General features: G+C 46.4%; 6 protein-coding genes across 19 annotated transcripts in view; 2 read left to right on the top strand and 4 right to left on the bottom strand.

Moving 5' to 3' along the window:
- The window catches only part of MAPKAPK5 (MAPK activated protein kinase 5), a 31,791-nt gene extending 20,395 nt beyond the window's left edge, over positions 1 to 11,396 (bottom strand). Inside the window, exons 1-5 of one of the 2 annotated variants that reach the window (XM_054006606.1) lie at positions 10,757 to 11,396; positions 5,963 to 6,036; positions 3,846 to 3,921; positions 2,294 to 2,391; positions 959 to 1,067 (exon numbers count right to left, since the gene is read on the bottom strand). In XM_054006606.1, coding sequence (XP_053862581.1) covers positions 959 to 1,067; positions 2,294 to 2,391; positions 3,846 to 3,921; positions 5,963 to 6,036; positions 10,757 to 10,792 — 393 coding nt within the window. In that variant the 5' untranslated portion in view covers positions 10,793 to 11,396. The remainder of the gene's footprint in view (positions 1 to 958; positions 1,068 to 2,293; positions 2,392 to 3,845; positions 3,922 to 5,962; positions 6,037 to 10,756) is intronic. The other variant, XM_054006607.1, reaches the window with a different exon arrangement.
- Positions 11,397 to 13,203: 1,807 nt separating this feature from the next.
- ALDH2 (aldehyde dehydrogenase 2 family member) lies at positions 13,204 to 33,288 on the bottom strand. The gene is made up of 13 exons (XM_054006365.1): positions 33,092 to 33,288; positions 27,180 to 27,284; positions 24,669 to 24,809; positions 23,538 to 23,617; positions 22,092 to 22,203; positions 20,492 to 20,620; positions 19,786 to 19,899; positions 18,458 to 18,560; positions 17,479 to 17,663; positions 16,916 to 17,080; positions 15,909 to 16,066; positions 14,842 to 14,956; positions 13,204 to 13,898 (listed from the first exon to the last, which is right to left on the bottom strand). The coding sequence occupies exons 1-13, from the start codon at positions 33,248 to 33,250 to the stop codon at positions 13,866 to 13,868; spliced, it is 1,599 nt and encodes a 532-aa protein (XP_053862340.1). The 5' UTR covers positions 33,251 to 33,288; the 3' UTR covers positions 13,204 to 13,865.
- A 3,161-nt stretch (positions 33,289 to 36,449) lies between these two features.
- Positions 36,450 to 68,145, bottom strand: ACAD10 (acyl-CoA dehydrogenase family member 10). Of its 2 annotated transcripts, XM_054006036.1 has the most exons (21): positions 68,067 to 68,145; positions 66,305 to 66,502; positions 65,166 to 65,314; positions 63,916 to 64,110; positions 61,099 to 61,257; positions 60,182 to 60,341; positions 57,216 to 57,357; positions 55,848 to 55,916; positions 54,276 to 54,457; positions 53,208 to 53,358; positions 51,115 to 51,260; positions 49,564 to 49,737; positions 47,241 to 47,629; positions 45,870 to 46,010; positions 43,003 to 43,140; positions 42,259 to 42,349; positions 41,012 to 41,170; positions 39,615 to 39,787; positions 38,238 to 38,381; positions 37,730 to 37,807; positions 36,450 to 37,317 (listed from the first exon to the last, which is right to left on the bottom strand). In XM_054006036.1, the coding sequence occupies exons 2-21, from the start codon at positions 66,489 to 66,491 to the stop codon at positions 37,183 to 37,185; spliced, it is 3,162 nt and encodes a 1,053-aa protein (XP_053862011.1). In that variant the 5' UTR covers positions 66,492 to 66,502; positions 68,067 to 68,145; the 3' UTR covers positions 36,450 to 37,182. The 2 variants fall into 2 exon arrangements, with proteins under 2 accessions (XP_053862011.1, XP_053862012.1); XM_054006037.1 differs by lacking the exon at positions 63,916 to 64,110 and having other exon boundaries at positions 68,067 to 68,144.
- Positions 68,146 to 68,218: 73 nt separating this feature from the next.
- Positions 68,219 to 89,370, top strand: BRAP (BRCA1 associated protein). The gene is made up of 12 exons (XM_054006038.1): positions 68,219 to 68,384; positions 69,591 to 69,752; positions 70,601 to 70,805; positions 71,722 to 71,911; positions 73,574 to 73,687; positions 74,560 to 74,708; positions 77,639 to 77,714; positions 78,302 to 78,440; positions 78,952 to 79,061; positions 80,486 to 80,575; positions 82,564 to 82,667; positions 86,028 to 89,370. Exons 1-12 carry the CDS (start codon positions 68,303 to 68,305, stop codon positions 86,386 to 86,388), a joined length of 1,782 nt encoding a protein of 593 aa, XP_053862013.1. The 5' UTR covers positions 68,219 to 68,302; the 3' UTR covers positions 86,389 to 89,370.
- A 23,251-nt stretch (positions 89,371 to 112,621) lies between these two features.
- Positions 112,622 to 180,472, top strand: ATXN2 (ataxin 2). Of its 11 annotated transcripts, none has more exons than XM_054006974.1 (26): positions 112,622 to 112,638; positions 123,965 to 124,001; positions 126,189 to 126,248; positions 127,035 to 127,106; positions 127,410 to 127,560; positions 134,980 to 134,994; positions 137,270 to 137,394; positions 138,463 to 138,554; positions 144,292 to 144,489; positions 145,027 to 145,205; positions 146,918 to 147,127; positions 148,581 to 148,763; positions 150,410 to 150,607; positions 151,764 to 151,871; positions 153,749 to 153,819; positions 155,469 to 155,776; positions 156,348 to 156,411; positions 157,937 to 158,089; positions 159,549 to 159,615; positions 161,298 to 161,482; positions 162,137 to 162,269; positions 166,818 to 166,871; positions 174,222 to 174,367; positions 175,202 to 175,429; positions 178,848 to 179,016; positions 179,832 to 180,472. In XM_054006974.1, exons 3-26 carry the CDS (start codon positions 126,216 to 126,218, stop codon positions 179,858 to 179,860), a joined length of 3,171 nt encoding a protein of 1,056 aa, XP_053862949.1. In that variant the 5' UTR covers positions 112,622 to 112,638; positions 123,965 to 124,001; positions 126,189 to 126,215; the 3' UTR covers positions 179,861 to 180,472. The 11 variants fall into 11 exon arrangements, with proteins under 11 accessions (XP_053862949.1, XP_053862947.1, XP_053862943.1 ...); XM_054006968.1 differs by lacking the exon at positions 112,622 to 112,638 and adding an exon at positions 113,344 to 113,644 and having other exon boundaries at positions 148,581 to 148,733; XM_054006971.1 differs by lacking the exon at positions 112,622 to 112,638 and adding an exon at positions 113,345 to 113,644 and having other exon boundaries at positions 148,581 to 148,640.
- Positions 180,473 to 182,525: 2,053 nt separating this feature from the next.
- SH2B3 (SH2B adaptor protein 3) lies at positions 182,526 to 279,135 on the bottom strand. 2 transcript variants are annotated; one of them, XM_054006548.1, is made up of 8 exons: positions 279,045 to 279,135; positions 264,248 to 265,036; positions 198,757 to 198,858; positions 196,668 to 196,759; positions 193,752 to 193,846; positions 192,032 to 192,246; positions 191,030 to 191,201; positions 182,526 to 187,547 (listed from the first exon to the last, which is right to left on the bottom strand). In XM_054006548.1, exons 2-8 carry the CDS (start codon positions 265,007 to 265,009, stop codon positions 187,255 to 187,257), a joined length of 1,731 nt encoding a protein of 576 aa, XP_053862523.1. In that variant the 5' UTR covers positions 265,010 to 265,036; positions 279,045 to 279,135; the 3' UTR covers positions 182,526 to 187,254. The 2 variants fall into 2 exon arrangements, with proteins under 2 accessions (XP_053862523.1, XP_053862525.1); XM_054006550.1 differs by lacking the exon at positions 279,045 to 279,135 and adding an exon at positions 270,130 to 270,151.
- Positions 279,136 to 286,627: the final 7,492 nt, after the last annotated feature.

The raw sequence follows: 286,627 nt of genomic DNA, 5'->3' as shown, positions 1-286,627 counted from the left end.
GCCCTCTCATGAATCTGGGCTTTTCTGGGTGGCCCCCACAGCTCACCCAGAAGGGTGGGAGGAAGAAAGAACAATTCCCCCCTCACCCCCAAGGAATGATGTGGGGAATCTCCCAAGGGGATCCTTGCAGAAATGCCATCCCACTGAGCCCCTGCTTCAAGCTTGACCACATCTGGCCCCTCTGATGGGAGATGAGCAGATGAACGGATAAGCAACAAAGCATTTGATGGATGCAAAAGTCCTTAGTAATACAAGCTGGAGAGATGCCAAGATACCACAGTGCTGAGTGCGTTATCGTTGGCTAGAGAGAGAAAAGAAACACAGAAGACGTGCTATATGTACTGGTAGACTTATCTTGGAATTCAATGGATTTTTAGGTCTTCCATGAGACATTAGCAGATCCTTAATACTTAGAGAGAACACTGGTATTTTCTAGACTTCGAGAAAAATGAATGCTTAGGTTATATATTCACGGTATGGTATATCTGCTGTCTCCCATGGGCCAAGAGAAACACTACTAATTAGTAATTATATCTGATATTTAGCAGTGGTTCCCAAACAGTAGTCCTGCAACCATTTGTTCCCCATGAAGACCCTTCCTGGTGGTCTCCTTTGTAACACTTTGAGAACTGCAAAGCCAGGGACAGGGCAGGGAGACTATCCAGGAGGGGGTTTCTCTCTTGTGAAGTGCTCAGGAGAATGAAGAAGTTGGAGAACCACTACTAAGAAGGACTTCAAAGGTATAAAGATCTCAACCCAGGAAGACTAGCAAAAAAAGTACAATTCTTCAGTTCTATCAAAACTTTGGTATTGTCAGATTATAACAAAGCAGGCAATGATCATTGGATCAGAACTGAGGGTTATTTTAGCTTCCTTTTTCCTTCCCCGCCCCCATGAAATTGTAACTATTTTAACCATTATTGTTCATGGTTTTGCTTATACATGGGAGTTAACTTGCCTGCTTTGTTACTTGGCTTGCTTGCTTCTCAGTAAAGTGCCGGTGCTGGCTGATTCTGTGAAATAGCTCTCCCCCTTCCATCATCTCCATAACAATTAGAAGCCGAGCCCTGTTTAAAAGCATTTCATTTCATTACATTAAAAAAATTGTCAAAATATAACAAAATTGCTAATCTAGTAATGCACATTTCACAGCTGCTGATGCAGGCCAAAGGAGAGACAGTGTAATCGTCTCATACTGTTGTTCTGTCTACATTAGTTTAATAATTTTGGCTTTTACAGTGTCAAATACTGTATCTTCTGGCCTCCTGCATAATCTGACTCACTGAATAGTGCATTGTACTATCACATGGGAGACTACAGTTTGCTTTCCAACTGAAGCGAATGCATTTAGGGATTATTTATGTACTGCTGTAGGTGTTCACAGCAATTTACAAATGTGAAGCTGACAGCCATCTTTAAAGCTTTAGAGGCAGGATACCATATTGTGCCTCCCAGTTTTAATTAGAGTTTTACTGTCAACCCCCCTGAGAACAAAAAGACAGAGGATGTCAGTCCTTTATGTTATATTAAAACAAAACTCTACCCACTCTTAAATTCTTTACACTTAACACTCAATTAGAAGCTAATATCAGTATTTTTCCCTATGTCATATCAATAGTTGACAGTAGCCCAGGTTCATGTTTTTTCTGCATCTATTTTAGGCTTGGCAACATTTTGACTGTTTGCAAGGCCAGAAATGTTATTTTTCAAATGCAATTCAATATACAGATATTATTATTATTATTATTATTAACACTGGCATTTCTGAACCTGCTGCTGGCCAGAAGTCACCAATCTCTTGCAAGGGATCTCATTTGTGAGCCTGCATGTAAAGGGAAAGTATCAGTGTCAGAGAGATAAAACTACAACTCCTACCCTGTTTTAATACAGGCTTGAAAATGGAAAACTCCTCAAAGAATGCTGACTCTGAAGCTCTTATGTGCCAAACTAGTATTAAAGCAGGACAGAAGCCTGTTTACTCTCAGACAATGTATGTGTCCCAAATTATGGTATTTTTCAACAAGATGATGGCTGGAAATATGCAGCAAAGAAATCAAACTTTAATCAAAAAATGAAATTCAATGTATACAGTATCTGTCTATAAAGCCAGGGCACTGTGATGAGAAAAATGGGTGTAGCTTACTGTGAAGTGTAATATCTTGCCTGGAAGCCCTAGTTGGGGGCTCCTTTCAGGTTCATTATTAATTATTTATGATTAAAAAAAGTCTCCACTATACCTGGGCCTAAATATGGAAAGCAAGCTGTGGGAATCAATCACCCTATGTAATCTTACCTTGGACTGGATTCATGAGGGAACTGCACACTGTTAGCATAAACTTCAATTATTTGAACAATATTTGGATGTGTTGCACACATCATGTGCAGACGTACCTTAAAGAGAAGGTAAGAAACGTTACTGTATACAATGGCATCAAACAGCTCCATTCCTCCCCATATCCCCAAGATTACAGGAGCCCATAAGTCAAAATGACTTAACTGCTTCAATGTAAATTACACACAGGCTAAAAATTACATAGCCCACTCACTTATTTCAAAACAATGCCTGAAAGAATTTGTATAATCAATCAAAGAGACATTACACTCAAATAAATAAAACAAAAAGACAATATTATCAGTTCATTTACCTGTCAAGAATTGTTACAGTTTATGGCATCAACTCTAATAAACCACTCAAAGTTCAATCTTTATAAGATTTTTTTTTAAATGATCTTATTGTAACAATAAGGATATGGCTTACAGTGACAAAAATCTGGAAGTTCACCAATAAAAGCTGAAACTCTATTCCCTGCCTTTTATGACCAGATGAAATAGTACTCATGATACGTAGAGTCACCTTCTATTCAGATATTCTGCCATACTGGAAGCTGACAAGTTTCAACCACTTTTAAACCTCTTAGTTTGGAGGATCAAGCCAGGTCCTTGATGTTATTTTCATGTAGTTTTTCCAGGCAATTTAATGAGAATTTGCTTTGTAGCAGGAAATGGAATTTGCATAAATCTTAAGCACAATTTCTTTCTCTCTGTTTTTCCTTTTTAGAGTGGGGAGCGCTAACATTTTAAACTATTGCTTGTAATTTTATGTAGTTTGATACACTTTTTAATGTGAGGAGAAGGGAGAAGGAAACCGATGCTAGATGTGTAAAGAATGTGTGATTTTTTTTTTGTTTTAATTTAAGAATAAATGACATTTTAATGTACACTGATGAAATGTTGCCTGAAACATCACATCGATTTTCATTCAACAACAAAAATTCAAAAGACCATATCCAGTATGCAAAAATCATATAAACCTGCAATAGCCGTCTTAAAGATCATACATTCCACATGGCTATTCCCATGTTCTTGTCACTCACACTAATGTAATCACAAATTAAGCTAGTCTGCTTATCTAAGATCGCCTACATCAAATCAACCCTAAATCATTTAGAGTGCAACTTGAAGCATGTCTGACAGTTCTTACTTTAGTAATGCTGGGAGTGAGATGTATGGAAGCTAAATTACCTCTAAACTATTCATATTATGTTACATAATGGAGGGCGAGGAGGGCCCTGTAAACTCATGCACCTTTCTGAATGGAACCTTCTGTGCATAAACAGCAGGTATCCATTGTGAATACAGCATGTCTAGCAAGAGCACAGAGCACTGCCTAGCAAGCAGTATTGCAAAAAGCAAACCCTTCTTAACATATCTTAATGGAATCTGCCAATGGCTGACCAACTTTCTATCTTAGCTAATTCTTTTTAATACAAGTGGAATAATTTGCAAAACGGGAGAGATCTTGTACATTTCAATAATTATACGGGTTTTTAAAAAATGGACTATACCTCATTTCTAGCTTTTGGACGATCAAGAAGAATTTTCAGTGCAAACCGTTCTTGAGTAGATTTTTTCACGCAGACTCTAGTATTATAGCAATAAAATCATTCAGTCAGCAGGATTGTGAAAAAGATATTTTAATTAACTGATTTATAATTACTGGTATTAGCTCATGAAATGGGAGCTAAGATTAACATAGGCTATTTGTAATATACAGGGTACTTGTTGAGAAACTAGACTAGAAATTCTCAAAGGAATGACAAGTCATCACCATATTCTACAACAATCACAAGACATACTTGAAATATGGACATTTTACACAGAATTTATTCTCCCAGCAATACACAGCACATCTTGATTCAAGAGAAGGCAAGGACTGAAATTGGTAAATAGCTTTGCAGATTAGAAACAATATATTGTACCTGTTAATAATTGAGTGAGTAGCTTTTGATTAAAAACTCAGTGACAAATTAAACAGCTGGAATGTAGAGTCTAATCAGCAATAATACATACAATGTTTCCAATGCAAAGCCCATTGTTCTGACAGGGCCCCTGACCATGTTGAAAACAAGCACTTGTGCAATGTATATTTAATATTAATGATTGGACTGCTTCAGAGGGAAGTGTCTTAGGCCTATTTGGCAGCCATCAAATATAAACAAATAAAGAACATTTCAAACTAGATGGGACAGAGTAATAGAAAATGTAAGAAATCATCCTTCCTGGACAGGGAAATAGATGAGATGGTCCAATTGGTCTTCTCCCTCTCATTCTCCCAGTGATGGAGGCAGTGAAGTTTGTTTTCCAGGATTGTAATGAAGTATATTCTCCATACTGGCACTAAATGGGTTAACTGGAGCTAGAACAGCTCAATTAAGAAACCTGGTTGCACCTGCAGGCGGGGCTAGGTCCAACAAGATGAAGCCCAGCTGGGTGGTGAGTATAAAGGGAGGAAGCCCAGGGAGGAAAGGTGATTTTTCAGTCCATCTCTGGTGGTTAGAGAGTGAAGAATGGTCTAGTGAGAGGCAGGGGAACACTAGGGGAAAGGGCCTGGAGAAAAGCCAAGGTTGAGAGAATTCCAGGAAGCAGCAAGAGTCAAAGGGAACAAACCTTAGCTGCTCACCATGGAGTCTCTAAATTGGCACTAAAAGGAGAGGGAGGCCCTGGGTTCCCCTACCCACCTCTGGGTATGGGAACATCCTGACACAATGCAGGGAGGACTGTTGCATTTGGAGCTAGACCTTCAGGTTAAAGAATCTGTAGAGGAGGGAGTCAGGCTAGGGGCAAAGGGTTATGTCTGAGTTTAGTTTATTGGACTTGGGAGTGGGGACTAAATGTAACCTTGCCAGGCAGCTGAGCCATGAGAAGAAGCAAGCCCCCGCAGGATAAGAACGACTGTCAGCGGGGGGCAGTAGATGAGACCCAGCCCTGAGGGGACACTCCAGCGGTGAGTCAAAAGGACAGAAGCACAAATGTCTGTTCTGGGGTTTCAGGTGGACAGAGACTCTTCATGGTGCTTCATAGGCAGGGCCCAGTTCTTGCATGTCAGTGATAAGACTGTTAATGACCCAGTTAGTTCTGGTAACAGATACTGGACTAGTTACAGTAGCTGAATTGGCGTCACATAAGCTGAAAAAAGAGCTGGTAAAATTAGCTAAAAGGCATCTAGTGCTGAATAACCAACTGACAATACTATAGATGGGCATGGTGCCTTCTGCATTGTATGGACAGCGTTTTAGAAAGAGAAATAGATGTTGGAACAGGGTTTTCTAAGAGCATCTTGCCCAAGCACATAACTATTCCTAGTTTGTTTTACAAATAGAATGGTGGGCGATGGGGTAAAATGAGAGAGATGAGATGAAGAATTTTTACTTTTATTTCAAACATTCCTAATAGTGGCAGAGTACCCAAGTCACATACACACTCCACGTACACGGTACCTTACATCAGAGTCAAGAACTTGTTACTACACACAAACTTCCTATTTCCTTATAACTAAACGAGAGGAACTTTTCAAGAGTTACACATCTTTCTACTATTAACACAGTTAAAATATATACTCCCTCCTTTGCTACTAACATGACAATTTGATGGCCTACACAAATCAGCTGGTATACTGTCTTACCTAACTGGACCACTGATTCCAGCTCCCAGCTTCTGAGTCCAGTTAATGCTGTACTCCTCTAAAATGGAGGTTTCCTATGCAAAAAGGAAAAAACAATTACTGCAACCTTTCTGAAAAGCACATATCTGCAGACCAGATTTGAGAGAGACAAATCAATGGAAAAATGTGCTTTTATTTCACTTTCCCAAGGAAAGTTACACACCCAGACAAATACTAGCATAACAACATGGTGCGACAGTGTAACATTTTCTGTGCTGCTGTGGCAGTTTGCTAAAGCTGGTCATGCTAGCATTCTGAATGGGGTAACCAACTGATAGAAGAAGGGGCCTGGGAAATAATAGTATGCAAGACTATCTTGCTTCTGAGTTCTGCCTTACCCCTTCTCCCTCCCAAAAAATAAACTGGGGATGAATATTTTTTAATTTGAATTTACCTTTTGGTTCTGTCCACATTAGCATCTTGCTAAAGAACTGAGGTTTCCAGTCTTTGGATCCTTCCATTACAAATTAAGCACAGCAGAGGCCAGTGCTAAAAACTGGTTTGATCTTGTTTGTTAAGGAACCACACTCATAATAACCATTTTTTCCTCCAATCTGCACAAACAAGCCCAAACTGTACTATATGCCTCAGGAACTATCCTATTTAAACATATTTCTTCAACATTACATCATTTGTTGTATATGTGGGGGGCCTTAACATAGACAGTGTTGTGGCTAAAACTTCTATCACTGCTGTTAAAGACAGTCATCTAACAATACCACCGGAGAAGCGTATAGATTTATACATGCTAGCTGTTAATATAGTTCCAGGGAAATATATATTCTATATTGTTCCTGATGCTGTTCCTCCCAGGAAGTAATTTATATAAGTTTGTTTTCTGGCTTGCTATAAGGAACACAGCAAGTAGGGATCGACAATGCAGGAGAAACATTAAACAGGAGAAAAATGTTAAGAGGATGCAGCGAACAGAATAAACTGTTTGCCAAGTGACTATTTTGACTAGTCTTTCCTATATATTTTCTGTCAGACTAAGTAGTACAATAGTGACCAAAGCCAGGGTCTGAGTACTCTTTCTGCTCCTCATCCTTCCCTCACCCTGCAAGATCTGTACTGGTCATTTTCTGGAATGTGTGACAACTAATTGCGTATTTAAGCACCTGTGTGCTCAGAGCTGTAAACAGAGAAAGTCATCCTCTAGATAAAGAAGTGGATCATCAAAGTAAAATATAGATGTTCAGATATATTACTGACAGGCTGAAGAGGCAAAACTCAAATGGCCAGTCTTTTTAAATTAAATTAATTTAAAAGACCCCCAGTATACACTGCAGTTGGTGGGTTAATGTTGAACAGCCTCCGAGAACATGTGGTATTTTAAGCAGGATTTGAAAGGAACTGAATCACATGTAAGGATAAGGGAACACTTCCCAGGGTAAAGGGGAGACATGAATTTAAAATTATATTGTAAGCTGTCTAGGACAGGGAGCTTGCCTCTCTAGATGACCTGCAGAGTGCTTAGTAAAGTTGGGTGCTAATAATAAACGAGTGGCATGAACAAAGGTACAAAGGCAAAATTTCAAGCATCTTTCACTCCCAGTTATACCCCCTTTAGAGGCAATAAGAGAAAATTAGAGCAGGTGCCTACTACTTGGCTTACTGTTTTCAAGTAATAACACTGACAAAGTGTAGTTCTCTTATCAATTTATCAGTTGCAATGATCTTAGAATATCATATAAAGGGACAGATTTATCCCAGTGTTTTATTCTTTGATCAGTTATTTGTATAATGAGAGTGCAGGCTGGTAGAACAAATTGCCTTTTCATTCTAAAAAGATATTGAAGTATAGACAGGATCTCTTTGAACAATGGCTCACACATCACTCTACACCACCTCAGCATGTTCCCTGCCCAAACAGAATGGCAAACAATATTCATGGCATCTATAACACCATCCAAGGAATAACTTGGAATTTCCTTGATGCAAGGAGGAATTAAAAACCCTCCCTCAGAGAAGCCCAGCAAGACAACTGTTTCTTCCTGCCTTATATAGGACAAAGAGACCACGAGAGGAGAAAGGTACAGGCTAAAGCCATGAGCTCAGACAAGACTAAATGCCATTTTAAAACTTCTGAAATGAACCTATAGATTCTCTAACAAAACTGAAGAAAGTTGTTGTTTTTTGGGGGGGGAGAGATGGAGGAAATTGCTTCTGAAGGGCTGAGACAGCACCTATGGATGCAGGTAGCAAAGACAGCAGTATACTATAGTTAGCTCTCCAGCTGGAAAGGCCTGGCAACTTGGAGTAGCAGTGTAGTGAAGCAGTGAACTTGTAAATTGACTGGCAGGTCAGCTGGAACTAATTTGCAGATGATCAGAATGAAAGTGCTTCAGCTGCTACTAGTGAAGGGATTTTAAATGTGCTAAATTGTACCTTAAAATTGCTTCAAACACTCATGCCTGTTATGCAAAGAGGGTGCATGGAACATTCTGCTGAAGTTAAAAGTTCTCACCTATATTGGTGGGGTTTTTATGCCTTTTATTGTTTTGGGCTTAAGGATGAACTAAGCCTGCTTCCTGGGGTTCACACTCATTGCCATATATTTCCTGCAACCTCCCTCCATCAGTTACAGTTCCAATGTGGTAAGGAGTTCAACTTCCATTCAATAAGCAGAGGGCACTTAAAAACAATGGTGTGGGCACTCATGCCACACATCTCCTATCCAGGCTCCAACAGCCCGGCAAGTGAGTGGCAGGGTCTCAGCTAACCAACTAAGCTCTTCTCGGGCAGAAGGTGAGGGCATGTATCAACTATTTGGGGGAAAGTCTTGCAAATTTGTTTTCCCAACACTTTCCACCTAGACCCAGTGAAAAATTGTAGAGAAGGATTTTAAAAAGAACCATTCATATTTAACATCAAAATCAATTAAACATTTTATTTGGAGTAATTAATGCCTGATCTTCAAACACAAGTGGATTTGTATTGCTCAAATGTACTTTCCAATGTCTGCTAGTTCATGCTGGCACAGTGATCTACACTCTCCCAACTTTTGTTGGGGAACTTGAACCAATGGGCATGAAAACAAACTTTAATAATCATGTTTGATCAATGATAAATAGAAAGGTCAACCTCATGCTTTAATGAAGGATTCAATTATATTTTGAATTGATATAATGCCTTTTATCCCAAAGGATCATACAGTATCCATTGCTAACTAGCTATCCTGAGAATAGCAGCCAGATAGATGGCTGGCAGATACCACAATACACATCAGGGGGTTGTGGATTTTAAACCAAGGACATCGAGGCCAACACTTACTCTTACAAACTGCGCCACAGGATTGTAGTGTCTACTAAGTGTACTGAGAACTGTACTCAGACTATTACCTCAGGAATGATGTATCCTGTTGGTATTTGACTGTGTTGTTTCAGAGACGGATGGGTATTCCCAACCTGATGCTCAGACCAAAGTGCCATGCTAGCATTGTTAAAAAGCAAGATCCATCATCACATTTTCAAATAAATCTAGACTCCAAACTTATAAGATTATACAGAAACTTAAATAGCTCATATTTTCTTATATGTGCCCTATAAGAAACCCCTCAGGTCTTGAAAGGATGGTGGGAGGTTGAGGAGAGGAGACTCAAAATGCTTTTTCTCCTCTGTTCCACTTGTATTTAATTTTGGTGCCTTTCTGGAATTTGTCGGTTTTATCTTTGTGGCTTCATTAGCAAAAGTAGTACTTATCTAGGATTATGAAGTGCTAATGATATGAGTCAGGAAGGGATTCTAACACATTTATGAAGGCCTTACAGCTGGCAGTAGTGAACTTTTGGTGCAAGACCAAAAAGTTGCAGAAATCCTCTAGTACATTTTTATTGTTGTTTTGTCTCACTGACTTTCACTATTTTCCTCAGGAAATCAACTCATGCAGGTGACAACTTCCTATTGAACCTTAAGTTCTTACAATAATTCTTGTTGTGCAAACCTAAGTCTGTTTTGTGCCCTCCCCTCTCTCCCAAAAACCAGACATCACACATGCCAAGTTTGTTTTCATAAAGAGCAGCATTTTCTTTTAAAGCGGACAAATTTCCTGCATATCAATTTGAGGAGTGAAACTACAAAACTGTCTGGGTAGATTTGGTCCACTACAAGGCAAAAGATTTCAGGGTGGTGCTCCTGCAATCAGTGGGATATGGATGCAAGTTTTTATACTCAACGTAGTATCAGAGTTCCTACATATTTATTACCCTAACAGCACTCAAACCAATGATCGGCCAATAACCATAGCACAGAGCTATTCTGCCAGCTGGTTAAATTTCCATTGCCAAATTTAACAGCACTGTAATTAAAGTAACTAATATTTAAATATTTTAGCTCTTTATTCACAGCATCAAAGGACACAGATGGATGAAGTTTGTTTTCAGAGAGACAGCATGTGCGAAAGAATATGTTGGTGGAAGAAATAAGAACAAGGAATAAGATTTGTAAGAGGGAGCTCAGATTTATCATCCCCAAGACATGTAAGACATCTAAGTGAAACAAGATGAGCCAGGTTCTCTCCCCCACTCCCCAAAGAACAACGATGTGTGGCCCCTGCAGAGATTGCACCCAGCACTATGGGTGACATTCCCCCCCCCACAACCCCCAAGAAATTTTGGGGGTGGAGTCCAAGCCCCCAAAGCGAAAGGAGTGAGCGGTTTTAGGGGGATGAAGACCCCGAACGGAAAGGCAGGGGGAAGGGGAAGATGGATTTGCTGGGGGGTGGGGGAGTCCCCGAACTCCGGCGCCTCCTTCCTACCTTAATCATTTTATCCATTTCGTGATCCTCCGACATCCTCCCCCACGGGGCCCCGAGCTGAGCGGGGAGGGGAGGCGGGGGATCCCGCCTGCCGGTCCCCAGGGAGAGAGGAAAGGAGGCCGTGGGAGCAGGGCAGGAACCCGGGCCCGCTGCGTGGTGGGGGAGCTTGGAGGACACGGGAAAGGGGTGAGCCGGTGACGGGGGAGCCAGAGGGACGCCGGCCAGCTGGAGGAGGGGAGGGGGAGCCGGGCCGCGCCCGCACTAGGCAACGGGCAGCCCCCGAGGAGCCTTTGTGCCGCTGCGCCGCCTCATCCCCGCGCGGCCGGGTCGGGGGCTGGGGAGGGGGCGCTGGGAGGCGTCTCTGAGCGGGCACAGGAGGCCCCGGAGGCTGGCGCTTAACCCGGTAATCGCCGCAGCCGACACTCCGCTACGGCCAGCGCTGCCTGGGAGCCAGACATTGCCGGGGTCCTGGTGCGGGACAGCCCCGCCAGGCTGCGCAACGCACGGAGTCACCCGGTGCGGTACCCGCGTTAACGCAGCTCGGGGGCCCGCACCCGCCGCTAACTGCCCACGCCACTAGGAGGATTTTAGAAGCCACCTCCGCGGCGATTATATAATCAACAGGCGCCCGCATTCCCCCTCTAAGAAGACGCCGCCGCTACCAAGGACCCCTTAGAGGGCCTTCGACCTTTGAGGCGCTCACTGATGACGTAAGAGATATGGGGCAGATGAGGCCAAACAAGCGGGGGAAGGGGCGGAGCGAGAAACCAGATCCGCCCCCCCTCCGTAGCTCCGCCCTAGAGCCAGCTAGGACCCGCCCACTGCGCGAAAATGTCCCGAAAGAGCCTGCACCAGCGAGATGGGTCATGGCGGGACAGTCCCGCCCGAGATCTCGCGAGATTTCCGGCCAATGAAATGCGGGCCGGGCCGAGCCTAGCCTGAAGCGCCATTTTGCGTTGGGGCCGCGTCAGGAGGGAGACGGTGTCAGCCTACGGGCCTGTCGCCGCCGTGACGGCTCGGCTGTGGGGGTGGGGCCGTAGCCGGCTCCGTGTGAGGCCCGAGGGGCGGAGGCGAGACTCCCCGAGCCTGTGTCGGTGGGGGGTAGCACGGGGGGACTGGGGGGGGCCGGGGCCTTGTTCAGGGAAGTCCCGCGCTGAATTGGAGAGACCCGGGTCCCGGCTCTGCCCCAGCCCGGCTGCGCTTCCCTGTGCCCGGGGGGGAAGTGCCTGGCTCGCTGCGGCGGCGTGGGGCGCTCAGCGCCGAGGCTAACGGGGGCCTGGCGGTTCCTGCGGCAGAGAAGCCCGGAGCCCTTTCCCCGGGCGAAAGCCTGGCCGTGGTGACGTTATTTGTGCCCTGTCCCCTTCTGGTAGCGAGCGGGGTTCTGCACCCTGGCAGCTGCTGAAAAACCAGAGCTCGCTGCAGGGGCCTTGGGCTCGGGCCCTTCCACCACTGCAGCATGTGTCAGCAGTTACTACTGAGACTGGTAATGTGGGCAAACAAATGGTGTCTAGCGTAAACAGGGCCACATCATCCAAAGCCATCAGCATAATCGGCACGCAGGGACCCTCAGTGAAAGGGGGGAAAAGTGCATCTGTAGTCCACTGAGAATCAGCTTCAGTTAAACAGCAACAGCTGTTGCGGTTATAGGCATAGGTGTAAACTTCCACAATAAGGGAAAAGCTTAGTGTCCTATAGATGGCAACCTAATGCCATTCACCTGCAGTGTCTCCTCCCCCCCAGCCATTTTAAAAAAGGGGAAGGGATAGCTCAGTGGTTTGAGCATTGGCCTGCTAAACCCAGGGTTGTGAGTTCAATCCTTGAGGGGGCCACTTAGGGATCTGGGGCAAAATCAGTACTTGGTCCTGCTAGTGAAGGCAGGGGGCTGGACTTGATGACCTTTCAAGGTCCCTTCCAGTTCTAAGAGATGGGATATCTCCATTAAAAAAAAAAAAAGGGGGGGGGGGGAGAACTCATCCATTTGGCTCCGGTAAGAAGCTATATCACAGAGGTTATATTGTTACATCCAGTTTGAAGTATTTGCCTTTTTCTGGGGGCAGAGAAGATTATCTGGGTAATGAAATTCTTTAGTTTTTCTCTTTTAGAGCACCGATTAATGCAAGGATAGGGATATGTTACCCATACAAAGTAAAGGTCATATTTCTGCTAGGGAATTCTGAATTCTTCAGCGGTTTTTTTTGCACGAAACTGAAGCTGAACATTAAAGGTGGTAGACTGTGTTTTTTCTGAAGTTAGCTTTGTTTTTCATAGACTTTATCCAAGGCATAATTCCTGAAATTAGTATCAAAATTGGTAGTACTTGTTGAGTATCTGATGTGTATGAAAACCTTAACTTCTGTATGCACTTTAATTTGGGTTAACAGTTTTGGAATAGAACAATCCCTAAACTCAACCAAAATATAGGATTAACTTTCCCATAGTCTGGCAGGTTAAACACCAGTATGTTTATTATGAAAGGGCAAATAGTACAAGAAGATATTTCACAGATGACAGGGTAGGAAAGAAAAAGCTTAGACTTTACCTCGATTCAGAGTAATTCAGATTATCAAAAAAGTCATACATTCAGAGTAGCTATAGTTTGTGTAACACAGTATCTTCCTGATCTCTGCTGCTAGGTTAGAGGGCCAAATTCTGCTCATGCATGTCAGTGGCGAGTACTCTCATAAATCAGGCAAATAGATTTTATATATATATAAAAAATAGCAAGCCAATTATAAGCAATTAATTGGTAGTCTCTAGTAGTGATATTTTCATAAAGCAGGCAAATGATTTCAAAAAGAGCACATTAGATTCTTCAGACAAATGCAAACAAGGTTACCCAAATGTGTAATGCAAGTGCACAGAGAATTATGTTTGGTATAAAAAAAGTTAAAGCTAAATGAAGTTTCAGGCAAGCAGAGAACAAGAAATTGCCTCAGGCACTTTAAACAAAACAAAAAAAATCTTTAGAAACATTAAAAAAAAGTTAATGTACTTTGCACTTATGGACTTCAGGTTTTGCTTGCTTTAAGAAGGGTTTCCCCATGTTCTTATCCCATTAAACTTCAATTCCATAGAAGGGTTCAGATGCATGGAGCAACTAGCATGTTCCTTAAGAGTTCTTCTGTGGAACTTTTATTGTTACCTAGAAAGAATAATATGGGTTAGTTTCCTATATTTGAAGTGTTATTTATAAGATTCACTTTGTTCCCTTCCCATTGCTCGAGTATAAATACCACAGAAATTAGAACTGGAAGAGACATTAGGTCATCCCTGTTACTGATTATTCCCTGTGGCTCACTCATCCTCTATACTCTAGTTTTAAGTGCACCATGTGGTGGGTTTTTACCACAATTTTACAGTTAAACAGAGCTCACTTTTCTGGACTTTCAGTTTAGTAGTTTCCTTTCTTCTAATATCACACATGTGAAGGCATGGATTCAATCTTCATTTGGATGGAAGAGTGGCACTTAAATAGTCAGCACTGCTTGGAGGTCTCCCATTCCAGGAACAAACTACACTCCAACTATTAAGTGGCTGATATTCAAGTTTCTAGGCAGCACATGTTCTTCAGAAATGCAGGCTTAATTTCTTTCCCAAATGAGTTCATTACTAGCCCATTCATTCTTTACAATCAAATGCACTTAAAACGGGGGGGATTCTAAGAGGTTTCTTGAAGATAGTGTTCAGTGGGGCAATAAACTGGAAGTTAGAATAGAACCAGGATGCCTCAGTTCTGCCATTGCCTCACTGAGATTTTGAGCAAGTCACGCATCCTCATTTTACAGGTGAGGAAACCTGAGGCAGAGGTTGGCTGTCCTACCTCACAGAGGTATGTGAAGTTTATTTACCATTTGTGAAGTGCTCGGGCATTCTCTAATGAAACATGCTAAGCAAGTGCCACACGTTGTGTTATTTTAGAAGCATAAAATTCAGAGCTACAAGAATTAAAACAAAGTGATAAATGAAAAGAGGACGGTTCGTGACCCTGAATGCTGAGGGCCAACTTCATTCTTCTGGCAGGCTTGTGTCAAAAGGTACAAAGCCCAGACCTCTAGTGTTTTCCTCTGGCGCGCTTTGATACTCACAGTTTTCACTTCTGTATATGCCTCCAGGCCATATTCCCCCAACTCTCGCCCATTCCCAGATGCTTTGTACCCACCAAATGGGGCCTGAGCTCCAAACACATCATAACAGTTTATCCTGGAATGGAAATCGAACCTTAGAAGCAGTTTGTCGCTCCAGAGCATCTACAGTACCAAGGCCTTTCCATGAAAGTCTCCATGATTAAGAGATGAACATTTCCTCAGATTCAGTTACAGCAAGTAGTCCACATCTACAAAGATTCTCTCCCACATACCACCCTTTTGGTCAAGCAGATCCAGAGGAGGCACAATTCAGCATCCATCAGAGAGTCAGGCGGGAAGGGTATGTGTATGGGGGGGTGGAAATAAGGTACAACGATCGCTCCTCTGCTGGTTGAATACTAACCTCACCCCCACTGACCCAAACATCAAGACAGAGTCAGGTATTCAATTCAGGTCTCCTGTCAGCACACCAAGCATTGAGGCTGCCTCTATCTGGCCACCTTTAAATACTGACTACCTGCTTACTCCATGCCATTTCTAGAAGGGAAAGCGAGATGCTGGCGTTCCAGAATTTTCACTAGATTCCAGTTTGTTTCTACAATACAGTTCAAGACATTTTGACTTTTAAACTAAAAGCCCTGACTACCTTAGCCACACCGCTCTTTTTGTATTGTGCTGCAGCAGCCAAGACAGCACAAACCGCTCTGCTTACCTAACAGCTTCTAAATTCAAGTGGTAGAGGGCTGGGAGTTGGCAAGGTCCTGCTCCCCCCTTGTATCTTCTGACCTAATCCTGTTCTTCCATCCCACCCACCAAGCCTCCGTCTACTCTTCAAGGCTCATCTGTTTGCACAGATTTTGCCAGAGGAAGGTTGGGGATTTTATTAGTGTTTGAGACTTTTGACATTTGGTTTGGTTTTTAGTTTTGTACCTGTACCCGAGGTGTGTAATAAAACACAGTTTATACATTTAATGAAGGAGGCAGCTTGAATGAGAAAGCCACAGCTTTTAAAAAAAACTCAGGGGAAGGATTTGGCAATAGAGATCCTGTGTGTAGAAGACTCTTACCAGACAGTTCCAGCCCGCAATGCCTGGGACACGTAGTTTGCTTTGTCAAGATCCTTCGTGAAGACTGCTGCTGCCAGACCATACTTGGAGTTATTTGCTCTCTCAATGACTTCCTCAATGGTTTTGAACTTCAAGAGCTGCATAACTGGCCCAAATATCTGTGAAATCAAAACAGAGCATATTAAAAAACAAACAAACAAAAAAAACACATGGTCTAGCCCAGGGGTAGGCATAAGGTGACCAGATGGGATGAAGAAAATATCGGGACACATGGGGGGGAAAGAGTCCCACCGGCGGAAGAAAAAAAAAAAAAATATCGGGACAAATTGCGTCCTGACCAAACATCGGTCAGGACACAGGACAAACGCCTAAATATCGGGACAGTCCCAATTTTATCGGGACGTCAGGTCACCCTAGGTAGGCAACCTATGGCAAGTGAGCTGATTTTCTGTGGCACTCACACTGCCCGGGTCCTGGCCACCGGTCCGAGGAGCTCTGCATTTTAATTTAATTTTAAATGAAGCTTCTTAAACATTTATTTTACATACAACAATAGTTTAGTTATATATTATAGACTTCTAGAAAGAGACCTTCTAAAAACGTTAAAATGTATTCCTGGCACGCAAAACCTTAAATTAAAGTGAATAAATGAAGACTCGGCACACCACTTCTGAAAGGTTGCCAACCCCTGGTCTAGCCTATAGCTGCAACAAAAGTTACAGTCTTGATGCAGAAACTACTAGGTGAGGTTCTCTGGCCTGTATTATGCAGGAAGTCAGACTAAATTATCACACTGGTCCCTTCTAGCCTTATAAATCTAAATGAAAAACATTTCTGGATGATGGTTTGTCCATTTTTCTTCTGATTCTAGCAAGAGTTAGAGTTCAGATAACAATTTATGGAATTCTGTTACTTGTAGTCCCTAGCATCAGGAGATAAAACAAAAAAGAAAGACGACACTTAGCAGAAAGTTAGAGAAAAGAGATTTACAAATCAGTTGTTCTGACCTCCTCTGTAGCAATGGTCATGTTGTCCTGCACATCTCCAAAGATGGTCGGCTGGATGAAATAGCCCCTGTCTGCAGCAGGATTGCCACCACAAAGCAGTTTGGCTCCTTCCTGCTTCCCAGTGCTGATGTAGCCAAGGATCTTCTTAAACTGCTCTTCATCTACCTAAGATCAAAAAGAATAGCGATAGGTCAGTTTGATCCTTAAGGAGAGAGAAAAGGATTCCACCACATTCTGGTCTATATACACCAGTTCTTTATATGGAATTAGGAAGGCGTGAATAGAACAACAATGCTGCATTTAGACAGATTCCTAAGCCAGTCTGCAAGGGCAGAAATTGCTGTATCTAATAGTTTCAGATGGAGTATTTTGAGGTCAAAATGATTATCTAAGCCAGTTCATTCATCCCCATTTCATTTAGATAACGGGCAACAGTTAACGCAAGTTAGGCATGTGAGTGCCAAGTACCTTCTAGCCTACTGGTTCATGGATACAGTGTCAAGTTTCAATGCACAATCAAGTAGCATCTCAAGAGAAGGAAAACTGAAGCTTCATGCTCTCACCTGAGGTCCCTGTTCAGTTTGAGAGTCAAACGGGTTTCCAACCACCCTGGACTTGGCTCTCTCAATGCTTCTCTCTACAAACTCATGATACACATCTTCTTGGACATACGTCCGGGATCCAGCACAGCAGCACTGGCCTTGGTTGAAGAATAGGGCAAAGTGGGCTTGCTCAACAGCCCAGTCCACTAGGAAAGAGATGGCAAAAATTCAACAAATGGCCTAGGGGAGAATCTTCCTCATGCCAACTGCAAGAACGTCGGGGTTATGAACTCCCGTCCACTCAAGTCACTTCATATGGAAGGTTCTACTGCTCTTATAGCAAGGGTGTGAATGTGGATCTACATGCTGAAAAAGTCTTTATTTAGATCAAATTCTACCCAAACTGCAGTGTCTATTAGAAATTAAACAAATCTGAAAAGTTGTTGCGGATCCAGCAAAGTTTCCTTCCCCCACCACCACTTACAGAGCATGCCAGTTTCGTGGCTCAAGTGAGAGGTGCACGCACACACGCAAATCCACATGGAAGAGAAATAGGAGAGAGAACTAAGAAAAAATGCAAGAGGTTAGAAAGAGGCAGGCACAGCAGTGTAGCAAAACCTAATGGAGGAAAGAATGGGAGGAAACACTACCCAAAAGAATGAGTAAAAGATGTGAGAGGTCTGCAGGAAAACAACAAAGAAGTGTAATTTGTGGGTAAATTAGTTCCCCCATCCCCACCCACGCCCTCTATTGTTTTGTGAGGAAATGCTGATACACCATTTTGGCTGCCTCATTGTGTGTAAGATACACCTCCCAAGATGCACTGTGTACTCTGTAAGACACTAGCCAGGTGGCGCCGTCAACAGGAATCCAGAGTGTCCCTCGGTATAAGAGCTTATGTGGGAAACACTGTTAGAACCTTCCAGCCTTTCCCAAATCCTGGCTGCAAAAAGCCATCCTGAGAGCTACAATTCAAACACTGCACTGAGCCGGTGCTTACTGTCAGCATCAGACATGATGATATTTGGGCTCTTCCCGCCAAGCTCCAGCGTCACTCTCTTCAGGTTACTCTCTGCTGCAGCCTTCTGGATCAGATGCCCAACCTGTATCGGAAGGAGCAGAATCAAGATTAGGAAATAAACACCTCTCAGCTAGGGTTTCCCAAATGATTAGTGGATGGAAGGTTCCATGTGGGTTGTGGAGGCCCTGGGAGGTGGGGGGTTAGAGAGCAAGCCTGCTCTGCACTCACCCCAAAGCAGCAACTCCTGTCACGATGGAGGGAGTGGCTGGGCCAAATTTGAGTGAATGGCACTTCAACCCGTGCACCACAACGCCCAGAGCGAGGAGCTGGGCCCAGCCCCGTGGGGTTAAGTGCAGGGCCAGCTCACTCTCCAAACCAAACGCACCCCTCCCCCCCACTTCAGGGCCTTCCCTCCGTCCTGGGATTAGGGTTGTGGTGCCAGGACAGAAGGTGCTGAGGTGGGAGATCGGAGCCTTCTTGGTGGGGCAAGGAGGAGGCGGTGGCAGTGGTGAAGGATGTTGGCCTATGATTTCCCCCCCAAAATTTGGACCCTGGGGGTCACACACAAAAAAAAGAGAGACAAAATACAGTTGGTGGGTCACCTTACTAAAAAGTTTATGAACCACTGTACTAAGCAACTCTTATAGCTGCTCTGTGTTACTCTGATGCTCTCGGGCATTGCAGTGAAGGGTCTGATTTTGTCCTAATGCTTTTCAAGCAGCTAGTGCAAGGACATACACGATAAGAGCCATGTTGTTGTACTCCACTCTGATTTCATTAAGGAAGGCTAGGCGGTAACAAAAATCAACAGTAATGACAGACATCAGAACCTCTGACCAAGCAGAGCTGGACACAGATGTACAGCTTGTGTGGATTTGATTTGAGAGAGACATACAGAATTTAAAATCAGTGTGTTGTGTATCTCCCAGCATCCTAGATATTTCAGCACCTGCTAGAGTTTATTGCGTCACCTGGCTGGGTTACTGGTGTTAGGTATCTGTCAGCGGTTTCCTTATAATCCCTTCATTGTCTGCATTTTAGCTGAATCATTGAAGTCTGCACAGAGATTAAACTTCACCTACAAAGAAGCAGCCCAAAGGCAAACTTCTTTAAGAAGAACCATTCCAAAAAGACCATCTGAACAGAGTAAGGCTTAGTTTGGTTACAAATCACTCATGGTGCTTAAAGACAGCTGTGTTTTTAAAACTAAGGCAAAACAGTTTTTTAGCGTTTGATACAGAACATAAATTTTACACAGGCCACCTACACAAGACTGTTGACAGAGATGCAGACCTGCCGCGTCTTACCTCAGTGGAGCCAGTGAAGGCCACTTTATCTACTTCCATGTGGGAGGCAATGGCAGCCCCTGCAGTGGGCCCATAGCCGGGAACAATATTAACCACCCCTGGTGGGAATCCAGCCTGTAAGTTCACCAGCCAAAGAAAACTGATGTTACTTTATTATTCCCTTTACAAATCAAGAGGATCCGTAGCCCTGTCAGTCACACCAACCTCCAATACCCTGCCCCCCAAAAAACAGAGCTCCTCTCCACTTCACTCACATCCTCCAGGCTGCAGCATTTAAGGACTTTGCTAGACCACAGACACCTGCCTCCAGTAGCTTAAAGCCAGATTGCCAGTTTAGGTGACCCCTGGCTAACTTAAAGGGACAGCATTCATTTAAGTTTGTTTTGGTTAGTTAGCCCACTGAAGTCCATTGAAAACTCCATCCCAATTCTAAAGCAGCATCTTCTGTATCTGCCGGGGAGAAGGGCAGGGACAGAAATGACATCTGGTTAGTCTAGGTGCTGGAATTTGTTTAAAAAACCCAAAACACGTTTTTCCTCTTCAGCCATGGCAACTTTTTGCTCTGGCTGTTCCTCCACCACCATGGCCCCTGCCTTATATAGGTTCCTGTAACCCACTCTGTGTTGCTGTGTGGTCATAGCACATTGCACAACCACAGATGGAAGTATAAGTGGAAGGTTAAGTCAGAACCAGCTTTTTCTCTCACCTCTTTGATCAGACTGGCCACATAAAGAGCTGTCAGGGGTGTTTGCTCAGCCACTTTCATCACAACCACATTCCCAGTGGCCAAGGCGGGCCCGATTTTCCACGCCTGCATCAGAAGTGGGAAATTCCACTGCAAGACACAAGGAAACCTTCTTGACTACATTTGAAAATACTGACTCTCCATTTGAATTCATTGGAGAGATGAATAAGGGTCTGACAGATCCCCAGCTTCTGTAGTTGGTTCATCTCCACTGAAGTCACTTTCACCAGCTGTGGATCCAACCCTGTATTTGTCTCCCTTTCCATCTCTGCCTTACTAACACCCTGGATTATAAATGTGTGGTTCCTTTCACTATCTCTGCCCTTGGTTCATGCGCTGGTAAGAGGGAACTGCAGAAGTTTAAGTTTTGATACAAAAAAAGTTAAAGCCTTTTCATTGACACTTAAAACAACTTCCTGAAAACTTACTTAAATGATTCTACATTATGGGCCTGACCTCTGGCCTTGTCTCTTAGAAGTTTTTATTCATTTCATTACTTATTAATATGTAAATCACACACCCCATCACAGGATCCAAGCATCTCAAAAATGGATGAGTTTAGTCTTAACACCCCAGTGAGGTATTATTCCCATGTTACAGATGTGGAATGGAGCCACAGAGATTAAGCAAGTTGTCCCAGGTCACACTGTCTGTAGCAGAGCTAAGAACAGACCCCAAAACTCCACATCCCAGTCAAGTGCAGAAACCTCAAGGCCGTCCTTCCTGGGATATACTAGACATGGGTGCAGCATTAACTGCAAATACCTGCATGGCTCATCCGATGGGGGCCAAGAAGTAGAAGATTAAGTTAAATTCCCATAGCTAGAGTTGACTGAACAGGAGAGCTGTTCACTCACTTCTGGAGACTATCAAATAGTTAGGAACAAAAACAGAGGAGATTAGTACATAGAGTGAAGAGCTGGGTCTCTGCCTCTCAAGATATGCTATTTTTAAATGAGTGACGTATTTTGGGGGATGTCTATTTACAAAAGTTATGTCTAACTTGAAAGTTGTAATCTTAACTGTTGGAAACCAGGCCTCTTCTAATCGCCCATGAGATGGTTTGAAACATTGATAGTGGAGTGTCTGCAAGAGCTTGATTATGAAAAAGTTCATGCTAAACTCGCTAACAGATTAAGATTCCAGAATTAAAGGTTTACATCCAATTCCTGCTCATTAGTAGACACACAAGCACAGTGCATCACAACCATGTCTGATCTCTAGCAAGGTAATAGTTACACACTATTTTATGTCCACAGCAATTCATAGAAATAAGATTAAATACAAATGAAGTTGCATCAGATCTGAGCTATAAGTGTAAATGAGGTACTTGCAGTAAAGAGGGTTCGAATTCTCTCATTCACAGCTGGATGCACAGAGTCGGATTGACAATTACATCAAGTCTGCTTCATCACTGCCAGAGCAACGTAAAGGGCTACTAAGCGTAATTTCCCTCAGTATTAAAGCGAAATCGTGCCTCGCAGAGGCCAGAAACTTGCATTTTAATGTTACTCTCTATGCCAAGGTACATTTCTGTAGGCCCATGATACATTTTACTTACCGGGATGATCTGTCCACAGATCCCTACTGGCTCATGTCTTGTGTAACTGAAGAAGTCTCCATCTAGGGGAATGGTTTTTCCATGACATTTGTCAGCCCAGCCAGCGTAGTACCTGACAATCACATTGTTTTAGTCATTGGTTTAGGACAACAAGTCTCCCACTTAGGAATAAGAGTGAACTTTTTTTGACATCTCAGGCAGGGATTCAGACTCTGACCCTGTGGCAATAAGAGGGAACTACAGAGGCGTCGCCCCGCATGACCTAATATAACCGTGCCTGAGACACGAATTGACGCATGACGCACATGTGGGTCAACAGACTCTGCTACAAAAAATCTCCTGGCTCCAGCACATGGCACGCATGTGCACCCATATTTGGAATACACATAGGGACCACGACTCAAAGAAGAATGTTTCTCAAACACGGATTTTAAAAGGGACCTGAATGGAAAGCCACAACATTGCTAAGAGCCTCAGGTCACCTGAAATCACTTTTTTTTTTTTTTTTTAAATATACGGCGCATTAGGGTTGAGCGAGAGCCCCTTCAAAGCAGTCTAAGCTCAGTACTCACTGCAAGCTTTACAGGGTACAGGCCTTATTTCGCTCCCAGAGTGGGCATGCCCACCTATGTGACTATGTAAACCCATTAGTCCAGCATGGGGTTTTTTTTTGATAGGCAAGTCAAATATCATTGACATTCCTTGGTTCCTTATCACTTGGTTCCTTATCACTTGGTTCCTTATCACTTGGCAGAGCAGGTTGTGTGTTCCTCGGCTAATGATTTCATGAGCATCTGGCAAGGCTACTTTTAGCAACATGCATTCCGCTGAGCTATGCCACTGAGCTAAGTTCAGCTCAAAACTGGACAAGCCCCAAGGACAGGATTCTGCCAGTGTAAAATACTCATCACAGGAAGCCTCCACCCAGCACCTGAACATTGGCACATCTTCAGACGCCGGACTCACAGGTTGGTATTTTCCTTGCTTTATAGACAGCAAGTTGAATACAAACAGCAGAAACAGATTGTTTGGGTCTAGCCAGGACTCACAGCGGCCCATTACTCTTTACAATGTGTTTAACAAGTTCAGAGGTCTCAGATTTGCCAATAGCATCTTTCAGGGTTGGTATGTGGCTTTAGGAAGGCAGGATTTGGAGATGCGCGTTCCAGGGCCATACTGAGGAAGCAGCTGACTGCATTAACCTGGCTGAACTGATTAAAAGTGAGAGTCACTGGCTTGGGGTGCATTTCCCCTTGCCTCAGGCCATCAGGTCAGATCAAGTCTAACCAGCTAGCATGCTCAAATTACAGTAGCACCCAGACAGGAATTCCCACCACACAGCAACATTTGCAGATCTCCAGCTACCACAGATCAGCTGAATGCCAGACTTCATAGCACTTCACATGGACTTGCTCTTGTCATTGCATGAAGAAAACAAACTCCTACCTGATACATTTGGTTACCATGTCCAGATCCACTAAGTAGGCGATGGAATACGGTTTGCCATTATCCAGAGTTTCCAGCTCCTACAAAGAGAGTTACAAACTCCTATTTGAATAGTCCCAGCCCAAGGTGAGACGGACTCTGGGTTTGCTCTTTGACAGGTTCTGCATTTAGCTCTTCCTACCTAGCCCCAAATGCCCAACACTGTGAAGACTCCCTCCCTCTCCTTCCTTGCATGGGCTATGGCTCTTTTGAAGGGTAGAAGGGACTGATCCAAGGTCCTCTTCTCCCCTCTCCTAGGGCAGAGTATACTAACCCCACAGCTATTCCAAACTCCAGGCTGAAGACCTGAGCTGGATCACCCCATGCTGCAGCACACGGAGCTGTCAGACCATCAGACACCCCAAAAGACAGCCGAAGGTAGAGTCTGGACAGTCAGTTATTCCTTTCCCCACTAATGAGACAGAGCAGTGTAGTCGTGATCACTATCATCGTGCTTATGAGCGGTAGGGGAAGCAATGAGGCTGCAGGCCCTTGGCTGGGCCAGATGGGTTTGTTTCAGCAGTGTGCCGCGAGGCTTCAGTCAGTGAGACTCTTGGGATGAAAGTCTGCTCTCAGTAAAACCAGGCTAGCTCCCCCGTCTTTGACAGTGCAAGATTCAGAGCAGTGCAAGTGCAGGACTGGCCGAGAGGCTGCAAGGCCCTTCTAGCAGAGGTCACACCTGCTGCATGCTCAGAGCACTCAGTCCTGATGGAGAAAGAGCCTCTGGCGTCTGCCAGTTCAGAGGGTTCCAAGCCTGGGCCAGAGCTGCTACAGACAGGAACAAGCAGTCGGGTCCTTCCTTTGCTCTGACTGCAGGAATGGGTTGCCGGACATGAGGAGTGGCTTGTTTACCCTTCGTACCCCACAGAGCTGCCGTTAGTGCATGAGCTGCAACAGCCAGCTCCTCCCGCATGCAGCCAAGCGCACAAGCAGGCTCCCCTCCCCCGAGACCGCCGTATCCACCTCTGGCGACACTGCCCGAATCCTTCCCATACCCAGCTGAACCAGACCGGCAGTGCCCAGCAGACAGCTTTACTAGACTGCACCACCCCGGGGAGGACAGACAGTACATCCAGGGAGCACGATACGCACGGCCAGGTAAGCCCGATCTCTCTCAATCAGGTCAGCGAGGCGGTACAGCAGCTTCCCCCGGTGAGAGGCGTCCATCCGTCTCCAAGGCGAGCCCAGCTGGAAGGCTGCCTTGGCCGCCTGCACGGCCTTGTCCACATCCGCCTGAGGAGGAAACCAGACAGAGAGGCTGAGTGGACAGTGCTCCCCTCCCCCACCGCCTAATCTGAGGTTGTATGGAACAGGCCGCACTCAGAGGGAAAAAGAAATTAGAGAGGCTGGCGAGAAGTGGCCCAGGAGAAAGACCGAGGAAGCTGAAATGCAGCCTGCACTAGGAGTCAGGACTTTCTGGGTCCCTGGCGCATTCTCTAAACTGTACACTTAGTTTCTACACTAGGTCCCTGTGCCAGGTTAGTCCCCTGCTGTTTGCCTTGGGGTTAATACTGACCTGTCTCCCAGGGCAGTGGGAGGCTGAGTACTGTGTGTAGCAGCGCTGTACTCCGAGTCATGGCATAGGCAGGGGGACAAAACCTTGTGTGTCTCATCACATACGTATGTTAGACGGGAAACTGGGATCCGTCCTCTGCCCTAATGCAGAGAGATGCTGGGCAAGGCCTCGTTGGTGGAAGGGCTGACACTCAGGAGCCAGCAGCCATGCAGTCTGGCCACCTTTGCCCTCGCCGGAAGGAGAGACGGTCTCCTGTGTCAATGTCTTGGACGACAGGATGGTAGGTGCCAGCCTGTTCTGATTCCCCCCCTTTGGCTCAGTTGAAGGGAGTGGTGGAGAGGCTGCAAAAGTCCCATCCTCAGAGCTGGATAATCCCACATCAGCACTGCCAAACACTGGCGTTACAGTGGATAAGTCAAAGCCAATGATTTATTCATGAACTTCATGCAACTAAAAGAAACCCTCCCCCTTCAAAATACAGCTGCCAGCACTGGCTAAGAAGGTCGCTGGATTGTGGGAGGGAACAGAACGTCCATCCCAGTGACACCAGAGAGCTCCTGTTATCGCCTTGATAAGATCAGGTGGCATCTTTCATACACGGAAAACCCAACCCTGCCGTCAGCCGAGCCTCTGCAGGCGGATTCCAGCTTGTGTGCGTTTCACAGAGTCACTGTTTGTCAACCCAGCTGTAGCCTGCCCAGCACTGCATGCTGCATCCGGAGAGAACGTTATGCAATTATATTTGAAAAGAATGGGTGTATAGGGCTGAGCAAACATCCCCACATAAAGGCGACTATCCTGGGGAAAGCCAAGCATGTTTACACAAGGCATATTTCAGCGGCAGTATCTGCTGAGCTAATATTTACTTTAGATCCTCTGGCGACACAGGACAAGGGCGGGGGGTGTGACTTCTGAACTCTCTAGTTGGATTTGTTTTTTTTTTTTAATTAAATTAAATTATTGGAGATATCCTATCTCCTAGAACTGGAAGGGACCTTGAAAGGTCATCGAGTCCAGCCCCCTGCCTTCACTAGCAGGACCAAGTACTGATCTTGCCCCAGATCCCTAAATGGCCCCCTCAAGGACTGAACTCACAACCCTGGGTTTAGCAGGCCAATGCTCAAACCACTAGGTTTAGCATGGCTGATTCAATTTAGAATCCAGTATCTCTCTATTTTATGGTGTTTATTGTTTCTAGTCAGTTCCCATTTTTGGCATATGAAGCGGATTACCAGGGAATGCAGAAATCCGAGTGATTTCCTCCCCCTCCTCCGAACAGCATAAATCGACCAGTTGAGAGAAGAAGGTTGGCCTTGTAGTTAAGGCACTGAATAGGGACTCAGGAGATCTGAGTTCAATCCTTGGCACTGCCTGGACTCCAAGTAACCTTGGGTGAGTCACTTCATCGGTCTGTGCCTCTGCCTTTGATTAGCAGGGCCGGCTCTGGCTTTTTTGCCGCCCCAGGCAAAAAAGCCTCCCACCATCCCCTGCCCCCCGGTGGGGAGCGCAGCAGGGGAGGGCACCGAGCCCGGCCGGGGCCCCGCTCTCCCCGGCCGGCCGGAGCGCCGCAGGGAGGGCGGCGAGCCCGGCCGGGGCCCCGCTCTCCCCGGCCGGCCGGAGCGCCGCAGGGAGGGCAGCGAGCCCGCTGCGGCTCCGCTCTCCCCAGGTGAACGCCGCCCCCCTCCAGGTGCCGCCCCAAGCACATGCTTGGTAGGCTGGTGCCTGGAGCTGGCCCTGTTGATTAGGAGCAGAGCTTTCCTATCTAGCTTTGCAACACTGACACTTTATATACAAAAAGCAACAGAGGGTCCTGTGGCACCTTTAAGACTAACCTTAAAGGTGCCACAGGACCCTCTGTTGCTTTTTACAGATTCAGACTAACACAGCTACCCCTCTGATACTTTATATACAGTAAATGTAGTAGTTTCCCATAACATGGAGTTCAGGCACTTGCAGGATAAAGAATAGAGAGCAAACATGTTTCTGGACAGGGGTTATAAAGAGACATGTACATGATCTCTTTTTATGCCATGATTTTGTAAGTCAATACCTATCAGTCTCTGAGATCTTATAAGGACAGCAGTTACCTTGTCTCCCTCAGCAACCTGGCAGATAACTTCCCCCGTTGCTGGGTTGACAGAAGGGAAGGTTTTCTTGCTGACTGCATCATGCCATTCATTGTTTATGAAAATCTGTAATTCAAAAAAAGAGAGAGAGACTTATGTATTCAGGCCCGAGAGTCATCTAACCTGGAAGCTCTATTGTTTGGTGCATGAAGCTGGAGGCACAGCTCTGCACCTTAAGCAGTTCAAATTAAATGTGTGTGGCTCTGCATATAATTTTTAACATGCAAAACACTAGAGAGTCATCGAAAAGCTACTTCCCACCAGGGCTTTCAAAAAGAAAACCCCTCGGACATGTGCCATGTGCAAAAGGTTTCTGAGGAGCAGTCATTAAGCCGTACACAGCTAATCTCACAGCATTTTGGATCAGGCAAAATTGCACGGGAAGGGAGGAATCCATAATCAAGCGTTGAGTCAGGACAGCATCAAAACCCCTCATTCTAGGGAGATAAACTGACCAGTGCATGATCCACAAGAGACACAGCTGCAGCCACTGGGACCCCATAACACCAGACTCCCTGTGCTAGACTCTGCCGTGGTAGGGTAGCCATTTGTGCAACTGTCCCATTTTGTAGACATCCCAGCCCACACATATCCCTTTGGGAGTGAGGCAGAGAACCCCTCCAGATCCCTGGATACCAGAACAATGAGTGTGGTATCTAGACTAGATCAATGGACAGACCTCACCCAGCCACCTCTGCCAGAGACCCCAGGGCATGCTTAGCCACTCCTCCTGCCCAGACAAGCTAGCGAGCAGAGGGAACAGCACCCACCGGAAAGACCTTCTGCTTATTGACAAAGGGCATCTTCCTTCCCTCCCCCCAGTTCTAAATATTTTGTGAAACTAGAGTAAATAGGGGCAGAGTGGGGCAGGTGACAAACAGAGCAAGACTCAAGCCACCAGGAAAGACAACAAAATATGCCCTTATTGACCCTGTTGTGCTTATCTATGTGCCTTCCAGTCCTACAATTCTATGCCCAGGCTAGGGCTCCAAGATATACACAAGGCAGCGCCTTAGCTTGTGTGTTTCCTCCTCCATCCTGGCCACCGTGACATTCAGATCAATCACTCCAGTCCAAAACGCAGCTACCAAGTTTTGCAACGGCTACCTATTCAACGGCATGATCTTACTCTTGCCCTGCGTACTGTATAGGAATAGGGCCGTATCCCTTTCAATAGGGAGTGCGCCCTCAGTTTTTCAGAAACCACCAGCCCTCTGCCAGAGCTGCAGCGTTTACACGTAGCTTGCACATTGCGTACAGTGAGTAGACACGGATATTTGGACCTCACTTGCCCATGTGGGTTCTTCGTATTATGTATGTTGTGTAACAAGCAAGAGACAACTCCTTCACCCTCCTGTTTGCCACACTCACTTGTTCTATCTTGTTTCAAATTAGACTAAGCTCCAGAGGGCAAGAACTGTGTCTACTCTGCTCGTCAGGGTGGATAAAAATCAAATTAAAAAAAAAAAATCAGATTTTTTTGATAAAATGCTTTTTGAGGAAAAAACCTGTCTAAAGAGAGTTTTAATTAAGATACATTAGAGCTCAAAGATATCTCATCATGGACTAGGGATTATGAATTCTAATTCTACAGTATGAGACAATATATTCATGTCATGTTTAAGAAAAGTTTTGTAAATGAGTTCCAATAGTTCATGGATTAGGGACCCAATTTTATGGAGTTCCACAGGCTTCTGTATAGATTATTTAGGTTAATCTTTCTATTTACCCAATGGGACTCAATGCTCAATCTAGAAGATCCCATCAGAGATGCTTAGTTTTGCAGTTCTCAGACTGTGGATTTGTGTCTCCAGAGGTAACATACTTGTTAACAGCAAACATATTTTTAAATAAATAATAAATAATTGAGATGAGAAATAACAGACCTAAACTCTATTGTCCCTCTGCAAATGTGTGTACACAGAGTCAATCCCTTACCTCTCTCTAACAGTGCAAAGTTTCAAAAAGTTCAATGAATAGAAGATTGTTGGGGGCGGAATAGATCTGGACTAGAAGAAGAAGTCTGGAGATAAATGTGAGAAGCGAGGGACATATGCTTGTTTTGTTAAAATATTATATGTTTGCTGTTGAAGAAAAAAAAATCCAGACTCCATAACGTTGTTTTAGTTAAATAAAACAATTTAAATGTCTGTCTGGTGATGTTCTCCTCCTGATACAGCATGGCAAGAAAATCCGCCAAATATTAATGATTAACCTGTTGAATTGGAGATATTTATGAAGTCATTGGGAAGTGAACTATCTGCTTCAATTACCTTTGGTAAATGAAATAACCAAACAATCATTCATTTTCTGATTTAGCTGTAAAACTAATCTGAAAAGTTTTCAAAATAAATCACTGTTTAAAAATGTATAGTGTGTACCTTCTAAAAATGAAACCTACATCTATCTCCGAGTTGTGAAGAATATGTATTAAGGTTATAACAACCAAGAATGCACTTTTGTGTAGAAAACCATGATTAAATCGAGTCTTCCTGATTTAAATCAAATCCACCCTGCTGCTCATACAGGAGGTAAAATAAACACAGGTAACACAATAGAACACCGCTCCTTATCAGGGCTTTTTACACATGACTGCAATACACGTTCTAGTCGCAGCTGTCTAGTTTATTAGATGCTTAACATCAGAGTTTGGGAGCTGATGCTGTTTTAAGCAAGGATACAACACTCCTCCCACTCCATTGCATTTCCCACACTTGCCAGTTTGCAGTGCGCTTCAGAGCTCGTTCCTTGGATCTCGATCTGCAGACTCAGCGTCATTTAGGCCTTAGTTTATAAACAATTTTTCCATACAAATTCCCCCTCCCCCCATGATTCCCATCAGAACTAGAGAAGAAAAGGGCTACACTACGGGAGGGAGTGGGGTCGACCTAAGATACGCAACTTCAGCTACGTGACTAGCGTAGCTGAAGTTGCGTATTTTAGGTCGACTTACCTGGCTGTGAGGACGGCGGCGAGTCGACCGCTGCCGCGCCACCGTCGACTCCGCTTCCGCCTCTTGCCCCGGTGGATTGCCGGAGTCGACGGCAGAGCCATCGAGGATCGATTTTATCGCGTCTTCACTAGACGCGATAAGTCGATCCCTAATAGATCGATTGCTACCTGCCAATCCGGTGGGTAGTGAAGACGTGCTCTAAACACAGACTCAGTTTGCATTTAGCCAGTGAGGACAGATTAATGCAACTCCTAATGACATTATAAAGCAAACTGGCACCTGGGCGCTTCAGTAGGTTGCCAGATTCAGGAATTACAGCCTTCATTTAGGAAGATTTCAGGATGTGTTTACTAGTGTACATCACTGAAGTCTCTCGATTCCCCCTCACTGCTCAGTTAGCAATGGCTACTGCTGTCCCTTCACACAATCTCCCCACCACTAGGGCAAGATTTTTCTCTACAGCTCCTGCCATCTGGAACAACCAAGTATTGCTAAGGACCCACTGTGGTCAGTTTCTGCCTCTTCCACTCTATCGTCATGTCTTTTCTAGACATTATTTTGCTATTCTGATGGGAGCATTACACAAAAGCCCCACTCAGGAGCCCGGCTGCACTGTGCTAGGCACTAGGGCCACAAACTATTCCAGACAGTCCCTGAGCTGAGGAGCTGTAAACGTTTTTTTTAAAAGGACAAAAATAAGTCCAGTTTCTCTCTGCTGTTACTGTAGCTTTGTCAGAGCGACATGGGATATAGTTTGCACGAAATACTCAACGCTAGCATAGCTGTCACATTAACTGAGGTGAGAGGTCTTTCAGAAGCCAAACGCAGGCACCCAAAGCAAAGTCTCAGTGCAAAGACCACAGCGCTTTTATCAGAGTGATGTTGCACAATAAGCGAAAGCAAGCAAATTCCCCTATAGAAGCAACTGATTCATATACAGTTGTTACTCAAAGGCAGTGACGCAGCAGTTGTAAGCTTGTATTTGTCCAGGGTTTCGTCACATTTCATTTTTCATCGTTAGAGCTGACCAAACAGCATTCCCTGAGATAACAGTGAAGGAAGAGTAGAAGATAGTCTAGGCAAAACAACATACCCAGGATGCATGCTAAATCCTAGCCAATGGATCGACTTGTTTTCGCTCTATTCATTTGCAATGGTGACAGCAATTGAGCTAAGAAGTGTAGAACCCAATGACAGTCGTGACTCAGCTTGAATTTACACACACACACACACACACACACACACACACACAACTTGCTTTATTGGCCAGATGCAGGAATTGACTGCATTGCTTGCGAAGGCCAATAGACTCTAAATTACTTGCATTAAGAACAGTTGCGATGGGTTCTTTTTGTTTTTTTAAAAGAATGTCTTGCAACAAAAGACACAGCATTTAAATGCTCTGCAGGCCTGTTCTGTTCGGCTTCCTGCTCACCACCAATAAAGAAGATGGTATTATTCGGACTGTATTTATATTTGCCTTGTAGCATTTACATGGAAAAAAAAGTCAAACTTCAGTATTAATGTAGTTTAATCTAATCTCAGGTGTTAAGAAAACAGGTGAGGAAGCTTTTAAAAGGAGGTTTGGCAGTGCCCGTTTATGTGACCAAATACAGATGCCTTGGTAAACAACATTAATCCATGAAGAATAAGCCGTTTTGGAGGGCGGTTAATCCAGAGTGCTGTGTGCTGTCATCTAGTTTTGTGGGGCAGAGTCTTTCCAGCACCGTGCAAAGAGATTATTTTGGAGTTTGTCTTTGTCACAGGAGGCAGGTTTCAGTTTGCTTTGCACTTGGTATTTGCACAACCCTTTGTGGAGGACAGGTTACAGAGACAAGCAAAGTCCTATGTAACCCTCCACTTGCAGCACTTTGGGAACTGACAGCACATAGGGACTTGCAAATTCGTTCCACCCGCCACACACCACAACGCAGATTGCAAATGCCAGGCCAGTACCATGGCCTTGTTTTTACTTTAAAAACAACCCCCACAATAAAGCAGCCGCTGCAGCCCAGAACAAAATGCAGCGAGTCCATTGCTTGCAGAGCGGACAGCCTGACCGTGAAGAGGGAACATTGCTGAGGGTTCTTTTTATTAAGAGGGTTGGTCCTATAGTAACTCAGTTTATTAGCAACTTTGGGTACACCATTTACTGCTGCAACAGAGGATTCTGCAGAGACAACGGTCTTAGCTGTAGGTGCGTGACACAGCTGGAGAGGCTGACGCCGCCTGACCAAGGAGATGAACCCTGGACCCTCCCATTAAATGTCTGATGCTCTACCAACGGAGCTAGGTCAATCTGCTTTGCCGTACGGCCCAGGTCACAAGGAGGGCAAACAACTTTTCAGGCCGTTTGATGCTCTTCTAGGGGCTGCGCTTTGAGCAGGAGCCCCAGCGCTGTCCTGTCCGCGCTCAGCATTGCGCTGGGGGCCCTGGGAGGGAGGCAAGGAGAAGAGAGAGGCCGCCAGGGGCGGTTGCTGGGGCCAAGCCTCCCAGGGGGAGACGGGGGTGGAAACGCCACTGCCCCCGCTCAGGCTGCGATGCCCGGCGGGGCCCCGCTGCTCGGCCAGCCCCGAGCCCGACCTCGGGCAGGGAGCCGTAGGGCCGGGGCCGGCTCCGCTCTCGCCAGGCATTACCCAGCCGCAGCCCCAGGGCAAGGGGAGCAGCGGGCAGGGATCCCCCCGGGCCCGAGCCCCTGCCCGTGCCAAGCTCGCTTCTGGGAGGGGGCGCTGGCTGCAGCCCAGCCCCGGCCGCTCGCGGCTGCAGGGCTCCCGTCCGGCCGCTCACAAGCCGCCCGGGCCGAGAGCGGGAGGGAGGGTCGGTGACGGCCCCGCGGGCTGCAGAGAAGCCGGGCCCCGCAGCCACCCCCTGCGCCGCGGGCCGGGACTCGAACCCCCCGGCCGGCCCGCCCGCTCCCTACCTTGTTGTAGGCGATCTCCGGGCGGGGGTTGGGGGCGGGGATGGCGGGGGCCGCGGCCGAGAAGGGGCTGGCGAGCTGGGCCGGAGCCGCCCGGCCCCACAGCCGGGAGCCCAGCGCGGCCGCACGCAGCATCCTGGCACTGGGGAGACGCAGGGCCATGGGGCGAGCCGCGGATGCAGCCACGGGGGGGGGCGCGGCCCGGGGGCGGGTCCGGGCCCCGGAGCACGTGGGCGCGGGGAGCTGGCTGCCCAGGCTCGGTAGCGGTCGCTCGGGCCTGGCGGGCTCCAGCGAGCTCCGTCCTGCCGCTCCCCGGCCCCGCTGTAGCCGCAGCAGCGCCAAGCTCGCCTGGCGAAGGGCGAACGGCCCCGGCCGGGCTCGCCTCTGCTGGCCCGCAGGCTAGCGCGGGGCTAAGGGGGCGGCTGCCCGTCCAAGCGCTTTGGACGCGTCGCCTCCGCTCATCCCCCCGCGGAGGGTCTGTCTGACCCGGGCAGGTCGGTGCCAGGTTTGCCAAGTGGGCACCGGCCACGTACTAGGTGATCAGAGAGCAAGTGTGAAAAATCCTGGGGGAATTAGGCGCCTATGTAAGAGAAAGCCCTGAAGATTGGGACTGCTGCCCCTCTGAAATCAGGACATCTGGACCCCCTAAGCCCAGGGGGCTGTGGCAGGAACCAGGATTTCATCTAATGCATCCCCTTGTGGTCCGTGTCTGTCTCTATATTCGTTACTTGTATGGTCCCCTCATCACTATAGCACCTGGGCACCACCCATCCTTTCATGTGTTAACACCCTTCTGAGTAGGGCAGTGCTCTTACGGTCCTACAGATGGGGAAACTGAGGCACAGAGAGGCCAACTGCCTGGTTTGCCCAAGGTCACACAGGGAGGCTGGGGTGGAGCAGGGAATTTAACCTACATCTCCCAAGTCTCAGGCTAGTGCCCTACCCCCTGGACCATCCTTCTTCATGTGCGTCTCTTGCACAATATTAATAGGTAGGACCTAATCCTGCTAGTTGTGTCCCACGGATGGACTCGCCTCCTCCCAAGCCCTATTGACTGCAACCAGGATCCCCGCCCAGGGGCCTGCCCAGGCCGAACAGCTCCACTCTGAGCCCCTGCCCACACGTCCTAGCCCAAGCCTCAACTTCAAAGCACTGTCTACACAGCTACTTTTGGAGCACTGGCTGAGCCCCGCTAACCCAGGGCTGTGGAACACGGACTGGGAAGCTCGTTCTAAACTGCACAGACACTCTTCAAAACCTCCGGGTTTAAGCCAAGCCCCGTGCCACTGCTCCCTGATTTCAGCATGTGCTAGTCCAACCCGCACTCCCCCTTCGCTATGGGAAGCACATGATGCGCTGCTGTGTGTGCGGCCTGGAGAGAACGGGGCAGGTTACACATGTCTGGGCACCAGATTATTCGGATGGCTGCACTACAGCATTGAGTCCCGAGTTAATGGCAGACGCTCCTGAGTGCTATTCTGCATGTTTCCCCTAGCTGCTGATCAGTGGAGGTGGAGGTACGTGTTCAGAGACTGATCTCTGGGAAGGCACTAGCTGTGTGCTTTGCCTATCCAGCATATGGTGCCCTTCCACTGCTTTTGTAAATGCAGCAAGAGGTGGTATCAGGCTGGCATCTTCTGTGGGGGGCTGGGATTCTTTGTTCCTCTTAGCCAGGGCCTGTCTGGGGGCTTTCTCCGTTCCCTTTCCCTGAGGATTCAGAACATCTCTCTCAGCAGCACTAAATTCACACACACCCATTGTTGGGAGCCTGACTCTGGCCAAAGCAGTCTCCCTCAGGGAATGTGACTGTGTGACAGAATATACCTGTGTTCACACCCACTAGAATAATGTTTGTACAAGGTTTGCCTTGGGAGGTATTTAAAAACTCATAGTTTGCTGGTCTGCACTGTACCCCGGTCAATCACAGATGGCCATTCGGGATCGAATCCCTCCAAAGCCCCAAGGAAGATGGTAGGGTCGGGGAAGGGATGAGTTCAGCATGACGCTCGCAGGGTTGCTGCAGAGCCTAGCGTTCTCCAGAGCAGTCGGCCAGGTTGGCTGTGCACATGGGCTCTGGGCCAAGAGACTCAGTTCTGTCAAGTGGAGAATATAAAGCCAACTGCATGTAAGACGGGTGGAATTCCATCCTCGGAGTCCGTGAGAAATACGAGCTGAGCCAAGGCAGAGCAATTTGCTGCCGGCCCCACAATCCCCAGCTAGAATTGTCTCTCTCCATGCCCTCGTAGTTGTTTAATACAGGATAGGTACCCTGAGCCCCCCAGTCATGCTGTGTCCCCCCATACAGCTGCCCGGGGCGCTGCTTTTTTTGGCCCCACTGGCAGCGGGGAGCGTGCTCGTTCTGCACACATCCACCGCTGTCCGACACGCAGCCTGAGGGCTCATCTGCTCAACCGTGCCAGCTGCACTCTGCTTCCAACACCACCACCGTAAATCCGCTCTAGGCACTGCAGTCACTCTGGAGTTACAGTGGCCCCTGGAGTGTATTTTGCCCTCAACCCCCACCCTGCCTGTGCAAAACAGGCTATGCTGCCGCACCCCTAACGGAGGGGCTCGTCTCCCACACTCACCGCATTGCTCCTCCGTGTTTCTAGCCAGGGAACCGTGGGGCCTTGTTCTCAGGGCCTGCCACTGTTTGTTTTACAGAATCCCCGGTTCTCACAAACCCGGCAGAATGGCCCCCTGCAGGAGCTGGGGACAGGAACCTCACAGCCAGCTGGAGGAGCACATATGCACAGCAGGGGCTGCCCCACACTTCTCCTGCAATACTGTAGCCTCCCTGCCCCCTCCATGAGGCCTATCACTGAGCTCCTGCCTCCGTCCCACACTTCCCCTCAGAGCTCCTCTCACATACTGAAATGACCTGGTGCCAAGCACACGTTGGCTGCAAGTTCAGCAGCGTTTCAGAAACCCTGGTTTGAAGCGGCTCTGACCAGGTTTCCTTTATACTCCTCAGTGACCAGAGGGGGGCGTTCGTGATGCTCTGGGATCCTTGTCAGCACATTTCAGACCAGAGCTGTATGCGAGCTGCGATGGGCCCTTTGGGTGGGTCTATACTGCAGCTGGGAGTGAGGCTCTGGCTAGCCACCCAAGTCCAAGCCCATCTGACCAACCCGCTGGGCCCAAGTCACCACCACGCTGCAACGTGCTCGCCCAGCTGCAGCATGCACAGAAGCTTTATCTCTTCATGATCATTCAAGACCACCCAAAAGGGAAACCAACCATGCTTACGGGAATCTCTCCATTTGTCAGAACTGATCATTCCTGGGGAGGGGAGAAGGTATAAAACATTCTGGAAAAACAATTAAACGATTGCAGCATCAGGTGAGGCACACACAAGGAACCGGGTCCATTGTTTTTATTCTGATTTGATCCGACGTTACTAACGAATGGCACAGAAATCAGCGCAATTCCTTCCATGATTCTTTTCTCTCCGCAGAGCGACGTGAATTACAGAAGTGTGATCAAGTGTATCCGGGTGGCAAATGGCAACCCCCACGCCCCAAACACAGCAAATCACAGAACTAGAGCTCGCGTCCTTGGCAGAGTCCTCAGGAGCCACCCAATTCCCCTCCTCACTTCACCCCAGCCTGGGCATCCGTCCCTTCCGAGGAGCAGGGTTCCCTTCGAACCAGTCAGCACCTCAGCCAACTGGGGCCTGATCTAATGCCCACTAAAGTCAATTATTTCTTTCCAGAGCAGGCCCCTGGAGGGGCTGCTGCTAGGTGACAAGACTCTTTCCTCTCCATCCCTGAAGGCTGACCACTTGCTAGCCCAGGAAGCCTGAGAGCAAGGCCGCGACTCGCTGCCTGGAGCAAGGCCACTCTGAGTGGCTCAAGGACATATTTTCTGCTTTTTGTTCCACCACCAAATGAGCCCAGCATTAAAGCCAACTGGGAAGCACGTTGCCTCAAGGGGTCTGGCAATCTGCAAGGACATTGAAATGAAAGCGCTATCACCACCCACAAACACCCTGTGTTCATCAGAGTCCCCCCCTCACATTTACACATCCCAAGGCTGCAGCTGGGAAATTCCTCTTCCGCTTCCTAGTGGTTGTTTTTCACAGCGGGCCAGGGCTAGCGTTTCAGCTCCAATTTAGCGACGGCTGTCCTGTGAACTTCATCGGGTCCATCGGCGAGACGCAGGGCTCGCGCCCAGGCGAAGAACTGTGCCAGTGGGTAATCGTTACTGAGACCTGCTGCTCCAAAGGCCTGCAACAAACCCATGAGACATGTGCAAAGGGCAGGACAATGCCATGATGGGAGCAGCAGAGCAAAGCAGGGACACTTAGAACTGTAGAAGCAGGAAGGCAATTTACTGCTAGAAGAAGGTTCTCCATAGAATACGAACAATGTATAGGCAACAGCAGGACAAGTTTGTCCCACACCAGCCCCTGCTAATGTGCCTAAGTCCTGACCTACAGGGATCACGTCTAGGAGGAAGAGGTCTGGCAGCAGTTTCCTCAGCCCAGGAGGCGAGGATAGGACTAACTCGTGATTGCAGGAGTTGGCTGAAAGCAGAAGAACCTTGGGGCTCCAAGCAACTGCTTGCTTTGTTTGGGCTAAACCCTAACCTTCTGGAATGGGAGAGAAATGAATGACAAGTGCACCATTCCCCGCTCACCTGGATAGCACGATCAATGACCCGCAGAGCCATCAATGGAGCCACCATTTTGATCATGGCGATCTCTAGAGCAGCTGCCTGTATAGAAACAGGATCAAACGCATCAGATCCATCCAGCTTGGTCAACCCTCCTCAGTCCTGGCTTGCAGCCCCTGCTATTCCTGTTCTGGTCTCCCCAAAACAATAGTACCAATGTACGGCAGGCTGGGCCTGCAGCCCCGCCGCTCTCCCAGCCCTGGGCCTCTCCAGAACACAGACTGCCTGTCATGCTGAGCTCCGTGTGATAATGCTGATGGGCACGAACATAAAGGAGGAAATGCCCAAGCTCACTTTTAATTGGGAACCTCAGTAATATTTTTGCTTAGGCCTCCAGGGAGGAAAAGATCAAGCATTAGCGCTCCCCCATAGCGACCGGACAAGCTAAGCACACTAGGCCGAGCACTGCAGTCCTCACTGTTCACTTACTCAGGCTGGTATTGTTAGCCCCCGGAGGGCCCCAGCCACGCACCTTGTTGCCAGCTGTATCCATGAGGAGGGCAGCCTTCAGGACAAGAAGCCGGGCCTGCTCAATCTCAGCGCGGGACTTGGCGATGTCTTCCAGGATAGTGCCCTGTTCGGCTAGGGGTTTCCCAAAGGCCACACGAGACGTCACCTGCAATAGGCGCACACAGGGCTAAAGGCCTCTGAGCTTAAAGAGAGCTATTTTTGCTGGTGATAATATCTTACATCTGCAGAGAAGCTTTCATCCCGACTGCCCCTGCAAACTAGACAGGGACCCACTTCATCCATTGCTGGGATGCAGCCACCTCTGGGGTGCTACGTGGCTGCTGTCTGACAGGCACAGTGACACTACGTGGCAGTTTGGGATAGGAAGTGAAGAATGCTGTATCAGATTGCCTGGGGAATTGTTTAGAAGGGTAACTGACATCCTGCCTAAAATGGAATTAGCCAGGACTCAGGATTCAAGTCCTTCCAAGAGTGCAATAGCCGTCAGAATCTCAAGTTTCCAGATCCCCAAAAAGCAGCTACCTCTCCTCCCTGTGCTATACTGAAGCAGCATGGGGTGTAACAGAGGGGACGGAATAGTGGAGAGCCTGAGAATGTGTTTAAAAAGGAAGATTTGGGTGACCACAATGGGTCTGGTGCCAGGGTCGGGATCCGAGGATGTTGCTGGGCTTCAGCCCAGGGATATGAATTGCCTGGTTAGTTGCTGTTATGCGCACACTCTGAACTGACATGGGAAGGGCCCAGACATTGGAGACAACTAAGAAGGGAAGCAGAGCTTGGGAGAGCAGAGGAGTTCAACCCTTCTGAGGAAATGGAAGGAGGAAGATTCAGAGTGTACTGGGGGCCTTATTTGGCTGAACAGAGCTGCAAACAGGGGCAGTCGATTTCTCTAATCACGAGAGAAACTCCCCACCCATAAGAAAAAGGGAAGCAATGGAGTGAAACAGCCCTTTGTCCAGGGAGTACTCAGTCAGGCGGGGAAACCCATTTGCTCAGGTGTGTTGCTCTTGTGAGGCTGTTCTTGTGAAATATTTATTTGATCTGAACTCTCACCCCTGCTAGAGATCGAAGGACTCCACTAATAACTAACTGTAGTTTGGCTTCCAACATCCACTGATACGGGCTGAATTCACAGGGGTGGGGATTTGATGTTGGATGCAAGGCTGGATAAGTGGATTGTTTTCCGCTACCCATGGCGCTGTGGGTGTCAGGAAGGTATGCAGCTAAAATGGATTAAAGGTGTTTACACGCTACAGCGATAGTCTGCTGAGAAATATGATGCTAGATCGAATCAGACTGAAATGCAGATAAGGCAGCACTTGGAATGCAGCTGCAGAAGATAATGGAGTAGAGGACAGGAACCTGCAGCTATACTCACTCGCTTCTTCATGAGCGCCAGCGCCCTTTCGGAATAGCCAATGAGCCTCATGCAGTGGTGGATCCGTCCGGGGCCTAGTCTCCCTTGTGCAATTTCAAAGCCTCGGCCAGGTCCCAGCAGTATATTTTCTTTGGGCACTCGCACATTTTCAAATAAGATCTCTCCATGGCCAGCTGCAAAGGGAAGGACAGAATGCACAGAGCTCAGCGGCATCACTCACTGGACACATCCCCGCATGCAGGAAGTTTGAATTCCTTCCCATTCCTCTCTTCCTGGCTCTTCCAGAACCCACGCAGCTCTGAAATGGTCTCTTGCCTGCTCCTGGCGGGTGAGAGACCAAGTGATCTAATAACTCAGGTTCTCGTCAGGATTAACAAACATTGAGCTTTGCTGGTTTCTTTCCAGTGCTCGAACAAAAAAAAAAAAAAAATCAAAGCCAAGACAGAAAGGTTGGTGGGAGGCTTTTCCCAGTTCTGCTATCAGCACTTTCCAGCTCCCCTCATCAGAACCAGCCAATTCCTTGTTATTCCCAGCCCCCGCCACCACAGCCACTTCCTGTAATTTCGCCTGCACAGATTGTGGACAAGAAAGTGTGTCCAATGCTAAATGGACTGAAATACAGGTTTTGTTGTGGTTTCTCTTTGTCAAAGAGCCAGGAAACGTCACTTAAAGACTCAACAGCTCATCTATAGGGTATTTTGGCTGAAAAAACTAACGAAGTAATTAAATACGTGATGTTAATGTCACTAGGATGTTTTAACAATGTGCTACAGGCTGTAGCGGGGAACGTAGCCCCAGAATTCCAGTATTTGCTTTAAAAGGAAGTAGCATCATAACATACTCCATGAATGTTTATTTCTAATAACACTCATCAGCCTGTTTCTCTACACCTTTTACCCCCGAGCCTTACACAATCAGTAAACTGCACTGACGCCTTGGGAGGCCGGGGTTATTGAACTGAGGCACAAAGAAGTCATGTGATTTGCCCACTGTGAGTTGGTGGCAGAACTGGGAAGAGGACCCAGGAGTCCTGACTCCCAGTCCCTGCTCTGGATAACAGACAACCCTGCTGGACTATGTACCAGGGACAACGGAAGAGTGTGTGAGTGACGTAAAGAACTTGGGAGTCAGGAGACCTAGGTTCTAGTCCCAGCTCTGCCACCACCCCATGTGACCTCAGGCAAGTTATTTCCCTGCTCTGGGCCCCAGTTCCCTGATCCACGGGACAGTAATGCCCAAGTCATAGGATACGGAGAGGCAAGGCACAATGGGGTCCCACAGAAGGGCCAGCATATCAGAGGTGCCCACAACATGCGCCCTTTCAAAACCAGAATAATTCAGTGGACAAAGCGGAGCTGTCAAGGCATGTTACAAACTGAGCTAGCTCCTTGCCTCACCTGGGGAATCTTCTTCGCCAAATACACTGAGAGGCCTGGTGACGGTTATGCCCGGAGTGTCCATGGGAACCAAGAGCATTGACTGCTGTTTGTGGCGCTGGGCTTCAGGGTCGGTCTTCCCCATAAACACACAGAGCTGGCACCGAGGATCCAGGGCCCCTGCCGGGAAACGACACAATGAGAACTAGACTGACTGGTGCTGAAAACCTCAGGCCCAATCAATCCGCCGGGAACATCACTGATTGCAGCGAAGGCACATCGGGCTGAATTTGGTGCCTGTGTCTCATTCTGACTTAGCCCTTTAAGAGAGCAGAGCAAATCCAGCCATCTTAGCTGTAGCTAATTCAGGACATGGTTATTTGGTTTGATAGTTTGTTTCAAGAGTTAACAGAAGAGATGAGAGCTGGCGTGAGAACTCCAGGCTCTGATAAAGGCTCTGAAGTCCTTTATCCACAATTACCGTGGAATTACCAGGCAAATTCAAGCTTTCCCACATCACCCCACCCATCCCTGTGACGGAGGGACCACCTGGAGGGGGGAAGGCTCTTCAAGGATCATTCAGACCTTGGCCTCTCTTCTGGAACTGCCAACATAGGTGCTCATTACTGCCTACTGGGAACTGAACCGAGACCACCCGACTCATTTCACAGCCAGCAACCAGTGGATGGTAACAGCTCGCAGGCATGACTGACCCAGGTGGGATTAGAACTGGCTGCCTAGAGGGGAAAGCCTCACTATCCCATTAGCAACCCCACGTGCCACCAGACGCCCGGTAGTGTATGTTTAACTCGTCCAAAAAGGGGATGTTTTCCTAACGATTAACATAAAGCTGAAGACTGCAACAAAAGCATTTCCCAGAGGGGCTATTGGGGGGTCACGGCAGCATCTAATGCCCAAATGCCTGTAACATCACAACTGTATGTGAAACAGAACAGTGCTGTTTGAACTCTGCAGTCCCCGTTCGCTTAGCATATAGCAATTCTGCTCTCCATTACTCTGGCGTAAATCCACAGTATCTCCATTCAAGACAGTGGAATTACGCTGGATTTACACTGGTGTAACTGAGATCAGAATCTGACCCTCCGTAAGCGAGGGCTGAGTGCAAGTCAGGGCCCAGGGCCCCTTTCAAGAACCGTTTTAGATCAGCACACTGGAGAAAAGGTCCAACAGGACAGCTTCACGCCACAGCAGGCAGCCATGGGAGCACGTGGCTCTGTGACGGAGACCGTGTGCGTATTGGAATGTACCTGAAATCCACCATTTATGCCCATTTAGAATGTAGAAACCCTTTTCTTCTACGACTGAAGCTTCGATGTTGGTGGCATCAGATGAAGCAACCTAAGAGAAACACTTTCAGTTCTGAATCTGCCAGCTCCTCTCAGCCTTAGAGGGGCCGGGGAGAAGTTTCAGACATTCTCATTGGGTGGCTTGGGAGGCGAGAAGTCATGGCCTGAAGCTGGCAGAGCTCAGCACAGCACTGCTGATGCACCCCAAAGGCTGGGATCCCAGCTCAGCTGAACAACCGAGTGAGCAAACACCTCTAAAAGCAAAGCTGGGGAGTCACACAATGGACTTCAGGCCTGATGCTTGGAAAGGCCTAGAAAGGGGTGCCCAGCCCCTCTGCCAATCAGGCCGTCAGCTGGTTGAGTCTGACAGCTAGACAGTAGTTTAATTAAAACACTTTGTTACACTTCATAATTACCACTAACTGCACAAGAGCACAGCTTAAGAAACATGGTGGCCACGATTACTGGAAAGTGACTGGTGATTTTGAGTGGTTTAAAGTGTCTGTTGGAGGCAATGTGATTTTCTGAAATTGCTGAGCACCCCCCCTTCGAAGGGCCTCAGGTTGGGCTCCCAAAATCACAAGCCACTTTTGAAAACCTTGGCCAGTGCGTAGAACAACTGCCAGCAGTGAGAACAGGGCGAGCCGCTGTATGGTGTGGATCTCCTCTACTCCATGGTGTGGTTGACTGGACAGCGATACTGACCTGCGGCTCAGTCATAGCAAAACATGAGCGTATCTTCCCGTCCAACAGAGGCTGCAGCCAGCGTTCCTTCTGCTCCTCCGTCCCATAGCGAACCAGCACCTCCATGTTCCCAGTGTCGGGGGCAGAGCAGTTGAATATCTGGAGGGGGGAAAGCCAAGCACCAGTCAGCACAGGAGAGGCATGTTTGTTGGGAAAGGGAGTTTGTAGGTCAACCTCAAACGGCACAGCTACTCCTGACTGCCGAACGCCCATTCCAAAGCATCAGGGAATTCAGACCACACAAGCTCCGGCTGCTTTCAAAAGGCCAGAGCTAAGGGTGGGGTGGAAGCTGCATTGCAGAGACAGGTCCCCGAGCCCGCTCATAGCAGAACACGGAGGGGGAGCGGCATGCACCTGGGGCTAGCGCACACTGTAGCTATACAGATGATGTTTTCTTATGGTACATAGAAATGTGAGTGGACCCAAAAATCTATTTCCTAAAAATGGCTTGACAATCACCAAGTCAAATACGAGTGAAGTGAAGGGAGCCAATTCAGAAGCCAATTAGAGATGAGTTACGGCAGAACCCCAGGTCATGTTGTAAACACAGTTTGATCCTAACTGGTTTTTACAAGTGTTTTACATCAAATGTTAATGTTTTGAAAAATGCGCTCTCTATAGCAGGGGTCTCAAACTCCCGGCCCGCGGGCCATGTGCGGCCCGAGAACCTCCCCACTGTGGCCCGCGGAGGAGAGACCCATGTAGCCACACTGCCGGCTCTGTCTGCTACAGGTGCCGCCCCCTGCAGCTCCCATTGGCTGGGAGAGAGGGATAGAGATACCATCACTAGTCGCCGGGCAGAGTCAGCCATGGAGGCAGCATCATTAGTTGCTGGGCAGAGTCAGCCATGGAGGCGGTGTCACTTTTTTCCACAATGAACATAAACAAGTCAAAATACCGAACACAACTCTCTGATGCACACCTGGCTGCAATCCTGAAGGTTTCCACTGCTCAGTCACTGAGGCCAAACATCAACAAACTGACAGAACTGAAGCGTTGCCAGGTATCTGGCAAACACTAGAAACTCTCGGGCAGGCGAAGAATTGTATCAAGTTGTATAAAGAACAGGAGTACTTGTGGCACCTTAGAGACTAACAAATTTATTTCAGCATAAGCTTTCATGGGCTACAGCCCACTTCTTCAGATGCATAGAGTGGAACACACAGACAGAAGATATTTATACATACAGAGAACATGAAAAGGCGGAAGTACGCATACCAATTGTAAGAGGCCAATGAATTGAGATCAGCTATCAGTAGCAGCAGAAGAAAAAACTTTGAAGTGATAATCGAGATGACCCATAGAAGGTGTGAAGAGAACTTAACATGGGGGAGGGGGGGAATTCAATTAGTGTAATGACCCAACCATTCCCAGTCTCTGTTTAGGCCTAAGTTAATTGTGTCTAATTTGAGTTCAGCAGTCTCTCTTTGGAGTCTGTTTTTGAAGTTTTTTTGTTGCAAAACTGACACCTTCAAGTCTGTCACTGAGTGATTAGAGAGGTTGAAGTGTTCTCCCACTGGTTTTTGAATGTTAGGATTCCTGATGTCAGATTTGTGTCCATTTATTCTTTTGCGTAGAGACTGTCCAGTTTGGCCAATGTACATGGCAGAGCGGCATTGCTGGCACATGATGGCATATATCACATTGGTAGATGTGCTGCTACTTTGTAACCTATCAAGTTGTATGACAGTTTTATTATTTCTAAGAAATTCAAAATAAAAAATACAATATGCAAATACAATTCTGAACACCATCTTCAGTGACATTATTGGCCCACTGGGAGGATTTGAGGACTGGAACTGGCCCTAAGGTAAATTGAGTTTGAGACCCCTGATTTATAGTGATTGATTTGGCATTTACACACGTTAATTGAGATGATGCCCAATGTTAAACAGTCAGTGAGAAAGTAGAAAATCTTTAATTATAGTAACAAGGTGGATTATTATTTAAGGGCCATTATTATCACTGATTATAAAAAGGGTAGTGAGCTGCTGTCAGATAGGTGTGCCCATCCACTATCCAGGCACTCTTAGAGAAAGGGTTAACCCCATTCTTCCCGCCAGGGACTGATCACCTTGGCTTCATCATTCTATCCTAGAACGCGAGGGTCAGTGCAGAGCGTGGGCAAGTGTAAGGCCTGTTGGCTTTAAATAACTATAAATAAAGTTTTTAATTTTAATCACCCATTGTGTCATTCACGCTCCTCCACTCAATTAAATGATCTGCAACTGCCCCGGAGGCTCGAACCTTAAAATTCAGCTGGTTTTATTTCTTATCTTTTGAAGTACTAAGTGGGAACACACAAATCGAAGGACTGCACACTTACTGGCAACCCCCTTGGGTGTGGGGTGTGCTGCAGACAGCTCTCTCTTAAGTATTCGGTGAGATCCTGCCCTGTTGCTGCCTGGGTGCACTGGAGCAGGGAAAAGGCTCCTCACCACACCCCAGGCAATGCAGGGCAGGGTGAAACCCTTTGTAGGAGCCTGGCTAGAATGGCTCCAGGCTATACTGAAAACCCGCACACGTGGTTCCATCAGGGGCTGGTGCTGGGCTGACTAGCATAGCGCACAACGGGCCACATTCTGGCCAGCACTGGCCCTCCCCAAATAGCACAACTACACACTGCAAAAGCAGTATTAGCAGTCAGGTTCAAAGCAGCCAGGTGCCGAGGTAGGAGCAATTGGGAGGGGAGGGAGGAAATGTGTGCAGGGTCACTAGTAGGGCAGGGGATAATTCCAGCAACAGAGGGCTAGCTAAGAATCCCTCACCCAGCCTGCGTGTTTCCCCTCCGCCACCCAGATGACTTAGTAAAGGCTTAAAGCAGGTACCTCAGGTGCAAACAGTGATGTTCCCATGAGCTCACACAAATGGGAAAACTCTTGGTTTGTGAGGCCTGCTCCATATTTCACTTCTGGATCATTCTCCACAGGTAAGAAAAGGTTCCACAGTCCTTCAGCCTTTGCCTTGTCCTTAAAGAATGGAATAGCATGAGACTTCGGGCCCAATTCTGTTCTCAGGTGTAAGGGGCCAGCTCCCTGCCCATAGAGACCCCCAACGGGCATGGCTGCGGGAAGGACAACCCGACAAGGCTGGGATCTGCTGAGCAGAGCTGAGGCCTGAATTCTGCCTTTCCCGCTCATCAACAGACAAACACCCAAAGCTGTGGGGAAGAAACGAGCTAAAGACAGACAGTGCGTCAGACTCAGCTTGGTGTTGGCCTATTGAAGTCAATGGTGTTACACCAGGGGTGAGTTTAGTCCAATGGGTCTATGGAAACATCACTTGCAGCCTATAAGAGGGACAAATGCTAGAGTGATAGTAGAGAGTTGGCTTTGGACTGGAGAATGATTTGGACCTGAAGAGCTTGATTCTGGCTCTTGGACCTGAAGAGCTTGATTACAGCAGTGTAAATCAGGAGTAAGTCCTTTAAAGTCAATGGGGACATAGTGGTGTGAGATCAGACTCAGGCCCCAAGGACAAATCTCCTAATGCCCAGGCCCTCTTGTATAAAAATGAAGATCACAGTTGCACTGTACTTGTAGAAGTCCCTCCCTCAATCCTCCTTCCACAGCTCCAGAGATCAAATTCAAGAGACAGCCAGCGTGACATGTAATGGAAGACCGCGCCCGTTAGGTCAGGAACTGTGTTGGGACACGGGCAGGTTAATACACAAGACAGGATTTTGAGTGAGCAAGTCACTGAGCTAATGCAGCCCAGACAACTTGGGCAGAAGTTGGGGCTGGCTCGTATCCACGAGATCGGAGACACACTAGAGGGGCTACACCTACCAGAAGATGCCCAGGACAAATGTTTCCCTGAAAAATGCAACTGTAGTCAGTCAGTTTACATGATGATGTGGGCTCTGTATTTACTGCCTCTCTCCATGACTTCATTCCCAGCCCTGTAAACTTTCCCTAGGCTCTGGGAGTCAAGCTGGTTCCCCACTTAAGTCACTGCCACCCATAATAAAAATTCTGCAGTCAGAATTGAGCTGATGGTGTGCAAGCCAGATGAGACTCCAGCTCCCCCTCTCTTACTGCATTGGAGCTGTGGACTGACAGGAGCAGATACGTGATTTGCTCAGGAAAGTGCACAGCTCTGGCTCAGAGGTGTCCTGGGCCCTGAGCTTTGCAGTCAATGTGCCATCTTACAGACCCAGGCTTGGAGGCATTGTTACTTTACGCAGACGTATGACTTACCTTCAGCTCTTCTATAAGAGGATGTGGAATCCATCTAGACTGTGAAACCTGATGATCTCTCAGAACCTGCTCAGCAGGATAGACATGGATTTCCATGAATCGCCTCAGCTTGCGGTAAAGATCCTGGGCTCTCCCAGGAAGGCCGTCAGGAGAAAGAATAAGATGAGCTTTGGAAGTGTGAGCTGGTGAGGAAGGTGCCACGGTGACATAGTTTCTCCTGGAGAATGCCCCATTCCTGGTCCAGGTACTGTAAGGTCTTGCAAAAGGTTTTGCAGCTGGACATTCTTTAAACACTCGAAATCCTTCTTTTGTAGCAAAGTCCCACGCTAAGTTGGCCATGAGCTCCACCTGCTTTCCGCCACTTTCAGCTGCAGCTGAGCTTGCTTGACCTGCGTGAAATGGAAGTGATCAATAATCACCATCTGCTTAGAGAGTCCGCATGACAGAGGTCCAAAACACCAGCACACACTAGCACTCAGCGCTGGCGCTGCAGGATGCAGGATTATTTTATAAGGGATATGACAACGATGTCACAGTTTCTCTGATTAAACACCAAGTCTATCAGCACCCTGGCAAGTTGCCAACAGAGTCCCTAGTAGGGTAAAGTTTGAGCCGCCCCAGCTTGGGAGGACAAAGTGCCCAGAGTCAGCCCTGAATACCCCAGTGGATGAGTCTGCAATGAGCAAAGCAAGGGACACATTCTACAGCAGCGGGAAGAGCTGAGCCCAGGCAGAGGGACGCATTGTGCTGCAGTGAAGGGGGAAAGAACACTATATAGGGCCCAGGGTGATTACGGATTCCTCTCTCAGCTTAACAGACTTGGCTGCACATTATTTTTAATCACGTCCATGCCATTCCATGGTTTCCTTGTGCTAGTGAACCAGCAAGAGTACCAAGTACTGGTACCAAGCTTTTCGCATATGTACCAACGGCCTGGGCTTTGCTTCTGTGATCTCATGCAAAGCCATCAAAAATTTCTCCTCTTGTTCAAAGATCCATCATCTGCAATAGCAGTCACCCCACCTCCTTTCCTCCAAGGCACAGCAGGTCAGACTTTGAGCTGTGTTTCCTGGTCTTCGACTTGGCATGTGATAAAAGCAGGCCAGGTGCGGGGTATGGTTAATATTGCTCCCAAAGCCCTTCACAATATACATGCAGCCCGGCTGAAAAGTGGCCAGCTCTGGGGTAGAGGGCAGCAATCAGGCAAATACTAGTGCTCACCTACAGCAGCCCCGCCTAGTAACCACATCAGACCTTGCAATGCAGCAAAAAGCAACAGCTAGTAAAACACATTGTTCTTGCCATCTCTGTGTTTGTTTGCAGAAACCACTCCTTTATTACAGATGGCTGTCTGAGGGAATGCAGCGCTGCTTGGCATTCCAACTAGCCTCCATGCCAAAGCCTCCCAAGGCCTATGCAAGGGAGGATTCATTCTGTAATTGTTGTGAGCCCTTAACTATTTCTCTTTGAATAATAACCCTTTGCCCCTCTCCCACACCTCACAAACATTAAGGAATGAAGTCCCCCATCACTCCTCCGAGGAAGGGGAAGGGTACATTTTCAGGATGGCACCTTTTGGGCCTGAAACTGAAATGCAAGTGCCAATCAGAGTATCATCATCAAGGCAAATCCCAAAGGAACACAGCCTCACAGACTGAGTGCCAAATCCGAGTGTGTGCCCCTCCAATTATATTCTTTTTACAGGTGTAGGCTCTATGGGCACGGACTTTGTCTATAAAAAGTGGGGGCAGCGCTCAGTCTGACTGTAAACGTACCCCTGAGCGACTTGCCCGTCATCACAAAGAGATTCTGACGCCGAGCTGGGACTCGAACCCAGATCTCCTAATGTCCAGCTTCATGCTGCAGCCACAAGCCATCTTAGCCCTTCTAGAAAAACTTGACAGAAGTGGGCTGTAGTCCACGAAAGCTTATGCTCTAATAAATTTGTTAGTCTCTAAGGTGCCACAAGTACTCCTGTTCTTCTTTTTTTAGAAAAACTTGCTACATTTGTCCCTCGATCCTACCACACTGTGTAAGTCACTATTGCCTTCTACTGGCCGGAATTTCAGAGCCGCTCAAAATGTATAGTTATGATGCCCTCTAGAGGTGCAATACTGCTACACAAGCTACTGTACAGACATTTGTAACTGAAGTCACTTCCCTGCTAGTGGTTAAACACTACTACACTGGTACAGCACTGACATTTCTTCGGTGTGGTTGTGGGTGGACCGTGTGTGTGTGCAGCATATAGAGGATAGATAAGCCTCCATCCTAATACATGTGGCCTCAATTGAGCATTCAGGGGCTGGCTTCATTTTCTCACCTGTGAGCGAGCGTTTGTACACACCCTGCAAGATGGCGGCCACTCTGAAAAAGGAAAAGGCCATGTAGAAATTCCAGTTCTCAATGGGTGGAATTCCCATGTGCTCACAATACATCTGAAAATACTCCTCTGCTGTGGGAATTCCCAACTGCGTTACATCACAGTCCTTCAAACCTGAAAGAGAATCCGGCATAACAATGACTAGGCAGGTGGTGTTCTCAAAGAGAGTCAGACAGTTCTACGGATTCGGTTAGTTTCATGACTGGCACACATGCTTGGTGGATAAAGCAATGGCCTTTCTGCTCTCAGGTCCAAACTCTGGTGTCTGAATCGTAAGCCCACCTATAACCAGGGACAAATTAGCTTCGGAGAGGCTCAGGACTAAGAGAAAATGAAGTGAAATGACCCTCTGCCTCTAACAGATACTTGAATTTACATCAGCAGCAGAAGACTGACAAGTCTCTATAGGAATTTGGCCTTTACTGAGGCAGGCAGCATGTGATTGCAATATCTTTATCCCAAACCACCATTCTTATAAAAGAACAAAATCACTGCCAGTCATGGTGGTTTCTACTGAATCTGAGTACAAACAGAACTTCCTGCACTAATCACTAACTATTCTGAATGTGTCCTGGGCAGTTTTGAATTTAATCAGGCCATTTTTCCCCTGTTAATCTTCTTCCTACTTGACGCAGCAGTAAATTTCTCATCTTTCTAATCTCTGGCTTTGCAATACCACTACTGGTGCCACTATTTTTTATAAGCCTCTAATTTCATGGAGTTTATAAATGGGACAAAAATCCTTTCGGTCTGAAGCGTGGCTCATAGAATTTCAGCCTGAAAGAAAAGATATTTGCTTCAATCCATTTCTGCAGAAAATGACTTCCAGAGTTTTAAAATGACTTTGGTTTTGATAAAGACAGGGCAGCGAGGGGAGGGGGGGGGAAGAGGGGAAATCAAAACCTTTTTTATTTTAAGTGGCATTTACAATCTGCAAACCAAGGTTTTCCTCAAACCCTCCATGCTACTGGCCCCAACACCTGTATTTTCTAGTCCTATGTTGCTTTGGGGCTAAATACACAGAGACATCACATCACAAAGCCGAGTGGTGACAGTTGCTCTCTCAATGGTTCCACAACCAGAACAATGACAGGAACACCATGTTCACTTCTGGGCACCTTCATAGTAAAAGGTTATTGACAAACAGGAGGAAGTTCAAAGGAAAGTAACAAAAAAAGTTAGGGGGCTGGAGGGATTGAGTCCTGAGAAGATTAGAAGGGCTAAATATTTTCAGGGAGGCTAAGCAATTGGACACAAGAATCAACTACATATATCTGAAGATGTCAACACCAAGGAGAGAAGAGGGTTCTTTAGGGAGGTGAGAAAAGGTAGAGGTGGTGATGGGATGAGATAAGAAAGGGAGCCCTTGTCACAGCTGAGCACCCTTCACAACAGTCCTGGCAGTTTCTAACCAACGTTTCCCAGCTCTTTATTTGTAAAACGTTCAAAATAGGAAGCAATGTGTGCCTTCCCCAAGAGGACACACTGTACCTTTCAACATATCAAAGTGAGAAGGCACATAGTGGGCCATGCAGTTGTACGCCACATCAGAGATGGGATCTCCTAAGGTAGAAAGTTCCCAGTCGAGGACAGCAAGGACTTCTGGCCCCTCTGGATGAAAAATCAGGTTATCCAGCCTGGATCAGAAAGGGGAAGGGTTTAGAGAAGTCCTAAGAGAAAAAACACTCACAGAGGGAGAAGCATTCCTGACAATCGTTTAGTTTCAGTTAAACAAGTGACCTGGAACTCTGTGCTAGTTGGGGGATTGATTCCATATCACTAGCTCCTTTGGGAGGGCTGTGGAAGCAGAGAGCTCAGCTCTGGGAAGTGATGGACAGAAGAGGCTTAAGTTGTTCAACCTTCTGGCTGGTTAATTGTGAACTGACGTGGTTTAAAGACAGTTTAGGATCTCAGATCACTAACAGAAACTATGGCATGTGCCAACTGGAAAATGACAGACTTCAGGTCAATTTCAAAATGGATTTATTGGTCATTTTAAGCCAACACTTATAATTTGTTAGTGATTCAAGATTCCAAACTGTTTTCTGCTGACTTTTTGTGTGATGTAGACTAGAGGCTTCCAAGAGTTTTCACAGAGGTTGGCTGTGATAATGGGGTGTGAAAGGCTCCTGCTGAGATGCAAAGAACCCACTCACTCCACTCACAAATAGGAGTTTTATTGGTGAAGGAAACTGTAATGCTTTATGTCTGGATGAGTTAGTGATCCGCCATACAGATCCACCATGCAGCATCAGAAATGCAAAGGAAGGGCCAGGAGCTCCCCTAACCCAGGTCCTTGCAAGGCAAGTGAATGAGAGCTGTCTGCAAGGCAGGACGGGAACATCCGAGAGGTATAATTAGGCACAATGGGATGATATTAAGACGGGGGAGAGTGAGACAGATTAGATTACTCTCCTTGAGGGGAAAGGTGGGAGCAGAGCTGTCAGGTCATTGCTTATTATTTATTTATAGACTGCATGCCACTTCCCAGGCACTGAGAACTAGAAATGATTTATAGGGGCCGATCCTGCCCTGGCTCCCAGGGCACAGACTACATGGGAGATAACAGGTCCTTTCCAGCTCTAATTTCTACAGGTTAGAGGAGCAGCTCCTATATTTGGATTGTAAGGTCTTTGGGGCAGGGACCCACACTTTGTTCTGAGTTTGTACAAAGTCGAGCACAATGGGGTTCTCCTAGGCACTACAGTAATACAAATAATAAATAATAATAATAGTTCAGCCAGTAGATTGAAGTGTTACAGAGAGGTAGCTGTGTCATGCTCCAGCAGACCGCAGCGGGGCACAGATCTGCAAGCCAGCCTACCACCATAAGGAGACAAATGCAGTTCTTGCTCCAGGCAAATTTTTTAGCTCATGATAAAAGTAGTTCTCACTAGTCAGCATTTTGACCTCCCCACGTGCAGCCATCGTATTACTGAAGGGTGACCTCCTTTGTAATACTGGCAGCAGGTGAGCTAATGCCACAGTTAAGCAGGGCTCCGTCAAAACCACGGATCTAGTTAAACTCTCACTACTTTAAACTTCACGTCGCAAGGTTCCTTCTCTGACTGCTAAGAGTGAGGCAGAAAATATCGTATAATCCCCCAGGTTATAGATTCATAGATTCTAGGACTGGAAGGGACCTCGAGAGGTCATCGAGTCCAGTCCCCTGCCCGCATGGCAGGACCAAATACTGTCTCAATTAAGCTGAGATCAGCAATGGTGCGGCTTTGCAGTGGCTGTGCCCGAAAGAGAATCCAAACTGCTGATGCAAAAGCAAAGCTGGGACTAGAACCCAGGCGTGCTGACTTCTAGTTCCCTACTCCAACTACTAGATTAAACTCCTCTGCCCCCAAGTGCCACTGGTTTAAATGGCTACAAATGCACTAGGCAGATGAAATGGGGAGTGAAATGCTGCATGTACCTCTTGTGAGCTCCCAGGGTGCTGAACAGAGCAGTGATGCAGCTTCCTTTTCAAATAGCTTTGGAACATAGTGCTGGGGGGTTCTTGGAGATCCCCCTTTCTTCCTCCCTCGGTAACACATAGTGCCTTTTCCAAATGGGTGCCGGCAGACAGCTAGTACCTGAAATCTCCATGCACAACTGTGGTCTTCTGGTTCCCTGGGAGATGCAACGGGAGCCACTCAATGAGTCTCTCCATGGCAGGAATAGTGTGGGTTTCTGTGGCTCGATACTGCTTCGTCCAGGTTTGAACTTGCCGTTGAACATAGTTACCTAAAGCCAAGGGAATTAAGTCTCTGGGGTATAGTTCCAAATACAAGGAGGCCTTTGAAAATAACCACAGAAGAGCTGCATCTGGAAACAGTCTAACAGCCAAAAACAAAGCCAGTCTCCGTTCAACCAGACAAATGTACACTTCTCCAAGAGAGCGTTTTGCTGCAGCCATGGGCCACAAGCAGCCCCAGAATAATTGGGCAGAACTCCCAGCAGCCCAGGAGATTTGCCTGCTTCTGCTCAGGCTGCCTTTGGTCCTGTAAGTCTGGTGAAGCAGAAATATCCGTCACCCTTTTTACACTTGGCAGCTTTAAGGAGCAGGATAGGTAGAGCATCATGCATAGTGGCTGGCTTACGGCAAGATGGTCACCCAAGTCATGTTTTGTTGCTGCCTCAAGAAGGGAGTCTCCTCCTGTAATACTGCAACTCCTGTGGTTTGGGTTAAGAACCCAGTATGTTCTCTATCTGGGCACTGTATCGGTTCCTGGCAGGGGAATGGCTTAGCTATTCCAACTGGTTACAAATAACTGGGGTCCTAAACAAAAAATATAATTCCAACAAAGGCAAAATCCTGGCACAGCTGCTCAGCAGGGCCCTTTGCCCCCGGAGGCAGCTCTGCAGGGGGTACTGTTGAACCTCTGGGGGCAGGATCTGAGGGAGCCCAGTCATTATGATAGCAAACAAATGATTGGCAGGCAGAGCCAATGGGAGGAAGCTCTGGAAACTAATTCAAAAAACCACTGATTCCTGGAGGATCCCAAGCAGCTGTTCCATGCACCCTTGACTGGCCTGAGGATCTGTCATGCTGCTGGACAGCTCCACTTCCCCACCATTGCCCTAAGGATTTGGCCTTATGTGACCATACCCCTTTAAAAACTAACACATAGGAAGAGCATGACAGCAGATTTCCTTCTCACCGTGCTTCCCATAATCCTCCAGTCCAGCCGCTTTGAGGTCTACTCCATGGATTTTACAGAGGACTTTGTTCATAGCCGTGTAAATAGCCCTCCGCTGGCCAGGGTCCAGGCCAGGAAGAGAGTGGTCCTTGTAGATGTGGCCGGTGCAGTATTCCATCAGGTAGAATGGGGTGCCGATGATACTAAAATGACAGAATTGAAACAACCGTCTTTCAGTGACAGGCCTCAGAGATGAGTCGAATATTCCTGCATCTATTGCATCAGGGTAGAGAAGTTATTGCCAAGTCTGAACATGCTCTTTAATTCTAGGGTTTGTTCTGTGCTGAGCGCAGCGTTTATGCCTAACGAACAAAAATCAGAATAGTTCTTATAATAAATAACGACAGAACCCAGTTAACCATTATAACCATCTGCTGTAAATATCAGTACAAAACAAAAGTGCAGTAAAGGTCAGAAACGCGATTATGTAAAAATAATGCCTTTCTCAACAGAGGGGCTGAGTTTAGGATCAGGGGCCAGTTTGTGCTACTGTTTACACCTATTAGTCTTGTACAATCAGCACAGCAATGGGAGAGGGAGATGGATTCTATTCCTTCTCATGCAAGAGCCTGTAAGAATTGTTCGCCAAGTTTCAGTTGCTGCTGCTGATGATGATGCAAAAGCCAGAAAGAACTCAGCTTTAGCTCTCAGGGTGAGTTTGCAGGGCCGGCAGGTAGAAAAATCATCTTGTTACTTGGAACTTGCGTATATTTGAACTGGAACCATACAGGGAGTGCCACTATGCCATTTTTGCAGTCTCTTTTCAGAGCGTAAGAGCGATTTTAATTAACTGCAAAAATAAAATACTAAAGACACACCCAAAACAAGCTGAATAATATGTTATGGTGCTTTGCACTTCTACAGCCTCTTTCATCTGGAGAATTCAAAGTGCTTCACAATAGTTATTAGTTAAGCCACAAAAGCCCTTTGTGAGGTATGGACAAGGGACACATAGGTGAAGCGTCATCCACCCTGAATTACAGCAACTTCTGGGGTAGATCATGGCAGCTGTTTAACAGCACCTAGCAATGCTATAGAATAGTTTAGAGTGGGAAACAAAATTCATATACCCAACTGGTAGGCAGAATGGAATTATCTGAGTGGAAATTTGGTCAGAACACCTAGGTTAACCCCATTATTTTTGCAAAAAGTGCCAGGAGATCATTAGAAGCCACAAACAGGCAGGACCATCCAAAACACAAATGCCCAATATTTCAGCATATCTGCAGTAAGACCAAACATTCTCCACTGGCCACACACACTGTGCCTTTTACATGTCTCTTCCACAGACAGCCAAGACAGGGCTCCTTCCTCCTGGGTTGATTTCAACACTTCTTCACAGGTATGACAGTCACTGAAGTTACTGCACCTTTCCACATGAACAGTTCTATCTGTCTAACTGGGTTTTTCTACAACTTCTGTCACCTTTGAGTCTGACAGCGGCCTCCGCCTCTGCTCTGCTATAAACTGGGAGTGGAAGTTTCTGGCTACAACTGTCACTTACTTTTGATGAAAATTGGAAAAAAAAATCACCTTGAATCTTCACAGAGTGCAAACACTTTAGGAACAGGAACTCCGGCCTCAGCAAGAGCCTTCAATACCCTGCCAGGACAAGCAACCCGGAGAGACTTTGTCAGGAGAGAAAGAATTGATCGTTTTTTGCCTGCTGCATTGGTGATGTTAAAAAAGGTGCTGTCCTTTAAATACGAAGGTAACATGCTAGATCAGGGGCTCCCAAACTTTTGTACTGGTGACTCCTTTCACACAGCAAGCCTCTGAGTGTGATCCCCCCCTTTATAAATTAAAAACACTATTTTTATATTTAACACTATTAAATGCTGGAGGTGAAGGCTGACAGCTCGTGACCCCCACATAATAACCTTGTGACCACCTGAGGGGTCACGACTCCCAGTTTGAGAACCCCTGCGCTAGATGGACATACAGAAATGGAATCATGCTATTAATGTAATATTTAGCATTCATCCCCACTTTATTACTGGCTTACATGTATACAGCACCTTTCACCTAGCAGGAACTCAAAGCATTTTAACATACACACACAGAGGAATCACTTCATCCCCCATTGAAATGCAGCCATCTCTGGGGTGGAGCATGACTGTTTAAAAGCACACAACATTACCTAACCCATACATTACAATTCCCTGTCTAAATTGTTAAGTGTATACATGTGCCACTGCCCCTCTGCCGGACAGAATGTCAGACTTGCCAAGTAGGTCACCCTTTAGAGGCCAGAGGCTATAAGTCTTAATACTACTATAGCTAAAGGAGATTGTCCTTCACATCAAGTAAGGGTGGGGAGAGACCTGTGGTCTATTCCTGATGATGACTGAAATCTAGACAGCCACAGAATCGTCATAAAGTGGAGGCATCTTGTGTCCTACTGAAGCTGCAGCGTGAGTTTAACAAGACAGTCTACTTCCATCCAGGGTAATCACATTCTAAGTCAAAGAGGCTACCACCCCCCACCGCTTGCAATATGCACTCTTAGAGCTCTAATCAGCAGGAGCTCAGTTTTATGCATCATCCTAAAGGAGGTAACGCGGCAGCACAGTAACTCATAATGCTATGCTGCGTCACTGGTGCAGATTCAACCAGGTCACCTCTTGAATCGCACGCAGCACTTCCTTAAATGTGCTAAGAGGAATATGCCTGTCACTTATACTACAAAAAAGGATCTCTTGCCTTTATGTGTCCTAAATCTGCCAGTTTCCTACTGACAGCTACTCTCATGGAGCAGGGCTTGGAATAGAAAAGGTGAGACTGGAAACCAGCACTGTGTACAGGATGTGCACATTTGGAATTGTGTTACAATAATCAGAGAGCTCCTATGCTGGCCAGCCAGAATTGGGAACGGTTCAGTAGCGCACTGTGCTTTTTCACCTGTACTCCCTCTCCACGGCATGAGCAGTCGGAAGTAGGTTGCCAGGAGGTTTCTTCCTCAGGACTAAGTGACGATCCCCAAACTTGATATAGTAAGTGGGGTTCGATTGTCCATGACTGAACTGTCGTAATATCAGAGGACCTGAAGGTTTGAAAAGGGATGATCAATGAAAAGTACAGGAACTGAAATTATTTCTCATCTCTTTTCCATGTTTTATTTTACTCCAAAATGGACAAAGCTAGAGACTGTCACTTGCATCAGCAGAAGGCTGAGCACAGCCCCATTGTTACAGAATCAGTATGGGCCCCTTTTGAGTGACCATGATCACTCTTGGATGGCAAGAAACCTGCTTGACCTTTGCTCTGTATTTTTTGCCCAGCGCTCCTTCCCCCGCTCCCCAATCAGGAAGTTCTAGGCACGGGTTGTTTCTCAGAGAAAGGGAAAGGACCTATTACTCTGCATTAACAAGAGCTGAAGGCCGCAAAGTGTAGAGCTCACTACAGTCATTTGGGCCTTTGTCACCGGAGACTGGATCACTGCACTGAGTTCTGAATGGGCGGGACGACATCTGAAGACCATTTGGAAACTGCAGCTAGTACAGAATGCAGCTGTTGGCTTGAGACTTAAAGCCCTCTACCTTGTATCCAGCAAAGCAAGCTAGAGGCTCCTTTCACGTGCCATTCCTGCTCTAAGGGTTATCCTGAAAAGTACTGAGCACACTGGCCCTGATCCAGCAAAACACACATATATAAATAACTTCGAGTAGGTGCATAGTTTCAATGAAGGCAGTAGGATTACTCACATGCTCAAAGTTAAGCACAAGCTTACTGGATTGGGGACCGAGTGCTCTGCACCTTGCAGGTTCCCTTGTTCAGGGATTTCCATACTTTGTCATTCCATTTAGCCATATTCCCCTTACAGTCTCAGCCCTCCCTTCCTCTCTAGTCATCTCTAGTAGTACCAGCTCTAGTCCGACACCAAAAGGGACAATCAGACATTTCTATGGCTACTCCAGACCCAGTCTTTAGCGATATGAGAGTGAGGACCACACAGCTCTGCACTCCTCCTGGCCCAGAACAGACAGGGTCAGCTCCTCAGCACAGAGGTGTGAGCTTGCTTGTAAACTTTGATCCTCTCACTGGGCAGCACATTTGGCTCCCAGCCTTAATTCACTAACATACTCCCCTAGTATTTCAACTATTAATTGGTCGTCATCTGATCAATCTGAACTGGTCATCTGCAGTAACTGCTGACAGCATGAATTCTTCTCCAATTTAAAGTACTGTCAGCTAGAAAAGTGACTGTAAAAATGGTCCCTTCTAGCTCAGCAGATCTGCTCCATGTGCATTTTGAGAGTCAGAGCTGCTGATTTTAATGATGAAAATCATTTTTTACTGAATTTTATTCCTGCAGAGCTGACACTTAAGGGGGATTCTATTCTATCTCCTTCATCAGCAGAATTGTTCACTAATGTCTATTTTCAAAATCTTTATTATGGGTGATAATATATGAGCTGAAAAGACCTCAGTTTGGCACTTTGATCGCTGGGTCTGATTGCAGTTAGAAAATCATCCTTTTTTCTTGTAAACTGTGCACATGATCTGCAGTCTTTGACAGTCATGTTTCAGAATACCATATAAATGCACTTCAATATCATTTACATAACACTGGCGTCTTTGTTTGACTAATTCAGCATATTACATATTATACATAGTGTGACCCACAAGGGCATAGCTTCTAAGTCAACGGTGCAATTTCTTTAATAATACAGCCCTCTCCTGGCTTGAAATAGAGGTGAGATTCTGGAAATCTAATGGCAGAAGGAAGAAGCAAAGCTGAATACTGGTTTTGCACCAGTTACGACTAGATCCAAGGAATTGGGACTATCTTAAGGTTTTAAAAATACTGCTTTTTAAAATCCAAACCAATACAGAGCATAAAAAAAAGGTCAGCTTTGGTTCAGACATGCAAATGCTAGGGATTCTGGATTTCTGTAAACCGATCCTCCAAGCCCTACTCAAAAGGATATTGTCAAGCAGCAGAAATTCAACATATAAAGTTCTTCAAGCCTAATGTCAAAAGAAACATTTTCATGATTTGTTTTTAAATTTAAATTTAAAGGAGTTTTTTTTTTATTTAGTTAAACATTGCCCATGCAATGCTTGCCATCCAAAAGTTGCACAACTGTGCTAATGCAAGAAAACACAGAAATGAAACTGACTAGAAACCAAAGCAAAGTTAACGGATCTATTTTTATTATCCAAGCAGAATGAAGTATGCAAGTAAACAAATAGCACGAATAATGAAAAAGAAATTAGATGTGTTGAATTCTCTCTCTTTAAATAATCTTAGTAGTTATTAATAGTCCAGCTATGGTACTTGCTTGTATTGAAACATGACTTTGAAATCTGACATTGTTGCTTTAAAACTTGACCTAATCCAAATTAAACTACAGACTTTCTAAATGATGGGGTGTTTACATTGTGGTCCTAAATGGCAATGTAATACCTGTGTGCCTGAGGCAGCAGCTGGAATCCCCTGGCAGAGAAGTGACCTCCTGCCAGGGAGTATCATTCACTGGCTATTACGAATTTTACAAGTGTTGGAGAAGAACCACTATAAACAACAAATGCCTTTTAAGAAAGATGCAATATCTAGAAGCTTTTGGTCAGAGAGCACAATGCTACACAGTACAGATACTCACTGTACAGGCAGACAGTACGTCGGACATCGAATTCAGCATAGTCACAGAGTAGGTTTTCCTTCTAACTATCCAGGTAAATACTAATAACAATGTTTTAACCAGCCTAGCATTTCACAAAGAGCTTGAAAAGGTACCTAAACCATGAGAGTGGCTTTGCAGTAGTTGATACTATTAATATTTTTAAAAATCTATTTGTCTTATGCTGGAAAGAGCCAACAGACCCAGAATATGTGACCTTTAAAGTTGTAAAGTGTAAAATACCTGTTGTCCGGCCACCTAGGACCTCTTCAAGGTACTTCTGTAGGGGATCTTTTGGGATTTCCATTGTTGGTCTCACTAAGCGAGTTTGTGGAACAAATCCCCACAAAGGGAAGCCCAAGTAGGTTTCTAACTCTTTGAGAGCTGCTTCTGGGTCATCAACCTGATACCGGCGAGAAAAAGTTGTATGATAAATAGCTAATAAGATTCTGATCTCTTGGCAAAGACAGGGTTCTGCATTCTTGTGACTGCTCTGTAGCATCTGCCATGACACTACACCAAAGGTAGCACCAATACTGCCTTCCCTCTCCTGATCTAAGCACCTACATTTTGCCTGGTTTCTGTCCTAGGAGAAAGGAGAAGCAATTCCAATGGGGAGAGGATGATCGTATTGCAAGCACAGGCTATGATAACAGTGGGAGTTCCCAGTGGGACAGGCAGAAGGAGGTCAGAACTCAGTCCACCAATGAGTCTTATCCTTACCCTTCCACCTCCTCACCATGGTTTGGAAGTTAGCCAACCCCCAGCTGACATGTACATGAGGCTTATCTAGCTTCCACAGGGCTAGTTAATTACGCCTCACAACCCCATGTTTGGCAGATGTCATTACTGCTGTTTAACAGATGGAGAACTGAGGTGCACAGGGAGGGAGGAGTGACTTGCCCAAGGCCCACAGGGAGTTGGTGGCAGAGCTGGACATGGAACCCTGCAATCTTGGCATCCATAGTTAACCCTGTGATTACTGGTGTCATACAGGACAATGGACATGTTCAATCTGTATCTAATGCCGTTGTGTGAAAATACTAGCACATTCACATCAAATGCAGAATTTGGATTTAGAAACCAAGCCAAAATATTTAAGACAATAAACGTTCTACAAACAACTGTCCCCATGCAGCCCTGAGGGTGCTACTTTGTACCTTCACTGTCTTAATGCCAAGCTGGGCGGCTGCTTTCAAGTTCTGCCCAATATCATCAAGGAAGATGGATTCCTTTGGCTGAACACCCAAGCGCTCCAAGCATAATGTATAGATACGAGGGTCTGGTTTGCATATCCCTTCCCGGCAAGATTCAATTACCTATGACAACATACGATCGAGACAGGTATGCACAAAGCCATTGTAATTCTCATTCATGAATATCAGGACAGTTATGGACATGGAGGATACAAGTATGAATGAGTGTGTGACTGACACGCAGTGCAATAAATGAAACACAGGACCGTGAGACTGCTGCACATGCCTAAACAGTGGGAGAGCTGCCCTGGTAGAGAGGCTATGACCTAATCTGATGAATCATTGTTCTGCAGACATATTGCCTCAGCTGTGATCTTGTCAGATCAACCAAGCTAAGCACGGTCAAGTCAGTACTTGGATGGGAAGCCTTCAAGGAATACTCATGGTGCAGGTGGCTCCATGGGTGGCACTCTTTCACCAGTCAGTACTAAACCAATAGTTTGATATTGTGCTAAAGGCGGGCTGAACTGCTGGGGGTGTCATCTTGCAGATGAAACGCAAAACTGAGGTCTTGACTGTTATGCTCATCAGCAATCCCTAATCAACTTTCACAGTAGTAGAGATGTTAACCCCAATGTCCTGTCCAAATTCCAATTTCAGGAAGTACATACTGTCTCCATAAATACTGCACTTATAACGGGATACAATATTAGCTTAGATACCACATTGATGGGCACTTTAAAAAGAGAACTATCTAAGATACCGACATTTTCCTTCATTTCCTGTCCTAAATTATTGAGTAATCTTGCTGTGCATTGTTAAACAGCAACCACATTCCAGAGGGGATGACATTTCACTGCTAGGCGTGTCCTATATCCAGGGTATGCAGCTATTAGAATGCTTTGAGATGAAAGGCACTTTAGAAACATACCTTTATTATTATTATAATATATTATCTTAATAGATACTGGTTTTTCTAGTAAAGCACATACAAGGAAAGGTGAATAGAAAATGATCTAACATCCAGATGTTAACAAGATGACGTTAAACAGCCATGACTTTTAAAAACATGGATCTGATTTTCTTCATGTCTGAATTGTTTTTCCTTCAGTGAGGGCTATAAAACAAGCCTAACTTATGAGTGAACTTCTGGAGTTCTGTCAGTGCAAAAATGGGAGTTGGCATATATAGGAAAAGTGTATTGTTAAAAAAAAAGATTTAAAAAAAGAAATTCCTTCCTTACAAAAACAACATCCTAGAGGACTGAAATCCACAGAATTGGACAGTTTCGATTTCCTTTTCCCCTATGCTATTTGATTCAGTGTTGCACGTCACTCAGCCAGGCCCATGACACTATACTTACCTGTTTATGAAGTCAGTTTCACAGTCTGGGTCTCCTTATATACTGTAGTTGGGATTCAACACATACATAGAAAGAGTTCTACTCATGGTAGATTTTGTGAAATCTTGTCAAATAAAACTTAAATTGTGTCCAGACTATAAACAGATATTGTCTCTAAATCTAGGTGCAGCCATGACTGTTCCACACTTAATATGCAAAACGAACGGACACCTGGTGACTAAAGCAAATGCAAGGAAACTGGAAGTATACAGCTTCCTGTCTAGTTTCGAATGTGCTGAAAACTCAGCCAGATTTAAGATAACCGATAAGCAAAAAAAAAGATTATTAACTTAGGTAAAATGTATATTTATTTTGGGGCTTTTTCTTTTTAAACATATCTATTAAGTGAACAACTAGCTATTTGAGAGTTGAAGATGAAGCTATTGTGTCTGGAGCATTCAATGACTGAATATTCTACCACCCACTGCACAGTAGAGGAAAGGTTAATCATTTCATATAGAACAGACTTAACATCTGAACATCAAAGGTTTCAGACTTCACAATGCTGTCCACATTCCTTGCTCATGCTTCGCATCTGTGTTCGTTTACAGCACAGGAGAGAGAACATTCACCGAAGACAGCCAAAATACTTCACTTTAAAATCGATCCCTCTTGATGAGTCCATGGCAGAGCGAGACGCTCTCCCAACTAGATTTAAGCTTAGATTCTGGAGCCCAAGGTGGCAGCATTCCAAAATAAATAACTAAATACAATAAATATATATATAAATAGCTTGTTGAATCAGCACCAGCTTGCTTACTTCAACCTCTGATAAGACCAAAGACGTGTCCCTATGTCCCTGGCCAAAATTTTCCCTCCTCTCTCCAACTGTTGAGATGGCTATTTGCCTGGCTGCTGTCCACTTCCCCAGATATGACAGCATTTCAGTGGGGCTGTGTGTGAAGTGCTCTCTGGGACCCTTTCAGATGAATGGAGCTTTGGAACTGTTAATAATAACTTATATAGAGCATTCCATCGTCTAAATCTTTTACAGGCATTATTAGACATGTAATACGCTAGCTAATTGTGGTCCACTTTGTAATAAATCCACTAAATGCACAGGTGGCTGGAACTCACTCTACCCCTTGCTATGGGCTAGTCACTAGAGGGAGATGCAGCTAGGGTGACCAGATGTCCTGATTTTATAGGGACAGTCCCGATATTTGGGGTTTTGTCCCCCCCACCCCCGTCCTGATTTTTCACACTTGCTGTCTGGTCACCCTAGATGCAGCTGAAGACACGCCATGTGTCATACTAACACACAGTATATTTATTACTGTTCTACTATCTTTAATTTGGACCTGCACTTAGAGAATTCTGCTGAATGCTTTTTATAAATCTAGCTACATAAATGCATTTTTTAATCTGTTCAGGCTTACCACGTCAAACTGGTTTCGGTCTAGGGGCAAAAAGCTCACCCCACTGTGAAGGTAGAAGTTATTGCTTAGAACAGCTGTCTTAAGACCTTCTGCCCGGATACACTCTAAAGCTTCAGTCATAATGGGGAGCGGTTTTGACATCTGACTACTGGTTAGATCAGAGAGAAAGGAGTCCACTGGAACAGAGAAGTTTGCCTAAGAAACAAGAGAAACCCCAACAATGATCATCACCAGCAAATGGAAGAAAATGTGAAACTTTGTGCATAGCCTGAGATTGGCTGATCATTTTAGCTTATTGCCCCACTTCCTCCTGTAACAGGAGGCAGTCAGCCTAGCTCTCTGGCTAAACTGCTCAAACACAATAAATAAAAGTTCCTTAGGTTCCTAATTCTACAGAGGAAGGAGATGAAGAGTTAAGCATTAAAGGGATGAAGCTGGGGAAGAGAAACAACTAGAGACCCCTTATTTATTTATAGTGCGCTTCCACCACGGCATCAGGGCAGATCACAAATAAAACCATTCATTACAACTGAGCAATCAAAAAAGGAGCCTTCTTTGTAGACTGATCTGTTTGACAAAGGCTTGGTTGAAAAGCTGAGCCTTGCTTTACGACAGATTGAGTATGTTGGCTTCTGGAGCATGGCGCAAGTTCCACTGAAACTACAGACGCTCCACCAAGCATGTTGCTTCTAGCCATTAAACGTCGATCTAGGAACTGTCGGCAAAATTCAGTCTCTGCCACCTGGATGATGCCTAAGGAAGGATGTGATCTCTTTGCTGACGAGCCTCTGCTTCTCCTCTCTCCCTGCTAACCCTTCATCAGAGGTGGATATCACACATCTACAATAGCTCTCTTGGCACTGGAAGTGGAAAAACTAAGAAAAAAAGCTATGAAGCAAGGAAGGCAGAAGGGAGGGGACCAGATTAAGGCAGCCTCTGCTAAAGTACCAGAATAATGACTGCAGTGTAAAAATCTAGATAGGCAGATCGAGTAGACAGCTGTGTCTCTTAAATGCATGAGAAGATGCTTTAGGAAATTGCATTGCAGACAGAAAAGTCCACACCTGCCCGTGCTATACATGAAGCAACAGTGGAAGCAGCAGCAGAACTTTCTACAGACAGGACTCTTTTAAAAATTGCTCTTTTGTTAGCTCTCTGATTTCTATACAGTTTGATGAATCTGCACGAAACCCCATTCTCCTGTGAGAAGTCAGCAAGAATCAAGCAGGAAAGCTGGGAGCTTGGCTTACAATCTCAGAGCACTGCTGTCCAAATTCTTGCAAAAACGCCGCTGATGTCAGCTCCCCTCTCATGTACCTCATCCAGGGCCTGTTCTCCCCTCCAGATATTAAGGCTTGTTTGATAGTGCCAGGTGGAATACGGTGCCGCACCTCCCATTCTAAATAAAGGAAGGTAGCAGAGTGAGGAGACAGCACACCGACGTTGTCAGGAGTGGGAAAGCCCTAATGGAGAAGGCTGTGATTCTGTCACGGAGGTTGCGGAAGTCACGGATTCCGTGACCTCAGGCTGGCCCCAGGGAGCACCGAAGCAGTGGTCCCGGGGCAAGCTGCAACAGCTGCTGCTCAGGCGACCTCGGGCGGCTGGCCCCAGGGAGTGCCAGGGCAGCAGTCCCCGGGGCCTCGGAGCAGCAGGTGGCTGGGGGTAGTTAGCCCCCGCAGCCAATGCAGGGGCTAGCCATCAGCCCCTGGGGCCCCAGAAGCTGCTATGTTTTAGTCAGAGGTATTTATATTGTAAAAGTCATGGACAGGTTATGGACTGTCAGTTTTCATTTATGTCCTGTGACCTGTCCATGACTTTTACTAAAAATACCCTGTGACTAAATCTTAGCCTTACTAATGGAACTGAAATCCCTCAACACTAGTTGGCATTACAATGAAGTCTAGCACAAAAAAGGCAATATTAGCATTCATGAAAGGTGTTGAACTGACAGCCCAGGTGACTGATGTCCTCTATACACCCACAGAAGAAATACAGTAACAGTTCTCCCCAAGCCATCCTGCCAATGTGCCTCAATCCTGTCCTAGAGAGCGAAAAAGGATTAGTTCATGTTCATATAGTAGTCAGAAGTACTACAGGACAGTTTAATCTTCACCCCCCATTCAACCCTTGACCTCCCACCTGCAAATGCCAACAAGATTGCCAACTATGTCAATTCTAATAGATTTGATGATGTGTATAAGTGTTCACTGGGAATTGGAATCACCACCACCATGTCATGTAAGTCCCCAAAGAGGAAGTAAAGTTGACCATCACTGTATTGGAAACAGCAATGAGAGTTATAAATAAATGTGAAATATACTTGTATTAACTGCACAAAAAGGTCACTAGTCAGCTACTCCAGTTAACATGTCCAATCAAAAATACTCACCTACAGCCACCCGGTAAGGGGAAGGGAGAAGAACTCCCCCCATGTCAAAGATTACAGCTTTATAGAGACTTGAACCAGAATGCCTCCACTGTACCAAACTTGGAGGTTTGTATCGTACATGCTTTAGGATTCCTGATGTTCTGGCACATTGGAAATAAGAGGCTTGGATAAATCTCCTAAGGCCCATTCTGCAAAACTCTGTATGGAGAAGGGAATGTTTTAGAGATATATATTTAGGATTCTCTGGCTTTTTCTTTAGATTATAACACCACTTATACCTTGGACTACGTTCAAGTGTAGTATCAATTTTATTAGTAGCACAGTTTTATTACACACTGTTCTAAGATGCCCATCAGGATACTATCTGAGCATGTCTAACATACAGGCTCTGGATAGGTGATCATGTTGCCCTCCAGCTGCTGGTCCATGGGAAAGATAAGGGAGACAGTGTGAAGGAATCTCACCCAAGCAGGTGGCTCTGTGTCAATGTGATACAGCCACTTCGCATGGCAGTAGGTACAATTACATAATTTCCCCTATGCTGCGCCATCCCAGATCTCACAAACCCTTGTTCATGCTGCTCAATTCTACCCTCATCACACCTTAGCTGGGGGAGGAAATTTACCTTGTGCGCCTTCCTTAAGCAAGGCCCCACTCTATTCTAGGATTACCATATTTTAATACTCCAAAAAGAGTACACTCCATGGGGCCCCAGCCCCGCTCCAACTCCACCCCTTTCCCACCCCCAGCCCCACCCCAACTCCGCCCCTTCCCCGCCCTGGCCCCAACTCCACCCCTTCCCCAAAGTCCCTGCCCCAACTCCGCCCCCTGTTCCTCCCCCTCCCCTGCTTCCCGCGAATCAAATGTTCGCGGGAAGCCTGAAACATGCAGGCAGGCAGCAGGTAAGCTGGGGCGGTGGGGACACGAGGAGGCGCGGCCCAGTCCAGCCCCCCCGGCCGAGCGGCTCCCTCCGGCGGCCGGCCCCGGCCAAGAGACTCTGGCCCCAGAATGCCCGGCCCGGCCCGGCTCGGGCCCTGGGGCGCCGGCCCCGATTCCGGCCGAGCACACCGGCCCTGGCCAAGCGGCTCCGGCCTGCCCCGGTCCTAGCGACTCCAGCTCGGCTCAGACCCTGGGGCACCAGCCCCGGCCGAGCGGTGCCGGCCAGCAGCCAAGCACCCCCAGCGCCGGTCCCAGCGGCTCCGGCCCGTGCCCCGGTTCCGGTCGAGCGGCTCCAGCCCGGCCCCAGCGCCGGCCAGCAGCCAAGCACGGCCAGCCCCAGCGGCTCCGGCTCCGACCCCAGCGGCTCCAGCCCCAAGCCCCATGACCCCTCCCTATTTTCCCGGACATGTCCCGCTTTTTGGAATTTCCTCCCGGACGGGGATTTGAGGACCAAAAAGCTGGACATGTCTGGGAAAATCCAGACGTATGGTAACCCTACTCTATTCCCCCAAGTCCCTTCCCCAACTCGCACCCAGCCTCCCCCCACAAAGCCCAAGGTCCACCCCCCTCTGCCCCCAACCTCCCCTCTGCCCCCAAGGCCCACCCCCCTCTGCCCCCAACCTCCCCTCTGCCCCCAAGGCCCACCCCCCTCTGCCCCCAGCCTCCCCCAACCTCCACCCCCCTCTGCCCCCAACCTCCCCTCTGCCCCCAAGGTCCACCCTCCTCTGCCCCCAAGGTCTGCCCCCAGCCTCTCCAAGCCCACCCCGCTCCACACCCCTGGGCCCCAGGGGAGTTAGTACAACAACAGCTGGTGACCTCTGACCTTCAGCGGAACGAGGCTGTGGCGCTAGAGGGGGGAGCCCTCTCCTAGCAACAACCCCCGTAGGTATAGGAAAATGAATCTCACGTGACCAGGGCCCGGCGCAGCGCCTGCGTGACCCCGGCGGGTCAGAGGGCAAAGGTCTCGGGGGCGGAAGCAAGCGGCTCACAATCCCCGGCGTTGTGCTGTGTCCGGCCCGTTCCCGCTCGGGCCCCGCCGGCCCGGGATCCCCGGGCCCTATGAGCGTGTCACTCGTCGTGATCCGCCTGGAGCTGGCCGAGCGCTCCCCGCTGCCCGCCGGCTTCCCCTACAGCGCGGCCGGTGAGTCCCGGGGAGCCGAGGCGGGCGGTGGGTCTCCCTCCGCTGGGGCTGGCGAGTCGCTTCCCCTCCCCCCTCCCCGCCTGATCGAAGGGGGTGAGCGGGAAGGTGACCCCCGATGGAGCTGGGGGAGCAGGGTATCCTCCCCCCCCCCCGCGAGTGCAGGGGTAGGGGGCTGGTGGGGGAGGGGGAGCAAGGTGTCTTCCCCCCCCCTCGTTCAGGGGCGGGGAGTTCTCTCCCCCCTCCCCGAGCAGGGGCGGGGGGCTAGTGTATATGGGGGGGCAGAGTTTTCTGTTCCTCCTTCTGTGTAGTGGAAGGGAACTGATGGGAGGGGGGTCAGGGTGTCTGTCTTTTTCTGGGGGTGGGGGGTGCTGGGGAAGCAGCGTGTCTGTCTGCAGATCTCTGAAGGGGGTTGAGGTGTGGAAGCAGGTGCCCCCCTGCCCTTTGAAGGGGGAGGGTTAACGTGTTTTATTGTTGTTGTTGGGTTGGGGTTTTTTTTAAGCTTTTATTTTGTTTGGCAGTTTCTAAAAGAAAACAACCTTGCTCGGGGCAAACTAAAACTTGTGGCAGCAGCAAATGGGTGTGATGGGGGGGGGGGGGTGTCCCCTCATCAAAGGCTCTTAGACTAAACACCTAGTACAGTTATTAAAAGTGTTTTCTAAAGTGCATCAGGGTATAGGCAGATAAATGCAGTCAAATTTGACAGGCATGACTAAAAAGGAACCACTCTCCTGTATAAAGGATAATAACTCAAGACTCCCTTTGTTACCAGATAAAAACCCTATGAAATCTGACCTGGCTATAGCTGCCACTGATATATATGCAGTGATGGTGCTTATATGACTCCTCAGAGTTTAAGTGCACTGTTTGGAGGGATGATTAACTCGTCCTAATATCTGACCACATTTTGCCCTTTTTTTAGCTTCACAGCTGTTGAATATAAAAGAGATTATACATTATTTTAAAGAGTGACAGACCACATGTTTGTTGTAGCGGAAATAAAATATATTCTCAGAATAGTGCTCTTCTGATTCATGTTTTTGCTGGCCGGAAGAAGGAATAAAAGCAGTTTCAAGAATTAATTTAATAAGCTAGTAATGGCCTAATTGTTGTTGTTACACAGGTCTGCTCTGCCCTTGCTTGAGTAGAGTTGTTTGTTTCTGCTTCTGGGTTGCTATTGTAATGACATTAATCATCGTTTCTACTTAGCCACTGAAATGTCTGATGAGGAAATCAAAGAAAAGTCATTAGCTTCAGCTACAGCCTGTCTAGAAGGAAAGGCACCTATGGAAAAAGCAGCTATTATTCACCAGCATATTGGTCGCAGAGAGATGACAGATATGATCATAGAGACCATAAAGTCCAATCCAGGTACCCATTCCAAAAGTTTGAAAAGGGTGGTTTTGGTCCTGTTAATTTCTCTGGTACATTTGTATGGCTATGCAACAAATTGTAGCATAAGTTGTCTCTTAGAAGTATTTAAAATTGGGCTGATTTTCCAAGGTGCTGGGCATGCAGGAGTGCCCAGTGACCAAAATCTATTGTGCTACAAACGTAAGGGCATGAAAATGCCAGTTTTTTTTTTTAAGAATTATTTTTTGGGAACGGGTAGGCGAATCCACTTGGCCAGGCAAAGCACTACCCAACAGGGACAGCCTCTTGCCAGTAAACGCAAAGTGTACACTTGTTTATTTGTGCATGCACATCAGAGTACCCTATCCTTGTGATTAGCAGGCAGGTTCGAAACTCTCAATTGTTTAATGTAAAATTCTATAACTTGTGGAAAACTAACTTCAGAATGGAGAAAAAAATGCAAAACTAGATGATATTAAATTCTATAGCCAAACAAATCCCAAGGAAAATTGTCCTGACAACATTGTTTGCTTTCATATTTAATTCAATAAAATCTGTTTTTTAACTGTAGAAAAGTCAGGGTGCTACAGAACTTAGCATGGCACCCTTCAGAGCTTGTCTAGCTGGCTTCACAGCACCCCGGGGCCTTGCCAATAGCTCTCTAACACTGGTGACTAAAGATGCTTAGTAGTTATGTTGATAATTATTGTATGTCCGGACCCCATAGATTAGAACTGTTTGTAATTCTGTTTTCAAAGGGAATTATTTGACTTATCTGGCTCTATTGTACATTAAGATGACAATTAAAGTGCAGTTGAAGTTTCTAATGTGTGGTGTGTAATCAGAAAGCTTTTGATTTGTAAAAGATGAGACAAAAGCTGCAATGGAAGGAAGAAAATCTTCAGAGGCTTCATCTGTTGACGATAAAAGTAAACGTGATGGTCCAACTAAAGAATGTGTTGAGGCTGCTCCAGACTCGCCATCTAAGCAACTTCCTGACCAGATTTCCTTCTTCAGTGGGAATCCATCAGTTGAAATAGTTCATGGCATTATGCACCTGTACAAAACAAAGTAAGAACATGATTAACTAATTATAGATTTAGTGTGAACAATGCCATAGAATTATGCTGCCATCCAGAAGGGTGAGTCAGTAACCATTGGGGCTGCTACTCCTTGGACTGGCAGAGCAGTGACACACTGGCAGTGCGATATATTGGCATCCAGAAAGGATTACAGTGCCATCTGAATTGTATCGCTGCAGTAATGGTAGAACCTGAAGCAGGTCCAGGCCTTCCAGCCATGGGTAAGGTCACTTCTGGTAGTGCGTGCTTGTGCCAGGGTTAGAAGTGACGAGATAAGTAAAAATAGTGGCTGCAGACAAACTGGTTTTGAGCGGACTCTGTTGAAGGATATCCCTGCATTGAAATTCCTACAGCAGAAATAGGGTGGGAACCTGCACTTTCCAAATGTGTTGGGTTTTTCTTTTATTATTTATTTTTATGATAGCACAATTGTGTACTTTGGGGAGCTGAATGAGAATTTCAGTCTCTGATATTCATCGTGAAAGTTACCAGGACACGATGACATGTTGTATGCATACTCCATTTTTAATGATAACCGTTGCAAACCACAAAGGCTCAAAATATTCCTAGAACAAATGAGCAAGTTCCAACTACTTTTCTAAAACTACAGATCTCAGTTTGAAGGGGATGATCTGTCTCTTCCAGTGCTGCATAATTCAGCACACGGTTCATGACAAAATTTGTATGGGCATTTTTAGACTTGTTATCACAACCTCTTGTTAAATCTTAAATGCTTGCAAATAGGTAAAGAGCTTTGAGGTTGGTGTTTAAAATAATGTTAATAGCTAACCATTTGAACTATGAAGCATCAAGTTTTCTTTGTCTTCTATGTAAAATGGCATTGTCTTATAATAGGATGTCTAACTCGACCTCAGTTTAAGACCGTCTAATTATTGTCTTATTAGTAAGATGACCTCCTTAAAAGAAGCTGTAAGGCGAAGCGCCATGCTGTGTATTCTCACAGTCCCTGCTACAATGACCAGTCATGACCTTATGAAGTTTGTGGCCTCATTCTATGAAGTAATTGAACATATGAAAATCATCAGAGATTCCACTCCAAACCAGTATATGGTGCTGATAAAGTTTAGTACACAGGTAAAACCTAAAGATATTAGACTCCTTTGCTGTAGGAACTGTTTTAGAAATGGCTTGTGTGTTGCTCCATAGATACTATTGGATGGTGCTATCCAACTGCAGCGGTCTGCTGTGTTACCTGAGATCACACACCTTATCCTCTTGCTGTGTAAAGCGAAAGGTCTTTCTCACGCTTTCCTTAAAGCGACACTGAGCCTGGTAGGCCTGGAATTAGGCCTGCATCTTGAATGGCTGCTATGGAAGCAAGTGCCTCTCTATCCTACTTCCTACTTTGTCACAGCTGACGGGGTGTTGAAATCTAGAAAATCCTGCTCTCGGGTGCTTCAGAAATGACTGTGCTTCTAGTAAGTAGACGAGGATGGAATAAAAGCACAGCATGCTTCTAAACATACTCCGATATCTTCACGAGCGCGTGGTGCAGAGCGCAGAGCAGAAAGGGCCTGGTCAGCGTGGCAGCATTAGTTTGGATAGAAATTAAGGATTGAGAAGACCCATTACCCATCTAGTCCACTGCTCTGAGGAGAGTGGGGCATTTGTCAAGATCAGCAGGACCACTACACATACCCGGTGTAATAAGCTTCCTTTCTCTCAAGAGTGGGTGAGGTGGACTAGATGACCGAATACTGTAGTTCTCATCCATGGCTGTCAGAAGGCTAATATTCCTATGTGTTGTGTACATGTATATGCACCCAGAAATGCAGAAAAACCCACTCGATAGCAACTTGCTTTGTTTGCACTAGACATTTTCTGAACAATCTTGCACTAATTCAGCAGAACTGTCTAGAGTTAATTGACTTGGCAACTTCTCATTTGTCTATCAAAAATTGCTGATTTCTGCTCCAGTAGGCCCTCAAAGGCAATTGCTGCATGCAGCAAAAGGCCGTTTGAATTACATTACATCATTATTTGTTTTGTGGAGCTGTATGGCTTGTGTTTATATGAAGCGACTTGAAACAATGACATGGACAGACTGGAATCACTTCATATTTTACTATTAAAGCATGGGGAGGAAAGGAAGAGATAATACCCTGAAATCTAGCTCGCTTCACTTGCTGGTAGGATCACTTACTGGAATATCCCAGCATGTTAAAACGTTGCCACCCAGTGATGTTGCCACTGAGTGGGTGGCTTGGCTAGTCATTCTGAGGCAGGTAAAATTTTGGGCCTGATGTCTGAGAGTGTCCTTTCCGAAGTCATACTCTGTTATTGGTGGCTCAACAAATATCTGAGATGCTTTTAAGTGAAATGGATTCTCTCCTGTAGTTAAATTTTATATGCCATCCTTTTCACCTACATGAACGTCAATGTTTTTGAATAGGGCCCTCTGCAGCAATCTTTTTACTCCAGGTTTTTGCAAAGAGACAATATTTGCTTCCCACCCATGCTGAAATTGCTGACTAGGGACAAAACTAAAGAGAGAGATTGTCTATTGCTGTTGAATATTAAGATCATAATAGCTATCCTCATTGTGCACGTCAGTTCTTCCTGCCAATTCAAGTAAACTATTCTGCTGAAACCAATGTGGAAATGAAGGGATCCTGACTAGCAGGAGCGCTCAAGAGATTAACCTATGAAATACCTTTATTTTTGGTAATATCATGGTACTTGGAGGTCTCATTTGCCTTACTCCTCTTCAACTGGCTCCCTTTGGTTTGTGCACAGGCTGATGCTGATAGCTTTTATATGGCCTGCAACGGTCGACAGTTCAACTCCATAGAGGAAGATGTGTGCCAGCTGGTGTATGTGGAGAGGGCTGAAGTCTTCAAATCGGAAGATGTAAGTTTCTTTTTCTGATATCTTACAAGTGGTTTAATAGGATTATCTGGGAGTGGGCAGGGCAGGCCTGTCTGTGGGGCTGGAGGATACTTAACTGCAGCAAGCCCGACTCGGCCTTTGATTGTTGCAATACTTCCCTAGGGGAGAATGACTTATTCGCTGAACTGATGGGGCTCAGCCCTAATAAGTGATCCCTGAAAATTCTCCAGGTCCAAATTTCTTCCTCTTACAGTAGATCTTAGCGATTCCCAAAATCTGAATTGGGCCTGGTGCAGATAAACTTACCATATCATGTCTGTGCTTTTGAGAGGCGGTTGTATGTTCTGAATCAGTAATGCTGGGGCTAGGATAGCGAAGCAAAGCATTCCCCCCCAAACAAATGGATTATTTTCCTTTCAGATTTATCCGCTGGTATATTAACCCACAGTAATTCTTCACCCTCACCCTTGCAACACCTCGGTGCGGTGGAATAAATGACCCCTATGGGGAAGCTAAAGCAGAACAATCAAGTGACTTGCGCATGGTCACAGAGAATGTACCGGAGCTGGGAATAGAACCTGAGGCCTGGCTCCTACTCACGTCTCTGGCATAGCTCCTCTCAGATGTTTAGGAAAAATCACTGAAATGTTTTGCCATGCATACAGTTGAGTATTAGTTGTGCACTGTCAATGGTTAGACCAATAATCAAAATAGCTAACAAGGTCAGCCACTGTTGTGGTTGAATTTTTTGTCTGCATTTAAACAATTCATTTACTCCCTAGCCCCCGCAGGTACGAAGCAGTAGGGTAAGAGGTTGTGTAGCTAAACGTACAGAACTTACCCATAGCATATGGTGTGTGCAGCGATAAGCTTGTGTTCCTCTTCTTGTGAAGGGAGCCAGCCTTCCCGTAATGGATCTGACGGAGCTGCCAAAGTGCACGGTGTGCCTGGAAAGAATGGATGAGTCTGTGAACGGGATCCTTACCACAGTGTGTAACCACAGCTTTCATAGCCAGTGTTTGCAGCGCTGGGAAGACACCACGTAAGAGGCTTTTTATTCTCCTGATTCAAAACGGTGTGTTTAAGGTGTGGTAAAGCTCTTCCTTGCCTACATTGACAGGACCAGCTCTTCATCGCTAATGCGGGGATGGGAGCTGCTCCAAGCCCTAGTGATCTTTGCCTTCCTTGTTAGGAGGCACAAAAGATAAATCTCCTAGACAAGGATAGTTGGACAAAGCTCCCTCTGGCTCTTCACTGCCATGAGCTGTTTGCAGAGTAACACACAGAATTTTAAAATGCTGTAGGATAGAGATGTCAGCTGTCACTGTTTCAGACACAGAGACCCCATCGTCTATGTCCAGTCTTGCACGGCTCAGCTTCTCCTTGTCTACATTGGGTCAATGTCCTCTCCACTGACATGTGGATAACTGAGGCTGTATGGGAGGTGTAATGCAATAGGTGTCTGTTTTAGATGTTTCCAAAGCTACACAAAGTCTCTGCTCTGAGGCATTTTCAATCTAACTTAGACATTACAATAACGACAAGGAATTGGGCCTGATTGCTAGACCAGACTCTGTCCAAGGGGAGATCTTCGCTGCAATGCAAAGCGGAAGGGAAGGGATCAAAAGCCAACAAGGTTACTTGGCAAATCGGAAACTTGAGGCTGCTTCAGTCATAGAGCGCAGCAGGAAAAAACATGGCCCAGACTGAGACCAAGGGGATAAGCGCTCATGTTTCTAGCCAGGGAACACAGGGCCAAGCTTCAGACTCAGACTGATCCCTTGCCTGCGGCGCTGCTAGCTGCCATTAGGGTGACCAGACAGCAAGTGTGAAAAATCGGGACAGGGGGTGGGGGGTAATAGGAGCCTATATAAGGAAAAGACCCAAAAATCGGGACTGTCCCTATAAAATCGGGACATCTGGTCACCCTAGCTGCCATCACCATTTCATTACAGCCCCCGCTGGGTTTTTCCAGAGGCTTTGTATTTTAACTAAAGTTGTACCCAGCTGTCCGTACCTGACCCCTTACTCAAAAGTTTTTAGAAATAAAAGTCGGGAGGGTGAGGGGGCGGGAGTAGGACCTACGTATAGAAGCACAAAATCCTGGTCTGAGTCTTGGCCTCTCCCTGTCTCCTCAATCCAGTGGAGGCTGAGTGTGCTGAAGCTGTGATTATGCCCAGGCAGTAATCTGGGGGGAGTCAGCCTTGTATTGCTTTACAGTGACCTCTTCTGGAGTAGCATTAGCTAGGCTTTGCAAGGAATCTTGCGCCAAAAACTACATGGAAAGTACAATATAAATTTCCAGTGAAGAGTGAAGTAGAGCGTAACTGCCATTTAACATTACAAATGTGTGTTGCTGAAGCATTCGAGAGATCTTATCCTTAAAACGTGTGCATTCTTGCCTTTAATTACTTAACCTTAATCCTTTAGAGTATTTTTGCTCTTATTAGTTCTACGCATTCCATTTAGATAGTGCAGTCAGATTTGAACATGTCTGAGTCCTTCACAGAATCTCCCAATGAGAACAAAGTCCTTTTATCTATCATTCATATTTTGCATTCCTCCTGGTAATTAGTTGCCATTTGTTGCAGTAACTCGGATTGCCTGATGTTACAGAAAAGTAAATATCAGAACTGATCTCAAATTCTTTATTGCTTTCCTGTCTATAGTGGCATCATTCCTTTGTTACAGTTAACATTTCACTATATACCCTCTTTTGCATGCCATGTTTCAGTAGAGCTAATTGGTCTTGTCCCAAAGTATACTGCATACAAAATGTCAGCAGGATTGAATTAATAACTTCTCGGTAAAAATAGCTTGGTGCCTCATAAATCAAAAACAGTTTAAATTTAAAGAAATGAGATTTTGCCAGTGACTGACTAATCCAGATCCCTCCTGGCTCATTTTTAACCAAAAACTGGCACAATATCAAAGCTTAAAACATGTGTATTGCACAAGGCTACATCTCCTCACTAAAATTAAATCTCTTGCATGACAATTTTTTTCTAATTAACGTTGTTTTGCTAGACTAGAATATCTTCAATAGTGCATATTTGCAGCATCCTCCCACGAGAATGCAACAGGATCCCGTGGAGCGTTACACAGATAGTAAGGAAATCTGGGTTCTGTTGTCTCAAATTAAGACCATCTAAGTAACAAGGAAGTGGCTGTAGAGAGAAGGGTGCCTTTTTCTTTCCTTTGAATGAAAACTCTACATCTAACCAACCAGATGATTCTGACGCAGCCCACCAACCGGGAGATTGCTCCTTAATCTATATCTACACAGCTCTTACTTCTCACAAGAGCCAAATGCGTGACACAGACCCAAACTAAGATGCATTCAAAATTATCCATGAAATGTGAGATGGATAATGATCTAGGGGGCTAGCCCCACTCCTGGTGAGCAAAGGTGCCAACCTTGTTTTTCCAGCTTTCTTCTTCTAAGATCAAAATCATCATGGTGATCAATTGAAGGAAGTACTAATTGAGGCGGTCCAAAATAATCAGATTGTTCACTATCCAGAAGAGTTTTACTGGGTGCTTTTTCTTTTAATGTTGAGGACAAGTAATGTTTCATGACATCAGTTGACTTGCATTACATTCTCCATGGAAAAGACTGGGTGCATTGCCAATCTCGTCTCCCGGCTTTATCCCAGCTGTTCAACTCTTGGATCACAGTTAAAACTAAGATTATTGCAAGACACTTCATCTGGTTTAAGAAATGGCATTCATCAGTTTTACAGGAATAACTAGTGAGAGAACAGCTGGTTTGAGCAGGAGGGAGGCAAATTTTGGGTCAAACTAGTGAGGAAAAAGCTGAAAGACGGGTGGGGGCAGGGAGTGTCCCACAAAAAACCCCAGGATGCAACATCTGCCTTAAACTTCCTGGATAGGATCAGTTTCTCCCCATCTCAGCAGTAATCATCGGGTTCCATGTATCTAACTGTATCTGCTTGATTGTTACGGTTATAGGTGTCCTGTCTGCAGGTACTGCCAAACACCTGAGCCAGTGGAAGAGAATAAATGCTTTGAGTGTGGAGTTCAAGAAGTAAGTAGGTGGGGTGGGAGATGAGTGAGACTTACTAGTTTTGATCCCATTGGTGCTTTTTGTCATTTTAGTTTCCAAAACCTATAATGCACTGGGCTGCTGTTGGCCCATCTTTCTTCTGGCTAGATTAGTGCACCCATTTTCCATTGGGGTTGGTCCACTGGGAGGGGATGCTGTTGCACAAAAAAAAAGATGTCCTGCTGTATGAAAAATCTTCCCAGGGCCTTTGAGAAGCATAGCAGATGTTCAGAGCTTGCTTTCAGTGTTCCTTTGGGATGCCTCACTTTGGGAAGGTTGCTCTTTGGGCTGCCCTTGCATCTAGTGCACTGAGACCTCTTTCAGTAGACTTGTACTGTACTTCTGCTGTCTTGCCTTTAGTCTTCATGGGGGTGCACAACAAGCAAACCCTGTGCCTTGCCTAGGAAGGTGATTAGAAATATGAGCAGCAGTGCGTGCTGTCAGTGGAGGATGCTACAGTTGTCCTTGCTGGATGCTTTCTCAAACCTCTAAAACCACACAAGCACCTTTTTCACATTAAAAAGTGTTACTCTTATATGTGTGCAAAATCTCTCTCCTTCTGTTGACAGAACCTTTGGATTTGTTTGATATGTGGGCACATTGGATGCGGCCGTTACGTGAGCCGGCACGCTTACAAACACTTTGAGGAAACTCAGCACACTTATGCAATGCAGTTAACCAATCACAGGGTTTGGGACTATGCTGGAGGTAAACCTCTCCCTTCTGCTCTTAACGGTAACCTTGCTCGCTTGGACATAATTCTCAGAATTTTTCTGCGGTGGCATTTTTAACACAGTCCTAGAAATAAAGTTAACATGAAGATTTGAAGGGAGTTTTTGCTGTGTTAATATCCCATCTTCTGGGGCCATCTGTTTTCTCTAGTAAAGCCATTCCAGATGCTTCAGGGGGAGGCCATAAACCCATAATGCCACAGGGCAGCCCTGTAGCATTGGTGGAATGGAGAGGCCTGTCTCCTGATCAATTTGCCCTGAAGCATGACTGAGCTTTTGTAACTATCTTAGCTAGTGTCAATGCAGATGCTGTTAAACGTGGACTGCATTAAGTAATTACTAATCTCTTTGCCTCAGTATTACTCTGTGGCATCAAGCTGCATGATTAACTGCTGTGTAAAGTATTTCCCATAGTTCCAGCCAAGTTATAACACCTGGGTTTTCTCAAATTGAAACTACCCTTAGTTTGGTTGCTTTTCTCTCTTTAGATAATTATGTCCATCGACTGGTTGCAAGTAAAACTGATGGGAAGATAGTTCAGTATGAGTGTGAGGGGGATTTGTGTCAGGACGAAAAAATCGATTCCTTACAGTTAGAGGTAAATATTTAGCTTTCTTCAGCTACGACTTTGTGCTGCTATATATAAACGTGCATCCACGCTAAATGTGACTAAAAATGGCATATGTTTTACTGCTTTTTACTTCTTTTGGCTCTGCAGAGCCAACACAGCGAAGAGTTAGCGGGATTCTGTTCCTTCCTGTGCATCATCAACCAAAAGTTCATAAATTTCAGTCAGTTACAGCTGTGCAAACTCAGTGGAGTTGCAGAGGTGTTACTGATGGCCAATTCTGGCCAGTGGAACATTCCTTACTAGTGATGATACATGAGAAGGGAAGACTCCTAGTTTGACTTCAGGAACCCAGGGTGAGTTTGTGGGGCAGACAGAAGTAAACTGAGCATGCTTGATCTAGAATCTAAGCTCTAAGACCCCCCCATGGTGGCATTTTTTACAATTATACTTTTCAGTGTGAAACCTTACTTGATGGCTAAATCACTATAACCTTATTTTTTCTGAGAACTTGGATTCTGCCATCTTAATTGGCCTTGGGTTCAAATTCAGCATACAAACCATCAACAGAACTTAATGGAGGATTTTTAAATATATACTTCGCTGGTAGAGCAAACTAGATCAAACTTTGGTAGAAAGAATTTACTTGACTAGCTATTTGGAGTCTCTACTGAAAATGTTTAAGGGCTTTGTCTTCCTGCTTAAACCTGCATTGAAGTCCTAATCTGGTATTTGTTAGTGTGCAGCTAAGCAAATGATCATATTTTCCCAAATCCTCATTATAAATTTACTAGAAGATCAAACAGGAAAAGATGGGATGTAAAGCAATAAGTCCTTGTTTAAACACAAAAATAGCATTGGTAATGAGCATTCCTCGCCAGAAGAAAGCACAAAATACTGAGGATCGTTATTCACAGCTGAAGATCAGTTATTTCTCCCCAGGTGCAGATCACATGAGATTTGCACCCAACCCCTCTTCTTAAGGATTTTAGAAGCCTGTTCAGTTGTAGAGTAAAACCACCTGAAAATGGAAAACAAAGTGCTGGCTCGGAGATCCTTCAATAGATCAAATGCAGATAGCAGGTGTGACTGGTAACTTCATGTTCTCGTTGAAGGTAAAAGCTAAGGGGACTTACCACTTTTTCTAGGGTGCTTTTATTGTCCTTTCCCCTCATTATAAAGCACTTACTATTGTGATGCTAGCGATGGTCCATTTAAAACTCACAGGGGGAACACCACGAGCATGCAATAAAGATTTTGCAATTAATTTGATTTTTTTTTCATTGTCTGTGCACTGCGTCTGCAGTTTGTACCCATCTGTGAAAAGTTTAGCGTACTGCTTCTGCACAGTTTAATTGTATTAGATATCTGGAGCCCTTTGGGTTTATTGGCATCTGTGAAACAGTGGTAACCTGCCCTAACTATATATTTCTGCATGTCTTGTATGATTGTAGTACTCATATTTGCTTACAAGCCAGCTGGAATCTCAGCGCATCTACTGGGAAAACAAGATAGTCCGAATAGAAAAGGATACAGCGGAAGAAGTAAGCTTTTTTTTCTTCCCTAGTCTTGTTAATTGAACACTTGGCCTGATTCTCAATGTGCTGAACACCCCCAGGTCCCATTGGCTCTAATGGGAGTTGCGGTTGCTCAGCACCTCTGACAATCATGCCATTACTGTGCAGTTTTCGTGTCAGGGAATTACGCTGCCCTAGGAAGGAGAGCTCCTTTTCTTCTTTAGAGGGGAATTAGCTTGGAGATCCCTCCCCTGTCTTGTGCACAGACTCCGAACATTGCTGATGAGCCGTGCAGAAGGAGGCAAAGCACCACCCAGATTGAAGCCTGATTTAAATTTGGTGGCTCTGAAACCTATGGAACTAGTGGAAATGTTAGGAAGCCCTGAAATGAAAATCTGGGAAATGTCACTCTATGCTACACTAGCCCTCGCTAGTCTTTTGTGACATTAACTTGCTCCACTGAAGAAAGCAGAAATAATCTCTGCTCCGCACATCCCCCAAAAGATGTTGGTTTAGAGTTCTATGATTTTGTGGAGTGTTTTATGGGCAGGACTGATCCAAAATGTCTTGGGCAGAAAGGTACAGAAAAGCTTTAGTGAAATTGGAGAACATAAAAAATATCCGTAATCTGTGCAGATCCGATTGGTGTTTATGCTTTAAGTGAGTCAAAGCTCTTGGCTAAATCCTCAACTGAACCTTGGCTGCATGCTGTATAAGATTACATAAACTTTGTGGCTTCCAATTAATCCTGCACTGTATCTGCAGTTAAGCCACTCCATAAACATATGAAGAATTCATGTAAAATTAGCTACATGTATTGGGTCCCGAAAACTTCATTTTCAGTAAGAAATGGTTGAAGAACCTTATCTGTGTTTCTGTAAAAGAAAAAGTTTTATAGTTAAAATCCTCTTGGAAATAGCTGAAAACACAGAAGCTACAACTCTAGTTTTAAACTAAAATAACTAGGCCATATATTCTGAAGATGCCTCCTTATTCTAAAGATCCCTGTAATTGTTCATGGACCTCTGTCCTTAGAAGGGCCTTTTGAATTAACTGTACAAAATATTCCACTATCCATTGGCAAGTGTGCCTCCCAAAATTAACCAGAAGTTGCATAAACATTAAACTATAAGTCTGAAAAGCATAAAACCTGACCTGGTTTCACAGTGGCTCCATTGAAATCCGTGTGTGTGGTGGCTTTTAAACTTGTCAAGGGTGCTGCTTCAAAAAAGCAGTGTCCATTTCAGTCCATGTTGCCAGTATGTGAAAGGTTTTTTTTATTAGCTATTGAATGACATCTCTCTTTCCCCACTTTGAGCCATCATTCTGTTCACTGGGTTAGGATACAAAGACATTCCTTGTTTAGTTTTTTTTGGTTTTTCATACATCATATTTAGTCCCCAGATCACGTATTGGACTGTGGCTCTCTTTAAGCAAAGCAATGGTGCCTGGTTGTATATTACAGTGGAACAGGACACATACCCAGACATATGCAACTTTTTTGGTTTGAATTATGCATGACTGAGAGATAATGTCAGTAGGTCACTGTCCTATGACAGAGGTCGGCTGCTGCTTAGTAAACACTGAAGTGGAGCCAGCATCTGAGTGTGAACTGCTAAAGTAACTCTCTTTAAATTTAAACTTCAGAAAAAGAGGGCAGCAACGTAGGGATTTGCTGTAGGCTTATTTAGTGTCCCCCAAGGTCTGCCCCACACCATCTTTACAAGCTTAGGTGCGGTTCTCTAGAAGCAGATTCCATAACAATTAGCCTCTTGTCAGTGTGTCTGTTAATTCTTCTTCTTTTTTGGCTAGCAGCATTTATAGGGATTTCTTCTTTTTTTTTTTTTTTTTTTAAAAAGGGGAGGGATTTTTTTCTGCTGCTTTCAATCTTTTGAACACTTGCTCACCTCATTCAGCAATTGGTCAAAGTCTAGAAAATGCTCCTGAAAACGTGACCGTCCTAATGAAAGTGCACAGGACTTTGACCTGTTTGAAATGTCTGTTTGTTTTTACAGATTAACAACATGAAGACTAAATTTAAAGAGACCATTGAGAAATGTGACAATTTGGAGCACAGGCTGAACAACTTACTTAAAGAGAAACAATCTGTGGAAAGGAAGTATGTTTCTGTCTCTAAAAGTAGATTTTTAACAAGTCTCCTAGCTCTGGTTTTTATACACGCTACTTTAAGACTCAAATTGGATCTGACTTTTTAAAACCCTCTTCATCAAGTTCTCAATACTTCTTGAATATGAATATTTTTAATACCCTCAACTGGTGTGGTAAGGACCCTGACTTTAAAAATCCGATGTCCCACCTCTGTGGGTGTCTTATGTATTTAAAGTGGCTGTAGCATGGAATGCAGCTTTTGATCTGCTGCTCTTTCCACATAGATTGCTTGGTTAGCATTCATTAAATCTTTCTCCTTCCATGCCCACTCCGAAGTGGAAGCCAGTCAGCTGTGTAGTCAGAAGGAATACAACCTGCAAAGGAAGGAAAGCAGCTGGAAGGAGGAATTCTCCATGAATAATGCATTATTAAAACAAACTTTGAAGCATCTAAACTAAAGATGCCTAACATAGTGTCTGTCTTTGTAACAATCCCTAGCACTCTTGTACAGTCCCTGTCATCCTTGGTGCTTTACACACTTTCCTGGAAATTCGGCAAGCATTATCCCTGTCATACGCACTGATTAAATTGGGGCACAAAGGTGGTGACTATCCCATGATCATCCAGAAAGTCTGTAGTAAAGCTGGAGTCTGCTCAAGCCACCGTACCATACTGCGTGTGGAACATGTGTTTGTAGGCAGACGGATGAGACACAATTGCCAGTAAACCATAGGCTGGATTGGAAAACCTGTGTGATAAGGGATGACTGTTAACATGTGATGGTTCTTTGTCTTTCTGCACTGTAGCTTCTTGTCCTCGCATCTTGGTGGTACCAGTTGATTCTAACATCTAGCCAATGCCTAGATCTCTGTTTTTCATAGATTCTAGGACTGGAAGGGACCTCGAGAGGTCATCGAGTCCAGTCCCCTGCCCACATGGCAGGACCAAATACTGTCTAGACCATCCCTGATAGACATTTATCTAACCTACTCTTAAATATCTCCAGAGATGGAGATTCCACAACCTCCCTAGGCAATTTATTCCAGTGTTTAACCACCCTGACAGTTAGGAACTTTTTCCTAATGTCCAACCTAGACCTCCCTTGCTGCAGTTTAAGCCCATTGCTTCTTGTTCTATCCTTAGCCTCTAAGGTGAACAAGTTTTCTCCCTCCTCCTTATGACACCCTTTTAGATACCTGAAAACTGCTATCATGTCCCCTCTCAGTCTTCTCTTTTCCAAACTAAACAAACCCAATTCTTTCAGCCTTCCTTCATAGGTCATGTTCTCAAGACCTTTAATCATTCTTGTTGCTCTTCTCTGGACCCTTTCCAATTTCTCCACCTCTTTCTTGAAATGCGATGCCCAGAACTGGACACAATACTCCAGCTGAGGCCTAACCAGAGCAGAGTAGAGCGGAAGAATGACTTCTCGTGTCTTGCTCACAACACACCTGTTAATACATCCCAGAATCACGTTTGCTTTTTTTTTGCAACAGCATCACACTGTTGACTCATATTTAGCTTGTGGTCCACTATAACCCCTAGATCCCTTTCTGCTGTACTCCTTCCTAGACAGTCTCTTCCCATTCTGTATGTGTGAAACTGATTTTTCTTTTCCTAAGTGGAGCACTTTGCATTTGTCTTTGTTAAACTTCATCCTGTTTAACTCAGACCATTTCTCCAATTTCTCCAGATCATTTTGAATTATGACCCTGTCCTCCAAAGCAGTTGCAATTCCTCCCAGTTTGGTATCATTCGCAAACTTAATAAGTGTACTTTCTATGCCAATATCTAAGTCGTTAATGAAGATATTGAACAGAGCCGGTCCCAAAACAGATCCCTGCAGAACCCCACTCGTTATGTCTTTCCAGCAGGATTGGGAACCATTAATAACAATTCTCTGAGTACGGTTATCCAGCCAGTTATACACCCACCTTCTAGTAGCCCCAAAAGATAAAATAGTTTTAACCCAAAAGAGTATAATCCTGACACATTAATCCTCCTGCTGCATTGCTGTTCAATATTGTCATTAATGACTTAGATAATGGCATGGAGAGTACACTTATAAAACTTGCAGATGACATCAAGCTGGGAGAGGTTGCAAGCACTTCAAGGGACAGGATTAGAATTCAAAATGATCTTGATACATTGGAGAATTGGTCTGAAATCCACAAGATGAAATACAATAAAAACAAGTGCAAAGTGCTTCACTTAGGAAGGAAGAATCAAATCCACAACTGCAGAATGGGGACTAACTGGCTAGGCAGTAGCACTGCTGAACAGGATGTGGGGGTTATAGTGGACCACAGATGGAATGAGAGGCAATAAGGGGTTGCAGCTGCGAAAAAGGCAAATATTGTTCTGGAGTGTATTGACAAGAGTACCGTATGTAAGACATGGGAGGCAATTGCCCTGTTCCCCTCAGCACTCGTGAGGGACGCTCAGCTGGAATTCTGTGTCCAGTTTTGAACACTTTAGGAAAGATGTGGACAAATTGGAAAGCGCCCAGAGAAGAGCAACAAAAATGAGAAAAGGTTTAGCAAGCCCGACCTGTGAGGAAAGGTTAAACAGGGGTCGGCAACCTTTCAGAAGTGGTGTGCTGAGTCTTCATTTATTCACTCTGATTTAAGGGTTTGCGGGCCAGTAATACATTTTAACGTTTTTAGAAGGTCTCTGTCTATAAGTCTATTATATAACTATTGTTTTATGTAAAGTAAATAAGGTTTCAAAATGTTTAAGAAGCTTCATTTAAAATTAAATTAAAACGCAGAGCCCCCCGGACTGGTGGCCAGGACCTGGGCAGCGTGAGTGCCACTGAAAATCAGCTCACATGCCGCCTTCGGCACCCGTGCCATAGGTTGCCTACCCCTGGGTTAAACAAAAGGCACGTTTAGTTGTGAGAAAAGACTGAAGGGAGACTGATTACTGTGTCTCCAAATCCTGTTAAGGACTGTTATAAAGAGGACAGTGATCAGTTGTTTTCTGTGTCCACTGAGTGTAGGACAAGAATTAATCGGCTTTATTTGTAGCAAGGGAGATTTCGGTTAGATAGTAGGAAGAAACTTTCTAACTCTCTAAGGGTAATTAAGCTCTGGAACAGGCGTCCAAGGGACATTGTGGAAACCCCATCACTGGAGGTTTTTAAGAACAGATTGGACAAACCCCTGTCAGGGATGGTTTAGGTTTACTTGGTCTTGCCTCAGCCCAGGGGGCTGGATTTGACCTCTTGGGGTCTCTTCCAGCCGTACCCTTCTGTGATTCTATAAACTTTGTCTGACTTGACACCCCTGATAGCTTAACTCCTCTGCTAATTAGGCCACTGTGGCTGCAAGGTCTCATTTGCTTTTTCCTTCTTTCTGTTGTGTATAAGGTGCATTCAGCTGAATAACAAGGTGGCCAAACTCTCCAATGAGCTAAAGGAGGAACAGGAAATGAACAAATGTTTGCGAGCAAATCAGGTCTTACTGCAGAACAAACTAAAGGAAGAAGAGAAGGTTCTAAAGGAAACTTGTGAGCAGAAGGACCTGCAGATCACAGAGATACAGGAGCAGCTGCGGGATGTCATGTTCTACTTAGAAACACAACAGAAAATCAACCACCTCCCAGCTGAGACCAGGCAGGAAATCCAGGAAGGACAGATCAACATTGCAGTGGCATCTTCTGCAAGCTCACCAGCGGGGGGCATGGGAAAGCCGCCTTCCAGGAGAGGCCGTAGCAAAAGGGGCAAGTGAGGATTGGGACAAGTGGATCGACCTCGCTTCTGAATGACCAGGCCCAAGTGTCAGGATTCAAGCTGAATGTTACGTTCAACACTAAATACCACATCCAAATAAGGCTCAGCTAGAAGTTGTTTTCAGAGCTTTTCATAAAGCTGGCTGCCAGCTAATGGGAATCTACAGTATTTAAAAGCATCTCACTGCATTAGCTAGCTAATCATAGGCAGATTTTAATCACCATTTTGCCTTCCTACCTTATCTAAGTCCCACTTCATACATTATTTTCTCCTTGGAGATTGTGTTCCGTTTTAGACGTGTCTGAAACACAAAACAAATCTTGTATCCCCTTAAAAGGACATGACAGGGTAGTTCAGCCCAAAGTTTTAAAGGTTTTTTGTTTTTTAAAAGCCTCTTCCTACTAACCAAGATCAGAAATGCTCATATAAATAAAAACTTTTAATTGAAAACCTGATTCAGTCCCCATCCCACTTAGTGTGTGCAACCCAAACACCGCAGCATTGTGCTAGTGCAGAATTAGGATAGGAATAGATGAGTTAGCATGGACAATGAAACGGAGTGATGTGTTTAAAAATAATAACACCATTACCATGGTTTGAGAATTAATGTGATACTGCTGTAAGGGAGTCCATTTTAAACAATTAACCAGCTGTCCGCTTTAAAGCTGTTAGCACTGCACCAGACCACCTTCAAAGTACAAGGGATTGTGAAATGAGTATGCTATGGAAATAATTGAACACAATTATTTATATGCAGTGTTGTAGCTGTGTTGGTCCCAGGTTATTAGAGAGACAATGTGGGGGAGGTAATATCTTTTATTGGACCAACTTCTGTTGGTGAGAGAGACAAGCTTTTGAGCTTACGCGGAGCTTTTCCTCAGGTCTTGGTAAGCTTGAAAACTTGTCTCCCCAACAGAAGTTAATCCAATGAAAGACATTACCTCACCCAACTTGTCTCCATAATTATTTATAGGCATTCCTACTAATTAAATAGGAACCATATATGCAAAGACTGGTACCTGTTGCAGACTAACATTGTTACACTGTTCTGCTCTCTGAAGTATACTTCTTGGAATAAGATGCCTTATACATTTGTCTTCTGCATATTTAAATTGTGCCAGTGTGAGGTATCTGCATACTCTCGAGTGCTGTCCTCTGAGTGAGGCCGGAATGATACGTGTAGGGTGAAAACCACACGTTCACTTTCCCCTCTCTGAATCTGTCACCTTTCAGATATGGCCCAAATACTCTGGGCTTTCACACTAGTCACTAGCTTGCTACCGTTCCAGGCTGCCATACACTTGAGGAACTGCTCACACTCCGCCAGGATAATGTAACATCTTCATACTGGGTGCTGTGACTAGCTGGGTGTATTAGCTGTACCTAATTTCTGTGGTAGCTGAACACACACTGCAAGCCCAGGTCCTGAAAGTTATTAGGAGCCCAAATAGCTTTTAGGATCTGGACCTCAGGGGCTCCCTTATTTTCCTTTAACACCCCTCTCATTTTTCCAATTGAGAGGTAGAGACTGAAGCCACCCATTCAGTTTGCCCTACAGCCATCTGTGGGCATGCAGCCTTCTTAGGGAGAAAACTCTGGTTCAAGTCTGGCTCTTCATCCTAGAACCCATGTTGGTATGTTACAATGTCTCCCTTTACTGAAGGCCTGCATGTGTGCGATGACATGTGCTCAGTGTTTAAAGGATGCAGACTTACCCCTTCTTACAAACGTGTGGGAGAACTTGTGACTGTGTCCTCTCCATGGGAGAAGCTGTTCAACATTCAACTGCAGCGGTTTCCTCAATTTAGGCCAAAACCAATGCAACTGAAGCTGTGACTTATCCAGTTGCTAAGCTGGACCAACAAGTGAAAGTAGCTTTAGTTTTTTATGGGTGAGTTACAGGAGCAAGGCTAGAATTGCATTGCGTTAAATCTGCTTCTTGCCTTAACCGATTGGCTGGCTGTTTAGGAAGGTTACATTTTCTTGCACTTAAAGTACATGACTTTTGTTCATGCACCGAATGCATCCAATTCTTTGCTTTGTAGACTTGCCCTCATCTGCTGAAGCATGACTGTACATGAACTTCTTTTTAGGGTGTAGACTGTACAACCGGGCCTCTGGCTGCTGTAAAATATTCTAAAGAATTAGAAATGTACAACATAGCTTGCTCTCCTATAGAAACTCTATTTTATTTAAAATATATTTTTACACCAGCTGGGATCCTCTTACCTTTTGCTGAAAGCTTGCTGTGTGTAGAACACTGTATCCTAGAATTCCTTTTCAGAAAATGAGACCTAAAATTAAAAGTGTACAGTATTTTTGTTTTGTAGCTGATCACACGATTGAGGGGGGAAATCTCTAATCGAGGAAGACAGGCTTGTGGGGGGGAGGGGGAGAGACTAAAACCCAAGCAAAAGGAGAACTGTGAAACAGAATGGTGTTGAAGGTAAAGAAATGGCGTTAGTAAAGTAAAAGATAGTCAGCTTAATTCCAGCCTGTCTGAGAGCTATTCAGGGGCCTATGTGAAATTAGTTGATATTACTGGTTAGGTATCTATTTCAGACAAGCACTCTCTGCAAGTCTAAGTTGCAAGGCCAGCAGTTGAATTAACACCTCCCTATGCGATATGGGGGCTAAGCTACTCTCTGTCCTACCCATGTTCCATCCAGCTATACGCACGCTGGCAGGGCAATGGGAGCGGGGGAGCTTGCATGTTACTGCTCACTCTATACCTCGGCTGTAGCTAACAAGGACTTCTGTCCTGAGCTGTCACAGCAGCACCTTTCACAGGCACGCAGTCATTTTAAGGTAGTTTGCCACGTGTTTGCACAGAATGAGATCAGCATTTGTAAATGGGTAGATTAGAATCCCTCTTACTTACATTTTAACAGTTGTGTGAGACAGCCTTTGATGTAGTTCTTACTGACTGACACTGTCCAGTAACATCTGAAACAAAGGATATTAAAAGTGCTGAAACTTGGGTGAATGGTCTCTCTGCATTTGTGTGAAATGTAACTGCGTGGGGCTGTCTAGCTAATGTACCAGGAAAAGATCTTTTAATGCGGCCTAAAGGAGATGAATGGATTTCAAAGGGGAAGAGAATCTCCTCCTCAGTTTATTTAACCTGGAAGAAGAGTCCAGATTTATCCCATTCAACTTGCTCTGTCTTTACAAGAATTGTTTGTTGTAGCCGGAGGTGGTGATACTCACTAGGATAATTGTTTGTTTGTTTGTCACAGTTACTGGCCTAACTGTCCCTTCCTGGCCTCTTATAGTGCTGCCCACTGCCCACCATGGCCTGTCTTGGCCCATAATCTCTCAGGGTGGAATCATGCAATTTTCCCACTCTCAGACTGGGCCTCAGGCTGCAGTCCTCCGGTACTAAGGGTGATTACCTCAGCAGGCCTGCAGTTCATTTCCTATGACTATAGTATCTAGTAACTAGAAACTCTCTTTAAAGCAAAGTATTATTTATTTAGAACCAAAGAAATTCAGTGGAAATAGGTCTTAAAACTAGAACCATGTGTAACTGCCTCAAAGCTTACCAGCCCCTGGAAACTGCTTCAGACATTTTTGTGTCTGGTTCTCAGTATGTTCTCCCCAGAAACAGCACACTCCTAACTTTCCCTCCAGAGTCCCTTTAGCTGTTGTGTCCCTTTGGCCTCTAGGCTCCCATCCTTGCCAAAACACCTGGCCCTAGGCCTCTCTCCTGTAATTGCCCCCCAAGAGTTTGTTGGAAGGTTACTTATCTATAGCCCGTGTGTTTGTGTTTATCCAGCAGCCTCCCTGTTAAGCTAGATCAGAATATTCATGTAGGAAAGTGTAATAACCTATCATATACACTTCATCTCACTGAGCAGGTCCCATATAGTATTCATAAAACTATTACATATCACTATTCTTATCTGCTCCACATCTGCCACATTTTGTCATAATGCAGAACTACAAAACCATGGACAGATAATGTTCTTTGCCCTAAAGAATTTAAACTCTTCTTCCCTCTAACCCATTTTTTTTAACATGATCTGAAAGGGAGAAAATGAACAGGTTTAGGCCGTGTGTGCTGATGTATAAGGAAGGCCAGAACTGGGGTCATTTTTTTTCCCCACTAGAAATTGTCTTAGGTGCTTTTTCAAAGGGTATTTATGCTCCTAAGTCATTTAGGTGCCTCCTGGGAAATCTTATCCCTTCTCTACGTTGTCTTTCCTGGAAGATGTGATCAAGCACCAGGAGTATTACATCATAGATATTAAGTACATAGACAATGACTGAGAGAGGAAGTGACTCTTATTCAGACTGCCCAAACCCCTGGGTGGTGGTTGATATTGACCCGCTTAAAAGCCCTATAGATAGAGATCTGTTGCTAAACATCCAACACCTCTCCCCCTTCTATTAAGGGCTAAGATAGTATCCATGGACATAAACTCTCCCAGAAAAATTGGAAAGATGAGACTGGAGAGCCCTGTTCTTGCTAAGGTAAAAAAAAATCAGCCAGAACTCCTAACTTTTCATGCCTCATGCCTCCTGTCTGCATCATGAAGTAAAACTCCCCCCACCCCTTTTACAGTTCCTTGTTATGAGCCCTCCACTGATGATTTGTTGGGCCCCTGATGTGGAGCTAAGTTCAGCCCTTGCACTGGGGTCAGTTAAAGCTGGGTACACAGTTGAGGATAAAAGTTGGCTCGTCAGTTGCACTTGTCCTGTAGCCTTTGTTGTACTAACTTATTTTTCATCCCAAAGTGCTTCATACATGCTGTTCATTCAGCATTTTCAGACTTCATGTGCTTTATACATTAAATGGCCACAAGGGCTCAAAATCTTTTCCCAAAGAAAGAAACCTGAGTAAACCTACCTTCAACACCACAACTCGTCGGGACGCTATCAGGGTGTTGTCCATAACTGTTCACGCATTTTTACATTGAGTTTTGTTTCCTATGGGTGGATAGCACTGGTTACTGAGCAGGGACATGCTGCGCCAACAAAGGAGTAAAACCCAACTTCTGGTTCTTTTTGTAAACGTCATGCTAGTCTGATTGCCCTGGATGTTGAATTGCACAAGCTGTGTCAGCATGGCATGTGACAGCACCAGCATTCCCCTGTATCCCCTTAAACTGGAGCTGGTGGAAAGTTGAGTTTAGTCTCCAGGTCTGTTCAGCTCTTGGGCTAGCCTAGCAAGGGATTAAATCCAACACTGGATTTCACACAGGCCCCCAAAGAGCCAGCAGATTGCCAAACTATCAGTCACTGTGAATGAGGCTGTGATTTGAAGTGATGTTCTAGATGTGAAACGTTCTCTAGCCCACTAGCAATCCCCTTTGCCAGCCAGTTCCCCAAAACTTAACTTTATCTATCTTACATCATGCTGGGGAGGGAAAAGAGACCTAGCCGATTTCCCTTGTTCCTAATAAAACTAATATTTCCCCCGATAGATCTTGTGTTGTTTCAATTTGTGCCTTCCAACATCAGTGGGAGACAGAGAAAGAAAAGAGGATCTAATGGTTTTTAAGATAGAAAATCCAAAAGATGAGATTTCTCTGTATCATGTTTGTCATGACCGATGGGTCAGATTCAACAATTAACATCATCCCCAAAGGGCTCCCAAAAGTGTCCCCATTTTCTTGAAAACTCTTTTTGATGCTCATTAATAGTTGTATCATAATCTGTTCTTCCTCCTTGGGTGTTGATTCAATTTCCAGTATCTCAGTAAAATATTTCCTTAGCAATCAGGATAGTCACCCAATTCGTATCCTCTCTGGAAACATGCAAGCTGGAGGAATCATTAAGCAAACAAAGAGCACGGATGGCAGACGCTTTTTTCATAAATATCTGAGCAAGCTTCAGAGCTTGCTATTTCCTAGCAAGGTCGAATGCTCAGCCATCTTCAAACTGGGCTTGGAGTAGGGTGACCAGATGTCCTGATTTTATAGGGACAGTCCCAATATTTGGGGCTTTTTCTTATATAGGCACCTATTACCTCCCAGCCCCTGTCCCGATTTTTCACACTTGCTATCTGGTCACCCTAGCTTGGAGCCTCTTTGAGAAAGAAAGTTCTGCCACTATGCCTCTCCCCTTAACCTATTCAACACAGCTGAGATCGGGGCCACGCTGAACAAGTAGTCAGGTGAGGTTGGTTAGTTCTTCTGCTGTCACAAGGACAGAGTAGAGACCACCAAATACATCGTGAGCCAAAGAGTGCTGGCCAATTGTTTGAGAGACCAGGACCTGTTTATTTAGACAATGGAGCTCTTAATTCGACTTGACTTCGTACTATTTGATGTTTTTGATCATTCAGAGATTCTTCAACAGCATGGTGTCCATCTTCTTTTCAATCTTGACAGTGAGCGGTCAAGTTTCAGTCCCAAAGATCAGCTTACTGACTACTGAAGCAGTGTATATCCTCTGCCTAATCTCTCTGCCTATCTCTACTGATTGCGAAAGATGCTTTTGAGGAGGTGCCCCATTACTGATGATGCTTTTGCAGGCTGGGCTTCAATTTCTCTCTCAATGCCACCTATGTTTTCATCAACAGAGCAAAGGAAGGTGAAATACCTGACTCTCTCGACCAGGTGGTTGCCCACTAAGCTGCTAGAGCCTGAAACATGGTCAAAATCACTGACTGGAAGAATTTTGGTTTTACCCCAATTAATTTTCAAGCCAACTTTTGCTGCTGAGCTTTCCAGGGCTTTAAATGCTGCAACTAGCTCATCTACTGATTCAACCACTAGCAGTATGTCAGCAGCAAAATGGACAATGGTGAGGTTCTTCTCATTAAGGCCTATGTCTAAAATGCATTTACTTAGTGTTGGCCCAAACACATCATCTGATGCCATTGAAGAGTTCTGGGGTGGCAGCTCATCCTGGTTAAATGCCTGAATTAATTTGTAAGAAGGTGGTTCTTTCCCCATATACAAGAACACAGCTTGAAGAATCATCGGAGATGGAGCATGCTACAAAGCTGGTCGGAGATGCCGTAAATTTCAAGATCAGCCAAAGCAATTCTCTGTCAAGAGAGTCAAATGCAGTCTTGAGATCCACCAATGCAATGTGAACCGGATGCTCCTGCCTTTTCAATAAGCTGGCGCACTGTGAAGTTTTGCTCCACTGTGGGAGTGAAGCCAGCTTGTTGATATCTTCTCTTGATCCTTAAGATATCAGCAGTTTGGGCCTATAAGGTAGAAGCAAAAACTTTCCCCATGACAGACAGAAGAGTACTGCTGCAATAGTTAGACTCATAGAATCAGAGACTTTAAGATCAGAAGGGACCATTATGATCATCTAGTCTGACCTCCTGCACAACGCAGGCTAGTAGCTACAGAATCTCACCCACCCACTCCTATATCAAACCTGTGTCTGAGCCATTGAAGTCCTCAGATCATGGTTTAAAGACTTCAAGGTGCAGAGAATCTTCCATCTCCTGAGCGCTGAAGGCATGACTAGAGCAGGGAAGGGGTTGAAGTCCCTTGATCCCTCAAAGCCTCTGTGTCTGAAGGTGTTCTCAAACTATTTCTTATGGAAAGTCAAAGCTTTGATTCTCTATCTTTATGTGCATTTATTAAAAGCCTTGCAGCTTTGCTGTTAACGGACTGTCCCCGAGACAGTATAAATACATATCTCGTCCATCGTACAGAGCTATCGTTCTTTTACATAATGGAAAAGACTTGAAGCTGGGGGAGCAAGACAGACAAATGGCGGGCAGTCCAGTGAAACTGACAAATACAACTGACCTAGCCTTAAGCTGCATTTTTTTTTTATTGCACCAGGGGGTCAAAAAGAAATAAAGTATATATGAAAAAAACTAAACCATTTACTACAGACACAAGCAAACTCCGTATCCTAATCCAAAACTAATTAAGGGAGATGGAGAAACACTGAGAGGTTCTGACTCTCTGAAAAGGGTGGTCAGAAGGAACTAGTGTGCAGTTGGAGTCACTCAGCCCTTTATGCTGTTGGGAGGGGAAGCACGAGGGAACCCTTATAGGACACTGTTACAGAAAAATTCCCAACTCCTGTGCAGGGCATCAGTACCCCATGAGTGAGATCCGCATGCACAGGAGCTTGAAGGAGAATGCTTCTCCACCCTCATGGAAGTTGGCTGAACAGTGGCTGAGGTTTGCCAGAGGGCTTTGGCCGGTTCCAATATATCCTCATTGGTGGGCAGGGTGATTTTGGTAGGATCTGACCTACCAAAGAGTTTGCGTGACTTTTCCTGAATGACTATCATTTCTATAGCCAGCTTCTCCACAATACATGCTAGGAGATCCTGGAATGCCCTGAAATCATTGACTGGAGGGATGGGGGCTGAATGGACTCCCTTGTCCAATTACAGTCAAGATTCTTTTAGTGGACACTGAGGTTGTTACTGTTCTTCCCGCAGGTCTTTGGCACTGGCCTGGCGGCTCTGATTCTGGTGTTGGTGGTCCAGGCAGTGATGCCACTGTGAAGCCTGATCTCCTCCTCTTCTGGGATCTGTAGGAAGGGGATCAGCTACACACCTGTGCTGGGTCAGTGCCCTGTGGGGAGCACCTCCTCTGCAGGCTCTACGGTTGCTTGCGAATAATAGCAGGGAGGCTTCTCTGGTCAATGCCAGAGAAAATGCATAGCCTGGTAATGATGAGGAAGAACAATATTCCTCAAATGGCAATGCAGGGGGGTGATGTCTTGGCTCTGGTGCAGAGTCAGTAGCGATGTCACCCTCAAGAAAGATCTTGACTACTCTGTGTGGATGTACCTCGGCACCAAGCCAGTGCCTTTGCTGGTACTGACGCCTGTGATGCCTGTCCACCCAGCATTACTCCCTTGCTGAAGGGCTTGTCCTCAAAGGGGTGGCATTTCTTCTCCTCCGTTACCAATGTCTGAAGCTGCATCTGGCCTCTTTTCTCTCAGCTTCACTCATGTGTTGGCTCTGGGGACGGCTTTGCCATTTCCAAGGTGGTTATTGAAACTGGCTCCATCAACAGTCCTGATGCTGGGGGGACTGGCACCAATGTAGTCAGTGCCAATTTTGGTGTTTGTTTCCCTGCCCTCTCCCCCCCCCCACTTCTCACTGCCCAGAGTGTGGTGTCTACTTGGAGAGGCACTCGCTGAGCAGAACCTCTCTTTGGTTCCTTGGGGTGGATATCTCCTCCAGGTCTGAGGCAATGCTACTTGATTACTCAAGCAAGTGAAGTTTGGCAATGAATCCCTTGACTTGCATATCCTAGAACAGTCTCATTTTCTGCCTTTACATTTCCAAAGTGGTAAATTAATGCCTTTTTGCCAGTCAGATGGGACCGCCTCTGTTCTCCAGATGATATGGAACAGCATCTGGAGCCTCAAAAGAACAGTAGATGGGGCAGTCACAATAAGAACACTGCTCCCATGGATCAGTTAGTTTCTGCAGAATTTAAGTTTTGAGTTTTATAAAATATTCCAGAACAGAGATTGTGAAGAAACCTTCCAAATGTGACCTGATGCAGTGCTATATTCCTGAGCCTGCAGAAAGACAAACAATAGCATGAATTGCCACTGCACAGATCAATTTGGGTTAACTCTGAAACCTAATGATAAAAATTAAACATCCTTAACTATTTCACTACAGATCATTTTTAGTATTAACATACAGTTGATAAGGACAGAGCTGGGAACATGGGTAGATCGGGAGTAGCTATCCCAATTTTCTAATCTGACACCTGGCTTGAGAACACATCCAGTATATTGTAATTTAAAATAATGTGCTTCTCTAACTATACTCCAGTTTGGCTTAAAGGGCTATAGATAAGAAATGTTTTCTGTATTCTTATTGTACTTAACTTCTGGGCAGAATATCATTGTCCTCTACTGTTCAACTGTATACCATAAGCCTACATTGCTGATAAATGACAGATGTTCTCCTTTAGCTCAAATAGAAGGGGCTTGTGTTTGCAGAGCAAGAGATTCTGAGACCCTATCACCATGAAGTTCTGAGCAGCCCTAGTGTTGAGAATGGTGACAACAGTGAAACTCTAAGTGATTGTGGTTTTGCTAAAACATCCCTATTTTCCTCTCCAGGCAAATCAAGCTATAGTTTTACATTTCAGACACCCTTCCCAACCACCTTCTGCTTTCAGTTAAGCACAGCTGCACCTGGACGTCTACTGACAGAATAGGGAAGCTTTTATAGTTTTGTTCCCTGCTGACCTGGAAGTGATTGATTGATAAGGTGATTAGAAAACAAACACAAAAAGCATTTATTGTTACCAGGAGTTTTACCACTATCTTTTGGGCAATTCATGGGACAATGGAATTTCTTCCACACCCAATCAGTTAAAATAGCCAAACCCATGAAGGGAAAGAATGTTGATACAGGAAGTTAATTCTTTTTGAACTTGTCCCAGGGACAATAGCTCCTATAAAGCTGCAACAGGTGACTGAATTGTTGCCTTAATGAAGTAGAGGTGGTGTTTGATGTGGAGCAGGTAAAGATTTGTTCCTGTGAGCTGGTGTTTTTTCCTAACTGTGGTAGGATTAGTGCACAGTAATGATTTTACTTGTATTTGTGTCTTGTAATGTGGTTAGTTTGCAAGTGGGCAGACTTGCATGTGTTGAGTAATTTGAGGGTTTGTTTGGGTATCTTGCATAGGTTCAGTGGTGTAATGGTTTTGTTACTGTTATGGGTCACTACTGTACTAGAGATTGTATGGATTCCTGACTCCAGAATGGGATAGGTAAGTGATGGGGAAAGTACTTATTTGTTTGTAACTGTTCATGTTAAATCAGGTACCTCTTGTGCTTTATCTGGGGATCGTGAATGCAACACTAATCTCTTTTTCATGCTGGTTACTACTTCTAGTACTGCTGAGCTCACTTAATTGGGAAGCTCTTCTGGCTGACTTTTCAGTCCTCATTAAGTGGACTGACTAAAGATGCTATTTTAATAGGAATATGTCCCTCTGGAATGCTACCGAACCTGTTATGTTAATGGCTAGACCCCTGATGCTGGGAGGTGGTATAGTCTGCCCAAGGAAAGGGTTTGACTCTACTATTTGTGGAAGAGGTAGTTCGAAGATGCCTAGCATAGGAGCCCAGTACATGGATGGAGATGATGTGGAGGGAGCGATCTAATACTGGAGATCAGTGCTAGGGAAGTACTCCACTCAATCACTATATGGAAGTGAGCCAACAATGTGATGCTGTTGCCAAAAAACAAAAAACAAAAAAAAACCCCAAAAGCTCTTATTCTGGGGTGTATTAACAGGACTATTGTATGTGAGACATGAGATATAGTTGTCCCATGCTGCTTGGCACTGGTGAGACCTCAGCTGGAGTGCAGTGTCCAATTTTGGGGGCCACACTTTAGGAAAGATGTGGACAAATTGGAGAGAGTCCAGAGGAGAGCAACAAAAATATCAGAGGTTTAGAAACCCTGATTTATGAGGAAAAGTTAAACAAACTTAGTCTTGAGGAAAAAAATTGAGGGAGAACCTGATAAGTCTTCCAAAATGTCAAAGGCTGTTATAAAGAGGATGGTGATCAGTTGTTCTGTGTCCACTGAAGGTGGGACAAAAAATGATTGACTTAATCTGCAGCAAGGGAGGTTTAGGTTAGCTATTCAGGAAAACTTTCCAATGATAAGAATAGTTAAGCACTGGAATGGGCTTTTAAGGGAGGTTGTAGAATCCCTATCACTGAAGGTTTTTAAGAACGGGCTGGACAAACACTTGTCAGGGATGGTGTAAGTATACTTGGCCCTGCCTCAGAACAGGGGGCTGGACTAGATGACCTCTCATGGTCCCTTCCAGCCTGACATTTTTATGATTCTATAAATCCTCTGAAGCTGTCCCTATTAAGCAGAATTAACATCCCTGTTAAATATCAGTCATTGCTAATATTGGGCATAAACTGCTTCCCTAAGAATCATCCTAAATAAGTGGCTTTCCCTACTAAATGTGTCCTATATTTGTCACTAGAGACATGACATGTCAGTGTCTCCTGCACATGAACTGTCTGGATCCATAACGTTCAGTGGTAGGGCTGTCCCTGCATGTTCATTGTGATGTTGCTTTGGAAAGTATCCAGTCTAGCAACTGGGCTCTCCTGCTGTGGACGCCCCTACACACACAGGCAATGCTTTGTATTTCTGAATAGTCCTTGGTAATCTACACACAACCCTGTGCTGTTTGTCTGTGAGGCTACCAAACCACCGAACATGATCTATCACTGAGTGAAACTACAGGGTTGTAGGATCGAGATAAACCCATATGTGTTTGAGAAATCATCTAGTCTGAGACACTGGAAAAAGGACACCTGGGAGTCTTGGACTAAATGTGGGATTTCTGCACATTGTTCACAGCCTATGTTCTTCCTTCCATTCCTCATTCCCAAACCAATGTAAAATAGAAATTTGCAGATGTAGTATCTAATCTGCCACAGAATCTTTACAGTGAGGGTAAAATACAACAAAACCCATATTTCACCCTTACAAGAATGTGTTGTGGGTACAAATCTGCACTGGCTAAGGGGGACAGATAGACTGTTGAGCTGACTAAAGGCTGCCGAGAAGCAGTACAACCTGGGATTGTCAAGTGCCAGTAGAATCCTCATGTTTTGGTGAAGAAGATAGACAAATATTTTTTTACAGCAAGCCTCAAAGGGCCCAGTCTGGATCAGGATGCTGCTGTGTTAGGTGCTGGATGAACATAGGTTTAAAAAAGTACCTGCCCCAAAGAGCTTGAAGTCTGAGGCCCTGACACTGCAAAACTTAGGTACATGCTTAACTTTAAGCACGAGGAGTCCCATTGAATCCATGGGGGAATATGTACAATCTTACTTAAGCATGTGGATAAGTGTCTGCAGGACTGGGGATTAATTTAAGATGAGATGCAACAAGCTTATAACAACAGAAAGGAATCCAATAAGGAGATATTCATCCTATAACAGTTGACTAACTGATGGTGTCTAGAAAATAAAACTGGTCAGTTCGGATTCTTTTGCCAAGATGAGTAAAAAGTAACTAATTCAGTCCTTCCCAGGGCCGGTGCAAGGAAGTTTTGCGCCCTAGGCGAAACTTCCACCTTGCGCGCCCCCCCTCCCCAGCCCTGCGGCAGCTCCCTGCCCCCCCCTGCCCTGAGGCAACCCCCCCGTGGCAGCTACCCCCTCTGCCCTGAGGCGCCCCCCCCCCCGTAGCAGCTTCCCCCCCCCCCTCGGGGAGCCGTGCAGCAGCTCCTCACCCAAGCTCACCTCTGCTCTGCCTCCTCCCCGAGCACGCCGCCCCCGCTCTAATTCTCCTCCCCTCCCAGACTTGCGGTGCCAAACAGCTGATTGGCGCTGCAAGCCTGGGAGGTGGGAGAAGTGGAGCAGCAACCGCTCGGGGAGGGGGCGTAGGAACGCTGTTAAATAAATTGGGGGCACCGCTTTTTGGCACCCCCAAATCTGGGTGCCCTAGGCAACCGCCTAGTTTACCTAAATGGTACCACCGGCCCTGATCCTTCCCGTAGTAGTAACCTAGGCAAAGGAATCTTAAACCGGACTTGAGGATGCTCTTTAAGACAGCATGGCAAAGAGTTCCATAAATGGAAGACAAAATGTGGCAAATAAGCCTTGTGCGTTAAATGTGATCAGACCGATTTTTAGAATGCCACGGCATATGTTGTTTGACATTTCAGTACAGGTGAAATCCAAGAATATTGAAGTCTGGGTTAAAGAGTGTGTGTGTGTGTGTGTGAGAGAGAGTGAATCGCCTATTGAGGAAGTCACTTGTAAGAGCAGTAATAGTCCATCTGAGATGTAATAGGTATGACTGTTGACATGGTAACAAACTAGTGTGAACAGCCTCCCTGACTGAACTGACTGATTGTTAAAGTGAAGTCTAATCTCACCAAGGGTTTTCACTCTGCAAATGGAATTAAACAGTATAGGATTGTCTGTAACCAGGAGACCTCCAAATGACTTTGACTGCTTCCCTGTCAAAAGCACTTTCGTTTACCACCACTTAATGAGGTCATTCTGAGAAATCCCAAATGTGCCTAGGCTGCTCAGTGAGGCAGCATGATCTGGTGAACTGACTACAATTCTGGAAGCAGAAATTCCTGCCTTCTAATCTCGATTTCTTGGGCAAAGCATAACCTAGCTGTACAGGGGTACAGCATTTACCTGCCTTGAAGTTATGATGATTGATTGATATCGAACAGTGCCCTGAAGAGGTAAAGCTCTAGATAAATATTCTGCCTTTAGAATACCCAGATGAGAATATACAAGGTAAATTTAAATGTGGCTCTCTATAGAGCAGGGGTGGCCAACCTGAGCCTGAGAAGGAGCCAGAATTGACCAATGTACATTGCCAAAGAGCCACAGTAAGGTCCCTATCAGCTCCTCCCACAGCCCTGCTGATCAGCAGCTCCCCCTCCCTGCACCTCCCGATCAGCTGTTTTGTGGTGTGCAGGAGGCTCTGACGGGGAGGAATGGGGGTATGGTAGGCTCAGGGGAGGGGGTGTTGAAAGGAACATACAGCTGGGCTCTGCATAGAATCACAGAATATCAGGGTTGGAAGGGACCTCAGGAGGTATCTAGTCCAACCCCCTGCTCAAAGCAGGACCAATCCCCAGACAGATTTTTACCCCAGTTCCCTAAATGGCCCTCTCAAGAATTGAACTCACAACCCTGGGTTTAGCAGGACAATGCTCAAACCACTGAGCTATCCCTCCCACCCTGGAGGTGGAGTGGGGGCAGGGCCTATGGCAGAGCCAGGGGTTGAGCAGTGAGCACCTCCGGCACATTGGAAAGTTGGCGCCTGTAGCTCCAGCCCTGGAGTTGGTGCCTATACAAGGAGCTGCATGGGGCTCCGGAGCCACAGGTTGGCAACCCCTGAGATAGAGATCCATGGGTCCAATGGTTAGCAGGAGTTCAGAGGATTAGATAATTATAATCCTAGTTTTATCTGGCACCACTGCAAATAATAGAAAGGAACTCAAAACAAAGACTTTAAGGTGGGTTGTGATTGTAGGAGGATGTACAGGAGTTCTCCCTTGTGGCATAGCATTTTCTGGTTAGGTGGGTGCACTCTGGTAGGTGTGCTTGGGGACCCTGTTTTTTTTTTTTTTTTTTTTTTTTGGGACATGCTAAATACCCATAGTTCCCCTTGACTCTAAGTGGAGTTGTGGGTCCTCAGCACTTCTGAAAATCAGGTCCTATGCCTCTTTCACTTCTGTGAAGCCCTATTAGCTGAGATTGGATGCATGATTCCAGACTGCACGGAGCAGTGGTGTCCTTGAATGTGTCAAACCTCATGACTTGGAGGGTTACCTATAGTGAGGGTATAGTGAAGTCCATAGAGAGCATATTAAAGGCACACTGCCAGGTTAAAATTCAGATATTAAAAGAAAACCCTTATCTGATACCAGTAAGAGAACTGCACAAATTCACTTCACCATTTATGCAGGTTTAGCTTTGCTTAGCTTGGATAATGAAATGAGACTTAGTTGCACAGCACTTTGGTTTGTGGTCACTTTCACCACATAGTTTTCATGCACTAGTGCAATGTTCACATCCAAACAAAGCTACTTGACAATCCTCTTTGAAGCTCAAACCACCATAGACCCTAGTGATGCGCTGCCAACATTTTAACAAGGGGCTCACCACATTCCCCCAGACCCTGTGACAAGGCCAGTTCCCCAAATACTATGGGCCTGCAGGCAGGATAGGGTGAGTGCACATGGAAACTATTAATCTGTTTCCCTAGGTTGGGGGGGGAGGGGAGAGAGGAGGGGTGAAGTGCTCTGGTAACCAAGGAAGAAGTCCTCATCATAATTTGGCAAATAAGCCCTCTTGCTCAAAATGTACCTCAGTTCCTGAAGATGGCACCGAGTATATTGCTAGCACAGTGTAGTGTGCAGCATGGATAACCTGCATTAGGAGTTGGTATAACTCCTTGTACGGCACTTGGAGTCTTCTTGTTTGTGAAAAAAATTCTGAAAATACTATCCAGTTGATCCCATCTGATCCATTCCAAAGACCGGTATCTTGAGGTCCAGAAATATTTGTGTGAGCCTCAGGGATATCCTCTCTTGCAGGGCTGACCTTGTGTTTAGGGTTTGACTCCATCAGAGATGGAAATCACCTCAAACCTCTTCAGTTTGGCTGCATATGTTTGCTAAGAGGTTATGGGAGCACCCAAGAGCTCCCTCCAGCACATCAGACAGAAACAGAAGAGTAAATGCCAGGGGTAGCGAAGCTTTAGTAACAATGTATTGAAGCAGCTGAGAGCAGTTCCAGTAGCGGAGTTTAGCGATCTCTCTAAATACTGTAGCATCCATCTGCCAAGAGATGTAACACATGCAGCAAAGATTATGGCCCTGAATTGATGGTTCTTGTCTGCCTGTTATGTAGCAGTTTAAGTTTCTCTCTAGCCACTAGTGGCAAAGACAAAACCCATTGAAACTTCTCAGCCAGAGGTCTAGGGCACCAGCTAGATTCAGCCTCGGTCAGGTGTGACTGAAAGCTGTTACAAGCTGCTGGCAGCCTACGTGAAGTGAGTTTGGTGCTGAATCCGTTTCTAATGGACAGGTATCTGATGAATAAATCACATTTTAAAATTGCTATTTTAGCTGATGTCCTCTTGGGTGTGGCTGTTTCGGCAGAGGGACATGGAGTGTAAAGAAACTTCTCTCTGCCAGTGGGGCAGTGTTGGAAACCTTCAATGCTGTCGCCCATCGCCAGAAGTGTCAATTTTGTACCAAATTTAGCTTAGCATATCCCTGAGCCTGAATTCCAAGAGTACACCATAGTCCCCTTTCATTCCCATCCATGTTTGCAGGGTCACTGCTGGTAGGAATGTCTTAATACTGGGATTAAATGTCAGAAAAGTCTCCTTTTCTGACTTGACTGGGTGGAAAAGGCTATAATGGGAGCAGTTGGGACTGCACTGTCTCTGCAAGGAGGGGAGGATTTCTTGTGACCCTTCATTCTTTAGCACTATATTCTATATAGAAACATTCAGGTTTCCTAGTGGAATAAGCAGAGCAAATCCTACAGGAGAGATCAAGGCTATCCAATCAATAAGCCTTGGGTGGAAGGGAGGTGATTTCTCTTTCCTATGAGCCCCAGGGTATGGACGGTCAGTCATCTTGCACCTGTTCTGGGTGCAAGTCAGAACAATTGACCATGTGGCTTGGCTAATGGCGCAATCCAGCCTAACCTTTGTGAACTGGCCTTCAAGGCCATTGAAACCACAAAAACTACCCAGAGCAAAATGCAGCCTGCTGTGCAAGGGGGGATAAGGAAACCCCCTGTGGCTCTTCCCTTTCTCCATCTGCACTAGTGACTGGGGCTTGGAGGGAGAACCTAGGCCTCTGGTATCTGTTAATGGAAAGAACTTTTGCTTTGGGAGTGGGAGAAGAAGTGACCAGGCAAAGGTAGGACACCTGCAATCTCCATTTTGAGGACTCCATGAGTGCCAGCTCCATTTTTGCCCGTTCTGGGGAGGAGAAGGCTGTGCCTGAGACAAACCTCCTTAAGACAAGGTGGATGAGGTAATATCTTTTATTAGACTTACTTCTGCTGGTGAGAGAGACAACTTTTCCATCTTATGCAGAACTCTTCTTCGGGCCCGGTGTAGTTCAAAAGTTTGTCTCACCAACAGAAGTAGGTCCAAAAAAATACATTACCTCACCCAACTTGTCTTTCTCATATCCTGGGATCAACGTGGCTACACCACCACTGCATAAACAAATATTTTTGATGTTTTTCTGAAATTTGCATGGGAGAAGAGCAAGAAGATACCCCCAGGAAATACAGGGGGAACCTTGCATTCTGAACCGGAGAGACTGTGTTCAAAGCCTAAAGGAAATGAGAACTTGCAGATGAAGCAGGGATGAAAGGACTCTTCCCAAAGAGACGGTCTGCAGGAGGGAATGGAAAAAGTGCTTGTATGGCATGAGACTGTTTCCCTGTATATAGAGCAGAGCCTTCCCTTTTGGTCTGAGGACTTTTATTTTAAATTAAGGAAAAGGACAGGAATGAACAAGAGAGAGCATGGTGTGTGTTACTCTGTACCAGGCTGCAGCAGCTGAGAACAAAGTGGCTGCTGGAAACCTATTCATGGAAAACTTTCAGAATGTAAAGCGGTGGAACAAAGAAAACAAGGCACCACAAAGTTCCTAGCTACATACACCACCATATCCATTCTTGTCTCCACTTCAAACAGTGAGCAGCATGTCAAGGGATGGAATGTGGGACCCTAAAGTATCTGTGGCAGTTGGAGCATGGGTTGGAAGAAAGGCCATCAGGAAACCCCCTTCAGGACGAGAGAGAAACAGTTAGCAAGGGAACTTTAATAGGGAAACCAGGGGAACTGTCAGAGAGGAAATTGAGATGAAACCAACAGACCCAGAAAGAGTATAAAAGAAAACCAGATTGCAATCCACCTGCTAAGTGAAGATCCTGTCCTGAATGTCCTCCCCCTGAATTGCTGGTATGAGAGGTTTGACCTATCACCTGTTTAAATGCAACCCTTTTTCTCCATTGCGTGAACTCCTTGTTTCTAAGGCAGCAATTTGGTTCTGACAATGATAAACTGCAGGGAAGGAAGAGGGGTACACTGAAGTATCTATGGCCTGGCCTACACTTAAAATTTAGATTGACATAGCTATGTCAGTCAGGGGTGTGAAAAATACACCTCCTTGAAAGCTGCAACTACGACAACCTAATCCCCAGGATAGAGGCAGCTCTGTCAACAGAAAAATGCTTCCATCAACCTAGCTACTGTTGCTCCAGAAGGTGGAGTTCCTACACCAACAGAAACTCCTGCAGTGAGTGTAGGCTGCTTCCATATGCTACGGGCTCACACCAGCATAGCTATGAGGATGAATAGGGTATAGTCCCTATAGAGTAGACATACACTATGTAACTGCTTTCAGGGGTGTGGGATTGCAGTCATGACTAGGTTAGGAGGCTCTGTCATCTACACTGAGATGCACACGTGCTCTGTAGAAGTGTTGAGATCATGATGCCTATAGAACTATACTGGAGATAAGCTTTGCAATAATTGTTGCTTTACCTACTGCTACCTTCTAGTAATAATACTTGAGATTTTTTTTATCTGTAGCTAATCAAAACGCTTTTATGAAGAAGGGTTAGTAATGATGGTGAAGTGACATGCCCAAGGGTGAACAGTAAATTGCTTGGCAGAGTTGGGAGTAGACCCAAGATCTCCTGATTTGTAGTCCTATGCCCAATTCAATTTGCACTAAAATTAATGGAAGTCTTTCCACCTTTTTTTCTAATGACAATCGGATCAGACTCCTAGTGCTCTCCCTGCTGGACCACAATCACCCCCTAGAAAACATGCTTGTTTAAATGGTCCATTCCTGAGATTAACTTTAATTAAAAAAAAAAAAGGGGGGGGGGAGGGGAAGGTTGTAGCTGGCAAAATAAGCTTGTCACTCTGTAGCTTTTGTCCAAAGCCTTATCTACATTAACATTTTTCTTAAAATCGGCCATTGGTGGCAGCAACAGTTAAAATGCTAGTTTAGACTAGGCACTGGCATTTTAATCTTTGTCACCTACATCTCCTTTGAGCTGGATGACATCATGGTGGTTTTAAACGCTGGTGGCTGGTCCACATGAGTACTTCCACCATTTCCAATGATTAGTGGAACTGCACTGATGGTAGTTCAACCGTAAGAAAGAATTACAAAAATGATAGTGTAGACATACCTCAAGAAATGTACACTGTGGGAGTTAGTAAATCACTTACGGAATTCCAAGCAATGAGGAGATACTATATGGCAATGGGGGGGTGGGAGGGGGAGGAAAGAGAATGAAGGAGTCAAAGATATGTATGCAGTGCAGCTGTAGCTGCCTCAGTCCCAGGATATTAGAGACAAGGTGGGTGAGATAACCTTTATTGGACCAACTTCTGTTGGTGAGAGAGACAAGCTTTCAAGCCTCACAGCTCTTCAGCTCTAGGAGTACCTTTCCCAGACCTGAAGAGCTGTGTGTGGCTGGAAAGCTTTTCTCTCTCACCCACAGGAGTCAAAGATAGAAGTTTCTCTCACCTGCCAATTCTAAAACATAGCTTTGTTTTTGTTCATTGTTGTGTAGGTATCTTATTCAGGTTTGGGAGGGATGTTCCTCATGTAAAATAAACACTAGATTCACTGGCTAGTCTTCTTGCTGGATATACACCTCTACCCCGATAGAACGCTATCCTCGGGAGCCAAAAAATCTTACCGCGTTATATCAAACTTGCTTTGATCCATTGGAGTGCGCAGCCCCGCCCCCCCCGGAGCGCTGCTTTACCGCATTATATCCAAATTCGTGTTGTATCAGGTCGCATTATATCGGGGTAGAGGTGTACTTTTCTCTGTTTGCTAGAGGGACTTATATGCTTGAACAGAGAATTAAAATGTTTGTGTCCAAAAGTAGGACTATGACTATGGGAAAGAAATTACTTAGACTTTTTCTGAATATTTCTGTTAAAGATCAACTACTATTATAATTAGGGATTTAAGCTGTTAGCATTTGTTTATATAAAAGCAGAGTGTTACTGTCAGCTGCGTCATCACAGGCATGTGTGCATCACCTTGTTAAATATGGTCCCCATCCTTAATGGTTCCAGCAAGAGAACAATGCCACGTAAAGAATGATCAGAGATTGAATTAATGAGAGCCTCAGACCCATCAATTGCTGTAAAATAAGATAATTCTTTATCCAAAATAGTTGTTCTTTGAAAACTTCTTGAATCCTGATCCTTCCCCTTGCTAAACCTGTAGATAAATCAGTCATGCTGGATTGTCTAGTTTATAAGGTGCCTGCTGAAGGTATCCAAAGGCAAAGTATTAAAAACCCACCTAGATACAAACAACTGAACTACACAGTTGGGACAATGCCAGCTGCATTTGGCACAAAGGCAAACCCAATAACCATCAGCAGACCACCCCACCAACAAAAGAGAACACTTCGTTTGCTGGCGCAAAGATTAGCGTAGAAAGGGAAAAACAAGTCAAGGGAAGGCCAACAAAAATAAAAGGGATTTGTAGTATGCCCTGAAAACAATGGTTCTTAAACTGCATTCTATAGAAAACATCCAGGTGATAAACATTAGATGCTGTGTAGCGTGTGCCCTTTTTTAATCCTAGTTGGTCTGAATTTGGCCATGAAGATTTATAGGAACTTTTTTGATTAAACTAATTGGCTATCTCTTCTCTCTTGACGTAAGTGCTGCGTTGGCACACATTCACTTGTGATTAAACTTGCAGATGTCAACAGAAAGAGTAGAGGCAAAACTCCTAGATCAACAGAGCCAAACTGCAAAGTGACTAGAGAGATGAGTATGCAAGGGAGAGGAAACAAACATCACAGAAGCGGGATAGGCAGAACATAAAAAAAATGATCTACTAAGCACTAGAAGTTGGCAGAAAGGTGTGGGATTGAGAGAGTGTATATCTCTCTCCTAAGTGGTTTTTAGCTTTTCTATTATGGGCCCAATGTCCTTAAAGGCAGTCACTGAGGAACTGTAGTAGACATCAATCACTTAACACCCAGTTTGCTATACCAGGCATTAACAAGAGACTGTTTTTATACAAATGTTAAAGAAAACTTGTTTAAATGTGTGTTCATACTAGATCTCTTGGAAGCAGCCTATGGCAATGCATCCCAAGTGTACTCATTCCAGCATTTCTGAACTGCAAGGACTAGCATTCTGTCAATCTTATGCATGCCAGATCATGCTACTGACATTTTGTTTCTGGATCCGATAGTAACTGATAGTATCTTCTTACTTAAAATATTTTTCTAGAATTAAAATTTAATCTGCAAAAAACTATTGAATAATCATTGTATGTTGTCAGTTTTACTTGCTTTAATTGTATCTTGTCATTTCCTTTAAATTTGGGGCACATTGGTACATGTCACTAGACACAATCCTTTCCAGCTCCAACTACTTTGAAAGATCCCAAATATGCCTTGAAACAAGCTTGAAAAGAAGAAGTGGGACCACTTAAGACTGTAGATGGACTGGAGATTAAGGATAATCTAGGCATGGCACAATATCTAAATGAATATTTTGCATCAGTATTTAATGAGGCTAATGAAGGGTTGAGGAATAGTGGAAGCGAGACGGATGGGAATAAAGGAGGGGGGGTTGACATTACCGTATCGGAGGTAGAAGCCAAACTCGAACAGCTTAACAGGACTAAATCGGGCGGACCGGATGATCTTCATCTGAGAATATTAAAGGAACTGGCACGAGAAATTGCAAGCCCGTTAGCGATAATTTTTAATGAATCTGTAAACTCGGTGGTGGTACCCGTTTGACTGGAGAATAGCTAATGTGGTTCCTATTTCCAAGAAGGGGGAAAAAAGTGACCCGGGTAACTACAGGCCTGTTAGTTTAACATCTGTAATATGCAAGGTCTTGGAAAAAATTTTGAAGGAGAAAGTAGTTAAGGACCTTGAGGTCAATGCCAATTGGGACAAATTACAACACTGTTTTACAAAAGGTAGATCGTGCCAAACCAACCTGATCGCCTTCTTTGAGAAAGTAACAGATTTTTTTAGATAAAGGAAATGCGGTGGATCTAATATACCTCAATTTCAGTAAAGCGTTTGATACGGTACCACATGAGGAATTATTGGTTAAATTGGAAAAGATGGGGATAGATATAAAAATCCAGAGGTGGATAAAGAACTGGTTAAAGGGGAGACTGCAGCGGGTCGTACTGAAAGGTGAACTGTCTGATTGGAGGGAGGTTACCAGTGGAGTTCCTCAAGGTTCGGTTTTCGGTCCAATTTTATTTAATCTATTTATTATTGACCTCGGAACCAAATGTAGGAGTGGGCTGATAAAGTTTGCAGATGACACAAAGTTGGGAGGTATTGCCAATTCGGAGAAGGATCGGGATATCCTGCAGGGAGATTTGTATGACCTTGTAAACTGGAGTAATAGTAATATTATGAAATTTAATAATGAGAAGTGTAAGGTTATGCATTTAGGGATGACTAACAAGAATTTTAGTTATAAGCTGGGGACGCATCAGTTGGAGGTAACGGAAGAGGAGAAGGACCTCTGAGTCCTGGTTGATCGCAGGATGACTGAGTCGGCAATGTGACATGGCCGTGAAAAAAGCTAATGCGGTCTTGGGATGCATTAGGCGAGGTATTTCTAGTAGGGATAAGGAGGTGCTGGTTCTGTTATACAAGGCTCTGGTGACTCCTCATTTGGAGTACTGTGTGCAGTTCTGGTCTCTCATGTTTAAAAAGGATGAAATCAAACTGGAACGGGTACAAAGAAGGATCACTAGGATGATCCGAGGAATGGAAAATCTGTCGCATGAAAGGAGACTCTGAGCTCAGTTTGTTTACCTTAACCAAAAGAAGGCTGAGGGGGGATATGATTGCTCTCTTTAAATATATCAGAGGGAACAGCCTTCCGAGGGAAACAGTGGGGGCGAAAGATCTCTCTGGCTTTAAAATTAAGCTTGACCAGTTTATGGAGGGGATGGTTTGGGATAAAGTGATTTTAGTCAATAGGTCAATAACGTGCCATCGCTGGTAATTAGTAACAATGGTCAATGATGGGATATTAAAAGTTACTACGAGAACTTTTTCCAGAGGGTCTGGCTAGAGAATCTTGCCCGCATGCTCGGGGTTCAGCTGATGGCCATATTTGGGGTCGGGAAGGAATTTTCCTCCAGGGTAGATTGGCAGAGGCCCTGGAGGTTTTTCGCCTTCCTCCGCAGCATGGGGCAGGGGTCGCTTGCTGGAGGATTCTCTGCAATTTGAAGTTTCTAAATCATGATTTGGGGACTTCAACAGCTGAGTCAAGGGAGGGAATTATTCCAGGAATGGGTGGGTCAGCTTTTGTGGCCCGCATCATGCGGGAGGTCAGACTAGATGATCATAATGGTCCCTTCTGACCTTAGAGTCTGAGTCTGAGTCTTAACTGCTACATTATTTGTATTGTAGTAGCATGTTGAGGTCCCTGTCATGATTAAAGCACCATATTACTAGGAACTGTACATATGATCTCTTCAGCCAATGGCCTGAAGAGCTTAGTCTAATTTAGGTGTTCAGGATACTTGCTTCATTTTATAAAAATATGCAGGTTGCCTTTTAAAGGAAAAAATTTCTTTTTCATTATTTAAGGCTCAAGATCATCTCTAGCAGCAGGCACCAGGTAGGTTACAGCATTTTGGCATAAGACTAATTTTCCTGCAAATATCATTGAAACCTGTGCCAGGGGTAACTTTAGCGGTCTCCAACTCTGTGCACACACAAGTCTCTTCCACGAACTGCATGAATACTTGATGTCCATGGCTTTCAATTCCTGTGGTTATGAAATCACTAGTTGGCCACAAAATTTACTAAAAAGGGGAGAAAAAAGAGAGCTTTACATTTCTGGCTCCTCACAGTGCAAGCATTTCCAATTAAATATAAAGAATTCTTTCTTCTGTGTCCACTTCAGTTGGCATCTACTGTCACCCAGCCAATAATGTGTCACCACATCATTATTCAGGCCTGTAAGATAAAACAAAACAAGAAACTTAGCAGCCAAAAGTGCACAAATGTGGGGGAAATGCTAATTTAAGAAACTGTTAAATATTGCTGTGTTTCTTACCATTGTGTTTTACCACCCACAACTCCGCTAAACCTATGGGAAAACTTGCTTTACAAGCAAGGTGTATAAATAATGCCTGCCTACCAGCATCATTTATTTTTATTACACTTACATTCTCTGGGATTCCTAGAGAGTTTCTATGAATAGACTAGCCTCAAGAATTTTGAGTAACCATGGTTATAAATCAATTTATTCTCCTGGTTTTGAAATTCCATCTGCTCATGCTAATTATGTACATGACAGACTTTTAGCAGGCCAGTCCAGATTTTATTTTTACATATTAGAATGAATTGGTTGCACTTCGGTGCCTCTGGAAATGACAAGTAGAATAAAGTAACAGGTACAAGGAACACCTCAAAGAGCGCTAAAGTTAAAACTCAGTGCTTAAAATTGGATGATATTCAACACTATACATCAATAAAATATCTTGCAACCAGGGTTTGTTGGCATTTCAGCACTTACAGTATGTTCTGGCTTCTGCCAATTACGGCAATCCAACATTAATTGTGTAAAGTTTTTCTTTGAATGTCTTAAATTGCATTTTTAAGAAATTAGGAATCTTAAGTACTGAGGGAGTTGGCAAAACAATGTGATAACCCTGTGGGCTCCATTTCAGCTGTTTAAATTCAAAACTAATGCTGTAATCAGTTACTGATGTTATGTGATAAATCTATATTTAAAGGGCCACTGATTCCTCAGAAAATTCTCAACTACTTGTTTAGAAGTTTGCATATATGATTTGAGGTTGTTTTTTTTTGTTTGGGCGCTAGGGCAATTTGGTTAAGCAGACTGAAATTAAAAAACTCAGTGTAGCCTTGGATAAGTCTTTATCCGATTTGTTCCTTTACTACTTTTCTGTGATGCAGACAGGCTTGAGGTTTTTTTTTTTTTAAATGTCTTTTATATAAATGTTAGATCCTTATTTCCTTCTCTGGTGGAGGATCTGAAGAGTTATGTCATACACAACTGAGCTGCCTCACTTCCTCCTCCAGAGGAAGGAAATGGTTTTCTAAACTCTAGAGAGATTAGGGAATGTTACAACTCTGGGGTCAACTGCATGCCTATGTTCCCCAACAAAGAGGGAAGCAAAGATTTTAAAATTTCAAATGTAAAAAATGTTAACTGAGGTCAATTATGTATCTAAAACTAGTAAAAGGCTTAACCTCCGTCTCAGTTTTCCTTGGGTAAAACAGGAATATTTATCTTCCTCACAGGAGTGTTAAGAATGTTTGCAAAGGTGATTTGAAGATGTAAAGCACAATACAATTGTTAACCACCAATTCCCATAATTTTTGATCTATTAGCAGTCCTTTAACATTTGTTAATTTATGGGAGGAGCGGCATATCGTTTTCATAAACTTGAAATAACACACAGCCCCCTCTGCACACTGTGCATTACAAACCTGGAGGTCTGTGCCCCACAACTTTTTTATTATAATCTAATGCCCTAAGCCTTCAATCAGGGGCCTGCTCTGCCTCAGTGAAGTCTGCCAGGTCACAGGATTTCATAGATTCTAGGACTGGAAGGGACCTTGAGAGGTCATCGAGTCCAGTCCCCTGCCCGCATGGAGTGTGCAGAAGTCGCTGCTAGCGGATCCTATGGTGGGACTGGGCCCCAAACAGCTACACCCCAAAAAGTTACCCTGAGCGGCAGCAGACAGCAGCGGCGAGGCGTGGAAAGTAAGCTGGGGAGCAGGGGCGGTAACTTGGCAGAGGGGAGAGAGAGCAGCTTTGTGGTGCCAGGCTCCCGGGTAACTCCCAGGGGGCTGCACTGAGCGCTCAGCTGCCCTGGAGCAGGGAGGGCTGTGGGGGGCCCAGCGCCCCACCGCAGAGCGGTGGTAGGGGCCCGTGCAGCTGCCTCCACTTGCCCGGCGCCGCCGGAGGTTGGGCCGGGCCGAGCTCCCCTCCAGCGGCGCGGAAGAGCGCTGGGGCTGGGGCTGGGGCCGGCCGCACCGCCCGGCAGGGAACCGGCCAGCGCAGCCAGGCGGGAGGGAGCATCTCCCAGGCCGGGAGCCCGCCCTGTGGCGTTGGTGCCGGCGCGGCCGTGCGGCGCCACCTCCCCGCAGAGGGTGGGGTGAGGCCGGTGTCCCTGGGCCCGTCCCCGGCCGCCTCACGTGTCCCGGCCGGCGCTCGCTCCCCGGCCGCCCCTTCACCCGCCGCATCCCCGCTCAGACCCTTCCGACTTCCCGTAAAGAGTCCGGCCGCGGAGAGGCTCCCGGCGGCGGAGCGGAGCGGAGCCGGGCTCCCGAACGCCCCCGGCCGGGTCCCGCGGGCCGCGGGGCTGGGCGCGGCCGCCCGGCGGGGCGCTGTCAGGCGGCGGGCAGGGCTGGGCGGGCAGGTACGCAGCGCGCCTCCCCTCCCCCCGCCGGATCCCTCCGCGCCCCGCTGCCCGCGCGCTCCCCCTCCCTCCCCGGCCCGGCTCGGCTCGGCTCGGCTCACACTGTTTGGGAGCAACCGGCCGAGACAGCGGCGGCTCCGGAGCAGCGAGCGAGCGAGCGCAGCAGGCCCCGGCGCGCACCCGGCCCGGCCCCTTCGCCATGTCCCTCAAGCAGCAGCAGCAGCAGCAGGCGGCGGCCCAGGCCGCCGGCAACAACCGCAAACCCCCCGGCGGCGGCGGCGGCCCCGGCATCCCGGCAGCAGCGGGGGGAGGAGGCGGCGGCGGCGGCGGCCGGCAGAACATGGGCAGGTGGGTCTGGGGCGCGGGGAGACCGGGCCTCGGAGCAGCGCTGCCGCGCGGCCCTTCAGCCGCCCCCGGGCCTGAAGGGGAGGGGGGGCGACAGAGGACGCGGCGCGGGCCGGGCGCTGATTCCCTTTCCCTGCTAGGCCGCTCCGGCCTGTGGCAGGCTGCGGAGCGGAGCGATTGGGTGGGTCTAGGCCGCGGGAGATGCCGGGCAGGGTGAAGGGGCACCCGGCCCGGGGGGGTTGGGCCTGCGCCTGGCATCGCGGGGAGGGTGAGGGGGCACCCGGTCTGGGGGGGGCTGGGCCTGGCATCGCGGGGGGGTGAAGGGGCACCCGGCCTGGGGGGGGCTGGGCCTGCGCCTGGCATCGCGGGGAGGGTGAGGGGGCACCCGGTCTGGGGGGGGCTGGGCCTGGCATCGCGGGGGGGGGAGGGTGAAGGGACCCCCTGGCCCTGCGGGGGGCTGGGCCTGGCATCGCGGGGGGGGGGAGGGTGAAGGGACCCCCTGGCCCTGCGGGGGGCTGGGCCTGGCATCGCGGGGGGGGAGGGTGAGGGGGCACCGGCCCTGCGGGGGGCTGGGCCTGGCATCGCGGGGGGGGGAGGGTGAGGGGGCACCGGCCCTGCGGGGGGCTGGGCCTGGCATCGCGGGGGGGGGGGTGAAGGGACCCCTGGCTCTGCGGGGGGCTGGGCCTGGCATCGCGGGGGGGGTGTGAAGGGGCCCCGGGGAGGGGGCTGGCATCGCGGGGGGGGGGTGAAGGGGCCCCCGGGGAGGGGGCTGGGCCGGGCCTGGCATCGCGGGGGGGGGGGAGGGTGAAGGGGCCCCGGGGAGGGGGCTGGGCCTGGCATCGCGGGGGGGGGTGTGAAGGGGCCCCGGGGAGGGGGCTGGCATCGCGGGGGGGGGGTGAAGGGGCCCCGGGGAGGGGCAGCCGACTCGGGGGCTGGTGGCTCCGCAGAGGAGCAGCCGCTGCTAGGCCTCCGTTTCCCAGGCCGAGGCTGCAGCGGAGCCAAGGCCGGCTCGCGAAGGACGCTCGTGGGGCCGGGGGCGGGCTCCAGGCGTGCGGCCTAGGGCCGGAGGGTGCCGGGTGGGGGCTCGGGGATCGCTTTGCCGGCGGGCGGGTCCCGGTTGCGGGAGGAGGGGACTAACCCCCACCTGCGGGGGTGGGGGAAGGAGGCCCCGGCCCAGCGAATGGGCGGCCTGCCCGCAGCCGGCACAGAGGTGACCATTTTATTTTCGAAATAGGCGTTTTATTGAGCCCCGCGTGGTGAGTCTGCTCCAGCCCCGGGGCTGGCACCGCAATAGGCGGCTCGTCCCCGCCGGGTCGCCTGCTAGGGGCACGGCCTAAAGTATCCAAGGCAGTCAATGCAGGTGAAGATGATTAACGTTAAGCCCGGCAGAGGAGATGAGGTTTTTGAGCACACTTGCTCATGTCGTGAAATGCCATCCAAGTTCGTAATGGAAAGCCGTTTCTCACTGGTGGGAGGTGTCAGGTGTTCTCAGTGCCCACTGATGGTACTGAGACTCTCCCTGCAGTAAGCTCCCTACTCCTGACCCTATATCAGAGCTGCCATCCTTTGCTTCATGATTGGGTATGATTCTCAGGGCAAAGAGATGCTCCCAGTTCTTCATCATTCAAACGGGTTCCACTCTTTAGTTGTGCTTGCCCCTGTCACCTGCCCCTCCCCCTCATGCAGGCTTTCTGGTATCCCGGATCTCCTGACACCTTGAGGGATCATGCATAATGTTTCCATTTTGGAGTTCCTGGTCTCTCAGGGCACTTGCTATTTAAGTTTTCCTTCTTGCATTGCATTCCAGTTTGGCAGTTCTACCCTTATTCAAGTTCTGCGTACTAGCAGTAAAACAAAATATACTAGACAACTGGTGTGGGACACATCTGAAAGCAGGATTTCATTTTATTACCAGTCAACAGAACAAAGTGGGGGGGGGAAAGATCTAGGGTGAAAAGAACAATGCAAACTAAAAATGTATTGACGCTAACACTTTTATTACTTATCACTCCATAATGTTTACATGCATAATACATTCTTGAGATGCACATACTGTTGCTTTGCATGGGTAGTCAGATTTTAGGAGTTGAAATTTGTCCATAAAGCTCATTTGAGTTATTGGAGGCATAACATTTATAATTGTAGAAATTAGTAAGGACAAGCACCTGGTTCTCTTTTGACAGTGGGGTGGAATGCTTCCTTGCTTTGCTTGCTTAATGATTGCTATAACTACCCTTATATAAGAAAGATCTGTGTGTGTTTTGGGTGGGGGATTACCAGCCTCTCAGTAAGAATATTTAAAAAACAAAACCTCTCAAAGGTGCATTACAAGAAGCAGATGTGTCTCTTGCAAATGGGCAAATGTGTTAAATGCCATACTCATTTAGGGTCTGTATATGTGGAATATGGCATATATGGACATAGCATGCTGTTGGTATCCTCCATCCAACCGCTTAAAAAACTATTACAAAAAATACAGACACTGTATACAGACCTGACAAACTACAGCATGCTAGCCAAACATTTTTGAATTGTATTTTGATGTTCGGTTCAGTTTTATCCAAATATAAATTTAGTTATTCTGCATCTCTCCTGTAATCATAAACAGCTGCATCAATCTCATCAGGAGGCACCATCCAAAGGAAAATTTTGTTGCGAGGAAATATCAATATTTTTGTCCTCAGATAAAGTTATTTAAAACAGTCTTTTAAATCAGGGTCTACTTTGAGAGGTAGCCGTGTTAGTTTGTATCAGCAAAAAGAACGAGGAGTACTTGTGGCACCTTAGGCCTTGGCTACACTTACCAGCTAGTTCTACGGCTGGAAATCGAAGTTCTGGGTTCGACTTATCGCGTCTAGTCTGGACGCGATAAGTCGAACCCGGAAGTGCTCGCCGTCGACTGCGGTACTCCAGCTCGGCGAGAGGAGTACCGCGGAGTCGACGGGGGAGCCTGCCTGCCGCGTGTGGACCAAGGTAAGTTCGAACTAAGGTACTTCGACTTCAGCTACGTTATTCACGTAGCTGAAGTTGCGTACCTTAGTTCGAATTAGGGGGGGTAGTGTAGACCAAGCCTTAGAGACTAAGAAATTAATTTGGGCATAAGCTTTCATGGGCTACTGTCTACTCATGCATCCGATGAAGTGGGTTTTAGCGCAGAAAAGCTTATGCCCAAATTAATTCCTTAGTCGCTAAGGTGCCACAAGTACTCCTCAAAAACAACAAGGAGTCTGGTGGCACCTTAAAGACTAACAGATTTATTTGGGCATAAGCTTTCGTGAGTAAAAACCTCACTTCCTCGTTCTTTTTGCAGTCTACTTTGAGTAGTTGAGTTACAATTGTAGAAGACTATTTGTCTGTACTTTAGCATCTTGATCAGTTGCCTAACTGTGCTGAATATTCAGTTTTAAAGGGATGCAAATTAAAAATATTTTAAAAATTCCTTGCTTATGAACAGATTAAAGCTGAAATGATTGAAAACTCCCCTTTCACCATTAATGCTAATTGTTCTCTATCCGATTTCCTTGTAAGCAATTAAGTAGGTTAGTCATTTTCACTTTTCAGTAGTCTCATGAAAAAGTGTAAACCAACAGCAGGGAGAAGAATGGTTGTCCCACTTGGACAGAACTAGTTGAGAATATTAAGTGTATGCTAACTCCTAGATATTATTGTGGTGGCTTGTTTTGAAATGCAGACTGGTTGTGCCAGAGTCAACGTTAAACCACCACTTTCTCTACCCTAAAGAGCTTACTTATTGTCCTCTGTGCTTGTGTGCATGCACACCTTTAGTAGTGACCTCAGTTGACTAGAAGCCTTCACCTCTGTCATAGTAACCATTTCATGATATAGTAATCATTCCCTGGATGTCATTGAATACCTGTCATTGAATAACTTTTTCATTTTTGTACATCGTGTTAGTAACTGTTTTAGGGAAAGGTGGGCTGTCTTGTGTGTAAAGTGCGTGACAGAGTTGATTTGTGTGATATAAGGTAAGTTACTAAATTTCTCTGTTCCTCACTTTTCTCAACTGCAAAATTAGGATAATTTCCTATTTTATCTCTCAGTGCTACTTCAAGGTTTAACGTATCGTTTTAAAGCAGTTGGAAGTCCTTGGTTGGAGGGCACTATATGTGTAAAATATTTTCCAGGATTACATAATCCTTTGTGGTGTCCAAGTTTATAATATCTACATCAAATTAGTTTTGCCTTAATGTAACACTGTTAAATTATCAAACAGACTAACTTGTAACCTACAGGTAACTCTTAATTGTAGATTGCTACTAATGTTCATAAACAGTTGTTATCAGTGTGATGTTTGTTTCATACTTTCTAGAAAGTGCAGTTGACAACATGAATGGTTGTGATTTGCAACAATTATGTGAAGAAGGCTCTTCAGTGCCTCTTATATCAACTGTTCTACTTTATATAAGAGGTGTATAAAAAAGACACTGATATAAGTTACTGAGCTGTAACTTTGATCTCATGTTCACTGTATATTTACAGGATGGAGTGTACTTTAAAAGGATAGGAGTTTAGCATTAAGTAGACCGGGGTGGCAAACTTTTTGGCCCGAGGGCCACATCGGGGTTGCGAAACGGTATGGAGGGCTGGGCAGGGAAGGCTATGCCTCTCCAAACAGCCTGGCCCCCGCTCCCTATCCGCCCCCTCACACTTCCTGCCCCCTGACTGCCCCCCTTAGAGCCCCCAACCCATCAAACCCCCCTGCTCCTTGTCCCCTGACCACCACCTATCCAATCCCCTCCCCTGCTCCCTGTCCAGATCCCCGCCCTCTCACTCCCACGCCTATCCAACCCCCTGTCCCCTGACTGCCCCCCAGGACCTCCTACCCCTTATCCAACTCCACTGCTCCCTGCCCCCTTACCATGCCTCTCAGAGTGGCAGGACTGGATTATTGGAAAGCCTGGGAGATGGGTGGGTGCAAGCTGCGCAGCATGGCTGCAGGGGAGGAGCCGGGGGCTAGCCTCCCCGGCTGGGAGCTCAGGGGCTGGGCAGGACGATCGCGTGGGCTGTCGTTTGCCCACCTCTGAAGTAGACCGTATTGTAGAAAATCTACTGAAAATCTTGTTTTAATACTTCATGTAGGATTTTTAACTTTGCATCTGTGGTATACAAACATTTTTATAAAAACAGTCTGCTTTTGGAAGATGCTGAACTGAACTGAGGTAGATAAACTTTTGTAGAGGTTCTCAGAAGATGCAGGCAGTTACGCATGCACGAATAGGTCGACACAAGCTGACTATGTTGACCTGACTTTGTAGTGTAGACCAGGCCTGAGAGAATCTGTTGGAAAAAAGTATAGTTGTCTGTTAAGGTATTTCTCCAATACAAGAAACTGGTTTACAGTTTCTAGGCAATTTATTTTGTAGGGAAAACGTTCTGGAGCCAACTCATCCCGTATATCGTCTTCGAAGCCTTAGTAATAATAATTGATGCCTCCAAAAGTCTTCTCTTTGCTCTGTTGAATTGTAGTTTTCAGTTGCTTGTTTTAAACTGTCTGCACTAGCTATTTCCATTAAATGCAGCGTATATGTGGAGCTTTTTCTTCTATTCAGTCTTGTATAGCAAAATCAATGTAACCAACAAAAATATTCCATTTGGAGAAGAATCATGAGACTTTATGTATATTGTTGGAAAACTAAGTTCCCTTTCTTTAAACATTCATGTGTTCTTTGTATGTTTGTCTTTTTAACTAGAAAAATATATAAAAGTTGACACTTCTTTAAATAGTTTAAAGGAATGGCATTCTGCTTGTCTTTTATATTAATACCGTATTTGATGCTTAGGTGATAATAACTGAAGTATAATTGTGTAGCATTTATAAATAGTATGATTTAGCTTTTATCAACCTCGAAAACTTCCTTACCAAGAAAACTTACTTACCATTTCACACATAGGATAATACCCTTTTGTAACCGTCTGAATTTTCAATGCGACTTCTGAGCACAACAGACCCATAATGTAAATATCGGCCTGATATGAGAAGTTTGCTATTTTGGCGCTCTTCCTACAAAATAATGGCTTAAACTGTTTCTTTTGTGAGACATGTACTCTAACAGACAACGTCTGTGCCTTTATCTGTGATTTTGCTCCCCCACCATGCACGGAATGGTTTCCAAGTTTGGTCTGCCAGCTGCTACCCTCTTATTCAAATCCCTCCTTAACCTCACTTCTGCAGTGCCCACAAGAAGCGAGTAATAATCTATTACATTAGAAACTTAGCTGAACGGTCAGGACGTGCACTGCTTAGACAGTCTGCGTGGTGATTGCTGTGATTGTTTTCCCTTCTCACCACCTCCTGTCCTTACTGATTGTTATGTTCCTTTAGGTTATGTCTCAGTTCCTGACACAAAGAGTTTACCATTAAGCTATATCTCTCTGTTTAGTTAAAATCTAGTATGCTCTGGGGTGTTATGAACATAATCAATTAAATGGCTCAGAATATTCTTTATTGTACTTCTGCAAGGATGTTTTGAGGTTGAGCCTTTTAGAAACATCAAGTTGATTGGCCTCTATCAGAAGGCATGTACCACTCTGGTTGCATTGCAAGATATAAGCAGAATGATATTAAAAATTTTGGTGATTTTCTCCCCCTCTATTCTGTAGGGCTTAAGATGTAGCTTGAAAACAAGAAGTAAGATTCAGAAAGATATCTATTAACTCATAAGGCAGAAGGTGAAAACCCCAAAGTTAACCTAACTCTTGGACCAATTTAGAATTTGAGACATTATTGCTAGTGAGGACAAGGAAAATTGTTGCAGAGGGCCATTGCTACAGAAACAAAGGAAAAAACAGTCACTTTGTTAATGGAAGTGCTGCAGCAGATGTGGAATTTATAACTTTGCACACACTGAAAATGTTAAAGAAAAACTGCAACCATTTTGCTCAGTCCAGCAGTCTAAAAGCTTATAGGCTAAAAAGCGCTTCTCACTAGAATAAAACTGGGATTTCGTAATCTTTTCATTTGTGATGGTCACTTTTAAATCTAATGTTGGAGGCATGTAGGTTATTGAAATGACTTTTGACACCAACAAAAAAGAGTCCAGTGAAGAATCTCCAAGCTAATTTCTAGCCTGCTTTGAGGCTGGTTGAGTCAGTTGTCTGACTTCTGTAATGTTTAAAAGTGCAATGTTTTGAACATTTGTGTAATAGAGCACAATTGGAAACTCAACTACAGCTTCTTTCATGGAGCTCTTACCTCTGATGACATCACTTTTTTGCCTTCTGCATGAGTGGCTCAGATGGATGTTCCTATGTTACAGGAACATGAAGGGCTCACCATGCTATAGCATGTAGTTTGACAAGTGATTAACCTAGTCAGCTACTTGTAACCAAAGCTCAAAGTGAAGTGTGTGGCACTGTTTTGCAGAAAGCTGTGATGCTAATGGAGAGGCAGAGAACTCATGTAAATTAACTTCTATTTACTTCCCTGGTTTATGATGTTTCACTAGACTTCTGAAAACGAATTGGGCAGCTTGACTTCTGAATGACCTGTATTTTATTACTAATTACGGGGCATCATCAGTATGCATGAGGCTGTGTAAAGAAAGGCGGATGAAGTCATGCTTCAAGAACAGTGGTTCTCAACCTATTTACCACTGTGGGCCGCATATGGAGCTCTCTGTGCTATGTGGGCTGCATCCAAACAATAGATATATTACCTGTATGGTCCTGAGGATGTCACATGGGCTGCAGCTGTGTGCTGATTGGGCCACAGCAGGCCGTGGGTTGAGAACCGCTGCTCAAGAAGCTTATATTTTAAACAGGACAGCCGACAGTTCAGAGTCTTCCTGTTCCCCTTCTTCTTGTTAATACAAAGAGAAGTCTTGGACAGGTGGAAAAAAACTAAATCTGACATTTTATCACCGTGATGAACCTGTAGGGCTACTCATGAGCAGTTACCATTCCATTTAGTATATCAGTTACTTGTAGGATCACCAGTATTTGTGCTTTTTGTGTGGTTATATGTGCAATTGATCTAACATAGACTTCAAGGCCAGAAGGGACTATTAATATAATTCAGAAAGATATATTTATACAACTTACACAACATATTCCAATGCAGAAGATCTCATTCTTCAAATGTTAAAATATGCCAAATATGGAATACATAAGACAGTTGGAAAATTATTTGTATGCTGGTACCTCTAAATTGGCACTAGGAATTTAAGATTTGTCTACATGGGGAAGTTATTCTGGAAGAAGACAGGGTTTGAATTTTAAAGTGCCACAGCTATTCTGGAATAACTCCCTGCATGGACACCCTTATTCTAGAATAAGGCCTGGTCTACAGTTAAATTTAGATGGGCATAGCTACATCACTCAGAGATGTGAAAAATTCATACTCCTGAGTGCTATAGCTATGGCGACCTAACCCCTGGTGTAGATGCAACTAGATTGATAGAAGAATTCTTCCATCAGCCTTGCTACCACCACTCGGGGAGGTGGATACCTAAAGCAATAGAAAACCCTTCTGTCACTGTAGGCTGCATCTATACTATGGGGTTATGGTGGCATAATAGCAGTGCTATAGGCCACTGTAGTCCCTGTAGCATAGACAAGCCTTAGGAGTGTCAACATGAGGAGTTATTGCAGAATAGCTATTCCAGCCAGATTCCCTATGTAGACAAGTGCTTATTCAGATAGTTGCAAATTCTTTCCCATTTTTTTATGCAGCTCTATAAAAGGTAAACACATGGACTCAGAAGTGCTAATATTTAGTCAACTATTTTCTTAATGTTGGAAATGTAGATCTTTTCCTACATATGAACATCTTTTGCTTTATAGCACTTTGTAAAGTAATTTGAGTGCAATTCAAAAGCACTATAGAGGTGCTTATTACTGCTGTGCGGGTCTAAAGCAACACCGATTCTCTCTTACAGCAGGTGCCTGGCAGTGTATGCTACAGATATGAGACCCTTCCATAATCCCTTGTTTTGAGTTGCTTAAGCTTTAGTTTTGGGCCTGAAATTTTCTGTAGTTGACATTGGCCTTTTTTGTGTGTGTGTGTGTGTAGTAAATGTTTGAAGAAAAAATGGTCAGCTGTTCTGGATTTTGTTTTAGTTTTGGAAGGGTGAAAAATTCTCTAATTTTTAAGTATATCAAATTGCTTTCTGACTCTTATACAATGAACTGCCCAATATTGAGGTACCAGATTTTCAGAATGGCTATTCAGATCCTTTTTATTTATGGAAAAACAAATGCTAACATTTTAGAAACTCGTATTTTGCACTATTAATGTTAGGCGAACCAGTTTATTTTACTACTGACAGTGTCTTCATAGTTTATATCTCACCTCATACAGTTTTCAGTGCAGAAATAGATTCAGGATTGAAAGCTGTATGTACTTGAGAATGAAGAACCCTTTTTGAGTTTGGGATTGCCACAGAAAGAAGGTGCCTTTCAAATTCCTCTAATCTAAATAGCCCCCAGAATTTTTCTTTGGGAAGGGAGGAGACAAGATGATCAAATTAAAATGCAAAAAATCATATATTATGTAACCTTAAGTTTATGAAATTGTCTGAAGTCAGAAATGCGAAAGTTATGGCTTAACATGAAACCAGAACATATGCATTTTGTGCATATGCATTTTGCGATCATACTGTTTCAAAATAAAATCTATTAAATACGAAAACTTTTTTACAATTTTAGATATATGTGTAATATCTGTAATATTGATATGCTTTATTCTAACGTACTATGGTATCAGCACCTTTTAGTAGAATAAAGATGTTATAATTCACACTTATTTGCTTATAAAGTTGCCACTTCTCTTTCTGGACATACACATTAGTGTTCTCAGTTATGACTCTGCAGTGGTACTTGACTCTATAACTTGAAACATCAGGTAATTACCTTCGTGACACATAGCACTTGGTCATAAATACATGATAACTTTAGTATGAAAAGGGCTAGTATTTAAGAGGTAACACATCTTTAAAGTGAAATTGCTTTAGAAGTGTTCCTTCACTGCTATGTTCCTTGGCCATTGGTAGATGTAGAAATGGTATCTTTTTAAGATTAGTAAAATGATTCTAAATTTGGTTTCCTCTTGATAGAGGAAAATGTTACAGGAGCTTTAACATTTATCTCTGCTTTTGTTCTTTTTAAAAAAGATGTAAGGGAAACTTTATTGGGATAAAACGCTTCTTGCTTTTTGAGATTGGTTTTTCTCTTCAGCACCAGTAATCTGGGTAGGTTTTCTGTACTCAACCAGTTTCCCTGAATACTTGAGTTCAAGAGATGTCTAATTTCAGCAAACTTATTGTCTCGTTTTTATTGAATCTGATACATGTTTAATAATTTCAGAGGTCGCAGCAGTGGCAAAGGGCCGCCTCCGCCTGCAGTAAGTACATATTTCATTGTTTCTCATAGTACTGTCTTGATTTGCATGGAAATTTAATATCTAATAACTTGAAAATTTCAATTCTTGTTTCAGGGAAATAAACTTAAATCTCTAATTTCGGTTCAGTGTAGATAGGTAATTTGAGAATAGCAGACAGTAAACTGTCTTAATTATCAAAGCTCTCTTGGTTTTAATACCTTTTGGGATATTCTAGCCATTTTCACAGACACTGTTAGGAAACACTTGGTCAAACATTGAGTGACTCTCTTGAAATTCAGGGCCTTGCATTCATTTAATACTAGTAGTCTCCCAAACACAGCACTTACCTACAAAATATAGAACTGTGTCTGTGTAAATCATTTTTTTATATATTCTTGGCAACTGTACCATACACGTGCATAGTAGTACATATATAGGTGTTACTCGTGGCAATGGCTACATATTTGTTCCTATTTGAGGCCTGTAATATTAGTCCTTCCCTTAAGTAGAGAAGTCTAAAGCTAGTATAAGACATCACTGACTTGAACAAAAGCAACAAATGTTTTAGCACTATTGATATGGTTGGGCTAATTGTCTCTTAAACTGGCAGTTTAGTTTTGGTTATTTCAAATTCCATACAGCTCTGAAAAATGTTCTACAAATTAGCATAGTTATATAGTTTTACACATTTGGAGTTCTAGCGAAACAAAAATTATGTTAAACCTTGCTTCAGACACCTTTGATAAGCCCTTCCCTAAAAGCATGTATGTGTGTAACCTTGATATGGTGCTAGTTTTTAAGGGAAATTAAATTGTTTAATTTTTTTGTAGAGGGAGAGGGTGACTTGAAATTGCTATACCTGGTGCATCATTTTTACAGATAGAAAAGTGTCTTTATAGTAACAGTAAAGCACACAATTTTCCCTTGTCCCTTCAAACTTCATATACTTTATCTGAGAGGCTAAAGCTAAACAAAATATTTTGTGTTTGATGTCTTTAAATCACCCACACTAACAAATATTGAAGTATGTACCTCTAAAGACGGTTTCTAAGAACAATGGGTGATGTCACAAAACATGTACTTCAATACATAAGCATAACTGGATTAAGCTAAACAGTTTGACACAGCCTAAAAGAGATGCTGTCAATTGACAGGCTCAAAATATGATGGGGTATTCATCTGTTTCAGCATCCGTTGGCTCACAAGAATGAAGCTGGCAGGGAGAGAGGAGAGATGTCGCACCATGCGCACATTCTCATCACTTAATGTATGCAAGTGCAAATCCAACAAATCTAGCATCATGCTTGATATTTGGTGGGGTTGCCTAGCCTAGGATCTTAGATTTTGATATGATTGTAAATCTAGTCTTGGTTTATTTAGAATATGTTCCGTGGTTGTCTTGGCAATTTGTAATTTGATACTTTTAACTGCTGCTAATATGACTGGGGTAGGGTGACCAGATATCCCGATTTTATAGGGACAGTCCTGATATTCGGGGCTTTTACTTGTATAGGAGCCTATTACGCCCCACCCCCATCCTGATTTTTCACACTTTCTATCTGGTCACCCTAAACCTGGGTCCGTTAGTTAGTCCCTGAAATGGGGGTGAAGGGGGGGGGGGAAGAGAAGGTATATCAACAGGCTTTTAGCTAAAGCAGCTCTCTTTCTTGGGTGGCCATTGAGGTATTTGCACCAACAGCCTGTAGTCTTAAACTGGAGGGCAATGATAGTAGGGCATGTTTGGGAGGATTTGAGTTTTTTTGGATGGCTTAATTCCTTTGTTGGCATTGAGTCAACTAGTGACCTGTGAATTAATGAATTTTGTGTTTTACCCTTGTCTACAGGAGTATGTAGTTCGCATGAAGCTGAGGTGTAACTCTGCCCCATGCTAGCCTGCCACACACTAACAGTTCCTTAGTGCACTTTGACCTACCCTGCTTTGAAACAGGAGTAGATCAGAGTGCACTGAGGAACTGTTAGTGCATGTCAGCAGTGTGCAGCAGGCTAGTAGATTCACACTCCAGGTTGATGCTAACTAAATTTATGTCGGCAAGCCCTGAGGAAGGTATTTGAACCACACACTCTTACAAACTGGTATGTTCAATGTTGTAATATTTGAAGCTGGCAGTTCTTCCATAACCTCATTTGAATTGTTGTGGTGAATAGTTCTGCTTTTTTGCTTTCTGATACAAGCTTTTTATCTTTCAGATTTCTTTTGATGGCATCTATGCAAACATGAGAATGGTTCACATACTTACATCAGTTGTTGTAAGTCGTCATATGACTGGAGAGTAAACATCTCTAGAGATGTTGATACAGAATTAATTATAATATTAAACTAACCACAGCGTAATTGAGAGCCTTGAAATTAGAACAAGGGATATCTTGTACCAAGATTTAACCATGAGGAACCACAGTGGTGACTGTTCAGTTTTTCTTAGTGTAGAAAGTTGAAAGTTGCAAGTTGCTTGTGATGGGTATGGTATGTTTCTTCCCACAACCCTACTTCTTTTGACATTGCCATCTTAGGATAGATTTTGAATGAGTGAAACAAATGGAAGTTTAAAAATCATTAAGTTTGAATACAGCACACCAAAAAAGTTATGTTTTAAGGAAAATGCTGGCATGGTGAAAGTAAGAAGTGAATCACCCAGGCAATCCCACATTCTTGCTGCTAGATACTTTGGGTAAGCTTTTAGCCTCCACCCTCCCCTTGCATGCATGTATATGTGCGCACACTTTGTTCTTGCAAAAACTTGCATGTGCACTTGAACAATTGTAACACTTGTGTGCCATAAATGTTTGAATTGACAGCTTCAAACCCCATTAAGACAAACTCTTGAGTGCACACAGGTGTTTGCATCTGCAAAGCATAGGCGCACGTTTGTGAACGTATGGAAATGGTGATTGGGTAGAGGCCTGGCTAAAAATTGAGCCCTTCACATTAAATACATAAAGACACAAGTGTAGAAGAAAGCATTCAAATGTAACTTGACAGTCTTTATGCCAGAGTGAGAGAGCGTCTTTGATTTTTTTTTTTGTCTTACATTTTAGGGATCCAAATGTGAAGTACAAGTGAAAAACGGAGGTGTATATGAAGGAGTTTTTAAAACCTACAGTCCTAAGGTAACTTTTTTGCTTGTTTTTTCTTTCTGATCAGTTTTCTGCAAAGCTCCACTGATTTTACTACTCAGTAGTAGAGTAAAGCAAATAATTCTTAATAAGTTCATTCAGATCTAGACTCTTTCTGTTTGGGAATTGCCCACAAGCAGCTTCATTTTCATGAAGTTATTCACTATTTGAAATATGCCTAATACTTGTTGCAAATCTTGTTGTGTAGGTTGTTAAGTAGTTAATTGTTCAATAGTCAGAATATTTATTATTAAATTAAATATTTAGAATCAAACTCATTTGTATTTTTAATGTTAGTGTGATTTAGTGCTTGATGCTGCTCATCGAAAACCTGCAGAATCCAGTCTGGGGCCAAAACGGGAAGACATATTAGAGAGTATCTTGTTCAAGTCTTCAGATTTTGTTATGGTGCAGTTTAAAGATATGGACACCAATTATGCAAGGAGAGGTATGTTTCTGTATTTTAAATGGCTTTTTAAAATTGGGTATAGCTTTACATCATAAAGGTAAACATTTTTAAATCTTGATGCTTTGGGTTAGGCTCTGAAAACCAAATGTAAGCACCTGAATAAGACTCTTCAGAAATGCTGAGTACCTGAAGATCTCATTGAAGTCAATAGGAGGTGCAGATGCTCTGCACCGTTTTGAAATCAGTCCACTTTTATTTAGGTGCTTAAATATATATATATGTTGAAGCCTAACTTTAGGCACTCAGATTTAAAAATTTGGCTAAACATTGCCTGTAATTTTATGTTGTCCGAAAAGTTAACTTCCGGAAGTATTAACAAATGTGATGTTACTAACTCTCTAGAAAATGAGGTAATTTATTCACAGAAATTGCTAAATTTTCTTACAAATGTGGATGGTTTGTTTGCATTTGTTTTAGGCACTTTAATGTTACATGAGAATCCATAAATTCATAAATACTTTTAAATGTATTGCATTCTTCCAAAAGTAATGTGGTATGTGAAGTCCCCTTAGTCAAAAATTAGGATTTGTCTCTGAACATGCTTGCTTAGAAAGAAGTCTCTTTTCAAAATCCTAAAAACTATTTCAAAAAAGGTGGAGAGTAAAAAGCTCAAATTATGAGTTTTTCTTAGGAAGGACCCACCTCTGTATATAAATAACTCACTTTTATTTCTTATCAACTGCATACAGCTTTATAGTTCAGACTTTTAAAAATATAAAAGAATCCAGTGGGACCTGAGACAAAAATGACCTTAATATTTCAAGCCATGGTTTGGTCTGTAACTGCCAGAAAGGGTTAATAATTTTATAGCATATCAGGCATCTGACAGCCAGTCACATAGACTTTTTGTGTCTTTTTTTTCTTTCTTCTCTTTCTACTGTGCAGCCTCCAAGACTCTAGTTATTTTTTGGTGTCTAAGATGTTCACAGGTCAGGCAGCTCTGCTTCTTTTGAAGGGTTTTTCTCTGTTTATAGCAAATCTCTATGGTCTCCTTTGTTTGCTTAACAAGTCCCCACTTTGCTGGACCACGAAAGAAGAAAGGCAATCTATTCCTTTTTGTGCAGTGAAACAAAACCAAAAGTGCACCACCTGAGGAGCTTGTACATTGGCAGGCCTCAACAAGTACCACTGGTAGGTTAGATGTTTGTGCCACAACAGCCTGAGATTTATTGCTGAAGAGACCATCCAGACATGGGATTTCTACACATCTGTGATGTAGAAGAGACATAACAGGAGGATCTGCTTTAATGCCCTCTGACCTGCCATGGGGGGAGGGATAGCTCAGTGGTTTGAGCATTGGCCTGCTAAACCCAGGGTTGTGAGTTCAAGCCTTGAGGAGGGGGCCATTTAAGGATTTGGGGCAAAAATCTGTCAGGGACGGTACTTGGTCCTGCTGTGAAGGCAGGGGACTGGACTCAATGACCTTTCAAGGTCCCTTCCAGTTCTATGAGATAGGTATATCTCCATATTAATGTTAATCCTAAAAATAGAGCCTTGCTGATTCCAGGCTTTTGAAAGACCCTACCTTTTTAGGGGAAGGTACACAGTCCAAGCACAAGGGGCAGTGAAGTACAGAACTTAAGTGCAAGTTCTTCTAGATCAGTTTAAAATGGCCTTAGCATAAATGAGTTGAGCTAATAATCCAGGCCCTTGCAGCAAGCAGAGAGGTGTAGATTCTGTTACTTCTCTCCCACCCGATCTCCTTCCAGGTATCTTTCATTGATGGGAAGTATTCTAGGAGGAGCAGCTGCCTCAGACTAAAATGTCACCTGCTACATGTGGTTATTGGATGGAATCTCTTTGAGAATAAAGAAACTTCGGAAATACTAGATTCAACTATTTGGAGATCAAAGTTTACCTCTGAGAACTTGGATGAACCTATAGAGATTTGGAGCAGGGTAGATCAGAGATGGCTGCAATGCATGATGATCTGTAGTGGAATATTCATATCCTCTCCATGGTGTCTCAGAAGGAATAGTACCAGGATGGTATTTGTAGGAGTAAGTGAACCTTCTGATCACACTTGAAAATTTAAAAGAAATAGGAGACTCCTTTGAGAAATAAGTAGATGAATAATAAATATAGACTCCCAGGGAGTAATGCATGCTTATGAACATACAGGAATTATGGGCCATCTGTTTTTTAAAAATAACTTCAGGTTTTTCTTGGTTTATAGTGTCAGACAGGCACTTGCCATTCATAGTGAAAGCTAACGGTTCATGTTATAAGAGTTTCTTGGTGGAGCTATGTTCTCCTTCAGTATTTGTACTGGAAATTGATACATTGTAGTGCCTAGTTAATTTGTGATGTAAAATTCAGCCAACTAAATTCTGTAGATTTCAAAAGAACATGTCCAGAAGCCAACAAAGTTTGTAAAGCTCTGCCTGGCTCTTGAGCTCTCTGCTGTGAAGTAATTAGTCAGTGGACAGCCTGGCCAGAGTAGCATGTGAAAGGCAGCTCAGTTTTTAAAGAAATGGCCCTTTCATTCAGGTGACATCTCTGCTATGTTGCAGGACAGGCTCAGCTGGAAGCCTTTGCATGTAGCAGAGTAGTGTCTAAAAAAATGCTCAGGGTCTAATAGCTTTCTGGGGAGTGCTTCAGACACATGTTCCCGTCATGGGGTATTAGTTCTAAAATTCTGTAGCCGTATCCTGATTCAGGAAAAGCCAGTCTCCTCTTCAATCCTGTGGATTTTTCTCTCTGTACATGCATATTCTGTTCTGCTGCTGTGGAGTTTTGTGATCTGGAAGTGCAGTTAAACAATGGTTTTGAGCCTTGGAGTAGCCTGGAAGACCATGGTCCACAGATCTCAGAATGGTGAAGAGACTTTTGCTATTATCCCTAAATCTACTATGTCATAAACCAGTCATCCAACAGAAGATTCTTCCTGTCAAAGTGGATAGGACAGAAACTAACTCAACTCCAAGCTGATACTGGAGGAGGAGGAAGAATGGGACAGCTCAGTTCATTTCCGGTCCTGTTCAAGGCTTTCTGCAGGAGCCAGGCAAGTTTCTTGCCTGGAAATGGGGAATCCTTAGTGAAAGAGCCACCTGAAACTGTCACCTTGGCTGAATGCTTTGCCATTGGCAGATGTGGTGTTTGATAAGTGGAGTCTTTAGGGCCTAGACAGGTAACAAAAGCTAGAGGCCGAGTAGGCTTACCAGATTCTCTTTTTCCATCTACAGGGTTCTGTCCAATTTATTTGGTAAAAGCCCATCTGCTCCACTGGCAAATAACAATTTCCTTTCCCTACTGACTTTCCCTGTGATGCCAATAGATCACTAGTTAAAATAACTCTTTTCTAGTACACTACTAGTGCCCAATAATTCTAGTATCCTGCATCTTCTAATATACCATGGCAGCTAGGGGAAAAAATGATTGAGTCTTAGACTGTGCAGTGGAGAGGAATGCCTGCAGATTACAGAAATTTGAAGTGGGGAAGAAAGGCAAGAGTTTGGTTGCAGTGGGCTCATTACCAGTTTATTTTTAAAAAGGCTGTATGGGCCTTAACCTGTGTCTGTATGAGCTTGTGTGGTCTTCTGTGTCTATGCGGACTCCTGTTGGCTACAGTAGAACTCCATAGGTGAAAGGGCTGGGGCTAGGGCATCCCATTGCAGGATTAGGGCCTTACTCTGGGTAGCTTGATGAATAAAGCTAAATGGGCAGCTCAAGACAATGAGGCTGCTTCCCTTTTTAGCTTCTGTAAATGAATATGCACTAGGAAATAAATATGAAGCTATTTGTATTTATTCATAGCCTTTGTCACAAGTACACCTCTACCTCGATATAACGCTGTCCTCGGGAGCCAAAAAATCTTACCGCATTAGAGGTGAAACCGCGTCATATTGAACTTGCTTTGATCCACGGGAGTGCGCAGGCTCCCCCCCCGAGCACTGCTTTACCGCGTTCTATCCAAATTCGTGTTATATAGGGTCGCATTATATCAAGGTAGCAGTGTACCTGCCAAGTATGGGTACAGACTGTGCTTGTAGAATCAAAAGGCTGCAAATCCAGCCCTTGATATGCGAAACAGAACTTCAGTAATAGGTGACCATTAAGCAACTTTCTATTCCTAAATGCTTAAAGATAGAAGACGTCAGAGTACTTAGATTCAGACCAGGCTCATGTACACTCTTCAGCAGCTGCCCACTACCTTGCATGTAAGGCTCAGCAGTGTGAGTCTCTTCCAGCATTTCCTGTAATCCTAAAAGCTGTCTTGATTTAAAATGCCAGCAATGCCAGCTCTCATGTAGTTTAAATTGGCTCAGATGTGGCCGATTGGCTTCCCTCTTAAGAGAAGGTAATTCAAGAGGGTGGGTTCTGCTAGTCCAACCGCAGTATTCTGAAGTGTTTTGTTCACAGTACTCTGACAGTGCTGTAAATCTGAGCTAGTACCACCAGGCTAAAATATAAAAAAGCAAAGGGAAATAGCTATCAAGTTCTTCTGGGGGGTTGTAATGGTGGAGGTGGCATCCTTCCAGACCAACTGTGTCAGCAGGGGAATGGTAGTAGGCAGAATGTGAACAAAGGAAAGAAATGTAACTGTGCAGTGGTGGTAGCTTGTTTTAATGCTTTCAAGTCAGTAGTAGGCAGGGACAATACACATCAGAGTTGTTACTCTTAAAACATTTAAGCTAAAACCACAATTTACTTCAAGCAAAAGTAAACTTGGTTTCAGTTTGACAAGTAATTTGAACATCATTGGACTATAAAGCACACTGGCTTAGTAAAATCTGAACCTCCCAGTCATGCTTATGGGGCAATAATTAGAATATACATCTAACAACTTAGAACCTACTTACTCATGAAAACAAGAGCAAATGAAACATTTTGTGCTAATCTCCCTAGTCACTCTCTAGCTCTGACAAGCTTGTCTCTAACTTGTTCAAGAACATATTAATCTGAAGCTTCTCAGAACATGTGTATCTGTATCTCTCACCTTTGCATACCAGGCAATTTTGCCATGTAGAGAAAGAAATGCCATTGAGATTCTTTGCTGCTCAATTACAGGATTCAAAACGGGAAAGAAAAGGATTTGAATGCTAAAACTTTAGCCTCCTGGTGAGGATTCTGTGTCCTTATCAGGTCAGAGAGGCAGCATGAGACTAGCCAGGAACTGTTACATCTCCAGCTGTTACTGGCTTCACTTGCCTTAGTCCACTCATTACTTAAGCTCTTTGCCTCGGTTTTACCAGGTATAAAATGGGACTGATTGTGGACTTGACTATCTCTCAAAGTGTCATGGGAATAGTTCATGAGGTGCTTTGGTGATATGAAGTGCCATATACAATAGATGCTAAGCATGTTTCACAGTCCTGTCTGTTACCAGGCTGCAGAATAACATTTGTAGCCGCACTCCATGTATTCGCCTGTCTTCCATGTTAACACTCATCAAAAATAAGAGCACTTTTTTATTTTAGGAACTCTTACAGAATTCTTTGCTTTTCTCTGGTTTTCCAGAATGTTCAGTTGTTCATTAACTTTGCTAACTCACTTCTTGTTTGTTTTGCTCTTTATTTTTTTATTTATCTCAATGCCCTGTGTATACTTATTTAGCTTTTAGATTACTGCTTCATGTTCTCCGTGTGGCTTTCTGAATTAACCTAGGCTATCAAAGATCTCAGATCGCCTTCAGTGAAGTAAGGGAACATGGCATATTATTGGGATTCTTCTGCAAGGAGTCACATGAGCATCAATTGATCTGTCGGTCTGTCTCAAAACATAACATAAGGGAATATGCTCCTGATACATTTAAAGTTTGTTCGGAGGCTGCACATGAGATTGGAGTCATGTGACTAGAAGTAAATTTTTTTTCCAGTATATATTTGCCTTAAGGGTAACTGTATTTTTCACATTTGAGATCCGTCCTGATGGTTAAGCTTGTGGAGCTATGCTCTATAACTTCATGAAAATGTGTCCAACGTGAGGCATAGGTGAAAACAGTGCCTCTGCATTGCTTCATAATAGTACTGGATTCTGATATTAATCATCTTGATAAGGATGACTGTACACCATATGTTACTGCAGGGGTCGGCAACCTTTCAGAAGCGGTGTGCCGAGTCTTCATTTATTCACTCTAATTTAAGGTTTTGCATGCCAGTAATACGTTTTAACATTTTTAAAAGGTCTCTTTTTGTAAGTCTCTCTAATATATAACTAAACTATTGTATGTAAAGTAAATAAGGTTTTAAAAATGTTTAAGAAGCTTCATTTAAAATTAAATTAAAATGCAGAGCCCCCTGGACCATTGGCCGGGACCTGGGCAGTGTGAGTGCCACTGAAAATAAGCTCACGTGCCGCCTTTGGCACGCGTGCCATAGGTTGCCTACTCCTGTGTTACTGTTCTTAAACACAAATTATGTGCTTTGTAGATTATAGACGCTGCTGTTAGTTCTGTAAACTTCATAAAGCAGCATATTTTTTTCCCTTTAACCTTTGTGGCTTTTTATAGAGCTCCATTGAATGTTTTTTTCTCCCTCCACCCCCAATATGTAAGACAAGGTGTGGGTGGGCAAGATAGATAAAATACCATTCAGGTAGTATTTATTCATGCTCCATCTACGTGGCATGCTTCAGCATTGTGTTGTGACGCCACTTCATGGAAACTAGAAGTCTCAATAACATGCAAAAAGTTGTAAATCCCTCTCTACCTGGATACTGTATTACCTGATACTTGCTGTATTCTGTTGGGAATGACTTTTCCAGTTGCTGCTATGGTGCAGTTTGAAATTGGGTTTCCCTCTTGGATAAACAGTGACTCCAAGAGTGAGTTTGGAGACCACTCAATATCTTGATCTGAGAGGATACATTTTGTACTTCATACAAATGTAGGAGGAGGCCATTGAGTTCATTAAGTTGCTGCTTTGTTCCTGTGCCTATAAAAATGCCATATAGGTAAATACAGCGATTCCAAGAGACTATTGTGCCTTTTTAAAAACAGACATGTTCTCTTGTTACTATTTAACTTTGGCTTGATGCAACACTTACATTTTATTTTTGTATTTAACTAATAGTGATAAACATTGAAAGTTATTTTTTTACATATTCTACAAGTAGGAAGTAATGGAGACTTCTTTTTTTCTTTGTGCTGTTTAGATGCTTTCTAAGAATTCCTCACCCTGAAGATTTGTAGAATAGATTGAGATGCTTTTAGAAGGCAGAATGGGGGGGATAGAGGGAGCTGTGAATGGAGGGACATATTTATTAAAATTTGAATGAGACGTATGGCTGTCATATTTCAAAGATGAAGGATTCATAAAGATTTGTGATCATGACTTCAAAATAAATGAAGTTTAACTGTGTCTGAATTTAACCATGTAATGTGAAACATCTTAAAAACTGAATGTGTATTTTTATCTGATTTTCAATTTTTTTTTTCTCTTTCCATATCTGTTGTAGTTCCTTCAGAAACAGGTAACTTTTTTTGGCAGTCACTCTGTGTTTCTGCATCTTGCCTTTTCATAATGTTCTTGTTTCCATAATATGTAATGGAAATTTAATACCTCTGCTCGCACATTTATGGCACTATAAAACATGCATGCATAATTTCACAGAATCCGTTTTAGAAAATTGTACTTTTTTTTTTTTTTTTTTTGTTCTGAGCCTTGTAGAAAATTGATTTTTAGCTATTGCATTTTAATTGCTTGCAGTATGCGAAATACTGTATCAAAACTATAAAGTGGTATGGTACTAAATAAATTACTCTTGCTTCAGAACAGCTTACAAGTAGCCCAAGTGCCTTTACAGGCACAACCTATGTGGCAGTAAGAGGTTAAAGTATAACCTCACTAAAAAGTGCCAACCTTCAAGGAGGAAGGTGCTATCACTGCTTTCATTGGCAGACTCTGCAATAATATTTTACAAGCTGACTTGATATTAATTTTTCACACAACAAGCCCTAAAAGTGACGTGGCCCCATCAGGGTATCTTCCTCTCATGTGGTTTCTTTTCTTTAATGGGTCTTTCATGTTCGGGGAAACTTTCATATTAAGCTAATATAATTCAGTTGTCTTATCTTTATACACATTCCTTAATTTTTATACTGTATTTGCTAATTAATGAAGCTGTTTATGCTTAAATGCTTAATCCTTCACAAGTATCCTATTTGGTCTTGCTATGCCATATATGAGCTGAGTATGTATTTTATAAGACATAATGCTGAATGTTGTTACAGAATAATTGCTGCAACAAACTGTGGCGATATAAGCGCAGAATTTACTGTGAAACTGGATAAAGCAGGAATAATAGTTAGGCTGTGTTGACAGCCTTAATTAAAACATGTCTTCAGTGATTGCAGATGAAATGTAACAGATTAGTGGCCAAGTAAATCTCTTATATAAATGTAAACTCTTCTCACAATGGCTTCAGTGTGCGTTCCTCTTCAATACAATTTCAGACACTGCCAAAATAAATTAAAGCTGCATTCTTCCACTTCTGGCACAGTCTGTTGGCTTGGTCCCTACCTTTTCCTAAAATTTTAGGAGAAACCCTGATTTTTCTGTCAAAATGACTGCTTATTTTCATCTGTATGTTTGTAATGAAAAGTGTATAGTTCTGATTCAAAACTAGACTGAAAGCCACTTACAAAATGAAAAAATGGGTTTATAAAGTAATTCCCTTTAAAAAAACAACATTTAAGAATCTGCAGGCAACTTTGAGCTTGTTTAGTTGATAAATATTTAAGCTTGACTTAATTATGAATGGCATCATTTTTTTTAATAAAGTATTTAAATAGTCTAGTATGCCTTCAGTTGTACTCTTGCAGTCTGGTTTGAATAGAACATAAATGAGCCTGCAAATAAAAGTTCATGATCCAGTAACTGATTGGAGTAGCTTAGTCCACCTGCCTATTGGTATGTTCATAATACCGTTTCATATGTTTCTAGTTCTCTAGTTTTATAATTGTGTTGAATGTGAGTAGAGAGTCTTTGAATTTTATGTAATTTGGGTAAGTTGCCACTTAAAGAAGCTTCTTCTAGAAAAATGTGTTTTCAGCAACTTCACACTGTAAAACTGGTATATTAAGCTAATGGATAATTCCAAGCATTGCAGGGCTCTTTTATGGAGAGACTGTAAAGGTGTGAACGCGGGTGTCAAGGAATCATTGAAATGGAAGAAACTGGGATTGAGTCAAAGAGGGGAGGTATAATTTAAGACACAGCTTAGACATTCTGGGCATAGGGGTGAGTAAATCTGCATAATGTTTTTTGGTGTCTGTAATATGTTAGAGTATAGTTGTATTCAACAGCATTTTTGTTTCAAATGTTTTGTTAAAAACATCAGTGAATGTTTTCTCTCTTAGAACAATGATGTTACTCTCTTGAAGCAATACTGTATATGATTAAAGGCTTAGTCCTAGTTAATGCTCTTTGATTTTTCTTAAATCAAAGGCAATGACAACTATTTCCTGATGCCTATCTTTCAGTTCTCAGTGTTAGCTGGCACTTAGCTGAAACTAAGTAATTGCATCATCACTAAAACATTTTGTATACACTTTGTACACTATTCAAAAACAGAAGTATTAACACATCCTAGTTTAGAATTTTATTCTCAATTAATGTATTAACTCTGATGGTTGTGGGTCATGCTAGTGTTCTTTACTTATAATGCATTTACATTTGGTTATTCCTCAAATACCTGTGTGTATTGTGTTTTTCTTTGTTTAACCAAACGTGAATCTCCATTGTAGATGCTTTTACTGATTCAGCCATTGGTGTTAAAGTAAATGGTGAACACAAAGAAAAGGACCTTGAACCATGGGATGGGGGTGAGACCACTACCACTGAGGATCTTGAGGCTTTAGAGACAGATGTTGTAAGTAAACTTATTTATCATACATTGAAAACTTTCTAGAAAACAAGTTGTTTTGCCCCATGGTGTCCCTTAATTTCAATCTAGAATGGAATTTTAGTTGAAATTAAACTGTTTAAATAACATGGCTGTGTAGTGTAAACGTGTATTGTCATGAAAATTCATCATTTGCCAATGGATATCACAGTTTCCCCTACAGTTTTAAAAGGAATAACGGAATCTCAGACACCACTGTGATGGTGTTTAGTTGAAGTGCTGAAACGCCCTCTCTGAGGGTCCTGAATTGGAGATTGGTCTTGAATGAGTTTCTACCTCTATTACATTGTCTTGATTTGCTGTGTGTGGTATAGTGACTAGTTTTATGCTACAGTGCAGCCTTTTTACCAAAGGACACAGTTTGTAATATGTAAGAATAAGAAAAAATTAGTATTGTAGATTAGAGGAGACTAACAATATGGCTCAAGAAATCTTTGTTCTGTAATGTTGCTGAGATCACTTACCTTATGAATACTAATATTTAAATAGGTCATGTTCTTTCTATATATACACCTTATTGGGTCATCAGCTATTAAATATTTATAAAAGTATTGTAGTAAACATTCTGTATGTTTTGTAAAAATAACAAAATCTTAGTAATGCTGTTACTGTGGCACACAACACTTCACTAAGAAGTGGGGAGATAAAGTTGCTTTTGTGTGAGATCAAGGAGGGTCTCCCATTAGATACTTGTGTTGGTAGTGCATTTGAGAAGTTCCAGTACTTGCCACAGGGAGGAACACTGCATCCATTTCTGAAATGTGGAATATCTGATTACCATTTTCTGCAAAGGAATCAAAGCTTGTGGCCAATGTAAGCCAGTTCATCATATAGTGCCGAATGAGAAGACACTATCAGCAATACTGGATTTTGAGGGTAAAATATATGTTAGATACTGTTTTGGGTTTGTAATTTCACTATCTGATTGGTAAATCCAGGAGTAAAGGCAAAAGTTTAAACTTTCTGGCAGCAGCCATAAATTTTAGGGAAATGTTTCCAGTGTCATTTTGAAAAATAAACCTCATTTTCTTCTAGTCTAATGGATGGGATCCTAATGACATGTTTCGTTACAATGAAGAAAATTATGGCATAGTATCAACTTATGACAGCAGTTTATCTTCGTATACGTAAGTTCCAAAATATTTTGTTCTTAGATTTGTATTAATATTCTCCATAGCTCATCTTCAGGTTATAAATTTAGATGCAGAATTTTTACCTACTTTCTGGAGTGATAAATACAAATGATACACACTGCAACTTTGTACTATTGTGGCTAATTTCAGTGGCGTTGTGATCCCCACTTGCTAGGTCGCAATGTCGCTCACTCAAATTTGGCCTGGGTGCCCCTCCATCATGGCGGAGGGCTAGGTGGGCCAAATTTTAATGAGTGGTGTTGCGATGTGGCACCCAAGGTTGCAGTGCTACTCAAATTTGGTTTTAGGCATGCATGTGTGTTTGTGTGGTTTGTTTTTTTTAATGGTACTTTAACTGACCGCAACTTCTAAGAAACTGTCCTCTCAATCTTTGAACCAAAAAACTCATAACTTTCTTAGCCTTACTTAACAAAACTTTGGCCCTGCTGCTGTAACCCCTCTATACTTTTTTGAACTGTAAATATCTCTCTTGTGTCTGTGTCCTCTGATAGCTATGGGAGCAGACTAAAAGATGACTTTAAATCTCAAGGGAAAAATTCACTGTTTCCCAATCATTGCAAGAGCAACACAAGCAAAATTGGTTCTGTATTTCTCCCACTAAATTGTGGGAGATTGTAGTTGGAGGAGGGGGAAGAAGGCTGGCTTTCTTTGAACATGCTAAACTCCTGTTGTTTGAATGTGGTTTGTTTTTTTTTTTTTTATATAAAGTGTTTCTGGCAAAGGATTCATTGTCCGATTCTGTTGTTCCTGAGTTTGAATACTTATTTTACATTTGCAGCTGTGCTTCAACAACTTCATAAACTAGATACTTACACGCCAACAAGCATATTTGATTAATTCTTGTGCTGATAAACTGTTGTATATCAAGGTGGTAGGCACCTTAGTAATGCCTAACATAGGTAGACAATCGTGTGTTGACTCTCACCTTCATTTCACTTTTTCTTGACCGCTCCTTGATACAGACTGTGAAAACGCACTTTCTCTACCACTTTTCAGGTTGCCATCAATACTGCTGCGTGGATAGGCATTTTTTCATATAAAAGTTCTGTTCATGTTTTTAAAATGTATTCTGGACTTCCATATCCATTTGACAAGCTTCTTTTGTCTAGAGCAGAGGTTCCCAAACTTTTTTTTTATTGCGTACCCACTTCCAGACCGACCAGCTGACCACATACCCCATCCCTTCTCATCACTGATACGTTGTGTATTCTTCTTAACACTATCTGTCTTTAGCCATCTGTCCATATTTCACTGTTACGAACAGATATAGTTATAGTGTGACATATACAACTGACAAAGTTCTGACCTCAGTTAGAATGGACAGTTGCTGGGCAACTGAACCCGTCCTGAATGGTGATTGGAAGTGAGGGCTCTGTACATCAGTGTATCTCTGTTCTCATTCGTACATCTTGATGTAAATTAACTACCGTATTTTATATAATAAATTCCCATAGTTTTAAAGCTCTGACTGAGTAGCCTATTCTGAAAATGCAATAAATAAAATAATTAATAGATAAAATCCAGCATTACACAATATCTCCCATGTACCCTCAAATATGTCTGGTGTACCCCCATTGGTTTAGCGTACCATAGTTTGGGAACCCCTGCTCTAGAGAGAGTGCCAAGATATTTGAAAGCTGAAATTATCTGATGGGAGGACCAATCCCTTGTGCTCTAGGTGTTTAAGTCTTACTCCATTGTCAAGAATTTAAAAAAAGTTGTTGTGGCCTAAAGGTAGTATTGTGTTCTGTTTGTAGCAGCAGCTCCATCTGAGCTCTGTCATTGATGGTCTTTGGATTAAGTGCTGTGTGAGCTGTCATGTTAATCTTATCCCTGCATAAAGTTGGAAAGCAGGATTTCACTCAGCATTTTAGTGACTGGAAGGAGAAAGATGTTAAATGATTTCGTGTCTGCTGCAGAAGTGTCAAGTTCTTCTTAGAGCAGTGTCCCTGTGGGTGCTCCACTTCAGGGGCACCTGCACCTTTGATGGAAATTTTTGGTAGCTGTGCCTGTCTGGCCTGTGAATGCGCAAAGGCTATATGGGGCTGTGCGGGCAAACCACCCTCAGTTCCTTCTCAACCACCGTTGGCCTGAGATGGAGTCAAGTGTGTGCCTGTTCTGTCATATTTAGCTTTTTCTCAGATAGATACTTACCTTACAGTGTTACGGTTGGTGGAACAATTGTTCATTTTGTTTTATCTTTTCTTAAAAAAACAAACAACCCCACCCCCTTTTTAGTCATAGAGGTAGTTGTATAGTTAAGAGATTTACCCTTTTAGGGGTTAAATTTTTGTCAGTTTTGCTCAGGAATGCTGGGCTCCCTGTGATTTAAAAGGTGCCTCTCTTGTCCTGAGGCTATTCTGATGAAGCTGCCATGCCTCCCCCACCTCCTATGGCAGATGACTTCAGTCAGTTTCAGAACCTGATGATGTGGATTGCTGACATGCAGACTCTCTTGGAGGAGGTTCAGGAGTCCCACCATAAACTCCTAGATATTTCACATACTTCCACATCTATGAAGATTGCCATTTTAGTCAATGACGTTCTTGTGGAGCCCACTCACATGGTTTGGCAAAACCCTGCTACCACACTGCATATCTTCAAGAGGGAGGATAAAAATATGTTCCAGTTAAAGAATCGGACTTTCTGTTTTTTCACCCAGCTCTGAATTCTCTAGTAGTGGAGGCTGTTAATGAACAAGGCAGACAGCATAACTTGAAGTCCACCCTGTACAGTAGGGACCCACCACAGGCTTGAGCTTTTTGGTTGTAAATCTTATGCTTCAGCCACACTTCAGGGTAACAAACTGTCAGGCACTCATGGGAAAATACAACTGTTTCACTAATATAATTAAATGTGTTATGAGTTAGCATCTACCAGATGAATTGGGACCAGTTTAAATCCATTATACAAGGTCAGTTCCTGGCAAAGATATCACTCCAGGCCTCCTTGGCTGCGGCAGATCCTGCAGCATGGTCCCTCTTCACTGCATGGGTCATGAGAAGAGTGTCTTGGGTACAGCTGCCGGGCTTTACAAGAGAGGTTGAGTATTCTCGAAGGCTTACCCTTTGATGCTTGCAAGCTCTTTGTGGACTTAACTAATACATCTCTTCACACTTTAAAGGACTCAAGAGCCATGCTGCGATCCCTAGGGATTTACATTCTTGTAAAGAAAAAAGAGATTTAGTAGGTCTCAGGCAGTCCAAAGAACACGCCCAGACCCATATTCAAAGTATTGTAGACCCTCTGAACCCCCAGCAAAGAAACTAAGATACTCAAGAAACCTCCTTCAGCTACATTTTCTCAGCCTTCTGTGTCCTCCAAGCGACAGTTTTGGTGGAGTGGTAGAAAGTCTCAACCATTCAACTGACAAGTTCTTATAGCTGCAGCATCTTGCCTCCCTCCCTCCCTCCCTCCTTTCAGATGCCTCCTTTCTCATTTTCAGGGTGCATGGGAGCATATAATGTTGGACAAATAGGCCCTGGAAGTTTATAACATATGGTTACACTGTTTCAAATCTGTCTCTCCCCTCTTCAGGGACTTCTCTCATGACCAGTTGCTAGAGCCGCAGGTGACCTCTCTTCTACATTTAGGAACACATAGAACCAGTTCCTGTGCAACACAGGGGAAGAGTATTCAATTCAGAGTACTTCTGATTCCAAAAAAGAATGGAGGGTGGAGGCAAATTTTAGATCTCCGGTCTCTAAACAAATATGTAAAGCAACAGAAATTGAAAAAAATAATTCCTTCGTTAGAAGTAGGAGATTGGTTTGCAACTCTAGACCTACAAGATGCATATTTCATGTCACTAATTACCCTTCACACAAGTGGTTTGTTTTCTAAAAAACAAGAGCTATAAATACACGATGCGCCCTTTTGGCCTATCTTCAGCACTGAGGGTATTTTCAAGGATTCTGGCAGTGATTGCCAGTCACCTACGTTGTTTGGGTATAATAGTTTTCCCATTCATGGGTGATTGGTTGATCAGGGCAGATTGTGTTGAGAAGTGTTGACATCAGTAAAGATCATGTGTTCCCTGTTTCCCAGCCTGTGCCTTCAAATCAACCTAGAAAAGTCAGTTTTGACTCTACTACAGAGTATAGATTTTGTAGGAGCTTCCCTGGATGCAGTGAGAAGCAGTGCTTATCCACTGCCAGTACTAGCCCATTGGGGGCCCTAAACAGGAATATTTTTGGGCCCTCCCAAACACATATTAATAGGGGCTCCCTTGAGCGGCTTGGGGGCTCTCAGCAATTGCTTAGTCTGCTTATGCCTAGTGCCGGCTCTCAGCTTACCTACTATCCAGCAGATTTCTCTCCCTGTCCATCTCATCTCAAAGATTCAGGGCAGTGCTAGGTAGCAGTAAGAGATGTCAGTATGCATCTTTGTACTGCAGCATGACAGACTACACCTCCAAGATCTACAGGCATGGCTTCGAACAATTTACAAACCAAGCGAACACAGTCTAGACCTCTCACCGTCTGTTCCACTGTGGGTTCTACGATCACTCCACCGGCGTAAGGACCAAAACCTTCACAGGTTTCCATGCTTGCAGATTCCCCCTACCGTAGTGATAACATCAGGTGCTTCACTTTTGGGTTGGAGGGGCACATCTGGGATCTCACAAGGTACAGGGAAAGTGGTCTCGACAAGAATAGCTTCTCCATATCAATCTTTTGGAATTGAGAACCATCAAAAATGCTTGTCTACACTGTCTACTACTAATCAAATTGAAATCAGTAAAGATAATGCCAGAAAACGTAGTATGTATGTATTATATCAACCATCAGGGAGGCACATGTTCCTCCATCTCTCTGTGCCAAAGTGATAAAACTCTGGAATTGGTACATAGCCAACCACATAGTCATCTGAGCTTCTTACAGGCCAGGTATTCAGAACACCACGGCAGGCAACCTCACCAGATGTTTCTTCCTAAACTACGAGTTCTCCACATAATATTCATAGTCTAGGAGTTCCCGGAGGTTGATCTGTTTGCTATGGCAACCAGTGCAAAATGCATCAGGTATTGCTCTGGAGGGAGGCTTGATCCCCAATCCATCAGAGACATGTTCCTCATCTCATGGGTGAAAGCACTTCTGTATGAACACTGCTACTGTTTAAAGGTACTCAACAAGATCAAACAAGATTGATCCAGAGCCTCATTGATTGCACCAATGTGGCTAAGAAGGGTCTGGTATCCCTACTGATCACATCTCGCCCTTTTTGGAAACTTCTGATCAGTCCTCGCCTACTGATGATTACTTCCACTGAATTTCAAAAGGACTTGGACGCCTTATTTCCTTGGGATCCTCTGGAAATTCCAGTTATAGAGCTTCAGCTTTAGAGTTGAACTGAAAGGAGAAACAACCTTAACTTTAGTTCTTGATAGCTAATTCTCCTACCTTTAACAGTGTAGAAAACTAGAGTCTCACTTGGCATTAGTGATGAGGGACATCTTTAGTCCTGGGGGGAATGCTGCACCTTGAACTCGGACTTTGGTCAGCAAGGAAATAACTTAGAATTTGGCCAATTTCTAAAATTAGAAATAACGTGTAGGTTAAAAAACAACCTTTCATTTCATCTTGAACTGTTTTCTTGTTCTTGTGGGTTTGTTAAACTTAGCTTTATGTAAATGTATTTTTTTGTGGATTATCTGTACACTTATAAATTTCAAATATATTTTTCTCTGCCTTCCCATTGTGTCTTTTAGGGTGCCCTTAGAGAGGGATAATTCAGAAGAATTTTTAAAACGGGAAGCAAGAGCAGCTCAGTTAGCAGAAGAAATTGAATCAAGTGCCCAGTACAAAGCTCGGGTTGCCTTGGAAAACGATGACCGGACAGAAGAAGAAAAATATACTGCTGTTCAGAGAAATTCAAGTGAACGAGAAGGACATGGTGTGAACACTAGGTATTTAAAGGGAAAAATACTACTCATAGTTTGTTAAAGATAAACGTAGTACAGTAGTAATTTACTCATTGAGACTTATTTGTCTTTGCCAGTTATTATGGCTGTTTTTTCAAAAAGAAAAGACAAATTGTCTTGAGAGTAGGGAAGAAACCGTGTAATCAGTGTATTGAATTCACACAAACTTCAGGAAATAGCAATGTAGGCTCTGCATGTCACATATCAAAGCATCTAAAATGCCCCAAAAAACCTTGAAAATTCAGCATTAAATTATCCAGCGTCCTGCAGGATTATAGAAACCACACTGTGAGGGTTTACATGCAGTACGTAGCTGTCGATACTATATTAAGTATTCTTTTTGTTCTGAAATTGAACCATTAAAAGAGTACAAAATTTGAACTAGGAGGTGTAGGATTTACCTTCATTTTGATTGGAGTGGGGAAGGTACATACAAGTAAAGTTTATTTGTTCTTTGACTGGTCAGATAATTTCTTATTTTCCATCTCTGGCTATAACACTGAAAGGAATTTTCTGTTCCAGGGAAAGCAAGTATGTTCCAACTGGACAACGAAATAGAGATGTTCTGTCCTGGGGAGGAGGCAGACAAAATTCACCAAGGATGGGCCAGTCTGGATCGGGCCCCTCAATTTCAAGATCTGGATCCCATACTTCAGACTTTAGTCCTAATTCTGGAGCAGACCAAAGAGTAGTTAATGGAGGCAAGTATCTCAGTTAAATCAATGAGTCTTAATTGAGTGACTTCTTGTTTCTAAAAATGTGGCAACTATGAAGTTATGTGAAGTACTGATCACAAAACCATCATACAACTAAAATAGCAAAAACTGATGTTCCTTTTTCCAAGGATAAGTCAGACTAGTATATAGAGTTCATGGTTTTCACTCTGGTTTAACCTTTTATTGCTATCTGATAATGAACACTTAAATATTTGCTCAACTACATTGTGGGTAGTTTCATGCAGTTGAGAACTTAATTTGTTTATCTTCTGCTAAAACACCTTAAACTTGAAGGGGAAGATGGACCTTTAGATGACTGATACACGTTTCTGTAGTGTTACATGAAGTCTTGTACGTATTAAATTAGTGGCTATCAGCTTTGTGTTGTGGGTGGGTGTGAGAAGAGTTGAAGTACTGATCTCCAGATGTCAAACGAGTCTCTGGTGTGACTTGGGAAAGAGGCAGCAGTATAAGAAGAAATAGCACTTGGTGCTCTTGTATGAGGACCCAATCCAACTTCCTCTGAAAGCAGTGTAAAGGATCCCATTGATTTCGGTGTGAGTTAGTGTGGCGTGATTAAGATATGCAGTAGGAAGGAAAAACAACTGGGTAGAGAGGGAAGGTCTCCAGAAGTTTTCTCTCCAGATAAATACTCTTGAGTATCTTCGGCTGTGTGTACGTTTGTGTACCTATATATATATATATCTGTAACTGAGCAAAGTGCAGCACTGTTTCCTTTAACAGAGCTAATTGAGTCCTATATGCTGCGAACTGGACGTTCAGTTGTTGGCATGTGTTGCTTATTGAGTTCAGTAATACGCCAGCCTCGTTGGAATACTTTGATTTTTTTAAAAAAACCTAACATTTAAAGATGTGGAGAAATAAAACAGCACATAATACTCAAGTGTGGCGCTCTGGGGAGGAGACCTGGGCAATACCTAGATAAAGGTAAGTGATGTTTACTATTTAAATATTTTTCCTTTAAACGTTCTGATCTGCAGCACTCAACTACTGCCCAAACAGTATAAATTTTGTTTGAAATCTACATTTCGTGCCTGTATTGTTCATTGTATTAGTTTATTGAATGTACATCAGTCAGAAGTTTATGCATTATGTGCTTTAAATTATGAAGTTGGTTGCTTTGTTTCAAAAACAAATTTTAAATAAGCCCTCTACGAAAGTGGTAGGGGCACAAATGTCAGACTTCAGACACTGAACACCGCTGTTTTTTGTAAAGATATACTTTCTATAGTTGGTATCGCTCATTGTCATTAAGTTTGATAAGTAATAGCTTGCATAGTCAATACTGTATGTGAATCATTGTATGAGATCCTTTAGTAGCTATTTATGCATCTTATCTAGAGAAATGTGTCCTGAGAAACATGTATATAAACAGGCTAACAGATTAAGCTTTAAGCTTTAACTATCTATTCCTCAGTAGTATTTGTAGATCCTAAATTAACCCTTTGGGGAGCTCATGAGCCATTCAGATATTAAATTTGACCAATCTCGAAGAGGGGAAAACAACCGAACAGGGATTATTCTACCACTTGTAGAAATGAATGAATTTGTCCCCAAAGGGTTAATCATATGAAAAATCATTTTGTCATATTTTACTTTTTTTTTCTGTTTACCTTTTTCCCCCCATAATTTTTCTTTAGTTTTTATACTTTCCTTCATATCATTTGTTCTGTCAGGTGTTCCCTGGCCATCGCCTTGCCCATCTCCTTCCTCTCGCCCACCTTCTCGCTACCAGTCAGGTCCCAACTCTCTTCCACCTCGGGCAGCCACCCCTACAAGGCCGCCCTCCAGGCCCCCCTCGCGGCCGTCCAGGCCCCCGTCTCACCCCTCTGCTCATGGTTCTCCAGCTCCTGTCTCTACTATGCCTAAACGCATGTCTGCAGAAGGTACAATACCACAATTTGTTCATGTTTTTGTTTGTCTTTGTTTAACTCCTTTGTGAGTTTAATTACAAAATTGTTTTTCCTCTTCATTACTTAACCTATAATTTGTGTTTAACTTTAGTTTATCAGACTATTTCTATTAACCTTTTTATTTAAAGAAACTTTACAAAAACAAAATATAAAGCTGTGAAATTTCCCGAGTTGGTATGAAATAAACTCAGCTTTGTAACGCTGCTCAGTGTCTTAACCTAGCAAACGGCAACACACAGGGCCTGGCAGTTTTTTAGAAGGCTTTCTTAGAAATGTTATTTTTAGGATTGCTCTAAAAATCTCAAGCATTTTGTCATGTTGTACCACATACAACAGTTAACCAGACTCATTCCAACTGCTTACTCACAGATCCCCAAATCCTGTTTTTGATAAAAGTGCACTGTGAAAAGAGATTAGAATGAGTTACTTTAAAAATGAACCTATAGAAAATATTGACATAATTGACGCTTACATCAGTGGGGCAGCAGCATGGTATACCTTTGGTAGCTAACAGTACATATAAAGGATCACATTCTTCAATCTCATAGTTATACGTGAAGAAGTGTTCGAACTAAATTTATATATGGTGCACTCCAGTATTATGGTGATAGGCACCTCATGAATGTGTGATTCATAGTCAAATCATGTAAAGAAATAGACAATACTGCATACCAGTGCACTAACTGGAAAGTTGATGGCCCCTCAAAATAGATATTTCAGCAGAAACTTCAGTAAGGGACCCAGCAATCTCCGATCAGCTGAATCCATTACTAATATGCCGTGACTTCCCTGCTAGAATCTCAAGATCATCTCTTTCAAAGATGATGGTAATAGACATACGCGCAGGAGTTTCCTTCATTGCTTTTGGATATCATTGCTAGCCTTAGTAACTAAATAAAATCTTGAGAATCCAGCATGCAAGTTCCACTGTTTTTTTTTTTTTTTTTTTATCTGCTCTGATTCAACAAGTGTGGAATGAAGCATGTTAGATGGTTCAGGTTTCAACACTCCTCCAGAGGAAGCTGGTAGACTAGTTTGTTTGGCTCAGGTCACAGTAAGCAATATTAAAATGCACATAATTCTTGAATTTAAAATTTCTCAGGAAGTAAATTGGTGCTGCAAAATTTTTTTGTTAAAGGCTAACGAAGCTTGTAACTGCTAGTGAATTCATGCTCCGATACCAAGATGATTGGCAAGTTAGGATTCCTAGATTGATTGGACCAGTAATATTCACCCATGTGTCCAATTGCCCTGAACCCATGGAACCCCGGTTATGGTCAACACCTATTGTTACTTTAATGTCCTACTAGAGCTTACTGGAATTGCAGCTTAGATCCAGTTGTAAAAATGGATAGTAAACTTAGCTACACTTGCAGTAAGAGAGATATTAGGTATTCATAGTGTGGGGATGTGTTCTTCTTCCCAGGGCCACCACGGATGTCTCCTAAGGCACAACGGCACCCTCGAGGTCACAGAGTCTCTACTGGTAGGGGTACAATTTCAAGTGGCTTAGAATTTGTATCTCATAATGCACCAGGGGAAGCATCTACTTCTACAGTGGCACGAGGCAGCCCATCAGGTGGGACGTGGTCATCAGTTGTCAGTGGGGGTAGGTATAGCTTGGCTTATTGCAGATGGTTTTCCAGGGATGTTTTTAGAATATTAATGTTAAGCAGAATCTTAAACTTCCAGGCAGTTCAGCCTTTGAATAAACATCAGATCTGCTAAATGATTGTATTATTGCCTTAACTTCAAAGGGGTTGTTCCGTCAACTGTTTGCTGCAATTAAACATAATTGAAAGGAAGGAAAATGCCTAGGAGTTAGCTGAAAGGAAGTGTAGTCCTAAGAAAGCTATTGGAAGAGGCGAGTAACAGTGTATAGGCCCCATTCCCACAACTATACCTCAGTAACTGCTGTGTGACTAAATTCATGTGCAGTTGTATATGAACAAGAACCTTGGGTAGAGAGGAAAGTAAGAGTGATAGACCAAGAAAAGTTGGAATTCTACTTAAGGTGAAGCCTTTATAAGGGAATTCAAAATTACATGTTTCTCTTAAAACTGTCCTACGTTTTAAATTGCTTCCTTTCCATTCTTATAAATCAGGATTACTGTGTACAGTCAGTACAAATAGGTCTGTCTCGTTCTGTTCTAGCTCTGAATTCTTTCAATCAAAATTTTCAGTTAACAGCCTCTTAATTGAAGAACTAGTATTTAAAGCTTATTTTTATGACACTGAATGTCTACTCTAGAGGCTTTTAAACTCTTTTATAGTGTGGACTGTGTCTTAGTGAGTTAGCAACAGTCAGCCCCCAACAAGTGAGATACAGTCTGGAACTTGAAGCTTAGCACTGCTAGACCTCTAGAAGATTGTGCAATGGTGACACTGTTTTAATGAAAGAATATGTGACTAGATTGTCATTTTGTAATGCATAGCCACATTTTGATAGACTAAGACTATTTCTTAGACCTGCTGCCTTAAGCTTTCTATTTTAGTACAATTCTGTCACTTTCCTTGGTGATTTTTCTTCTTTTTTTATTAACTTACAATAGGGCTATTAACATGAAAACAGGATATTTTTTTAGTCCTTTTTCTTTTGTCTCTCTTGAAGTCACAATCTTCTGGCATCACAGCTAGTTGCTTTCAAGATAATCAATGTCAAAGTAGATTATAATATATGGCAAGGAATAGGCTGGAGGAGCAGGTGGTCTCCTAAAGAATATTTATTCTGTATGCATCTATTTCTTCTTAGTTATAGAACTTGTGGGGTGGCAGCAAATTTCATATAGAAGTATCTGTCTCAGTGGAATGCCTCAGTTTCCCAGTAGGCATCAATCTCTAAAGAGGAGTGTATAAAGCAAGTCATGTGTAAGATACTCATATCCTTCAGTCACTTTTAAAAAAGTGTTTTACATTTGTTTGTATAGCGGGCCACCTCTTTTGCTGTGCCTGAAACTGTGTGTTAATCTGAGCTGTTATGGTTGGACCGATTTGGAATTGCAGCTTCGTTGTAGGACTGCAGGGCAGTGATTGTGTATTGAGGGAATCTTTCTGCAGACAAATCCTACATGTAATCTGAAATGCTGCATTATAAAGAACTAAGAAATGTACCTGAAAGGTAAACAGGTTTTCAATAATTGTATTATGTTGCACTAACTATTTTTAAAGCATGTTCTTAGGCTTCATTTTTCTTTTAAGCACTTAACAGCTATAGGGGCTCAACTATCCTATAACTATTGTTTCTATTTATTCTAGTTCCAAGATTATCCCCTAAAACACACAGGCCTAGGTCGCCAAGACAGAGCAGTGTTGGAAGTACTCCAGCTGGGCCAGCTCTGTCCTCTCCGCAAGCTGGTACTATTCCTACTGAATCAGTTGCCATGCCTGTCCCAGCTGCATCTCCCACACCTGCCAGTCCTGCATCCAATAGAGCAGTTACCCCATCCAGTGAAGGTAAACTGTCCTGATACTTGAAATTCTTCAGTTTTAGTCTCAAGTGAAGGGAAAGGATATACTGACCCAAACACTACACTTCTTTCCTATTAGAAACCAAATTTTTCTTCTGTTTTGTGCATTTGATTGCATTGTGTTCCACTGTATATAGTCAGTTGAGTGTGGGGGTGGGTATCTTACACAGCAACACTGCTGAAAAACGTTTTGATAGGCTAAGGCTATGTCTACACTACAGAGCCGGTGTTCGCATAGCCAGTGTGGCATAGCCCCTATGGTAGATGCAGCATAGACCGCCAGAAGGAATTTTTTCTGCTGGTGTAGGAACATCACATCTGGATAACGTTAGCTATGCCAGCAGAAGCACTCTTCTGTCTGCATCTGTGCTGGGGGGGGTTTGTTGGCATAGCTGTGTCAGTCACGGTTGTGAGGTTGTTGGTTGTTTTTTTTTTTTTTTTTTTTTTTTTCCATGTCTCTGACTGATATAGCTATGCTAACGCATATTTTAAATGTAGACCAAGCCTAATAAACTTCTCCCCATTCCTCTGTACTTCTCTTAACAGAATGTGTAGCATACAGTTATTGTCATACTTAGTTAAAGGTGACCGGAAAAGATTTTTTTAAAAACTGAATTTGCAGCCTTTTCTTGTGCCCAAAATATCAGCAATATAAAATCAATTTTTTGTTAGCAGAATGCTTGAAGGTCTCAGAACTCCCAAACATCTGTAAAACCTTAATTGAAGAGCCCAGGCGGTTCATTTTTCTAACAGTGGCTTTCTTTATCCAAACTGTTTAAATCTTTCACTTGACTGTTGTGAGTTCTTTTCACTAGTTCTCAAGTCACCATAGTCCTTCAGCCCAGGCAGGCCCTGAATTTCTAATGTAAAATGCAATTTTTTTCCCCAGGTTCTCATTAAACATCATAAAGCATTTAAAAAAATTAAGCCTATTTTTTTTCCTTTGCAGCTTACCTGTAACAGAATTTTCATAAATGTAAAATGGTTCTTAGCTTCCTCTCCTTCCTCTTATGCTCTCTTCTGGCCTAAAGTTTTCCCTCAAATATTTCTTCCCCTGCAGTTCTTACCATCTTCTTTGAGGTGTGTGTCTATACATAATATATATATTTGAAAGTAACTTTGAATTGAAATTATATTTCTAGCTAAAGATTCCAGGCTTCAGGACCAGAGGCAGAATTCTGCAGCTGGAAACAAGGAAAATGCTAAGCCAAGTGAGATTTCTCCTAGCTTTCCTAAATCTGAAAACAAAGGTTTGTATCTAAAAGTTCCCTTAAATATTTTTAGAGTAATTTAAGGAATTGTAAGCACAAATCCCAGTATCAACTAGTGAAGTTAACATCTTATTAGAGTGACTTTTAGGCAGTTGCTTCAGCTTTCTATAGGTAAGAATTTTTGTTCATGCAGCTGTGAAAGTGAACTTTGCAGAGGGATTATTATTCTTTAACCATTCCATCAAAATTAAAATAAAATATGGAAACACTTCTGTTGACTAGTTTTGTAAAGACCTTGTTTTTAACCAAGCTTAAATGGAACAGAGTTTCCCTTTTAAGTATTATGTTCATGATACATAAGATTTTTGCTTCTTGGATATTATAGGTCTCAGAGTAACAAAAAATAAATGTATGGTTTTGATTCAGGTTTCTTTATAACCTGCTCCGTAGTTGCTCATAGGTCTCAAAAAAATCTTCTATGGGGGGCATTGACCTGCTAAACCCCAGGGTTGTGAGTTCGATCCTTGAGGGGGCCATTTAGGGCTCTGGGGCAAAAATCTGTCTCGGGATTAGTCCTGCTTTGAGCAGGGGGTTGGACTGGATGACCTCCTGAGGTCCTTTCCAACCCTGATATTCTGTGATTAATTTTTTTCAGTTTAGTCTCTAGTCTTAACACTTTAATATTTCTGGCCATATGCAATGTAAACTTTAAGGTTATATTATTGCATTGGCGTCTGACAGAGTGCATTGCAGAGTTCCTTAGCTCTACATCTAGGTTTTCCTGTATCTAGAGTGTGGTGTAGCAAAAACGTATGGATCTGCCAAAAAATAACCCTGGTTTCAGGGGTAAGGATTTTTGTGTGTTTAAGAATGCAGTTTGTGGAGTTGTTGTGTAAAACTATAGCTACAATGAAGCAGCAGGTTTTTTTTTCTTTTTTTTAAAGAAAATAAGTACAAAGATCTACAGTAATGTTGCAAATTTAAAATATGAAATGCAGAAGTTATGTTTCCTAGAAATGGATGAATAATGTGAGTGGAAAAATTAACAACTAATGGTTATTCAGAAAAATTCATTGACCTAGTCAATTATTCAGTCAGCTCTAGTTTTTGTAGTTAACTTGCACACAGGTTGTACTTTGAATTACTAATTAGGCCAAATTGTTTTGTATTAAAGTTAGAACACTTGCATTTCCTTGTTTATTTTAAATTTGTAACTTGATGTTGTATTACGTATGTATGTGTGTTCCTTATTGTGAATTATGGCCTGCTGTCATTCTGTTGTAGGTTCTAGTAATACAAAGCACAGAACCTGGTTTTTTTGTGTGGTCTCCATAAAAAGATTAACAGTCCAGTACTTCAAATGGTTTAAAAGCCAGGGTGCTCTCACAACTAATTTGAGAGTGGGAAAAGCAGAATTGAACAAGACTGCTTCAGTTTGGGGAAACAGGAGTGAGTGGCTGCAGTTTCTTGAGATACAGAGCTGCTTCTACTTCTCTCTCTGCTTTGTTTAGAAACATGGGTAGGAGGTTGATACGTTACTGTATCTTTCCTCTTTAGTACAGCTCAAGATTCTGGAGGCTGCATTGTAACTAAATTTAAGGATCTCTGCAGATAAAGCACAAAATTTAACTTAAAATCCCCGAAGTGTAATGTATTTAAGGGAGCACTTAGATAACTGATCAATCAGTTCAGCCCTTAGGGCTTTTCAATTTCTCTTATGCAGTGATTTGGATTAGAATTGCCATTGAATGTTTGCTCCCATTGGAGTAACAACAACTTTCCCAATCAAAGGCATTATCTTTCTTTCATTCTTGGAAACATGATATTTGTGTTACTGACATGACTCTAGTTATTATAAGTTTTGTTTTATGTGGAGTAGGAGTTTGGGTTTTTCATGTGTATATTATGTTCGGCAGGTGTATCTTCAGCTGCTTCAGAACACAGAAAACAGATTGATGATTTAAAGAAATTTAAGAATGACTTTAGGGTAAGTGTCTTTCATGTGGGTGTTGACTAAAAAGAGAGTTTTATACCGTCCTTTTCCTTTGATGTGCATCTATATTTTCAGTTAAGGAGTTGAGCATATTTATCAATAGGAAAATAGGCCCTTAAATTAATGAGTACATATTAGAATGTCATTCAAACAAACATATTCATATAAGATCGTGACGCAAGCCAATATAAACAAAGTCAGTGCTGACTCTCCTTTAATCTGTACGTGGTATTTAAGTGACTCAGACTATTGCGCATATGTAAAATGCAGATTATACCATATATGCTTGATCATAAGCCGGTTCGTTTATAAGCCGACACCCCCCCCCCCCCCCAGATAGATAAGTAAAAATGGAAATTTTTTATAACCCGTTCATAAGCCAACCCTATAATTCAGGGGGTCAGCAAAATTTGGTTCCCGGGCCATCAGGTGGTCCGAGATGGTTTGTTTACCTCGAGCGTCCACAGGCACAGAGGTAAACCTAAGTAAACAAAGTGTCCCGGCGCGCCAGCTGCTTACCCTGACGGGCTGGGACAGCAACTCGGGGGAGAAGCTGGGAGTCAGGGGAGTAACCCATGTGACCACCCCCCACATGACCCCACCCCTAGCCTGGGACCCCCACTCTCTCTCCATCCCATCCCTTCCCACCTTATCTGGGGAGGGCTAGGGGAGGATGTCTTTGACCTGGCTGGAGTTGATCTGGCAGGCCAGGTGGCGTGGCCGCAGTGTGCTCTGGTGCCAGAGGTGGCGCAGCCACAGCCTGCTCTGGGGGGCGAGGCCGAGCGGCACGGCTGCAGCCTGCCAGCCCCGGAGCAGTAGCTGCTTTGGAGGCTGGGGGGAGAGCAGTGTGGCCAGAAGTGGAGAGACTCTGGCCCCACCTCTTCCATTCTGTCTCTGCTGGCTGCGCTGCCTCTCCTTGCTCCCTCTGTTGCGGGAGGGGCTGTGTCCCACCTCTCCCTCTCTATACCCGTTCCCCTAAGCCAACCCCCGTCTCTGGTGCTTCCCTTTTTTCCTAAAAAAAAATTGGACTTATGAACGAGTATATATGGTAATTTAGATACTGTCTATTGGAACACTAGTTGGAACCCTTTTTTGTGTCTCACTGTAAATCGCTAGGGCACTTGGGGCATGTATAATTAACTGTGATGTAGCTATGTTGCACATCTTCCCTCCCAGAGAACCTCTAAATCCCAAAAGCAGCTACGCCATAATATATCTAATAGTTTGCCTAACTTAAAACATTTAATTGAACCTTTTAGCTATCTGGGGGCAAAAATGGCTTCTTAAATTGCTATCTCATCATTAAGTGTTACTGTTGCATTGTATTGAATAGTGTCTAGTACTACTTAGGTGTTGCTCTGATTTGTACCTTCATTAGAAAATGAAAAGGAAACTTCTTCAGTCCCATCAAGTTCGTTCTTTCATCTAAGCCTCCTTAAGTTTATAGATCCATCACATATGTGTGCTTATTTCTGTTTTTAGTGATGAAACCTGTTAAAATAATTTCAGGTTCCTACAGCTGAACAGTTTATGGAAATTTTCCTTTTTGATTGCATAAGTATTGTTGGTAGTAATTCATGTGTTTTCTGTATCCCTGCATAGGGATGATATTTATCAAAAGTGTTAACTATTGGTGCTTTCAGTTACAGCCAAGTTCCACCCCAGAGACTGTGGATCAACTGCTAAACAAAAATCGAGATGGTGAAAAATCCAGAGATGTGATTAAAGAAAAAACAGAATCAAACTCTAAAGAATCTGTCATTGAAACCAGCAGTAATGCGAACTCTAACAGTGGCAGTAGCAAATCGAATAGTCCCAGTATTTCTCCATCAACTAGTAGTAGCTCTGAGCAGAAGCGAGGGCCAGAGGTAACCTCTCAGGGTGTACAGACATCTGGACCTGGAAGTAAACAAGATAAAGAGGATAAAGAAGAGAAGAAAGATACCTCTGAGTAAGTAATTGTGTTCTTAATAAGCAAATCAGGTGTGTTCTGTTTTTAAAATCCCCTGCAAAGGGGAGAGCTACTGTTTGAAAAAATTAACTCTTAGTATTTATATAGGACTTCACATTAATGAATTAATCTTCACAACGCCTCTGAGTTAGGTGGGTAAACATCTGTGTTTTACAAATGGGGAAATCGAGGCAGAAGTTAAATGACTTGGCCAAAGACACGCTGCAGGTTGGTGGCCGAGCTAGAACTCTGGTCCTCCTGCTACCTAATCCTGCACTCATTTGTCTAAACGCTGTCCCTTTGTCAATCAGACTAAGCACCATCAAAAATGTGCTTTGTAGAAATAAGTGTAGTAGATGACTTTTTCCTTTTTCTTTCCATATAGTGTGATTAGCCATGTGCCCCTTAGTTTCCCATAAGTCTTCTCAGTTGTAAACCTAATCTGACAACATTTTTATGTTGTGATGGGATTTTAATAACTCTAACAGTTGAACTGTGGAAGACTTCAGGGGAAATGTTTGTGAAGGAATATCTCTGAACTTTAAATCCTTTTGTGTGTTTTTGTGTGTAGGCAAGTTAGGAAATCAACACTTAATCCCAATGCAAAGGAGTTCAACCCTCGATCTTTTGCTCAAGTAAGTTGATAGTTGTATTAAGCGATATTGCATGTGGTGACATACAACCTCTCAAGTAATTGCACAGTAATATTGTTTTTCTTTGTACACGTGGGTCAAGTCCGCTGTATTCTGCTAGTTGAGTCTGAGGGCTGGTCTACACTGGGAATTGACATTGACATTGATGTAGCTACGTTTTTCAGGGCTGTTTAAAAAAAAAAAAAAAAAAATCCACACACCTGAGAGATGTAGCTGTGCTAACCCAACCCCTGGTGTAGAAGACAGTGCTACTGTCTCTCAAGGAGATAGATTAACCTATAGATTACCCTTTGGGTACATCTACACTACAGGGGGGAGTCGATTTAAGATACGCAAATTCAGCTACGTGAATAGCGTAGCTGAATTCGACGTATCGCAGCCGACTTACCCCGCTGTGAGGACGGCAGCAAAATAGACTTCTGCGGCTTCCTGTCGACGGCGCTTACTCCCACCTCCGCTGGTGGAGTAAGAGCGTCGATTCGGGGATCGATTGTCGCATCCCGACGGGACGCGATAAATCGATCCCCGAGAGGTCGATTTCTACCTGCCGATTCAGGCAGGTAGTGTAGACCTAGCCTTTGTGTCTGACCAATTCTCCTTCATAATTTAACAGTGTACCAGATTAATTCTCAGGGTTTTTAAGAACAGCAGTTCGGTACATCAAACCATAACACATTTTGAAAGGGGTTCACTATATTTCAGTAAACAGACTACACCAAATGTGGAGTACTATTTTATTTAATAAAAAAGGCTGTCTTAGATACCAGGTCTGAGTGACCATTTGGGAGGCCATATTATATTTCCTTCAGATCTTCACCACATATCCTCACATCCCCTCCCTCCCCCATTGTCTAAACTGGTTCTTAATTACATTCTTCTGAACTCTGATGACCGTATTTAACTTAATGGAACTTATTTACAGATAGTCACAAGCCCTCTAGGAAGGTTTTCAAGATTTTGGTCTTGACTGACAACAATATTCTACCTGGAGCTGTTGCCAGCGGGTCCAAAGCCAGTCTACCTTTCCCTTGAAAAGTTTCCTCCTCCTAGTGAGGAAACAGCAGCTGTGAATGTTACATCCAGTCTACCACAAGGAGGGTCTGCGGCATCTTTGAAAACTGATGCTGCTAGGAAATGTGCTCTTAACCCTTGCCCTTGCCTTTCCCTTCCCCACCAGCAGTGTGCCATTTCTGTAGTGCTCTCCTCTTCTGCTCAAGGAGCAAGCCTTTCTGCTTTGAAGTACTTTGAGTCAGAAAACACTAACTCTAGCACTAGCCTTCAGAGTCTTCAAATCTTGCTAAACTTTTCTTCTTTGTCTTTTTAACTTCACCATGCAATCAGGTGAAAAGAATTGGCATGTTTTAAATGCCTGTCTTTAAAGAAGCACAACCTGTTCCATTCCTATCTGACTGCCATGAGCAAACTCTGAGCATAGGTAAAACTGGCATACATGGCATACATGAGTGAACTGTGCACTGACAGAGTGAACTGTTTCATTTATTTGTAGCCCAAGCCTTCTACTACACCAACCTCACCTCGTCCACAAGCTCAGCCTAGCCCTTCTATGGTGGGTCATCAACAGCCAACTCCTGTGTATACTCAGCCTGTTTGTTTTGCACCAAATATGATGTACCCGGTCCCAGTGAGCCCAGGCGTGCAGGTAAAATAGATTTGTCTAACAGCTTAACTAAATATAATATTCTTGGCACATTTAAGATGATGATTAATAGGAGGTGGGACTTAAAATCAGAAGTAAGCTATTAGTGCCGTGTTGTGCCAGGTGCTGTACGGGGATAGATGTGCTCTGTGATCAATATTTACACCATTATTCAGATGTATGTTTAATATTTATGTAAGCAACTAAAAAATAGAAAACTTCCCCAATTGCCTCTCAGTGTAACTGATATATTGCTTGATTTCTTATAGGTGTTATTGCAGAAGTGGGTTTTGAAGGGACTTCAGTTCATATATACAGACCTACCCTCATGCTTTCACTTGCCCAAATACTAGTGAAGATAGCGCTGAGTTTTGTGCCTTAGGCTACCAAATATATAAATATATAAAAGTGGTAGATGCCTTTCTGGAAGAATACTTTAGCTACATGCAGATTAGTGGGCTTAATGCAGAGGGTGTCTATGTGAAATTCTCTGGCCTCTGTTATATAGAAGTTTAGACTAGATGATCTAATGGTCTCTTCTGGCCTTAAAATTTATACATTTAAACAGCTGGTAAAACAATTGGTTTTCAGAGGTGTAAAATACCACCCACTTACACTAAAAGAAGCTCTGAAAAATCAGGCAGCACTTGGGTGCCTAAAGTTAGGCTCCTAGACTTCAAAACTTGGGCCTATATTGCGTGTCCTTGACTCCAGAGGAAATGTTTTTGGTCCACAAGTATAAAGAGAGTTTTCCAATCATCTGTCCTGCAAACTCAACCTGGAATATGGAAATGAAGCTGGGTTCTTTCTGGCTCATGCCTCATCACCATTGCTAAACCACCTCAGACATGGAACAGTGCAGAATCTGGTTCTATATGTGAAATTGTTACAACTTGAGTCATCAGTGAGACAGAATAGGATCCAGCTCACTCCTTCAGCACCTGTGTTGGCTCTGCTGTAGTAACAAGTAAAAGACAGCGAGAAAAATAAGCGTGTACTAAAATCAGCAGATCCAGATGTACTCTGGATACATGCAGGGACTAGTTCTGAGTAAGAAGGTGCTATTTACAAGTCGTCCTTGGCATCTTCCTACTCTTCTGTGTTGGGTAGGTGAGTGTAGTATAGATAACAGTGATCACCTACCTGTAGCCTCTTAACAAGTTTATAAATAGAGCTGGAAAACTAGGGTATGCTAGCTTTTATTTCAGGGTTGACATCGCAATGGAGACCTACATATTAGGGAAGCACTGTCCTTCCCAGGCTGTTAATATAATCATTTGTCTTATACCATTATGGGAATAAAAACTGTACAGTTGCTCTTAGGAAAAAAACTAAGAACATTTCTAATTTCAGGGTGGTTCTGAACAGTATTGTTAGATTCAGGAGTGAAAATTCTAAAGCTCATATATTTAAAAACCTGTCCAAAAACATACCGTAACTTCACTGAGTTCTTTTGTTTCAGCCTTTGTATCCTATTCCCATGACTCCCATGCCAGTGAACCAAGCCAAGACCTATAGAGCAGGTAAAGGTGAGAATAATACTGCCTGTTTGGTTTTAGACTGCATGTAGCATGAATAGGGTAACAGACATGCACATTTTTATCCAGTTCATGTTAATTTATGTCCTTTAATATCAATGTGTATTAAATTGGTACAAATACTTGAAAATCACAATGCAAAAGATAAATACATTGCTTTTGTGTTTAAAAAAAAATGCTGTAAGCTTGATTACAGGAGAATTGCTTGTCTTTGAATTCAGTACAGGATAGCCAAATTTAAAAATGTTTACAAATATTTTGAATTCTTTAATAGCTGACTGTTTCAATCACTAATGTTGTCCTAAATGTTGTTAGTTGACGTTGTTAAAGAGGGATTCTTTCTAGCAATTTGCAGCAGAGCTACACTTAGTAGAATATTTTCTGTATATGGTACTCTTTCCACTAAGTTCTACACTGCTCTGGTGGAAAGGGTTTATTTTCTTACCTCCTTGTTCTACTGGAGCACTATTTAGAATGGTTTGCTGCTAGTCCTTGTATCTCACTGTCCCTTTTCATCCCTCTTGCACCTAAATAACAGAAGTGATTTAACATAATACTTTTATGGCTAGATACTGTTCTCCAATGAGTGAAAGCTGTTGCTAGATAAACTGGAAAATTTGGTGTGCATGTATGGCTAAGTGCATTATCTGCATTAATACACCTCAAGTGAACGGAAGGCAGGAACTGTCTTTTTTGTTATAGCTATGTTTTAGATAATACTCTAATTCTACAATGTTGACAACTCTTGGAAATTTGGTGGCGCTCTTAAAGTCCCAGCTCCTGGAGGCAGTTGATCACGTGAGCATCTCTGCTTTGATTTAAAAAAATCAAGTTTATTGCCCTAATGATTGTGGAGAAAAGCCTGAAAATGAAACAGACAAAAACCCCAGAAGCTAAATCAAAACCCAAAATGTGTTTTGTTTATTAAGTATGATTTCTGACCACTTGGGATTGGTAATACTGATGTTACCAAACATATATTTGAGTTTTTTTTAAGTCAACCATGCTCCTATTTCTAAGAGATCCAAGGCTATGTAGAATGTGTGTGTTCAAGCTCTTACAGTGCATATTTAGACTAGATGCAGTCTCTGCTTGTAGCAGTCAGGACTTCTTTGCAGTGCTAGGTAAGAGTTTAGCTCCACTAATGAAAAATTGTGCACGTGCCTTCACTAAGGTTCAGTGGCCACTAGTGTAGCCATTTTCTTTCCTGCTCTTGTTTGACAGATGAGGTGGTCGCTTGATAATATGCAAGTGTTCTTGTATGTGTTAAGAGTTACTTTCCTCTATAAAACAGTGCTTCTGTTCTGAACAGCTTCCTTTAGAGTCCCTTTTGGTAGCAATTTCAGTTTTGTGAACCTGGACTCATACACATTTCTCTTCAACAATCAGGTTAATGAAGAGCTGCTTGTATTTAAATCCCCTGCACTGAAAGCTCCATTTTGTACTGATGAAACTACCTTTTTGCATTTAGAAAGTTTTTTAAATTAATTTACAAACTCAGCTTATTTTTCCTCTTCAGAATCATACCAGTGTAATGTACTTCTACAGACCATGGTTAAAGTTGATAGTGACGATATTCTAGTTGGGCTCAGTAATTTTGAATTAAAACTTTCAGGAAAGACCTGGTTACTTTAGATCCTCCTTCCTAATGTGAAATATTCCTTGCTTTGTAGTACCAAATATGCCACAACAACGCCAAGACCAGCATCATCAGAGCACCATGATGCATCCTGCCTCAGCCGCAGGCCCCCCTATTGTAGCTACACCACCAGCCTATTCAACACAATATGTTACCTATAGTCCTCAACAGTTCCCTAATCAGCCTCTTGTGCAACATGTGCCACATTATCAGTCTCAGGTAAGACTCCTTCACTGTGTGGTTGCCTCTTGCTGCATTCGTATTGGAACAGATGTATTATTAAGACTTAATTCTGGAATTCTATGTACTATATCTTCTGTTACATCATGTAATTGCTACAATTAGTATTCAAATACTGCAGAAATATTGATAATTTGCACTTCACATCATAGCCCTCCACAAACATTAATTTCCACTTAATAGTAAATACAAATCTTAAATACAGAATATCTGTACCTCATCATTAACTACATCCCGTGGTGGAACATCTCTTTCAAATGATTAATTGGATGTAGATTTAAAAGATGCAGTTGCTAAAATAGTTGGTGTGATAAGATGGATGGGATATGGTATAGTTTAAAACGTCTTTTGTTCAATTTAAAGAGACCCTTTGTCAACGTAAGATCGGCAGAGTGTAGTTCCTTTTGTGGAAGGTATTTCTCATTTTAAGTTTGCAGGAGTTATCTGGATAATGGTGACAGGTATATTTTGAAAAATTCTTGTAGCTAGTGCAAAGCAAGCTGTAGCTTTTCAAATGATCATTAAGTGCCTTTAAGCATGCACTGTACGAGCTTGATTCAAGGGTGTATTTAACTTTTTGTACAGACATGGTTTTTAACTAATTGATTTGTCTTTTATTTTTATTGGACACAGCATCCTCATGTTTATAGCCCTGTAATACAGGGTAACACTAGAATGATGGCACCACCAACACATGCACAGCCTGGTTTAGTATCTTCTTCAGCAACACAGTATGGTGCGCATGAGCAGACGCATGCTATGTATGGTAGGAAACGTTTTGTGTTATTTGTAACTTTTTACGTTGTTACATTGTGCAGGGATATATTTACTATTTCAAGCTTCAACCATTGGCATCACAGCCAAAGCTATAACCATAGACCCAGAATATGGTTCATAAAACTAATAAGCAAGGTATTGCAAACCTGAGTTATTTGATTAGAGTGAAAATAGATCCAAGTATGCTAATTTTAAGAAGACACTAGTGTTGGAGATGATGTGCCAGCATGAGAGGCTGCTAAGGAATACCAGCTTAAGCAAGTCTGTCACAGGCTTTTCTTGATGCTGTTAACACTACGTCCTTGACTGTTTCTTCATTATAACAAGGACTGTAGTGTTGTCACAAAACTGACTTCCGTTGCAAAACTTGACTTCTAGTTCTCACAACATTAGCATGATAAAACCAAACCACTGCTTTAATAATGCTAGTAATATACATTAACAGTATACAAAGATTTGTCATCTGAGGAAAATATAATTTCTGTGTGGGCGATCCTCCTTTTCTTGGGTTTGCCAAGAATATAAATCCTGTTTTGAACACTTCATGTGTAAGTGCTTGCTATATGATTTCAGTAACAAATAGAAGTCTCCAAAGTTGTCAGTCTGGCATTTTTCACTAGCACTAACCTCACTGAAATACTTAAGTTAAAACATGAAGTGAGATACTGGTTGAGAAATACAATACAAAGAATCTCTAAAGCCACATAAACCTGCACTAAAACAATGTCGTCCAAAGGAAAAGTTGGCTGCAAGAACTTGTCACTGAAGACTCAGTCCATGATCTTTAAGGGGGCTTAGGATTTGACACAGATATCAAAACAGAAGGATCATCTCTTGAAAATATGATCATTCAACAGTTTTTGGCTGAGTATTTGATGAAGAAATTTTGTTAGGTCAATCATAACGTTGACCTAGCGTCTGCTAAAGGGTGTCATGTAACTTTAGACACCTTTTGTATGTGTTTTTTTTTTTTTTTTTTTTTTTTTGGTGACAAAGTTTTGCATTTTTCTCCTTATGGATGAATACTGTCTATTATGAAAACTTGCAAGCCCCAAAATCTAAAGCTTAATCCAGAGTTAAGATTCTGATAACAGAATCTATCATGTCTGTCTTGAAATATCATACCGAAGTCTGATCTTTGCTCGTGTGTGTTAATTCAGGAAAAAATGATGCAGATGCAGACAGCATCACAGTAAAAAGTTCTGATGCTGGATTTGGAGGAAAAGTATATTTCAGCTGAAGTTTCATGTGATACTTTCTTTTCAATTCAACTATAACTTGTAAAGTTTAAGTAAAAGGTCTTTACACTTACTGGCCCATGTTGACGTTTGTTAAAGTATTCTGCTCTTCCATGTGCATCTTTAGTTTTTTGAGACATTCATGTAAACGGAGCTTTTATTGTGTTTTTTATGGGATTACTGTCTTGATCGAATGACTGAAGACTTTCAGACTTCCTGGTGAAAAGGCAGTCCTCAAAAAATCCTATCTTAAATAAAACTAGATATGAAATAGTCTCTGGAATTTGGTTGTTGATTGCAACTTTCCCCAGCAACTTTATGTTGTACATCATTCTTACCTGTTACAGGTCTTTGAAATCATGGTATAGGAGCAATTTTTTAGTCTGTTTAGTGTACTTTAATCAGATATATCAAATTATTTTTCTCTCATGTTCCAACATACCGTAGAACTCTAGTTTTTATATTGTTGATTTTTCAGCTTCAGTCCATCATCAGTATATATTTCAGACAATCTAATGACACATGTTTTGGTGGTGTGACAAGAAACCTGAAAACTAGATTTTTGTGGTGGTGTGTCCTTCTACCTAAGTCCAAGCAGCATTTCTCTTACAGAACTTGGTCTTGCCAGAAGCTAAATGTTTTCCTGAACTCTTCTAGGTGGTTATCAGTTTGCTTTTCTGAACTGCTGACCCTCTCTTCTTTTTATATCTGAATGCTTGAAATGCTTGCCACAGAAATCTGCCTCAGCCCAGTCTGATGCCAGTGCTACATCATAGGTGGCTTGTAAGGAAGCACTTCTGTTTGGATGATAGCATGTTCTTACCATCTTCAGGCATGTCATCTTTTTGCCTGCCTTAACATAAATCAGCTAAACTGTATCTTTAGCCTTCTGGGCTTGCCATCAGGTATTTAGTAGATGACTCCTAATGCTGTAGCTCAAATATAGGATATTCTTAAATCAAATATGGCATTTAGTTTGGTTACTTTTCCCACAAATAACTACCTTGTTTCTGGATAATAAAACTTCTGCTTCCATTTATCAATATGTGGCTGTTTGCTTGAGTATCTATTTGTAGCATTTAATAGCTGTGCGGCATGTGGAGTAAATTGCTATAGGGCAACTTGCTGGATGTGTTAACAGTCACTTACATTAGGAGGCGCTAGATATTTTAAGCTTCCCCCAGTCACTTTGGACAGTACTGTAAGCAGATATCTAGAACCACTTGCATTATAGCACAGTTTTTTTTCTCCACATTTTATTAATCTCAAGTGTATGCATAGCATCCATATAGTGAATACACCAACATATCCTGGAAATAAACTTCTGATTTGGGTATGTTACTTAATTCTTCAGGAATATTTAGTGATGAATAACTTCCATATGACTATACCATTCCCAGTTAGAAATAACAGCCACTGCTTTTAATTTCTAGAATAAATTTGCCCAAATGAGTTCTCAGATTTTACTTCTGGCTTTTTCATTTACACTGTTGGATTGCCCATTGCTATTAAGATGATCTATATTAAGGTCCCTGTGTCCTTGAAGCTAATGGGTGTTTTCTTTGTGTTATCAAGTGACTCCCTGCATGAATCACTCCCTTTAATATCAGACTGTTGTTCTACCTGAGTGCTTGTGTTGCAGAATGAAGAAGTCTGAAAGGACAACTGCATGGGGGGGGGGGGGGGCAGTTAATTGCTTTTAAAGCAGTCTCCTAACATTTTCTTAATCAGTGAGTAAAATTTCTGAAAGCTTCACCTTCCTGATTAGTTTGAGGCAAGTAAAAATCATGACAAACAGTAGTCACTGTTCAGTGAAGAGAATTGCAGTATTTGCTGAAAGTTACTTTTTTCCTTCATGGCAGAGGAATCTGAATCCTGAAATGCACGTAACATTCTATACCTGTTAAATCTTTTGGATAGCGAAGGCTAGGATGATGCAGTTTTCAAGATCCCATTTAGCTAATGCTGTGTAATTGAATGTTTCTGCTAAATGTCTACAATAACAGGCAATTCAGGAGATCTGATTGGTGTCTTTGTCACTGCTCTTGAGTGCCACAATTTTGTCACCATTTCAGTTCCTGAAGTTGAATGTTCTTCAACAGATGGAAAGTAGCTAAACTATATGGGCACCATAAATTAGTTTTACTTCTAAACGTATGATGGAGCAACACCCAAATCTGTGTTTTTTCTTAAATCATTGAGAGAATGTTAAACAACTTTCTTTCCTCTTGCTCCTGCAAATAAACCCTAAAACTGGACATCATTAACACAAAGACTCTGATATTCACTTGATCTGTCTCTAGGTTTGAAATGTTGGCTCCTTTAAACCGTATATAAATTCTTAGTGTGAAAAGTTTGAAACAGACACTTAGCACTGAAACAAAGCAACAATATATGTATGATTGGCACGTCTACAGAACGAATTCGTTTACTGGTTCTAAAGAACAATGGCTCAAGCTTTGTACTTTCTGGTAGGTATGGGCTGTCTGTTCTCTCCAGAATCCAGTGATGGGTAATCATGAATGATCAAGTTTTCTATTGACAATTCAAGCTGTGAGGACAAATATATTCCTGTAACAATTAACTCCCACTAGTTTATTGTTTGGATAAATTGTATATGTTTTAGGTAATTGCTGTCCTCTGTAAAACTTCCTTTGTGTGTGTGAAAGATCTGTGTAAAACAAAATTTTGATTTTACACAGATACATTATTTATTCTTTTGCTAGTTCTTGGACCTCTCCCTCTCTCTTCTGCACATGTTTTATTGGTCTGGTGTTCTCTCTAACCTTATCTGTTTTTCTGTCCTAGCAGTAAGTTCTAATATCCTAAATAGTACAATGGTGGGTATGTTATCCATTTCAAAGGGTCTCCAGGGATTAAGAGTGAACCATCTCCAAAGGTGTCTTTTGGAACTGTTAAGACCTCAGTGATACAGCTGAAAAAACAAAAGCCTATTTATTTGTTTACTTTATTGTAACTCTCTTTTAACTCCACCTCTGAGGTTATTGTTGGAGTGTAATAGACGCTCAATATCTGTTCATCTTTATTTTTGTATTAAAGTAAGTAGTGGAGCCCTCAGTGTGACCGTTCAAAAGGTTAGCTTATTGGGGCTGACTTTATTTCAGCTTCACTCAGTTGTAAAATTAAGTAAAAATATCCAGCCCTATTAACTAAACAAACAAAAATGATATCTGCATGAACGTACAATCTTCAAAAATAAATGAATGTCGACCTTTCCAGAAGATTGGAAGTATACACATGGCAAGAGGCTAATTTATCTTTCTATCTCCCAAATTCAGCATGTCCCAAAATACCATACAGCAAGGAGACAGGTCCTTCTTTCTACTTTGCCAGTGAGTTGGGTTTTTTGTACTAATTTTGATTGTACAGAAAATAATTTTTAAAGAGTAGATGTTAAAGGAATAGACATGCTGAGGGAACATTTTTTCTGTGCACCAGGCCAAAATATAGAAAATGTAGGAAAACTCTTTTCAAGCAACAAAGTTGAATGAATGAATGAATTTACAGGGCACCAAAAGCTAAAGTACAATGTACGTGTGACTTGTCTATAGAATAGATTTGTGTAAATACATTTCTGCGTGCCAAGTTGCGTTTCATTTTGTGCAAATGAAGTCTTGCATCTAACTAGCCTCTACTGTATCTTGAACTGATGAAGACTTAAAGCTTCTTCTTCCTAGTCTACCACCAAAATATAGGCATCACCCTCCTTAAGATCTCCATGAACTCCTCTCCTCCCCCATCCCTGCCCAAAATAGGATTTCCAGTTTTCTCAAGGTTGGTCAAATTCCTGAAGGGAAAAAACTCCAGCACTTTACTAACAATAAAACTCTATTTTGAGTCCTGTCAGGGGGAGAGCACCTTCTGCATCCCCGCAGTAGTCGTGGGAGAGATCACTCGGGAATTCTTATTCCGGGGCCTCTGAAGGAGCATGGCAAGCAGCACATCTTGTCATTCCTGTACAAGTGTAGCTTAGTCTCAGCCCTGTGTCCTTTCATGGGATATGGTGGAGATGGGTTCCCGCTGGCCGGGTAAGCACTACCAGTTACATTAACAGGTCCTTGTGCTTCAGCGTGCTGCCATCCATGTGGTCCTGCAGTGATGTGCTGAGTGGGGGAGTTTCTCTGCACCCTCTTTCTCCAGTGTGTGTGTGAGCGGGGCCAAATATAACGTGGTTCTGTATATTTAATAAAAAAGGCTAGCAGTCATTGTGGTTAACTGATAAGCTGCATCAGCAGTCTCTAACTGCCAAACAGAGGTGTCAGATAGTCCAGGTACTGAACAAAGACATCATAGATTAAGCAAAACGAGTTGAAGAGGAGAATATTGGACTCACAACTTAATTATATGTCAGATAACCTCTGTGTTTCTCTCCTGATAATAGATCCCAGTAACCATACACAGCACATTCCAAAATGGAGTATGTTTTATTCTCTTAGAAATAAATTACAATCTGCTGAGTGAGGTTAAATTTCTATTTGAAGGCTTTACAAAACTTGAGGAAGAAGCTTCAGAAAGAAACCCATGGTGTGCCGGGGTAGGGTCCCTAGTGGAATGGCCATAGAATAATCTCTGGTCATCCCTCCAGAGACCCTAGCCCTCCACAGATAGGTGAGGTGCAATTCCTGGGCCTTTCAACTTGCTCCTGTATTGCAGCAAGCTTGTTAGTGTCTCTATATCTGTTCATAGAAGCAATCTGTTTCATACACCCTCTGTCCTGCGAGTCAGTTCATTCAAGAGAGTATGAAGAACAATATAAATCATGTAATTTGTGTTCTCTAACAGATTTTGGTTTTAAAAGGCTTCGTAGCTTTCATTTTGGCATGCAGAAAATGTGTTTTACAGAATGACTTCCTATGATCGTATTTTGAAAACTAACTTTGAGCACCTAAGGGTGTTCGCATATCTTGGTTTGGTGCACTGAAATTCCTTTAACAAGTTTCTTCCTTTAATAGATATTCTTTTAAGTGGAGTCCACTGTAAATGTGTAAAAATGATTTTGTATGTGTTTATAACATGAAAAAGACATGCTATATCTCTGCTTCCTACCATTCAAACTGAGGTCTTTAAAATGTAGTTATCCTCACCATCTTACTGGGTCTGGCAATAGTCTGGAATCACTTCACTGGTCAGCACCCTGAAGCTATCTAGTAGGTTCTGAGTATCAGTGCATTACTCCTCTGACAGATCCCACTGCATCCATTGTCAGGTTTCCGTTTTTCCCCACAAGAGAAATTTGAACGTCTGAAGTTCAGGGATTGACTTCAGTCTAGGCTAGTGGTTGGTAATGCTGTCTCTGATCTGTGCTGCTCTGATTTTTAATGTCGGACATTTCTGTGGTTTTACAATAGCTGCCTTTCGCCTTTCTTGCTTTGCTCTTGTCAGCAACCTTGACTGTTACTCTTTCCTTCTTGTTTTAGTTGGAATTCAATTCAGTAATTAAAATCCTGTCTGGTATAGTATCTTTGTCCAATCCAATATGGAATTGCTTGTCCTAACTGTGCATCAATATCAAAATGATGGTGTAGTTATAAATAATATAGCCCATATCAAGAAACCACCTGTTTAGAAAGTGATGTAAGTGAAGTGCTCCTAGGAAAGAAGAGAGAGAAGGTGTGTGAGGTAAATTTTTTTTTAATTGGACCAACTTCTGTCGGTGAAAGAGGAAAGCTTTCATGCTGCAGAGCTCTTCTTAAGGAAAGAAGGCATTTCTGACTTAGGCTATGTCTATACTACAGCCAGGATCGAGGCTCTGAGATCGATCCACCGGCGGTTGATTTAGCGGGTCTAGTGAAGACCTGCCAAATTGACAGCAGATCGCTCTCCAGTTGACCCCTGTACTCTACCCTCCACGAGAAGCGCAAGGTAAGTCGATGGGAGAGTTTCTCCTGTTGACCACCCACGGTGTCGACCAGTTATTCACGTAGCTGGAGTTGCGTAGTGTAGGTTGACTTACCGTGGTAGTGCAGACATAGCCTTAGACTTCTGCTGGAGGCAAACCATGATTATCAGCAGTCCTCAGATGAGCAGAGGTTGCAACACTTTGTTAGTTATATGCTTCCATGGAGCTTTTTCAGCATTGTTTCCTGTATTTGTACGACAGCTGGAAAACCATGGCACTGCTGACATGTCAAGGACAACGTAATATGATTTCTGATTACTCTTATCAGTGGTTTTTTTTCTTCCCATGTTTATTATAGAAATAAGCATGGAAATATTCACCTAGGGTGATTGATTCTGTGGATGAGCATGTAAAACATTGTTTATAATCAGTTGTCATAATGAAGGTGAGTAGATGGTATCTGGGTTGGTAAATTTTCATGACTATTTTGAATGGGTTCGTGCATCTTACTCATCTGAATTAATCATGTAACACCACAATTTAAATCTCTGTGGAATCTGATTGTGATGTTAAAGACCTGACTTTAGGTGAGAGCACACAGTTACAGCACATAAAACTCAGACTTTTCCTCTCACACATTCTTAGTAATAAAGGGAAGGAAAGGCCTTTAGAAAGTGAAAAACTGTATCAGAATCTCTCTTGAATTGATGAGGTATCAGCAGCTCTGTAGAAACTGATTCTGTAGAAATAAGTGGGGGGAAAAAAACTCCTAAAGTTAATTTTCCTGAGATCAAGTTGAACTTCTACTATAAATTGGAAAAGGTGGATACATTTGTTTTTAAATGATCCGCTCCATTATTCCTGAAGCCTTCTTGAGTAAGATGTTTATGGAATCTGGTAAAGCCTCAAGAAAAATAACAGGTGTGTGTTTTTCTTAAATGTTACTATTAAAATATTTGCAGCAGCAGTTGAGTGAGCATTTTAGTACATAATAGTACAGTAACTCCTCACTTAACGTTGTAGTTATGTTCCTGAAAACATTGTTTCACTTAAAGTTGCATTTAAGTGAATCCAATTTCCCCCAAAAAAGAATGTAAGGGGGGAGGGGGGTGTAGGTTCCAGGGAAATTTTTTTTGCCATACAGTACAGTACAGTACTATAGTTGGGAGGTGCCCCCCGCCTTACGCCACAAAGGCACAGCCCACTGGCACTGGAGACAGTGAGGCAGGCAAGGAGGCTGAAGGTGCTGTAGGCTACGAGAAGCACGTTGCGCAGCAGCAGCGACAGCTTCTCCTACTCTGCAAGCACCAGGGGCAGGGAGGCTCAACCCTCGGCCCGCCCACACAACCCCTTTTCCTCAAGCCCCCACCCTTAACCCGCCTCTTCCCTCCCCCTCCTCCCCCTTTACTCTGCACCCCGTGTCCTCGCTCCTCCCCTGCCTCCTGCCCGGGCAATCAGCTGGCTTGCAGCATTCAGGAGGCGGGGGCAGGAGTGAGGACACGGCGCGCAGGCTCACCCTCCCTCCCCTGCCTCCTGAACAGCGCAAGCCAGCTGATTGCCACAGGGGAAAGGAGGGAGGAGGTGATGGGGGGGCTGCCAGCTGAGGACAAAGCAGGCACCCAAACGATGTTAGAGCAAAGCATTTCACAATTTTAAATGGAGCATGTTCTGTAATTGAGCAGGGACGTAAGATCGAAACAATGTTAAGCTAGAGGACGTTAAGTGGGGAGTTACAGTATATAAACTGACTAGAATAGGTTCTGAAAACAAATACACAGCTGGGAAAATGTAAATACTAGATTTTAAACAAACAAAACTCTCTCAGTTCTCTGCCAAGCTGTGGACATATTGCTTTAGGAGAAGTTACTGAAAACTGGTGTTTTGCTCTTCTCCCACTTCCTTCTGCATGTGAAAATGTTCTAGTAAGTTCTGGACATGCATAACAAGTTCTTTTCAACATGAAGCCTTCTTGCATAATATAGATACCTGCTTCAGAATACCTCGTATTTGGGTCTTCTCTCAAGCTATGAAAAAATAAAAGATGAAGCACAGTAATAGTTTTAGGGAATAATAATTAAATTATTTCAGGGCCTCCAATGAATAAAGAATAGATGTGGGAAACCTTGAATACCCTACAACTTCCAGTACATGCTTATAACAAATCTCCTCAAGAACGGAGTGGAACTTTAATAAGGGGGAAGGAAAGAAGTTCTTGGGGCTGAGGCACTAGAATCAGACTTGGGAGAGGTAGGTTAGATTTGGAAAGCCATTTAATCCATCTGTGCCTCAGTCCCTTATGGTTAAAGTAGAGATACTGTGTCCCTTTTTTGTAAGGATTACTCAGACTAGAGATAGGCCATATAAATATTGGCTCAAGACTAATTTCATAAGGAGATGAAATGGAGAAACTTGAAATTGTAACAGTAAGTTGAGTTTTAATTCTAATGTGTGAATAGGTCAGTTTTCGTACAAGCTTGCAGGCAGTGAAAATACAAAAAAAAAAATTAGATGGAAATTTGCTGCTGCTGTAAATGGAATTTAAGTGGTAACATTAAATACGAAGTCACTGTTTTTCTGCTTGAAAGCATAACCGGATACCATGGCACTGGAGACTAACTCCTGTTTAGGTGCATAGAAACTTCAGAACTTCCAAAAACCCAACTCCTGACTAAAATCATTAATGGTATGTAAAGACTTAATATTGTAACCAGTATGTCATGGTCAAAGTAGCCCTTGGAATACTTTGCAAATTGAAAGCCTTACAGTGTAGTTCGCAAGATTCATCTGTCCATTGAGATCAGAATGCTGTTGTACTGTGTGCTGGAAACACAGGGTCCATGAAGAGTTAATGACACTTTCATGTGAGGAGTTCTTGAAGGGGTGAGTGGGCTTCAGGAGGTGGATTATTTATACTGACGCGAGCTCACCGCTAGCTGAATAAAGTCACTGTTTAGGGTTTTGTAAAGTATTGCGCAAACGTAAGGCAACAGAAGTAATAGCAAACTGGACTGGGAAAGGGTGGGACAGTGGGTGTTTGCTTAGAAGTAATTGGAGGATGTCTGAGGCACTTGATGGAGTGGCAAGTTTCTGTGCAGGCCTTTTGGCAGACAGCGCTGCACTTTTATCAAATGGCAGTATGTTTGGTATGTTCTCGCTTTCAATCCCCTGCTTTTTAGGATGAACAGATCAAAGGCCATTCTTTTGTGTGTGTTGTGCGGAGAAGTTCTACATTTCAGAAACCGTAACGGGTTTTAATATAGAAGTTAGAGCAATTCAATCTATTTGCTCTCGGAGCTGGGATTTCCTAGTATAAAAAGAATTGCTGGCAATGAATATATGGGTGGTTGTGGCCTTAACTGTAGTCTAACCTAAAACTATATCCCAGATGGAGCCCCTTTTTTTCCAATGAACTGCTTCATAAATCTAGAAAGGTGCAGGAGAGGTACATGTAATGTGGCCCTCAGATTCTCCTAATGTTGGCTTTCTTAGCACTTCGGTACAGAACTTTACATGTGTAGCTCTCTGATTTAGCAGGTAATTATAGCTCTGTTTGTTCCTCAAAACAATCGCTTGTTAAATTAGGATACAGGCAGGAGCTGGGTTCAGGACCCAAGTGATAGGTTGCTTCGGACACTCCATTTCTAGCACTGTGGGAAGCAAAGCTAGTCTCCACTTCAGTGCAATGTAGTATTGAACCGAGATGAATGTGAGCTTGAATTAGTAATAGCTTTCCAAGCCACATACACAAGTGGTTGGTAGGTTGTGCGTGAGCTTAAACATCTAAGCTCTAAAAGCTACAGATCTAGAGGAAGCATGTAGTCTTTTTTTTGGAGACTATTGCTTCATTTAAACTCCTTGCTTAGTGCTCTAGTAAAAACCTTTTAGAAGCAATTTAGCGTGGCTTCTCATGCTGCCTACTCTTAAAAATTATTGTTCCTTTCACAAAAGGGCGGGAGCAAACTCTGCATGGCCCATCTTGTAGCCTGATGTGATAGGAATGACCAAGCAGGGACTTCTTGTTACATTTCACTTTGCGGTAGAAGGATTTCCCTAAGCCTGTGGTGCTGCAGTTAATGAATGCTGCTGCTTGACACGTGTGGTCAGTTTCCTTGCCGTGGAATTCAGAGTCCAGGATTTCCAGCAATGAAGGGTTCTAGAGCAACATCAAAAAGTCAATGGGAATGGTGGTAATGCAAGGGGGCGTCTTGACCTGGGCGCTAGATGTAAGGCTCCAATGAAATCTGGTTGGCTCTCGGAGAGCCGGAGTTTCCCGGCTCTTCTGGCTGCTGTGTTTGTGTAACTTACAGGCAATCACAGCGTGTAGACGTGTGCTGACTGTACTCCAGAAGAGTAGCATGGTGAGGTTAGCCAGGTAAAAGGCCAAAGACTTTGTGGATGGATGGTGGAAATAGAATAAATATTCATGTTTGTGAATTATTTAACTCTGTACAATAGAGAATTTACTTTTTCCAGAACTATAAAATGTAAGAAACTGATTACAAATCCCTTGTAGACTTATCGGTTTGACTAAAATTGCAGATTAAATACTGCTTTAGTGGGTTGATGTATACGGTATCTTTTATTAAATCAATCTAGGAAAGCTGAACTATTTTATTATGGTTATTTATTGACTTTCCTGCAAAACCATGTAAACTGCATGAAAGCAAATATAGATTTTTAGATCCAAGGTAAGCTGTGCAGGTAACTACAAGATAAAGTATTTGTAGGGGAAAAAAGACCAATTCACAGTATCCCTGATGTGCTGTAAAATCCTCATATACAATGTGAATTTGGTGAGATGTATATTCTTTGTCACTTGTCAATTTCCTCCTTTTCCTTCTAGTTTCTACTGGTTCACTTGCTCAGCAATATGCCCACCCGAATGCTACCCTGCATCCACACCCTCCTCATCCGCAGCCTTCTGCTACGCCAACAGGACAGCAGCAAAGTCAACATGCTGGAAGCCACCCTGCTCCCAGTCCAGTGCAGGTAACAGCAAAACTCTAGAGAGCAAACATTTTGGAATATGTCTTGTAGCCCATTGTTTTAGAAAACACTGCACCAGTCTATTACTTCGGCATCAGTTTGCTCTTCATGCAGCTCCAAACGTATTCTTCTTGACAAATAATCTTTTCTAGTAGCTATGTTCATACTCCCTTGTTCCAGAAATAATGTGGCTTGGAAATATCATTTCCTTATGATTTGCATGTGAATCCAAAGTGAAGTGCAGTCAGCCTGCCTTTATACCAATGTGTGATGATAGTAATAAGGGTAAAGGATAGTGAACAATGGCTTAAAAACATTTGTGTAAACAGCAGGGGGTGGTTCTTCCCCCACCCCTGTGCACACAGAAGTCCAGTAATTGGAAGTTACTCATTTGACCCTTTTTGATAAGGAATGGGGGGTAGGTGGCTCAGCAGTGATTTGCGATTCATTAAGGACTGTCACTCCCCTGGTATACCTGGCTGCAAGTTCGGTAGGTGTGGATTTATGGTGTAGAAGTTAGTCACAGACAGAAGTGCTGAAAGATGGCTTTTGGTTTTTACACGATAGCCTCAATTCTGGAGAACACATCAGGTCTTCAGGCTCTAGTGACTTTTCCCCCCTGTGCAACAGAGTTGGATAATAAGACCTACAGGATCAGAATGTGGCACTTTATTTTGTGTTATTTGTGCAGTGTAGATAGGAAGATCCTTCTAAAATGTTTGATATTAAGTGGAATTTTAATAATTCATTATTATTTCCATGGAATAAAGATTTTTGATTTCTCCCCTGGAACCAAAACCTGAAACTCACTAATTCTTCCTCCTGTTTGCTTTGCAGCATCACCAGCACCAGGCTGCTCAGGCACTCCACCTGGCAAACCCACAGCAGCAGTCAGCAATGTACCATGCTGGTCTTGCTCCAACCCCCCCTTCCATGACACCAGGCTCCAATACGCAGTCTCCACAAAATAGTTTTCCAACAGCACAACAAACAGTCTTCACTATTCATCCTTCCCATGTTCAGCCTGCATATACCAATCCGCCACACATGGCCCATGTACCCCAGGTAAACAAACTTTAACAACCTTCCAAAGACTGAATGTCCTGTTGCCTCAAAGATCTCGCCTTCGCATGGGGCAGTGGCCTCTTTTTACATCATTTCTCTTGGCCGACTATTTTCTGTGTTGCTTAGGTTTCTGTTTGCACAGTGCCGTTAATTTAGCAGTCTGGCGGCGCCACAGGTACTCAAGAATCTTGCTGCACCCACTTAGTCTAAAATAGCTACTGTGGGGCTCCACTTAGAGCTTTGGAAAAGGTATTTTGTTAAAACACATTTGAATGCAAAGCCAAATCTTTATAAAAAGTCTATTCAATAAGAAATACTCAGGGGTGCTTGGAAACTCCTGAGAGGATTATGAAGAACTTCAGGAGAGGTTAAAATGAGGTGGGAAGGAAAGAGAGTAACCATGTACATTGATGGGTTGTCAATTAAATTGCCGTTGAGGATATGGGGGACAGCTCAGTGGGCTGCAGTGGGCTGATCTTGAATACAGTTTTCAGTTCTGGTCACCCCCTTCAAAACCTATATGGCAAAAATAGAAAAAGGCCCAGGGAAGGGCAGTGAATGTGATTAGAGGTGTGGAGAGACCTGCAACAGAGATTGGCACTATGTAATTTAGAAAACACAGATTAGTGGAAACTTAAGGGTACATCAAAGAATGGACACTTAAGCAGGATCATTCCTGTGGAGGATATTTCTTCCTAACCCCAGGCAGTTAGTGGTTGCTTTATGTCTTAAATCAGAAGGGTTGATACTCCCTTTGAATGTTACCCTGGCTAGTGTAATTCAAGATTTTATTAATCCAATAGGGGTCTAATCCTTTTCTGAATTCTGCTAAAATCTTTCACTCAATCTCTGGGACAGTCTCTGTTCAAGTTAATTAGGAGATGTGGAAAAAAAGTTGCTTTTACCATACTTCCTTTTACCCATTCTAAATGTATAGCTTTTTAATTTCAGAGTCTCCCATTGCCTTGCTCTTGTGTTGTGAAGGAACCCCCCAACTGACTTTCTTTAGCCAACTTGTTACGAGGCCTTTTATCTTCCTCCGAAGCATCTGGCCATTGCCTCAAACAGGATATTGGTGTAGGTGGGATATTGATCTGTCTTAGCTTGGTAGTTCTGTATCTGACTAGATTTTGTAGTTCCTTTGGGGTCCCCGTAAAGTCCTGCATTTGGACCCTCAGATGTGCCTAATTGCAAGTGACTGCTATATAGACACCTAGAGCACCAAACCTCAAAAGCAGAGGTAATCATTTCACTTCCATGATGGAAAGGACTAGGTGAACTGTACTGAAGTGTAACTGACAATTGCATATCTGTGTGCCAGCACGCTTTCCGGAAATGGCAGTTAATTGTCTAATCTTACTGGCTCCTTTTTTGCTTTGTTGGCTTCACAAAAAACTACTAAAGTAAATAAGAAGCTGCTTATAGTGCAGAATTAACTAAATGACTGTTAAAGTTGCTGATATTTTTAATGAGCACAATCAGTCTTCTATATCCCTGATCTTGGCTTGTGGAATTCTGTGCTGTTGGTTTCACAGACATAAAAACAACAGGCATGGACATCTCAAAAGATGTACAAAGTTCCAGATGGCTTCTCAGGGTGGGGCAGTGCCCCATAAGCCTCTAGTGAAGGAATGATAGCTTCATCTATCTAAAAATCTGTTCTGAAATGGCTACCTCAACTGCTTACAGGAAAAACAAATAATAATCCCGAAGCACCAGAGATAGGGATTTCCCAATGCTCAATTCTATCCTGAAATTCATTATCACTTTATAGTGGGAATTCCAGATGTGCTCACACCAAGGGATTAAATTAATTTCATTTTAAAGACAATCAGTAACTCAATGCTAATTGAATCCCTGACTCACGAAACTCTGAGCATGTTACAAAAATCAGCACCTAAGCATCAAGTTTTGCAAAGCATCATTACCGTGGCAAAAAAATCGTATATGCATGTCTGTATTGAGCATGGCTGCTATGGTTATAATAGCATTGCTTGGTCAAAGCAAAAATGCTGGTGTTCATGAGGGATGTAATGCATGAGGTTTGGAAGGCATGGCTGTTGAGCACAAACAGGGTCCTTAGTATGATTTGGGAGTTAGTTCTCATGCCTTCAGGGGCTTCTTGGAAGCTATATTGCAACTTGAGGAGTTCTGTTAATCAAAGGCCAGTCTGATTAAGGCTGACAGTGATACAGTAAAAGTAGTGCTTATGGAAAGAGTCGCAGGGTTTAGCCACATGGGAACTTTGCCCTTTCTGCACATCTAACTTGAATGAGTCTGAAGTCCTAGCCAGTGCCTGCTACTGTCTGGAGTGGTGTCTGGCATCCGAGTTTCCTCTGCCAGCTCACTTAAAACACACCCACAACTAAAATGGGCAAAACCAATTTTCTTTTGAAAACTTGTTTGAATCTAAACCTGGACAGTGTTAAATGTTGTCTGGTTTTTGAGCGTCATCTTGTAATTGAGAAATTACTGCTCGAGATTGATAGGGCTTTCACTTAGGAAATATAGATCGTCCCTCTGACTGCCTCCTGTCAGGAAGCATCACTAATAAGTGACAGGAGTTTCCCCACCAACTGAGGAGATACATTACTTGCTTATAAGGTGCTAAGCAGTGAGACACATGCAGCTCACTTTTCCTTTGGGGATTAATTATGAATGCTTTCAGTACACAAGAACTGTGATATTGTGAGCTTAACTGAAAATAGAACAGATCTGAGCTAGCTGCATTACATAGTGGAATGAAGGGGGATATTACGAATTTTCAACTGTTTATATGGGAGCGAATATAGCTATAGAGAGAGACTGGACATTAGAAAGACAATGGGCATCTAAGACAGGTGAACGTGATGAAATTGGGAATTGTAGACAGGTGAGAAACCAAGTTCATTTCATTGAGGTGTGACGTTTTTGTTGGAGACTTTTGCTGGGGAAAAATGTAGAAATCTTTGCCTTTGCTTCATGCTTTTCCTTCCTCCTTACAACCATCCGTTCATCTGAGGTATTGAGAAGGGGATGGTGGCTCTTCTCATGTATGTAAAGGCCTATATAAGGGCCTATTATTTGTGTGCAGTGTCCAATTCATTCTCTGCATAGGAAATGCTTCTCAATTCTTAACAAAATGTCTAAAGATTTTTTTAAAATAATATTCCAAAAGTATCCTTTACCAGTGCTCTTAGTCAGCCATGAGCTCCTGCCCAAACTGAGGAGATGTCAGCAAAGCCAAGAATAAGGATTTGACATCTTGTGTTTTAAAATCTGAAACTTACTCCCTATGTGCACATTCTAGCCAATTGACTTAAAATGGAGTAAATCTCCGGATTTACTATACTATTACAGTTGGAGGAATCTTTGCTAGTCATGTGGCCAGGAGTGTTGCCTCCTTGTGACCATTATACTAAAGAGCTCTTTGTTTCAGGCTCATGTACAGTCAGGAATGGTTCCTTCTCACCCAACTGCCCATGCTCCAATGATGCTAATGACGACACAGCCACCTGGTGGTCCCCAAGCCGCCATCGCTCAAAGTGCACTACAGCCCATTCCAGTCTCGACAACAACACATTTCCCCTATATGACGCACCCTTCAGGTGAGGAGTGTGTGCGTGTGAGACCTGCACCTTAACTGAGCCAGGTCAAATTAGTGAGCAAAACAGTTATGAGCCAGGTTTGGGTTAGAAACAAAAAACCATAAGATGTCCTTTTACAGAGGCAAACTGCTGAAGGCGGCAGACAGTATTTCTGCAGTTAGTATTTATATTTTGCTGCTCCAAATGTGAACTTAGTATGCATACAAGATGAACTAAGTTAGCAAAGACTTTATTTCTGTATGGCTGAACCATATTATGCAGACTTCAGTGTGTGTAGAACAATATCCGCCTGCCCTTGTCTTGGGGGATAGAATGTCTAGGTGGCTTATGGTGTAATGATCCAAGTTTTGTACATGTAAAATATATAAAGTGTCTTGAGGATAGTTGTAAAAAGATTTCTCCAGGGATACGAGTATTCCTGGCAATTAATGGCTGAAGGCAGATGGCATTTTGAAGTTGACTTTTTATCCCAAGAGCGACAGTTTGCAGTACTGTTGCTTGGGAAAACCAGGCCCTACTTGTTTTGTTGCTCTTTAAATGTAACTCTTACCTAGGTGTCTCAAATACGTTTTTTTTTCCCCAAGCAGGGTGTGAACTTGTACAGTGAACTAATACCTGGTTTTGTGTGGTGCGGAATGGGTGGGGAAAATAAACATTGCTTTTTTAGGGTTTAGGTAGAAAAACAGCCAAAGGACATCTTAATGCAGGTTTTTTTACGGACTTGAGCTAAATAGTTATCCTGTGATTTGATTAACTAGCACATTGTTGTATGGCTTCTCAATCTGCTATTTACACCTGCACTCTCTTTTTTGCAGTACAAGCCCACCACCAACAGCAGTTGTAAGGCTGATCTGGAGTAACAAAGGCTGGACACCTTTTGTAGGCCAAATACCTTCCTTCCACTGCTTCTGCCAACTGGAAGCACAGAAAACTAGAATTTCATTTATTTTGTTTAAAAAAAAAAAAAAAATTGATTTCTTGTAACATCCAATAGGAATGCTAACAGTTCATCTTGCAGTGGGAGAGATTCGGACTGAGTAGAGGCATGTGGGAACTTGTGGGTTATTCCATAATTCCATACACTGTATCAGAGTCCTGCAGGTGCCCAAACTCTGCTTGCTGAAAACTGGAAGTTATTTATTTTTTAATGACCCTTCAAAGTTATGAACTCATCAGCTAGCAAAAGAAGTAACACAAGTGATTCTTGCTGCTATTATCACTAAAAATCAAGACTCTGAGATCCCTTTTACGTCTAATAAACTTGAAACAGGTTCAGTAAAAAAAAATTCTAATCGTCAAACTGATGGATTATTATTTATAAATCACGTTTGATGAAATGATCACTATTGCAAGACAGTGATGTAACTTTTAAGTTAAGAAAACTTTTACTTTGTAGATAATATAAAATAAAAACTTTAAAAAAAAATTAAAAAATAAAAAAAGTTTTAAAAACTGATCAATCTGGTGTGTGTATGTTACTCTTGCCATACTTGCTTCTCTAGCTTTAAGATTCTGTCCAATTTAATGTCAGGTAAAATTGATTTGGCATTATGAAATTTAAATAGTATTTGACGTCAAACCTTTGACATGGTTTTTCTATGCAAGACAGGTTTGGTATAACCTGTCTTGGTATAACTATACCAAACCTCCTTTGTTTGGTATAGTTATAATCATACATATTATTTCAGTCAAAGTATCCTACTTTAAATGCCTGTTTACCAGAAGCTGGGAATGGGTGACCAGGGATGGATCACTTGATGATTACCTGTTCTGTTCACTCCCTCTGGGGCACCTGGCATTGGCCACTGTCGAAAGACAGGATACTGGGCTAGATGGACCTTTGGTCTGACCCACTATGGCCGTTCTTATGGTCTTAGCGCTCTAGATTCAACTGCGGTAGCTTCGGTCCACAATGTAGCATCTTCTGAAAGAAGCAGAATGGGAAGTCTTGATGCTTGGGACACAAGAGACGATGCAAAGGTCAGTCATGTTTGTTGGTGTTTGGGGAAGCTACTTCCCAGGCTGAGCAAGAAAAAGCTGCAGTAGTGATGGGCAAAATATGAGAGAGAATTATAGAAAAAGACTAGAAGAAAAGTACGTGAATTTCATGTGTTTAGTACTTCACTTGAATGTGAGCTATCTCAGCCCATGTCCATAACATGTACTGTGGTCTTCACCGCTGTTCCTTATGGAGCATATTTGCATCTGCTAACCAAAAGTTAATGGATAGGAGGAGAAAAACAGTGACCTATTAAGGTACAAACCAGTTGTTGCATTTCAAAGGTGAGTTAATGTTTGTGTAAATATGTACATATTAAATATAGCTGGCAAAGTATACCAGGGCTCAGTGCAAGATGAGGCTAAATAGTATAGTTAGTCTTGTAAGTCAATCCATTATGTGGACACAGGACAATGAAAATGTCACTGCTCTACAGAAGTAATTTTGACAGGCAGTAGGGGGCATAAAACCATTAAATACTAATGGTGTATCTTACTCAACCAAGTGAGTCAATATACCTTGTACGTCTGTTCATCAAATGCTCTATTAATAAAGAACACAGCATAGCTTGTTGAAGTAGATTATCAAACATTCATGTAACTGTGAGACAAGGTGGGGGAGATACAAACTTTTGTTGGCCCAACTTCTGTTGGCAAGAGAGACAAGCTTTCGAGCTTACACAGAGCTCTTCAGGTCTGGGCAACTTACCTGCAGTATCACAGCTAAATACAAAATGAAACCGATTGTTTAGCATAAGTAGTTAACATATTTCAAGGGACCATTCAAGGCAATGTGGCTCCTCCACTTAGGGAAGAAAGGAAGGGAGAGGAAGTAGCTGGGGGATTGTTAGCAGGTTACAGATTGTTGTAATAAGCCATAAATCCAGTGTCTCTGTTCAGTCCATGATCTTTAGTGTCTAGCAAAGATCTGAATTTAAGCTCCCAGGCTCATCTTTAGAAAGCATTGTGCAGGTTTCCTTTGAGGAGGAAGACTGATAGGTCAGATACAGAAGGATCATTTTGTGAAAAGTGTTCGCTCACAGGTGATGTGATGTTTTTGTCTTTTATCATTTTCCTGTGTGAGTTCATTCAAGAGCGTAATGATTGGTTTCAGCCACATAGTTGTCGTTGGGGCATTTAGTGCACTGGATGAGGTATGCTCAAAAGCTTGTCTCTAGAGACCTGCAAAAATGCAGATATCCGTGTATCTGCGGCTATCTGTGGACCATGTATCTGCATCCGATCTGCCAACAAATTTTGTATCCACACATGGCTCTACTTGTCTGGCTCACCAACAGAAGTTGGTTCTATAAAAAATAAGACCTCGCCCACCTTGGCACTCTCATATCCTGGGACCAACATGGCTACAACACCACCATACATTCATGTAACTTTCATTTCTAAAAGTGGGGAGGGAGGGCTCTTGTACTCTAGCAGCTATTAGTCCAATATCTAGCAAGTCAGTGAGAGCTTCTGGAGAAAATTAGGCTAAAAGTATTAATATAAGAACAAACATTCTAAAAACAATTTATTTAAGAGCTGATTTATACATTATAGCAAAATTGCATTATTCAGGAATAAGTTACTTGTACAGTACATACAGAAATAATACATAGAAAATCTACTATACAAGAATTCTTCTGTTGGTGAAAAGTAGAGCTTTGAAATAAATGCACTTGATTCCAACAAAACCCTTGTTGGCCTTAATTTGCCTATGGGATAAAAAGGCAGTGAACAATAGAATGCACGCTCAACTCTTACGCTGTGGGCATGTGCTGGCTAAGATAACATCCTGTTCTCATACAAGCTTTTACGTTGAAATATGGAATATTGTACTCAAACTTGTCAGTCAAGACTGAAAGGCCTTATCTGCAGAGTAAAGTAAAACCACATCGGCTCTAAAGGGACCGTTTTCTGTGGTCCAAGGAATAGCAACAGTCAGTCAATATTGTGTCACTGGGGCATAGACTAGGCTGCCTTTTGGATGATGTTGCCTTTGATGCTGGACCTGGACCTTTTCCTCAAAGCTTCGCTGTGGAACGCAGCCTTGAAGGAAAAGGATCAAGGAGGTTGCTGTCGGTGTTTTAGGTACCCTGTTCTTAAATGCTGGGTTAGTCTTTCCCTGTCGGGTTAGCCTATTCAGGGGGCTAGACCGGAATGGTACTTCATATTGATAACACAAACGTCTCCTGCACGGCCTGTCTACGAGGAGGACATGCAAGAGTTGCCTGTAGGCAGTGCCTGTTTGTCAGCAAATAGCAAGTAAGGCTTTTCATAAGAATAAGGGGGGGTAGAGTTGGGGGCAGGAGGGCTCTGTTTCTCTTTTGGCACAGCCAGTAGGCTCTATCACAGTTACCTGCTAAACCAGGCTTCTGCCTGGCACTCTGCTAAGCTCGTTGAGGCACTACCTACTGTTATGTCTTCAGGGTGGAGCGCAGCCCTAACTTGCTGCTAGGAAAAGAGAAACGTTTCATTAGCCCAGCCACCTGTTCTTGCTGTGGAAGACCAGAAATGCTGGTCTCCTTTCTGGTGCTAGCCCTTCGACAAGCTCTTTTCAATCCGTCAGCCTCAAAGGTAAGACTTTGGAACCAATCAGATTTAATTTTGTGTGCTCCTTCTCTGGACCCTGACACTTGAGCAGGGGCTGAGAACTTAGCCCAAAGCAGGCAGTTTGCTGGCAGTGTTCCCCGGTATCCGGTAGTCCAGGGGTGAAGGCAACTGTACTCAGCTGCTAAGGGGAGACATGCGAAAGTTCAGTGCCCCCCTTTGCCTTTTCATACTGCTAAGGCTGTGACTATTGAAAGCAACTGTCTTGCGAACGCTTCATAAATGCAGCTAATTCCTTGGCTTACAAGATGTTATTAATGTGCTTTTAAATATAAAAAAAATCTTACAATAAAAGTCTACGTTGATAGATGCCACTCACCTTCACTAGTTTCTTAGCAAAAAGATCTTCAAGAAATCCATAAAATTACTTTGAAGTCGCTTATATTTCAAGGGCTTAACATTTTGTCCCCAGGTTTCTACTAGAGCATTGTGTGTCCTGAGTTAGTTATGAAATAGTTTCCCTTCCTCTTCTGTACGGCCAGGACTAAGTCAGACTTGGAAATGGATCACAAGCCAACTACTTTCTAAGCAGGGATGGAATGCTGAGAAGTTCAGCCTCCCACGACCTGGGAAAATAGATTAAAGAACTGACCCTGCAATTATCATTGGTTTTAGGACCCCAATACCAAAGTGAGGGGAAGATGAGAGGCTCTGTTGGCGCAACAGAGGGAAGGACTGGAAGAATATTTGCCCAGTTGGGGAAAGTAGACCTTTGACTGGAGAAGGAAAGGAATGAGATGGGTCAAACACTGCAGGTGTACAATTCTTCAGATTCCATACACAATCCCCTTCAGCGGTGAACTGGAGTAGTCTGCCAGACTTTCATTCTGGATTATCAAGCTTCTTCCTAGCTTTGGCTAACTTGACAGTGAAATTCTAGAAGGAAACAACTGCGACTTTGGTGAAAAATCAAACCAACTTTCCAACTAGGTACCACATGCTTGGATTTGTTTGCACAGGAGCACTGAATGAATGACAACAAACTTGGTGTATATTGTATTAAATAAGAAAAGCAAGTTCCATTTAGTCCAAAAAGGCGGCCTTGGCAATTAAACATAATACTAAATGTGTGTACGTTTGGTTGCTGGCACTTAATAAGACTTAGGCCAAAAATCTCAACCCAGAAGCAGCATGGGTGCTTTGTTTACCAACAGGCATGAGAGCTGTGATGAGCATTCCACCTTCACACCCCTTTCTGTCATAGCCACTCTCATGCCTTGCTCTGATCATGGAATGAGGTGGGCCAAGGCTGCCTTGTCTATGGTTGAATGAATACTCTGAGCATACTTGCCAAAAGTGTGGGTTGCTTAGGGGTCAGTAGGACATGATGGCTTTGAAGCAAGGTTTAGCCTACAAAACAAGCACTTCCTAAGAGCTGCAGAGAGAAGTTGAGACTGTCTTGGTTTTCCTGTCCCTTGCAGTCTGCTTGTGCATTAGAAATGTGTTTAGTGAGGATAAGGGCACTGGCCACTTGAATTCTGTTTATAAAAAACAGAGATTGCAGAATTCCAGTTTCTGATAGTGCAGAAATCCTGGTCCCATTTATGTATATAGAACTTAATTCTAAGGCCAGAATTTTTAAGGGCCTTTCGATGAAGGGAGACAGTGACTTGACAGAGTGCTGTCAAATGCACAAAAGTGAGCTAGAGGGAACAGCATCTTTTGCGAACTTCCAGTAATTGTAAGACATGTACTGGGGGTACAAAATTCAGACACTAGAGGTGCGTTTTTTTTTTTTTTAAGACATTTAACTTAAAGCATTGCTCCCTTAAGCCATATTCCAGAGAGTCTCCTCTACCATCAAGCCCCTTCTGGTGTGGCTCAACTCTGGCGTAACTGAAATGCTTTACCTCAAAAAGAGGTTGGGTCTAGTGACTATTTTACTAATAAACTAGAAGGTACAAAAATTCTTAATTACAAACACAAACATTGTGGGTTAAAGGTTGAATTTTCAAATGCATCGAAGTGAATTAAGGGCACACATTTCTGTTGACTTGCAGATCGACCTGAGCTCCAGTTATTTAGGAGCTTTAACAAAAACCTCACTTCAAGCTTGAACTAACTGTGAGAAGAACAAATTGCCTCTGTGTACCATAAAATATTATGGGGAGTGATATCAAAGTATATAAATGTAACTTGGTTTGAATTCTAGAAGCTGATATTATGGGAAGGAGATGGCCTCTCTGATCGCAAATGGACATGAAGGCACTGAGTGTCAGACCATCAGGGGGAGGGGAGAAGACAGCTGAGAAACTTTTCCCTGTTCTATAGGGGTTAGTGAAATTCTCTGTTTACTGCTTGTGACTCTATAAATCTTAACTCCTAACACACAGCTCTGCACAGACCCATCTCAGTAAAGCAGCACAAAGGCAAATATGTCACATCTCCTCCTGTAACTGTAATTCTAACTGAGGAAATGCCAAAGTCTAACCCTAGTCCCAATAAGGTACGAGAAGAAGGGTCATTAGTGAACCCTCCCCTTTGTGCCACTGAAGGGGCTCATGTTGCTCCTCCATAAATAGCAAAAGCATTGTCAAAAACCCAACAGTCAAAGTGATTTTCCTGAGACCTATTGGTGAGGAGAATATTGGAGAGAAAAGGTTACACCCCATCCGCCTGGAAAACCATGACACACAGGGGAGTTGTATTTGCATAGCTTTACTTATCAAAATATGATCTAGTATTTAAAGAGTTGGTTTTTTTTAAATGCATGCAACAGGGGCTGGTTAACACCCCTCCTACTTTGGAGAACCAACCTGAGGTAACATATTTGGAAAAAAATTTTTTTGCTGAACTCTAGACTTGTGCCTAAAAGATTTCCACAGCAAAAAGGAAGTTTTACTCCAAGGCTATGACAAGATGTCAGTCTTCTCTTTTGTCCGCTGATCAGTTACATTAAGCCTATATTAATAGGAGGAAGTTAGTGTTCACTTTTTAATGGTGACTAAGAGATGGAAGCATTTCCTTTGCCCATGGCTGTAGCAGTGACGTCCATGGCTCCATTTTTTTTTTTTAAATACTAACGTGATTTAAGTTAAAGCCCGTACTCTCCATATCCAAAAGTAATGAATGAACTCTTAGGTTAGCGATAAGGCTACTGCTCTGTTAGAAATATGGAACTATGACTTACGCAACTGCAGCACATTCCCTGGCCATCAGGAAGTGACTTTTCTTTGTTTATACACAGCCCAGATCGGTAACTTGTCACAAAGAACTTCAAATCCATTTTTGTCCAATGAGGTGGCTGTAATGGAACCTTCTGGTTTCTTTTCTGGGCTGTGTCATGTGAAAAAGGGGCACTGAAGACCACAAGCACCTGTAACATAGTCTCTGTACCAATGACGAAGGGCAGATATTAGCCTACAGGGCACAGAGCCTGGCATGTTAACAGGAACGACGTGTAAACAGTCATAAGAAAGCTTTAATAGGTAAAAACGGGCCCTTTAACAGGCCTAATAGAGGGATCACACCCATATTGGAGTGAACAATTTATATATCTTACCCCCCTCCCTTACCAAAAAAATAAATCCCAAATTACATTCTTTTCATAGGCTTCCCAAAAATCTCTAGCAGAAGTTCTCTACCAGGGCTCGAAGCCAAAGTGCGTGGTTTGCACCCCTCCCCCCCATCTTGTCAGAGTGGTGTGTACTGATTGTCAATAGCCCGAATGTGGCCCCTGCCAGGGGAATCCAGCTCGTAGTCAGAGTCCCGCTGCCGGCTGGAGTGCGTGCCGGCCACGTCGGTGTCTCGGAGGCTGTTGGCCAGTTCTTCTGGAGAGGGCACCAGGTGGAAGATCTGTTCTGGCTGAGAACTGTGGTGAATGTTGTCTGTCATGTGTAGCCGGGGGCAGCTGAAGGTAAAGTTGATTTCGGAGCTCCAATTAGGGATGGAGAATGGGAGCAAGATGGTGTTGCTTGAGCCCAAACCTACAGGGAGAGGGGAGAAATCCAAGCATTAGATAACTGGCCAGGGTATGGGCAGGCTCCTAAGAGAAACCCAAGCCATGTTGGGTAAGTTTCCTCAGCTGCAGATCTTAATCTTTCTCCAGAGTCCTTCCTCAGCACCTAGCCCTTGATCCGGCATGTACCCTGGCCAGTTATCTAATGCCGGGGGAGGGGTGGGGGGGCATCACAGGGAGGGTGACAGCACTAAGGCGCACAGAACTAGAGAAGGTCTGGGGTTACCCTGTCCACCCTCTCTCTGGCTCACTCTGTCCTAAAGAGCTGGCTGCAGGGGCAGAGGCACCATCAAACTGGCTCTCCTTAGAAAGGTGGAGTAAACCTCTCCTTGGTGCAATCTACCGCAGGGGGTGCTTCCCCTTAAGGGGTCCGTGCCACCAAAAGCATCCTGGGCTGCTGCTCAGCCCATGCTGGTTGGTAGAGGAGTTGAAGCTGCCGCCTACGGCTCCAAAGCCCGGAGGTGGCATTGCTGCGCTCCACCTCGGGTGACCCGTTCCATGCAAAGGATTTTGTCAGAACTCCTAGAACAGCCTGTTCTGAATCAGATCTCCCTGAGCCAGCAATGGGAAACGGGCTGAGCCGCCCCTGTGGTCAGTGGTTAGGGCAGCTTCTCTTTTAGAAAGAGGAAACACACACAGGGTGACTTTCAAGCGCTTTGTCTCTGCAGAGGTGCTTCCTGCTCTGAATGCAGGCGCCCCGGCCTGTGGCCTTGCTGCACCTGTCTGCTCCAAGAAGCCAGTGCGATCACTTAGCTAACATGCTGTTGCCATTCACTCCTGCTGACTGCAGGAGGGAACGGGGATTGTTTAGTCTCCAGAAGAGAAGAACGAGGGGGGATTTGATAGCAGCCTTCAACTACGTGAAGGGGGGGGTTCCAAAGAGGCTGGAGCTAGGCTGTTCTCAGTGGTGGCAGATGACAGAACAAGGAACAATAGTCTCATGTTGCAGTGGGGGAGGTCTAGGTTGGATATTAGGAAAAACCTTTTTCACTAGGAGGGTGGTGAAGCACTGGAATGGGTTACCAAGGGAGGTGGTGGAATCTTCCATCCTTAGAGGTTTTTAAGGCCTGGCTTGACAAAGCCCTGGATGAGGTCTCTTCCAACCCTCCTCTTCTATGATTCGCCCTCCTCTTGCTACCCCCTCAGTGACTAGCTACCAGCACCAGCTCTAGGAATGCAGTGGCAGCTTTGCTCATGTTTGATGGCAGAGCCCATAGCTGCCACACAGAGAGAGTGAACTCTTCAGGGGAGAGCTCCCTCTAGCACCCTAGGACCTACTATTTTCAGCAAGCCTCTTGGTGCCTGGCCCTTACTCCTCCCCTTACCTCTTGAGGCCTGAATTACCTCCTGCTTCAGTTCTATCTACTCTTTCCCTATAAATTCATATTCCCTTTGCCAGAGCTAGAGGCTCCAGCGTCTGCAAGATCTGTGCTCATTTAAGTTGGCTTCACACTAGCATGGTAAAGAGCACAGTGGTCAATTGTTCTCCATGTCCACTGAAGACAGAACAAGAGGTAACTGGCTTAGACACGAGGAAAAACTTTCTATGGATAAAGCTAGTTAAGTCCTGGAGCAGGTTACCAGGGTGACGGTGGGATCCACATCACTGCAGGCTTTTCAGAACAGGCTGGACAAACACCTGTTAGGGAGGGTCTAGGGTTACTTAGTCCTGCCTCAGCCCAGGGGGCTGGACTCCATGATCTCTCAAGACCCCTTCCAGCCCATTTCTGTGACTCTAGGGACTTAAGATTTCAGCCACACCGTATTACCTGACCGTGGTTTTAAAATGTAGAGAGAGGACATGAGTTCAGGACACAGTGCTAAACTGAGCTCCTACCCCTTTCCTTTCATGGCAGGGTGCAGTTCTGCTTTCCGCCCCCCCCCTCCCCGGTCCTCTGGCTCTCCAGCTCTTGATCATAAGGCAACTCAATGAACGTGCCGGGGGCTCTTGGGAGTTTTGTTTTATCCAATCGAAAACCATTCGAGCAGGAACATGCCTCTCTAACCACTTGGGGGTCACAAGGCAGCACTCCAGGCTCGGTCAGGACTGCAGTCTACCCACCTCCACTGAACCACCAGGGGGAAGTTAGCTAGAGCTACCCCCTTTGAACTGCGCTCAGTGGAACTCTTAAAATCACAGCACCTGCACTAGGGCAGCGTAACCCCACTGACCTCACAGCCCAGGGACGAAGAGGGCCATGTCTACCACGGCACAAAGCTGTGCAAGCCGAGCGGGTTGGCCTGGGGCCCGCTGCAGGCTGCACAGAGGCAGGCCATTGCCTGCATTTCCTCCGTAAACTGAGCCCAGAAGCAGTGCTGAAGTTTAAATAACCCGCCATGTCATTAGTCTATAGTGACCACAGCAATGCATTTAAAATGTAGAACTGAAAGGCCTCCTCTAAACGCCACCTAGCCCCTTTCACAGGGGGAGGGGAGGGAGAGGTAAAAGCATCTTTCACAAGTTGCTGAAGTCAAGCGAGGGCAGAAGCAGCCAGACGCTGCACCTGACACTCCTACGTTCAAGCCTGTGCTGAACGGCTTCTGCGATTGCAGGGTGACCCCCACGGCTGGTTCTGGAATCCCGCTGGCTTGGGCTGGTCTGGCCCCGCGTCACACCAGAGATGTGGGGGAGAGACGAGGTGGGTGGCACAGATTTTTGCTATTAGGACGAAGAGGAAAAGCACTGCTGATACACATTATGCTGGGAAACTAAAGGGTCGACAGAGGCGCCTGTAAACAGAGGCTCTACCATTGACACTTGGGATAAAAAAAAACGAACTGGTGTAATCAGCTCTCTCCTCATTCGAGGGCAGTGGGTGAGCTCCTGGCAGAATCTCTTCCCTCCTGGCTAAGCGTGTCCAGCACAGCGCACGTATGACAGCAGCGGCACCAGCTGCTGAACGCTGGGGGAAAGGGAGGGCAGGGGCAGGATAGGCCTGTGGTTTAGCAAACCGTCCAACAGACCCACAGCCCTGGCCAACGGGGCCAGGATCCACCTTTGACGCCTGCAAGCCAGCCACCGAGCACCTGGCTGCCGGCTCTGCTGAGGCACTAAGGTAGCGGCGGGGGGGTCAGCCTGATCATTATGGGCCATGTTGAACTCTCACCCTGTGGTATTACCACGGCCGCAGGCGGGCTCCAGCAGCTACTCTAGGCCGGGCTTGTGATTAATTAAATAATTAATTAAGCCAAGGTCTAATGCTTTGGCTCAATTAACAGAACGGACAGTTCGAGCAGCGTTGGCTGGTTGGAACATGGGTAAGGCCGGCCAGCCAGCCCCAGGGGCGTGCGGCGGTGGGGGAGGTGGGGCTGGCAGCTTCTCAAAGCAGGGGGCGCAGCTGCAACTGCAGCCGCACCTAGAGCCAGGGATGGGGCGGGGGGGCAGCTGCTCTCCGGTGGGGCGATGGGGGTGGGGAGACGTGCACACGTAACCCCCCCGCCCCCTCCTACCTTGGGACGACGGGATGACCACCACGTAGCTGGAGAGCTTGACGTCACAGGCCGCGCCGCACTCCAGGGGGATGGGGCACCGCTGGAAGTGGTGCAGCATGTCCAGGATGGAGGGGAAGCGCAGGTGCTGCACCCGGCACTGCCCCCGGTCGGTCAGCGAGAGCCGCAGGTGCTGCGAGGGAGACGGGAGCATTACAAAGCTGCTGACTCGGCTGGGAGGGGGGAGTGGCAGCGAGCTGGGGCCAGAGGCTGGTGGCTGGGCACGGGCAGCAGAACTGAGCCCCATCTGTGTCACCGGGAGCAGGTCCCTTGAGTCAAACACAACCAGTTTGCAACCCCTGGGTTTAACTTTCCTCGGCAGAGGCGCATTCTTCCCTCACCCCAAGAGTCGGACCAGCCTGGCCTTCGTCAGGTTACGTCCTATGCTGGGAGGGGTGGGATTGTCCCCTGCCATGAGGGGATGGCAGGGCAGGGGCGGGAGAAGCCATGTTTCCCCAGGGTCTCCAAGCCAGCCCCTAGTGGGGAAGGCTTCTGCAGGCAGGCCGATGGGCCAAGGACCCGGTCTTCTGTTCAGAGCCTTCCGTGAGGGACACGGGCCTCCAAAGGCCGAACACTGGAGCTCAGGAGAGACCTGAAAATTGCCCTGCCTCTGGGTCTTGGCTCTCAGCCCTCAGACCATGGGCCAGGGGTGCTGGAGTCAGACACACCCAGGGTAGAACAGCCCAAAGACAAGCGGGAGCCTCGACTCAGGGCACTTTAGAAACAAGGCTGCCCAAATCACCACCGGTGGTGCTCAGGAAAGAGGGCTGCCCAAATCACCACCGGTGGTGCTCTCCGGAGCAATGATGGCTCAGCAGGAAGAGGGGGCTGGCTGTGCCGGGGGGTCCGGTCCCCTCTCTGACTGGTAGCGCTCTGACGTCCGTCGAGTCAACCAGAGGGAGGAAGCCCTGAGCAGAAAAGCAGGGCTGGCACCTCTCGCACCTCCCCCCGCACAGGCCCTACCTTCGCTCTTCCTTGGAAATTGAAGGTGAGGACGTATTCGCCCCTGCGGGTTTCGCTCTGTCGAACAAGGAAAACCCCATGGCCATCCAGCCCCCGCAGCTGCACGAGCTGGGCGGCTTTGACGCGCGAAATGGGGCCATGGAACCAGGGGTAGGACGAGAGGAACTGGTCGGTTTTCTGGCAGGATGGCTCCGGCTGCCCACAGTGCATAGCACCTGGGGAGGGAGAACAGCATTAGAGGCACGGCCATGGGGACAGGCCTGGCAGGAGAAACGCTGCAACCCCATAGGCCAAACCCTGAGCAGGGCTGAGGGGCTCTGGGAAAGCTGAAGCCTTGGCTACAGCCCAAGTGGGCCCAGCTGTGCCATTCCCTGGCAGGCTGCCCATCCCCACCCTGTGGGAGCAGCGCCTTGAAATCCCCACTCAGCAAGGCAGGGCTCCTACTTTGTCGCTCTCTGGAAAGCACCTGGCACAGCTTGGGCAGGACTTGGAGCCAATAAACCATCCTGAGCCAGTCAAACAGCAACAGCCCAACTGGTGACAATGAGCAGCCCGGAACCCACGGATCTGGCTGGCGCTCGGCCCAGGACTGCCCGACACCCCGTCCCCCTCGCCACACTAGAGCCACATCCCTGCTTAGCTGCCGTCTCACATCATAACTGTGCATCATGTGCCTTAGTGAGAGAAACCGGTGGCCCCCCCGGCATGTCATGCGATGGGTTCCCCCCAACACCCTTTAGCTTTGAATCAGTCACTGGCCACTTCTGCTTTAGCCAGAGCCTGATTTACTCCAGGTCCTTCGCCTTGCAATACCTGCATTCGCCAACAGCACCATGGGAGCTGCGTGACACAAACTTAGCGTTCAAACCATCAGTAAAACCCTTGTTTCCTGTCAACTCAACCTGAGACCCAGGCAACCCTAGTTCCTCTTTCCAGGAAACACAGGCACCAGCCTGACGTTTCAGGGTTGAGCAGGAGAGAATCTCAAGCTCTCCCTTCGCTTGCCCCCCACCTCCCAAAGCAGCTGCCCTCAGCTCCAGAACGGTTCTGGAGGCCATGGTTCATATTTAATCTCTTGGCTCGAAAGAAGGCAAAAGCAGTGCGCTAATCGGCCCCTCCCGCCTCAGCCTCCCCTTAGGGGAGGAGAACGCCACTGGCACGGTGTTGGGAATCAGCTGTGTGTGTCAGCGCCTGAGAAGTGGTTTCTTGGCAGAGGACTGGGAGCACGTGTCTTGCAGTGACAGGTGAGCCGAGCGGGAAACTCTCAACATCCTGCTCTGCAGGGGCCCGAGGGTGCTCAGCTCCCTCCCAGATCCAGGGGTGTTTAAGGGTGCCGAATCCTTTGCAGGATCAAGCCCCAGATCAGCAGTTCTACTTGCCCCAGTAGCTGTGTAATTCTTCTCTAGGTTAGTGCTCCAGGTGCTGCCCTGGGCTGGTTATTCCTCATTCGCTCTCCAACCAGAGACCGTGGCTAGTTTCCTGGGGCTTCTCGCTGGGCTTCAGCACCAGCTCTCTCAGGCAGGAGCCCCCTCCGCCCAGACCCACCGGAGACACTCCCCACTAGACACCCCTGCAAGTGGTGTCCCCTGGAGCCGTTCGCGCCAGCAGTGACGCATGGCTGGGAGCCCCATGAATGCTGTAGGCTGGTAAAGGTCCAGCCGCTCCCTGTCTGCTCCGTTAGCCCTTAGCCATCAGGGACTCTCCCATGCAGGGCACTCACCTTGGGTAAGGGAGTCGGTGCTGCCAGTGGCGGGGCTGGATGCCACGGTGTCAGAGTGCTGGCCTGAGAGCAGCTCTACATCGGCTCCCCCGGACCTGCCAGGACGACACAGGAAGGATGTCACAGCTTCCGCCACCGAACCCAGGTGGAGAACCGGCTGCTCCGCTCGGCAAAGCACCAGGGCGAACAGGAGAAACACAGCTCCCTTTGTGCAAACGTGCCAGGCAGAGAGACTGCCTGGACGGGAACGTGACAGCTCAGCCACTGCCCAGAATTCAGGGCTCGTAAGGACACGAAATGCTGGGAAATTCCAAGTGTTTTTATGAATTAAAAAAAAAAAAAAAAAAGTCCGAGGGAAACAAGTTTCTAAACACTGCGGCGCTGCAGCACCCTGGGGTCCTACTGCAGGCGCGTTCCCAAAGCCATCCTGAGCAACACCCCCAACCGGCTGCAGGGCCTGGGCCATCGGCCAGCCTGCCCAAAGGAAAAACACAGCAGAGCTGGAGCCGCCCTGCTAGAGTTGCAGGCCTCACTGGTAACACAGGAGGGAGAGCGAGAGATGTGTGATTTTAATCGCACACCCACACACGCTGGATCTACAGAAATGTCCTCTGACCGTGGGCAGGTCACAGCCCCGCTTGCTGCCTCAGTTTCCCCATCTGTCTCCACCTGTATGAAGTGCCTTCAGGCAGTGGGGACACTCCTGGGGAGGAGAGAAAGGACGGTGTGATTCATCTCACTGCCGTACTGGGGGGTGGAGGGGGGGCTGCCTGGCCAATCAGGGCTGAGTATACTGCTGGCCTGCATAACTGGAGAAATACAGTGCCGAGCTCCTTGGGGCTAACGAGATTCGGCTGCCAGCCCTGGAGCTGCCCAGGGGTTGACTCAGTGCACTGGAGCAGCCTGGGAGGCCCCCTCGGCTTGCAGCAGATGCTGTATTCAGCCCCCACCCTCTCCCTGTGTTTGAGGTAGGGGCAGGTTTCCCTGCTTCGGATTGGGCCTCAGCTCCCCCTTGGGTCCCGCTGCACCGTCCCTGCCACTGAACAGCCTGGGAGCTCTCGGGACGGGGCTGGGGTGAGCACTCGGCACGATGGGGCCCTGCTCCTCTGGGCACAGCTGCGATGCAAACAGGAACCAGAGGAAAAAGGCACCTGCTGCCCTGGAAATGCATCAAGTATCCCCCAAATACACGGGGGCGGGGAGAAGACCTCAGGGACCCCTGGAATGGTGCTGTGCCCTCTAAAAGCTACTCGAGCTGACCCCTGCCCAGACCCCACTATAGGGGGTGGTTACAGCCCCTCCCCAACTCCCCCATAGGGACCATCCCCATGTGCAGCAGACTGCACAGCACCCCCAGCCCCTCTCTCCCCGGCCCAGACAGCCCCAGGTGTCTGGGCCTAGATCTAGGAGCCCCACTGTCCCCAGCCTGCCAGGGGCTGCGAGGCCTGTCTCTGTGCAGTCAGGACCTAGGTTCTGACCAGCGCTAGGCCCTAGCGAGGGGGAATCCAGGGCCAAGGGCTGAAGCAATCCGCGGGGCGTCAGTAGGGCCAGAGTCAAACCGAGGCACGCTGGGTTCCCACAGGCCAGGCCGGAAGCAGGCCCTAAGTCATGGGAACAAGGAGCACAGCAGGGACCGGGGAAGCAGAGCACTCCGTAAATCACAACAGGGCTCGGCCCTGACACACCACAGGGTATTTCAATAACAGGAAGCGCCTTGCTCGCAGGACCGGGCGATAGCCGGGCCAGCCGGGGCTTCCGGCACTTCCTCCCCAGGGGGCGGCACTGCCACCTCGCTGCGCCAGCCCAGCGCCCCTCAGAGCCAGGCCCCCCTTCTCCCCTTCCAAGCCGGGATTTGGGAATCACGCCAGCCAGCCCCTTCCGGGCGCTTTGGGAACATAGGCCGACAGCTCCCCACCACAAGCCAGGGAACCACAGTCCCGGAGCTCGAGGCCCAGAAAGGGGCAGCACAACCCAGGCTTCGGGGCTCCCCGCCAGGCCCTGCTGATTCCTTCCATCTCGCTCAGGGCTAGGGCCAAATTACTCCCCAGTATAGCTCCCGCGCCCAGGTGAGTCATACCAGGGATGTGTCTGGCCCAGCATGGCTGTGCTGGCTCATCACTAGCCCAAGGGAGCCCGGCTGTCACCTGGAGAGCCCAATTCTCATGCAGTGGGTGGGCAGGGGGTCAGGACGGGGTGAAGCCTGTGCCCCCGCCCTCAATCCACAGGGGTGAGCTTGGCCTGGGAAACGGCCAGCCACACATGCAGAGCAGACCCTGGCAGCCTGAGGGGTGAGTGTGTCCATGGGGGGAGTAGAGCCATGTGCCCATGGGAGGAACAGCCTATGAGGGGAGATGGCGGGAGAGGAGAGCAGCCCAGAGACTCCCCTTCTCACCGGGCCCCCGCCTGGCTCAGGCAACGGGACAGTTCCATCTTGGGATTCCCAGAGCACAGCTCTGCCCGGACCTGAGCCCCTTCCCTTCCCTTGGACTCCAATGGGAGCCAAAGGCCCGGAGCACTCAGCAGGACTGGGCCCTACATGGGCAATGTTTTCAGGAGCTCAGCTGACCTGTCCCGTGCACTCGAAGGGGATCAACGCTGCCCAGTCACTGAGAAGCAAAAAGAGTCAAAGGTCCATGTCCTGATGGGGGGGAGGGAGGTGGAGTTTGGACCGGGGGAGCAGGGGGAGGGTAACAAGGGGCAGCTCCTCCATGTTCTGGCCTGGGCATCCCTTCAGCTCTGCGTGGGGAACGCGTGCACAGGCGAGGCCCGCTGGAGTCCCAGGCTGGGGCCCAGCCCCCACGGAGGGAATCGCACCCATCGAGTGTAAGTGTCAAGAGCCAACTGTTCCCAGTGTCACATGAACTAGGGGTCAACCAAAGCCAGCGCCCAAGCAACAGGCCCTAGCGCGCTCCTTACCCTCGGGTCATACATTCTTTGATTTCGGCTGTCCAGGAACTCAGCTGCTGCTCGTCCCCAGCCTCGAATACAACGTCTGTGCAGTTATTCACCTAGACAGGAGAGAAGGCGAGTGTTGGACGGACTCCTCGTGGCACGAAAATACAGCTACCTTGTCCCACCCGGGTGTCCACGGCCCACCCCACAGGAGCGGGGATTTCCGCTTGGGTCCTGAGAACCAGCTACAGTATCATTTCCTTCACAGCCTCTCCCACCAGCCCCTGGGAGTTCCCTCTCTGTTCTTCCCTCTGGCTCTCTGCTCCCCGGCCCCGCTCTCCCTCCCACCCCGGCTGGGCAGCCGTCTCCAGTGGAAATGATTCATGGCCTCTGCAGCGGAAAGGAAGGGGAGGAAGGAAACTTGTGTGGGGAAGGCTCTGGCCCCAGGGTGGGGAGATCTGGGCTGCTTACTTCCTAGAGGAACTTGGCCACTGATGGCCTCATATTCCACCTGCCCCTCACAGGGCCCACATGTCTGGGCGGTACAAGTGACTGTGGTCAGAATGTTGTGCCTGCAGTCAGGAACCGCACCATGGCCCCTGGAGCCAGTGGTTCTCAAACTGCAGTGGCCCCCAGAGTCCTGGCTAGCTCTGCGACTTGTACCCAACTGTTCTGAGGCCATGGGGCAGGACGTGCCAGCCCCTGGAGGGAGAAGACTGCTCGGGGAGAAGGAGGCCAGGCAGCAGGGTGGCACCAGGAGCAGAGCAGATGGGAGGGGGAGACATGTGCTTCGCACAGGGCAACCTCAGCACAGACAGGGGCCAGAAGCCACAACTCTGGGAGCCTTGGTCCCCAGGCTAAGGATGGGAAACTTCTAGCAGAAGAACAGGGGCAACTAGGAGCGACGGCTGCCTCACCGGGTGCCCACAGCAGCATGGGTGCAGCTCTGATGCCAAAAGGAGAGGATACATGGTGACAGACCGTTCTCCCAGCTCTGGGATTGGCAGCAGGCAGAGAAGGGGATGACGGTCTGGGGAGGGGCTGGTGCCAGCTCAGTTGTCCCCTCTTGGGGAAGGAATGGACAAGCGCTGCTATCAAGAATCTGGTCACTGCAACGTCTACAGAACAGCAGTGGGGGCGGGCACCAAGGAGGGGGTGACAGATGACAAACTGGCTCCTGGAAGCCCCCAGCCCAGATGCTGCCAATGACACTGGTAGCATCTACCATCCTTCTGCTGGTCTCCAGGGGGCCAGATCCCCCCCAGCCCAGTGCATTATCCACACAAGGAAATACCCTGCATCTAACCAGGGTAATCTCTAATCTTACGAGCTGAGAGAAAGCTACCAGGGAAGGCAGCGGCCGCGGCCTGAAGGAAACACCCAGCCCAAGCAACAGCACCCGCTCCCCCCCACTCCCCCGCAAGCAGAAGAGGAACTGAAATTTGGCATCAGAGCTCCAGCAGACACGTGCTGCGAGGGGAGAAGGAAACCCCAGAGCCTGGGATGTGCCCTGAGGCCGCTGCTGAGCCGTGCAAGGAGGCTGCTCGCCCAGGCAGGAGCCTGGCTCTGCCCCACTGCACACTCGGCCTGCAGGCCCCGGGGCTGTTTGAACAGCACCTCCGGCACCCATTTGGAGGCTGCGCCCGCAGGGAGAGCCACAGAGCCCACGCTCGCTGTCCTGTACACGCCCCAGAGCCATCTCTAGTGACAGGGCCTCTGGGCTCCCCACCCCAGACTCAGGAGTCTCTGCCGGGCCCCTCGGTGCTGGCAGGACTAGAGCTGGGGATGTGGGCAAGGCTCTGTCAGAGGGCACCGCTGTATGACAAGCAGCAGGCACTGGCTGGCACAGCGTGGGTGTTAGCCCTGTCAAGTGCCCTCACTGCCCCAACAGCTGGGAACTGCTGGCCTGTTTGAACTCAGATCACCGACAGGGGCAGAGAAAAAGACACAGATTGAGGTCACATGTTGGGCCGGCCCTGGAGTTTCACAGAGCATTCGCTCCCTGCTGCAGGACTCTGTCCGGGGCTCAGAGCCAGGCAGTAGATCTCTCCCGCCCCCATCCCAGGGGTCCCTGCCTGTAGAACCCTACTGTCAGGGGAGATGCGGGCCCTACCTTGAGTACAAAGGTATTCAGGTTGTCTGGCATCTCGAGGCGGGTGCATCTCCGGATCTCTTGGACAGCGGAGGAGGTCGTGAGCAGCTTGGGTTTGGAGCACTGGAGAGAGAAGGGAGAGAGATCGCTGAGTGCACGTAACCAGAACCCTGGCACCCGGAATGACATGGAGCCCACCCGGAGACTCTTGAGGCTGGGCCTCATCCTTCGCGACGCTGAGCACCCTCAGCTCCCACCACCCGGCAACGGAGGGTGCCCGCATGTGGCAAGAAGTGCGCTGCAGGGAAAGCACCAAGACCTGCTCCTAATGGTTGGGGACCAGGGGGGAGAAATCACAGACTTCGGCTCCCTGCTGACCTGGCTGAATTGATACTAGCAACCTTGTGGTGAAAGGCTCTGGGTCCTGCTTCCTGTCTCCAGGGCCATCCAGCATATCACCCAGCAGAGAAGTACGTTGCGTGCCAAGATAGTAATATTCTATGGAGGAAGGTTAAACTAGTAAACAGTTCTCATCTGCTCTGCAGCACTGCATCTTGGCTGCTGTTCGTGACCCCTGCTGGAGCCCATTTTGGCTTCAGTTAAATGAGACAAACTTCAGAACAACTTCTGAGGCAGCCCCTGGCATTGCATTTTAACCTCTACTGTCCAGATCTGCAGAAACACAAACCAGTCCTTTGTGCTTAAGCAAATAACTGGCACAAGCTCCCAAAACAAGGCAGCGGCTCTGCAAAGAATCCCAATCAATATATTGCACAACATCTGGCCCTGGCACCCTCCTCTCAGACACCCGGCCCAGTCAGCTTCCTTGCAACCTCCTAATGGGATCAAAACAACGGACACGGCCTGAGGCAGCCGATCTCGAACACGAGCTGTGCTCTTGCTCCGAAGCTTGCAGATCTGGGCTCCTTGCTTTACCTCAGAGCCTCATTGTTTACCCCTCTCAAGATCTACATGTGCAAGCAATTGCTTTTCAATCAACAATCACTATGGGAAAGTACTGCAAAAGTAAACTCCATTACCGCATAATCTGGTTCCCAGATGCAGGCTACGTTTCCTCTCACAAGTCAGGGCTGCCAAGCTGCACGGCCCTGCTGCCATACGTTCTCTAGGCCTCCTAACCTTTCGTCTCCGGCGTTCTCGGAGAATTAAACCATCAGCCGGATTTTCAAATCCCTATTTATAGGCCAGACTGCACAGAGCGCAAGTGGAAAAGGCACCAACGTTTCCAGGGCTGTTCTCAATTAGGCCTTTTGTCGTAGTCAGAAACACTGCAGTTTTGATGCCGCAAATCAGGACCCAGTGCTCAGCCAGCATGAAAGGTCTGCATGACTCCCTGTACCCCCGGGCAGGATGCTGCCAACAGCTGTCGAAAACAGAAATTCTCTGCGGCGGGCGGGACTTCAGTGGCGTTACACCAGGGGAACGCTGGGCCTATGGACTTGAAAACGTGACATGGGATGCAGCTCGTTAAGCTTAAAAGGCATGATCAAGGTTTTCCAAAGTGGCTAGTGATGCCCAACTAGACACACCTTAAAGGGGCCTGGTTTTCCGGGCAAGGACGATCAGTGTTACAAACGTGTTCTGTCTGTGTACACGTAAAGACAGATAAGGTGCCAGTAGAAAACACACCGCATCGCATGGCTTTGCTGCGATGAGAATGTCGTTGTGCCCTGCAAATGTCTCCCTCTGGGCAGCTCTTTCCATCAGCTCTGAAGATGGGGTTGGACGCACCCGGAGATCCCTTTAAGGTGCCGGGGTTGGGCACCCAAACTCAGTAACCCCTTTGTAAAATCTTGGCCTGTGCGTTTTTCAACCCCCACCCTCACCCCCCGTTTCGTTAGCCAAGTGACTAATACACAGGAGAAGATTAAAACTCCATGAATCCTAAACAGCGAGTTTACTTGTCACTGTGTTGCCATTTGTTTAAACCCAGATTTGGCCCCAGACAAACAGACTGGAGAAGAATTTAGGCCTTCCACTTAGGAACTGGCTCAGAGAGTTCGTGTTGTGCTAACTGGCCAGAATTCCCACCGCCAGCATCAGCAGCACATCCTCACATTTTCCTATTCCCGGACATCTAACGAGAACGCGCCTGGGTCCGATCTATCCTGGCAGCCTTGGATACATTCCTGACTCTTGCGTGGGCTGCTGCGCTGGCCTCTAACTGAAACATCTGTCTGATGACACTGAAAATCCTTGAAGGCGTCAAAAGGATCCCAGGAACTGCTGCTCGGCTGGGCTGCTCAGCTGTGGTTTAAAAGAACGAGCACTTCTTCCCTCTCCCCTGGAGAAGTTTCCCTGAGCTCCAGGCTCCGGACACCCTTTCAATCCTAGTAATACCTATAGGTTTTATAGGGTGCTCAAGGCCTTTGTCGGCCCAGTCCAGGGAGGGGGAATTCCACCCTCTGAAAGCTACACAGAGTGCACAGGACTGGTTTAAATAGGCAGAGGTGGAAGGAGCCAGTTGACCTGACTTCAGTAAAAGGGTAGGGGCCCAGACAGCCCTGTTGCAGGAACATCATTGGTCAACCCTTAGAAAAGGGAGGGACCAGAAGGAATGAGGCCAACCAGTCAGGGGGGACGGGGTAAATCACACAGTGGTAAGAAACGGGAAGTGCCAGTCTGTTGGAATCCTGGGACGGTGGGTGGTCTCCCAAAGCAACAAAAGGCCTGCCCCCGCTGATGAGGGAGAGCCACAGGGGTCTCTACAGAGCAGGTACAGCCCGGGCAATGGCAGGGCAAACATTCCCCACCCTTTCCCACCATCACCTGCTTCATTCCAGCCTTTGCTTCTAGCAAGGGGGCCAGTTAATACTAACTCGGCAGGTGGTTTCTATGCTGTGAACACCCATCCACTAAAAACCCTCATGCTTCATGGCATGAGCCAGCCCCTGTGAGGGGTCAGGAAGGAACTCCCCCTAGGGGCAGGTCACTCCATACATGGCAGCTAGGGGGGTTTCTTGCACCTTCCTCTGAAGCAGCCTTGTCAGACAGAGGACCTGGACATCAGCTGAAGGAGCACTGCTGTGATCCAGTTGTATTGACATCAGTAGGACTAGTCACTGGGGAGGAACCTGGATGCTCTCTCTGGGGCAGGAAGAAACAGACTCAAGGGGAAAAACCCAGTGGGGATCAATTTCCATTTGTCAGAATAATGTGGCTTTTCAGATGGGCCGTATGTGTGAAAATACTAGCGTCATTATTACTTCGTCTTGTGAAATCCAGATGAGCAAAGCTAGTTAAGGAAGGAAACTGAGGCAGCGAAACCCCTTAATATTTTTACCAGAAACCCTTCGCTTAGAATCATAGAATATCAGGGTTGGAAGGGACCTCAGGAGGTATCTAGTCCAACCCCCTGCTCAAAGCAGGACCAATTCCCAACTAAATCATCCCAGCCAGGGCTTTGTCAAGCCAGGCCTTAAAAACCTCTAAGGAAGGAGACTCCACCACCTCCCTAGGTAACCCATCCCAGTGCTTCACCACCCTCCTAGTGAAAAAGTTTTTCCTAATATCCAACCTAAACCTCCCCCACTGCAACTTGAGACTATTGCTCCTTGTTCTGGGAGCAGTTACTAGCCTCAGCCAATGACCTGGGCTTTTCCACCAGGATCTGAGTTAACATCTTTGGTTGGCATGAGCTGCATGATTCATTGGTGTCCAACAGAGCAGCAAGGAAATAATCCCTGCAAAGCTGCTAACAGATGGTGCCTTAGTGGCCAGCGCAGAAAGTGGCCCTATGCCAGATCGTCCAGCCCTTGAGAATCGGGGCAACTATTGCCTCAAAGACTGTCCAGCCCCACGCAGAGACACTGTGTGTCACGAAGTCACCGGGCAATTCTCTGGAACTACTCCATACGAAGCCAGTCAGGACTCTGGGGGAGCATGTAAGCACACTGTCTCCAGGGCAAGAAGCTTACACAGCTTCAACCTTCCTGGGCCTGACCTTGGAGCATTCAGCAGCCCCTTCTCACACCGTGCGCTTCCCACAGCGAGTCCGCACAGGCGGAGTCCTGGGGAAGCCAGAGGGCCCTGCACCCCAACTCCGCAGTCAGACGTGACTCTCAGCCAGACAGTAAAACAGAAGGTGTTTTAGATGACAGGAACACAGTCCAAAACAGAGCTTGTAGGTACAGAGAACAGGACCCCTCAGTCAGGTCCATCTTGGAGCCAGGGAGGCCAGAGCCCCGTCTGGGCCCCCTCCATTTCTCCAGCCAGCTCCCAACTGAAACTCCCTCCAGCCCCTCCTCTGGCCTGTGTCTCTTTCCTGGGGCCAGGAGGCCACCTGATCTCTCTGTTCTCCAACACCTTCAGTTGGCACCTTTGCAGAAGAGGGGCCCAGGCCATCAGTTGCCAAGAGACAGAGCGTCGGCCATTCTCTGTGAAGACACCATCGCCCTGGCTTTCTAGGGCTCTGCAACAATCACACCCCCTTATCCCACCACCTAGATACTTAAGAACTGCATAGGGGAAACCGAGGCACCCACACAGTATTCAGAGAAAACTGTAAGAACATTCCCACTTCACCACACTGTGTCAATGGGGTATTTAGTGAAGGGAAAACATGCTGAACAAATGCAATTCTAAATTAACAGTGGCAAAGCTGGTTTGGTTCAGCGTCTGCGAAACCCCTCACTCAGACAAACACAGAGATTCAGTCTGAGGCCCTGAACTCGGAGCAGGCGGACGCTGGGGTCTCAAACCAAGGGAGTGGGGAATTATGCTCGTCAGTTTCACCCCCAGATTGCTCAGCCAGCCTCATCCAAGCGCGTGGAGCTCACTGCCAGGAGAAGAACGAGGCGCAAGGGCAAAACCTGCCCCGTTCGAGGGCTTGGGGGTGGGGGGAAATGCTGCAGGGTAGTTCCCTGGTGGCTTGGATTGAGCCGGTGTTAGCCTGAGCAGCAAAGTGCTGCCTAGGTCTGAGAGACACTGAACTCCGCACCGCACTGATCGCTGCCCTACCCCATCCGCCCAGCTCCAGGGCTGTCCCCTGCCGCGCCACCGTTCGCCCAGCCCCAGGCAGGGAAAGCTCCTCTCCTATCTGGCACTGCCAGAGCATCCCACGGAGTCACTGAGCAACGTCCTAGAGCGTGCCCACTATTACCATGCTGGGACAGGACACACACAGGAGGCCATGCTGATGAGAGGCCCTGAACTGGCCATTTCCCGCCCGTCACTGTCCACCAGCTTTTACCCCCACCCACCTCCAGCTCAGCAACAAGGCAGAGACAACAGGTGCACTTTGAGCTACGGCCCACAGGTCACCAGCGTTCACCTGGGCTTGAGATGGTGCATTCCACGGACGTTGCCAGAGCAGCTCTGGATTTACGCCCGCGTGACAGGGCAGAATCTGCCCCCGGGCTTCTCAGTCAACCCACAAGAGTGAACTACTGAGCTGACGGCGATGGAAGCAGCCCACGAGAACATCCCGAAGGCAGGTCACAGGTGAGATGGAGGGAACAGCTGGGCCTCACTAGGGAGAGGAAGTCAGTGCTTTGAATAGCACCCGAAGCAGCCGGGACGATTTCGCTCTGACGTCACAGACGCCACGCGTCGGACACAGACTCACCACCGGGGCCTGGCAGGGACTCCTGTCCTCCCAGCCCCCCGTGGGCCGCACTGCACAGCCAGTATGGGGATTTCACAGCTTCCTCTGGGAGTCAGGATCTGGGGCAGGAAGGAACGCTGGCCGGCTCTGCTGCAGCTACTCCTATGTTCCTGCCATCCCCCGAGATGGACCTCAGCCCAAGCCCGGATCCAAACCCCTCAGGTTCTGGGGAGTTCTGCTCTGCATCCAGGGCCTGCCCTCTGCCACTTGGGCCCCTCTTTGGCACTTGCACTGCACGGCTGGGGGCAGGAATCGCGAATGGAAAGCGGAAGGGCAGTCACTGAAGTCGCACAGAGGCCGCACCGTCTGACTCCGACATGAGAACAACCCACACGCAGAATGTTGCGCTTTCTTCGTACCCTCCGGGAACCGAACCCCATCAGGGCACCATCACAGCAGCCCTGGGAAGGCTTCACCCCTCTGCGTTCCGGCAGGCAGACAGTTCGCTTCCCGTCCAAGGGCCCAGTCCTGCTCCCATTGAGGGCATTGGGTGTTCTGCTGCCGAGGCGGGACTGGGCCTTGGAGAGTTATTTTTCAGCCCACCATTCCAAACTCAGACAGAGGCTTTGGCTTCTTGGGGTTTGTTTTCAGTCAGTTTTTCCTACGCCCCCAACGGGAAAAGTCTCTGATGTTGGGTTTCCCGTTCTTCTGTGCGCATCTGGGAGCTGGGCCATCTGCAGGGCAGAGTCTGAGGATAGATTGGACGAGCTTTCGGGGAGAGGAAGCAGCAAAATGTGCCCGGACAGAGCTCTGCTGGGGAGAGACAGGGGTTCTGCTCATTGCTTGGGAGACATGCATGAGAACTGGATCGACACGAAGGCCTGGAACCGGGGTCTGCGATCCCTTACTTGTGGGAGGTAACACTTGCTCATGGAAGTGGCTCTGTGGAAGCTGGGAGAGGGGGCTGCTTTTGGGAATCAGAGCCACTCATGCAAGTAACGCTTTTCCACCAGGCACCAAGAGCAAACAACAGCCAGAATCGCCTCCCCTGAGATTAACCGGACAAGACGAAAAAGAAGAAAGGTAAAGTCTACAAGAGCACGCCCAAGGCACATGCTTGTGCTAAACAAAAAATGGCTGCCGAGGGTCCTTTGAGATTTAAAGGCGCAGTACACAGCAAGCAGAGGTGTCACTATTACATAGCAAGGGAAGCCACAGGCCAGATTGGGTTTGTAGGATCTCCCCAACCCACTCTGCTGTCCCAAAGTGAGGGGGCCTCAGAAGGAGCAAGCAGTGGGGACAGGAGGAAGGGGAAGCAAGAGTTATAAGCGACAATATCCCATTGTCATGCAAATCGCTAGTGGCAGTGATGAGCCTAGTGATCCAGAGGGATAAAGACCAGGAAAGAGCGACAGAAAATCTGCAAGAGAGAGAGAGAGAGGCACCTGCACCTAACAGTGACTAATTAACCCCTCCAACTCCCATATCGGGTCAACAGCATCAGCATCTCTGTTCCAGGAGGAGAAACTGAGGCACAGAGAGGCGTTTAAATGACTCTCCCAACGTCACCCAGTGTTCCAATGTCAGAGCTGTGATTCGGGCTCTGGAGAGCCTGGCTCCCAGCTCTGCGCTATACCCAGAGCGGCCATCGCTCCAGGCTGCCCTGTGTCCGTGAGCTGGCCCGACAGGCTCATACGTGGATGCTGCTGAAGGATGTTGATTTTATGCCTAAGCCTTGCGGCTGACCTTTCCAAAGCCAGCTTGGGGATTCCTGGTGGAGACGCAGCACGAAGGAAGAGGCTGGGGCGTGTGAAAAGCTGGCTCGGCGGGGTCAGTGGAAATACAAGGCCCTGGAATAGCCTCTACCCCTGCCGGTAGAAATGAACTCCCCCACGGCTGAGAGCTGGAGCCATTTCCTGAGGCTAACCCGTGCCACGGCACATTCCGCTTTCCCTGGGACGCTGCCTGCGGGCGTACAGTCGGCAAACGGCCCAGCACAGGGGATTTACGGTCCCTCGGTGGCTGGCCGGGCCAGGCCTCACCCCCCACACCACAGGGGGATGGGAGTGACGCAGAACAAAACCAGTGACAGAACTGAAGTCAGAGGCTACGGCGCGGTACCAGGGCAGGTACTGGGGAGTGCGGAGATGTTCTGGGAGCTCGGCTCACTGCTCCAGCCTCTCGCCCCCCAGCCTGGCTGATCACATGTGCCGACTGCCCAGCACGCTTCTGAAACCATTGGGAAAATGTCCCTATTTGGGTGCTCAGAGCAGGCCCAAACCCCCCAGCACTGACCCCTCTGCTCCCTGCATGGCTTCCTACCTATCCCAGGAGCCCCATGGCATGAAACACCCTGGGCCAGCGTCCCCACTTGGATGCACCAGAGTAACTCCACTGACTAGGGCAGGCTGTTACAGAGATGAGGTGGGTGAGAATATCTTTTCTTGGACCAGCTTCTGCTGGGGAGAAAGACGAGTCTCTGGAGTGAGCTAAAACATTTCAGTCTAGTAAATTGGGACTTGTTAAAAAGGAAAAAAACAAGAACACAATTATCATCCAGCTCCCTGTGAAGTCTGACAAAATACAGATGTGACAAGCGACTCCACCCTGCAGTTCTCACCAGGCAATCTGCATACAATCAGGAGAGTTCAGCGTTGGCTGGTTTTAAAGGCTTCTTGTCTGCTTGGGTTTTGGACATCAGGTCTTTGGCTCTCAATTCCCATTGGAAGTCACAGAATGGAATGGTCAACAGAATTGGGCTCCCAAATCCCATCTGTGCCTTTCAAAATCACCCCCCTTATCTACACTAGCAGACTCCATGGACAATTGAAAGGATGAAGGCAACCCAAGTGCCACAGACGCGAACCCCAGTTAACAGATAGGGGAGGTGATTTTGATTCAGATTGATCACAACTCTTCACTCCTGGCTTATTTTTCTCAGCAGCTGTTTAGGAAAAAAGCCTCCTTGTTAAGGCTTCAACACCTCCAACCTCTTCAGCTGAGGACAGAGAAAGTTCCCTAGAGACATCTCCGAGTCATCCAAACAGTTCTTCAGCAAAAAAAGAGGGGGCTAAGTCAGACCACAAACAGAATCTCCCTTCTCTGTCTAGGAGGGCGGAGGGCATAGTAGACCCTTATCACAACATACAAGACAGGAAGAAAGGGCACAAGGCACTGATCTCTCCCTTGCATCTCATCTTCCAGCACCAGAGGCTTCATACAGCTGGGGATGAATACAAATATTCCAGATCTCCAGGAGACCGTGCCAGCCTCATAGAGCTTTAACATGACTCACTTGGCTCCTGGGAGAAAACATGGTGTGGATTTCAAGTTTGGAGCAAAACCCAGAGCAAGGAAGCATTTGTCATGTGGTTGGAGTTTTGCAATTCAAGTTCTCCCCAGGTTGGGTGGTGTGTAATTTTAACAGGGTAGCTTGAGCTCATCGCAGGACCTGTGGGCAGAGGACATGGGAGGTGGGGAGCTCCTAGACCTCATCTGATCACTCTATAGGTCTGTAGGTGATTTAAAAACAAACAAACAAACCCACCCACAAGTTGCATTTTTAGTTAGTAGTAAATGTTCAAAGCAGACCAGCCAGATGCACTGGCCAGTCAATCCTGTCTGAACAGTTTCCTTGACATACAGAGAACAGGACTGTGGATTCATTGCCATTTAAGGTATAGAACAGGTCCTTGATCATTAGAACAACAGGAACAGGGTTTAAATGGTGCCTAGACCTTGCTGGCCCAAATGTATGTCACCCACTGATAGTAGGTTAAAATCCACTTTTATTTAATCATTTTATGCGGCTTGCTTGCTTTTTGGCTTTTCACTGAGCAGAAAACAGGCCAACCAGTTTCAGTTCCTGGTTCTCAGGCATTCGCACAAGGTTGCAAGGATGTTGTTGCAAACACCACAGTCACATTTACAGCTGTGCAAACAAACCCTGGTTTCACACAGAATTGAAAAAAAAAATCACGGAAACTTTTACAGTGACCTGACGTTTTCTAAAAGCCTCGTTATTACGAAATCGGTACCTGGGACATGCACTAACCCGGTGCTGTCCCTTTAAAAGCCGCCCTCTTCTATAAACAGCACAGGGGCCCGACAGGAACAGCTCGAGACAGCTGGCTTCACAGGAACTGCCCTGCAATGTACAGCTCCACAAAGGGTGGAATTAACAAAGTGACCGGAAAGTAACAATAATAGAAAAGGGAGCTAATGCATTTCGGTTAGAGAGACAAGGAATACAATAGGCAATGGAATGAGGCCATGGACACCTTTATTTAACAAAAACCTGCACTCCAGTATTCTCAGCAGCAGTCCTCAACCACTGCACCAGTGCTCATGTGTTTTCAGCGGTCACCAAGAGAACGGTGGGGACAAGAGACACCCTAAATACGCCCTACCTAGGAGGTTAGCTGATCCACCCGGCTTTGGGGATAAAGTAGGAGAAACAGCAGGAAAATGAAGCCATCTAAAAACCGAAGGTTGAAGGCCAGACGTAATGCACGACGAACACCAGTGTTCTACAGTACGGGCCAACTACACGGAGGATTCAGAAAACCGCGACAGCCTAAATACTAATCCAATGACTGCAGTAATGGCTCAACCCCCTGCAGCAATGACAGGGGACCCAGAGGCCAGCACAGTATATCCTTATAGGGGACGTGCTGCAATTGTGACAGAGTCTGAAATCTTCAGCTTTACACCCAACTAGGGAAATGAGAAAACGAAAGAAGAGCCCCAGACTGGCAGAGCAGATTTGTCTCTGATCTTTGGGCCACTGGAGACATGGGTATCAACTCTGAATTGGGTCACATGGGTCCCAGCTCAGTGCAATCTGCAGGTCTGTCAGCTGAGACAATCTAGGAGGCTAACAGACCTGGGGGTGGATTGTTTTTTTAAAGCTGTGGTTCTGTCCTCAGGGAGCGCCCAGCATTGCAAGGCACACAAGACTGAAGTGCTAGAGGAGCTTAAAAGCAGTTTTGGTTGAGGAAGGACTTCCCCAGAGCGCCAGAGGTGTTATTGAGGGAGATTCCTTCAGAAGAGCTGGACTGAGCCAGCACACCTCTGCCCTGCACTGGCCATACAGTCACTGAAATGCAGCTACCTCTAGAGTGGCGCTGGGCAGCTATTGAACAGCTGACAGCAACACTGTACAGCACGTGTTAGGATGAGAAGAGATGTTTCACTACCTGGACCAGGGGGAATGCAGGTAAAATGTAATGAGGCCTGGACACTGGACAAGACCCTACTCCCCCTTAGTCTCTTCCAAACACAGGCATTGTTTATTACGGTTCTCCTGCTTGGACAATGCTTCTTTCCAGACCCCAGCGCTAGCCTTTGAATCCCTCCTTTCACTCAGCTGCTCCATGAAAGCACAAAGGCTATGAAGAGCGCAGAGGATATAGCAGCTGACAAATCAATAGGTGTTGTGTTGCAGGACTAGATAAAAGCGGGAATACAGCCTCCGACGGATTTCGTTCCATTGTGTGGAAACACACAATTCTGACCCATTAGAAATGGGATCTCCGAAGCTGTGCAGGCATTCAAAGCAAAATGGCCGTGGCTGAGCAGGGAGGCCGTCTTATCCCAGTTCTCGTACAACGTCCTGGATTTTAATCAGGGCTGTTTGTCCTTCTCCCCAGATCAGTTGGGAGAGTATGAACCACAGGGCTAGTCGCTCCCGCCCCCCGCAGCATAACTGTTACAAACCACAGCAGCTGTTTCCTAATATCTTGCATGTGACCAGCAAGGCCTGTAGATTGGTCAGCACAGCATCTGCATGGGTGACACGTAGGAGGACTGTGTTCTGGGCTCAAAGGGGTAGTGTCACAAATCAGCACATTTTCAGAAATGTTCTCAGGATGGCAGGGGACGCATGCACAAACAAACTCTCATGCGCGCTCGCTCTCTCTCTCTCTCTCTCTCACACACACACACACACACACACACACACACACACACCCAATGTGCATGCCCACACAATCTCAACACACACACACACACACACACACTCAATGCAGTAATATGTGCACACCATATTTTGAATGCCCTTTACCAGTTATTCGAAGGATAGTGCTTCTAGATACAAGAAATGCCTGTTTTGGACTACATTACCCATAACCCTTAACAAGAAATGGGGAGGGAGGAGTCGGGGTTCAAAGAGCCAACTGGATCGTTGTCAACAAACCTCAAGGGCTCTGTCTTTCTTCCTGAAGAACCCACAACCCCAATGTGCACAATACACCACACTGGAGAGGGCACAAGGTTGGCACCTCTCAATACAGTAGGGGGTCGCATTCTGCCTGCCTCCCATATCCGGTTAGTGAAACCCTGCTTCTCATCCTAACAAACGCCGCGCAGCGTTGTTCTCAGCTGTGAAATAGCTGCCAGGCTCCACTCTAGAGGCAGCTGCATTTGAGTGACTGCACAGTTGGGACCATTCTGGGTGAATCAGCAGTATTAGAGCATAAGCTCTTTGGGGCACAGACTGTTATGTGTTTGTACAGCACCTAGCACAGTTGTGGCGTTTTGGTGCCATCACAGTATACATGTTCAATAATAAGAGATTCCTGCAGACTGTCCCCCCAGAGCTGCTCTCTGAAGATTAACTGCCCTTCGGTTTCACTGAATGAGACCAACCAGGAAAGCCAGCCCTGTTTGGGGCCATGCAGCACTGCTGGGCCAGCGAGCTGCCCATCCTTGGAATCCAAGAATGCTCTAAGTATGGTACTTATACAGCTCCCAGCACCACAGTATCTGGGCACCTCACAATCTTTACCAGATTTATGAGTAGCTGAAAGTTTGTGCTGTCACACGGGTGAGGCAGAGGGGCCGAGTAATCCACAATCTGTGCGTCTCCCTCAAACAAGCCGTGAAACCATTGCATGCAAATTAGCTGCCCAGTAGGGTCCATGACTGGTTGAGTGAGATAAAGATGTGGCACACAGGAAGGCTGGAAACAAACTGCCCTTTGTATCCTGGCCTGTCCCACGGGAACAAAAGGGATCGCTCTCAAGTGATTCCTGTTACAAGTGCCCCGCTGAGCAATTTGGATGGATGCTGGGGATGCCAGCAAGCAGCGGGGGCTAGATTAGCCTCCACGCCCCTGGAGCCCGTGCAGTGCAGCAGAACAGGGGGTTGGGAGCCCCCAGATGGGGAGCAGGGGTTGAGAAATTCCTCTTGACCAGACTCTGGGAGAGCCAGCATTTTCCAAGTGACTGTTTACCAAGAAATCAGCCTCCCCTCCCACCCCCACCCTGCACGCGTACACACATGGGACACATGGATGCACTTGTGTTTCTATTTACTTTCTCCGAGCAAAGGAAGTTATTCTCAGTGCTGCTTCACAGAAGCTGTTTACAGGAACCATCCCTACCTAAACACTGACAGGATGTACGGCCAGCACAGGAAACCAGCTCCGCTGAATCTTTGGAGTTTACTTTGGGAGCTTTTAGGGTATTCTAGGAAACAGCAAAAATACACAGTTTACATGGAGCTGGTGGGTCGGCTTCCTAAAAGTGCCTCCAAACCAAGGTTCGTCCCCACAGAGGGCTGTGGGCTGGAGGTGAACGCACCACTCGCAGATACAGCCAACCCCTTTCGTTTATTGGTCACGAGGCCTGCTTTAAACTACCAGGGATCTGGAAGGGCATTTGGCTCTCAGCACACCCATAATTAATTTACTGTGCATAGCACTTGCTTGCAGGATGGAGGTTTATCGTTAGCAGATTAGTTCCTATTATCTCATTAACAGCTTCTAACATATCCGGGCTGGCTCTTTGTGCTGGACCATCTCATTTCCCCACAATCCACCCCTTTGAGTCATTCCCTCTCTCTAATTCTCACCTCCACGGTTTTCCCTTTAGTGTATGATCACCTCTCGGCCTTTGAGAAGTTTTATGATGCTGCACATCATAGCTAGTATATATAGAAACAGAATACATCGCAATTAACTGGCATATGTATAGAGAGACAAACAGACAGGAGACAGAGCTACCACTCCTCTGTACTGAATGGAATCAGAATTGCTGAAGCGTGTGTCATAGGCCCTATACTGCCAACAGTTGAGAGATTCTCTTTTAGCTCAAGTGGTCCGGGCTTCTGTTTTTGGAGCAGGAAGCTCTGCCCTTTATTGCTGCTTGGTCCACAACTTTGCAAATAACCACAGCAAGCAGCACACGGACAGAGTCCCTGGGAGCGCTACACTGGAAAAAAAGACCCACAGCAGTCAGTCTCAGAGACCAGGTCAACTGACTCAGGCTTGCACTAGGGGGCTACAAGTAGCAATGTAGACATTTGGGCTCGGGCTGGATCCCGGGCTCTGAGACCCAGGGAGGGCGGAGGCTCTCAGAGCCCAGGTTCCATTCGGAGCCGGAACGTCTACACAACTGTTTTTAGCCCCGAGTCAGTTGACCTGGGCTATGAGTCGCTGCCATCTGACCTCCCATACAGCACAAACTACCACCACCACCTGCATGCTGCACCCACCATACATCAAGCCCGACGGTTTCCCACACTGCTGTCTTGCTGAGCTCTCCGGCAAGTGTTATCTGCTGCTGGCAATTAGCAACAGGAAATAATAATTCTCAGCCCTGATGTGGGCAGTTCTCTCTCAAAACCAGAGCCCCGAGGCAGGGCAAAGACATGCAAGTGGATCCTGGATCCACTGAAGTCAATGGTAAAACTCTCACTGATTCCAGCAGGGCCAGGATTCCACCCCACGGCACAGAGAACGCAGGAAAAACGGGCTGACAAAAATCTATTTCAGCAAAGCACAAGGCCACATTTTCAAAGACGCACACAAAAACTCTCGGCATGCGCACATGTACAAGTGCAGGTGTGCAATCACAATCTACGTGTGTGTGTGTGTGTGTGTGTGTGTGTGTGTGTGTGTGTGTGTGTGTATGCGTACGAACAGGTGTAGTTACAATCCACCTGCCAGTGTCGACTCCTCCACGTGGAACTGACCAACGTTTGAAATATGTTGGCCTAGGATTTCTACTCTCCTTGTACATGTAACTGGGACAACTAAACACATCTGGTTACTCATTTTTGTGCTTGGCAAAATTAGATTTATGACTTCCTCTGGCTTAAAGGAAAAGCTGTGCTCTCCTCAGGCGGAGATCTGGACAGACGAGTTATCCTATTTTTCCTCCACTCTGAATGTTTTGTTACATTGCTGCCAACTCTCACAATACTTAGGGTGTTTCTTAAAGCCCCAGCTTCTGGAGTCAGGTGATTACTGAGAGTTTTTTTTTTTTTTTTTTTAAGAAGTTTTTAGGACTCCTGATTGCAGAGAAAAGCTTGAAAATGAGCCAGGGAGTGCACTCTAAGCTCAGAAACCGGGGAGGGGGACAAAAAACCCACACATTAATTTTTACACCTCATGATTTTTAAGCCATTCGTGGGTTTGGGGCCTGGCTCATGATTTCGGAACTTTTGGGGCTGGCCATGCTGCTGTTACCTTGTCCTTCCATCCACCCATGCTCAGTTCATCTGTCTAATCTCCGTTGTGATACCCAGGCTTCAATCTCTCCAGGGCATGGCCAGTCCATACAGTGCCTAGCACAAAGGGTGAGCGGATTCTTGACTGGCTTCCTGGGCACCACCACGATACAAGTAAATATGAGTGAGAACAGCACACCATCCTGTGGATCCATGTTGATGCAACTCTCCACAAGGAGGGGCAATTCAACACAGCCAGCGCATTACTGGAGATCAACACGGCACATCGTGTGCACTCAGGGTCTTGTCTGTTTTAGAGGCTGCATGCTGTTGCAGCGTTGAGAGAGGAAACCTCCCAGCAGGCCTCACTGAAATCCGCAGGCTCAGAACGGAACATCAGGGCAGCCGCTGCCTTTCCATCAGTCCCCTCTGCCTTTGCCAGCCTCTCCCAAACACCAGGAGAACAGCCAGAATGCCAGCACTCGGACCCCCACTGGCAGTAGTTGTGCTAATTATGTGCCTCTGAAACAAAATTCTCCAGAAAAAGTTCTTGCTTCAGAGCTGCAGTTCAGCACTTACAGAGGTACTGGTCTGACCAGGGCTGCCCCGGCCAGACAAACACACGGCCCTCAGCTCTTCATTCAGCATGTGCTCTGTCAAAAACACACCCACACAGGACCTCTGTGGAAACGCACCCCTCATCGCTCTGGGCCATTTCAGATCCCGAACCAGAATCAGTGGGGTCCCGCAGTATTACACTGAGGTATCTAGCAACAGGGCCAGAGCCAGCCTGTGGTTTATGGAAAGAGTCTCTCCCCTTCCTCTCAGCCTGGGTAGCCCCACAGCAGTGAGGCAGGACCCCTGCCTCATGCACCCGAGAGCATTAGGAGAGGACGACCGAGCTGCCACACCAGCCCCTCTTTCCCAGGGTATCTGTCACTTGGTTTTTTCCAGCTTGGAAAAGAGACGACTAACGGGGGATAAGATAGAGGTCTATAAAATCATGACTGGTGTGGAGAAAGTAAATAAGGAAGTGTTATTTACTCCTTCACATAACACAAGAACTAGGGGGTCACCAAATGAAATTAATAGGCAGCAGGTTTAAAACAAACAAAAGGAAGTATTTTTTTCACACCACACACAGTCAACCCGTGGAACTCCTCGCCAGAGGATGCCGTGAAGGCCAAGACTATAACAGGATTCAAAAAAGAACTAGATAAGTTCATGGAGGATAGGTCCATCAATGGCTATTAGCCAGGATGGGCAGGGATGGTGTCCCTAGCCTGTTTGCCAGAAGCTGGGAACAGGTGACAGAGGATGGATCACTCAATGATTCCCTGTTCTGTTCATTCCCTCTGGGGCACCTGGCATTGGCCACTGTCAGAAGACAGGACGCTGGGCTAGAGGGACCTTTGGTCTGACCGAGTCTGGCCATTCTTATGTTTCCCCCCCAATCTGTCCTGCCCTGGTGGGCCTGGGCTCCGTTTTGGCTCCAGGCCTAGCCCCTGGGTTGGTGCAGCACCTCCCCTGAATGCTCGATGGAAGGAGGTGAGAGAGACAGAGGCAATGTGCTGAGATGGCAGCCAGGAGTCAGTTCTCAGGAGATTGGGCTCCTGAGCTTCACTGAAACACAGGCCTGATTTCCAGTGGAGTCAGGCAGTGTCTTAAATAAACCCCCGCGTGACCCCTGCAGCTCTGCCCACAGAATCCAGCACTGAAGATCCGCCCCCTCTCCCTCCACACACGCCTGGTTATGGTTTGATGGCAGATTGGTGGCCTACATGACACAAGTCTGGTTCCCTCAGCCTCCACATCCTAACATGCACTCCTACTCCCACCGGCTCTCGCGGCACCCCTGCTGCCAGTCCCAGTAGAGCGGCAGAGAATGGTACGCGCCTCCAAAGCTCCGCTCTCCTCTCACCCCTGGAGGCCAGGTGCGGCACATGGGCAAAGCCACGGGCAGGTTAGCGCGGCTACCGGCGATGCTGGACCTGTTTCGCCAATGCACAAAGGATCTTCAGCTGCCACCCTGTAGCAGGCTGGGAGTCAGGAGGCCCACAGTACCTGAGCACCGGACAACCGTTAATGCCTTGATTCTCCCAGCATCCCTGTGAAGCTATAACCCGACTCTGCTGATGGGGAACTGAGGCACAGAGACGAAGTGAATTCCTCAAGGTCAAACAGGGAATCTGTGTCAGAGCAGGAAATTGAGCCTGGGTCACCCAGGCTAGCCCCTAACCACTGGACCTCCTTCCTCTCTGAAGCGACCTGGCTGCTAGTCCCTGTCACTCTGTCTCGCCCACCCGCTGCCTTTGAACAGGGCTTTGGGACGCAGGGCTAGACCTGGCGATCTGAGGGCCAGCTGTGAAAGGCGATGGACTTGCACTATGGGAAGAGCGAGGCAGGCTGATGTTTGGTGCAAGTTTCTGCACAGCGCATCTGGGGGGTCCCTGGAGGCTCGAACCCCCTGTGATGCAAAGGGACGTTGGCGCTCAACCCAGCATAACGTGCCAAGACTTACCCACGCCAAGAGAGTTTCCTTGGGGCTCTCTCTGCGGCTGTCTCCACTCAGGAGGCTGCAGGGAGGGTGTGGGGCTCTCCTATTAATGATCCTTTTGCCTTCCACACAGCAGGGCTCCTGTTTCTGGGATGAGGGGAAGGAATTTTTCAGGAAGAGCCTGGAGGGGCTGCCAAGTTAACTGTTTCCAGGCTGCCAACTCACCCTCCCACCCCAGCCCCAGCCCAGCTAGGTGTAAGGGGACAGCACTGCTCTTAGAGGCCACGGTGGGTGCCTCTTTAAGGCAGCAGAGATGCTGGGACTCCGGTCCTCACCCCCAGCCTCCTGCACTTGCTGTCAGCATGGGTGGCAGCATAAGGAACGCTGGTGCGGCTTACATACAGGGGGAGGGGGGAGAAGCTAAGAAAGCCCCGAGGCGGCGCTCCAGGGCTGGGGCACCCACAGAAAAAATTAGTGGGTGTTTAGCACCCACCGACAGCCAGCTCCCCCCCCCCACCCTCCTGTCTGTCGCGATGGTTCCGCAGCATGCAGGAGGCGCTGGGGGGCGGGGGGAGTGGGGATGGGACATGCTCGAGGGAGGGGGATGGTGGAGCAGGGGTGGGAAGAGGCAGGGTGGGGGGTTGGGAGAAGGGGTAGGGTGGGGCCTGGGGATGAGCAGGGGCGGGGAGTTGTGGGAAGGAGGCAGGTGGGGGTGGGGCCTGGGACAGAGCAGGGGGTTTAGCACCCTGGGGCCCAGAGGAAGCCAGCACCTGTGGGTGCCAGATGCATCAGGGGGAATGAATCAAACAGGACAGTTCTCGAGTGATCCATTCCCAGCAGCATCAGGCAGAGGACGCAGGCTGTTGGGACGTCCCAGTGACAGCTATGGCTCTGTCCGGGAGGGTCAGAGTGTGCCAGGCGTGGCCAAGGAGCAGGGCTTGGAGGGAGCCTCCCCTTGATTTCAACACGGTTTAAATCAAGCCCTAATTCAAACACTCCAAGTCACAGCAAGCAGGCCTCCCAAGACCCTCTTGGCTTTAGATTCCTTTAGACCAGTGTTTCTCAAACTGGGGTCGCCGCTTGTGTAGGGAAAGCCCCTGGTGGGCCGGGTCGGTTTGTTTACCTGCCGCGTCCGGAGGTCCGGCCGATCGCGGCTCCCACCGCGGCCAGTACTTCCCTCGGCCCGCGCCACTTCCAGCAGCTCCCATTGGCCTGGAGCAGCGAACCGCGGCCAGCGGGAGCCACGATCGGCCGGACCTGAGGACGCAGCAGGTAAACAAACCGGCTCGCCAGGGGCTTTCCCTACACAAGCGGCAGCCCCAGTTTGAGAAACACTGCTTTAGACTTTCCTAGCATCTTCCCCATCCCTTTCTGACCCGGCCTAAGCTCAGGTTAGGACAGTATCACAAGGAGTTCAGGGTCCAGTGTGTCCCCCCTCCGCTCCCCAGTCCTGGACGACGAGCCTGTAACTTGAGCCCCACCAGGGCTTCAGCTTCAGGTGGTGGGGCTCGGGCTTCAGGCCCAGCAAATCTAACGCCAACCCTGGCAACCCCATTAAAATGAGGTCCTGACCCACAGTTTGCAAACTGCTGGTGTAGGGGATAGCATCCCATCTGCTGGGAAGCAAGCAAGAGAGACCAGTCTATAAAGTGCTACTGAACCCTATGTCCTGAGAGCGTACACGTCCTCCAGAGCGCCCCGGCTCCTCAAGGAGAAAGCCATGGCTGGGCCTGTGTGAGCATTTAACACACAGACAAAATGAAACACACCAGCCTTTCCACGCAATCACCCCTCCTCCGTGTGCTCCAGACAATCTTGGTCATTGGTTTTCCTTGGAAGCTTGCTCTAGCCGGGCTGTCAGATTCCTGGCACCAACAAGAGCCAGGGTTTATTTAACAAGAATAGTTTTATATCCCTGGGTAACTTTTATATTATTACTACTTGGAGAAAATGAACCATCCTGCATATTTCTTTTGTCTAGGAAATCAATGAGTGGGATTCTTCAGGGCTGGCGTCTCCCTCCGGACGGCCCTTCCGCCTACACACTGCGCACCACTTCCAGGAAAGTTTGGCTTCCGTTGTTTTCTCTTCGGGGGCCGACCCAGAGATGATCTGAATTATTAGCACTGAGTTGCACTCACAGAAACAGGAGTCCTGTCTGAGAGATATTTGTAACCTAATTTTAGCTCGGGGGAGAGGAGGAGGGGGACAGGAAATAGACTCGTTAGTTGCAGATTAACCAATATTTCTAGGCCAAGAGGAACATAAGAACTGCCCCAGGGGAGCAGAGCAGTGGCTCATCTAACCTAGTATCCGGTCTCTGACAGCATCCAGATGCTTCAGAGGAAGATGCAGGAACCCTCAGCCATGGAATATACTGCCCGGAGGGATGGGTTCATTCTAACCACGTGCCCTCAGCTTATATCCTGAAGCCACAGGCTTTGCGCCCCCATGTTAGTATATCATCTTGCTTTATTAACAATGTCTTATTATCCACAGAAACAGCCACACCTTCTCTAAATCTCTTGGCCTCGATAATACCTTGTGGCAATGAGTTCCACAGGTGAACTCGATAATAAGCAAATTGGGTTAACAACAAAGCCTAATTACAAATGCCAACCTATTGCACTGATGACCATTGAAGCACAAACATCCAACTAATTGGGGAGTGTAGGTGGAGCTTGGGGGTGTGGGTGGAGTTTGGATAGAGCACCACCTCCTCCCCGCTCCCCTACCAAATCTGATCCCCCAGGGGCAAAGACCAGAGCAGTATCAGAAACCTGGAAGGGACAGAGAAAGGTGGCCCCATCCCAGTCAATACTGTCCAACAGAATCAGGCTGGAGCAGGGGGAAATGCATGCTGCACCCCAGGGGAACATGTTCACAGACACATTCACTCCCCGATGGGTAACATGTCCCCAGGAGCAGATGGGCCTTAGCCTCTGCCCCAAACAGGCCAGGGCTGAAACCCACAGCCATAGGTGCCGACTCCATGGGTGTTCCAGGGCTCAAGGACCCAAAGAAAAAAATATAGGGGGTGTTCAGACCCCACCAGCCACAGCTGTTCAGTGGGGCCTGGAAGAGGCAGAGTGGGGGTGGGGCCTGGGGCGAAGCACCCACCGGGAAAAATAAAAGTCCGCGCCGGGGCCCACAGCTGCCCCCTAACCAGGCCCGCACGCAGTGCGGGAGGCTCAAGGAGCCGCGATGAACATGCGGTTAGCACACACGCCGCAGCTCAGTTAGCTCCGGTACAAGCCCAGGATGAGAGAAGGAGCCTCCACAGCAGGGCTGTGAGTCTCCCGTCTCCACTAGAGGGCGCTCTCTTGGGGCCTCAATGGAAGGCCGCACGCCCTGGCTCCGCCTGAAATGGGACTAGTGGAGGACCTGATTCTGCAGCCTCTCCTCATGCTGAGTTGCTCTTCTGCCAGCCTAGCTGGCTTCACCCGCGACGCCCACGGAGGGGAAAGCCGCTCTGCATGGGGGAGGGTGGCAGAAGCAGCTCCTCGAGCAATGACACCGAGGTCGCTGGGACTGCTCGTAGAACGGCGGGAACGGCCCTCGAAAAGTCATCAGGTCCAGCCCCCTGTGCTGAAACAGGACCAAGCACACCTAGACCATCTCCAATGGGCGTTTGTCCAACCAGTTCTTAAAACCCTCCAAAGACGGGGCTTCCAACCCTCCCCTGGAAGCCCGTTCCAGAGCTTTGCTCCCCGTAGAGTTAAAAAGCTTTTCCTAACAGCTAACCAAAAGTCTCCCTGACTCCAGGTTAAGCACATTACTTCTTGTCCTACTTCCACTGGCTCTGGAGAACAACGGATCACAGTCATGTGACTAAAGTGAGCAGGACTGGGCCCCATCCTAGGCTTCGCACCCAGCACTAACCCCAGCCTGGCTCCCCTAGCGTAAAGCTCTCCTCACTGCTCAATCCCCGAATCTGTGGGAATCCACGTGGGCCGAGCCCGTCTCTGCACCCGCTTTCCTCACCTAGCAGGGCTGCGCTCCGTATGCTGAGAGCGCCGCTGACACGCAGGCTGGGATTGAGGATCCAAGCCAAGTTAGTTTCACTCTGACAAACCATTGAAGAGGCACATGACAAAATGCTGAGCAAACGCTTCTATAAACTCTAATAATACCCACTGACGTCAGCTTTCGGTTCCTCTATCACAGAAGGAAACCGGTGCAAGGTTTGACTCTCAGCAATACTGACGCAGGAGCTGTTCATTAATGATGGCTGGTCCAATGGCTGAGCAACGGAGCTTAGCCTCACAGATGATATAGGTGCAGTAGGATTACTCCAGATCACGACCAATGGCCAATGGACCAATGGCAGCTGGGTGCAGCTTGGACACAGCACGAAATGTACCCAGTTTGGGAAACCTCTTCCATACATCTGTATTATTTGACTATTGGGCATGTTAATAGGAAGCGGATTATGACTTGTGGTTGCAAGTACTGATCCCATCTATGATCTACACCCTCGTCCTCCTCCAGCCCACCCGGATCAGCCCGAGGCAGGGTGCTGCCAGGAGGAAGGACAGTCCAGTGGTTAGAGCATTAGCTTGGGACTCAGACCAGCTGTGCCCAAGACTCCCTGTGTGACCTGAGACAACTCACTGAGTCTCTCAGCTCCCCTCTGTACAATGGGGTAATAGCACTGCCCTGCCTCCTGGGTGTGTGAGGAGACTGCCAGGTGCTCAGATACTACAGGGATGGTGGCGGGGCAAGTACCTCAGTGTCAGGGACCGTGAATCTTTAGGAGATGGCATGTTCTGACCTGCCACCCAGTGACCGGCTGAGAGCGGCCAGAACAGCAGCTGACCCCTGCCAGAGGACTCCAGTCCTGGGCTCGGACTGGTTCCCTGCTTCTATCTGAACCAAGCACAGGAACAGGAAGTTGTCCCAGCAATTGGGTTCCCCCTGCTTAGGACAGTCTCCCTTGCGCGACCTGCTCCTACTGCCCGACTCTGATCTTCTGGCAAGCTGACCCTGCCTCCAGCCACTTGAGTCCCAGCCTGCCCTCTGGCCTGCCTCGGATGCTGACTCCTGCTCTGACCACTAGGTCAGCCTGCCCATGTCCCAGTCATGATACCTAGGTAGAGGGCACATTCGGGAACCACAGCAGAGGGCCAGCAGCGCTCCATGGCCCCATGGAGTTCCGGCCTGGCAGGTTAGAGGCATGGCCAGGACTCCAAGCCCCTTGCTCAGCTACCCAGAGGACGTCCCATGCTGTGCCTTGGCTGAGGGGGTCCTGCCCGTGTGCTCTGTCCTTGCATCTCAGGGCGGGGGAGGCTGCTCCAGGGCTGTCCTGAGACCATGCTGCAGCCTGGCTCTCACAGGAGGAGGGACGATTCCTGGCAGAGTAGATTGTGGTTTAAGGCAGCTCAGACTCGGTCAATCCTAAACCTCGTCCGAGGTCTGATCTCCCCTTCCCGGATTGCTTAGGGCCACAACTGCAAAGCAGCCCCCCGGGGAGTGGGCAGGTGCGGCTGTGCGGTTCCATCCCCACACTCTCGCCGGGCTTGTCACCTCCACTGCCTGGGGAGGCCGCTCTTTTCTTCTGGTCACAGAGCTCCCTCTAGCACTGGGGGATCTGCAGTCAGTCTAGCAGCCCACACGCCAGGGGAATTCTCCATCAGGATTGGGTCCTAACAGCTGTCTGTGTTTTTCCACTTCGGCTCTGTCTACACTTAAAACACTACAGCACTTCAGCTGAGACGCCCTCTCCGGCCCGCGAGGGGTTCGACTGTCGTCGAAGAGGAGGTAACTAGGTTGGAAGAAGACCTTGCACAGTCTACACCAGGGATTAGAGGTCAGCATAGCTACCGCTCTCAGATTTTTCACACTCCTGCGAGACGCAGCGATGCTGACATAAATGTTCAGTGTAGACCAGACCTCCTTCTAGGTAACACTCTTGGTTCTTCTTCTAATCTCATCTCCTTACTTCCTGTAGGTGCATGGCTGGGGAGCTGGTGAAATCAGCCACCAAGCCGTTCCTACTCAGCTAACGCAGAGGGTACACACAGAAGCAGCACTGGGGTTGTGGGCATTCATATTTTAATACAAGTATTATACTGAATGACAGGTTCAGTCTGTAGGGAGGGAAAGCCTGAACGGAGAGAGCGTGAACGGAGTTCCCATGAGGTGATATGGGCCCTGATGATTGCAAAGAAGGGTGGCTTTAACCTGCCCCAGGGAGACTGCTAGTGTTCAACCACATCTTTCTCCTGCAGGGATCCAAACAGATCGTCCTCAAAATCCTAACAGGTGGCACTCTGCCTTCGCTCAGTGCTGGCCGCCCAGGCTGGGGTGGCGTTTGCAAGGAGATGGCTGTGCCCCAAAGAGCTGGCGTTTTGTTCTGTGTTTGTTGAGCATTTAGCACAATGCACCCCCACAATACAAATAAACCATAGTAATAATTAACTTTACCACAGTATCTGGGGCATTCTCTATGCTGAGTGTGGGCGACACTGCGGTCATGAAATCAGTCAGAACGGAAAACTCTAAGAATTCTGATAACGACTCCCCCCCACCTCGCTGTTTAACACAAGATAGGACCTTGCACAGCAACACACACACACACACACTTTAAAATGTCACAACAAGCTCTGAGGAAGCCAATGGTCACTGCCTGAATGGCTGGATTCCTCTAGAATTTGGTCTTTAAAATGTATACCAGAGTCATTCAGAAAGGAGAGAGACCCGTGACCTTGTCCCACCCCACCTCCTGCCCCAGCAGCACTGTTCCCCAAGCCATATTTACCAGAGCTTTTCCTGGTCTAGTGTGAAAGGCCCCAAATGATGAGGCTTTCAGCAGGTTTATAACATTCTGCTCTGTATGACCGACGGCACCGATACCCAAGACGAACATTTTACAGCCACTTTCAGCAATTTAAATTTTAAATTTGCTCTAGTGTTTTTAAATTCTCTCTGACAATCAGCTGGAAGGGTTTGGGACGATGGCAGTTTTTTTGGGCTTCTGCAGCGAGATCTTTAGGTGGGGACAGTTTAAATACAGTGCACCCGAGAACAGTCCCTCAAGACCTTGTTTCTTTGGGACTGGTGGAGTGGGTCCTACCCAGGGCTTTGGAGAGGAGCATAAGAAAGGAATTTTAGGCAGAACAGAAGGTATAAAATTCATAGGACACACAGAGGTCTTAGAGCGTGGGATAGTCTCCCAAGGAAGTGGTGGGAACCTCATCCTTTGGATTTTAAAACTAGACTAGACAAAACTCAGTGGGCTAGAAACCATCCCACAGGGAGCAATCCTCCATTGACAAAGGAATGGGATAGACTCACAGCGCATCTTTTCCATCTTTGATTTATAGGCTCCATGAGGAGAGAGAGAAAAATCAAACCCAGTTTGCACCTTCTGTGCGGGAAGGAGAATCTGCACAGAGTGACTGAAAGACGCGGCATCACGGAGGAATTCGGCTAAAGGAGCTCAGAAGAGAAGTAATGTAGGGAAACAGAGCTTCTATCAGAAACACTGGAAACCTTGATGGTTGCTTGTTGTTTTTTTTCCTTTCTACTGAGGACAAAACGTACTCTGAGGCCGGAAATGCAACATGAAAGAAACCAACCCTTATCAGCTTGGAGCTCCGCTGAAAGAAAGTTCTTAGAAGTTTCACACGGAGCAGATCGTGCAAAGGGGTCAGAGCGGTGCTCAGAAACTGCATGATCACATCCACAAATCAGTGTAGTCAAAGAAATGTGTGAAAAAGACAACAACGCCAGGTGCCGGGGACTTCCTGAGCCTGCCAGAGACCTGCTGCAGCACTCGCAGCCTTTACACAGTGACTGTACGGCAATTAAAGGCGATCACTGCTAAACCCGCTGCTGGGCTGTCCTGGGGTGCGGCAGCAGCAGGCGCTAACCCAGGTAAACAGCTCTTTCGTTCGCTCCCTGCCCTAGTCCACTTCGTGGCAACTGGAGCTTGATTTACCAAGGGGCTTTGCAGGAAAGTGTCTCACGTAGGGCTAGCGGATCAGGGAGGGACTTGGTGGAGGAGAGGGTGGAGTCATGGTGAGCTAAGGGAGGGAGAGGGGAGCTGCATGGTGGAAAGGATTCAGATGCCATGCCAGCGGCTTATAGAAAAGGGCCCTATCCTCAGAGCTCCTCCTGCAAAAGAGACTGCTCTCAACAGGCACTGACTTAGGAGGACTGAGGACACGTAGCACGTTACATAGATCAGGCCTGCTACGTGTACAGTGAGAGGGGTCTGTACTGCGCTAATCTGAGCGCAAACCTGCCCCCTAACCTCAGCTCTGACACTAAAGCACCGTGTAGCCATAGGCAAATCACATCACCCTTGTGTGTTCCCGTCTGTAGAATGGGGATATTACTCCAGGACTGATCCGTGCTGCCAGAGAACAGCGAGGGTTCTCGTTAGTTAACTTCTGCAAAGCACTGCGGGGATGTCGAGTGTTATCACACAGGCCTCTAAGCCTTGTACAGCTCCAAACACCTGTGGAATGCTCCCCTGTTCTTCTGGGATCCGCGCTTCCGCTGCAGCCCTGCACCTGCTTTCCTGGCACTGGGTCTGAACCAGTTCCCCGAAAAGCACGTTTGCAGCGCGAAGGCTGGAGCTGAAGCTCATCATTGCTCAGAACTAACATTAGGTTCCTCCTCAGAGCAGATAGAGGGGAAAAAAAGACAGAGAAAAAAAAAGTATTTCAAAAGGAAATGATGCAGCACAGCGATAGGGTGACCAATGCAAGCTCAGGCTTCGGAGAACTGCCTAGCCACAGCCTGCATACATACCCACCCCACCCCTGAAACGGGGCACCTGATCGCAAGATACATGGGTGAGATGGGAAATCATACCGAGAAAGGGATTTCTGAGTAACCAGAACTGCACACTCAACACTCTGCATCCAGACGGCACTCAGGAACCACAAGCTCATGCTTCAGAACAGGGTGGCAAAGGCACTCGCATGAGTCATTCTTGAACATTTCTAGCATGTGGCCGGCAGCCTTATCGACTCGAGGCATACGCGCAGCAGCTCCTGTGAGCTTCGCTCTGAGGGACCTGGCCACCAGCTGGCTGGGAGCCCAGCGAGGGAAACCTGGGATCTGCAGGAAGAAGGGTTGGTGTTTCTCTGGGGTGCTCCCGCCCCATCTCTGTACTGCTGTGTGGTCGGGGTGTCGCCGAGCCACTGCGGGGCAACATTTGAAGTCAGACACCTGCCACCTACGCTCATTAAAGACCTCCAGGCACAAGAAGAAAGCTCACTGAACCCTGGCATCCTGGCCAAGCTCCCTAAACAGGGCCGCCCGGGAAGGGGGGGAGGGCGCAAGTGGGGCAATTTGCCCCAGGCCCCGGGCCCTACAGGGGCCCCCACGAGAATATAATATTGCAACTTTTTTTTATGGAAGGGGCCCCCGAAATTGCTTTGCCCCAGGCCCCCTGAATCCTCTGGGCGGCCCTGTCCCTAAACACATGACCTTGGGATTTGCCAGGTGGAGATTGTTTCTTCCCCTCTGCATACGCACCCTAGAATCTCTACAGTGCCCCGGGGGGAAGGGGGGGACCACATGGGGCATCACAGACAAATACAAGGAGATGGGGTCCTTGCCTAGCAAAGGGCTTGTGAACTCTGGGCCTTATCCGGCCGCCCTTATTCTGACAAGACATCCACAAGTGTGAAAGCGCAATGGGATCACGTGCTTGAGGGACAGGCCTACAGCTCCCCTAAACAATACCAGTCACTCCCAGCGCCAGACCGGGGCCAGCACAGAGCAAAGGCAGAGTGCCACCCCTCTCAGACGGGTCTCCGCCCATCTACAAACCTCTGACAATGCCACGCTCTCGGAACAGCAGCATTAGCACCCAGCAAAGGGAACCCACCTCCAGGACGTGTTGATCTGCTGCCTCAAGACAGCATTAGCAGGGTGACCATATTTCCCTCTGCTGAATACAGGACACCTGGGAAAATTACTCGTAGTCAAGAGAGTTCAACGGTAATCAATCAGAACAATGCAGGACAAACATTCAAATTATCATCATCAACTTGACTGAGCCCCTGTTAAAAAGAAATACTGTGTAGTTGGATTTTTTTTTTTTATTTATTTACCTGCTTTTCTTGAAGGCTTTAGGGTTCACAGAGGAAGGGATGACAGACCCCCAACCCTCCCGCCACACAGACACTCCCGTACCCCTCTCTCACACGGGGGGGGTGACCAACCTGACCCTCCCTGCCCAGTGCTCTCTGCCCTCTATGCCTGGCTGGTCTGCCAGGACAGACCCGCCTCGGGGGGGGGGGGGGGGGGAGGAAGGAGGACGAAACAGGGTCGCATGTCCCCCCTCCCCAGATTTCTGCCGGGGTTCACACCAGAACGTGGCCAGTAGCAACCCCTTCGGCACTGTGCAGGAGGGAAGGGACGGGAGCGGCTTCCAGCCACAGGGGAGGGGTGGGGAGGGATGACTTTGCAGAGCTCATCATCTCTTCCCTCGCCATCCCCTGCAGCTGGGAGCAGCTTGTCCCTTCCTGCCCGCACAGTGTCGAAAAGCAGCTAACACCTCCGGGCTGCTGCTGGCCACCAACATAACCCAGCTGCCTACTGTCCCCTGGCTACAGCGTGGGCAGGAAGGGGTTAAGCCCCAAGGATGCCTTGTGCACCAGGGCCCAGGGACCCTGCAAGGGCTTCAGCGAACCCCACCAGAGAGGAGGCTCAGCAGAGGAGGGTGCCTAGGGGACAGCACTCCATGGGGGCAGAGGGGATGAAGAAGTTGCTAAGCCCAAGCAGGGTCAGGGCGCAAACAGGCTGGAAATTGTTCCCCCCGCCACACACTCCAGGGCTTAGCTGAGGGGTGAAGAGGCTTCCCCGTGCCAGGGTTGTGCGGGGCTTTGGCACACGCAGGGCTCGGTGCCTCCTGGCCTGCACCCCGGGCTGGAGGGTCTTGGGCTTGTCCGGGGCGCCGGCCCAGCCAGAGACAGTGGGGGAAGAAGGAGCCGAGCACTCCGACCAGGGGCTGGTTCTCTGCACAGCGCTGGGAGCAGGACGCGCCCCACCAGGGGGGATATGGAGGAGCAGCGGGGCGGGGGGAAGGGTGAAGGGGCAAAGCAGGGAGAGGATAGTGAGAGGGAGAAACGTAAAGGGCAGATGGGTGGGCAGCAGAGGTGACATGTAACTGGCCGCTGACTGGCGCCTGCCCACACTCACCAACCATCGCCAGCCGGAAACGGGACAGGGGACGGGGCCCTGCTGGCCGAGAGCCAGCAAGCAGTGGGACCTGCCAGTAGGGCTGGGGAGGGGCGGGGGGGGGAGGGGAGGGGGGATGGACACCTGCAGGAGGGCTTAAATACGGGGCTGTCCCTTTAAAAATGGGACGTCTGGTCACCCTAGCATTAGCTTACTTAGCAGCAGCATTTGGCTCACGCTCTGCCGGTTCCACACTTGTTCTTTACACCAGCATGAGCCATCTCGAGACATCCCACAGGGCCCAGAGCCCTTTCCAGCTGCCTTCTGTGAAACCTACTCCACAGAACTAGGAGGAGGTTGAGAAATGGGAGAGTTCAGAGAAGAGCCACAAGACTGATTATAGGATTGCCTAACAGTGAGACTCCAGGAGCTCTATCTACTTAGATTAACACAGAGAAGGTTAAAAGGTGACCGGATGCAGTTGATAAGTACCTGGGGAGGGGGAAGGGGAAGAAAGTGGGCTCTCTGACCTAGCAGACAAAGGTATGACACGATCCAACGGCTGGAAGTTGAAGCTAGACAAATTCAGACTGGAAACAAGGCGTCAATTTTTAACCACGAGAATAATTAACCCTTGGAACAACTGACCAAGGGTCGTGGTAGATTCGCCACCGACTCTTAAATCGAGAGTGGATATTTTTCTTTAAAAATATATATATAATCTGCTCTGGGAATTATTTTGGGGACATTCTATAGCCTGTGCTATACAGGAGGTCAGGCTATATGATCACACTGGTCCCTTCTGACCTTGGAATCTATGAATTCAAGGAGCCCAGAGAAGGTTTGGTTTGTCTAGAGAAACCCCAGCCCTCCCATGCCCTTGGCATGGCAACAAGGTCATGACTGTCCCCGTGTGCAGAGGGGAGCTCCTGGATTTCAGCCACACACGTAATTGCTCATGAAGCAAGAAAGCCATGGGCCATAAAGCTTGCACCAGCCTGCGAAGTGGAACCAGCTGCTAACGTGATGGATGGGTCTGTTTGATGAGCTGAGCAGGGGGAGGTCTGGAGCTGCTCATCCTTGCCATCCTTCCTAGTGGGGGGCTGCCCAGGGTGCTCCGAGTAACGGGGAAGGGTTCCAGGGCTCACAGGAAGGAAGGGATGTTAAAGCAAATCAAACACATCAAGAAAATTTCCAGTTTTTCAGCTGATGAAGTCCCACTAGTACATAAAAAGAACAGGAGTACTTGTGGCACCTTAGAGACTGACAAATTTACTCCTGTTCTCTTTGCGGATACAGACTAACACGGCTGCTACTTTGAAACCTGCTAGCACATGAAATTCACTACAGCAAGGTGTCAATTCTCCCTACCTGGTCAGTCAGTGGCACCTAGTTACTAGGCTAGAAATTTGCAACACTGAACAAAATTAAAGAAAGGAGGTGTGGGGGGAAGGGGGGGCCCTGAAAGAAAGGAATGGTTTGAACGAACCAAACGTAAGCGCTCCATAAACCAATGCATCACAGTTTCATCCGCTGCTCAGGTTCTTTGGGGAGCGCTCTCCGGCTGGGGCAGTGCGCAGACAGTAAAGGAAGGGGGAGGGAAATCAAGCGTGTGTGAATGCAACTCCACTTTACCAAAGAATGACGACAATGGTAAGACGGCCATTGCTGCCCGGCCTCTGCAACTGCTTTTTCTATAGTCTGAAGCGGCTCTCTCCCAGTCAGTTGCTTTGCAATGTCTCTCTTTTTTCCAAGCCTCATAATACTCGCAAAAAGAGACTGACGTCTCAGCTGTTCAGCTCCATCGCCCCACCTCACATGCCCTGGCATGCGACCGCCCTTCCAGCGATGTTTCTTAGAAAACAGACCCTGCACGGTGCTAAAGTTAAGAACAGTTCTGAAGTGAGGACAAAGGTGAAACTATGGTGTGGAGAGACTTCATCCCCCCAGCAATCAGTGGCTGCAGCAGTGGGGAACGGAGTTAAAAGGTGTAGGATTACTATTTGTATTATTTGAATGTCTAGGAGCCCAGTCAGACCACGACACTATGTGCTAGGAGCAGTACAAATGCAGAACAAAAAGACAAGAGACAACATGTAGCTAGACAGAGAGACAGAGACAGGGCTGTACAAGGAGATGAGACAGTACTGGGGAGCCTGATGGGCATGAACGATGCACTGAGACATGAACAGATATTCTTTTGCTGGAGTTTCAAATGTGGCATTGGTAAATATTTCAACTCTGCAATTTTTACCAAGAGCTGGTTACAGGGGTAGAGAAGAGCCAAGTGAAGATCTGCACAGCACCTGGGGCTAAATGCTTGGGAATGGGCACGTCTGAAGAAGGGGGAAAAGGAAGAAAGGAGATTTTTTTGCCTGCACCTACCAAATATAGAAATGAGAAACATGACAGTTCACACTAAGTGGCAGATCTGTGGTTGCACTGGATAGAAGCCCTTAAGGTCAAGTCAAGGTCACAGCTGCACTGCCCGCTTTGAAGACTTAGCTTCTCCAGTGAGAGCACAGGGTAACTGCTGAATTTCCGGCTTGAAAAATCTCCAGTACCAAACATTACCACAGCTTCTTTTCAGTTTACTTTCTTTAATACTTCTGTTTACTGAAGACTGTAGGCATGGAAACTGCTCTGCCCTTGAAGTTGCAGAGGGGAGGGAGTTCTTAATAGCACAATGGAGGTTCCCCCTGCAGAAGTACTAAAGCAATGCTCCTGGGTTAGGAGATAAGCCCATGCTATTTGCCCTGAAAGAGCACTAATCTAGAATAGATTTTGTTCCCATTCCGAGAGATCTGCCAGCAGAATGCAGAAACGCATCTATGTTTAAAAACAAACCAACCAAAGGAAGTACAATAAATATATTTTGATCAAAGTCACTCATGGAGAATTAGTTGATGCAAGCTTGCTGGTTCAGCTACATCATCCTAAAACACTAGATTCTGTCTCCACACCCTGGCATGCTTCCAATGCTAATTCACTCCCGGGTTTGCTTCATTTGTTATTAAATAAAACTTCTTCCAACACACACACACACACACACACACACACACACACACACACGCACGCCCAAAAGGTTAAAAAAAACCAAGAACCTTTCCACCCTTCAAATCTTTCCAGTCACCTCAGGCAACGGACACTATCTGGTGTAAAAGGAAATATGGAGACAGTAAATATTGGGGCATTATTATCGGCTTGTTTAAAGCTATTGTAAAGGGCGACCACTGTATCAAAGATTTAACGACCCACCATCCCACTGTGATCATCTCAGAGAGGAAGGACACCGTAAACTCACAAGAGCCTAAAACGCAGACATGGAGTAGGAAGTGCGCATCCGCGCACCCTGGTACTGATATGGCCATCATCATGATATGATCGCAGGCAGATTCAGATACTAAGAGAAAGCAGCATCCTGGGTTTATCTCTGTAAGGTCACCACAAATAGCATCACTGTAATGTCAACACCTTTTGCAGTATTGTTTTTCCCTGCAGGGCAGGGAGGAATAGAGCGATCTTGGGGTGACCTGGAAATTCCCAGCAGAGAGATGCTCCCGGTGTTTAAGTCTGTTTTGAAGCTCACAAAGCTCGCGATTTAAAACTTTCCAGGTGCACTCGCCTACACACAGAGTCTGCCCCAACTCGCCTGGAAGTCAACAGAGAGACTGCCACTGATTTCCACGGGCGCTGGAAAGAGTTCATGGAGAGCGGATGATACGGAGGCTCTCTGGGCTCTCACAGCCACTGATGGATTCCACGCAGTTCCCGTGCTAGAGAAATACCATGGACCTGGACTTGGCCTTGACAAGTGGCCCTGCATCCAGATGTGCTGCAGGATCCTACCATGCACAACGAATCACAGGGGCGGGGCGAGAGAGCAGGGGGGGATTTGTTGAGCAACAGAATGAGAAATGGCAAGTAACTCCGATTGCTGATCCTGAACGCCGCAATCACTCAGGCTGGGGATTTCCCTGATTTCTTCTTTCGGTTCCACTCTTAATCACGACAAGGCCACCGAGAGAAAAGAACTTCGTGTAAATGGCAGGTCACAGTCGAGGCCTGCGGGCCGTTATGCAACAGGACAAACCTCACCCGTAATGACCAATCATGGCCCAATCAGGACACCCTGCATGGCAGGCAGGTCCATGGGGGAGGCACTGGTTCCCCCACGACGGACAGATAGTTAGAAGAACCACTGGGAGGAACAGATGACACCATCGGAGAACCAAGCCCTGCACTCCTCACTCAGGGCAGGGGTTTCTAAAGGGAGTTGGGAACACCAGCCCCATTGAGCTTGGATGGGATTTGTGCTCCTAAATCACTTGGGTGCTTTTCACCTTACCCCAACCCCTATCCCAGCAAATCTCCCATTGACTCACTCCTGACATGTGTCGGCTCTGTCCCTTACCCGACCATTTCCTTCATTTGTACAATGGAGGGAAAGAACTAAGCAGCGCCTGCTATTCCAACACACATCCCCACAGCCGAGGACAAGCCTCAGCCATTAGCTGATCAGGACATGGTAACCAGGTCACGTCTCCTCGGAGGGGAGTCCCGGGCCGAACGAGAGAGAAACGGATGTGCCGTGTCACGTCGGGGCTCCAGTTTGTTGGCAGAACTGCAGCTCGGTAAGTAAGAGACACCACCGCTCGTCCAAACAGATTTTTCAGGCCATGATCAATGATGGTAGAGGCCCATTATAGGCCACATAAGTAATCGCCTGCAGGAGGAGTCCAGTAAGTGCCATCCTGGGCTCTCAACCCGGATCCACTGCTCACAGGCTTTTCTGTGGGGGGCTTTGGACTGGAGAATGGGGACCAAGGACTATGTCCCCAGCATCTGCAAATGGGGACCCCTTGGAAGAGGGAGCCTGAGCCTCATCTCTGTCCATCTCCGGGTGCCGTGTTCTAGGTCCCCCACAAATGAACCCATAGGGTGAAAACCCCTCCATTTCCAAAAGGCATAGAGGTCCGTTCCCTTCGCTTTTTCTCGCGCGGTTTCCCCTTTGCTTGTTATTTTCCTTGCTTCTCACTCCTCTCTCCTCCTCCCCCCCCCCCCCCCCCCCCCGGATCCATTTGCTCCTTTGAATGGCTGTTTGACTTCGGCCACTTAAGGAGGCTTGGCAGATCCAGCCCTGGGGGATTCCCCAGGGGTTACACAACGTTTTGCCAAAGCTAACACGGAGTCTTGTTTTTTCATTCAGTTCCAGTTTTTATGAACAGATATTTTTATTCTCCATCTGCCCCTTCCCCCTGCTCCCATCTCTCCTCCCTTAAATCATCACCACGCCTCTTGTTGCTCACTTGTCTCTCCCCCCAAATCTCTCTCCGTCCCAGTTTCTTTAATAAAGGCTTCAGCAGGTCTCTGTCCAAAGGGGAAATCCTTGGAAGGGGGTTCCGCTGATGTACTTAATCCACCTTGCCGAGAGGGGTAGCTAGGTGGACGGACGAATCCTTCCATTAACCTAGCCGCATCGAAATGGGGGGGGGGTTTCAAAGATTTAACGTCCCACTGTGATCATCTCAGAGAGTAAACGCACAAGAGCCTAAAACGCAGACATGGAGTAGGAAGTGTGTACACATCCGTGCACCCTGGTACTGATATAGCCATCCCTGAAACTCACTGGTGGGTTCATTGGAAGCAGCCTAGAAGTGTGGGCCCCACCCCTTCCCCCATGGCCCCACCCCCACTCGCTCCTTTCCACCATCTCTTCCCCCATCGCTCACCCTTAAGGCAGGTAAAAAGTGATGGAGCCATGGCCCCCTGTTCCGTCGCCCCTGGATTGATCTAATTTTTAAGTGTAAACCAGGCCACAGTACCATCTTGCACCCCACCCATCCCCCACACCGCTCCCCATCCTCCTCCTCTCTGCTCCCGGTTGCACTGGAATAAGTCCATTGATTTTGCTGGCGTGACTCTGGATTTACAACTACGTAACCGAGAGCCGAGTCCAACCCGTGTCCTCCTAAGAGAGGATCGTGAACAGGACTCGCTTAGCCACTGCCTGAGCCTTTGCTCGCAGATTGTTTGCACGGGGTAAGTCCCTTCAGAGCCCAGAAATGAGAGGGTCTTGCGGAAGGCAGGAGAAACAGCCTTCGCTGGCTCCTCGGATCCCCCTACTACTGGCGTCTCAGATTGCTTAAGATACTGAATGAGCCCTGGACTCTCCAGATTTCCTTCCTCTGCTCCCAAGTAAAACCCTGAACAGACCCGACGTTAGGCCCAGAAGCAGGGTCTTCTTCAAAGCTGATCTCCCATGTGCTGGAGGGGCAGAGAGCCAGCGGACAATCTCCACTGCACCCTAGCCTTTATGTCAACGGCTGCATAGTTACAGGGGTCCCAGAGCCAGCCAATGAGGCCAGGCGCTAGCTACCTGCCGCCCCCGCAGCCTGTGCGCACAAGCAGCACCAAAGGGGGTTAATTCAGATGGTCAAGGGACCATTCTGAGAGGTGAGTGGGAAACGCTTAACATCCAGGTGTCAAGTCTCAGTGACAGGTTTCAGAGTAGCAGCCGTGTTAGTCTGTATCCGCAAAAAGAAGAACAGGAGTACTTGTGGCACCTTAGAGACTAACAAATTTATTAGAGCATAAGCTTTCGTGGACTACAGCCCACTTCTTCGGATGCTCTCAGTGAGGAGCTACCTGTGGGGTGTTTGCCCCACACAGCATCTCAGAACCCAAGCACCTGACCATGGCTGCCCTGCGGGAGTCTCTTCACAGCACAAACTAACCCCCCAGAAGTGCTTTCCCAGAGCACATCAAGCTCTGTGTAGACCAAGCTCTGGGCTGGGGCCAGTCTCTTCTCTGGCCACTGCCAAGCCCTTGCAGGAATCTAGAGAGGTTGCCCTGAGGGTAAAACAGATACAAACCCAATCGGGGGGGGGGGGGGGGGGGGGAAGGGGCAGAGAGGGACAGCTCGGTGGTTTGAGCATTGGCCTGCTAAACCCAGGGTTGTGAGTTCAATCCTTGAGGGGGCCACTTAGGGATCTGGGGCAAAATCAGTACTTGGTTCTGCTAGTGAAGGCAAGGGCCTGGACTCAATTACCCTTCAGGGTCCCTTCCAGTTCTAGGAGATAATAAATGGAGATATACCTATTATATTATATTATAAACCAGTGGCTTAAGACAGGGCTGTAAGGAACAAACCTCTGTACCATTTACTGCCTCTGCCGCATTAGCAACATCTGCAAAAATACAACAGTATCAGGTCCCCTATGAAAGACCCACTTGCTCTTGTCAGCTAGTTACCTACCTAGCCAGTGACGCCTGCACTTACGCCCACATGCAATCAGTAGCGTCCTGACTGAAGTCGTCGTTTTATTGCTTTAAAGGCTTCCAGTCCAGTTGTCTTCATCCCTCAGGTAAAGACCAACCTCTAAATAGGCAACCGATTTTGACATCCCTTGGGTGGTCCTTTCAGACCGGCTCCATTGCATACACTTCTCTGCGCGTCACACTCTTATCTCATGTTTTCTCCGCCCCACGGCATCCCCTTGCAGAGCCTGACAGGGTTCAGGTGCACTCAGAATACTTGGTCGGGGGTCTAAAGGGCTAGACTGGTACTGGCCAGCACAGCTCACCCCCTCATTTCCAGCTTCTCTGACTGCAAAGGAAGCCTTCCCCCGCGTGACTCAGTGCAGGGCTGCCCGTCTCTGTTGGCAGACAGACAAGCTGCCAATTGCCCCCATCTATCCCAGTGGCGTCTTCACTCTGGCGTCTACTGATGGAAGTGCTAAACGATGCTGATTTTTCTTACCCAGAAATATCGATCTGCTCTGGGTTTGTGCTGGAATACAAGGCTTTGGAGGTGTGGGGGGAGCCTGGGTCAGGAGCCCCCCCACTCCAGCCCTGAGTCTCACTGGTGAGTTCATTGGCGCATGAGGGGGATGAGCCAAAGTTGCAGCCCGGCTGGTGTGAGGGAAGCCGCGCTCTGCTCCAACTTCACACCAGCTTGGTTACACAGCACTGGGCTTCCTAAAAACACACCGTCCCTGACAGGGCTTCCCATCTGCATCCTGGGGCAGAGTCTGCTCCCACTGCAATCAGTGGGGCACAATCCCATTGGATTCAGCAGGAGCACGCGGAGACCTGCCCTCAGTACACACCCCCACATGTTCCAGGCACAGACAAATCCTTAGAGTGTAGGGGGGGAAAAGCCAAGCTGAGGCAAGGAGGTGAAACCATAACCAGCTGCAACCAAAGACTGCAGAGCGGGCAAATGCTGGGTCTCGCCAGGGCTTAGCTGATATCACATGGGAAGAGGCAGGGAAAGCCTATGCAGTAGACACCTGCCCAACAAGTCGTGTTAACCGTGCAAGAGACTAGCCCAGGTGTGTGTCCTCTGATCCCAGCGTGGGACTGCATCACATGTGAGACGAATCAAGCGGTCTCAGACGAGTTCCCTCCACCCAGGGCAGACCAGTTGGTGTGATCGGCCCAGGGCAGTGCAGGTCTGAGAAAAGCAGAGGGGATGGCAGATCTTCCCCGCTATGCTGGGCTCTAGTCTCAGCATTGGTGCTTGATTTGCAGCACTGAAGTGCACGCTGTGTCTTACAAACTGTTATGGGCTTGATGCAGAAACCACTCAACGGAGTTCTGTGGCTCGGGCCACACGTGAGCTCAGACTAGAGCAGGGGTGGGTAAACTTTTTGGCCTGAGGGCCGCATCAGGTTTCGGAAATTGTATGGAGGGCTGGTTAGGGGCCCCCCGCCCCTGCTTCTTGCCCCCAACAGCCCCCACCTCCCCAGGATCCCTGCCCCATCTACCCCTCCTGTTTCCTATCCCTCTGACCGCCCCTGGAACCCCCACCCCTGACTGCCCCCCGCCACCCCATCCAACCCTCCTCTTGGGGGGGGGCACGGCGTCAGGAATGAGAGGAGGGGTTGGATGGGGCAGCGGGGGGCAGTCAGGGGTGGGAGTTCCGGGGGCAGTCAGGGAGAAGGGGTGGTTGGATGGGGCAGGAGTCATTGGGGGGGGCCCTGTCAGGAATCAGGCCTCCTGCCCCATCCAACCACCCCTTCTTCCTGACCGCCCCTGGAACCCCTGCCCCTGACTGCCCCCCGGGACCCCTGAACCCATTCAACCCCCCATTCCCCATCTTCTGACCACCCCCACCCCATCCACACCCCCACCCCAAACTCCCCCGCCCTCTATCCAACCCCCCCGCTCCCTGCCCCCTTACCACGCTACCTGGAGCACTGAGGCAGCCACGCCACTGCGCAGCACAGAGACCGGGTCAGGCCGCGGCTCTGCAGCTGCGCTGGGGCTGCGCGGGAGGGGCCGGGGACGAGCCTCCCAGGGCAGGAGCTCAGGGGCCGGGCAGGAGGGTCCCACAGGCCGGATGTGTCCCGCGGGCCATAGTTTGCCCACCTCTGAACTAAAGGGTCAAAATGGTCCCTTCTGACCTTAGAATCCCGCACTTAGTTATGAATTTCCAGTCATTTAAATGTCCTATGCAAAGATCTATCACATCTTCCGCTGATCTAGACACTATAGGAGCTAGATAGGAGTAGTATTTCTCCAACGAGTGATCATATTCTGCTGACAGTCTTGAAGGCCCTTTTATACATGTGCATTCCTGATCCAGCACCCTGTCGCAATTCAAGAGGAAGTAGAGATCCTTCTGAATTCCCATCTCGTACTTTCCAAATTACGACAACCCCACCCAGCTCCTGGAGGCTTCCCTACAGAACGACATTCTAGACTGTTTGATGCAGAAACTTCATGCAAAGAATGGCTTTTTGTTTTGCTTCTTAAAAATGTTTAAACTGTATCTTAGCCATTTTGAAATAGGTCTCTCTTTAGGATTCAAATGAAAACCTGTTTTTCTGGGTTAAAATACAGGCATTCCTCATTACACACAAGCCTTCATACTCTTGGGGTTAGTGGTGTTTGGCACCTTTAACAGCTTTCCTTTAGCCTCACTGCACTGCCCAATCACACAACAACAACATTCTATGGGCTAGGAAGTGACGTAATGTGGTCTAATGGTTAGATGACTGAATAGGGGAGTCAGGATTCCTGGGTTCAGTTCTCAGCTCTGTCACGGACACTATAGAGCCCTGAGCAAATCCAAACATCTCCAAGCCTTTTCCCTATTTGTAAAATGTAGCTAAAAAAGTGAGTCTTGATCAGCTGTTACCAGAGGAAAAAATAAGCCGGCTTTTGTAAAGAAAAACCTACCTGAAAGATACAAAGCAATCTGCCTGCAGACTAGTCAAAAGGGACCGCCCCATAGAAATGGACTTCCCTAGTTTTGAACAGATACCGTAGTTCCAATCTGAAAGGCTGACTTATAAACAGAACACTCACCAAGCTCTGCTGTTCAAATTACAAACAGCTGCTAAATAAGAAATTAATTAAAACAAAAAACAGACTCCAAACCACATCAACCAGCCAAACATGTTTTTCTCATTAACGAAAGCACGGCGTGCTGAAAGGAAACAGCCTTTAAAGGGCTGTGGCTGGAAATTAAAATGGCACTGGTGAGAACTAACTCCTGAGCAAATTAGAGAAGCTCTTTTGCATCACTTGCATATGACTAACCCTCTTTGTCCATTGATAAAAATGTCAATAAATAAGGCAGAGGTTGGCCTGTTTCCTAAGCAGGGTATGAATATTTACTCATTCACTACTGAAAGTCTCAAAAACCACAGGTACTTTCAGTCTGATCGAGATTGAATGTCAGCTATTCAGCTGGTTAGCTTTCAACTGGAGTCTGAGGCTGCGATTCTTCGCAGTTTTTCAAACAGAGTTCAGCGAGCACAGCTAACCTCAAGAGGAGTTACACAATCCAGGAGGGGAAGACAGATCAGACCGGCACAGGGAAAAGCGGCTGGAACACTAGCATTGTTGAACCGAAGGTAGAGGGCACAGGAGCGAAAACGATCCTGCAATGATGCCGTCTCACCCATTTCATCTGGGGTCACTTTGCAAACTAGAGAGAAAGGATTCGCTTCCCTCCCTCACCCCAGGGGGGGAAATGCAGGAAATCAAGTCAATGGGAGTATTGCAATGGACTTCAATGGGTATATGGTCCGTTGGTGAGCGTGTGACAGATGGCAGCAACGCTCAGGATCCTGCCTCCAGCTGAAACTGCTGGCCACGGCGAAGTCGGATTTGGGCTAGGAGACTGGGGTTGGCACTTGTACTCTTGCAAAAGAGTTTAGGAATCGCAAATGCATAGCCAGCTCCAACACAACTGCAGCAGGTCACATGAGTGCTGATATTTCCCGCTTGGGAGTGTCAGGCATTACATATGACAGTTTCCTCAATAGAATGGAGACATGGCGTATACCAAGAACCACAGGAGCCCCAGGCTAGCTTGGCTTCAACCAAAAACTACACACGATACTTGGATATTTTGTTAGCCTGCGGCTCTCCATCACAAATTCACACACCGTGAAAAACCCAGACTCTCACCATATTTCAGTTTTGCGTTCCATCCAATGAATACATTCACTAGTGTTTTCACTATCCACTATACACTGTGGTGTTAAGAGATTCCACGGTTAGGCCCAGCGTCTAGCCCCCTGGTCCAAATGCCCAGCCCTCTGTGACTCAAAGAAAGTTTCCATTAACTTCTTTAGTGGTATAGAGCACATCAAACAGCTGAGCAGTTCTGATTCCTTCCAACAGGGGGCGGTGATGTGCATGCAAACACACTAGCCAGTCCAATGCATTATTTATCCAGATCTTGCATTAATGGAACTGGTTTCTTTTCATTGCTGTTTTTTATCTTGGCAACATGTAATAACCAGTGAGAAGTGAAATAGCAGAATAATATTCAGTTTTGTCATTGGCTGCACTGCCTGATCAGAGTTTTAAATGACTGCGGGACACATGGCAGGATGTTACAGAAGATAATACCCCGGGTCGTCTTTCTGGGGCTTAGATGCCATAGAACGCACCTATGTATGTGCTATGCACATGAAAACTAGGCTAAAAGAACATTATTAAAGCTGCAAAGTGAAGCACTCAAAAAGTTAGGAGGTGCCAGAATAAGGCTGCAAGTTGGCATCATTATGGCACTCTTTAATGACACAATGACATAATACTTCTTCCAGAGGACCCCCGCAGCACGCTCTGCGCAGACAAACCTTCAGCAAATACACCTGCTAAAATCTAAGCAGTCTCTCCCTCATTGGCTTTATGCAGTTGACGTCACGTCAATGTCCGAGGCAGAAACATTCTGAGGTGCTTGTGAACAGGGTGATGGAGTGGCCTGAACGCAGCCCATATAGCTTTAATACAGAGGTGGGACCTATGGTGAGTACACCCCCCGCCACCCCCAAACTGCATGTGGGTCCTGATGGAGCACTGCATCCTGGGCCCGTCGTCTCTGTAGACCTCATCTCTATATTAGAGAGGAACCCAGCTGCCGAAAACTAGGGGCACCTCTGAGTTGGGCAAAGGCTACAGGCCCCCTTGCTGGAGAGCTGCTGAGAATGCTGTTCTCAGGTCAAACCCTGCACAAACACCATGTGGCGTTGCTGAAGGCCGATATCCTCGGGTGGAGGTGGCAGGCTGACCTGCTGAGGAAAGGATGGCTGCAGCCATGAGAAAGCATCAACAGACACCACCACACTGTAAGAGGAGTGTTGGGAAAGAAAATTGTACAGAAGGAAGGAGAATCCACCCCGGCCAAGGAGAAGCTGTTCTCAGCCTTCTAGCACTTTGAGATTTAGTGGGGAAAAATGTGTAGGTATTATTAGCATTTCCACACATCTCCATCAGAGCTGGCCCTAGAGAAAACTTATCTCCTCTCTCCAGCTCATCTAATGACAGACGGATGTGCTCCAAGGAGCCTTTGTTATCACCTTTAAAAGACGTCTCCAGACAGGGCATTTAGCTCTACAGCCCCAACCCACCATCTTATTTTGCTTGTTCTCATCACTTATCAGCTACTTCACATGTTATTATTTTTATGGTTTCTTTCTTCTTTCCTCTTAAAAGGAGGGTGAGTGGGAGAAATAAACCAGCTGCCTTTGACCCACATTACCCACAGCAACAAAGCATTTCACATTCTGGATGCTGTTTTTGAAGATCAGGGCTATAAACAGATTCTTTAAACAGACTATTTTTGCCAGCGGTTTTATTCTTCTTTTAAGCCAAAGTCATTCTAATTGTGGGCAGTTTTAATAACTTCCTGGAATAAATAAAGAGCACAGAAGGTAAACACAATATCCGCATGCATCTGCAACAACTTCATTCAGTCCATGTATTGAAGTTTCCAGAAATTATACTGTGGGGAAGGATTGTGAACTGGCTAAGTGAATACACTAGATGTTACCCAGCAAGGCTTTAAGGGTTCTCAAAGAACATAAGAACGGCCATACTGGGTCAGAATAAAGGTCCATCTAGTCCAGTATCCTGTCTGCTGACAGTGGCCAATGCCAGGGGCCCCAGAGGGAATTAACAGATTAGGTAATCATCAAGTGATCCATCCCGTTGCCCATTCCCAGCTTCTGGCAAACAGAGGCTACGGACACCATCCCTGCCCATCCTGGCTAATAGCCATTGATGGACCTCTCCTTCATGAATTTATCTAGTTATTTTTTTAACCGTTATAGTCTTGACCTTCACTACATCCTCTGGCAAGGAGTTCCACAGGTTGACTGTGTGTTGTGTGGGAGAAAAAAAAATCAACTTCCTTTTGTTTGTTTTAAACCTGCCGTCTATTAATTTTATTTGATAGCTCCTAGTTCCTGTGTTATGAGAAGGAGTAAATAACACTTCCTTATTTACTTTCTCCACACCAGTCATGATTTTATAGACCCGTATCATATCCGGCCTTAATCATCTCTTTTCCAAGCTGAAAAGTCCCAGTCTTATTAATCGCTCCTCATACGGCAGCCGTTCCATATGCCTAATCATTTTTGTTGCTCTTTTCTGAGCCTTTTCCAAATCCAATATATCTTTGTTGAGAGGGGCGACCACATCTGCACATAGTATTCAAAGATTCACAGTATTTATATAGAGGCAATATGATATTTTCTCTTATCTATCCATCCCTTTCTTAATGATTCCCAACATTGTTTGCTTTTTTGACTGCCGCTGCACACCGAGTGGATGTTTTCAGAGAACTATTCACAATGACTCCAAGATCTCTTTCTTGAGAGGTAACAGCTAATTTAGACCCCATCATTTTATATGTATAGTTGGGATTATGTTTTCCAATGTGCATTACTTTGCATTTATCAACACTGAATTTCATCTGCCACTTTGTTGCCCAGTCACCCAGTTTTGAGATCCTTTTGTAGCTCTTCGCAGTCTGCCTGGGACTTAACTATCTTGAGTAGTTTTGGATCATCTGTCAATTTTGCCACCGCACTGTTTACCCATTTAAATGCCTTAAGGCAAACTGCTAGAATTTAAATCGGAATGCTTATTATCATGTACAAGCTACAGAAATCAGGGAGGTTTTTCAATTTTATATTATATCTAGGGTTGTCAAACTATTAAAAAATTAATCGCGATTAATCACGCTGTTAAACAATAACAGAATACCATTTATGTAAATATTTTTGGATGTTTTCTACATTTTCAAATACACGGATTTCAATTACAACACAGAACACAAAGTGTACAGTGCTCACTTTATATTTATTTTTTATTACAAATATTTGCACTGTAAAAAACAAAATCGTATTTTTCAATTCACCTCATACAAGTACTGTAGTGCAATCGCTTTATTATGAAAGTTGAAGTTACAGATGTAGAGTTATGTACAAAAAATAACTGCATTCAAAAAATAAAAAAATGTAAAGCTTCAAAGCCTACAAGTCCACTCAGTCCTACTTCTTGTTCTGCCAATCGCTCGGACAAACAAGTTTGTTTACATTTGCAGGAGATAATGCTTCTTGTTTATATTTGCATGCCAGATGTGCTAAAGATTCATACGTCCCTTCATGCTTAAACCTCCATTCCAGAGGACATGCATCTATGCTGATAACAGATTCTGCTCGATAACAATTCAAAGCAGTGCGGACCGACGCATGTTCATTTTCATCATCTGAGTCAGATCCCACCAGCAGAAGGTTGATTTTCTTTTTTGGTAGTTTGAGTTCTGTAGTTTCCACATCAGAGTGTTGCTCTATTAAGACTTCTGAAAGCATGCTCCACACCTCATCCCTCTCAGATTTTGGAAGGCACTTCAGATTCTTAAATCTTGGGTCGAGTGCTGTAGCTATCTTTAGAAATTTCACATCGGTATCTTCTTTGCATTTTGTCAGATTTTCCGTGAAAGGAACAATGGCCGAAGCGACTCTGGCTACAAGAGTGCCATGCGAACGCCTATTCTCACTTTCAGGTGGCTTTGTAATTAAGAAGTGGGCAGCATTATCTCCGGTAAATAGATTCATAGATTCCAGGACTGGAAGGATCCTACGAGAGGTCATCGAGTCCAGTCCCCTGCCCGCATGGCAGGGCCAAATACTGTCTAGATGTAAATGTAAACAAACTTGTTTCTCTTAGCGATTGGCTGAACAAGAAGTAGGATTGAGTGGACTTGTAGGCTCTGAAGTTTTGCATTGTTTCGTTTTTGAGTGCAGTTATGTAACAAAAAAACCCTACATTTGTAAGTTACACTGTCATGATAAAGAGATTGCACTACAGTACTTGTATGAGGTGAATTGAAAAATACGATTTCTTTTATCATTTTTACAGTGCAAATATTTGTAATCAGAAATATAAAGTGAGCACTTTACACTCTGTATTCTGCGTTGTAATTTAAATCAATATATTTGAAAATGTACAAAAACATCCACAAATATTTAATACATTTCAATTGGTATTCTATTGTTTAACAGTGTGATTAATCATGATTAAATGTTTTTGAGTTAATCACGTGAATTAACTGCAATTGACAGCCCTAATTATATCTAAAATTATTTCATCTCTCACTAAAATGCTGCCACTTCTGGGGTGACTCACAGCCACTGTTTAACTAAGTGCACGGCAACTTCAGATAAGAGCTGCACCCGATTGAAACCACAGGAGGAATTTAGGTTGACAGGATGCAATTACCCACACTGAAGCCGGGGCAGGACGTCAACCTGTTACGACACCTGCGTTAAACCAGGGTTAACACCTCGACTGCTGTGAGATGCACCATGGATCTGTGAAAGAGGTTCAGTGACATGACAAGGTTGCACTGCGAGCGAGTGGCACAGCTGGGAATGGGAACCCAGGAGTCCTGATGCTCAGTCTCCCAGTGTAGCCAATAAACCTGCTCCATTCCATAAATAAATACATACAGATTTGTATAAGTCTCCTCCCTCCCCCCTGAAATGGGATAAGGGAAGAAATGTTTAACACCAGATGTTTAAATTACTGCTGCTATTAAACTCGCACAGTTTGGCTTAAAGGAGGAGACACGTTTTCAAGGGAGGGAGTGTGGGGCGGTGGGTCTGGCCAGATACAAGCACCTGCATAACCAGCCACCCTCTCTCCCCTCTTCTAATCACCACTCATGTTTTCTTCTTGGATGTCTCTCATTGGACATGTGATTGTAATTCAGCACATGAGAATGTAGGAAACAGGGTGATAAGGGCCAGAGCTGGCAGCCTCCAACTCTGCAGACAAACCCAGCGCTGATACAGCCTGCAGGAAATAAAGATAGAACCACAGAGGAGATTGTTACTGCAGCCTAAGATCTAGCGGGTGACCGGCCAGCAGCACAAGCGGAAAAGTAACTCGGGTTTTACCAGATGAGAAACTGCTGAGCCAAGAACAAGGCAAAACCCGGCGGGAGATAGAGGGAACGATGTTTGGAAACCCAAGCAGAAGGTTCAGGAGCGTCAGAGAAATGCAAGAATGAGGTTTTCCTGATTCCCACGCAGCACGTTTCGGACGCTCACACTTTTTTGTCAGAATTCTCCTGCCAATCAATTGTTTCCTTGGGTTGCACATTAAAGGGGAAGTTCGGGAACAAAGAAACGTTAGGGAAGTAAAGAGATCATAGGCTAAGCGGTGTGCATTCTTCAGCAAATCCACTGTTACCCCGAGTACAACTCTGATACACAGCCACACAGCGCCCTGCAGAGAGGGAACTGCTCTTTTGATGTGCTTGTAACACAGCCCTGCAGCTATAGATACGGAGGCTGCCCCAAACCAGCCTCCAGGGTTTATTTTCCCCTTTTCCAAAATTGGTGGGGTGGGAATCCTTTTCTAACTTAATCTATCAAAGAGAGACTTCCCCTCCCAGGAGCGTTTTCCTGAGACTACAACCAAACTCAAGGAGAATTATTTTATCTTTTTTCCATCTCGTGTTTCATTAAAACTAGAAGCAGCTGATAAAGAAGGAACAAAAACTAAAGACACTGCTGAAATACAGGGGAAGCAGCTACCAGATAGCAAAGGGTCGTTCTCCCAGCACATTTCACTGAGGAGTCAAAAGGCCCAAGGGTAAAGCCTGAAAGTCTCTGGCCAGAGCCAGCAGGTAATGTCTGGTGGGAACGTGCCTTGGAGGATTGGTGATGTTTTGCTCACTTCAGGACATAGGGTAATTCCAAAACTAGGGCAGAGACCTGAAGCAATGTTCTGCCTTCTCTTACACTGGTGCAAATCTGGAGTGAAGCCATGTCTACACAACGGGAGCTGCAGCCACACAGCTACCACACTGCAGCCATGCTGCTGTAGTGCGGATGCTTCCTTTGACCGACAGAGTTTTTCCGTTGCCGTAGGTAATCCACCTCTCTGAACAGCAGTGCCTACGTCAACAGAACTCTTCTGTCAACCTGGCCCCATCTAAACCGTCCATCCGTCGTTTCTCTAATCATGCCCTCCAACACCCTAATCTTGCGGAGAAGATTGTGATGTTTATTATGGGAGAGAGGGAGGATGGTGGTCATTCGGGGGGTTAGATTTCCCCCTGAATCTGCTCTTTAAAAGGGCTAGACTGAATTCATCCCATTGATTTTGGTGGTTACCCAAGGTTTTAACCACCTCTCTTATTGCTGTGAAAGGTTCTGTTGCTTTCCGCTAAAGGTGCGTTCGTAGCAGGGAACAAGGGCACCTGCCTTTTAAGTCCATCAGAAGAGATGAATCGTCGGATTCCTGTGGGTGCCAGTGAAACGCACTGAATGTTTCCAAATTCTTTATTTTCCAGCAAAAAGGGCTGTGGTAAGAGCAGGACATTTCCTTGCTATGTCCAGCCCAGCTCAGTTTCTGCTGGCAGTGGATCTGATGCAAAGTTAAGTAGAAAAAGGGGCTGGCTATCAGGGTTCTCCATGTATGCCAGGGTCTTGCCAGATGAGGCTGGGACCAGGGTCGGTGCTACAATTTGGGGGGCGGCAACTGCGGCGGTATTTCAGCGGTGGGACCTTCCACCGCCTTTGTGAGGGGTGGGACCTTCCGCCGCCTAGGGCAGCAGAAAAGCTGGTGGCGCTCCTGGCTGGGACCAGCAGGCCACGTGGATTACTAGTTGGATGTACACGAGCTGCTTGCTTGCGCAAATGGTGCCTGGCGGGTGGTAGATCATTGTGCTCAGAGAGACAGTCGGTGTTTGCCTCAGTTCAGTTCGTGGAGGCCAGATCAGCGAAACCACAGATAGCAGCATCAACAGAGAGACCAGAGTGAACGAGCCTTGGAAACTGAGCTGCCAGTTCATCCGTCCCTCCAGGACAGGCCTGAAGTGCAGTCCGTTGTCAGGAAAAGGGGCGGGCAGGTTCTATTGTTGCCGGCCGTACCATACATGCTTTGTGCTGGGACGGCCATCACACTTCCCCCTTCTACTAGCTTCCAAGCATTCTTAGAAGCCTCTCAGGAGCCATTTTGAGTGAAATAGGTTTGAAGACTGGAGGCGAATATTTGCTTTTGTGTATTAGTGGGTGAGGGGGGCCCCTGGGACCAGGACGGGCTCTGCAGCGATATGCTGAACGTGGGCAGCTTCAGACCTGGAAAGCGACGTACCATGCCTCCTCGTTGTGTAATATTTTTTTTGTTCTGGTTCAGGATGTGGTTGGTTCAAGGCTGAGTGCTTATTTCAGAGGTAAATATTTATGAGCTTCTGTAGAGACCGCGTAGGATGCAAAAGGAGGCCTCATGTCTGCACCTGATCGCAGACCCCAGGCCCAGCCCTGCCAGCGTTGAGGTGCTCTGCACCTCATGGGGCTGGCTCCATAGTTGGGAGGACAGTACCTCCAAACTCAAGTGTTCAGGATTCCGGCTTTAAGAAAAAAGTCATGGGATTGGCTTAAAAATCCTGCTGTTTGGGGCAAGGGTGTCTTCATTTTTATTCTGTTTCTACACCCCTAGCACAATGCCCACCACTACAGCTCCTAGGCACTAATACCATACAAGTAATAAATAAAATAATAATCATGAGAATTCAGGGGGGAAAAGTGGGTTTTTTTTTATTGCCTTCTGGCTTTAGGGTCACATTTTCAAGCTTGTCTCTGCAGCCATGAGAGCTAGAAACTTACTCTTCTTTAAAAATAAATCAATCAATCCTCTTTTGAAGTCTCCTGACTCTGGGAGCTGGGACTTTAAGGAAAAACCAACTAGCAGGAGACATGCGATAACATCCCAAGAGTTGGCAAGTACAGAGCCTCTGTAAGCAAAACCAAATGAGGGAGCATAGAGCTGGCCCTGGGGAGAGGATTACAAATCCTGCATGTCATGTGGTTTAATTTCCCTACTAGAAAGTCACAGGGCCCTGTTCTGTGGAGTGCACCCTGAGTTAGTGGGAGCTGAGGGCACCGATTCTCAGGTCATCAGTGTGACCTCCCACAGAATACAGGCCAGAATTTCCCCCAAATAACTCCCAAGTGACCTAGAATGGATCTTTTAGGCAAACATCCAATCTCGATTTCAAATTACCAGCGATGGAGAATCCACCACCACGACCCTTGGTACAATTCGGACATGTTTCTGCCAAGTTTCCCCATGTGAGGTGACCGCAGTAATCACTACACTATATAAACCAGTTATGCGAAGCTTGGACTAAGTGTTCAGCATGATACAAACAGAACCAGTTTGCTGGGGGTCAGGGAAAGCTTCCCGACAAACACCACCACCTAGCTCTCATATATGGCAAGATGCATTAGGCAGAGAAATTCCCCATGGGAAATTGAGGAAACTCCCTCACTGGAGACATTTAAACTCAGTCTAGATAAAACATTAGGAAATTAACTAGAGGGAACAACCCAGCAGGGGCAGTGAAATTAGCTAGAGAACGTCAAGTTTCCTCCACCTCCAGGCTTCTAGGACTGGTCACTCGGAGCCATGGGAACACAGAGCAATGAACTGTTCTCAGCTGCTGTGCTCGAAGCTGAACATGGTGAAGCTGTCTCTACCCAGGCAGGTTGGGGATTTTTTTTCCTGTGACCTTCCCTTCATAAGCCAATCAAACACAAGCTAAGTTCATCCCAGCAACACAGTTTCCAAAATAAGAAACTCCGTTCTTCAGCGATTAACGCTGGGGCTGTGGTTACACTGCTAAAAGTGTTTTTTCCGTGCATGACCAAGGATGGAAAAAGTTGTGGTTAATAAATGACAAATAACCTTTTGTCACATCTTCCTCCCCCTCACCCCCCCCCATCACTATTCCCCCCCCCTCCCCCCGGCTTGCTCACCAAAATGAAAAAAGTCACCGCTGAAATCTCAAAAAGCCCCAAACACCCAGCCCCGTTTGCCTTCGAAGAATGACGATCGAAAGAGAGAGCTGAAAGTGAAGCGCCGAGGGGCCTGCCAAGGAGGCAGCCACGGCAATCAGCAGCAAAAGCCGCTGTGGACAGGTTTATACAGCCCCACTTCATACCAATGGGTTTGTACTGGATTGTATCGCTCCTGGAGAAACCACCCGGGCCAGGAGCGCAGTACAGCGCGTCTGTTCCCTATTAGTATCTTGAGCCTGTAACTCCTCCCTCCATAAGGGCTGGATCCAGCCAAAGCCCTTGTAATGCCAAGGGGCTAGTTCTGCTCCCACTTACATCCACTGAGCCCCATTTGGGGGCCAAAATCCCTCTCTGAACTCCCACACCTCACCTCCCGTTGCCCTAACATTTGGGAATATTCTTCCCCCCGGCAGCACCCACACACAGGTCAAGGGTTCAGGCAGGAATCCCAGGTGGAGACTCAGGAAATCAGGCTAGAGCAACTGTTCTCAAACTTTTGTACTGGTGACCCCTTTCAGACAGCAAGCCTCTTAGTGCGACCCCCCCCCCCCCCCCCGCCCTTACAAATTAAAAACACTTTTTTACATATTTAACACCATTATAAATGCTGGAGGCAAAGCGGAGTTTGGGGTGAAGGCTGACAGCTCTCGACCCCGTGTAATAAACTTGCGACCCTCTGAAGGGTCCCGACCCCCAGTTTGAGACCCCCAGGGCTCTAGGGGGTTGTATTGGTCCCTTGTGGCCGTAAGATCAGTGACCCAGCTCTCATCTGTGCAGGATTTGCTCTCTCCTAGGATTTGAAAATCCTTATTTAACTTTTTATTGTGACCAAAAACATTTTCTATGTGAAAATCTGGCAGTACAAGCAGCCAGTCCAAATCCAAGAGCTACCCAGGGTCCTGCGTTTCTCCAAAGGCACAGCACAGAAGCTGGCTTGACAGGCTGCCAAACTGCCGGGTTTTTTGCTTTTTATGATTCCAGCTGTTTAAACTCCTTAAAACAGGCAATTAAGATTGGATTGAAAAATTAAAGATTTTCTAAAAGCATCTAGGTAGAGATTTGCAAAAACACCTTGAGGAGCACTGGTGTCCCTTGGTTTTCAATCCAAACCTCTCCCTTAAGTACTGCACTCCCTCGCTCCTCTCTGGTCTGTGCAGAGCCCATGTAAAACGGTGCTAATTCCAACAGGGAGTCTCTCACACCTGTTTGGCATGGGGGACGGGAGCATACAGTGGGGAACTAGGTGCCAAGCTGTCAAAGCCCGTCCTCAAGCAGCTGAGATGCCCAGAGACTTCAAGAGGAGTGGGAGCAGGCTCAAAGCATGCCAGCAAGTGCATTAGCCATTTTATTTACACCAGGCGGGATCCTCCAGGCATGTGGTTTGAGGGGGGGGAGGGGTTATTAGCTTGACTGACAGCCTCCTCTTTGGTTCTGGATCTGTACACGTTAAAGGGACGGGCCTGAAGTGCCTTGGTGATACACAATCACACCCACTTGCCCAACGGTGAGCACAAGATGCAGTTTTTCAAACAGCAAAGCCATAGTTGGCACCCAGAGCGGTGCTGGCGGAGATTCTGTTGCTTAGCCTTGGATCTGCCCCGTGGCTGGTTAGGGCCCCATCCCGTAGGGTTACAGCCACGCACACGGGGTCTGAGCTCCTGCAGCTACCACGGACGTCAGCTGGTGGAGGTGCGAGTGCTCAGAGCCCCTGAACGTCAGGTCCGATCCTGCAAGGAGCTGCGCGTTGGACAGGTGGCAAGTGCCCTCATGCCCTCAGCAGCACTGGTGGGGTGTCAAACCTCGCCACTGAAGTTGAAGGCAAGCACTGAGGTCTAAGTCCTGCCAGCCCCTTCAAAGAACATTTCCCAAATCTGCAGAAATTAGGGCTTCAGTTCAGATTTTGCTTTCTTCAGTCCCCGCTTCAGTTTTAACCGAACACCCCCCCAGCTCCCCCAAGGGTCTGTGTTCCCGCTGGGGCAGGAGCAGCTCACGAAGCACACCTCCAGTGGGCCCTTCCTGCCTATGAATGAAAGAAAGACCTTTTTCCATTCACAAAGACACCAGGGTGGGGATTTCCAGCGTATACATAAAGCTGAGCTTGCGGTTAAGTCCACATCAGCTTGTTTTTTAAGTAACCACCACAACATCTGAAATAATCAGACTGGTAACTGCACAGTGAGACGCGATTCAGCTGGATTGACATGACAAGTCAAAGCAGAAGGTAGACGTGCTCAGATGCCAGCGACGAGACACAGCCCTGTTTCTGACAGAGGGATATATTGCCAAGACTGTCCATGCCAAAGCTGTACCTGGAAAAATGTGCCCTGCTGACATTCTATGCAGGACCAGTAACACACAGAGGAAAAACAGATTGTAAGCGAACATTTCTAATCAAGGTGATAACTCATCACATTGCTCCCTCTTGACTGCCCGCCACACTGGCCCCTCCCCATGCTAATGACCAAGCATCCTCTTTCTCCTTCCAAGCCACTGGTAGGAGAAGGGCAGACTCCTGGCTAATGCACAGGACAAGTCAGGCCAGCCAAGTACTGTTTCACAGCCTCCCTGGGTGAGGGGTCTTTTGCCTCTCTGTGCTGCGGTTTCCCCCTCTGTGAAACGGGGGTAACAACCAGGCGGTTACAAGGCGTCTCATGGCTGTGAGCTGCTCTCAGGTGCTGGGTGGAAGGGGCTCCGATACGACCGTGACCAATGTGGGATGAGAACATACACAGCAAAGAATCTATGGTTAACCAACTTCTTTTGCAAAGCTGATATCCATGTCTCTGCACGAACCCGGTCTCTGCACCTCCTCGCACCTGGCCTGACGCCCTGGGCGTTGTAGATCTGGAGTCAGACCATAAGGGTGTGGATGGGAGCGAACCTCCTTGCCCAAGTGGACGAACTTGCACTAGCTGTGTGGACCTTGCAGCCCTGGGAGAGTCAGGCTAGGCACCCAAGCTCAGACTCAGGGGGTCGGGGTGGGCCCAAGCCACCATGTTCACACTGCTATTTTTAGCACACTAGCTCACGTCTGCGCACCCAGACTAGGAGACTCACTTCCAGCTGCGGTGCAAACAGACCCTACGTTTCCAGAACACTGACCTGGCTTCCCTCGTGCTCTCTGAAGTGCCGTCAGACCTAAGGCGCTACATAGAGGGGTAACACTAACACATCGTATTCTAACTTCATGGGATGCATTCACTGACCTGCATCACCCTCCGCCAACTCCACTAGCTCTCAGCTGGAGTTCCCCTACTGCAGGAGTCAGGCCTTTGCAGGCCAGGCCACCTGTATTTTGTGCCAGCCATGAATCCCCCAACCAAACCAACTGCAAAGAAGTTCCTACAATCTGTTACCAGTTAAGATTTGTGTATTACTGACAAAGGGCCAAATGATGTCCCTGCATCCCCACCCCCAATCCCCCACGCACAGCCCGAGTGAATGAGACAGACATTATCCACCGTTTAAACGGCCTGCTTCCCCCCATCCCCTTTGTTTCAACCACAGCGGCCGCTGAAGATACTATCTGCTTCACCCTGGGGAGGTTCAAAGCCCCTGCATAAAGCCTGTTTGCTTCGTCTACTTCTGGTACCCATAGGCCCCCTCTAATTAGCTTAGCCACCAAGGGCCTTTAATATACAGACCCTCAATACCGAGAAGTAGGGCTGGAGCTGAAGTGCACAAAGACATCAGCGCTTTGCCGAAGTCACAGCAAGGAACTGAACCCAGGTATCCGGAGTTCCAGACCAGCATGATAACCACTGGGCCATCCTTCCTCCAGATGGCTGAAGTCTACGCGCGTAACAGGGTAGGAAAGCTGCTGGCTCAATCAGTGAGAAGTTTGAGAAACATACTTCGGCGGATAGCCAAGGAAGCTGAAAATAGCCTTGCTCAGAACACAACTGAGAGAAGATTTAGCCTCACCCCACCTTAAGCAGAAGGCCTGGCTCGGGCAGCACGGCTTGCCCACTGGAAGGAATCATTTTGGCTCATCTCAGAGCATGATCATTACAAATGCCATAACGAAACCTGCGGAAATGAAAACCCCCTTTTCCCCTCCCTTCCCTTCTGTAACAACACCCGTGGACGTTTCCATTAGAAATCCCAATTTTCATGGGTTTTAGGACTTGGCTGCAAAAATATACTCAGAGCTGGAAACTGGCAAACACACGTGTCAGCCTCCGAGAAAGCGTTGCTACAGCTATTTATTTCTGCATGCCCTTTGGGCATCTTTAAGTCCCCTGAGTCCCTCTGATGCCATGTGGTGACTCCAGGACAACACACAGGAGTGATGTCAATGCAAGTGAAGCAAAACGTGCATTTACACCAATGAAACAATCATGATTTGGGGAAAATCAACCACAAAAATAACATCTATTTATATCTATACAAACCAAAAACAAGGGAATCAGCAGCCTGAATTGGGTAAGCAGGTAAACAAGGAATTATAAACATCTACTGAAACTACAGCACTAAGACTAACGACCCAGGACAAGATTTGGAAAGGTGCCTAAATCTCTTCAAAAATCCGGCCTCCAGTGACTGAAAAGTTATCTGTTTAGGGGCTGATCCTGCAGGTGTCTTGGAAGGGGCTGACCCCCAATGACTTTGATGTTTAACTCCTTACAGGATCGAGCCTTGATATCATCTTTGATCAAATAATCTTAAAAACACATTATAAGCAATAGTTTGTTATTAATCAGTTCTTCTTAACCCCAGTGAGCTCTAGAGAAAACGGAGGTTCAAGGAGGTTAAGTGACTTGCCCAAGGGAAGTCTACGCAGTGAGTCAGAAACAGGGCTGGGAAACGAATTCAAGTGAACTGCGCTGTAGTTTTCCAAACACTTCCCTGGAACATTACACTCACAGAACCTACGTCATTTTCCTCGCTTGAGGGAGTGATCCTGGATCAGCAGACAGCGCGTTCCCAGCCCAGAACATCTCCCTAGCCAACATTACCAGGAAGAGAGGGTAAAACAAGTCAAACCTCACATTCATGTTTATTTTATTTTTGCCCATGTTCATGTCCCTGGAGGCCGGCCATAAGAGCTGCATTCCCAGCAATGCTCAGAAGAGCACCCTAGCTCTCGGTTAAAGATCTCCGATCGATAAATTTCTCATATAAAGCTGATTGGTACCTTGGGTCCCACCCATGCTAAAACACACAAGAGCTCTTGTCAATGCAAGTAAGGCTCTTTCTGTGAACCCACTGAATGCTGGGATCCCTAGAGGAAAACTGTATTTCCACAGACCTCATGCTGCAATCAGCTTCAGAGGGGATCTCACCAGCTCCCTGATTAAGTTCTGCAGAGCTGGCCTCAGAGAGCATTTTGGAGGCTGTTCTAAACCTCACTAGCTGGTAATGATCCCCAAGGGACAAGCCATCACCTGGGGTTTGCTGGAGCAGAGCAGGCTCCAGCCATGCTCCAACACCCCCCTTCCCACCTCCTGTGCCGGGGATTGTACAGAAGCAGGGGTGAAGGAGCCAGCTACACTGACTCTACATCCACTGGGAACTCCCCATGCCAGGGGGAACCCCACTCTGCACTCTCTATGCATCTCCGAAGTGGAGTAAGCCACAGAACTGGGCTCAATATGTTTCCCAACAGGAGAGTAGCTAATTAAATATCTGCATTTTAATGTTCTCTTTTGAGTGATGCAAGGCCAGGGTTTACACCAGCCAGGCTGATATGAATCTGGAGTAACCCTCCAGTGATTTCAGTATGTGAGATCAGGATTCAGCCTGCAGTGTTTTCACAGCTTTACAAGAAAAGAGGGAGCAAAATCTGCATTTGCAGCTTTGCCTCTGCACAGAAAAATGTGTTTAAGGTGTATGTATTCGCAAACCTCAGAACAGGTGTGTGTCTCTAACCACAACCAGCTGGGCCAAATGGCACAGAACTCTTACCTTCTGTGTGTGCTATTTCAAACTAAAAACAGAAAAACACCAAACCCAAATCCTGCGTGATCGGAGCATGGCAGTGTTTAAAGGAGAAGGCTCACAGCAAATACAGACCCATTGATCTATTCATAGCTCACGAGGGAAATAAAACATGCAGCTGGCAACTCAGACTGAGTTTAAATCCAATTCCTATCTCGTGGTCTTCTATTAAGTCTAGGTTTGTATACACAAGCTGAATGGATTCCTAGTCTGTGTCCCTGGAAACTTTCAAGACATGAAATATTTTTTAGATAATTATTTTTAATCTTCTTTAAATCCCACGTTCCAATACCTGTGTGTGTAAGGGGGGGGGGGGGGGGACGACAAACACCTACCTACACATGAAATGAGGCTGGCTGCACGTTTCAAGGGCCCAATCCTCCCTATTAAACCACATGGAAGTTTTGCATTTGACGTGTATGGGCCCAGCATCCAGCCCTCTGTGCCTACAGGCTACCACCGAGGAAAGCAGCCCGTGAGATGTCAGAGAGCATTTGAGAGGCTGGCTGATCAGACCTTGGCACTGCACCCTAGCTTTCACTGGGTGGCGGGCCAAGTGCTGCAGCCACCCTGCTGCCAGAGGCAATGCCAGCCCCAGCCATCCAACCCACCCCAGGAGGAAATGAGATCTGAGCTCTTCAAAGCAACCCCAGTCTATTTGATGCTGTGCACAGCGGGCTTTACAGGATTAGGCCTCTTTCGAGTTCACTGGGGGAGAAGGTGGGGAGGGGAAAAACGTTTCTCCAGAGGAGAAAGATCTGAAAAAGAATAATCCTAAAGATCAGCTGGCATCTTTCCGAGGAGAGCAGCTCTCTAGCAAACAGCTTGGTCTGCCAAAGTTCAGCTGGAATGCTCTAGTCCGCCAAGGCTAGCCTACCAGAGCCCTCTGACTGACTGACTGGACTGACACACACACACACACACCGTTCGTACAGCTTCAACTCCTGGAGGCATGAGATTAGGTGAGAATCTCAGCTTTCAATTAAAAAACAAACAAAACAAACACACACCACAGTAAGTTTCTAGTCCTTGGGTGGGAGAAAAAAGCTTGAAAATGGGACCCAAGTGTGACCCCAGTGGCTTGGAAACCCAAGGCAAATGACCAAGAACCCAAAGGTGCATCTGTTTGTTTTACATCTCATGATTTTTGAGAGCCGGAGGTTGATCATACTGGGATGCTGATAAGAAAAGAATCACGAGGGCCAAACTTGAACTCCTCCCTCAGCCAAAACTGTCTCTGTTACGAATGACAACTTCAGTTACTGTAACAGGGGAAACATTCAAAAGCTAATTTACTTTCCTCCATTTTTCCTGTTTGTTTTCTTTTTGCATTTCATTCAGCCTGGCTAAGAAACTAGACTGATCAGTTTCACTTTCTGTTTACAATCAGTTTCATTTTCTGGTATTAATAAACTAAGACCAGATAACTGCATTTAGGTTTCTGAGGCTGCTACCTGAAGTTTAAGTTTTAAAGATGTTTTCCATTGTTTTAACACCAATTAAGCATTTCATATCCAATTGTTAACCACCATCTTTTTCTTACTTAAAACAATAAAAAACAAAAACCCAACTTAAATTTGAAGCCAAAATTATTTGTGTTTGGACTACATTCTGATTCTCCACATGGAAAGCAATTCAACTGAAGTCACTGGGAATTACTCCAGATTTATACTGATGTAAATCCTATCAGAGCGTTTCCCTTAATTTAGGCATGAAGGGCCAAATTTAGGATCCCATCCCTGAAAACATTTATGTACAAGTCATTTTACTCATGTCATTCCCACTGAACTAAATAGGGCTACTCATGTAAAGTTACTCATGTGTGTAAGTGCTTGCAGGACTGATCCTTTAGTAGTGATGTAAACAGAGGAATAAATGTCACATTGGGCACAAACAGGTTAGAAATGGGTGTGATAACTGGTAGCTTGCACTGATTTAGCATTCAGTGAATGTAACATGCATGGAGAGATCATGGCCAGAAGGTGTACACAGGTTTGGGTATATGTGCCAGGCCCCTTGTTACTTAGAAATGTTCATAGAATATCAGGATTGGAAGGGACCTCAGGAGGTATCTAGTCCAACCCCCTGCTCAAAGCAGGACCAATCCCCAGACAGATTTTTACCCCAGTTCCCTAAATGGCCGCCTCAAGGATTGAACTCACAACCCTGGGTTTAGCAGGCCAATGCTCAAACCACTAAGCTATCCCTCCCCCCCCACTTATACCAGTTTCCTGACTAATCTGCACCTAGCATGCCTGATTTTCCTCTCTTTTACCTTAGTGTAATTCTACTGACTTCTCCAGGGTTACTCCTGATTTACACTAGTTTAGCATAATAGGATCAGACTCAGGCCTGATGTGTAACACCAGCATCTGTGCCACCACCACTGACTTTAGCTCTAAATATAGAAGAAGAAAAAAAACCTAACAAATAATACTCCAGAAATGTAAATAAACTGGTTAAATTCCCAATTTTCTGTACACACTTGAATATTTTTTTTATTTACTATTTGTTTTACTGTAGCCCCTGGGAGCCTCCTCATGGACCAGGACCCAGAGAGACCAGGGTCTGCACACAGGAGCTCAAAGGAGGAGCAGGCATTATTCTGTTGAGGATACCCCTACTTGTTTGTGTTTACTGTTTTATCCACCTCCACGGGCGTTTGCAGTTTGTGGCTTTTCCTTGGCAATTATTTCCTTCAATACAAAGACATCAAGTACAAAACCAAAAATGGCATTTAAGATTAAACTGGGTCAGGGATTGCTAAGGCAGGAAAAATGTATGTGGTTACTACAGTTGCTTTCAGACTGCGAGCCAGGCTGAACTTTGCTTTGAAAAGAAAGACTATTTGGAAACACAATAGGTTAATTAGAGCCACTGGCCACAGGTAGGACTGAAAAGTATAAACAGATAGAAAGAAGCATGAGAAAAAGTACCTGGGTGCCCTGTCTGGACTAATTTCACATTCCCCTTGAACGTGGTGGTATTCTTCAGTTCTGATTCCAAACAATTGTGCAGCATTGCCATGTGCAGCTAAACATCTGCCGTGAGCCACCCCAGAGGTGGCTGCACTTCAGTGGGTGGGTGAAGCGATTCCTGTGTTTGTAAAACCAGAAAGACTCAGGTCAGCTTTGGGATCAGGGCCGCTCCAGGCACCAGCTTAACAAGCAGGTGCTTGGGGCGGCCAAGGGAGAGGGGCGGCACCTGCAGCAATTCGGGGGCGGCAGGTCCCTCACTCCCTCTAGGAGCGAAGGACCTGCCGCTGAACTGCCGCGGCCAATCGCGGCTTTTTTTTTTTTTGGCTTGGGGCGGCAGAAATGCTGGAGCCGGCCCTGTTTGGGATGAAAGGTCCTGTTGAAATGATTGTCCTCAATCCCACCCAAGAATGCAGCTAACTTCAGCTGCTCTTCAACAAAACAGGGAAGGCCATTCTCTTGACTGCAACCAAGTTGCGCCCACTGGCCCCTAGCAATGAATTTACCCCAGAGACCTCTAAAAACTGACCAGAGATATCCAGCCTGGTATCCCCGAGCTCATTTGCCTTGCCCAACTGCTTCCCGGACACGTCACTGCAGCTGTACAGTTTAGCAGACGGATCCTGCTTCGCCAACTAGCACAAGTTGATGGTTGTGTAGCGTCGACAGCAAACACAAACCAAGTATTGAGAGCTCGCAATTTGCCTGCCCCTAGATCTGATTTTTGAGCTTATCACCACATCCTCGTGCCAGGTCACGTGCTGCTCCGCAAGTTGGCTGCAATGACTAACAGCGAAGAGGGAGAACTCCCCTTTGGGGGAAATTGTGAAATCCCCCTTTCTCTTCAGACACAGACGCTGGTCGCAAAGACGCCGGCGTGGGCTTGGGTGGAGCGTCTTCCCCTCTGCACCACTGAGAGTGAGCAGAAAAAGGAGGGAACTGGAGGCGATGTCTGTTTGCTTCTTCTTTCCATCTGACTCTTTCGGGAACTGGAACTCAGTGCTGCTGCCCAGTTAAAATAACTAACCATGCTGCAGGTCAGAAGGCCCTATTCGTGTGGCTTACACGAGTGGAGTTCCCTCTCCTCCCAGCTCCACTGAGGGTCGCTGCCGCTGCTGCATTTCCCCAAGCCCAGAGTTTCCTTCCGAGTCTGGCCCCGCAGGTGAATCTGGATTGGCGTGAGATGTTCTGCACAGAGCTCAGCTGTAACAACACTTCATGAAGTGTTTTGGCAGAGCACTGCGCGTAGGGGTCTCAGTGCCAGCCTGCTGCTCTGGGAACACTGCCTAATATGAGGCCTGCTCTGATTGCTGGGAAGAGGGGGTGTCACTAAAATTAGTCTCTAAATCAAATCTTATTGGGCCAGATTCTGCTTCTGTTGCAGTCAGTGGTCAAATTCGTTTCTGGGCTAATTCCGCTGTAGTGCAGGGAGTTACGCCCAGGGTGAATTTGGCCCAATGGGAGCAGGACCGAGCTCTGTCTGAGGACAGAGTGTGTGAGGACGATCTCCGGATAAGGAGTGGAGCTAGACAGCCCATACAGAAGACATTTCAGTTTCTTTGTGAGCGTGCGCATGTGCAGAAAGACTCAATGGAAACTTCAAGGTGGTGTAAATCTGGTGCAAATTTTACCCGTTACTGAAACTGATTTCATGGGGAACTGTGAAAAGTGAAACCAATACGTGTAACCCAGACGCCACCACAAACATGTAAGGGTGCAAACTGCTCTCTTTTCATTTGTGGTCTATGTGGTACCACGAGTAGACCTGAAACACTGCTCATTTCCACATGGACTGGATGAAACGGACAGCGGGCAGTTCCAGGGACATGAGGAGGGCGCTCAATTCAAGTGACCAGCAGCCATTTATAAAAGCAACACAGAAGGCAAACTGGAAAGCCTTTTTTAATTGAGCTTGTGTCTTTTTTTATTGCACTTCTCAGTGATACAAAGAGGTAGCCTGATTTTTAATTTGTAAAGGGTTTTTTAGGAGGTGGAGGGGTGGAGTTTGCCTGCTATTTAAAATTTAGAAATATCAGGAATTTCAAGTCTACTCTTCTCTGGTTTTGCTGGAGGACTTCGTGGATCTGTATAGATGCACTGTGAGCTAGAGAACCATTCGGAGACAAGGTTCTGGAACCTTTAGCCAAGACTCCCCTTTTCCAGAATGTTAATTAGTCTTTGAAGTTAAATGGGAGATTAGCCGCCCCCCCTCCCCAAAAAACCCCACCACAGAACTTTAGTCTTAAACAGTCTGACTAAAAATCCCCCCACATCTCCCCCCCAAAAAAATTACTCAACTTTCCACTAGTTCTCTAATCATAGACTCTTCCAGAGTAGACCAGACCTGAAATTCTAATGCAGGAGTAGGCAACCTATGGCACGCATGCCGAAGGCGGCACACGAGCTGATTTTCAGTGGCACTCACACTGCCCAGGTCCTGGCCTCCGGTCCGGGGGGGCTCTGCATTTTAATTTAAATTTAAATGAAGCTTCTTAAACATTTTACAAACCTTATTTACTTTACATACAACAATAGTTTAATTATACATTATAGACTTATAGAAAGAGACCTTCTAAAAACGTTAAAATGTATGACTGGCATGCGGAACCTTAAATCAGAGTGAATAAATGAAGACTCGGCACACCACTTCTGAAAGGTTGCTGACCCCGTTCTAATGTAAACACCTCATTAAAATAAAGAAAGACACTTACCCCTACCAGGCCCTCTGCCCCCATCATAAAGTGATCAGAAAGGGCCTTTTCTCTTTGCTGGTCACCTTTAAAGGCACAAGCAGATTCTCTCTTTCTCCCATGCCATCCTGGCACCATCCCTAGGGTGACTATATTTCTTAAAGTAAAAACGGGATGGCCCAGGGCTCAGCAGGGCCGCTCTCCCCACACTGCCTGGGGCTGGGACGGGACTGACCCCTCTGAGCCCCGTGCCGCCCGGGGGCTGGGGCTGACCTCCTGAGCTCTACGCCCCTGAGGGGGGTCAGCTCTGAAGGCAGCGCTGCCCACCAGCAGCAAATTTCTCCATTCTTCAGCTGACGCCAGAGCAGCAGCCACCACTCTGCCTTGCAGCCGGGACAAATGCCCAGTTTTGGCGAAAAAGTAGGGAGAGCCGGGACAGAACTGGAAAAAGGGGACTGTCCCGGCCAAGTGGGATGTATGGTCACCCTAGTCCTAACTCTGACCTGAAGCAGCTGCATCTAGAACCCAAGGGAGTTTATTTCTCTCTTCCGAGGCTGCCAACAACAGGGGCGGTTGGGAGGGGCGTTAGGGGCCGCAGACCAGTTTCCCCCCCCCCCGACAAACTGGAGCTCGTTGGTCATGGGCTGTCAGCTTTTATTAACCTGACCAACTTTCCAGCAGACTAGACCCAATTCCCCCCAAAGTCAGTGGAGTTACACAGGGGAACGTGGCCCACAGTCTGGATATTAAGTGCTTCAAGCAGACAAGCCAACCATGGATGCCTCCATTGGCCAATATCAAATCCTACACCAGCTACCCCTACACAGGGGGTTTCCTGGGGACCTTTTTGCCCAGGCTTCTTAGAACCAATCTTTACACGGCCACCTCTCCCCAAACCGGACTGTGCAGATCCATCAAACCCTCCAACCGCTCTAGTCAAGGATCAAAGTCCTCCCCTCCAAGGCAGCAGCCAGCCCTGCAGAGCCATCAGTCCATTGTGTAGGCATCTGTCCCACGTTCACCTTTCCAGCGACATTCGATGATCCGATTTCTCTGCTGGACACAGCTGCTCTTGGGCTCACCCTTCATGGTCAATCAGCCCTTCCCAGTAAGATTTGCATTTCCCAGCCGGCACCAGCAGAGTCACCAGCCTTCATGTCCCTTCACTTCCCTCCTCTGTATCACAGGTGTGCGCTGAGCAGGTACCCAAACCTCAACCCTCCCACCCCGGCCAGGCCCTCCTACAAACTCCCTTCTCCCAAGACATGTACGAGAACCAACACTGGAAACCAAGGAGATGCACCCAGTCAGTACCCAAGTGATACTATGAATTATCTGTATTGTGGGGGCACCTAAGGGCCCCGAGCTGGGATCCGGGCTCCCGGCGCTATGTGCTGTACGTTTCTGAAACCCTTCTCCAACCCTCCACCTTCTCTGTGTTTCTCCGCCGGTGCGGTGTTGTATCTAAGTTCTAGACTTCCCACTCTTCAATAGAAGCATCTGATGGTCTTATTTTGACAGCACCCCAAAGTGTAACAACCAGCACTTTCAACGTGAGGAACTAGACAAGGCCGTGGTCAAAGACCCAACAGAGAAATCAGAAGGTAATAAAATAGCCCTGAGATTCAGCCCAGAGAAGGGGCTCTCAAGGAATCGGAGACAGAGAGAGGTTTTACTTTCTCTGACATAGTTAGCAGTGGTTAGTCAACCTATGTATCATAACAGCCCTGCTGGGGAATAAAGGAGCCCACGTGGGTATAGAGATACAGGGTTGTGTCAAGCGTCTCTACTAAGCTAAACACAGACTCCAGGGGGCTTGCTCCCGCAGTTCTGGCCCAGGCAGAAAGCCCACTGACCCACGTCAACAAAGGTTGAATTTGGCCCATTCCTGTCGGACTCCTGCAAGAAAAGCTCCCCGTCACTTCAGGAGGTGACCTGCCTGCGTGGGAACGGCCAATTCAGGTCCTGGATACAGAGCAGTCTGTGCCCTTCCACCCAGGAAGCAGTATAGGTTCTCCCAGTCACCACGGGGTACCGCTCGCTTGACTGCCCAGCCAGGGCCGGACTGTGCTCTTAGGTGCTGCACGTCTGGCTGTGCTGATTCAGGGTGGGCACGTCCCAGGACGGGCTGGGCCTTGTGAACGTGTAACCTCGCAGCTGGGCTTGAAAGGGAGCATAATTCTCTCCCTCCCCAGAGCAGGGCAGGGGCCTACGTGCGAACGCTCGTGCAGCCCCTTTGTTACAGAGGAGCACTCCTACCTCCTGGCCAAAGCGGGGCCCAGACCCTATAGCACCATATACCCAACAAGGACAGACCCAGTCTAGCAGATGGGGAGGCGGGGGGGAGAAGAGAAGGGGAGCCAGGAGGAAAGAATCCACTCTCAGTTATTACAGTGATAAGGACCACATAAGAACCCAGGCAGGTGGACTCTCAGGGCTCAATTCACCAATCACACCAGTCAGTCACTTCTTGAAGTTAATGGGGTCTCCCCAGGATAAGAGCAGAATTAGCCCCTGGGCTCTGTTTCTGGCTCTGCCACAGATTCCCTGCATAATCTTGGGCACATCACCTAACCCCTCCATGCCTCAGTCCCATTGGAAAAGCAGGGCTCATAATGCTCACCCAGCTTTGGAGGCTCTGAATGAGATGCAAAGGACGTCTAGTAACAGAGCCGAGAATTTCCTGCTAGCTCTTTCTTCCCACTTCCTGCCTTTTCCCCAGGGTGCTAGCGCTCTAGTGCCTCATCAGAACAGAATCCGGGAAAGCCCAGACACCTGACAACTTAGATCTCAAACCATTCTGAGCACCAGTAGTTCACAAATCACAGGGCACGAGAAGCAGGTTTCACAACAAAGCTAATCTTGCCAGACATCAGGCCCTAAGGCCTGAAGCAGAAGCGAAAGGGAAACTCTCTGACTGGAATCCATCTGCCTCCCACCTAGTCATCAAAGCTGCAAAGGGTAGTTCTGAATAGGTAGGGCCCAAAGTCTAAGTGTGGTAAAGTTTCACCTTCAGAGCAGAGCCAAGGGCCCAATCCAGCTCCCATGGATGTCACTGGAGGCAGGATCAGACCCTGGACAGGAGACCCTTTATTATTCTGAGGCTCAATCAAGATTTAAACATGAATGCTGTACTCCTCCGGTAAGAAAAATCAATCAATTGAAGTGTAGCCTTCACCTCTTGTAATCAAGTAATAAAACATTCACGCACAAGGCTCCTTTGCTTATTTCCAAAGTCCCTTTCTGCCATAGCTGGAAACGAATTTCAACTCCATATTTTTGCACAGAGGTTGACAACTCCTCCCCGCATCTGAATCCACTGGCAGTTCAGTCCCCACTCAGAGAATGCTCATAATGGGAAAGTGATGAATACTTCTGCCCAAGGGAAATATGCCAAGGAATTCCTGGAACGAACACCCAAGTCACTCGCTCAGAGCCAATCACTAGAAACTTTTATAACTTGAAGCTGATTCACTTTTTTTTTTTTTTTTTTTTTTTTTTTTTTTTAAATAAAACCACTATGCAAGTAACAACGGCCAGGCAGATTTAGGCCATTTGGAGATCCCATCCTGAACTTTTAGAGGAAAAGAAACATCAGAGAAACGTACAGGTCCCTTCTAGCCCAGGAGGTCACCTAGTCCAGTGTTTCTATACCAGGGATTGGTTTGCTGCCTTCCCAAACAACGTCAGGGAGATCTCACGGACCAGTGGTTGAGAAACACAGATTTAGTCCAATCCTACCGCAGGTAAACCTAGACCACCCCGACAAGATCCCCCCACCTCCCTAGGTCACCTGTTCCTTGCCTCCATTGTGGGATTCTTTCAGTAACAGCTGCGTAAGGGAGGAGCCGCAGCTTTCTGTGCAGGGGAATTCCACCCTACACTTTACGGGGATAGAGGCACCAAGAAGCAAAGGCCACTTCCTCAAATCAGACCTACTCTGGCTCCTCCAGTGGGGCAAAAGTGGAGCCCTGGCTCACAAAAGAGCTCTGGAGTTCTAAAAGAAAGACTAGGGACATGTCAGGCCATGCAAATCCAGACCAATCCGAGCAGCCAGGGACCATTCTCTTGCCCAGTGGCTCTCAACCTTTCCTGACGACTGTCCCCCGTTCAGGAGTCGGATTTGTCTTGCGTACCCCCAAGTTTCACCTGACTTAAAAAACGACTTGCTTACAAAACCAGACAACAATACAGAAGTGTCTCAGCACACGACCACTGAAAAGTTGCTGACTTTCTTATTTTTACCATATAATTATAAAATAAATTAATTGGAATACAAATATGGTACTTACATTTCAGTGTGTAGTACATAGAACCATATAAACGAGCCATTGTCTATAGAAAATGTTAGTTTGTACTGACTTTGCTAGAGCTTTTTAATGGAGCCTGTTGTAAAACTAGGCACATATCTAGATGAGTTGATGTACCCGCTGGAAGACCTCTACCTACCGCCAGAGGTACGCGTATCCCTTGTTGAGAACCACTGCTCTAGCTCTCCCCAGCCCTGGGCCGCACCTCCTTGTTAAAGCGGAACAGTGCATTGAAGTACAGTAATGCATGAGGCAATGAAGAGACGTGGCCAGCAGCAAACAGGGGAGGGATTTCAGAGACCTCAGGCCGCTTACCTTGGGGGGATCAAACAGCTCCAAGACATATTCTTCATTGTCTGACGTCCCTGCCTTCCGTAGAACCAATCGGCACCGCTGCCAGCGTGTCCCACTGTCCATGGTGGTTTCATCTACCATGCCGTATTTTAAGAGACCCTCCTTGCACACCTCGTGAGCCTGATCTCGGGACAGGGTCCATGGCAGGATCTTTTTGGCCAGCCCAGGCTTGAGAGCAGGCTCTGGCACCTCCCCCTCGCCTGGGATGGCCTCGGAGGATCTCCGGCGCAAGAACTTGCGCCAGCTCCTCCGCAGCTGGGTGAGGGAGAAGTGTCTCCTGGCGGCCAGAGGGGAGGCTGCCCCCATCAGCTCCTCAGAACTCCACGACTTGGGCAGGCCCCGCGGGTTAGTGTCAGCAGCTCTGTCGGCCTCAGAGTGGGCAGTCAGCTCCGCCTCCACCTTCGCCGCGACCGGCCCCGAAGAGGCATCCGCATGCCTCTTGCTGGTCTCCCTATAGTCCCGCACCCTGCTGAAGGGCAGGACCCTGAACTGGTTCATGGCGAAGCCTTCCTTCACCTCGTTGCAGAAGTACTGCTGAAAGAGGTCTGTGAACTGCACCGAGAAGTTCTCGGCTGCCAGGAGGTCATGGTGGGGGTTCTCGGTGGCAAACAGCAGGTACTTCTTGGCGAGCTCCTTGGCCGTGGTGATTGCGTGCAGCTCGCAGAACTCATTCCAGCCCTGGGAACGCCCGGGAGTGCTTGCTGGGATAGTCTGGCCATTCATTGCAGTGACTGGAGCGATTCAGGTGCGCTGCAAAGACAAAGGAAGAAAGGCTGCATGAGGGGTTTTCTCGGGGCCGGTGGGGGGCTCTGTCTGCTTGACAGGCCAGCAGAGGGTGGTTCAGAGATGCAAATGTCAGGCCTGGAAAGCCCAGACCTTGTCAACACAGGGACTTCAGGCACCAGTGGTGTGCACCAGATCAAGCCCCCAGTGCAGCCACACCTGGCCCCCATGCACTATAGTTTGCACTAGTGCAAGTCACAAGCGTTTGCGCTGGAGGAGCTGTATGACAGAGCATTGGAGTCCCTGGAAGAACAGGTTCAAACCATCAAGTACCATGCAGGTCACTGGCGGGGGGGTGCTCTGGGATGACACGTCATAAAAGCCAAGGTCCCACCCACTCTCTACACATATTACAGATCCTATGACACTTCCCCTCTTGTGACTGCTGTGTGATGTGCTGCCTCCCACCCCAGAAGTGGCTGCATTTCAGTGAGGCTGTACAACATGTACACAGGGCCAAATCCTGAAGTCCTCATTCAGGACCCAATTCTGATCTCACTCACAATAGTTCTATGCTGACTGAACCGCACTGATATCAGTCCAATCACTCCACGTTTACACCCGTGAGAGAGCTGGGGTCTTTCCAGTCCTTATTCAGACAAACTCTCATTAATTCAGGGTGGGATTTCCCCAAGTACTTCGCTGCACGCAAGCAGTGAGAATCAGTTTAAAAAAGGACTTGAATCTGCTCTTACTCTCCCTAAGATGAGTAATGCCAAGCAGACTGTTTGTCCAGTTTTATACTGGAGAGTCCTTGAACTATGGCTTTATCCCCCTGTCCGGTACCAAGACAAAACAGGACATGGTTTTGTCCCGTATCAAGAATGGGTGGCCCCATTATGAGAATACACCCCTCTGCAAGGTCACGCTGGCAGGGGAGGTCCCGTGCCATTCGTTCCCGGAAGCACAGGAACGTCCAGTATTCCAGGGATGCAGCAGTGGCCACCCTAGGTAAAAAGGGGAGAGACCAGAACCAGGCCCTACACCATCAAGTAACAATAGGCCATGATTTTCTGCTACAGGCAGCAAGTCAATTCGAGCCCACGTTATGTACTGTTTAAGCACATGGTTGGGACTGAATTGAGAACCACACCTCCAGGTCCATTGGAAGATTTAATGGAAGTTTTCCTGCTCAGACAAAACAAGTGAAGATTTATCAGTATGTGCAGCAATGTGCCTTGGAGGGCGGGGGGGGGGGGAAATCAACCTTGAAAATATAAGTGGATAAAAGTTCCAAAGTGGCACACAGCGCTTGCCACTTACACAGCGGCTTATTCCAAGGGTGACACAGGGAAGCTTTGGGAAGTATTGTACCCTTGCTGGTCTCAGGACATTAGAGAGACGAGGCGGGTGAGGTGATGCCTTTTACTGGACCAAATTCTGGTGGTGGGAGAGAAGCTTTTGAGCTATTCAGGGCTGGGAAAGATGCTCAGAGTGTGACAGCTAAATACAAGGTGGGAATAGATTGTTTAGTAATATGGGACCATTCAAGGCCCATCAACACCCCTGCAGTCATAGGACAGAGAAGGGAGGGGACCTAGTGGGCAAGAGATTGATGTAATAAGCCATTACTCATATCTTTATGACTGTTGTAATAAGCCATATAATGTCTATGACACTGGATTTATGGCTTATTACAAGAATCCCTAACTCACTACTCTCCCCCCCACACCCACCGGTTGACTGGCCACCTCACCTTGAATGGTCCCTTACACTAAACCAGGGATCTGACCAGGAGGGCCACATGAGGACTAGTTCATTGGCCCGAGGGCCGCATCGCTGACACACACACCCTCACTGCCCCCGCCCCTGCCCCGCCTCTTCCCACCCCTTCCCTGCTCCCATTCCAACCCCTTCCCCGAATCCCCACCCCAACTCCGCCCCCTCCCTGTCCCCAGAGGGTACAGGAGGGGTGTGGCGGGGGCTCAGGGCAGGGAGATGAGGTGCAGGGTGCAGCAGGGGGCTCAGGGCAGGGAGTTGGCGGGCCGCAGGAAATAGCCCCGCGGGCCGCGTGTTTGAGACCCCTGCGCTAAACCATCTTTTCCACCTTGCATTTAGCTGTGACACTCAGAGTACTTTTCCAAGCCCCAAAGAAGAGCTCTGTGTAGCTCGAAAGCTTTTCTCTTCCACCACCAGCTGGTGCAATGAAAGGCGTTATCTCACCCACCTTGTCTCTCAAAGGAAAGCTTTGTTTTTTAAACACCAGGAGCAAGGCACCCATCAGCTAGAGGTTAGTAAAGGAATCAGGATTCCTGGGTTTGATTCTTGGCTCTGCCATAATTGTGTGTGGCCTTGGGTGGGTTCCTTAGCCACAGTGCCTCAGTTTCCCCATCTGTAAGATGGGGCAAAAATTACGAGTCCCAATGGAGAGCTGCGAAGCTAAATTAGTCAAGTGTTTTACAAGCATGTTGAGCATTCCAGGGGTCCTTGTTCACACAGCTGCTTTCAATTCCTTTCTGTGCATCTCTCCCTTCCACTGCCCGCCCTTCACTGCCCTACGCACGCACAGTTTCATTTTACCCCCGTCTAACAGCCTGGCAGGGTTTCACTTTAGTTTAAGATGTTCGTTCTCAAGAGGATGAGCCAATAAAGCCGGGGGGAGGGGGGAGGATCAGTAACTTTCTGCAGAAGTCCAGGTAAAGAACAAACACTTGGCTTGCTGTTTGGCAGGCTGACAGGGGAGTGTAAAAGGGAACTAATTACACTGACACCACAACTAACCCCACTTGCACCAGCCCCCTCCCTTCCCCCTAAAACAAGAGCAAGTTTCTTACGCTGCATGACTCTCCATGGACAGACACGTTTTCCTGCAGGTACAGCTGCCAACGCCAAGCTTCCCACAGACATGCCTGTTACCTGAAACTCTCTGCTCTTCTAAGCATATTACCTAGAAAGATGCACGTCTGCCAGCTCAGCTCCGTGAGAGACGGATTCACTGGTGCACCCATTCTAGACTGCATGCTCATAACCCAGCCATAGGAATCGGATTGACAGAGGATTCTCGACACGCAGAACTGAGCTTAACCACCCAACACTTAACCCCTGTGGTTTTCCTGGTGCGTCGTGTTTGTTTAAATAACCACTTTAATGCTCGCAAACCTAATTCTCACACGCACAGGCCTGAATGCCACAAGTGGATGGGAAGTGATGCAGAAAGGAGTTTTTGCCTCGCAGTCTCAGCTGGGATTTACCCTATGGATTTTATAGGCAGGCAGCCTTTACATAGGGAGGCTTCAACAAGAGGCAGGATTGTTTCGGAGCTTTGGGTATTTGGACCGACTCCAACATAAACAACAAGGCTTGCAGTTATTGTTTTGCAAAGCCAAACCTGGGTGGCTTGAACATGCGTCGATATTTGAACCAGAACAGCAGCATCGCGGCATTTCCCCTGCCTGTGCAGCAACCAGCATCCTCATTCCCCTAAAGCAGCAACAGCAACCACTCTCCCCCTAGGTAACGGTCAGGGTGGTTAAACACTGGAATAAATTGCCTAGGGAGGTTGTGGAATCTCCATCTCTGGAGATATTTCAGAGTAGGTTAGATAAATGTCTATCAGGGATGGTCTGGCAGTATTTGGTCCTGCCATGAGGGCAGGGGACTGGACTCTCGAGGTTCCTTCCAGTCCTAGAATCTATGAATCCTCCCGTTACCTGGACCAGAGACAATTCCCACCTCCGGAGGATGCAGTGCTGGTTGAGGCAAAGCTGGCAGCTGCTTGCACTGCCTGATCCCGGATTGCTTCCCTTCCTTGGGAGAAAAGACCAGCCCTTATTGCCTGAACGAACAGGTCTGCTAGAAGCGACACTAAGTCGAACTCAGTTGCCTCCACCGTGCATTAGCCCACCAGCCCGATGACAGCCACCTGCGCCCAGCTCCGCTGTATGAACCAGGGGTCTCGGCGTAGTAACGCGGAACAGTGGTGTTGGGGACTGTTTCATTTCTTCCCAGCGTCAGTGTGGCTGCAGCTTTGTGAACTCCACAGAAAGACAGCCCTCCACGAGCCATCCATCCGTTAGCCACACTCTGAAGGGAACTGCTGCATGCTCCTAAACCAGTCAGTCAATCTCACCTTCATTAGCTTCCCGCTAAACCCACAGGACCCCTTCATCTCCAAAGAGCTCCCTCTTTAGAGCTGATGACTGAAGGAATCCATAATAATAAAAAGACATCAGCTGGCTGGCTCAAGCCGCAGGGGTCACCAGAAAAGGGACCGGGCGGGGGGGGGGGGGGGAAGAAAGGCTCCTTCTTTGCCGTGCTCCCAGGGTTGACTCTCCTCTCACCTACATACGTGAGAAACAAGAATAATTCCACTGACATCGACAGTCACAGCTCTGTAAAAATGGCTAAAGGCAGACCAGAATCAGGCCCACCATGCGTCTCCAGAGTCATAGAATCCAACCTTAGTGACAAAGTGTGTGTTTTTTACCTCTTGTTGGCCCTGAACAACCCAGGTAGCAATGGAAGAGTGAGCGGGATTTTGTTTTAGCACATGCATCACATGGTTTGTTAACTCAGACCCAGATTTTGCCTCTCACTCATACTGGTTCCAACGAGACTACTCATGGACTACGGTGCTACTCTGCATGAGAAAGAGCAGCATCATTGGGCCCTCAATTCCAGTTGCTGGGTCCAGTTTTGCCTGCAACCACACATGGGCAACCTCACTGAGGACAGCAGAATTTCAGGGCTGTAACTAAGGACAGATGTTGGCTCTGATAACCTCTATTACAAGTAAGTGTGAGCTTGAAAGAACCCAGCTTGACTCTCAGATCCCACACGGAGATTACAGGGCTGGCAATTAGAAAAGCCACCTTTACACTAAACAGATTTGCTCTGGAGACAAAGACAAAGGACAATGCCTTGTGACTCTGACAATGCTGTCCTTCTAATGGCTTTCTAGAGCCTACCTACCCTTTAAGTACTGTCTCACTCACCTGCAGAATGCCACAGATGTGTGAAGATTAGAGGACTAATTCCCTAGCCTCTACTCCTGGGTACAGATTGTAGGATTTGACCTTGAATTTACAGACACAAACATTCCACACTAGATTTGTAACTACCTGCTAACTTGTCCTTAACCACCACATTCTCCAGCTTGGCTCTGCGGAGCCTGCTTATTCCTGTACCTTTTGCTTGCCTGAAGCATTTATCACAGTCGTACATTCTGTTCAAACAGGAAACGTCCTTCGCTTGCACTTAGCCAAATATCCTGCCGCTCCAGGGACGTGTGGCTTAGTGCTCCTCTGGTAAGCCTCCCTGTGATTAAGGCTGATAATCAGTGACGTCGTTTGGGAAGCCCTTTCTAAAAGGGATCGATTACATTTTTCTAGAAAATCCAAGGAGTTTAATAACTTGGATGGAAAGAGCAAGGAGATTTGGAGCACGTCCAAGCAGAGAATGCGCCACTTCTTGTTTACATCCAGCGTCCCCCGGGACGATAAACACTTTAACCTGTTCAGAAAGTGGACCAATATCTACGCAGACCCACTGTGCTTCCTATTACGTCTTTCGAATGTTCGAGGCCAGGGAGAGATTGTATCTGTCGAGAGCCATCCAAGCCTTGCCCAATATTCTCAGAATAACAGAGTGTGTTTGGAAATAACTGGAATTGATGGGACATGAAACAACACAGGAAGAAACAGCTCCAAAGCCAGAACCAGGCAGAGTGGGGACGTGCGTCGTTGGGACTGTCCCAGCCATTCACCCCCGTTTGGGCCCCTGAGTTTCTCCTTCTATCAGCTCTGCCAGCCTGCGAATGACTCAGCATCCTCGGGCATAGCTCTGGCTTCCTCCCGCAGACAACATGAGTGCTCGGCCCATGGAATTTCAATGGCTGCTGAAATGGGGATAGACAGCAGGGCTGTTAAAGCAGCCTTCTGCAACTGCACTTGCCCTCCAGGGGCAGAAAACAAATCCAAGCTCCCCCACACACACTTCTACGAAGGAGACGACTTGTCTTGTTTCCCTGGCAGACTAACAGAGTAGCCAAGAAAGCAGGTTTAACCAATGGATTCTTGCAACACTCTCTTATTTAACACACCATAACATGCTCCTTGCACACACCTATGTATCGGATGACCCCCTTCCCATGCACACCACCATATACACATATGGAACAATTCAGTTCCAAATAGGTGCCTTCAATACGCTGATAAATGACAAAGTTATGAGGCTTTGCTCACAGGAACTAGCAGCTCTTCCCCTGGCCTCCACGAATGTGCCAGCAAAGCCGGTTAATGAGCGAGGTTGCTTGCACACGCTCCATGGTACATGCCCAAATCCAGTGTTTGATATGTGCCAATGGATTGCTGGGAGCAGTAATGGCAAGCGATTGAAAATACATTTCAAAATGTATTGTATTTTTCTAGCCAGGACTATAATCGGAAATACACTCCCAGAGTTTCCTCTATTTCAAAAGTGGACGGAAGATATTATATTGCTGGGAATTCTGACTGCATGCAGATGCAAATGTCTCCTAAATTACAGGGGAGCTGAAGGACGTGCCCTGTTTCACCCAGAAAGTCTCAGATTTGGCCAGCCAATAGGATTTAATTAGGCAGCCCTGTGAATACATGTCTGTATACCATGAGAATATACTAGTAGCGAGTTTGCATGCCTTCTGGTAATGGAACACTTCTAGGTCTGCCCAGGGGAGTTGGTAACAGGATACAAAACCTTCCACCTACAGATCAGGGGTCAAACACGACCTGGGTCAAGGAGCCAAAATTACTATCTGGAGACTGGAGGCCTGCCTGCAATGAATATAGTGGTCTCAGCCTAGCTCTAAAAGGAAGAGTGCTCAGAAAAATCACCTTCACAGTTAGCACCTTTGTTGGTTTAGCCCATGCCAGGAAACAGTAGCCTGGGGCTCTGGCATGCCCTGACAAACAGATTAGCATGCAGCTCGGCAGGAACCGTGCTCCAATAAGGTTTCAAATGAACACTGCTTTGGGTCAGCGTTTTGGAGACTCTGGTCTCTAGGAGGTGCAAGCACGTGAAATGTTTCCCCTTCCTGTTTATCATGGTCTTTCAGCACCCAGCAGAGGCTGGGCTGCCCTCGTGTGCAGAACAGAGCGGGGGTGTCTCTGCTTGTGCTGAGTGGGAACAAGCCGCCGAGAGCCCAGCGTCTCAGAAACGCTGACCCAAAGCAATGCCGCCCGCCCTGCCGGAGGATCCCACTAGCACACCAGAGTCCCACATCTGCGTTGCATCAGCACTGGTTGGCCTCGTCTGTGTAAATGGGTCCAACCTGCTCTGCAATTGAGTCACCAAGCTGGGCTGCAGCCCTGTAAAGGACCATGTCCTAGGGAGGTAGCACTGGCAGCCATCCTCAGTGGGCTGCTCAGACTGTAGGGAGAGGTTAATCAAATGCTTTGGCCCAGAACTTGCCATGCAGACAGCCCCCGAAACATGCCCTAAGGGTGATCTGTGGGCGGGGGGACGGGGAGGGGGGATGTGAGCTTGGGGCGGCTTCTTTTTTTTTGGCACGTTTTTATGATGGTAAAAGTTGTTGCTGCTTGTTGGGGGTGTGTTTGTTTGTTTTTTAATTTAAAACCCAAACTTGCTTTCTATTTGTTTCATTACCTTAGAAATTCAGGTCTCAGCGACCAATGGGGAACCGGTGGGATTGTGACGTCACACAAAGCAAGGCTATTAAAGGTGGTTTGTTGAGAGGCGCCGGGATATTTATTCAGACTTGTAAAATTCACGGGGTTTTGCTAACCCCGGGGAGAAAGTCCCTTCGGGGAGGATTTCCCAGCCCTGCTCTACGAGGACGGACAGCTTCTGCATCAGCCTACCAGACCAGCACAAAAAGGGAAGACTTTCTAAAGGAAAAATAAACAGGCAAGAGGCTTCTTTTACACCCTAAAGCAGCAAAGAGAGGCACAACTCCAATAGGTCACCTGGCGTAGGTCACCCTTTCAAAGAAGCGATCTACCACGAGCTTCCATTTTCCCACATGCTCATTTGAGTGCTTCTGACAACAGCCATGAGCTCGGCTTTACTCAAAGGAAGTAAGCTACAGCAGAACAGAGACTCTCTCTCCTCGTTGAGGAGTGCTGAAGCTTTTAAAAGAGTCCGAACAGCAACTGGCCCCAGAACTACCAATAGCATCAGCCCAACCACATGATCTACTTGGCATTCACGGTCCTGTGCCTGATGCGGATTCCCAGTGAAACCAACTGGAGTTTTGCCATTGACTATAGTAGGAACAAGGCGAGGGGGGCACACTGGGCCAAGTACTCGACTCGTGTGGCGCTAACATTGACCATCTGGCCTATTCCCCCTGTGCAGTTTACTAACACTGTAGTCACAGATCAAACGGAGTCCCTTTTGTACAGATGTCAGGACACAAGCTAGTGCAGTAGTTCTCAACTCAGCCCAATCAGCACACAACTGCAGCCCATGTGACATCCTCAGGGGTATAACTAGGGCGGGGTGGGAGGGGCACCTGCCTGGGGCCCAGAGCCGGCAGGGTGAGTGCAAAAATGGGGTAGCACAGGATCAGGCCCAGCATCAGCACTCCCAGCAGGATCAGGCCCCACAGCATCAACCCCCTCCTCCCCCTCCCAGCAAGAGCAGCATTGGCAGTAGGCCAGGGTGCTCAGCACCCCCCCACCCCCAAGGGTTTGCAGCTCCAGTGACCCCAGTTGCAGCAGGCTCCCTGGCACTAGGACTGCAGCAGCAGGTGGGTAGAGCAGGCAGCATGGCTGAGCTATGTGCAGCCGAGGTAGGAGTCCAGCAGGCATGGGGAAGGGGATGCAGGGGCCTAGGGCAGCGCAGGAAGGGGTGAGTGCAGAGGGCTAGGGCTGTAGGGAAGGGGATGCAGCTGGAGCATGGGGGACAGACTAGGTGGGGGGACTGGTGGCAGTCCCTGGATGGAGGGCTATGGGGCACAGTCCCTGGATAGGGGGAGTTGGGTGCATGGGGGACAGTCCCTGGCTAGGGCATGCCCTGCACCAGGCAGAGCTCCCCATCTTTGGGAGCAAGCTCTGCAGCTACACTCCCCGGGCACTCCGCCAGCAGCAAGACAGCAGGGAGGGTGGCAACAAACCACGCCATGCCACCTTTACAGCAAATTAATTAATTTTAACAGTTAACGTTTTGAGTTATTTTCTAATTTAAAAGCTCCTGGCAGACTTTTGCCAGTGTTGAATTGACAGGTACTATTATTGATTTCAATCATATTGCGGTCATATAACAAATACAAAACCTTATTTTTTTGTAAGTGTACAGGTAGGATATCTATTGTGTGGATACAGCCCACATAATACACAGAGTGCTGCATACGTGACTCACAATGGTAAATAGGTTGAGAACCATTGCTCCAGCAAGGGGTCCTAATGATAAATGCAAGAGCTGTAGAATCAGGCCCACCATCTATCACACAAGAGACACACACGAACACACACGCCCACACATGCAAAAAGAGGCTATTTTAAAAGGACACTAACAAATGAAATATGGCCCCACCCTGAGGATTTTGTAAAATTCACCTTTTACAAAACCCAAGAACAAACTCTTCTTTTGCCATTACAGCGGAAAGTGTTAGAGCATAATAAAATAAAACAAACCAAACAACCCCTACACCCCAAAACGCAACATCCCCAGGGAGCATTTGCAACCCAACCACAGCAAAAACTGAGCTAGGGCAAGGCGAGCGGAAAATGAAACTGATGGCTCTGTTTCCATTCTTGGGGCCAAAAGAAATGTACACAATTGATGTAAACCCTGAAAAGTAAATTGGATGTTTAAAAAATACTTTCAGTTTTAACATTATCAGCTGAACATAAAAACACCCACAAGGAAATTAGAGTTTTCCAGACTCATGAATTTTCAGCTGACAGCCCCCCTTTAAATTCAAGGACTATTTAACATTCCTTCTGGATACACTTACCCTCTTGCCCTGCTTACGACTTACTGCTCAAACAAAACAGAAAGTTCCCAGAACTAAATTCTACGAACAAAATCACTGTTTTTCTCCAGGATTACATGCATTAAAGGAACCAATGTACGCCAGGCAGTTGCCTAGCAGGGTTGAGGCTGCTCTGTCTAGCACGCTGCCAGCCCGATCATACATGAACCGTGCTTTAGAATCGGACACAGTAACCAATTTGATTAAAGTAAATGTAGCGCTGCAACTGGGGAGACTGAAATCCTCTGCATCGGCAGAGTGGGAACAACATGGGCGGGAGCAGCAGAAGCTACTCTGTAGTCTTGACCTGAAGGGACAATCCTTCGGGGATGAAAAGATGCTTAAGTCCCATGCCCCATTCATTCACTCCTCATCCTCTCTAACAAGACCATGCCTACAAGATCCCACTCCCCCAGGGGAGGGCAGCTTTACCCTCTTTCCCGCAGATCCCCCACCAATGAATCCCACTTTCCCCCCCGATCTCCCACCAATGAAAGTGACCTGGGGAATGCACCGGATCAGCAGATCACCTGGCTAACCCTGGTCCTGCAGCCTGGCAAGAACTTCACTATTGTTCCCCACACCTCTGGGTGAGCTCAGATATGCTCTACTCCCCTGCATCCATGATTACTTTCCATGTGGCTGCTATTCCCCTTCCCTTAGAGGAACTGGGATACTACTTGACATCCCTCTGATTGCTACATTTCCATTAGATTTTCCAGCTCTGATCAGTGTTTTATTTCAAGCCAAGTACGGTTAACAGTTAACATTTTGCAATGTTACAGAACTTCAAGGGGCTTTTTCTTTATAATTAAACATTCACCCCTGCAAGTAATAGAGGAAAATCAGGTTAGCATCATGCCACTGACTTTGGTGGAGTTATTCCTGATTTACACCAGCGTGGGAAGAGATATCAAAGCCAAACTATATTTGTACAACATAATACGGTCATAACTGGCCACATTCGGATCTCACTTGAGTGACTGACTTTTCAATAGTGGAATATAATCTATAAAGAAATCTTAAGTGTTCTCCCAAAAAATTGTTTTAAAGGTCACTGGAATCTCACACACACGACAGTACTTGCACATCTTAAAAACTACCCAGTTATTTCACACCTGCACGAAAAGCCAGCAGGCATCCCAGTGATTGACAGGTTATTGCCACCATACCAGGCTGTGACCTGCTCGTGAACTGACCTTTGCAAGCGTTAGCCACCCTCTGCTTGAAGGCTAAACAGCTTGCTACTGGCAATCCTGACAATAAAACGTGTGTTCCAATCACTCAGGCAAATTAAAGTGAGTGTAGGGTCCCTGAGAAACAGACTCCGGACGAATAATGACCTAGCACACCATTAGAGGTATTACAGGAGCTCCAAACTCCTCGAATAATGAGAGACAGTGAAATAAATGCACTAAGTAGGCAAGGGATGTGGAAAATACTTCTGGGAATTTTTTTCTACTGATCTCTAAAGATCCAGAAATATTAAAAAGCCCGACAACCAAGGGAAAGATAGAAAACTATGATGTGTGTGTGCGCAACACAGCGAGACTGAAGCTCAGAGAGCAGATGCCCTTGATAACAAAAGAAAACATCCCTTGCAACAAACAAAGGTAAACTATAGTACCCTCTCGACACTGTGGGCAAAGAAACTGTGGTGCATGTGAGCGGGAGGAGGGGTGACGAAGGCATGTGCCTGGTGAGTGCATGCTGGGTTGCTCTCCTTCCCCTCCCCCCCAAATCAGCATGTTTTTTATTTTTAAATATCAACATTCGGAAAGATCAACGGGTTGCTGGAGGCCTTGTCCATACACAGAGCTGTGTTTAACTCAAAGAGTGATTTTATATCAATTTAGTTAAACCCGTGCAACTTGTGTGTTTTCGCAATCTTCTATCAGTTTAAAGCGAGCGTATCTCGGTTTAATTCGCATTGATAAATGTATAGGTGCAAGCTAAACCAACAGAACCAGTCTTGAACAGCCCCCACACAAAAGCTGCACTGGTTTAACGAAGCCAAGACAAGTTAAACCAGTGCAACTTCTGTGTCTAGACAACGTCCCTTTAACTCCGATACAACAGTGATACAAATATCAAGGCAGCCTCATGCACCCACTGGGATCAAACCACATTCTAATGGACTTATGGTCTAAGTTACGTCTCAGCACATTGGCGTACGCCCAATGGGGAGGTGGAAGAGCAGTGCCGGTGAAGCAGAACCTAACGGAAGGGTTTAAAAAGCAGCCTCCCCCTACTTAGTCATATACCTTCTCACACCGCTCCCTTCTCTCGGGACCTACTTACCTAGCTTTATAAACGTATAGTCTATTTGGCCCTTTATAGGTTTGCAGTGGCGACACTAGTGTGTTATAACGTGATCCTTCTAACACAACAGGCTATTTAAACAGCTTAGACGGTGTCTTATGCCTACACACTCTGTAGGATTTGTGCCAATCCTGTCATCCTGCCGAGGTTTTTCCACAACAGACCGAGGAGCTCAGCAAAACAAGACTTGAAAGTAAAAGCCATTGATTTCCTTGATTAGACACAATGCAAAGCCACAGAGCTCTCATTATAAACAAATCTCCATGGAACAATTCGGGATGCCAGCAGGGTGGCCACTCCTATGGCTCCAATTAAAAAAAGAAAAGGGTCCTTCCTGAGATGTTATCATCACAAACAAGAAATTGTAACGGCCAGAAATGCCAAGTTGTGTAAATTACAAAGAAAAGTGGTGGGGTGGGGTTTTTTTTTGGGGGGGGGGGGGAAGGGGAAAGAAGTAATTTACAAGGAAATATTAGGATTTGATCTGCTTTCAATGAAGCCAAGGGCAAAAACCTCCCTTTGAGTAAAGGGCCTGTGAAATCAATCAAATAACCTGCTGGTAAAACTCCAGTTCCACCGGAGGTGCCTCAGAAAAAGGCTTCTCCGAGCATGTTGTCAGTTCCTCTCTCCCCCACTTGTTTAATTATTTTTTGCAATAAGGTAACTGGAGTCCCCAGCAGGCCACCTAACACCTCCCTTCCGCAGTCCATCTGGTAACAACAACTCCTCCTGGGTTTCCTGGCTGACAGTAAATCCCAGGTCAGGTGGCGGTGATTATTCGACCCCCCCTGCCTGAGCCAAACCCCCTCAGCAAACGGCCGCAGGCTTGGGAACTTCGCTGCTCCTAGCGCCTGGGCTGGAGGGAAAGGAGCCCGGCCTGGCTCCCACGGGCAGCAGCAGGACCGGTCCAAGGAGCGATCATCCCCAGCACCTAGGGCTGGCTCTGCCCGTGGGCGATGCACCAACCTCGGCGGCCGGGCTGCTCTGCCCGGGGGCAGCCCCGGCTCTCGGTGCCCCCGCTGTGAATGGCCTCTGCCTCGCCGGACTCAGACTGGGGCTGTCCCAGGGAGACCCCGCCCGGGAGATCAGGCCGGAGAGCCGGGGCGCTCTCCATCCATCACCCGCACCAAGTCCCAGGGCCGGGGCTTGTCAGCCTGTAGCTGGAAAAGGGGCCCGGGCACGTAGGGGGCGCCCCATGGCCAGGACACAGAGCCGGGTCCCCCGCCCCGGACCGGGACAGTTTGACCCTGGAGCCTCCGGCCGCCCCGTTTAAGCTCCTGCTTGGAGGGGCCTGAACCCCCCCCCCGGGTTCCGGGGGAGCGGCTGGGGGGCTCCGGGCCCCTGTGCCCCGCAGCTCCCGGGGGGCTCGGGAAGACCTGGCCGCCCCCCACCGCCGCGCGGCCCCTCCCTACGCAGCAGGAATAGGAGCCGCGGCCGCCGCTACTTTCACTTTCCAGGGCAGCCCGGCGGGAGGGGGCCCGGCCCCCCGACCCCGGCCGGGCGAGCCCCACACCTGTCCCGGCCTCGGGCGGATGGAGTCGGCGGCGCTCGGCGCGCACGTGGTGGTGCTGCCGAGTCTGGGCGGGGGGGATCGGGCCCCTTCCCCCCGCCGGGCTGCGGTCCGGGCCAGCGCCAGGGAACCGAAGCCACATCCCCCCGGGGGCACCCGGGAGGCGGGCTCCGGGCCGAGGGGTCCCCCCGGGCCAGGCGGCGAGGGGGCGCGGGCGGGGGCCGTACCTGCAGGAGAAGCCGTCCGTGTGGCGCTCGCCCATGGTGCTGGCCGCGGGGCCAGGTGCCGCTGCCCGGCCTCGGGCAGGAAACCCGGGCGCGGAGAGGGGTCGGCGGCGGCTCCGCCCCGCGGCACTTGCCTGGAGGGCGGGACCCCCCCGCTGCTGGGTCCCGGGTCCCAGCCCCCTTCCCCGGCTGGTCTGCAAAGAGCGGGGGGGGGGGGGGGACACAGGCTAGCTGGCCTGAAGCGGCCTTGGGTGCACACGGTGGGGGGCAGCCGGGTGCTCCGGGCTGCCGCGCCCAGCGCCTGTTCCCCGGCGCCCACGTGCGCCGCACTCCGGTCTCCCCGGGCGCCGCAAAAGTTGCTGTCCCGCTGCTGCGCGGGTCTCTTCCCCGGGCGATCCGCCCGCCCCCTGCGCGCCTCGCAAAGGGGCTGCGCGTTTCCAGCCCTTCGGTTAAAAGGCAACTTTCGGACCAATAAGGAGAGAGGGAGTCGGAGTCCGGCCGCAAACGATACCGAAAGTAGCCGGCTGCTCAGTGCTGCCTTGCGCCCCGCCGGGGCGGATGGGGGAAGGGAGACTGAACGGCAAAGAAGGGGCCCCCACCCCCGGCTTATCTACGGCTTGAAAGGCGGAGAAATAACCCCCGCCTGCGCTTGTAATCCAGCGCCTGTCGCCAGCCTCTGCCGCGGCCAGGAAGCCACCGCCACACGCGGGGAGGAGAAATCCGTCTTGATTGGTTTGGTTTTCCAGCGGGGGGGGTTTGCAACCTGACATTAACCTGCTGCCTCTAGTTCCCTTCGGCACGAGGCTTCTCGTCCGGTCAGCCTGGTCTGCGCTCCCATTACTCTGCAGAGGGCGCCCCCTGCAGGGGCGGTTGTGTCCGCTATTTGAAGGGGGGGGCTTTGGGGTGATTTAAAGTTGTATTTGATTTCATTCTTCATTTTCTTTGGCTCGTCTTTAACTTAAAAGCGGCTGACTTTTAAGTTGGGGGGAGGGATAGCTCAGTGGTTTGAGCATTGGCCTGCTAAACCCAGGGTTATGAGCTCAATCCTTGAGGGGGCCACTTACCACTTAGGGATCTGGGGCAAAATCGGTACTTGGTCCTGCTAAAAGAACAGGAGTACTTGTGGCACCTTAGAGACTAACAAATTTATTAGAGCATAAGCTTTCGTGGGCTACAGCCCACTTCTTCGGATGCATACAAAAGCTTATGCTCTAATAAATTTGTTAGTCTCTAAGGTGCCACAAGTACTCCTGTTCTTTTTGCGGATACAGACTAACAGGGCTGCTACTCTGAAACTTGGTCCTGCTAGTGAAGGCAGGGGGCTGGACTCAATGACCTTTCAAGGTCTAGGAGATAGGATATCTCCATTAATTTATTTTATTTTATCAGGGTTGGAAGGGACCTCAGGAGGTCATCTAGTCCAACCCCCCCTGCTCAAAGCAGGACCAATCCCCAGACAGATTTTTACCCCAGTTCCTTAAATGGCCCACTTAAGGATTGAACTCACAGCGCTGGGTTTAGTAGGCCGATGCTCAAAGTATTGAGCTATCCCTCCACCCAGCTTAAAAGTCAGCCGCTTTTAAGTTAAAGAGCCAAAGAAAAAGACATGCGCTCGCAGGCTTTGCGTTTTCCAATTGGAATTCGGTGTAAAAGTGCCATTTACACACTCCCCAGGATAGAAAGGCTTGGGAGGAGGGTTCACTCTGAGACCTTGGCTGGAAGGTGCTATTTAAGTGCAGAGTATTGGTATATTATAGATTTTCTGTACTCTTCCACCCACCCACTTTTTTTATTACCAAGGACGTTTTCAGAAAATGGGTCTTTGTTTCTTAAAAGCCAGTCCCATCCTGCGGCTGGTGTTCTAGCACAAGGGAGTCTGTCATGCTTCCAGGAAAGCTATTTATGCACTTGGGAATTCTCGGAGATCTTTTCTTCTTGTTTTTATTCTTCCATCGTTGTTAAATGACGTAATCCCTCTGCAAGAGGCAAGCTGAGGGGCTTTAGCCAAGCCCAAAGAATATTGATCATAGTAGAGAGCGGTGCCTTGATTTTCCCTTAGCTGTGTTTGAAAAGGGGATCAGGATAAAAAGTGTGGTCACAATGCCTTTCTCTATGATCAAGCCAGTCCTAGCGAGAAAGGATGGACTCCACCAGCAGCAGTCTTTGCTGTCTTGGCAGCAAAGGGAAGAAGCATTGGGTGTAACTCCAGTTTGATTGTACTGTCCCAGAGAATTAAGGGCTGCATGACTGGCCCTCAGACCCACAATCTACTGAGCCATCCAAAATAGCAGGATGACGCTTATTTGCCTGTAGAATGAAACTTGGTTGGTCTGTGCAGTCACTTCTCCCACTGGCTTTGCTGCAAGGCCTGTGTGTGCAAAAAATCCAGAATAGGGCCCTTTCTTTGGCATTTTACATTCCTACCTAGGCTGTGAAGAATCAGAAACGTTGGGGGAACGAATGGTTTGCCCTTCTTCTTGAGCAGAACTGCGTACGCAGTGGCTGGTGCCCTCACTGACCATAGACAACCTGACGCACAAAAGACTTTGAAGCTTCCTTTAAAACGTGCCTGGGTAAAAAACACCTGCTCACCTACCACAGTACCTAACCCTACAGGCAACCACAGCTAACCCTGCTGACCACCAGCCTCTGCCTGTCTGCTGGTGTATTGTAATTCCACACTAAATAGCTGAGTACCTTCCTATGTACAGCTGATAACACTCCTTTGTCTTGGGAAGCTGAAGGTGTAATGCTGGGATCCTGGGTTCGATTCCTGTCTCTGCCACAGACTTCCTGGATGACCTTAGGCAAATCTCTTCATCTCATTGTGCTTCAACTCCCCAGCTGTAAAAAAAGAGATGACAATCCTTTCTTTGTCGGTTGTGTCTAGTTAGATACAAGCTCAGCAGGCAGGGCCTGTCTCTTACTGTGGAGATGTACAGTTCTTAGCACGGTGGGACCCCAGTGCAGCCATAAGACAAATAGTACAATACTGCACCAAATCCCTCCACTGTCACCTGTATAGAATACCACCCCTAAAACCTGAGTATGTAACAGAGCTTTACCTCCAGACATACCATCTCTATAAAACACAGACTAAGAGTTCTTTTAATTGCCTTTTTCCTGTTGCAGGGGAACTCGTTATCCACACCAACTCAGCACTAAATATAGGGCAAAGCTCCCATTGCCGTCGCTGGGACTGTTGGGTCTGCAGCCAGATGCAGGATCAGGCCGACTGCAGGTAGCAGAAGTGTCTGACGGCCTCTGAGTTCATGTCGTAGCCCCACGGAGCAGGCCATATATGGTATCCTCTCACTGTTGTTATTGCGTCATGTCAGTTGGAGTTGGAGTCACAACGTGTCCCATATGTGCCCGATCACTCCACACAGGCAGCACAGCCATTCCGTTAGCGGGTTAAGCCGATGTTTATTTTTCGCTAAGATTCTTTGTTTGCTCTGGTGCTCTTGGGAAGTGATTTCCTGTAAGGAATGTTAAACATCACTGGGACTGGCCCTGCGGCTGGGCCAGGTCCATGCTGCTCCGGAGTGCACCAGGAAAACCTCTGTAAAATGCCTCCATCTAGGATTTGTCTAAGGATAAAGGGCAATGCACTCCCAGCCCAGGTGCCAGGGCGTCCCATCCGATTGTTGCCTCATTCTCTGACAGTTTTCTAAAGACTTCAGTGCTGCTCTTGTAACGAGGGAGACTGGTTCCTAAAGAAATTATAAGGCATCTCAGTGAACTCATGGCTATCTGGCTTAAAAGATTTGGAGAGCTACTGATGCATGCTGTTTAATGATTAATTAGTTATTAATGCAGTACACTCAGCCCTTTACATCACCCAGAACAAAGACAGTCTCTGCCCCAAAGAACCTGGTATCTCAGAGTAGCCGGGATGCACCGAAGAGCAAATGGCTGGCATTCTATATAAATCATCCTTAGTATTATTGAATCACTTCTTGTGGGATGTCTAGACTGCAGTGAGTCTGCAGGAGCCACTGGGATAAAAGGAGAGTGGGGTTTGCTGGACTGAAATAGGGAGGGCGTGGCAAGCACACGGGGCAGTGTGCAAAAAGGCACAGATGGCTGTGGGAGACACAGGGCAAGGAGGCAGAGTGGGGGAAGGGTAGCGGTTGCAAACTGCTTTGAACCAGGAGAGCACTGTGTAAGTTTGGTAATATCTTATTTAGTTTTAGGGGGGTGAGTGTCATGGTTACTGCAGGGTTCTGGGAGTCTGGGCTTGTCTTCTGGACCTGCCGCTGACTTGCTGTGTGATCTCAGGCAAGTCACGTCAGTGCTCTGTGCCTCAGTTTCCCCATCTGGAAAATGGAGAGATTCACACTTACTGGCCGCACAAAGGGTACTGTGGAACCTAATCACCATGGGTAAAGCACGTTGAAATCCTTGGCTCCGAAGATTAATTTAAATAGCATCTGGTGCCAAAATGGGAACGCCAGACTAGAACAGCAGGGGAGATGGCACAGGCCAGAATGGAGGAATTACCTAAAATTCCTGCATGCAAGAAAGGAATGCTGCCACAAACCTAAAAGTGAGTTTCTGATACCATCTAGTGGACATTTCTAGTATTGTGCTGGAAAATAAAGGAGAATTTGTTTTCTAATAAATGTACAGTAACTCCGCACTTAAAGCCGCCCCTGTTAACATTGTTTCGTTGCTGATCAATTAGGGAACATGCTCGTTTAAAGTTGCGCAATGCTCCCTTCTAACGTCATTTGGCAGCCGCCTGCTTTGTCCACTGCTTGCAGGAAGAGCAGCCCGTTGCAGTTAGCTGGTGGGGGCTTGGAACCAGGGTGGACCGGCAGCCCCCCATCAGCTCCTCACTCCCCTAAGTTCCCTGTGCAGCAGCTGCCCAGCAGGCTAGCAATTGAAGCTATCCCTCCCTCCACTGCCATGTGCTGCTCCTGCCCTCTGCCTTGGAGCTGCTCTCGGGAGCCTCCTGCTTGCTGTGTGGGGGGAGGGGGGGAAAGAAGGGGGCTAATATCAGGGTGTCCCCCTTCCCCTCTGCTCCTGCCCCTGCTTACCCCTTCTTCGCCATATAGAGCAGGGTGGGGACACGGACGGGGCAGTGTGCATTTCTCTCTCTCTCTCCCACACACAAGGTGTGTGTCTGTCTCTGTCTGCTATGCTGTCTCCCCTCCCCTCCATTCCTGCTGCCTTGTAGAGTGAGAGGCTACATTAACAACAATGTGTTAACCCTCGAGGGCTCAGCCGAGTGCTAGTTCATCATTTAGCACCGGGGTTCTCAAATTGGGGGTTGGGACCCCTCAGGGGGTCATGAGGTTATTACATGGGGGGTCACAAGCTATCAGCCTCCATCCCACACCCTGCTTTTCCTCCAGCATTTAGAATGGTGTTAAATATATTAAAAAGTATTTTTAATTTATAAGGGGGGGTTGCACTCAGAGGCTTGCTATGTGAAAGGGGTCACCCGTACAAAAGTTTGAGAACCACTGATTTAGCAGCAAGGCATTCCCTGGGAAATATCCCACCCTCTGACTTCACCACCTCAACCAAGCTTCACAATCATCATAGCTGTGAACAGTATTAAATTGTTTGTTTAAAACATATACTGTGTGTGTGTGTACACATAATATATAGTTTTTTGTCTATTTCCCTGGAACCTACCCCTCCCTATTTACATTCATTCTTATCGGGAAATTGGATTCGCTCAACATCGTTTCAATTAAAGTTGCATTTTTCAGGACCATAACTATAACGTTAAGCAAGGAGCAACAGAGGGTCCTGTGGCACCTTTAAGACTAACAGAAGTATTGGGAGCATAAGCTTTCGTGGGTAAGAACCTCACTTCTTCAGATGCAAGATGTCACCTGTATGTAATACCACCCCTAAGCAAGGAGTTACTGTATATCAGCGTTTGACAAAAGTTTTATATCAGCTTTGAAATTCTAGCCCTTTGTTTACCTGTCTGTCACCAGACTGGGTAACAAATTCACACTCAGTCTCCGCACATTCAAAAATCCCAGTACACACAGCAGAAGGGTTTTCACAATATACTACTGAAGAGGGCCTTGTCTTGCATTCTGTCCACATTCCTAACGCCCACTGAGGCTATGGGGGTTTGGAGATCATGCCAGAGAGCAGTAGCAGTTGTGGTACCGTCACTGCGGGCCAAATGGCTGAAATGTGGAACCCCTGGATTTTGTGGCCCCCTCACGCCACCATTGACAGATAATGGTTTCTAGCTAGAAACCTGGTGTTTAGGAAATTCTCCCCTGTTGTATTATTCCAAGTGGTATGATTCAAACACCATTACAAAAATAAAACTGCGGGGGAAAAACAACAATGAAGTCCAGCAGGTGCATTCTCCCCTGGGTCATAAGAAGGGTTTGAACTTTGGCCCAGATCCAAAGGTATTTAGGCACCTAAGGCTCATTCATTTCAATAGGCACCTAACTCCCATTGAGGAGCTAGGCCACTGGTCCTTTAGCTCCACAGAACAGAGCTCCACCATGTGATTGTTAGCTCTCTATACGGGCCAGCCACTAGAGGATCCTGTGGCACATTCTTTGCCAGTGGGTTGCATGACTATTTGCAAGACAGCAGTAGAATATTAGGGATCAGGACTTCTGGACTCTACTGCTGTCTCGGAAGGCAGTGTTACCTAGTGGTTACAGCCAGGCTCGCCAACCATATAGATTTGGCACATTCAGCCTGAATGAGACCTCAGTCAGGCATATTAAAAGCCTGGTTTCTATTCCCAGTGACAGTCAGTTAACTTCTCTGTAATATGAGGGAGGAATTATATTTGCCTGCTTCCTAAGGGCCAGGTCAGAGGCCTTGCTCCAGAATAAGGGCCGTGAAGGGCTCAGAACTATAAACAGCAGTGGGCAGAAGAGGTGAGCCTCGAACTCTTGGTCCCCCGGCTCCTAGATTCCCCCCGTGGACTAGAGACTATTTCATCAGGTGGGGTTCTCACTCATCTGTGCAGTGTTGACTGTCCACTGGAATAGGGAGCCCACAAGTCAAAATTTGGGGTCTGAACTACTTGCAATACTAATAAGAGTCCTGGTTTGGAAAGAGCGTGCGGGTGGACAGTTTGGTCCCAAAGAATGAATGCGTCTCACTCAGAGATTGCTGTACTGGTAAGCTTCTTGAGCAGTCTTGTGTTTCCTGTAAGAAATGGATGCAGACATGGTAAGTGGGGGGTTAGCTCAGCAAACATAGAAAGGCCCCGATGCGCGCGGGCACCCACAGAAGTTCTATGTGCAGCGGTAGAGATTCCCCTGGTTCTGTTCTCCGTCATGCCAGTTTTACCCTAGGTTAACTACTGGTTTCACTGGAGTCATGCCTGAGGTGTGAATCAGATCAGAGGAGCCCCATTCAGACCAGATGTAACTCAGGGATTGTCACAACCTTCCAGGGGGCCGAGGAAGCAGGACAAATGGGGTGCTGTAACAAACAAGTGCTGAGTGAAATTTCCTTCCCTACACAGCTCCAGCTGGAGGAGGGTGATGGGAAGCCATCAGAATAAGAATAATAGGTAAATCCAGATTAAAGAGGAGACCCTCTTAACTAACTAGCCAGCAGGACAGCAGCTGGCTGCC

This window comes from Malaclemys terrapin, chromosome 16 (assembly GCF_027887155.1).
Source record: "Malaclemys terrapin pileata isolate rMalTer1 chromosome 16, rMalTer1.hap1, whole genome shotgun sequence".
NCBI classification, from domain to species: Eukaryota; Metazoa; Chordata; order Testudines; family Emydidae; genus Malaclemys; species Malaclemys terrapin.
This window is presented reverse-complemented; position numbering and strand designations above follow the sequence as displayed.

Excerpts from the sequence above, each read along its gene's own strand:
- ALDH2 (XM_054006365.1), bottom strand. The coding sequence starts at position 33,250 with ATGGCCCTGCGTCTCCCCAGTGCCAGGATGCTGCGTGCGGCCGCGCTG. Across the intron at positions 18,561-19,785 it reads CCTTCACTGGCTCCACTGAG|GTTGGGCATCTGATCCAGAA; the intron begins GTAAGACGCGGC and ends CTTCCGATACAG. Across the intron at positions 16,067-16,915 it reads TGACCATTGCTACAGAGGAG|ATATTTGGGCCAGTTATGCA; the intron begins GTCAGAACAACT and ends TTGATTTCACAG.
- ACAD10 (XM_054006036.1), bottom strand. The coding sequence starts at position 66,491 with ATGGGCCTTAGGAGATTTATCCAAGCCTCTTATTTCCAATGTGCCAGA. Across the intron at positions 38,382-39,614 it reads TGGCGCTCATGAAGAAGCGA|GTGACGTCTCGTGTGGCCTT; the intron begins GTGAGTATAGCT and ends CGCCTATTGCAG. Across the intron at positions 37,318-37,729 it reads TCATTGATCGTGCTATCCAG|GCCTTTGGAGCAGCAGGTCT; the intron begins GTGAGCGGGGAA and ends GGTTTGTTGCAG.
- BRAP (XM_054006038.1), top strand. The coding sequence starts at position 68,303 with ATGAGCGTGTCACTCGTCGTGATCCGCCTGGAGCTGGCCGAGCGCTCC. Across the intron at positions 73,688-74,559 it reads AAGTCTTCAAATCGGAAGAT|GGAGCCAGCCTTCCCGTAAT; the intron begins GTAAGTTTCTTT and ends CTTCTTGTGAAG. Across the intron at positions 80,576-82,563 it reads AAAAGGATACAGCGGAAGAA|ATTAACAACATGAAGACTAA; the intron begins GTAAGCTTTTTT and ends TTGTTTTTACAG.
- ATXN2 (XM_054006963.1), top strand. The coding sequence starts at position 113,496 with ATGTCCCTCAAGCAGCAGCAGCAGCAGCAGGCGGCGGCCCAGGCCGCC. Across the intron at positions 155,777-156,347 it reads GAGAAGAAAGATACCTCTGA|GCAAGTTAGGAAATCAACAC; the intron begins GTAAGTAATTGT and ends TTTTGTGTGTAG. Across the intron at positions 179,017-179,831 it reads CTATATGACGCACCCTTCAG|TACAAGCCCACCACCAACAG; the intron begins GTGAGGAGTGTG and ends TCTTTTTTGCAG.
- SH2B3 (XM_054006548.1), bottom strand. The coding sequence starts at position 265,009 with ATGAATGGCCAGACTATCCCAGCAAGCACTCCCGGGCGTTCCCAGGGC. Across the intron at positions 191,202-192,031 it reads ATTTCCAAGGAAGAGCGAAG|CACCTGCGGCTCTCGCTGAC; the intron begins GTAGGGCCTGTG and ends TCTCCCTCGCAG. Across the intron at positions 187,548-191,029 it reads GGTCATCCCGTCGTCCCAAG|GTTTGGGCTCAAGCAACACC; the intron begins GTAGGAGGGGGC and ends CTCTCCCTGTAG.